We start from the raw sequence: 279,313 nt of genomic DNA on the forward strand, positions 1-279,313 counted from the left end.
AATAGATAAAAAGAAATGTGGGTGTCCCTAAGTATAGAGGAACAAAGCTCCAACTCCCAGTTATTAAAAAAAAAAACAGAACAAAGATAAAAAGAAATAGAACGGTTCAAGGATATAAACTCCTCAAAGGAGTGAAAAGGGAATAAAAACAGAAAAGGTAACAATATGGGAATGGGATAAAGGCACCCCAATTAATACCACGATCAAAGGAAAAGAAATACATGTGCTTTGCTGAGATGAACCACGTCCCCCTACCTTCAAAACCTTTGATTGCAGTTGAACCTTAACTCCAAAACAATTGCCTTGATAGCAAAACCCAAACCAAAAATACCCTTGGGGACGAAAACAAACCTGAAAAAAATCTAAAAACTTCTTCGGAAGAAAATCAGCAAAGATAGGGCCGCTTCAAAGATATAATCAGAAAAAACCATGAAGAATCAATATTCCAAACCAAAGAAGACTTCTTATCTCATAAATTCCCTCCTTCCAAAATAGCCAATAAATAAGAAAAACCAAGAAATTCAGCAACCATCAAAAATCCAATCCTCCATAGACCGAAAGTGCTGATCCAAGGACTTCCAAAACAAAAATTTAACTTGCCAAAAGCATGCCAAGTTTTAAAAAAATAATAAAAATAAAAGAAGACAAAGCAAGAATACCAAGAAAAGTAATAAAACCGAGTTCCACGTCTTAGTCTCAAATTATACTAACCTCTTCCAACTGTTTCTGATATTCCAGAAGCCTTTATCTAGTTATACCCTCGGTCTAAAAAACAACAAATCTAGACTTTACAGGCGTGGTAGCGTCCACTAATAGTACTGCTATCTTTATCTTCGTCCATTATATCTTCAAAAGACAAAATGCTGTTACTAACAATCACTGGGTCAAACAAGCTATAAAAGCATAAAAAAATCAAGCTCGGGGATTTTATCACTGCAGGATGTAGATAGAATTTAAAATGCCTGCATTCCATTTGAATCAGCACTTTGGCTCTCTCTTGATTGAGCTTTATCTTTTGTTATGAAATCACCTTCTTTCTCTAATATTCGAAAAGGTGTATCAAGAACCTTTCATTCATCCTTACAAAGATAGAAATAGTTCAAGTAAACAAGTGATATTACACATGCTAGCCAGCAAGCCAGCTATCTGCACGCTCATAAAAACAACCACCAACCATGAGAATATAAAATTTCTATATGGTACTCAGTTAACGCCAATCTTAGCCGTACGCTTGGTTTACTGGGCCTCTATATACAAATCACCATGTTCGATGATCAAAGTGCTTGTGTTGATTTTCTAGAGAAATTATTAGTGACATTTTATCCATTTCTTTTATCCTATCAACTGTATTTCAATAGCTCGGACCTCGTTTACAAAACAGAAACTTATCAATGACAGCAAGAAGGCCCCATAAGATTAAATACCTCTTTTTTAAACCGGTTGCCTACAAAGGACAACAAGGCCTTGCGAGCTATGAGACAAACGTCACCATTATATGGTCTGATGAGAACACGCCAAAATCACGTCCTCGACTAATGAAGCTTGGTATGCCCTCAATCCCCCGAAATCTGATAACGAGCAAAATACTAATCTTAATTTCATCAATAATTCCATTGGGATCCCGAGCTTGTTCCTCTACCAATTCCGCGGCTCCTCGCCTCCCGTGTCTCCTCGTTGCTGTTCAGACTATTCCCATGCCATTGATCCGACCCGGTTTCTGGATAAGCATATCAGAAAAAAATGGTACCATTCAACCATGTGCTGGTGATCAGGGTACTTGAGCTCTGAAGAGCCTTCACCTCGATCACCGCGTGCTAGAGAATGGTGCTCAACAACGTCGGGAAATCGTGGAGGTAAATTTTCATGGGCGGCTCCGATTTCCCGAGAAAATACGTAAGATAATTTCCTGGAAAACAGATTAGCATCCCAAGGACAACGCAATAACACACTAGCATTTGAAAAGCACGCAAGGGGAGAATGGAGGAGCTGAAATGCACTGAGAATAGCGTATGTTCCAAGGACAACGCAAATATAGTTTGGGTCGGGTAATGGCCGGTATTTGGCTAGAATACCCTCTCTCAAAATCAAAATACAAAATTCAAAATTTTAAGCTGAAATGCCCTAACCCTAAGTTTTACTTTTACCCCAATAACCCTCAATCTAATATTTTATCCTTCTACTTTCACAACCCCTATATTTGTTTTCCCTCTCACTTTATACAACTTGCATGTATTACTAATTTAGTACTAACATAAATGTTGATAGTTAATTGTTGAATTATAAAAAAATTATGAGTAAGAAGAAAAATACTCCACTACAAGGTAAAAATTAATTACCTTACATGGCAAAATGTCGTTAAATCGGTGCATGGAGGGCATAAACGTAAAGAAGATCAAATATAAGTTTGAAATCAAGGGCCTCCTGGTTTAGAGAAATTAAATCAATACAATGTAACAGTTAATTTTGAAGGCCTTTTGTTAAGATATATTTTATTCTAAAAATGCTATGAATAATCTCATTTATGGGGACTGTGATAACAGCACCCAATTCATATGGAGAATCTCGGTCGTCAAACTTTTGTCTTTTGCACATACAGTTGGCTCTCATTCCACCCAACCAGAAATAGAAATAGAGTTGTTTGAATCCTTCACACCAAACACATTAATGAAACTAAGCTATGCTCTATCTCATAAATCAATTTTACTAGAAAATATATGATACAATCCCATGATCTATAGGGGAAAAGGAGTTGGGGAAATCCTCACCCTAAACAATTAGGAATCAGTGTTAGAACTAGAAGGAAATGCTAGAATTGACTGTAATAAGGTTACAACTGAAAATAATCTGTACAACTAAGATTTATCTTCATTGGCCATTGCAAATGTTATGGTTGAATTTTGTTAGCAGATTGTAGACCTGATTGAAGTCTACTTTGAAAATGTGCTTCCAGCCTGCAAGAAACATGGGTAAGCCAACAAGAGGAAGACTAAAAACAAGAAGATGACAAAACAAGATCCATGGCACCGTACCTTGTGGCACATTTATAATAAATCGTCTCAGGAGCATTGTACGTCCGTGCATTAACAAACATTCTTCTCACATCTGCAACAAACATCTCGAAAGTGACGTAATATTGTTCCGAATCCACCCTTTTAGACATCGTCTTTAGATCTACAGCATATTGTCAAAAATGAACATGAATAACATCATAACATGAGAGAGTTGTATAATTATAGACGCTATTCTACAGCTTTATGTTCTAATAAGAAACAAATATTTCATTTATAAGTAAAAAACAAGAGAATGGAATAAATATATATATATATATATATATATCAACCATTCAAAGCCAAGGAACCGCTCCAAATGCAATTAACTGTCAGGTTCTAAAGTTACTGTCAGTAAACAGCGCTTGCAACAAAAATACAAAAGCAGATTGCATGCTAATATCCAAAGAATGCATCAGAGATCCGTGAGACTCATTTGTGAAGTTGAGAGTTCTTACCCACTGGATCCTTAATAATTTCATAATAATCAGGCACATCACGAGAATCAACTGGTTCCTTGAATGGCCATGCATCAACGTGGTCGTTCATTGACTGTTAGTGTGGAAAATGGCAGTAATAATCAATTAACAAACACAAGGACAACGCAGCTGCAAATGCCAAATTTAAGTGCGAATAGAAGAAATAAAAATATGAGTGAATGCATGGATATGCTGAAGTGTTCAAAAAAAAATATGGGCAGGGATTGACAATTGAGTAGATTAAGGATGGCAGTCACCGTCAGCCTCTCTCATAAAAAGGTTTTGAACAAGCAATAATACTTGAGTAGGTTAAGTGTGGCAGCAACCACCAGTCTCTGTCTTTTTTTAAATGGAAACTGAAAACATGGCCATTTCCAGCTTGATTTTGCCAGACCTAATTTTTTTTAGTGGAAGAAACAATTTCATTGATGTATGAAATTACAAAAAACCCTATGAAGGGATTACATGAAGCACTTCCAATTAGCTAGAAGGGAGATTTTGCAAGACCTAGTTAGACGATATTATTAGCACGATTGATTAGGTGCTCATACTTAAACTAAAACTATATGAATACCAAAAGGAAGAAAAATGAAAGTAAACAAGTGAACTTAAACGAGAAACCTGCCTTGAGAAGTGAGCGCATGAATGGAGTCAAATGTTTTTGATTTGAGATCCCGTCAGCAGAGTTTAAGGCTCTGTAACGTGAGAAGCCCCATTGATCAGGTGTCCATCCAGCCTCCTCTATTATCAAAAGTAGCAAACATCTTGTCAGTTAACTATTACATGTGAATAAACAGATTGCTACCAAAATTATAACTAACATTAGACCATAGACGACTTTGTTTATAGTGAGGTGAGTAGAAAATCTGCACCATTCCAAGAGCGCAGGGAGAGGGTTATCTTAAGGATCTAACAAGTGGTTTTCTGTTGTTAGAGAATGAAAAAACTGTAAACCGTACTTTAATAGGGATTTTCAAAAAACAGATCTTTTGTTTTTTAAAATAAAAGTTCAGTAAAATATATGGTCGGGTAACCGTTTTTAGAAGTCATTTTCTCTATCCTTTTAGTTTATTTATACGGATGATTGATTCTTCCAAACTAATTAAGTTGTTCTAGTATAGGCATATAAGTAAATGGTTTCAAGTAAACAAAAACCTTCTCTACAAGTTGCCTGAATATAGTTAGTTACTAAAAGAGGTTTTGAAAACAAAAGCTAGACTGTTCTGAATGGTTTTGAAGATAGTCTCCCAGACAAGCTTTTATATTTTCTCCTTCGCTACCCTCATCATCCAAGTCTCGCCAACTTATGGCACATATAAATGAAAGGGAAGGAAAGAAAATCATATATCTACTGGGCGCCACCCTTGACCTTAAAGAATAGTTTCTGGTAAAATGTCAAAAAAGTAATTTTGCAGATCATAAGAATAACTGATCTAATTAAAGAAAAAAATATTTCAGAAGTACTTTTGTCGCACAAAACCAAACCTATGAAATGAATGATAATCACAATCAAAACCGAAGGTAGAATCTTACTCAACCCCGGGAACTCCTCAACTTTGATGGATTTTTTGGGAATTCCTGCCTCCTTCTGAACAACCAAGTCTTGATTAGGCTCAATATAAAAATAGCAATTCATCGCTCAATAAAATTAGAAAGAAGAGTTTAAAAGGATGTGTTACTATCTAAAATAACAAATCGACAAGCTATGGGTGTAACCAAACTGAGACTACCTGCTACATGGTGAAACACTACTATATATCGATCAAAAACAGATACTTTTACTTTGACTTTGACTTTATGATATAAAAAGGAAAATGGAGTCTTGAGCATATTAGTTCAATCCAGTCTGGTATTTGCATCACAACATGAGAAAAATTAAAAAGAGATTTAATAAATAGATTAATAGACGAAAGTTTTAGATGTTTCAGTGTAACAAAGTACTTCTTTGCCAAGAGGAAACTAAGGAGGAATAAAAAAAACAAAAAAAGAACACCGTAAGTTAATATTTCATCAAGAAGCTCCATCATATGACTAGTTTTTCTGAGGCACCAAAACACTGTAAATCAATATAGGTAGTTCAACAGCATGCGCTTGTATTCAAAATTTAATTTGAAGGTTCATGAATCAGATGAATATCCAGGAAATATAAATCAAATAATGATAAACGTCAAAGTCCCTAGAAAGGAAGAAGAAAGAAAAAGAAAATAAAGAAGCGGAACAATATTCAACCATAAAAGTGCATTTCAGCCTTGTGCAGGATTTACGTTTTAATCCAAAAATAAATACAAAATAAGATTCCCAATTCATTCAACTTACAGGCTAATGTAATTTCTATCATTCAAGAAGGTACAAGTATAAAAGAATATAATTTTTTTATAAAAAGAAAAAACTGCAATTGATAAACAGATCAAGTTTTTAGAGATGAAGTCATGCCTTCTGAAAATCAAGTCCGGGATAAACAATGTGGCAGTTTGAAAGCTCTCTTATCTTCTCGTCAATTGCCTACATCAAACAGAACGAGAGGAGTTGAAAAGATATATATACTAAAATCAAATCATTACAAGAACCAGTCAAATTGATAAATACTAAGATGCTAACATTTCAATGTTCACCTCTACCAATATTTTTTTAGTTCATGCAAATTGCCAGCATTCTTATACAAACCCAGCTAAAAAAACTAAATCTTCATCATTTTTAGACTTCAGCCATCAATAGTTCCATGAACAAAAGAAAAATAAATAAATAGATTAACCGAACTACATATTTGAAACTGCAATGATCAAGCAAAAGACATCTTGCCTGCCTCTGACGGCGAATCATGGTAGACAGATCAGTGTATGGAAGTTTTGGATCAATTTTGCATTCCATAAGGATTCCTCCATCGTAGTCTTTTATGTACCTGGAAAGGAATATATTGTTAAACTTATCAACACTTCAAAGATTTGAAGAATGTAAAATACAACATATATGCATTTGCAGATACAAGCAACAGCAGCTACTCTTTCTTGCTTCCCGTGCAAACAATGACATAAAATAATGGAAAAATACATCAGACAACCATACCAAAGAAAGAGAGTGAAGGTGAACATAGAGCAAATTTTAAGTTCGAAGGCTTACACATTCTTTGATTCCTAAGCAGTCCATGCCTCCAACAGAAACACTGGGGCGTAGAGGCACGTCTGGAATAGTTTCCCAATAGACTCTTTATACTAGAGAACAGAAATCTTAACTGAAATTGTGTTAATTTACTTTACCCTATTACTACTTCTAAGTTTTACCACTATTGCTTGACAAGAGAAAAGTCAAAAAGGTTTTAATGCATGTGGAACCATGTTAAGCCGCCAGCAGAAAGTTTAAGAGAATGTCATTTTTGGAAATTCAAGATTTTGTTTTCCATTGTTAGCTCTAAGTACATTTGAAACTGCTACGTAATCATACTTTTAGTAATACATGGTTTTTCATTTTTATAGTTTTTGTAAATAGAGACAAAAGAGAAAAATCACGTGGCTTAAAACATTGCACGAAGAGAAATCAAGTCTAGAATACTTGCAAGATACAAGAATGAATATTGAATAGTATGGAAAATTATTAACAGCACTGTTCGTTGTCCCAAAAGATATGAAAATAAACTTGTCAATCTTCAAAATAATGAAGATGCTTGTGACATACCCCTGCCATCTGTCCTTCTCCAAGTGTATTTCTTTCGTGAAACCCTACAAGTTTAAGGCCCAAGTCAATTAATTTTTCTTTTTGACATCCAATCCAAAATTTAAAAAAAAGATTATGGAGAAGTGAAATATAATAAGCAAAAGTGGATCCTGTCTAAACACAATTTTCTAAATGACCATGATAACAAATCAGTCATGACTGCATTGTTTTTCCTTTTTAATAGAAGTAGAACTTTTAATTAAAATAGCGCAAAGTGACGAAGTACAAGACTCCCTTTGAGAGTATGGTAATATCCCCTAATACAATAAAATGCCCGAGATCCTATAGGTTTACAAATACATCTTAAATGGAAATTCATACCTCTCTAAGTACAAGGAAATTATGGAAACTCCCCCAAAATAATTAATAACCACAGAACAGAGAAGGCAATGAAGATATGCTTTTAAGTTTTGCTATATCTACTTCGGGCCAATCAGAAAATTTGTAATTGAACATACAAGACTTCCTTTAGCAGTATGATGACTTGACTTCATTATTCAAATTCGTATTTATGTAACCTACTGTGAATGCTCATCTGAAATATGACATTCTATGAAAAGTTTTTTTTGTCAGGTTCAGTCTCCTTATCAAGTGGAATTAAATAATAACTTATTGATCATACCACAAAAATGCCCAGGATAATGGTCAATCTCAATATCAGAAAACAATTTTAAAAATTTTGGTAAATGGTACAAACCACCCAAAAAGTGTGGTAATTGTTATAATTGCACCCCTGAACTTTCAATTGTAAAAATTAAACCTTCAAACTTTCATGAATAAAAAAATCAGACCCATAAACTTTCAATAGTAAAAATTAAACCCTTAGACATTCATATAGTGAGAAAATTGCACCACTAAACTTTCAGTTGTAATAATAAAATCCTTAAACTTAAAAAAATTAGATCTCTTTGAAAATTCCACTCATTATGTTGAGACAATTTCTCTGATTCGGCTCCATTGATGTCATCAGAGAGCTCTATTGATCTCTCAACTTGCCGTTCATAAAGGAAAGAAGATGATGTATAGGGGCGGGACATGATTTGGTTGACGGTGATTTATCTCTGTTTCAGAGATTTTACGACCCGATTGGAGAGACGATCCTTGTTGACGGAGTCGACGTTGAGAAGCTTCAATTGAAGTGGTTGAGGTCGCATATGGGTCTGGTGAGCTAGGTGCTTTCCGCCACCTCCATTAAAGAGAATATTCTTTTTGGGAAGGAGGATGCTGTCATGGACGAGGTAGTGGAGGCGGCTAAAGCTTTCAATGCTCATAATTTTACTGCTCAGTTTTCAAGAGGATACGAAACCCATGTAATTAATAATAGTATCAATCGTTTTCTCAAAACTTTTGTTAAATTGTTGATATTTTGAACAGAAAACATCCCAAAATTTTTCAGATGGGTGCGTGAAAGGATGGAGAAATCTGCAGGGCCGAAGAGGAATTTAGAATGAAAAGTATTGTGAAATGGCAGGGAACTCTGAGAAAGTAAAGATGGGTATTCAAAATTGCGAGGCCGAGTGCTTGAAAAATTGTTCTTTTTGATTTTGAAGAAGCTCTCCAGCGACATCAATGGAGTCCCACCAAAGAAGTTTTCAGAGTGAAAATTTTAAAGAGATCCTTTTTTTTATTTTTGAAAAGTTTAGGATGAAATTTTCTCACTTATATTTTTTTGGATAGGAGCAATTTTCTCACTTGTATGAAAGTTCAAGAGTTAATTTTTCACTATTGAAATTTTAGGGGTTTGATTTTTAGTTGGGTTTAATTTTTACAATTGAAAGTTCAGGGATGCAATTGTAACAACTTTCATACTTCAACATTATAACAACTTTCATACTTCAGCATTATAACAACTTTCATACTTCAGCAATGGTTCGTGCAATTTTACGCAAAAAAATTAAAAGAACAACAGGCATCCGAAGTCATTTTTTAGTTGACAGTTGATCAAGTTTACAATTTAGCTCCACAAGTTGAAATCCCTGTCCTCATTCCAGGACAGAATTAGCTTTGTGCCGGAAAACCAAACATGCTTTATGCAAATGAATAGCAAAGCAATATAGAACAATGTGTGAGTTTTTACAAGAATAGGCAATGAATTAACAAGCATCCAGATGAGTATTATAAAAATGGACCACCATACCTGCTTGGTGAAGTAGCCAACAGCATTATTGTCCGCATACGTGAGAAAATGAGTTAGGCCATCAACATCACGTGCATGCTGTTTTAAGTGATTCATCAATCTGGTACCGTATCCTTTTACTTGTTCATCAGCTGTTATAGCACAAAAGGCTATCTCCCCAAATTTTTGGCTGCAGTAGAATGCCACAAGGAATGAAGGAAGAAAGCGAGAGAAGGGGGAAAAAGAAAATAAGTCAAGAGATCGGCTCCCAACTTAAAAAGATCCTACCAGCACCCTAATCCAATTATTGTTATATAAACAAGTAACCAGTAACAAATGAACATCAACACAAAGGTTAAAACAAAAATAGAATGAGACAAAGGACTGTAGCAGATATGTAAACTGAACCAAGTTTTCAAGGAAAAAGAACAACTTAAAACAAGTTTGCCTCACATCCAATAGCAAGAGGCTACTTGTTTTTGTTTTTCTTTCATTTTTTATTTTTGCACTCAGCAATTGGCAGGCAGAATAGACTAAATAGTGCAGGCCATATCGTAAAAATCACCTGACGTATGGACGATATGTGATGCCACCAACAACCTGATTTCGTCTTATAACCATCACCGATTTGTGGTTCCTGCAAGTTAAAATTTAGAGAAAATTACAAAGAAAAGAAATTAATATTACTGTACCATGAGCATTAATACCAGACTGCCAATTCATTTTTCGTAACTAACTTAATGCCAGCCATTGAGCATCACAAACAATGGGTTTCACTGAAACTAAAAATCCAAGATGACCAACTAACTTAGGTAACGCTTGCAGCCTTGCTCAACAATTTAATAACTCATAGCATAACACTTCAATACAAAAAAATGATTTGTGTATAAGGCCTATTCCAAGGAAGGTTGGCACTGAAAAAAGGCAGCCCCAAAACAAACAGATAAATTAGGGAAATTAGAAATTTGATCATCTCCTGGGAGATGAAATGTCCTTCAGATAGTAGAGTCTTTTTTAACAATTTTTTTTTTTTTTTTGGAACAACTGATAGTAGAGTTTTAGAACAGGGTTAGACAGTTTCTTTACGGAGATCCTGTCATGGAATGTTAAAGGTGTGAGAGCTTATCCCAAATGTAGTGTGTTTAAGAAAGTCATTATCATCATCAGTCCGGTTATGGTTATTTTACAGGAGATAAAGCTTAGTGGTTTGAATCACATAGTTTGAATTCTCCGTGGAGTTCTTGAGGTATTGGTTGGATGTCGCTAAATGCTTCTAGCTCATCTGGTGGGATTTTAATGATGTTGATGAAGCTCTCCTTGGTCTGTTATTGACTCTGTTTTCTCTATTTCTTCCAATGTCATTTTTGTCGTCTCTAGCTCGTAGAAGCATCAATACCCAAGATAGGATTCAAAGAATATTTGCTTCCTGGGGTCTGCAGCCTCTGTTTTCGGAAAGAAGATATTAATTACTTGTTTTCATGTTGCAGGTTCTCAACAGCTGGCTGGTTTTATCTGTTTGAATCTTTTGGGCTCACTATTTGTTTCCCAAGACACATAGAAGACTCGATTATAGCTATGACGCCAAGAGCCTACAACTTACAAGCATGTAAACCAAACGTCTCCCATTTTATTTATTTTTTTTAATAATAAAATAAGGATATGCATTGACTCAAAACAGAAGGGAGAAACAGCCTAAAGCCGATACGGACGTGGGATCCCTAAGCCTAAAAGGAGAGGTCAAACAAAATGCCTCCAAATTAAAACTGGTGTGTATTTCAAGTCTCAATCTCTCACCACCCAATAAGAGTAGATATTGTAACTGTAAGTACCTGTCCATAACAAGACGGACAATGTATTCCTTAGGCATGTTAGGTAGTTGCCGGGCAAAAATATTCTTCAGCCCTATTAACCTGAAAAATTCCACAAAGAATGCAATATTACATCAAAGCTATTATTACTTAAAATGAAATCACATTGGAAAGCATACAGCCTGTCGTGGAGGCTATAACTAGAGGTGAATGTGTCATCAAAGACACACAAAAAAAAAAAACACCGCAAGAGTGTTACAGAAAAAGGAATTACATGCAGCATAAAACTTAGGCAAAGCAGAAAAAATACCAAACCATATGCTCATCCACACCATCGTTTGAAAGGCATACAAATTTGAGTAACGCTGCTTCCTCCTGAAACATTATGAATTGACGAAACCCTCAGTAATCCGGACGTAATAGAGCTAATTTATTGCTCACCTGTATTTATCTGTTGGTCTTTGATCTTGTTACCATGAAGGTACCAAAAAGATTTTTCTATAAAAATAAACAAATAAATCTCTTCATTGACTAGTGAAAATTTACAAAGTAAGGTCCAATAGACCACGTGTTACAAATACAAACTCAACACTGGGGCTCACAAAAACCCACTCCAATTTGTATTAATCACAAAGTAGTATAATTACTAAAATCACTATCTATGAAAGCCTAAAACAATATATAAAATTTTGCTAACTCAGAATAATTTTATCCAATCTTTTCCCTTGTTTTCAATACTCTTTAAAGAAATCGCAGATGGGTATTGCCAGCCTTTCCCACTGCCACCACTTTTCACTCGCCCCAACTCTTTCTCGCACTCATCCCACCACTGATTGATAAATTACTCTTGTAAACAGTTCAGACCAGAAAACATACCTCTCTCTTCAAGCTCTCTTCTCTTGAAATATAGGCACCACTAGTCTGTATACTGTCGGCGAAAATTTTCGAAGCATCTTCCTTCACTACAATCCCCGACGTAGAATTTCCTATTGTCCCCGCTGCTGGACCTGCCGCATTGGCGCCAGCAGCCGTGACTCCATCCTTGTTGTCCGCATTCTCGATCTTCACCGTTGCATTTGGCTTGATCTTGGTTGTACGCGCCGCAGAAGCTGAGGCAGAGGCCGAAGCAGGACCAGCGGCACCACTGTTATCGAGTCGAGCAGCGGTGAAGTTGCGGATAGATGAATCATTATCGAAGTCGTCCTCATCGTCCTCGACGACTGCGTCGTCGGAATCGTCGTCGGAGTCGGAGTCAGCTCCGCCGCCGCGAGCTGAGATGCTTTCGAGGTCGTCGTTAGATGTTAAGGCACCGTCTCGTGTTTCGGCGGAGAAGGATGGAGGGAAAGGAGGGACGTGGTCCTCGGATGCCAATTTGCGCTTGTGGATGGAGGAAGTGGCGGAGGCGGAAGCCGAGTGGGAGGGGGAGGGGGATTGAGAACTCCGGGAACGATTCGTACCAGTGAGGTGAGCGGAGTGCGTATCCATTGAGAAAACTGCGTGGAAGAAGCGACTACTGTCTCCGTTTCAGGTACAGCGAAAGCGAGGGGACAGAATTTTGACGGTGCTGGGGCTTCGGCTTTACACTGGTTCACCACGAATCTCAATCCTTCACCGGTTACGCCGGTGACTGAGAGTACACAAAGTGTGAATTGACATAAATGCCCCCACCCAGGTACTCCCTTTTTCAGGAAAAAGTGTTATTTCGGTCTCTTAGAGTTTCAACTTTAGAGCACGTGTCTAGGTCCAAATTTTGATAAATTGTTCTAAATAGGCCCATAACTACCTTTGGTTGATTGATAGTTAAAATGACGCGACACTGATTGTATTTTGCCGATTTGTGAAATATATTAATTTGATAATATTTAACTTTTCTTTATTTATTTTTTCTCCAACTATCTTCATCTTTTCAGGTCCTTATTCTTCATTCTCCAATCTCCAACGATTTGTTAACCATGAAGAGGGAACGAAGGAGAGAGGGGACCTGTACCTACTCCATCTCTCCTTTGTGTTTAATGAAGGTTGCTGGAGGTTGGTAGACTAATGATCAACTTCATCGGACAGGAAGAATGTATCAATTTTGGACATAAATTTGTATAAATATATTTTTAAATACGTTGATATATACATTGATATCAATTTATATATTTTGATTATTAATTTTTTCGATAAAAACTGCAACTAATTTTTATTTTTCTATGTAAATATGGAATACAGATAATGGATCTTTAAATAAAAAATATTTATTTACGGAAGGGTTATGTGATTACTTAAAAAAAAAAATTAAAAAATATTCGCACTCAATTTCATATATTTGATATAAAAAACTAAATTTAAAGAAAAAATGGCAAAATTGTGCACTGCCATTGGTTGGAAATTGAAACACATGGTGAAGCAAAATAATGGTATATTTTTATTTTTAAAATTCATTAATTTTAATTCTATGTCATTCATTTATCCCGAGTGTTATCTCCCTCCAAGCCCCATTCCGCGCTCGCAGCCTCGCAGGGATCCCTCAGCTAATCTTCTCCCTCCTCCCACGCCAGTATGCCTCCTCCACTCTTTATTTTTTCTTTCTTTCCTTTTACTTCTTCGACATTTCGTCGTGTATATTGCTGATTGCTGTGGAAACGAGGTTCAATTTTTGAAATTTAACTGCTCCTAGAATTGCGACCATCCTGTTAGCTACGCGTTTCATGTGGAGTGTGAATTTTCTATGTGAAATTGCATTTTTCAAGAAGCTGACTGATTTTACGCGATTTTTGGTTATCCGCTGCACCCAGTCGATTGAGGAAGAAAACTGAAGAGATCGGACGAAGATTTGGCAGTAATGTCTGCGACAGTGTTGTCTTACTGCAATCCAAGTTTAGCTTGTAATTATGGGAGGATGGATACGAAACGGATTCCATTAGGGCGTGTACGGCCGATTGGAAGGAGAAACAATGGCTATCACAAGTTTACTGTGTTTGCCGTTAACGAAGGATCTGCAAAATCGAGCGAGTCCGAAGAAACGATCCCTTCTTGGGCTAAACCTGATTCGGAGGAGCCTCCTCCTTGGGCAAGGGAAGAAAGCAAGGAAAATGGATCCCAACAGGGATTTCAGCTCCCATTCTACGTTTACCTACTTGCTTCATCTATCACTGCAATTGCCGCTGTAAGCTTCCCTCTCTTTACATACTTCTTTACGGCATTTTGGATGTTTATTTTTATTCTATAGCTGCTACATGACTTCCAGTTTGCTCAGATTTTTATAGAAGTGAACGACATTATTACCTCGAGTTAATATAATTGTATATATTAAACAAGGAGAAAACAATATCGTAAGAACTTTAACTTGTAACGTTGTATTTTGAAAACAATACGGCCACCATTTGTTTGACAAATATCTCCAGTTCTTCCTGTCTGTATCCTCTACTGCGTATTTTTTCAGATTTCGAAGAATGCAGTAAAATTTGAAGGGTTGGAGGGCGAGTGTATGTAATTAATTTATTTCTTCAGCAACGATGATATCCGTATTATAGATTTTGGGGTTATGAATACTGATTGAAGCCGTTTGTATGTCTGTTGGAACTGACCTCCAACACTGCAGATAGGTTCTATATTTGAGTACGTCAACCAGAAGCCTGTGTTTGGAATTATAAATTCAGACAGCATATTTTACGCTCCATTGCTTGGATTTTTTGCATTTACTGGCATTCCCACTTCTGTAAGTTCCTCTGTCTCCATTTTTTGATATTCGTGAATGGATTATCATATCTATTCCTCCCTTTTTTTTTTCCATTCATCATGCCATGAAATTGAAAATAAAACATCAACGTTTGTATTCATCTTCTCTGAGTTGTATCAACTCCGAGCTAGAAACGTTGCACATTAGACACCATATTCTGTGCTAACTGCTTAGTGACATTGAGAAGAATGGCAATGCCATTGCATAAATATGAACTCCCACTTACAAGAATCTCTGTCTAATTGCTCGAAACAGGCATTCCTTTGGTTCAAATCTGTCGAAGTTGCTAATAAGGAAGCTGAGGATCAAGACAGAAGAGATGGTTACTTGTAGAATATTTTTTCAGACACGAATTGATTTTCCTTTGATCTGTATATTCCCTGTGACTATGCTACAGTGTAATCGACACCAATTAGGCAGCTATTGTTGGTATAAAATTTTCAATTTCTATACAATAAAATATGCATCTTATTTATTGTTTTCAATAATGATAGACTAGTGTCAAATTCAATGATCAGATGGATGAAAGTAAAAAGCAAGGCAATACAAAAACAGAAGCCCAAAACAAACCATATAATTAAGCAACCCCTTTTCACCATAAGATCCTAGAGGCTTTAACAGAACAACCCCATGTAATTTATGCCCTACTGATCCTACATTATCTCAAATACTTCAAGGTTGTTATGAGTTTAACAAAAGAACACCCCTGCTCGGCAAATTGTGTATCATAAACCATATGTGCTTTCAAAATGATTTCAGATAGGTTTGTGGTTTAATCAAGCAAATGCTTCTGTAAATTAGTTTTAATGTAATTAGTAGGTGTGGCACACGGGTGTTCCAATTCCTAGATACAATCGTGCAATTTATGAAATATATATAGACAAACATCCTGATATTGTGTGTCATTTACACTTGTCCTTGTCCATGTTATAATTGGCTTAATATTTTACAAATTTTCTCAAGATATCGGTTTTTTTTAATCAAGTTATGCTCAATAATTTCGTTTAAAACAAATAATGCAATAGTGATTCACCTCTAAAATATATTGTATTCTATGGAGTTGATAGCTTTTTAATGTTGAATAAAAAAAAAATATTTGAGCTCTGCTATCTAGACAACCAGCCGATCATGCAAATAAGTAGTTGGTCCATTTGTTTTTGGTTATCTATTTTATAATATTACTTTTACCCAAGAAAAAAATGTTTTTATTTTTTAAAATTGGAAGAGAATTTAAATGCATGTTAAAGAAATCAATATTTTTGTTAGACATAAAAATTTATTTAAATAATTGTACATCGCTGAAAGGTTTTTTTTTTTTTTTTTTTTTTTTTGAGAAACGACTTTACAAGAACTAAGACGAAACAAGGCAGAGTAAAGAAGAAATTTTAGTTGGATCTGCAATATCCTTAGCTTGGTGGACAACCCAGCAGATTTCAGAGAAATCGACAGCACCAAGTTCAAGGGAGTCCGTTTGGGCAATGCTTTCATTCTTTAACTGCCTTTAAGCCTTCACACAGAGCTAGGGCATCAAGGTATTTGATTTGGATTTCTCTGTTAACAGCAAAGCAACAAACGCGCAATAATGATATTGGTTGGCCTTCGCCCATAGAACTCACAGTTCAGATCACTTTGCAACCCGTCTATGATTGAACTACTCCTTCTTTTACCAATGCCGTCTCTCTTCTGAGTTTTGCAATTTCTGTCTGTAAAATGCTGCGGAACCTTCAGACCCGTCGTCGTGGTCCCTATGGCGCCTACTTTTGCGCCTTCGCCGCCGCTTTGCTGCTTCTATTTTCAGTCTCCCTCCTATACACTCGCCTCTCTCACTCTCACTCCCACACTTACTCTCCTCACATGTATCCTAAATCCCTAGGCAACATTCTAGTATCTGATTCGGATGACGACAGCGATATTGTTTTAGGCACCACTACCACCGACGAGGACAAGATCGACGAGCTCGACATTGTGGATGAGGACGTTCGCTCTAGGGCAGCCGGCGATGAAGAATTGGGAGAGGACGAAGATCAATTTGATCAGGTCAGGGTTTCTGGATTTTATTTTGACCATGTTAGCGGGGCCATTAGGAAGGTTTTTGATAACAAACGTTCCATCGAAGATTGGTCTGATGAGAATTCTGGTTTTCCTGTGGAAATAGGTGAAGTGGATCGCAGTAAAGCTGCGTTTGCCTCCGATGATGTGCCGGTTGATGAAGAGGTGAGGAGGAAAGCAAGCGAAATGACTGGGATCGAGGACGCGCTTTTGTTAAAGGTGGGTGGAAGAGTTTCGCCCTTGAGAGATGGGTGGGGAGACTGGTTCGATAAGAAGGGCGATTTCTTGAGGAGGGATAGGATGTTCAAGTCCAACTGGGAAGTCCTGAATCCGCTGAACAATCCCATTTTGCAAGATCCGGATGGTCTGGGTGTGACTGCGTTAACCAGAGGCGATCGAATCGTGCAGAAATGGTGGATGAACGAGTTTAAAAAAGTTCCGTTTCTTGTTAACAAGCCGTTAGGCGTTACGCGGAAAGTTTTTAATACGGAAGTTAAAGACAGTAGTGTGGGCGCAAGGATTAAGAAGAGCAGGAGTCTAAGTGGCGACACTGGTATAAACGTAGTCGACAATGTTAAGGAAAATATAAACGAGATTAGGACTTCAGATGAACACTCCGCTAACGACCTTTCGAGAAAGGAAGTTATCAATATTGATGAAGATTACAGTTCAAAGAGGAATGCGAATTTCAATGCCTATAGGACTTCAATGTCTAGAAGCACTAAGAATGAGAAGAGACGAGATAGAAGCACAGAGAATGCTAATGTAGTAGATAAAGCGGTTCCTAAGAAGGGTGGGGGCTCTGAACTGGGGTTTATGCCTGCTATATATGCAGATGGCAAGCGATGGGGTTATTATCCTGGTCTACATCCGCATCTATCATTTTCTCGTTTTATGGATGCATTCTTCAAGAAAAATAATTGCGACGAGAGAGTTTTTATGGTTTGGAACTCACCTCCTTGGATGTTTGGTGTTCGGCATCAACGTGGGCTAGAGAGTGTGTTCTCCCATCATCAAAATGCATGTGTTGTTATTTTCTCGGAGACAATTGAGCTTGATTTCTTCAAAGATAACTTTGTGAAAAATGGGTACTGATCCTAATAAAGTTCTTGCAAATTCATATATATGTAGAAATATATTCTCTATCTTTGTCATTTAGTAATTGCAATGTTTGCTCAACAGTTACAAAGTTGCGGTTGCTATGCCAAATCTCGATGAACTGCTGAAGGATACACCAACCCATATATTTGCTTCCATCTGGTTTGAATGGAAAAGGACGAAGTTCTATCCTACTCACTACAGCGAGCTTGTTCGTTTGGCTGCTTTATACAAGTAAGCCGTCCTCCCCCCCCCCCCCCCCCCCCCCCCCTTAAATTTTCATTTTTTCTGTAGGGAGATCTATGATTACAACCTCGCACGGTAGAACGTGGTTGGTGCTTCATCTATCTTCCTGATTCTAGGCTTTCACAAATGATAAAAAAAATGAGTTTACAGTATGATAAGAGCTACGAAAGGATTTACGCAAGAAGATGCTCTATCCAAATTATTGTTTATAGATTTCTTTATGTCAAACCTCCCAAAAAAATTGTAGACTCACTCTCATCCAGGTTTTTTTGTGTGGGATGCATTGATGAGAACGGGATGGTATGTATTTGTTTTTTATTTTCTTTTTTTGATAAGAGACGATGTATTTAAAAGAACAAACAAACTAAGGGCGGAGGGTAAAGGTCACTCTCCCCCAAGCTCTAGACAATTACGATGGCCAATCTGAAGTGGATCCAGTAACTCTGTTATGGCCGTCCATCTTGAGATTTCCCTTTCAAACAAATTTCTTCGAAACCCCAAATCCCAGGAATGGGAAGCTTCCACCCAACACTCAGCTGAGGAGCATTCCTTGGACGACAGTCTGAAGAAATCTGGGAATAACGTGGATAGAGGGAAAGACTACCGCAGTAAATTTTAGTGAATATTTAAATGTTATTATCTTTATCATGGCAAAGGCTTGTATGATGACTTCTGATATCATATATATTTTTCCGATTGAGTATATAGATTTCAAATTCTTTTCATTATCCCAGGTATGGTGGAATCTATCTTGATTCTGATATTGTAGTCTTGAACCCTCTATCTTCAATTCACAATTCTGTTGGTGTGGAAGATCAGCTTGCTGGAAGTTCTTTGAATGGTGCAGTAATGGCATTTAGAAGGCACAGGTATGTGGCAGTTCAAAAGGCCTTGGTTATGCGTCCATTAATTTACTAGTTCAAAAGGCCTTGGTCATGTGTCCATTAATTTACTGCTCGGGAACTATCTTGTGTTATTATAACAGTTGATAACATCTTGACTAATCTTCTTTGAATAAACATGTTTGCATGAAGGGAAAAAAAATCATTTTTATGATGTACAAAATCGAAAAAGCAAAAAGATTGAGGGATCAAATGTTTGGAGGACAGCCTTAAAAAATACTTGTCTTCTTAGCTTGTGAACTATTGAGGATTAAAAGATTACCTAACCATGTATATATACAGAGGCTCTGGAATTTAACATACTTTAAATACTTTCACTTTTTATGCATGCGTTTTAAAATCGTTTTATTCTGCTCCATTAAAATATAAAAAAAAAAAGAGTAATTCCTGAATGTGCGATAGGATACTGCTTCATTGGTGGATCTGTTAAACAGTTACCCAAAGCATATTTCTTCTCAATGTAATTGGCCAAACATGCCCCAATGTGTTGATAGTCTCCAACAAAAGGACAGAGGTTAGAGGTGACCTAAAAAAGGGGGAAAAGTTACAAGTATTCCTCGACTACTTGTATAGCACACCTGCTCAGGCTGCTAGAATTTGTGGGGGGTTCTTTGTTTGAAGGTATATCTTCTGAGCCGTTAGACCAAGAAAACGAGAACAGCAATATTAAAGCAGCATTGATGATTATAATAAATGTATCGACTATTTTTTTTTTTTTTTTGGAAAAGAAACTATTTCATTGATGAGTACAGAAAAGGGGAGAGATCCATAGGAAGGCTACAAAAAAGCTCCCCAATTAGATAAGAGAGAGACAAAATTATAGTGTTTAAAGAGAGGAGAGCATTTACACCAAGATACAACCAAACCAACTATAGAATCAAAAAGAAGTTTTGTTGTGGGCTCTCTTCCTTGGAAAATGCGACGATTCCGTTCAAGCCAAACCGTCCATAATAAGGCCCGGACAAAATGGAGCCAAAGACAAAGCTTTTCCTTTTTGAAAGGATGACCGGTGAGTGTATAAGCTAATAATTGGGTGATATCCTTTGGAAGAGCTACCGACCAGCCAAAATTGATGAGGAGTTTGTTCGGTGGCCAGTTTACAAGAGACAAAGATGTGCCCAATGGATTCTCCATGTTGCTTGCATAAGAAACACCAGTGTGGGGAGATGTACAAATAGGGCATTCTTCTTTGCAGTTTGTCTTGTGTGTTGATAGCGTGGAGGCTGGATTCCCAAAGAAAGAACTTAATTTTCTTTGGGTAGTGACCTTTCCAGATGGCGTTGTAAACAAAGAAAGATGCCACTGTTGTGTCTGTTCGGTCAAGGTCTTTAAGGAGGGAGGAAAGGCCATGTGGTTCCAATCTCCAAATGGCAGTGTCCGTATTGGTTGAGAGGTGGGATGAGGAGAGCTTGTGTAAGAGAGAAGCCAACTCCACAATCTCTTCTTCCTTGAGGTTCCTTCGAAAGTTTATGTCCCATGAGCTGTCAGTGGGAGATCAAAGATCGCGAACAACCCCCAATTTGTTGTTGTGCAATGCGAAAAGGAGAGGGAAAGAGATACAGAGGGGTTTATTAGTGAGCCATATATCTTTCCAAAATTTGGCAATGGATCCTGAACCAACCTTATAAACAATTCTGTCAAAATTCAGGGATTTGTGTTTGTCAATGTCTCTCCAAAGCCCTTTAGGAGAAGCAGAGGTCCTGTAGATGTGGTGGGTTCGGATGTCTGTGATGGCATATTTGGCCACAATCACTCTCCTCCAAAGTGCATTTTCTTCAGTGAGGAATCTCCAATTCCATTTGGCAACCCTGTTTTTATCCTTAACACAAAAGAGGCCTAGCCCCCCTTCTTCCAAAGGTTTCTGGACTTGTTCCCATCTAACAAGATTTTGACCTCCCTCATTTTAGTGCCCTTCCACAGAAAGTTTCGGATGAGTTTTTCTAGGTCATGTGATACTTTGATTGGGATGGTGAATAATGACAAGAAGTAGGTGGGTAGGTTGGATAAAGTGGCTTGTATGAGGGTGAGTCTACCCCCTTTGGAGATAAGTGAGTGTTCCCATGAGCTAAGCCTTTTCCTAACCTTCTCAAGCACGGGGTCCCAAAAGGATGTTGTCTTAGGCTTACCATGGAGAGGGAGATCAAGATAGGTGGAGGGCCAAGAACCCTTTCTGCAAGCAAATCTGGTTGCCAATGTCTGTAATTCAGTTTCTGCCAAGTTAATCCCTATGATTTCTGTCTTTTGCAGATTTGTGTTGAGGCCAGATAGATCTTCAAAGGACTTGATGAGATTGAAAAGATTCTCTAACATTCTGTCATCCGTAGTAGAGAAAAGGATAGTATCATCCGCAAACTGGAGATGATTGATATGTATAGGAGGATTTCCAATAGAAAAACCCTTAATCGATTTTTTGGAGGCAGCAAGAGACAACATCCTACTGAAGCAATCTACAATAAGGATAAAGAGGAAAGGTGAAAGGGGGTCACCTTGTCTAAGTCCCCTTGAGGCTTTGATCTTGCCTCTGGGTTTCCCATTAAGAATGATCGAGAAGTTTGCCGATCTAATCCATTTCCTCCATAGGTGGCCAAAACCTTTGGCCTCTAGAATGCTATCTGGAACCTATCCCAGTCGACTTTTATCAAATGCCTTTTCAATATCAAGTTTAATCACAACACCTTTTTCTTGCTTCTTTTCCCATCCATCGATGATCTCATTTGCTATAAGTGATGCATCCAATATCTGTCTCTTAGCCACAAAAGCAGATTGGAATTCAGTTATGGTATGAGGGAGTACCTTTTTGAGCCTCTCGGATAGGACCCTTGCTATGATTTTGTACATACATGATATCAAACTGATTGGACGATAGTCACTAACAGTCCGGGCATCCATCTTTTTCGGGATCAAGCAGATATAGGTCTCGTTGAGGCTAGCATCGATGATGCCTTTTCTAAAAAAATCTTGGAACACTTTTAAGATATCATGTTTGAGAATGTTCCAGTACTTTTTATAGAACTCGGCAGTAAAACCATCTGGGCCTGGAGTTTTGTTGGTTTCAAGATCCTTGACAGCAAACGAGATTTCAGCTTCGATGAAGGGGGCTTCGAGGAGATCTCTTTGAAGCTGGGTGATAGGAGCCCATGATAATGATGCGGGAAGTTGCCTAACACTAATCTTTTTGGTGTACAAGGTTTCATAGAAGGAAACAAATTCTGTTTCAATATCAGCATCTTCAATCAAGCTTCTGCCATCCCTAGACAAGATCTCAAAAATAGAACTTTTCCGACGTCTAGCTGCCACCACTCTATGGAAAAACCCCGTGTTCATATCCCCTTCTTGTAGCCATTTCAACTTACATCTCTGGCGCCAATGGGCCTCTTCGGCTATGGCTATGGAGAGTAGCTGTGCTTTGAGGGAGTTTCTCTGTGATATCTGTACAGCTTGTATAGAGCCCTCTTCCTCCAAGGAGTCTAGAATAGCCAGTTCAGACAGCAACTGCTGCTTTTGCCTAGAATTGCAGCCGTATGTCTCCCCCTTCCAAGATCGAATGATCCCTTCGAAACTTTTCAACTTCTGAATAAAGCCATGTCCAGGCCAGCCATGCAGTGGGGTGATCTTCCACCAGTGTTCAATCAAGGGGAGAAAGGAGTAAAGTTGCATCCACGCGTTATCAAAGCGAAAGGGAGGGGGGCCCCATTGGTTAATTCCCATGGAGAGCTGGATTGGGTAATGGTCTGATGTTTCCCTGTCCAAACGTTTAACCATAGCATTAGGGAATTTTGAAAGGAAAAATCAGAGCAGTGAAACCTGTCCAGCAGAGAGAGATGAGGAGTCCCTCAAATTCGACCATGTGAAGAGGCCATTTTGAAATGGAAGGTCCGTCAGATTGGATTCAGTAATGAAACGGTTGAATAAATTCATGCTGCGAGTAGGCCTTCTTTGTGATGAATTTTCAAATGTCCACCGAGTGACATTAAAATCGCCTCCCAACAGCCAGCCTTCGGTGCACAGACTAGAGAGCTCCTTAAGTTCGTCCCAAAATAGGCCACGGTCCCTGGCTCTGGGAGGACCATATATTCCTGTCAGCCAAAAATTGAAGCCATCAGCAAGGGTGATATGAATAGTGAGGGAGAAGGATCCAACTTTTATATCTGTCACTGAGAGAACGGGGTTATTCCAGAGGATGATGATACCACCGGAAGCTCCAATAGAACCTTTGAAAGCCCAAGCAATGTTTCTCGAACTCCAAAGGGATTTAACAATAAACCTATCCACTTTGGAAATTTTGGTTTCTTGGAGAATCACAACAGAGGGGTGGTGTTGTTGTATGAAGCTTTCTACGAGGGCTCTTTTTTCTTTTGAGCCAATACCCCTGACGTTCCAGGATATAATATTCATAAGGCAACAGATGGCCCACCGACAGTGAGGGAGGAGGAAGGTCCATCATAGTTGATGTTAGAGTAAAGCCCTGCTAGCTCCCGGATATAATTGGCCTGCTTTTTCTGGTCTTGGGTTGTTTTTGGTGTCTTAGCCGGTAGGGGAAGTATGCCAAGGCCCACAGAAGTTAACCATGGAACCACAACTTGCAGATAGGTCGAGGGATCGGATGAGTGATCTAGGATGGGAGGAAGGGGAGGAAGAGGCAAAATAGAATCATCAAACATGGTTGGATGACTCTGTCCAAGGGGCAGGTTAGAATCGGTAGGGTAAAACAGAGTGGGTGGAATGGTGGTGGTAGGAGAGAAATGAGGAACAGTTGCGTTTGAAGAAGGATATGGGCAGGAGACATATGTGTCAGAGTCTGGTTCAAAGGGAGGGGGTTTATGGTGAATTTGTTCCCTGACACAAGGAAAGTCTTTTTGGATGCAAGTTCAATGGTCTTTAGGGGGGCTTTGAGAATGGTGCTAGGTTCTGGTAGAGGGGACAAATAAGAGAAAGGAGCGTTGGCAGGGATAAGGTCAAGGGACAGGGGTGTGATTTAATAGGGAAAAGGATGGGCATGGGTGGTCTGTTCCTTCCCGAATCCCCATAATATCTTTCCCTTTTAAGCTTTTTCCTTCATTCTCCAAAGAAGGCCCAATCTGGGTATCTGGGTGTAGCACCGAAAAGGAAGCGGTGGGGCCGTCCGTGTCAGAACTGTAGCATGGCAGTGTGCCGTCAGAAAAGCTGCTAGGGGGAAGATTTGCAGGCGGCGGTAAGGCAGGGTGGGGTGCTCTAGGGTACGGTCCTAGGAGACCGTCACCATCATCCTCTGGTCGGAAAACTCGATTTTCCGGTGGCAATGCTCCATGGATTCCGGTCGAATATCCAATAAAGTGTTCCGAAGTGAAAAAGGGATCAATCTGTATAGTCAGCTGATCGGTATCCTTGGAAAGCAGGGGAATATGAGCAGGAATAAAACCAGAGGTATTCTTCTTTACCCGGATAGTTGCCTCCATTAAATCAAATCGTGATCGGGTTTTCTTGGAGGCCTCTATGTAACCACCGCAGGAGTTGCCGATGATTTTAAAGGTTTCTTCATCCCATCTATCCAATGGGAGGTTCCTGATTTTAATCCAGCCCCCATAAGAAGGAACTTTTGGAGAAGCTAATGAGGCCAAGCTATTCCAAGGGGCGAATTTTAGTTGGAAAGAACCCACTTTGTACCAGTCCTTGATGGATGAGAGAGTTCAAGCTTGTTCCTTATCTTCACATTTGAGAAGAGCCCTGTCTGCAAAAAAGGGTTTACAGTGCAGAAATGGCAGACATGAACTTGTAGGGCTCGCATAATTTTATACCAGTCATCATGAAAGTGTTTCCGAAAAACGATGATGGAGGTGTCCAAATTGGTGTCTGCATGTGGGTAGGTCTGTGGTTTAATAGCAGGGCGGGAACACTCCTTCTGTGGCTCCTCTCTCTTCTTCTTAAGTACTTCACAGAAGGAAAGGGGATGTTTGGTTTGTTGCTGGTTGTTAGAGGGCAATAAATGTGTGGTCTTGGTTGGTGGATCAGGGATGGACTGTGTGGGCGTCTTGACATTGAAGTCTTTAAGGAGGTTGATGAAGGAGAGCCAACCTTTTCTATTATCTCCAACAGGGACCAAGATTTTGTTAATGCCTCCATTAATGTCCAACTTGGCTATTTCGGCAAGAGTGCCTTTTCTGTTGGTTGTCTTTTCAACCCACAGAGTCTGTTCGTCAATCCTCGTTTCCTTGAAGAATCTTTGGTTGATGGGCAAATGTAGAAGAGAGTCAAAACAGCATGTAATCCATGTTAACGAGGACCAGTGTATAGATAGGAAGAAGGATTTATCCCTGGTAGTTTCTGTGATCTTTACACGTTTTCCCCGGTATCTGTTATCAATGTCGACAGTGAAACGTTTCCGATCAACTGTAATGGCTCGGCAAGACATGGCTGGTCACCGGTGAGAGGTTTAGAGATGACATGGTGGTGGGGTTGGTTGGCCGGTAGGGATGGGTAGGGAGAGAGAGTCCATAGCGCAACGGTGCCTTTTGTTTTATAAATGTATCGACTATTATTGTTGTGGTTTATCATTGTTGTCAACTTCATTTACTTTACATATTTACTTATGTAAAAGGTTGAATATTTTGTATGTATATTTATCTGCTATGTTTAATGAATTTATAATGTGATAGAATTAGTAAGTGTTTAATAATAGGTTTTTTTTAGTACTAATAATAGGTTGAGGCAACTATGAAGTGTTTCTCCATGTTGTTAAACACTTCATTGAGCAGTACTTGGTGTCCAAATTTGTCTTATGATTCTGATTAGCCTGGATAATTTTTGAGCTACAAATTTGTCTCTTCCCTGCAGCCCCTTTATAATGGAGTGTCTGAAAGAATACTATTCGACCTATGATGATAGCAGTTCTAGATGGAATGGGGCTGAGCTCTTGACAAGAGTTGCAAAGAGGTTTTCAAGAGAAGTGTCAACAGAACAGTTTGAGTTGAATGTGCAGCCTTCTTTTGTATTCTTTCCCATTGCCTCACAGAATATTACTAGGTAATTTCTGATTACTTTGTTCGAATGCGCGTGAATATTTTGGATTTTTTTTTGACACCCAGAAATTGATATATATTATATGTTGGATTTTCATATTAGCTGGAAATATTAGTTAATCTTTATTTTTAGCTTAACCTTTATTTGTAACAAGTCTTTCTCCTATTTAAGAGGATTTAACTTGTACATTCTAAAATAAGGCAGAATACATTCACTCAAAATTAAGAGAGTATCATAATAGGAGGTTATGTGTTTGAACTCCATAAAATGTCATTTCCTATCCAAGCCCACGACATTTAGCTCTGAAAGGTGAAGTTCTAGAAGCATCTGTCTGATTGAAATTGACTTTTGTTTCAGGAGCACTTTTTTAGTTAGAAAATTCTTCCTTTCCTTTTGTGTGAGTTCTCTGCTGCTGTGCAAAACTTGTGGGTCCTATGTATTCCATCTATTAAGCCTCGAAGAAACCTTCCTTTACTGCAGACTTATATCTCTTCTGACTCTTTATATGTGGGCATGTCTTTAAAGAACCTTAGTCTAAACACACTTCCATTTCACTGATCTCTAGGCAAAGACTTGCTTAATCAATCCTTGATCTTTCCTTCTTTTTTAAACTGGTCATATTTGATTTGTAGCCAGTTGACATGAGAAGAAAAGGTCTATAGAGGTGTACTTTATTTTCTAAATTGCAGGGTTTAAGAGGTTGGATCTATCAAGCATGGCATCTTAAAACTTGCCGAGTTTGCCCAGCCTCTTTATAATTAGATAATTTGAACAATCTAGGGAACGTTTGGGCTAAGGGAAGGTCTCATAGCTAAACATCAGCCTAGAAATTTCCCTCTTCCCCCAAGCCTCCAATGTTCAGCTTAGTATTTTCTCGAAAAGACTGCCCTTCTGCCATGCTCCGACTTTTTGTTATTAGTTGTGGAGATCAGGTTTCTCAACCCCATAAGCACCGTACTTACATTGTTAAGCTGCTTTCTCCAGACATGTTCTGAAATCGGATTACTTCAAGAATTCATTGTGTAAATTTTCGAATTTCAGTTTATATTATTAACTTTTCCTTTATGTTCAATCAAATTTCCTGCAAATAGATACTTTGCTGCACCAGCAACTACAACTGAAAAAGCTGAACAGGAGGCTCTACGGAAGAAAATCTTGGAAGACTCGCTGACGTTCCATTTCTGGAACAGTGTGACATCTACTCTCATTCCCGAGTCCGAGAGCCTTGTGAGCAAACTTTTGGAACATACTTGTATCAGATGCTTCGACATATTGTGAATTTTTCCGGTACTGTCCAAAGTTATTTAAGCACAATAGACTGAGTTTTTGTAACTTTAATAGTGTGGCTGGGCTGGGGCTGGCATTCTATCCTAGGATCTTCATGGGTTTAGATTCAGCCATATGAATATGAGGTTTCAGCCCTGTTTTAATTTATAATTCTGGGTGTACTGTACATGCACATATATGATACACATTTTACCATCTCTTCCTGTGTGCTCTTATTCGCATCGAATTATATATATATATTATTAGCAATAGCTAAGAATTCGTGTGAAGATGGGGATACTTTTTTTCTCTGTATATGGCTTGTGATATGTACACGAACAAGGTTTATTTATTTTAATACATAGAACATGAACATGTGGTTTTTATAATTTTCCAAAAACTGGAATCCCTTTATCTGACATGATTAGTTGGTCGTGAAATTGGCTGTTCGGCAAGTCACGTTTATTTTTTAAATGGTATAGAATTATTTGTTCAGTAGACAGTAGATAGCTGTCTGGGCAAGTATGTGTGTGTATACTGTATACATCCGGAGGGATATGTGTATAAAAAAGTATCATCCTTTTTAAATTTTAGGTTAAATTATTATAAATTTAATAGTCTGTCTATTTGATTCTTAGTTTTTGATTTTGTGTACTTTAATTCTTAACACCGTTAATATCTATCATATGTGAAACCATGTTGTTTACACATGATCTCTTTTACATTCTATATTTGAAGTGATATAAAAATAACTAGTCCAAACTTTTTGGAACGTTACTAAATTAAGTTGATTTATACATCCTGCATAATAACATTACTACGGAAGTCTTTATGGAAAATTCCCAATTTTGTATAACTTTTTATTTTAACTTAATTAAGTGTTACTTTTTGTCCACCAAAATAAATGATAAAAGCATATACTCCTTCATTTGTTAGCAATTAAAACTCGCGGGTCAGAAAAGTCCCCTTTTTATTTTCTTTGATCATCGGAAAAGATTGGCGCCATTTTAACGAATTTCTCATAAGATTGAAATGAATTGATTATTGATAAATTTTGCAATCAACGGATTTGGCGAACTACAATCTCCCTGAAGTTTATTCGCCGTTCGAGCAAATCATGTCCCGTTACCCTTACACCTTCGTCTACTTTTGTGTGCGATCCACTTCCACTTTGAATTTTTAGTTAAAGTTGGCGTGGATCCTAATTGCTAAACAAATCTGTTCTGTTAACTTCCCTGATATTACTTGAAGAAGAAGCACATCTTTCTTGGTAAGGGATGCCGGTGGCGAAGCCGGAATCATCAGATGTCAGAATCATCGCTCACGTAGACATGGACTGCTTCTACGTTCAAGGTTCGATTTCTCTTACACCCTAACGCTCATCTTTATAAAACTACCATCAACTGTGAATTCCTATGAAGTCCCTTGTTTACTTTTTTTCTGGCTCCAAGACTACCAACTTCGAAGCACAGTCTGAAATTGCTCTTTCTTGCCGCCGTGCTATGAAATTTTAGCCCAAAATTTCTCTTTACGTTTGTTAGTTCCCCCATCACACAACCACGACAGGGGTTCCTCTCTTCCATGTACTTCTACTTCTTTATACGGATATGCTTCCGAATTGAAATAGCTAAAATGTGGCTTTATGGACCGACTAAAATCTCTTATTTGACAAGGGACCGAGTTTAGTTACAGCGCGATTTGCTGGTTGGGGCATAACAGGAGAACTTTCATAGATAAATTTCTGGCCGAGTGGAGGAGTAGAGTTATTTTAGTATAGTGCTTTATTATTGGCTTGTACTTGCCCAAACTTGGGAGGTCATATTATTTTGGTTCCTATATAGTCAGTCTAGTTCTTTGGTGTTTTATTGGAGCTGTTTTCTAGCTTGTTGGCGTCTCACACCTTTTTATTTTTAACCAATGAAGGTTTTCTTGGTTAGAAAGAAGAAAAATTAAAATCTAAAGCGGTAATATAATTTAAGCATGGGTATAATCTCCTTTTATATTAATGCTAGTTGGAGTTATTTCTTTGTTATTTCCCTTGGCTTGTTTGAGAGGACATGCCTTCCTCTCATTTTATACTTCTCACTCATCAAATAAAAAGCTTGTTTCCTATAAAAAACATAGTTCATAATCCTAGAATCACCTGGAAAAATGGTATCTGATTCTGGCTGGGGTGTTATTAAGATTCTTGATAAGAATAAAACTTGACACTAAAATTTGAGGTTGCTGCTGCATGATTTCGTGATAAGCTGTAAGTGGGGTTCATGGATTCTTATCAGTGCAAAGATTAGCATTAATGTATGATCAGAGAAGTTGTGGAAAATTTGTCTGCCATGTTGTGCTTTTCATACCCTTTTTCCAAAAGATTACGGTAAAGTTTCTTTTATGGTTTGATTGACAAGGTTTTCCTCTCTCTCAAGTTAATTGTTTTATTATCTCTGCAGTTGAGCAGCGGAGACAGCCACATTTAAGGGGTTTACCCACTGCCGTGGTTCAGTATAACCCATGGAAAGGTGGTGGCTTGATTGCTGTTGGCTATGAGGCACGCAAATTTGGTGTGAAGCGGTATTGACATGTCTCTCCCCACGTTATGATTTATTATCTTCAAAACTCTAATAAGCTTCAGATCAATGCGAGGTGATGAGGCAAAGAAAGTCTGCCCTGAAATTCAGCTTATTCAAGTTCCCGTGGCACATGGTAAAGCAGACCTCAAGACATACCGGGATGCCGGTTCGGAGGTCAGTAGGATGATTAGTACATTGGGTCTTCTACGTTACCCAGGAATGCTGACATTTTCAAATAATGAACTATCAACATTGTAGGTTGTTCGTGTTCTTTCAAAGAAGGGAAGGTGTGAGAGAGCATCAATTGATGAAGTATATCTTGACCTAACAGATGCTGCTGAAGCAATGTTACTTGAAACTCCTCCAGAGAGCATGGAGGTTATTGATGTTGAGGCTCTTAAATCTCATATTTTAGGGCTTGATCAAGAGGTTAGATACAATATCTGAGATTTCTTCATTCCTGATCTTCTCCTGCTTAAAGTCACAACTCAAATGAGTAACTAAGCCTAAAAAATGTTAATTAGTAGGTGCCAATTTTCATTGTAAATTTTGACCATTTTTTTTCAATAAATCAATAAAAAAAACAAAAGCTTTAATTGATATAATGCGAAGAGAGTGGCTGAAATTGAAAAAAGACCTTAACTGGTACAAACAAGGGACTGGTCACATTGATAAAACCACCACTACATTTAGGGACTTCACTGTGACAGTAATCATTTATTTCTTCTTGTATGCATATCTTTTTTCCCTCTTCCTTTTAGCTTGGTTAAACAAGATCTTTTTCTTTATCCAACTGTACCATTAAAATTTAAATTCAATCAACTCCATAGTGCTGAAGTGCTGATAATATTGGTCATGAACTGGCTTTTTCATCAGCTACAATATACATTATTGAAATTGATTTTAAATCAGGAACAAAGTGGTAACCAAGGAAGTGTAAGGATGTGGCTTACACGGAGTGATTCAGATTATCGTGATAAGCTGTTGGCTTGTGGAACTCTCATTGTCGCTGAACTAAGGATGCAACTGTTGAAGGAGACCGAGTTCACTTGTTCTGCTGGCATTGCTCATAACAAGGCAGGATGAAATTTATTTGTTCATATTAAATCCTATATTTCACACGACACTATCTTGTAAATGATATTATTTTCAATTATATATGAGATTGTGAGAAGATGCTGGCTAAACTTGCAAGTGCCATGAATAAACCTGCTCAACAAACTGTTGTGCCCCTCTCCTGCGTGGAAGGATTGCTTGATTCCCTGCCAGTAAAGAAAATGTAAGTTTCATTTTGTGATGTCTAATGATATGTTAACATTTAACTTATTCCTGCCAGTGCTGAATTTCTGTGGCAGGAAGCAACTTGGTGGAAAGCTAGGGAGTTCTTTAGAAAGTGACCTTGGTGTGAACACTGTTGGAGATCTATTGAAGTTTTCAGAGCAGAAGCTACAAGAGCGTTATGGTGTCAATACTGGGTAAATGAACTTAATGTTGGATCTCTTCGGAATAACTACAGTGAAATAAATAAATTAAAAGGAAAACAGGAAAAAAGAGACAAAATGAATAAGGACACTTGTTTGTAATTTCATACTCTCTCTATGAAATTGTTTTGTTTCAGACCAGAAAAAGGGAAAAAAGAGAATAAAGGTTGTTATGGTTTGTAGGGTTGTGTTATCAGTTTGTCTGCTTACAATCAACAGAGCAGGTCTAATAGAATAATTTTACTTCTCTTTTTTTTAGTACTTGGTTATGGAATATAGCTAGAGGAATCAGTGGGGAAGAAGTAGAAAGTCGCCTTCTCCCCAAAAGCCATGGTTCTGGGAAGAATTTTTCTGGGCCCCAAGCTCTGAGGACAATTTCTTCAGTAAGATTTATTTTTTATTTTAATGTTTATCATAAGAGTACATCAGTAAGATTTATGCTCCTGTTGTTTGGTCTTTCTTCCTTTTCTTTCTTGATGTGAGTGTGTGCTTAGGAGGATGAATAATCTTCTTGTATTGCAGATTGATTAAGGCTTTGATGTACAGCGCTTTGAGTGTTTAATGCTGAATATTCTAAATTGATGTTATGCTACCAAATATTCAGTTGAATCTAATTGCCATTTGTCTTATTTCTAGTATTGATACTAGATTTATTCTTTACAATTCTTTCTATTACATGATTTTGATCTTCGAGGAATGTGTTAGAAATAACACAAATTAAGACATTGAAGTATTTAAGAGCATGCAGAAGTATGATCAACTGGACCAGGGGTATGTCTTCAACTAATATTTAAAAACAGAATCAGCTTCAGCTTTGAGAATTGGAACTGATCTAACAACAATGGCTATGACATTTGGTATTCAAGAAGTGTGTATAATATTTAACAACATAGGTGACCACAATGGGTTTCAAATTCATAATCCATTGGTTAAACCCTAGGCCTTCACCACCTTATGCAACCCTTGGGTTGCATGTGTGTTTAACTATCATCCTTAAATTAGGTACCGGCGCATAATTGTTGAAGATAAAATGTGCAGCTGGAACTTAAAATTGATACTTGTTGGAATGTACATCTAGCACATGTTCTGTGCTTAAATTAATGTTTTCCAGGTTAGTTGACATCGAAACAAACTCTGGAACTGGAATCAATTCATTTATTTCCAAATGGCATTTCTATATGGTGCTTACTGTTGCTCCAAACATGGTTTCATGTGCAAGAAGATATTCTTTCCCCTTGACATAAGACTGGTGGTGCATGTTTGGAAGTCCTTGTTTAATCATGGTGCCCATCATCATTCCCACTTATGCAGGTTCAGCACTGGATAAATGAACTTTCTGAAGAATTGAGTGAACGTCTTTGTTCTGATTTAGATCAAAACAGGCGAATGGCTCACACCCTTACACTTCATGCTAGTGCATATAAGGTTTGTTTTTCGTGCTCTCAACATGTTACTGAGATTTTGGTTCCACAACACAAATTAATAAATGTATTTATAAATGGCTTGCTGCCCACTAATTGTTGAGATACGTTGGTGCTTGGTGGTGCAGTTGAGTGACTCAGATTCGCATAAAAAGTTCCCTTCCAAGTCTTGTCCCTTGAGATACGGTGCTGCTAAAATTCAGGAGGATGCACTAAACTTGTTTAAGGCTGGATTGCGGGATTATTTAGGCTCTTTCGGAGCTAACACCCAGAGAGATCCAAACGGTGGATGGAGAATAACTTCTCTTTCGGTCTCTGCCAGTAAAATTGTTACCATACCATCTGTAAGTTTGAACATATTTGGCTATTAGTTATGTGGTCTGGTTATGCCCGATCACTAAGGGCTTGGACATCTTGTCATATTGCTTGCAGCCTAAAACCTGAAGTATTGCTCTTTGGCTGAAAAAACTTCCCTAGTTTCCTGTCTGAATTTGATAGGAAACTTTACCGATGATTGTTTAAATCTTTTAGCATAAAACCCTACTGTTTTTACGGCTAAACTGTACTTACTGTTGAACAATACTAGTTGACATGTTTTTTTTAAAAAAAAAATCAGTTCATCTGTACATTGATGCTATTTATTTCATTAATTTTTTGGTTGTTTTCTTTTAATTTCAATGCTCAGCCTTCTCGTGCATATTCTTCTGATAGGGAACGTGTTCAATTACAAAATACTTGCATGGCCAGCATTCTTCCTGCACGGCATCTGAGCAACTTCAGGATAAGGATACACAAGAAGCTGCTTTACTTTCAGGTATTAAGAGTTAAAATATGCTTCCTTCTATTTTTCTTCTCATTGTGCTTATTTTAGTTGATGAGAACTTCCTGGTCACTTAGGTTGTACGAATTATTCAGCGGTGGATTCAAATGAAGCTCATGATGAATACACTGGTGAAGAAACCAAGATTGAAAACGTTCATTTAGGTTGTACAAACCATTCAATAGACTCAACCGAGGCTCTTGATAAATTCACCGAAGATGAAATAGAGGTCGAGAATGCAGTAGATACATGTAGTTTGGATCAAAATGTGTGTGAAAGGGATTCGTTGAAAGAAGTCATGGTATATGACAATAAATAGTTCTTTTATTGTTTTATGTTCTTGTAACATATTCTACAACACTTATTCTGAACGGATCATATTCTACAACACTTTTCTGAACGTATCAAGTTGTTGTAGTATGATCTTTTGACTTTTATGGTAGCTTTAGTTTTTGGAATCAAAAGTTTTGGAGTTTGAGTTTTAGATTTTTGTTCCAAGATTGCCTGTTTTTAGCTTCTGTGAACCAATAGGTATAATTGCAAATGCCAATTCTGAATAATTTTTACGCAGTCACAAGAAACCTCAATTACGTAGGACTAGTTTTCATGTTTGCAATTTGAAATTTGTATTGAGAAGTTTTGAATAAATCCAGTTGTAATGAGCATTCTCATTGCTACGAGGTTGAGTTAGAGTTACTGAGCATTCTAGTGGTAATGCCATCTTTAATGCTGTCTAATGTGCGGTGCATTTTCTTAAGATTAATGTAAAAGTACTTCAGGTAATAACATTTATGATTTCTAACCAGATTTTTTGATGTGCAGGATCCATCTTGTTCTTCCAAAATGTTAGAAAAAGATGGTGATATCCTAGAAACAACCAGGCTGCCCTTAGTTTCAGGTATGGTATTTGTGTACACCCTAATATTTTTCTTCCTTTCCCGCTTTCTAACCTAAATACAGGTACTTCTTACAGAAACCAAGTTCTGTTCGGGTCCAAGTAAAAGTGAGTTCCCAATACTCCCATTAGAAGAACAGAAGTTCAAGAATACAAGAAGTATGTCCCCTCTGTGTACAAAAAGGAACACATCAAAAGACAAGGTTTGCATATGCTTCTCTATTCTAATTCATTTGAAAAGTTCCACAAGCATGAGAGATTTTGCTGTGAAGTATGGGAGTAAAAGAATAAATGGATCAAAGAAGTTATATTACGAATGTTTGGCCACCCCATGGAACTGAAGAGCGTAATGTTTGATTTTTAATGGGGCCAATTGTGCTTTTGAACAAAATAGTTGATTTTTGTATATTTCAATTTTAAGTTAAAATATTGTTTTTTAATCCAAAAAGGTTTGTGTTTAATTGGAAGAGTTATCACACTTTGAAGATTTGTTGTTTTTATTCTTTATCATGTCATGATGTCAGGGGACAGCTTCAATCTTGAGATTCTTTAAGCCTGATCTCTCATCAACATCGAGGAATCAGGGACTTGGTGAACGCATCCAAGATGGTAGCTTATCATCTGCTGGTATTTTTCAAATTTATTGCCCTCTTAGAATTGTAATACTGGCCTATTAGACTTGCAATTTACCTGTATACACCTAGAATTGAATTTCATGCATATGCTGATTGCTGTCAGATGGACATACTAGCAGTGAACAAAGCGGTGAAAGATGGAATTATAAAGTTGATGAGATTGACGTTTCAGTCGTAGAAGAATTACCGCCAGAAATTCAGAAAGAAATATGGTGTTGGCTCAGGCCTCACAAACGATCCAATTCGATGAACCGAGGTTCGACCATTGCTCGTTACTTTCTACCTGCTAAAACTACTCGACCGTAGTGATCCTTTTGGATGATGTATTTGTAAATATGTATCGTCTTGATGATGATTATATCTGTGAGTTTACAGACCACCAACCCCTCAGAAAATGGTGCACATTTTCATTTTCAAGGTTAGTCTCTGAATGCTTCATATATGTGATCTGTTTATATCTCATATTTTAATCTTTCTACATTATGAGATTGGAGATCTTTGTCTTAGAGATCACATTATGGTTAGAGATTATTAAAATTTATGTATGCAGTTTTAGAAGTTACAGATATAAACGCTACATAAATGCTAGGAACCAGTTGTCTATTTACATTTTCTTTAATCTGTTTTTTTCCTTATAAATTCTAGCCAACTTTTTTAAAATTTTAAGAAAGCTGTTTTGAAAATAATAATAATAATAATGTAGAATTGTCAATTGAAAAGTGTTATTTTCGTTTTAGCATGAAAAGCTGACGGAATGAAACAGAAGTAAAAAAAAAAAAAGAAAAAAAAAAAGAAGAAAGTTGAGGTAATAAATGTTAGTAATCTTAGGCAGAGTAATTAAATTTTCGATCTTAAAAAAGGTAATTTGAAAAAAATAAGAAATAAAGATGAGAGATGTATTGAAAATTGGACATATTAAATCATAAATAATAATCCATTATTCCCTTATTTTTTCTAAAGTAAATAACAAAAGTTGTCGTTTTTAAAATTTTAATAGGTTTATGGCAGGGGAAAGTGAAAACTTGAAGCGTGGTGAACAGACAGGCGATGAAATCGAAAACCAGAGACAAAGCAAAGCAGTAAAACCCAAAGCCAGAGTGGTATTACATTCTCCAAACAAGGAAAAATGAGGAGAATACCATATCATACCAGTGGGCAGAGTCCACGGTTTTGTTTGAAAAAAGTTTGCCTTTGATACCCTCCAATTTCGGTTTATTGCTAACAAAAGCCACGATTATTGTGTTTTTATTTTTTATTTTTAATTTTTAATATATAGTTGAATTGAATCACTTGTTGGAAGAATTTAAATCTCTAATTTTTTTGGTATTGAACGGTTGGCCAACACCATTATTGTGCTCCAATTTTATCAAATATCTCCCCCCTCTAATTTTGGTCCCAAATAAAGTAATCCACGAGGTCGGCTGCAGTCCTTTCAATAAAGAAAAACCTTAATAAAATCCTGTTTCGATCATTATTTTACATAATTCATTCGAAAATTTTGTGAATTCTTTTTTTTTTTTTTTTGCAATAACATTATTTTTTATAAATTATTTAATTACAATTTTAAAGATATAATTTTTACTTTTAGAATTCTTTTAAAAATTAAAACACAGGACGAAGTAAAAGTTTGGATTACTTAAGTAATTGTTTTTTTTTTATTAAATTAGTAAATGTTCTGAAAATTTCATTTTCTCATGTTCTTAGTTTGAAAGTTGTTATTTTCTTTAATTATCAGTTTTATATATATTAGGGTATTTTTAATGAGTAGCATAAATATTTCACAAGGTATATATATATATATATATTATATATTTCACAGGTTAAATATAAACTTTTGGTTTTGCAAGTATTACAAAAGTTTTAAAATCAGATTTTTGTTATTTTTGTTATTTTGATTCCATCCTTATTATTTTCAGACATCGATATATTTGTGAGTAACATGATAGATTTTTTTATTGATGTACTAGAAACAATATATATATATATATATATATATATATAGATTTCTTATTAATATGTCAAGCATATAAATGATATAAGAGATATATCTGGAATATATTAGAGATAGTAATATGAATGCAATTTTTTTTTTCATTTTTAGAAAAAAAAAAACTCTCAATTTTAAGGGTAAAATTGACTTTTTCTTATTTGTACTAGACATCCCTTTTTTCTTTTTGCTAGATGACTTTTTTCTTATTTGTACTAGACATTCGTTTTTTCTTTTTTTTTCTTTTGCTAGATTTGAAAATCAATAAAATTGATTACTAGATTTGTAATTAATTAGTAATTTTTTGTCATTATGTTAGAAATATTTGAATCTAAAATTGTAATTTTGGAAGATTACAAATTTCACAAAATTGGAGAGAACACAAAGAAAATAGTTCATATATATTATTACGGTGTGACGCTCCAAATTGAGAATTATAAATTTTTTAAGATATTTTGTAAATAAAGAGATATAATGAAATTAAGAACTATGGTGTAAAATTTAAATAAGATTTCAATTAGTCAGGGGTCTTTATTAGATAAATTTCATATTTAATATATAATAAAATAATCTCTATAAATAGATGACCATTCTTAAAAGGTTTATTGTTCTGATCCCAACGAAAATTTTATTTATCTTCAAACCAAAGCTTCTTCCTCTATCATTAGTGACTAAACTTTAATGCAACGGTAATTCAAGTCTAGTTATAAGTTTGGAAGGCTCGTATTAGATATAATTTATTATTTTCAAGTATTATTTGTTTTTTGTTCTTGTTGTTTACGAATGATTGATATTAATTAAATTGATGCTTTAATTCACTACCTAAGAGTTTTTGACCCGTAACTATCATAAATAATTGAATCAGAGTAGCAAGGAATTGACTTATGTGTTTATTTATAGGTTTTTCTTGATACATAGCTTACATAATAGACTGCAGGAAAATAAGGGGACAAAATTAATTAATTTGGTTTAGTCATTCTAATTATTTGTGATGCTATTATTTGAATGATATGGAACATTATCTTGCCTAATTGATTAATTAATAAATGTTGATTTTGATGTTTGATCTAAATTAATTAAATTAGGGAATTAAAACTTAACACGACTTGTCCAAGTTAGTAAACTAAGTTTTTGAATTAAGAAATTGGTTTTATTTGAAGTCAAAGATTACAATGGGATAAAAGTAAGAGATTATAAGTTTGGTAAGATTGATTTTAAAATTCAAATTTTTAGTTTATTATTCGAAATTTCAAAATAGAATATAAAAACAGAAAGTTTTTTTTTTTTCCAAAGGTAAAAAAATCGTCGAAACGGCCTTGAATTCCTTTGAAAGAAAAAATGAAAAACCGCTTTATTTATTTATTTTCTCTCTTTTTTGAGTACAAAAACAGCTTTCATTTATTCTCTCTTTTTAGAAAATTAATTACATGGTTGCTATCTATTACATTGAGATATTATGTCATTTCTGACATTAAAAAATATTCTTTTTTTTTTTTTTTTGTAGTTTAACAACATGGGGTATATACGCATTAACCGATCCAACTAGGTCTATTTTTGTTTTTACTTATTTGATGGAAAATTCAAGAACTCGAACTTCCAATTGCAATGAATTAATTTTGGACTCCAGATTAATTAATAGTTAATACCACATTTTGATTGTTAGGTTAAATGGGTGGGATTGGTAATTACTGAAGAGGAAGGGAAGGGGGAAGAAACGGAAATGGCGAACACAGAGGAACCTGTATATTTGAGTCCACCCATTGGTTTTCTCAAACTTCGGTCGGAAGCTATACAAAATCACAATCAAGATCCCTCCGTCCTATGAAAATCCACTATATATTTCTCTCTCGCCTTCCCTTCTCCATCATTACTTCAACGATCCTCCTCCTCAAGCTTTTGGCTTCTGATGACCTTGTGATTCACGCCAACCATTTCAAAAATTTCATCCCTTTTGGCTTCTGGTATGTTTCTGCATCGTCTTATTCATTCACGTCTCTCTCCGAGTCCTTGTAGCTCTGTTGTTTGTTACGAGTGTTAGCTAATTGAGCTGCACGTTGACATTCTCCGCCATGATCTGAACTTTTTTTCTTCATATTATAGACTGAATTAAAGTTGTTTGTTTCTCCCTCTACTGGTAATATTTCACCGTTGCCGGTAATCAGCTGAGTGAACCATGCAACATTGTCGCTTGGTTCCTTTGTTTTTGTTCCCTATTGCTGTTGTAACGGTACGAGTGTCTGAAACAAGTCAAAACGGAGCCCGTGATATTATAAATTTTTATTTATTTTCCTACTTCCTTTTTCTCTGCTCTAGTAGTTTCTGAAGATACTTTTATATCCGATCGCTGCAATATTTTTATCTTCCAATTTCTGGGTAGCTGCCAACTCATAGTTGCTATTTTCACTGATCTGACGTAGATGTTTGCTTCTTTGGTATTCTTAAAAAAGAATCAAACTTTTTCGTGAGGATCTATTAGTCAGTGAAGAAGATTATTTCATGCGTCTTTAATGCTCTGCTTCTTTAAATATTTTGGGAATGCTCATAGTTAGTACTTGATTCTGTTAGTTGCTCTGTACGTGACCTCAAATTTTCATTGATTAAAAGTAACCTATGTACACTGTGTTCATGCAAGTGAATGCTTTGGTATTGTACTTTCTTTCCTGATATCTCCCTGAAAAAGAAAAAGAATCACAAGATGGATATTAATTTATTTGATGTTGAAGATCTTTTCGGCACTTTATTATCTTCAGATCATTCTTTGCTTATTAGAAAGATATTCTTTACAGAATTTCCTTAACAGCGGCCAACTTTCTAATTTATTTTATTTTGGTCTTTACTGTGTCTGCTAGTGTGTTGGCAAACTTGGCGTTGATATTTTTAGCTAAAGTCTCTTATGTGATTTTCAATTCTTTTTAATATTTTTAAATTTATCTTTTAATGTATCAATATATTTCAATTAAATCCTTGATGTGAGTTGAAAAATAAGATGGTTTCTGTTCTCAAGTTTATCTTTGGCTTGTTCGAAAAAAATTATATATATACATGTACGAATCTCCCAAATTTTTGAAATTTGCTTCACTACCAAAAACTTATCTCCCTCCTTCCATCAATTAAACTCTCACCTCCCATTTCTCTCTTTTACTCTCTCGATCTCTCAAAATCACTCGGTCTCCTTCACTCACTCAGCCCTTCTCCCTTGACCTCTCTCACTGCCTCTCTGTATCTCTCTCTCATTTAGTCTCTTTCACTGTCTCGAGCTCTCCCCACCTTTTCTTATTTTTCTTTGATCAAGTGATGGTTGGTAAAAGATGAAAAGTAGTCAAATGGATGCTTTAACTTTTTTTTGGACTGGATACATTGATGTAGTAGGGATCAAATTAGAAGTTTTTTCTTTTCCTTAAAAAAAAAGGAACGAAATTGAAAACTGTCTTAGAGATGAATATTTACATTTAGACTTCAGCCTAGATATATAATATTGCCTCTTTCTTTTCCTACTTAGTCAAATTATCTTCTTTCATTGTTTCTCGTCACTTGAGTTTTTCGCATGCATTTTTGCTATTAGAATCAATCATGATCTTAGTAAACATGCCACGTGAACCAAAAGGTGTAAATTATAAAATAACATAAAAAAAGGTCAGAGTATTCGGTATTTATGGAATTATGGGGAAATGACATTTGCTTTGTATTTCAGCACCGAAGTTGAACTGTCCACAGGACATGTTGCTTTTTATCTGCTTGAATAGCTGTTGTGTATTGGTAACGTAAGATATTCTTGCGCATAAATGCAGGACTCTTGGCTGATATCTGGCAGCTGGGTGCTTTCAGATAGAATTCCCTTAGCTGCAATTGTTGATATCACTCACTTTGGGACTGTAACGTTTTCCTCATTAAAATGTCGCTCTTGTCAAAGTTGCGCTGTATCACTATAGATGTTACTGGTACATTGATGGCTTACAAAGGGGAGTTGGGTGATTACTATTGCATGGCAGCTAAATCCGTGGGGCTGCCATGTCCCGATTACAAACGTGTGCATGAGGGCTTTAAACTTGCTTACAAGGAGATGGCAACAAATTATCCATGCTTTGGACATGCAGCAAAAATGCCCAACATCGTTTGGTGGAAAACTTGCGTCAGAGATTCCTTTATCAGGGTAAGAAATCAATATAGCTTTCTAGATATATGGATGGGTATGGCATAATTGCAGTGACGTAGATTAATATATACTCATCAATGTCGATGCTGCATACCTTGTAGTTAATAGTTTAGATTTATGACAATTGCATTTGTTAGAATTTTCTGTCCGTATTCTCTCTCGAAGGCACAGCCACTCTGAGTCCAACCTGTTTTATATGTGGAATGGGAGAAAGAAACATCAAGTGCTAGCTCAGAATTGAAAAACTTTAGCTTAGATGAAAATTTCCACATCTATTGGGCATGTTATGACGTGAAATTCTTGTTTTACTGATAGGCTGGGTATGATTATGATGAGGAGACTTTCGAGAAGGTGTTTAGACGTATATATGCATCTTTTGGTTCATCTGCCCCTTACAAGGTGTTCCCAGATTCACAGCCATTTCTGAGATGGGTGCGTGATCAAGGTCTTATGGTTGGCATTGTGAGTAATGCAGAGTACCGCTACCAGGATGTGATCCTTCCAGCTTTAGGCTTGAACCAGGTAATGAAATAATTGTTTTCTTAATACTGTGTATCTAGATTTTGGTCCTAGACCATTTTACTTGCAGATCGAAAAGCAAGTTGCATTCGAAAGACAGAGTGATGGTGTAGGATACATATCTATGCAAATTGCTATTAGTCTTTGGCATCATTCAAAATTTGATCCTCTGACATTAGTCTATTAAATCAATGCTTAGAAGTGGGGTTTTCTGTTCTGTTGAAGAGTGTTTTTCCTGGATTCTTGGTCAAGATTTGATGACAGTATCATGCCTATTGATTGTTCAGGGATCGGAATGGGACTTTGGTGTGTTCTCCGGTCTGGAGGGTGTAGAGAAGCCAGATCCTAGAATATATAAGATCGCTCTTGAGAGGGCTGGAAACATAGAACCAGAAGAAGCTCTCCACATTGGAGACAGCTTGCGCAAAGATTATGTTCCTGCAAAGAGTGTGGGAATGCATGCTCTGTTATTGGATAGATTCAAGACAGCAGATGCTGAGGAATGGAGGAAATCTGGGGCAGTGGTGCTTCCTGATCTTGTGGCTGCTCAACACTGGCTTCAGAATAACTGACTTGTAACTCCAAATTCATTTGTTATAAAAGGAAAAACAGGCATGAAACCCCCTTTTTTCTTTTTGTAATGTTAATTTACATGTTAGGATTTTACTACACTGAATGTGAACCTTCTCCATTATACATTCTGCTTCTCTCACAACTTCTAGCAAGACCAAAATCTAGCTACTAACCATTAAAATACAAGTTCAAAGTAACCTCAATAGCAAAGAAATGTTCCAAATGACTTCATAATTAGATCAAAAGTAAAAAAAAAAAATCAATAAATAATAATAATAATAAAAGCAAGATAAATTCCCATTTTACACTGTTTTCTTACGCAACTTCTCACAATGTTAAAATCAAGCTACCGACCACAAAAACAAAGTTCAAAGGCACTTTAATAGCAAAGGGATGTTCCAAATGATTTCAACTAAAGCAAACAAGGTCAGATTAAAAGGAAAAAAAAATACAACAATCACTATTTTACATTCTGTTATTTATCCCACAACTTCTCATAAAAAAATAAAGCTACAAAGATGAAAACGTCAAGAAGAAGAAAATTAAAGTGGAGAGTGAAGAAAAGAGCTGACTTACCGAAGAAGAATAAAAACAGTGTTCAATTTAAGTCACCGGAAAAAACGTCTTAAAGAGTTCATTGGAGTTGGGCATCACCGTCGTTTTTCTTTTTTTTTTTTTTAATAAAACTTATGGAAATAGAGATTCAAACTCAACACATTTTTTATCATAATTGACTAGTTGAGCTACAGTCAGATGGGGAAAATTTTATAGAAGGACAATCAGTTGGATTTAACCTCTAAAAATTTCTAACGGTGTAAACGACTAAAAAGTGCTACCAAAAGTAAATTGGTCTTATTTTTTGGTAATTTCATCGACTTCTGCCGTTTTGAAAGTAACAGTGTCTCTTTCGTTTCAAGACAATTCGAAAACAGCCCGCCCCGACTCAGTCTCAGTCCCCGCCAACGTACCGCTCGCCGTCGCCGGATAGACCGCCACCTATTCTTTCCGTCGGCCATTTACATGATGTACGCCACTCTCACTCTCTCCTTCCTGATTCATGCTTCTTCTCTTTCCATCTCTCATGAACCAGCACCAACACATTGATGGTTGAACTGCCCAAATTATGCCGGAAAGAATCTCTTAGGTTCACATTTACTGTTGCAACTCACATCCACCCTCTTCTTGTTCCTCTTTTTTAATGTTTTAATGATAAACCCCTTGTTGCAAAACCCCTTCTTTTTTTTCCCCCCCTGCAGCGTTCCAACTGTTTGATGAAATTCCCCTTAGTGCTAAATTGGTTCTGTGCATAAACATAGACTCAAATAGCCTTATTTTACACCTAGTAGTGGAAAACGTACTTTCTTTGTTTGACCCGCGCATTTACTACGAACTTTGAAGTGAAATTTCGGGTGAGATATGTATATTTCCTAAATATGGGGTCGTTTTACATTACAATCCGTCCCTATGTGAAAGGTGTGCTGAATACAATATACCTCACCTTTATTGTCTCTTTAATTTTACAATTAATTTTGTCCAGTCATCATGTGAAGTAATATGGGATGAGTTACAGTAGGAGTTTATTGGGAGCTTCCGAAGTATAATTTGGTTACTATTTAAGATTTCCTCGGCCAAATTTGTCTTTATGTATCTCTTACTTACTATTCTCGCCTGTGTCACGACTTTGTTCACGAACATGTATAGGACGGAAGACAGTGACATCACGAAAAAGAGGGAGGACACGGGGCTTATAGATTTTCTCAAAGTTCTTCCTCCAGTTGAGTTCTGCTGCATATATGGTTCGACTCTACACCCAAACAATCATTACAAGGTTTTATTTGGGTTTTTCTTTTCACCTAATTTCTTTAGGCGTGTACTATTTCATACTTGTAACTGCAACGTTTTCGTTTTGGATTAAAATTTTGATTGGTAGTCGAAAATGGTTGACCTTATTCTTGGCGTATCTGATCCTCAAAAATGGCACGAAAAGGTAACTATTTTAGTGTGCATTATAACATGATTTGGTACTGCCTTATTTTACTAACTTATTTATTCATCCTTCAACCTAGAACATTCAATTAAACAAAGATCACTATGCCTCATGGATGGTGTACCTTGGAGGGGGAAAACTGGTAATGTTCTTTTCCTTTATCTTTTCTGAATTCCCTTTCTACCACTGCACCCGATGGCCACTTCTCTGATCGATTTGTATAGGTTACTGAAGTTGCAGATGAAATTGGTGTTGGAGTACATTTCAATCCTTATGTGACGTGGAATGAGAAGGTATATGAATAGAATAAACTGTGATTGGATGCATATCTGCCACTTCACGTGTAATATGATTTTGTATACTTACACAACATCAATTCTTGAGCATTTGTACAGACGCTTAAGTATGGGGTTGTCCGGATGCATGATTTGATACAGGACATACTATATTGGAAGACATTCTACCTCAGTGGCCGTTTGCAAAAGCCGGTTTGTGAATCCTGGGAAATGTGTTTTAAAAGACTCTTTTTAGTTCTCATATTAGGCCATTATTTTTTCAATTCCTCTCCCCTTTCACTTGCTTTTAGTGATCAATTTGTTGGCCTGAAAGGATATTCTCCTCCTTTACCATTGGCATGTAACCCTATAGTTTGGTTTGTGAAATGACAAAAATCTATAGTTTGCTAGTGGTTTAACACGGTTTATGTTGGGGTTTTCTGTCTAAATTTAATTGTACAGAGATGAAAAGAGATGCTCTCTAGCTCTTTCTATGTATAGTTTTAATTTGAGCAACAAAAATGAATGGTCCTGTTGGTTTTTCTTCCCTCCTCTCTCTAAGGAATTTTAATTTTATTGTACAGGTTAATATACTAGTAGATACGCTGGATGTTCGACAGCTAAACTCTGTTAATCTGAGGTCTGCAGTATCTGCAGCTCTCCTCCTTCTGCCACCTGAATTTACTGAGGTTGTTTTTCCTTTTTTACAGCATCGCTGTAATTCCTAAACTTACACTTAAGTTCACTTTGTGTAGGTCGACTTGTATGCCAAAATATGTAGCCTTTCATATATGGGTGATTTGCGTATGCTTTTTGCAGAGGACAGAGATAAGGTAAAACTCTAAGTTAGCCTGCACAGACAGGTTATTTTAGCAAAGTTACCTGTAAAGTATATAAGCTTTGATAGCATCGGCTTGCTTTAGGGGCTTGCCTTACAGTTTCTTATTATGCTGCAAATGTGCTGAAATTTCATGTCGAATTTACATATAACACAAGCAATATGTGGATCAAGTATAGATTTTTGTCATTTCACCATTTACTACTACTAGTTTACTAATGCTACAAGGAGACGTTTCACTTTCCGTAGGTCAACAAGATAGTTGGAGGGCAGTTCCAGTTGTTCCAGTCAATGTACCAACCTTGTCTTGAAGAGTACAAAGCAAAGCGGTTGTTGCAATTCTCAGGTCACCAATCAAATATATCTCAGGTATGTTGAAATTTGGAAGGTTGTATTAACCTTAATCCAATAAGATTGGTATTTTCATGTTATTATGATTAAATAAAAACTAATCATGCTATTTTGCTTTCCATACTAATTACACTTAACAGTATAATACGCATGCATGCAAAATGAAGTATTTAACCCTGTAGTTATACAGGATTGTGGATTATCAGCAACAGAGTTGTTGATTTCATCTTTGGCAAGGGCGGTGGGGACAGAACTTGGGGAGAAGAGAAGTGTGAGTGGTGCGTGTGGATTTGGTATGATTTATTGTTATCACTGGAACATGGAATGATGCTGACATATTTTTGTTGAAAAAGGTGGTGGAGTCACAGACCAATCGTCGATCCGATGGAGAAAAGAGGCAGCGGATTGCATTGAGGGGGTTCTGAGGCGGAAGGTAATGGTTTCAAGTGCAAGACAAGCGGTGTCTGGTCTGTTGGCTGTGGGCGGTGTTAAGGCTGCCAAGTATCTTGCTGCCAAAATGTGCAAGGCCTGGAGATCATGGACATGAAACTCAAAAACCCTTTGTTTCTTCTTTTAGAGAAAATCATAAATGTATTTTATAATTATTTCTTTTTTTATTCTTATTTTATTTTAAAAGAAAAGTTAAAATTTTTTTGCTAACCATTTATGATTTTATGTCCTTTCTTTTTGTGCATCTAGTTGGTAATTATTCATGATTTCTTTTCCCAAAATGAAGACAACCTCATGTTCTTTCTATTTGTGCATCTAGTTCTATTTGAAAATTAATATTTTTAAATAAAATATCATTAATTATCATATCATATTATATTTTGAATGTTTATTATACCTAATATTTAGTTACAATTGCTCGTCTAACAGGAACCACGAAACTGATACAATTGCTGTGGTTTCTTTGTATAAACAAAAGAAAAGGGTATGAACGAAAGAAATTTGTCAAGTTACAAGAGTTTACAACACCTGAAACTATCCACTTCACACAAGAATCAGCCGATGGTCATACAATCAAAGTTTACTTAATGCTGAGATAGCTCTGATGAATTATAAGAGTTGTGGTGTGTACTTTTTTTCTCTTTTCTATTTCTAGATATGAAACGGGAAAACTATATAACTAAAGAAAACTACAATAGAAGTTTTACACCATCATTCGGTCAAACTAATGGACCTGTAGATAACCATTTCTAGGAAAGTGATATTCTAGTTACACCTTTCGGCCACACCATGATTGGAAGGCTGTAATGCATTTATTTTTCTTTGTTTTATTATGTAAAAGTGTACAAAAAGAATCCCTCTTGGCAAAATAAAACAAAAGAACAAGCTTCATTGTTAAAAGCCCGTTTCCGGATGCACCTAAAAATAGATTTGACTCCACAACTCCAAAGAATTTTTGCTTCCCCTTTCAAATACCAACCCCGAAGAACTTCAAGAAGCCAATCCTCCGTTAATCTGGGCAGACAAACGACAAAACCAAATTCTTTCATCAAGAATTTCTGCATTTAAGAAGCATAAGGGCAGTGCAAAAGGAAGTGGTCCAAACTTTCTGCATTACGGAGACAAAGGTAGCACACAGAGGGAGAAATGCACCAATTCTTGAGTTTTATCTGTAATTTTTCGAGTGCATTCAAGCTTTTGTAGGCCAGACTCCAAAAAACACCTTTACCTTCTTTGGGTACTTGAAGCTCCACATTAAATTTATCAGAGGGGTTTTTAGCCTTGATTGTGTCTCTGACAGTCTCAAGAACATAAAATTGGTGGAAGATATTTTCCACTGTCAAGGGACCATTCCAGCTTGTCATTTCCTTGTCCCGTCCGAAAAGAGTTCAGCTTGTCCACCAAACTTAACAACAATTCATTTCTCTATCCAAGATACCTCTTCTGAAGCCTAAATGCCAATCTCCTTGAATGTTCCTACAATCCACCACAGAATCATTCTTTTTAAGAGAAATACTGTATAGCTCTACTAGGTGTTGCTGCTCTAGCGGTAAAGGAAATTTCTATTTCCTGCAAAGGAAATTAAACGATCAGCCTCTTTTCTTGAGAAAAAGAAGCAGTATTAAAAAAAAACAAACAAATTTAAACTACATCAACAAAGCAAGCCTAAAAAAAAACATAAGACCGTGTCACAAAAAATAAAAATAAAATACATCCAGTTGGCCAACCCATATATATAATATGTTCTTAATTGAGTCACAGCCGAAATGCAAAAGAAAACACCTTTAAGTCGAGATGGAATTTATCTTTGGCTCAAAATTTTTTAACATCAGCTCTTGCACAATTGAACCACGCCACAGCAGTATCTTCTTTCAGTGCTTACTGTGCAAAGAAATAAATATGCACGCAAGTGACTGAAATATATGATCCATTAGCGCATTTGACGTCAAGAAGGCACCTAAAATCAAACACTATAATTAGTGGAATATTCAAGATGTAAGAAATCAAACTAGCTAGTCAAGAAAACTGATTGTGCCAACAAGATTGTAATAGAAATGGTGCAACCCTGCATAATAAGGTGAAGAAAAATAAGAAGTATGGAACATTTCCTTATGCAATAAAGTGATCAATCTTCCAGCTGCGAACCATTCTCAAAATTCATGAGCTCCATCAATGTATGGGTGGGTGAGAAAGAGAGACTAGACAAAACAAAGCTATTGTGACTTAGAACTGCAGAGGGATACTGCATATGGTCATTCATTTAATGAAGTCCCATCTAAATAACGACAGGTTGCATCATATCCTTTCAAAGATGTAAAACTTCATTTTTCCAGTTAGCATTACTTCGTTCCTATTTGAAATTGGTTTTTTTAAATGGAAAAGAACCAAAAGCTTTCATCTTGGTTACAATCAAGTTTCAATTATATAGCAACACATTTGACATATTTCCATAACGCTTACAATAGAATGAGATATGACAAAAATATCCATTACATAACAACTATGGTCATACGTGCTCTCTGTAATTAGAACACATTACAAACTGTCAATTAGTTACTTCATTAATTGAATTTTGTTGAATACAGGGGAAAGAATACAAGGGACTCTTTTAAGATGTGTTTAGAGCACAACAAACATCTCTTGTAAATCTGAAATGAAGGCCATAGAGTTAAATTCCATACTGCAAAAATAATCCATAAGCTCATTAAAATCTTAACTTGTCTAGCCTTTGCTATTACAATAAGAGAACTTTCAACATTTTTTCAGTGGAAAACATGATAATTTCATTGAAATAGTGCATGTACGTAAGACATTTATGAGACCTGCACATGCATCAAAGCTTTAAAATCATGCAAACAAAAAGATAAGAGTTCCTCACCTCACCTCAGGCCTCAGAAAAGTGTTCTTCTGAGACATCATGCTCCATATACTGGACATCTCAAAGGATAGCTAAGTACAGTCTCTAAACTGGAAATGGAATTACTATCACTATTCAAAATAATATCACATTCAGACAGAATAACACAAGAACATACGAACTTTCAACTAAAAGTTTAATGGAACAAACTTTTGGTATGAAAAAGAATATGTGTGCGTCCATGCATGAAATAAGGAACAAATATCGATTTTTGGATGAAAAAAGGAAAAACTGTTGTATTTTCAATACACAGGATATTTCTCTAATTCTATAAACTTGAGAACTTCATCTAGAAAATCTTTTTTTGGGATAAGAAACTTTCATTGAACAAAAGGAACATCAAACAATGTAAGAACAGTGGGCAAGAAGCCCCCTTCACAAACGAAAAATTACCGGAGAAGAGCTCTCCAATTTTGCATAATGTGGAGAGACTGGAGTTACAAAAGAATTTTCTATTTCTACGGCACCACCAAGCGGCCGAAATTTGTTCACTATTACAAAAAGAATAAAAAAACTTAGCCTGATCCTCGAAAGATCTCAAGTTTCTTTCGAGCCAAAGGATCCATAAAAGAGCTTTGAAGGCATACTTCATCTAGAAAACCTAAAGCAAACTTCCCAAGTTGAATGAAGTTAGCATTTGCAACTCAAACTTTGCATCTGCAGAGAGAACTTCAGTCTCAAAAAGTGTCAATTTTGATATCAGGATCTTAAATTCACGAAAGCTTCAAGTCTTCATGAAAAAATAAATAAATAAAAACAAAAGCTTCAAGTCTTCATCATAGTAGTTGCTCTTCAAATACACCAAATTTCTTGAACTTCATATTTACAAAACATGTCTTAACTTGATTACTCATTTTGTCTTATGCATGGAACTTTCTTGTGCTTTCCAATTCATATCAACAAATTATCGCAGAGGCACTTTGTAGTTTGTTGTTGGATTTCTATATTTTTCCTCTTTTTTTTTTATGTAGAGGTGGTGAAGACATAGTATATAAACAAGCAACAAGGAGAGAGAGAGAGAGAGTCATACTTCATTCACTATACAGGCTTCTCCAACACTCGTCTATGGCTTCTTGGGTCTTCTTTGGTTTGCATATCCTTTGAATGATTCTGGACCAAGTTGATGCCTCCGGTGGTAGATATCTTAGCAGCATGTCCTCTATAATTTTCAAAGCAGATAATTTTCTCTCTCGCTTAAGTAACCTAACCACGAGCTCATCTAAAAACATCCTTCCATCTTGTGGTGGATTAATCCCCTCCCTCAAAGTTTTCAAAAAGATATTGCATGTAGCTAGGTCAGGATCACAACCTCTATCCAGCATACCGTTTAGAAGATCGATGGCACGGGTGAGATTACCCTCCTTACAAAGGGCATTGAAAATAATATTATAGGTTATCACATCTGGTTGGGATTTGGGCTCCTGACATTGCATCTCATAGAAAAGCTTCAAGCCCTGGTCTACATAGCCAGCATCACAAAGGCCTTTAATCATTGAGCTATAAGCTACAACATCAGGTTTAAGTCCTTTGCTGAGCATGTGCTTCCATACCATCAAGGCCTCCCTTATTTTTCCATCCTCACACAGGCCATTAAGTAGGATACTGCAACAAACTTCGTTGTGCCTACTATCTTGATTCATCGTCTCTTTCCACACAAGAATTGCTTTCTGGCTGTCACCTTTCTTAAAGAAACCATTCATTAAGGTGCTGTAAGTGAAGGCATTTGGTAAACAACCATTAATTAACATCTCATCCAAAATTTCTTCGGCTTCATCCGGCTTTCCTTCTCGACATAGACCATCTATAAAGGCACCATAAACAACAACGTTGGGTTTGCATCCCTTCTCACTCATTTCTTTCCACAACCTCACAGCATCTTCAGACTTTCCCTCCTTAAACAAACCACTTATGAGGGACGAGTAAATATACTCATTAGCTTTATGCCCTCTTTCCTCCATAGACACCAAAATCTGAGCTCCATCTTCAGCTCTTCCTTGTTTAACAAGACCGTTAATGATTATTCCATAAGTGACTTCATTAGGAACACATTTACTCGACACCATTTTATCCAAAAGACTGAGAGCTTTGTCAAACTTGCCCTTTAAGCACAAACCGTGGATAAGGGTATTATAAGTCACTTCGTTTGGAACACAACCTTTGAGAAACATATTATCCAAAAGCTTTGCTGCACGACTCAAGTCACCATTCTTGCATATTGCATCAATCAACACATTAAATGTCACTGGATTTGGAAGGCAGCCTTCTATTTGCATCTCATCCAGCAGAAACACTGCCTCGTCTATTCTCCTCTCCTTACACAACCCATCCATTAATGTACTATAAGTAAAAACGTCAGGATTGCAGCTCTTGAGTGGCATTTCTCTGAAAGTCTCAATAGCTCTCTCTATCTGTCCTAACTTACAGAGTGCCTTAATAATCAAATTATAGGTGAGTGTGTTTGGCTGAAAGTTCTTCTTATTGGCACCGAAAACGTGCAGATAAAACTTCAATGCGTATGAGAAGTCTCCCTCTTGAATAATTACGTTAAGTACTGAATTGAACGACTTTACAGTCTGCTTGCAGTGAAACTCGTTCGACATTCTATCAAAAAATTTCACAGCTTCTCGAGGTAAATGGGCTTTCCCACAAGCCTTGAAGATTAGGATAAAGCTCCTTTCCACGAGGACCCTCCCTTCACGTTTCATTCTATCCAAAACTTGCTCTATCAAACGAAACTCCCCAGAACTTGCATAGTTTTCAATGAGACTATAAAATGTCGCATCCCCCAATTTATAAGAGCCCGACTGGGGGCCGGATTTGAATATTTCACCTGATATTGAGAGCTCGTTTGTGTCGTCCTTTTTGGGTTTGCTACGGGGAGTTGGGTTGGAAGGAAGCGCGAAAGATGTAGAATAGAAGAAAGGCGAAAAGGTTGGAAACTTCCGTGAAACTGGATAGAAAGAAAGCCCAGGCGCCTTCCGAAGTGCGATGCTCAGAAGCTTTAAATGATGTTTTGAGCATTTTGGCATGGGGTCGAAAGGCTTGCTTATTCAAAGTATGTGCAGCTTCAATTGTAGAATCAATGATGCTTATCGGTAGAGTGAGAGACAACCTAACGTTATTCTGGTTGATCTCCCGGTTGCAAGTGAAGCAAGCTGCCAAATATTGGAGGACTGTAACTGAAACGGAAAACCAGAGGCATCGGAATTCCCTCTCGGAAAATTGGATTCAAGGCACTCCTATAAAAACATAGGTCAAAAATATAAAAATATTGGATTCAACCCAAACCGAATGAAGCGTCTAACCCAACCCTTGTTCTTTCGGGCTGGGTTGGGTCGGTTTCTAAATGTAAGAATTTCTTTGATTATTTCTATAAAAATACCTATCAACTGGATACAGTGGGGGCATGCGGCGGAGATGAGCGGCCACGGCGGGAACGTTGATCGGAGATGAGGGGCGCTGCGGAGGAGACGCGTCGAAGACGGCACGAAAACGAGAGAGATTGAGAGAAAGGAGAGGAGCAGCTGATTCTTGTCGGTGCTGCATCTACTGTGGCTGGATGTAGAGGGACAGGGAGGAGGCGCTGCTTTATTGCGGTGAACACAACTTCCCGGTCGCTGTGCAGCATGGAAAGGAGGGAGAGCAGGTGGCCACCGGCCGCGTGAGAAATCAAATGGAACCACCCTATGGATTTTCCTTTCTCAGTTATATTAAGGGTCGGTTCGATTAACGTTGAACCGAACCGATTTAATTTATCCAACTTGCGATTTTACGATTCTGCAGAAATCGAACCCAACCGAATTTGAATTTTTCAATCTTGGTTTTTCGACCGGGTTATTTGAACATTCCTTTTCCTGGTCCTGGGTCCTACGATTCTTTTTTCTTTTACATAACCTTTGCAAAAGGATAACTCTTGTACTTAAAACAAAAATCCTTGACAAACAATTAAATTAAAATAAAATCATTGATAGTTTTACCTTAATAGTCCAACCAATAAATATTTAATTTAACAACATATATTTAAACATTACTTTACATTTAACTATATTATAAAAACATATATGAGTAACATAATTTTACGATAATACTATATATTGACGTAAATAAGAGATAAAATATTGACACCTACAACTTATAAAGAATATATTAATATATATTATATATCAACAGAAAAGTAACCTTAATCAACGCAAACACAAAGAGAATTATATGGTCGATTAATCATCTCCATTGGCATTTGCTAATAATTAATTAATTGATGCGTATATATATATATATATATATATATATATTTAAAAAAAAAAAAAAAACAGAGCGTGATCATGGTGGACCAACACCACATATACCACACATCCATCTAATAATTGCAGTGTGGAAAAACTTTTTCTCTCTCATCCATCTTTTGGAGCAATATAAATCACATCATAGGCACAGATATAGCATCCGTTGTTTTCAACGGTTGATATTAATAGTTGATGCATCAAATATATATGTTGCAACTTTATAATGGGACTTGGGAGAGAGCACCAGATTTTGAACGGTTGATATCAATGGTCGATGCTTCATCAAACGCATCGACAGCTCGACACGTGTGAGAGACCACCATTATTTAGTGTACACGCCACACATCCATCAATTTTGGGATGACAATTATTTCATAATTGAAAGATAATATGAATGACAAAAAGTGAAGATAATGCAAGAGATAATATGTGATGGGATAGCAAGAGAGAGAGACCACTAATCGTATATCTGTGTGTGTGGTACTAATTGCAAGTTTTATCAAACTGTTTTCTTGAATTAGAGTAATATTCAAATTAATGTTTATGGGTTATAAAATAATGTCGTCCAAACCAACCTAATTGAGCGATAATTGAGATGTATCTCCAATCGAGAAGTTACAAGTTTGATATCGAGAATCAAACCCACAACTGCATGGTTGCAGGTATACGTCAATTCTACTGAGTTATGATCACTTTGACAATTACATTTTGTATTGGAATAAATAGATGGAAGGTCATAAAAATAATAAAAGGAACAATTTAAAGACACATTAAATTCACGTGTGACAATTAATAAACTAACGAACTAGTTTATAGTATTTGTGAAAATGTAATAAAAATAAATAGAAAAGAAAGAGAGAATCATGATTTAAAAAATAAAATTAGTATTTCTGCCACAATACAAACGAATAAGATTGGCATATAATTGAAAAGAGACATTGGGATGGTGTCTCTTTTACTACTTCTGATTATTCCACAACAATTCAAAGCAAAGGGGCTATAGAAAACAGCCCCTAAAAAGAAGTGGTGTTGCAGAATAACAGTTGAAAGGAATATATTTGGAGGAAATGGAATGGCTAAAGAGAAAAAAGATGTTTTTTTTACAGAGCAGTGAGCACCCAGCTAAATGGGGCATGGTGGAAATAAAATAATAAATGGTTTTAAGGGTGTGCTACTTTTGGGGAGCAGATACAAATGGGCCCTATTGGCTATTCCTCCTCCACCAAACTAAATATGAATGGAGGATCCAACAAATTATTTCCTCTTTCCTTCCCTTCTCTGTGTTCTTCTCATCTCTCCCATCCATTGAAGCCTTCCACCAACGAAAGGATGTGATGTGACGATCCATATATATCACAAACAAAGAAAATAAAAGAAATGCAACAATATGATAAACAACCCAGAAACAAAGGAAAAAGGGTAAATAGTTTACTCTCTACTTTTTATTGTGTTATTATAAAACTAAAAAAAAGATACTTGCTGTTACTCTCTCTCTCTCTCTCTCTCTCTCTCCCCCTTATTTCTCTTTCAATATATATTTTATTTTCTGAATTTTGGCTCTCTCGTTTCGGAATGGTATCCACCGTAGTCCTATATTTTCTTGAACCTCTACTTGCAGATTTAAGTGGCTTTTTTCTTTTGATCAAGTGATTCTGCATAGTAATCTCGAAAGGAATGATGGGTAAGGTGGGAAATCTGTGCTAGGGCATGAAAACCATCGAGCCTCGTCCTCCATCGGAGCTCTCCGTTTGCTGATCGGTGAGTTTATTTTTATTTTATTCACTTTTTCCAAAAAGATTTTATTTTCCCAATTCCCGCATATGTATTTACCTGAGATGTGCAGCCGTGAATTTGATGCATATTTTGCCTTCTGGGTAGTGACATCTTGGGCTTTAAACTGTTTGGAGCCTGCGCTTATCTTGCATCTTTCGCTTTGTGAAATGGTACTGCGTTATTTCTTTCATTCACCATGCCCCTTGCTCTCTCCTGCATTTGGCTCAGTTACATTGTCCATTGGCATTCTTCTCTCCAAGTTTCACTTTTTTGTTGTTGTTGTTGTCTTCCAGGTCACTTCTAATTAATACTCCAAAGCCCTCAAGTAACGAAACGTTGAAGATGCTATAGGTTTGTGACATAAGTCACACTACTGAAATGTTTCAGCAACATTTGACTCGATAAAGTCGCACACGTATAACCAATGTCTTTTCTCATCTTTCACAACTGGTTTTATTAGAAGCATGAATTGTGAAAGTTAGGAAATTTTGGGCTTGTCGTATTTTCTTCTTTCTGAAATATTCGTGTTTCCCTTCAATTCTCAAATGTAATTATGTAACAGTCTGCACTTTCCCTGTCCACATTTCGTTGAATCGAGAGCTTACATTTGCTTGGATATATGCACGTGGCTTAGTTTTTGGACTATTTCCCCTCTCCCTATGTACTGTTATGATAGTTGAATTTATGCGTTTGCAATGGCATCATCTTCTCAGACCCCTTCAATCTTAAATAGAGCAGAAATCTTCTCTCTCTCTCCCCCCATCTCCCCACAAAAAGAAAAAAAATTGGAAAAATCATTTTGGTGTAGTTTAGTAAGTAAACAACTTTAGAGGGATTTGTTAGAATGGATTTCAATTTCTAAGAGGCCTTCAATTCTTCTCTCATAGTCATTGGAGAGCTGAAAGATGGAAAGGACAAGACTGGATTTAAGTTTTCATCACTCAGTATCAACACAATCAGAGGAATCTGCCTTGGACTTGGAAAGGAACTATTGCAGTCATCTTAATCTGCCTTCATCAAGTCCATCACCTAGTCAATGCTTTGCTCCAGGTAGTCAGCTGTCTGAGACCAACGCTGCTTACTTTTCATGGCCCACTTCCAGCCGTTTAAACGATGCTGCAGAAGATAGAGCAAACTATTTTGGAAACCTTCAGAAAGGAGTGCTTCCTGAAATTTTGGGTCGGCTGCCCTCTGGGCAGCGAGCTACTACTTTACTTGAACTTATGACCATAAGGGCATTTCATAGCAAGATCTTGCGTCGTTTTAGCCTTGGTACTGCAATAGGATTTCGAATTCAGAAGGGTATGTTGACAGATATTCCTGCTATTATTGTCTTTGTTGCACGCAAAGTTCACAGGCAGTGGCTCAATGATGTTCAATGTCTACCTGCTGCACTTGAGGTTGGAAACTCATAATCTTTAGTTATTGTTTTTACCTGTTAGATGTTGTTCATTGACCTTATTCAGTACTAGCTTCAGAAAATCTATTTTGGTGCTGAGAATGATAGAAGGATCGTTCAAATGTCTATATTTATTATTTTGTGTGAGACCCATAAATGAATTGGCTTGAATATCTTTTCTAATATCTGGCTGCTTCTTTCATTCTTTTATCTCTTTTTATTTTCCCCTAAAATGATCAATGGGGGCAGGGTCCTGGAGGTATATGGTGTGATGTTGATGTTGTGGAGTTCTCCTACTATGGTGCACCGGCAGCTACACCTAAAGAAGAAATATATACAGAGCTCGTTGATGGCCTGAGGGGAAGTGATCCAACAATTGGTTCTGGTTCCCAGGTATTCTTTTTCAGAAAAAGTAAAACCCTTCTGTACATGACTGTCAATGGTCTTGGAAAATGGTTATTATGATCGTTGGTCTGTAAAAGGCAGCTTCTGTATCTTATTTTCTGATCAATGGATATTGGGGGTCTCCTTTCTTCAAAGTTTGGTTCTCCTGCCAAGTATTTCGTTATTCAGTTTCTGTTTTGCGTTAGGAGGCTGACACCATACTTCCTTTTTCTCATAGGAAAATATAGATTTCTCCACCAAATAGGTAATAAAGAAAATGAATTTTTTACATAAAAAATTCTGAATTCAGGTGTAACCATTCGTACTGTTTTCTGATTTCATACAGATTATCAACGCTACAATTCCATAGACATCCTATCTTAAGATTTTTTTTTTCATGTTGTTTATTTCATGAGGAAATATATTTTCCTTAGAATTAACATGAATCTCGTAGGTCTTGCAGAACATTAACCTCCAATATCCATTACTTGGAGGTGCCGAATTCATAAATTGGCAAGGATTCAAATGATTGACATCTCCTAAAAATTATGTTTTATGCTGGAACTACATTTCTATAATGATATATTTGCATGCTGAAAGGAGCGATGCTCAGCAAGTAAATGAGATGCTCAGCAAGTAAATGAAACTACTCGGTCTTGTATAATTTGAAATTTATTATGACCAAAGTTTATTGAGTACTAGAGGTGAGGGTTTGTCCATTTCTTTGGGGCTCACCTGTTCCTTGACTGATCGGGAATCGTTAGAGGTTTCTGAGTTAGTGGTTTTGTTGTCTAGAGCCTCCTTCTTTTCTGGGAGGGAGGATGTGAGGGTGTGGACCCCCAACCCTTCGAAAGGCTTCTCTTGTAGTTCCTTCTTCCATGTCCTGAACTCCCAGTCTTCCTCCGCCTCTTCTTCTCCTCCTCCCTTGTCCTCGAGGACCCCTTTGTTCACCTCTATTTGGAAGATTAAAATTCCAAAGAAGGTGAAGTTCTTTGCATGACAAGTCTTTTTGGGAAAAGTCAATACCATGGATCGTATTCAGAGGATGTCTTCATTTTCTCTGTGTTCACAGTGGTGTGTTCTTTGTAGGAGAGTCTCGGAAGATCTCGACCATTTGTTGTGGAACTGTGAGTTCGCGCAGGATTTATGGCTTCGGTTCTTCCGATGTTTTGGGATTGTTTGGATTCGCTCCAGAAACTGTAAGATGATGATGGAGGAAATGTTGTTGTTCCTCCCTTTTCGGGACAGGGGCCGTTTTCTTTCGCAGGCGATCTTTTTGGCTTCGTTATGGGGTATCTGGCTAGAGAGGAATAATAGATTGTTAGGGGGGTGGAAAAAACGGTGGATTATGTTTGGGATCTCATTAGGTTTAATACTTCCTTATGGGGTTCGGTCACTAAGGCCTTTTGCAATTATCATTTAGGTCTCATTCTTTTGGATTGGAGTCTTTTTATTTAGGGGTTCCCCTTTGTTGGGCTGTTTTTTTTGTACGTTTTTCATTTCTCTCAATGAAAGTTCTATTTCTTATAAAAAAAAAGTTTATTGCTGACAGTGTTAGCCAAGTCTCTATTAAAATAGGACAACAAGGTTGACTTTTCATTTTGTACCAACAATTCATAGTTTGAGGAACTGTAAATAGATTTGGCGGCCATTGAATTTGGAGAATTACTCCATTAGTCAAATTATGAAGAAATGTCTTCCGAGGAGAATGAAGTATGGACACATTTTCCATCACTTTATGATGGCATTTAACTCTGTGAAGATTTGAAATGTGCAACCTTGAAACTTTTACAGTAAACTGCACACCTTCAACAGTTCTGAAACAATCTCTAATAGCATATTATATCATTCTGACATCGAAGGTCGTGTGTGCAAGTTTAGGTGTCTTAAACTTTCCAATGGTATTAAGATAAAAGGGATCCTCACTGTTAAAATGACACTATTGTCCGGTGTTTGCAGTCGCCATCTTCAATTCTTGTTTTATTAATAACAGTTTCTTTTTTCAAGATATTTTCCATAGTTGATATAATCCAAATTCTGAGAAAAAGAAAGTACGGCAAAATTATAATTTTTATCTTTATATGATTCCGTTGATGAAGGTGGTTAATCATTTGCCCCCTTTTCATCTCTACATATCTTAGAACTCTCTAATTAGTCTTATATGATTCAATTGCAACTTTTGAATCCAAATGAGCAAATAATTGTGTGCTTTCAACCATTTCTTTATTTGATAACTTATTCAAGATTCTGAAAGCTAAATTTTCTCTCATCATTTAAATACCTCTTGTTCGTGGCATGTTTGTTCTTGCAATGATTTTAGCAACTGATCGGCGACTGATGCTTGCTGTGAATTTAATAAATTGTTTCTCTTTCTTCCTTTCTTATCTTTCCAAAAGGAAAATTACATCGAGGATACATAAGGATGTACTAAAAAGAATGTGGAACTGAGGTCCAATTACAATATTGAAGGGAAGATATATAAGAAGGATTGCAGATTGGTAATGATACAGAGCACACAAGTTCTAAAAAATTAATTTTCTTGAAGAATCTCAAAAGGGACTATGAAAGCAATTATACTTCAACTATTTTCATTATTCATGTGTACTTCAAAATCCTCATTACATTATAATTAAATCTACAAAAAATAGCCTGGAACAAGTTTCTAGTATTGTTTTGTAGTGTTTAAGCATGATGTGTTATACTCCCCAAACCAAAGGGCACACAAACAAATCATATTGATAGGTGGGCTATAGTATGTCAGCCATATTTTAAAGGCCATATATTTTTTTTAAACAATAGTCATTTTGATTATGTGAGATTAAACAGCCAGATTCTGATACCTTTTGCTTGAACTTGTCATTTGCAGCTGCATGTTCAAGTGCTGTTCTTATTGTACTTTTGAGCTTGTGGTAATTAATTTAATTTGTATGTTTATTCCCTGGTAAATGAATTATGGCTCTTAACACAAGCAAAATGATTTTGTGCTCCGCTGTTACCCATGCCTTGGTGGGGGTGTGTGTCTATGTCTGTGTTGAAGTGAAATTTTGTTGAAAGCATCATTCTGTATCTGTAGACGTATTTTGATTATTTGTTCTTGATATTATGTAATAACTTCTTGCTTTATAGGTTGCTAGCCAAGAAACCTATGGGACTTTGGGTGCAATTGTCAAAAGCCGGACAGGAACCCGGCAAGTTGGTTTCCTTACAAACCGACATGTTGCCGTTGATTTAGACTACCCTAGTCAGAAAATGTTTCATCCTTTGCCTCCCAGCCTAGGACCTGGTGTATATCTCGGTGCTGTGGAGAGAGCAACGTCATTTATCACTGATGATGTCTGGTATGGCATCTTTGCCGGAACAAATCCAGGTAATAAAAACTGCGTATTCTTAAATACATCTCTGGATTCATGAAATTATGCTCTTCTATCTTTTTCAGGGTAGTGATTTAGATAGCTGCCGCATCATGGTCACTAAAAATCAAAACTTGTATAAGTTATTTTATTTAGGTTCCCCTATCATATCTTATAGTTAGGAAATTGTAAATTGTACAACAATCTTTTTCTCTCTCTTCTCTTTCCATTTTCCATTTTCAATCTAGGTTGAGTTTGATTTCATCATCAAAATTACCACTTTTGATTTAATTATGGTGCTTCTTATAACAGAAGATATGAGTGTATCCAAATAAAATCACCATTGCAAACTTGATGCATCCCCCCACCCCAAAAAAACTGAATTACAATTCTTTTTGCAGGCCAGTGTTTCGTTTCTCCCTTTTCTCTGGTTTTTTTTTGAGGTACCTTTTTCCCTGGTTGACATAAGTACTGATAGCTTATGTATGATTTGATAGCTAAGTCATGCTCTTCTCTTCACTTAGGATCTATGAGCGTGTGGTTGATTGATTGAATTGCATCTAAGGCTATCATTAATTAATTGAGATATTTTGGCTGCTGCGCTGGTTGAGTGTCAACTTTCATCTTGATTCAAAACCGTGCTACTGGTATGTATCTTATATGATGAATTATGTGCACATCCGTCACTATTTGGTGCCTTCTGCAGAAACATTTGTCCGAGCTGATGGAGCGTTTATTCCCTTTGCTGAAGATTTCAACATGAATAATGTTGTTACATTTGTTAAAGGTGTCGGTGAGATTGGTGATGTCAACAAAATAGACCTGCAATCCCCAATCAACAGTCTCATTGGACGAAAGGTGATCAAGGTTGGAAGAAGTTCTGGCTTGACTAGAGGGACCATAATGGCATATGCCCTTGAGTACAATGATGTAAAAGGGATTTGTTTCTTCACCGACTTTCTTGTTGTTGGAGATGACCAGCAGACGTTTGACCTTGAAGGTGATAGTGGAAGTCTTATTCTTTTAACCGGTCAGGATGGGGAAAAGTCACGTCCAGTTGGGATTATTTGGGGAGGAACGGCTAATCGGGGTCGGCTGAAATTAAAAGTTGGTCAGCCTCCTGAGAATTGGACCAGTGGAGTTGATCTCGGACGTCTTCTTGATCTCCTTGAGCTTGATCTTATTACAACAAGTGATGGTTTACAAGGTTTGGTTATCTTGACCAATCACAATCAGTAAAGCCATTTTAGATCTGTGGTTAATTTTTATATTTTACCACTTTTTTAACAACCTATCGAGTTGCATGTGCTTTGTGTTATATTGCCAATGAAGGTTTTGATTTTTATCATGAAGATAAATTTTGAAGTTTTATCTCTAAGTCATGCATACTTAGTCCAATGTCTAGCTGGGGGAGGGAAAATGATTAGCATATATATACATCAAATATGTTCCTGATGTGTATGTGTTAATTTGTTATATGGATGGTAGAAATCCCCAAAAATGCCTGCCCAGAACAAGTCAAGGAACCAGAGTTGGCCGGGACAGAAGAATTAGATCAAAATAAAAGTTTAGGAACATGTAAACCTCTTTATTTATTAGCATACTTATTGAACTTTTTCACTTATTTATTCATTAAAATTTAAAACTAATAATAATAAAAGATATTTCTCTGTTTTTGACATATAGTATGTGTATTTTTAATGTATTGAATTGAAAATAAAAATAAAAGGGGCATTTTCTTCATGGGAAACCCAACGAGTGTTGGGGGATTCTCGAGGAAACCGGGCAAGGAACGGGGGTCAATCCTATGGATGAATTTCTACCAGCTGTTTGTTTATAAGTTAAAGGCTTTGTGTATAAACCTTGTATATTTGGAAGACATGATTTTCTTATGGGTTCCTAATGGAGGGAGGAGAACTTCACTGTGGTTCTGATTTTCTAGTTTACTTTTGCCAAAGGCTTAGTTATCTGGTTCTCTATCCTGATTGATTTGTCTGTCATAATTTTTCTTCAACATGTTAGAAATATGGGTTCATATTTGCACATAAATTAGAATGGTTGTGTAGTTATAAAAGGGTTGTTCATGTAGAAGTGAGGTATCAAAATTTCATCTTTTAATAGTCCAGGGACCTTCCTATGCACCCATGCAATAATTGGAGTAAATGGGTTGTTGAAAACCTGAAAGAGAAGTTCTGTCATAACTTTTTGGCTCTTGCAAACATTTTATATCAATCATGTCTTCCTGACTTGGTTTTTTTTTACTCATTTTATGACTAATTAAGCTGCAGTGCATGAACAAAGGAATACTTCAGTTGGAGGGATTGATTCTACTGTTGCAGAGTCCTCTCTCGAGCGGATCCCCTTAAAATACAGACTCAAAGAGAACTCTGAGCCACTTGGTTTGAGTGTCCAGCAAATTTCTCCCGAAGGCGAGTCCTCTCAGGGGCTGATCTCGCCTTTTAAGCATGCTGCATTTCACATAGAAAAAAATGTGTTTGAGATGGCTCCGAGCGTTGAACTCCAATTTTTACCAAGATTAACCAGCAGCTCTCCTATGCATCAGAAGAACGACGAAAGTCACGAGTTGAAAAGTCTGTCTGCCCTGAGGAATGGCTTTGATAGTGAGGTATCGGTCTCACTGCAGTTGGGTGAGCCAGAGACGAAGAGAAGAAGGCACTCAGATTCTCTTTCAAGTATCAAGGAGTCATCATCATGAGTGAGACATAAGATAATAGATTCAATTTGGTACTGAAAATTGAAATAAGTTTAAACAGTTATATCTCCGTACTGGGTTCGGATCATTGTGCCGCCAAATTTAGCTGTAAAAACTGGGACTGCCCATATTACAATGGTTGAAGCCTCAAGGTGGGACGAGTTGCCATTCTTTTAAACGAGTCCTGTGAAGTGAAAGCTTTGAGGTTAGTTTTCAGTTCATACAACATATTATGGAAGAAGGGTATCTAAGCCGAGGTCCTTGGCATCTAAATTTTCTATTTACGTGGACCGACTAGGCTGGTGAAGTCCTTGTACCATAACTACTACTGGGAAAAAAGAGAGTTAAAAGTTAAAATATATATTTATATATATAAAGTTATCAGAAACTAAGAATGCAAAATGTTACAACATATTTGGAAGTTGGAACCCAATAAAAGAGTCCTCTTTTCTATAAGGTTCATGTTGCCTCCTCTTCTGAATTGTAGCTTTTTGATGCATCCTTTACAACTGTGTTGGTTCTTTCAGTCAAGGTGTGGTGTGTTGATGCATGTTGGTATGTCTTAGAAACATCATGTGGTTACAGCTAACGCATGACAAGATTAGCAACCAAATAAAGAGTAACGCTTCCAGATTAGCCCAGGAAATGTGGTAGTGCATCTTATAATGTCGAACCAAAATTTGAGAACTTGATGTAAAGGTTCTGTTGGACAACAATTTGGCAAGATGACCATTACATAAAAATGAAGAAAAGAGGAAATTAGTGAGTGAAATGGATCTGAGAACAAAGAAAAGAAGGCATACGCATAAATGAAGAAAGTGTGTTATAGGTAATCCTTCACTGTAGAAATAGATTAGATTATTATGCAGTCTCACTCTACGCATGAATGAATACCAACCTTAATCAAATGAAAGATTAGTCAACTCTTTGATCTTCATTACGATACAAAAGCATGTGAGTAGGCGGTAATAATCAAAGCCTAATTGTTTTTGTTTTTCCTTTTCTTATGAAAAAAGGAAGAAGTTGTTGTCTGTTGTCTGTTGTCTGTTATGTGTTGTCTGTTGTCTGCTGTCATTTCATGGAATTGTCAAATACATCGGTCTTTGAACCAAAAGACGACATCAAATTATTAAGACAGAAAAACCAACTCTCAATCTCAAAGGCCAAACCACACCAAAGCGATCGACAACAGATTCCAAACATGCACCAACCTGATCTACCCTTCACATTTGTTTTTTCAAAAAGCATTATCGTGGCCGGCCGGCTAGGCCTTCTGTTATGGAACATTTTATTTTTTTAAACGCCTATCAATTTCTATGGTTCTTCATTACTGAGCTGCGTATTCACATGGATCACCACTAATTTAACACTATATAAATTACAAAAAGGTACAACTATGGCCAACATACATCTCTACTTATAATTGAATACCAACAATTAAACAATATGATGATAATGGGATTGGACAGAACGTTTATGGGTCAGCGGAAAATAGCTGTAAACAGCAGCAGAAAGCTGCATTATATAAACTGCTCTCGAACCTGCCTCTGTGCCGAGAGAGAGAGAGAGAGAGAGAGTCACGGGAGCTCATAGAGCCTCGTTTGTTTTCCATTTTTTGAAATCTTAGAAGCAGCTACTCAAGAAGCTGTGTTAACTTTGAATGCATCATTATGTGTTGGTTTGAGAGGTTGAAGCTGCCAGCATGATCTGGGGAAGATCTGCCCTGTGGCTGCTGGTGTCGGCCTTACAGCTTGGTTTCTTCCATCAGGTCATCTTGCAGCTTCAATCACTCGATCACCAACAACACGGCTATTGCCTATTTCCTATTGCATGCAGCTTCAATTCAATGGCTTCTGCTTTTGCGTCCCACTCAACCCCAGATCACACCCATTTCAGATAAGTATATCTTTTACGCAATCTTCTTTGAGTCTGCTCATGATGTTTTTCTTTCTTTGTCTCAATTTTAGATATAAACACATGCATTTGGATTACTTCAGCTACCCATCGACCTCGTTGGTTAATCTTTTGTTATTCTGCTTTGTGCTCGTGGTCTTTGGCCTAAAAAGACAAGTTTTAATGTCTGTTTTATCGTCTCTAATTTCTCTTTGGACCTATCTTCTTCTAAATCATCTTTTATGAATTCAATTGGACACACCCACAAGCAAGAGGAAAACTTTCGATAAACCCACCTCATGTTATGTTCATACAATGTTCCTTCCTTTATCTTCAACCATGCCTTCTCTAGAAATCAATCCATCAAATATAATCTTCGAACCTCTTTTTTCCAAAAATTTTCGGAGGAGAATATTGTATAAGAACAATTCAAAGGTGCATCTATATACCTTTTAATGTTCAAATTGGCATGTAGATTCCTGTATATCAAAAATTGAAATCAAAATATTTGAGTGAGTTGTTGGGTTGACATTAATTTTATGATAATTTTTCATGTGCGAGTACCCAAATATGGATATCGCATTTTAGATACAGATGTATTTGAACATCGGTATCTATCAAAAGGATAAATCGCAACAGTCCATTCTACCATATTAGCTAGAGCCGTACCATATATATCAAATATAAGGGGTCACTAATTCATATAAGAATTTGGGAAATACGTAATATGGCAGGTAGGATTTCAATATTATACAAAATAATAATAATAACAATAAATTAATAATTGGTAACTGAAGCATAATATTCTGGGGCAGAAATCAAACACCATCTACGGGTTTGACCACCCCCGATCTGCCTGTATCTTTACAAACTTAGCCAACAGCCTAATCTCATCCTCCTGCAAACGTGGACCAAATGTGCACTGACCCCTTGGCTTACAGTTCTCACCAAAACCCTGAAACCAACCATTAACATTGATATATATATATATATATATATATAGAGAGAGAGAGAGAGAGAGAGAGAGAATTTCGTGCTTATAGAATAATGTTAACAAATAATTACTTACAGGCATTCTTCCCTTGCCATAATATGTAATATGGTAGATCTCCTCTTCCTCATCAGCTCCATTTCTATACAAAGAAGAACACAACTAAGTTGTGAAAGATTAATGAATAAGTTCAGCAGAGGATTCTAGAATGCTTAGCTTCGCTTTTATTAATAGCGCATACCTATAGATTCTAGAGCAACCATTCACTATTATGTGGTTCTTTGTTCAATCACCCAAAAGAACAGAATTAGTAAACCGGTTTCTGCATTGCTGGAATTGAGAAATTTTGAAAGCTTTCTTTATTTGATCCGGTCTCTCTGAAAAATTGTGGTGATTTGATTATACAAATTATTAAAGGTGCAAGTCTCAAGAGAGAAGCAAAACCAATTTTAGATGAGTATTTAATTATGGCAAGCTTTTGGGAGATTTTGAAATGAGAGGAAGATCTTTTGAGGCAAAGAGGTGATATGTTGTCGGGTAAAATACATTTTGTAGTCTCGTTTATAAGGTCCTTAGTTACAAATGAGTTTCCTCTATTTCCCTTTAAATCTTTACAGATAGGAGACCTCCAATCCAATCTTCAGGTTTCCTTCAATCTCAGTTGGATGTCCACCACCACCCTCTTCCTTCCTTATATCTTTTAAAAGAAACAACAGATTGCCTTTTTAATTTAATACTATATATATCTACAATTTTTTATACCTGAGCGCCGGCTAAGTTGCGATATCTCGACCATTCTCAACAGCCTAACCCTTCTATGTTTACTTGTCAAAGTAATTCTTAACTTATTAAATTTTAGATAGGGGGTTACCATGGTTTGAATTCATTGTCGGTAAGCTTTTTTACCATTTACATTAAATTCTATATTATAAAAAAATATATATATAGTCAAGCTAGCTCTCCTTATACAGTTGAATATAGATGAGAAATCATTTCTACGAAATATTTGCGTGATATTTTCATATTGTGCTCAACACCGTGTAGATTTTTGGGTAGAGATATTTCCCTTATTCATGAACTTACAATCTTCCTCATCTATAACCAATCGATGCAGTACAACGGTGGCACTTAAAATCAAACAAAACGTTAGAAGAGAGAGAGAAAGTAGATCCATGTTCTAACACCTCAAGGACTTGACACTAGAAGGCAATGTTGCATGCACATTTAGCCGAAATCATATGCTGATATATTAGACTTCATTGTTGTCTCAAGTTCAAGAAGATTACCTTTCAAGATCACTTGAAAAGAGTGTGGCACCCTAGGAGATAAGAAAGAAATTCAAAACCAAAAACATGAAAGCAGATTCCAGAAGAGATACTGATATCGGTAGATCAAAAGGAAAATTACGAACCTAATTAGAATAGGTAGTCAGATCAAATAAAAAATTATTTATCTAAAATAAAGAGCAGGGTAAGAGATGGTAGCACTTACGGGCTGAATTATGTTTCCCCCTCCATCATGACAGCCAATGCAAGATTGGCTAAACAATGCACCGCCTCTTTCAATTTCTACCGTTTGGGCAAGGCATCCTTTAACATAAATTACATGGAAGAAGCCAAGTCAGGAAATTGTATAAATAAATGCATATCAGTAAGATATTAGATTTCCGTTAAATTCATATCAGTATGTTTTCTTTAATAAAAATAATATTTTTGGCAATTTAGAGATGAGAACGAAAAAAAAAACCGAAAAGGAAACAATCTTGTAAATTCGTCATAATTTAGGAAATTTTCCTTCAAGGAAATTTGTATTTTACATGAATCTGTTTCCAAATTCATAAATAACTTAAAGTGATTTTAGCTAAACGTGCGCATACATAACTTTGGAAGTACGCAATGAACGAAGGTAGCCTTCAAATCATTTCATTTTCTAGGAAGACTTCGAAACAGGACTTGAGGGCCAGAGGCGGACGTTTCTGTTTCACACTTACAAATGTCACGCAAGGACTTTTGTTAATTCATAACCATCTGTATGATGAGATAAGCCCTAAAAAAGATACTATAGATCCACTCCAAATTTGAGATTAGTGACGATTTGACAAGATTCAGACACACACACTGCTTCTGATTCTAGCAAAATTGATTATACCGTCAACCGTCTAAGTCGAAATCACAATACACTTCTGTAATACGTTTCAGAATATGCGTTTTTGACGGTATGGCAATTTGAACGGAAAACAGCAATAAGTAGTGAATACATTAGTAGTGTATGTGTATGGTTTCACCTGGGGTTTTGGTGATAGGAGATAATGCTATCAGCACAGCAATGAGAGGAGGAGCGAAGCTCTTGGGAATCTTAAGTTGCTGTCCGCGCTTTTGACAAACAGCGGTTGATCGCTCTCCCTGGTTCACTTACAGCTTTGAAACTTCCAATTTTCTGGCAACGATACATACAAAGAAGAGAGGGAGAAGAGAGAGTAGAGAGACCTTAATTGAGAAGCAATGGGAAGCAATGCTAAAATCTGAAATTGCGGAGAGAAGATGCATCCCTTCGGCCTCAAGCTCAGCCCCTCTCTCTGTCTCCCTCGCGGGTTTAGGATGTGGCTGCCGCCTTAATCGCAAGTGCAAGCGGGTCGGACAACCCTGCTCCGATCATTTTCTTTTACTTTTTTTTTTTAATTAATCATTCAAAAATCAAAATAATATAGATTTACAGGTTTAGCGCATATATTACCTTTTTCATTATTAATTAATTAATTTTAAAACATCGAAAATAATATCTCATGCTTTTAGGAATTAGGACGAGCAAATAAATAAATAATTTTTTCAATATATATTTTATAATATGGTGTTAGTGACCATTATAATCTTTTTTTTTAATTTAAAACACATTAAAAAAAGTAACGAGTGATATAGTATTGAAAGTTATTATGTTTTTAAACTACAATTATATTTCAAACATATATATTTGAATTAGTATATTGAAACTATAACTTCGGTTTAGAAATCTTTCTGATCATAAAATGATCAATGATTTAGTTTACTATCGAAGTGAAAACGAAAAACATATTAGACATAGAGTGATCAAACAAATAAATTGTATAAATGTACTGAAAAAATCAAAATATATATAAAAGAAGAGAATAATATAAGGTGGAATGGGGCAGAAATTGAGACAAAAAGAGAGCGTTGAAACAACAGACGAAATATGGATGGCGGTAGGCAGTGGCAGATGGCAATATTGCATAATGGGAGTGAGTGAGGAGGCATGCTTGGCTCCTGGCACGCCACCCGCAGCAGCCGAATCCAGACGACAGATTGGGGCTGTGCTTGTGGCATACAGGGAGCCAGGCATGCCCTGGGCCGCCGCCACTGCCACTCCAACTCTCATATCTCAACTCAACTCATCGCCAATGCGTTATATATAGTATACTACATGGGGGTGCGGAGAGAAAGCGAGAGTGATTATATTAATTGTTGCAGTTTCCTTTAATGGATGATTTATATATGTAAAAGATGATCTCCATTCCATTAATTCTCCACCATCAGCGCCACTCTTGGCGCGCGTGGGTGCCTACCATTTTAGATTTTACCAAGTGAAGGGAAGGGCAGGGATGGAATCCAATATCCATATATTTTGAATTGCTGACCTGCCATATTCCCTCATTTCCAATCCTATATAGTATATATCAATATCCTATCCTCCTTTTCCTTCTTTCCTCCTTCACTTTCTATTTCCAACGCGCACCCTCACCCTTTTTCTCGCTTAATTACTCATTCTTCTCATATATATCTCATCTAATCAAAATCAACATTCTATTTCTCTCTCCATAAATTATCATTTTCATTTTTGCATTCTTTTTAATCCCAAAATATATTAAAAATTGCATTTTTTTTTGTTTACTAAGATTCACTACCGCACCACCCGATTAAATCGCTTAAATGTCGAGTATTTTTCTTAGTAAAGTGCACTATAATCGTTGCAGCACATTCAAAAGTACTTTGATTTCTCAAACCATCGTCTCGTCCTTAAAAGTTTTGCAGGAACCACTTTAATTTCTTGAACTACGTTCGGATTAATTTTTGTATTAAAAAATTAAATGTTGTTTTCCATAAATAGGATATGCCATCATTTTTATGTTATAGATGTCCATTTTATGTTATAGACTCAACAATATGTTATACATTTTGATTTTGTAGAAGCCATAGCCGTTTAACGAAGCTTTGAGGATAGCAAACCATTTGGGATTGCACTCAATCCAAGTTGAAATAGTCTTCATTCAAGTTATGTTCACCTCATTATTTTGTGAGAGGAGATTATTTTCTTAATGAGATTGAAACCTTGTAAAGAAGATTAAAGAAGGAAGGGGAATATGGTAGCTCATCTTCTAGGCCAAACATGCACTGGAGATCAACACAAAGGATTTTATTTTATTTTATTTATTTTTTAATTGAGGAGTGACTATTATGTGTGTTGATAGAGTTGTGAGAATGGAGATGAGAGGTGGAATAGCAGAACGTGAGTTAGGATTGAGAGCAAATGAACATAATGTTGAAATAGTGGGCGAGAGAAACTGTGGGAGGGCTGGTGGTGAGCTGGTGTCCACTAAGCTCTTTTATCTCATTAGAGTTGAATGTATATTTCTTCAACGTTTGTTTTATGCAGTTGAATGTCTAGTTTAATAAATAAATAAATAAATAGGATATGTGATTTTTGTTTAGAGAAAAATAGAGTGTGATTTAATTTAGTTCAACGTTCTTTTTCAGGCTAGTAGGTATTTTATAGATTCTTAGATTGCTCCGTAGTTTCTCGAAACTGTTCTTAAGCAAGAGTTTAGCAGGTATGTCTATTACGTGTTCAGTATAAGATACAATTTAAGAACGAAATGCTTGAGACAATTTTTTCTCGCACGAAATGATAGTTTTATTAATTTACACGTGTTTGGTTCTAGCATGAAAAACTGGATTCTTTTGTTATATGGTGTGCACTTATGTCGTGACAAAAGAGTTGAGAGGTTTGGTCGTACTAATTCTGACATCTCTCATTAATAACATTATTCCACGTGACTATGAGTTATACCTTGATTGAAGTTATTACTCAATATTATGTTTTCGAGTCAGACTTTGCTACAATTTATTTCTTCGAACTTTGGAAAATACAATTTGATCTTAGGTAGATGCATGAAGTCGAGGTTCCTTTCTAGTCTATTGACATCAATATCAAATCTAATATGTAATTTAATTGGTTGTTTTTAGAGTTAAAAGTATATGTAAACTAGTATATTAATTATTACGTTAGTATAATATTTGTACTTTGAACCTTTTAATTTTTATTTATTTTTTTATCTTCTTCTTCTTCCTTAGTAGTTGGAGGTTTGGGAGTTGAATTAGTAGTTGACACATTGAAGTTGGAGAAAAGAACCGCGACCTTATCAAAAGGAAAAAAAGAGAGAATTCCCGCGATATAAATATATCCTCGAATTAGATTTGTATCTTAATTTATAACTGAAAAGGAAAAAAAGAAAAGTTGTACTAGTTTTTAGCGCGCAAGGCCAGCCTCGAGCATCAGCGTCAGCGGCACGGCACGGCACAGAATAACAAGAAGCCGATAATAGGATACTTCCAATGGCGGATTTCACAACATGCACCTTTGTGTTCTTCTTCGCTTTGCTGTCTTTTCACATTGTTATTTCTGCAATTATTTTGGGCTATCGATTTCTCCTCTGTTCTCATTACGTTCAGCATGGTGACTCCCAAACCAAATCCTCCACGTCTTCAGGTCACATATTCTTTCTTACTCTCTTATCTGTCGTTGGGTTTCGATACTTTTCCTTCTGTTATACTTGTTGATTTTTACCTGCACTGTGATTTATACCCAGTTAGTTACCCCGATGTTTTATTTGTCTGGCATCGTGGTATACTATAATTTTGATCTTCCATTTGGTCGGAAAATTATTTCCATTGTTTCATTTCGTATTGATACGAGCTTCTTTTGTGATGCCGAGTAGCATATTTAGTTAACTACTGTTCATTTGTAATATTTGAGGCGGACTGTTACAGTCTGACTGTACGAGTTCATAATTTATCGCACAGAGAGAATATTGTAGAAGTTTACATTCTAATCTTGCACAGCAACAAGTCATTCTAACAAAATCGAAGTTGTAACAGAGTATATTTCAGGCGGAGTTTTGTTAGCATGCACACACACGTTTGATAGATATTGTCGGTCCATGAAAAGTTTGTTCGGTAAATATTGTTAGTCTTGTTCAGTTTGTTTGGATTGTGCATTGCATAATGCATATTATAGCTCAGCTGCATTTGGAGAAGTTTGTTTTTGTAACATTTGAGATTTCAACATTCTTACAGAATTTTAATTGTGTGGAGTCAATTTCTTCACACACATACAACAATCACAGCTTATCCATTGTATATGACCTACCGATCGAAGTTGCTTTTGATGATACTCGTAAGAGTGAACAATATCAAGTCCGGCTTCAAGAACGAGAAGATTGAAAAGATTTCTGGAATTATGATTTAAAGGCATCTGCATCTCCATTATGTGAATATTTATTTATTGAAGCTTTGTTTGCAAAACAATTTAAGGGATATCAAAATGCTCTGTTGAGTTTTGACAGACTTCACAAATATAAATGTTCATGCATGCAAACATTTCAGAGCAGTTACTTGTAACTTCTATGAAAACCAACTACAGAAATAACATAAAACCTTATTCCCCGACTCACACTTTGTGATGTGTGTGATTCCTATGTTCTACTGCTTCTCACCTGGTTTAAACTCCATCTACAAACTCCTCATTCATGCTTAATTTTACATGAATTTCATGACTATCCATTTTATTTTCTCTTACCATCTTATTTGCAGATAGAACAGGAGAAAAGTTCACTAGTTTACTTATCTAATGTTTAAAAGATGGAGATGATGATGTTGATTGTTGAACTATTCATCAGCTCATCCCTAATTTTATGAAACTACAGTTGAAATTAGTGCTACAATTGATTATCAATATCATTATACTATGACTAAAGGCATCATCTATCCGATGGAAAACAAAATTTATATGAAATGTACATTTATTTGCAGGAGCCTTATGTTAGTAACAAAGATAATCCATATTTTGATTCTCCATTAGAGGGCCACGGTTTTACTTCTAACGCCAGTTCCCAAGAAAGGATTATCAGCCAGAATACTTTTCAGTCTACATCTGATTATGGTGACGTCAATATTAGAAATAGAAAATCAGTTTCAAAAATTATCAACAAAGATACAGAGCCCCAAATCGACGATTCAGGCTTGGATATTATTTTTGAACCATTTGAGAGATCGTCATCTGGAAGGTGGTTAAAAGGTGGCAAGACATTACCATTTGCTTTCCCAACTATTTTGTCGAATTTGAACCCTGATGTGGGAGACTTTAATAATAGAACAAGCAAACGTGAGCCTGAGACCTTTCAAGAATATCACACCACAGACAAGCCGGCAAGGCCCTGGACTGAAAAGTCATTTAGTGTGAAGAAAAGGAAAGATGACTTCTCTGGCGTTTCACTACCTCAGTCAGCAGCTTCATTTTACAATGGGTGGTCACCTATGATGGAAGTTGCTGAATCGTGTGAAAGCTTTGAAAGGCTAAATGCTTATCTGAAATCCAAAAGGGATGATGTCAATGCAGGAGTCCCTGGAAGATTTCTGCATGTTGTCATAGGAAAAGATGTTTCAGGTAATACTTTTGGTTGACTCTTAATTTGCCATTCTTTGTCGATCTCCTAACGTAGAAGATTTATTTTAGGATATCATACTTGCTAATGTTCTTTCTAGTTGATGTAATACCGAATGTAAGAATTGTATTCCAGATTTCAGAATGATCCAAAATACAAAAAGAACTGGTTATATATAAGCAACCAACTTAACTAACTCATGAAGGAGACTAACAGCTATATTTCTAACAACTAACTAACAGCTAACTTAACATTACATCATATTCCATCTGTCCCAAAAGAAAAACTCGACCACGAGTTTTTTTAAGTGGCTAGCTGAAAAGCAGCCTCCGCTTGATAGGCATAGATGTCCGCCACATTGAAGATAGGATTTATTTTCAAGTCTGCCGGAAGATTGATCTTATAGGCATTGTCCCCATATTTTTGCAGGACTTCAAAGGGCCCGATCTTTTGATTATGAAGTTTATTGTAGGTGCCTGCTGGAAAACGGGATTTTTAAGAAAGACCATGACTAGATCCCCTTCTTTAAATTGCTGTTGTTGTCGATGGTAGTCAGCATTAGCTTTGTAGGTTGCGGCAGCTTTTAGTAAATTCTCCGTGACTTCCTTATGAAGCTCCACGATGTGTTCCGCCATATGTTCAGCCTCCTGTGGATCGGTTCTTCATGTGGTTGTATGCAAATTCAGCCTGCGCTAGAGTAAGATCCCATTGCTTAGGTTTGTCTCCACCTAGGCAGCGTATAAGATTCCCCAAAGTTCGATTAGTCACTTTGGTTTGGCCATCCATTTGGGGATGACTAGTGGTGCTGAACTGTAACTTTGTATCAAAATTTCTTCCATAACATCTTCCAGAAAAAACACAAAAACTTGACATCGCGGTCAGAGACAATTGTCTTAGGTATGCCATGAAGTCGGACAATCTCTTTAAAAAATAGGTTGGCCACATAGATTGCATCTAACGTTTTTTTGCAAGGTAGAAAATGTGACATCTTACTAAAGCGGTCCACTGCTACTAAAATGGAGTCATATCCTCGCTGTGTTTTTGGGAGTTCGAGGATGAAATCCATCGAAAGATCCTCCCAGATAGTTGTAGGAATAGGTAGTGGAGTATATAAGCCAGTATTATGTGCCTGCCCTTTGGCTGTCTGACAAATAAGACAACGAGACACAAAGTTGTATACATCCTTGCGAATTTGAGGCCAATAAAAACGCGTGGCTAGAAGGTCCAATGTCTTATCACGGCCCAGGTGGCCAGTGAGGCCGCCACTATGTAGATCTTGGATTAAGGATTCTCGAAGGGAAGTATGAGGTATGCATAAACGGTCACTTTTAAAGAGATATCCATCAAGAATATGGAAGTCATTGGAATTAACATTCTGATTGCATTGCTGCCAAAGTGTGTGAAAGTCCCTGTCATTTTCATAGGATGTAGGTAGATGTTCAAAGGCAATGACTTGCCCAGAAAGTAAGGTCAAGATGCTAGCTTTCCGACTTAAGGCATCAGCAACTTTGTTAGGCATCCTTGCTTTGTGCTTAATAACAAAATCAAATTTATGTAAAAAGGAGATCCACCTAGCATGCATGCGGTTAATTGTTTTCTGGGTTTGTATATACTTAAGTGAGAAATGGTTAGTGTAAAGTACAAATTCTCGGCCTATAAGATAGTGCTCCCATTGTTTAAGCGCTCTAATTAATGCATATAGTTCTTGTTCATAGGTACACCATTTTTGTCTTGGGGGGTAAGTTTCTCACTAAAGTATTCCAAGGGATGGCCTTTTTGGGACAAAACAGCACCTATACCAATGCCTGAAGCATCTACGGCTACTTCAAATGGTTGAGAAAAATCAGGCAAGCCAAGGACAGGGGTGTTGCTTAGTTTATCCTTAAGAGTTTCAAAGCTAGAGTCCTGGTTTTTGTCCCAAAGGAACTTTCCTTTCTTTAAGCATTCAGTTGAGGGAGCTGCGATGGAGATAAAATGTTTAATGAATTTTCTATAAAAAGAAGCAAGTCCTAAAAAACACTGGATATCCCTAACAGAGGTTGGTTTTGGCCATTTCTGAATTGCTGAAATCTTAGAAGGGTCAATGGAAATGCCGAATTGATTAATATAGAAGCCTAGGAATGCAATTTCCGTGGTGAGGAAGGAACATTTGCCTAAGTTAATGTACAGTTGATGCTTGTGCAGTATTTCAAAGAGAATTCTAAGGTGACTTAAGTGATCCTCAACTGTTCGACTATAAACAAGTATATCATCGAAATAAACCACAATAAAATTATTGAGAAAGGGTTGTAAAACCTGGTGGATAAGGCGCATGAAGGTGCTCGGGACATTGGATAAACCGAATGGCATCACCAACCACTCAAAGAGGCCTTCATGGTTTTAAAAGCCGTCTTCCATTCGTCCCCTGGTTGGATCCTGATTTGATGATACCCACTTTTGAGAACGACTTTAGAGAAGAATTTGCCGCCATGTAGTTGATCCAATAGATCCGACAGTCTTGGGATAGGGAAACGGTATTTTATGGTTATTTTATTTATAGCCCGACTGTCCACACACATCCGCCAAGAGCCGTCCTTTTTAGGTGCAAGTAGGACCGGAACAGCACACAGACTAAGGCTGGGACGGATGTGTCCTTTCTGGAGTAACTCGTTGTTCTGTTCATGGAGTCTTGAACTTACAGGTTTATCCCAAGGTGTCCGACGAATAGGAGTCTTGAGGCGTTTCTTTTCTATCTTTTCTTCAATTTTGGTGGCCATTGATATCACATCAGTGAGGAGGCCAAAAGGTTGAGTGTCCATCTGATCTTGGATATCATCCCGAAGATCATCAACGAACCTGGCAATCTTGTAATCCTCTGTCTCCCCTAGATTCGTCCGAGCGCCAAGGCGATGAAAAGATTCACTATAATCGGCGATCGACTTGGTACCTTATCGACACCTTTGGTACTTCTGGTAAAGGAGTTGCTCAAAATTGGCTGGCAGAAAACGTTCACGGTGCAGCATACCTGGCCAGCAACGAATAGGTCGTTTGCCCAAACGACGCCGGTTGATCTCCAACTGATCCCACCACGCAGATGCGCCAGACTGAAGCTTAAATGCAACCGGGCGGACTTTCTTATCCTCCGGAGTGTTGGTATAGTGGAAAAAATTTTCAACGTTCTTAACCCAATCCAAGAAAGCTTCCACGTCCATCTTGCCATTAAAGGTGGGGAGGTTGATCTTCATTCGGAAGTCTGTACGAACACCGCCCCTATTGTAGTCGCCCCCTCGATCAAATCGTTGATTGGCCCGAAAAAAATATCATTTGTCGTCAGAAGAATCCGAATCTTGGATACGTAGTTGCAGATCCTGACGACGTCGCTCATTTCCTTCCCCATTTCTTGCTGCCTCAGGGGTTCGCGATTGGTTTCTTGGTTGATTCCGGTGCTGGTTGCCGCGTTCTTCGACGTTCCAATTTCCCAAGTCCAATCGAAGACGTTCTTGCTCGACCGAAATCAATTCCAGTTGATGTCCCACATTCTCTAACAGCTCATGGATATTCTGGACGCTAGCTCGAACCTCACCCAGGGAGTCTTCTGCCAACAGTAAACGATTGGTAGTTGATCTGGGCGACAGAGCTTGTACTGTCGAAGGATCCACCGCATGACCTTTCCTGGAAGCCGCTGTGTTCTTCCCCCCATCAGGTCCTAAGATTGATTTAGGGCTCTGATACCAATTTGATGTAATACCGAATGTAAGAATTGTATTCCAGATTTCAGAATGATCCAAAATACAAAAAGAGCTGGTTATATATAAGCAACCAACTTACCTAACTCATGAAGGAGACTAACGGCTATATTTCTAACAACTAACTAACAGCTAACTTAACATTACATCACTAGTATTAGTCCATCTAAAGTTTAGCACACATTTGGTTTATATGACAATATTGATATACCTTCCATGGTACTATGGAGAACTTGAAACTATTCTTCTAGGGGTTTGTCAATGATGCTCTGGGATTCTATGGTTTTTATGTCCTCTGACTGTTTGGTTGATTAATGATTTATTTGTTGAAATAAAAACAGTACTGTGGCACCCTCAAATGTTAGTTGACATTTGCTAAGCAAATTGCTCAGGAATATAAAATCTCTATTTAGATCTATGTGTTAGTTCAATACAAATTGAAAGGAAACTAGAAATCTGTCAAAAGAAATTTTCTGCCATCTCATGTCATGACTTGACTGGAGATAGAAAGTTATCCTATTTCTCACTTTTTCTTTTTTTGCCATATAGTAAACTACAGATGAGATGGTAAAACTTTAAATAGCTACAGATGAGATGGTAGAAATCCACCTCGGAAAACTGGAAATCTGATTAATATTAAGATTGCCAATTTAAACCAAAATCAAAGTCTAGATTTGCCTCTCGAACTGTCGGTCCCACAATTTCTTTCTACATCTAACTAAAAGAGTTTATCTTAATCTGTCAACTGAAAATTTCAGCAATAGTTTTTTTTTTTTTGAGCTACCAAAATTTCAGCAATAGTAGAGAGCCCAATTTCTTTGTATGTTGTGAGATACAGTAGCACCGATTTTATTTTTGTCTGTTGCACCAGAGACTATACAAATAGCTAATTGAAGATATTCTTGAAGGGAGAAAAGATCGAACACAAAGATAAATACAACTACATGTGTATGACATAATACGTGTTTCTTGATTCATCTATAAAAGAGCTCATCATTACTTGCCAAATAAGATTGAAAATCTCAATTGCTTTACTGAAATTCCTAAAAAGAACCTCATTTAGATCTAACTTATTTTCTGGCTTCATACAGATGTTGGGTCAGTTGCTTCTACCATCACGTATGCCTTCTACTTGAATGAGACACATAAATATGATGAGTATTGCACTGTACCTGTTATCAACATGAAGAGAGCGGATCTAAACTCTCATCCCGAACTTAAATGGCTCCTTGATTCTTGTCAGATTGATTGGTCATCTTTGATTTTTGTGGATGAGGTTCAATCCTTTGCAAACTTTTTGAAAATTCTTTGATTTTCATTTATTTTAATGTTTTTTTATTCATGTTACTCTACGATGAAGGATATATTGGTTGTTTCATATAAAGTTGATACTTCAAAAAAGGGCCAAGTTATAGTTCTTGCCCCTTTAACTATTACATTAATTTTTGAACAAAAAAAAAAAAAGAAAGGAAAAAAGAACTATTGCATGAATTTTCAATTTTGCCCCTAAAATCTAAACTGTTCCGATATATCCTTCAACTTTTAAATTATTTCAAAATTATCCTTTAAATTTATGTCGTTAAAGCCTTGATAAGCATGAAATGAGATCCTTGTATATGTTTCAGTTTTGTACTTAAAATATCTTAAATTTACCCGTATGATTTTCATTTTGGTCCTTAAAACTTTATACTTAATGAAGTTACAATAAAGGATGATTGTAGAAACAATTTCAAAGGGTTATTTGTCAAATTTGACTTTTAAATCCAAAAATGTTTTCTATTTCTGAAAATAAAAATGTTAAATTGATATACTACATTTCATTCAAAGGTAATGTGCTTCTATTAGGATAGAAGTAGGAATATTATTAGGATATCAAGAGCGTACTAGTAATTTAGGCAGTTTGTTATTAGGAGCTGATTATAAATAGAGTGGGGAAAAGGAAAGAAGGGAGGCAATTGATTTAGTTGGTTTAGATTTGAGTAAGATTACTCAAGAGAGGGGAGGGTCAAAGTACCTCGAATTACTTGGGGTTATACGGTAAGTTCTTCTATCTTTTATATATCAATATATTTATAGTTATTCGGATTCTATCAAATAACTTTTATAAAATTTGCATTAGAAATTATTTTCGCTTTGGAATGAATGATTTGGTGATACGAGTTTCAGTGAATTATTTTCTCGTCTTTTCTTGTCTTTTTTTCTTTATTTTTTTTCTAATGAGGAACGCTAGATTCAGTTAATGTTTACCCTTCGAACCTTTAAATAACATAATTTAAGCCCTATGGCCATCCGATAATGGTTTAAGTGAATAGGCTTGTGCTGTGCGTAAGTATGAAAGAGGTCAAAACCCAGTGGTAAAAGAATATGCACGTGCTACCCCTTCATGTTACAATTCTGTTCTCAGAGCTTCTGTTCAGAAGTGTATCTCCTTTTAATATTGATACTAAACATTTTCCCAGATCGACCTATCATATTATGAATTATTTGGAAGTCTTAAGATAGTTCTACTAAACAGATCCAAGCTTCCTGCTAAACAAGAGGTAATCCCGAGCTGACAACGGTTTAGAAAACATTGTTTCTGAAAAATCTGGTCTTTCTTTAGCACTACTTATGAAATGTCCATTTCTGTTTTCTCATACTACAGCAGGCATTAAAAGAGGCAGTTGTTGAAATCTTTAACTGCAGTAAGGTGCATATAATCATCTTTTTCGGCTATAAAGGAATTTAGCTACTTCCAAACATATTAAGATGAAAGACTAACCATTCATGTTTTCCTTTTTGTTTTTCAGGATGAATCCATATACCCTTGGGTTGAGAACATTACAATCCAACAGGTTTGAAATCTGTATTAATTTATGCGGTTTCATCCCTTTTTTATTTTTACCCAAAGTTATCAAGTCCATCAAATGGAAGATATGTTCAGACATGTCATACACATTGAGAAAACTAGAGAGAAGAAAAAGAATATATATGTGTGTGTGTATATATGTTTGAAGAAAAATGGATACATGAATGCGTATCACGTACAGAAAGGTAATAAGACAAGTGAATTAGTGTTATGAGAGAGAGAAATACTAAAAAGTTTAGCGAAGTGAGAGATTGGAAGGATGTTAGTGAGGGAGACAAAATAGGCTTCTTTTTGTTCCTTTTCCCCTCTTGGCTTAGGATTCTTCCTGATTGAAAAATAAAAATATGTATATCTAAAGATTTTAAATTTAATCTACTTTTGGTGTTCATACACTTGTTTAGATCAAGATAACATGTCAGCTCAATTTCATTCATGCCCTATAGTTTCTTATGTCCATATCCACCTTTGTCTTCACGGGCGTGTACTTGTAACTTAGTTTATGAAGATAAAGAAAAGAGAGACAATAATATATAATTAATAGTTGTAATTAAGAAAGAAAGTATGTTTAAGTTTCAATTGATTTCATTATGATTATGGCATACATCATTTTAGACAAGAAAATATTTCATTGCAAACATGAAATATACGAAATGGGGGAGGAGAACCTCAGCTCCAGGAGAAGATAAGATGCTATACACTTGGATAAGAATTGTGTTGTTACTATTAAACATGCTTACCGTTAGAAATAGTTTTGAAATCTTATATAAATATATGTAATAAATTATCAAGTAATTTTTATGCATAAAATATTTTTGCTCAATTCTTTTGAAGCTCTAAGCAAATTTTCCCTATCTAATTTTTTTCTCTTTTCTAGCCTTCCTTAAAATATAATATAATAAGATTCCATTGTACTATTTATTAACTCAAGTCGTATGTTATATAGTATAATTTTAACTTCAATATTACCCTTTTGGAGTTGCCATTCTGTTTTATGTCAACTTTTGATCTCTTTATATATACTTCTAAATAAAAACAAAGATGTGTTGTGAACCTAAAGATGTTCTTTAATTATATGAACAATTGGCCCCTGCAAATAAAATCTTTTTGGGCCTGTCCCTGTTCCCAATTGGTAATTTTGCTGTCTAATTTGCATCTCCTTTGTCACCCATCTTCCTTACCCTTGTGTTAGGTGAAGTGGTGAACTTGAAAAACCCAGTCGAAAGTTTTCTACTATACCTGCTTCAACATCAAGCCCTTTAGGATAACCCATCTCTTTTTCCAGTAATAAATAATTTTATTAAACATATGAAACTAGAAAAATTCAATGGTCAAGATTAATACTGGAAATTCAATGATCATAACCATATTTAATGGTCCAATCCATAAAGATTTTATTCAAATGCAAGGGAGGAAGTTGAGTATATTACCAACTTCCAACAATAGGAAATATGACTTGATGCTTTTAGGAGGAATTTCATGAGGTGTTTTGCTTTCATATGCATTAGAATTCGTCAGTTTATAGATATAAGATAATTTCTATTTGATACACTTTCTTCTCAAGAAAAAAGAAGTGCTCAAATCTCCTTAATTGTCTGAGTGCGATTTATGCCCTGTGCAAACTGGCCAAGTACATAGTCCTCTGACATTATGGTTTCCTGTACATCTTAGTCTGAGGCTATTTTATTTTGTAAAACAGGACTGTTCATGCTGTACTCTAATTGCTGAGAAGTTTTCTCTAGTTTCACCTGAGATTTTGGCTGGGAAGCGATTCAGTAGACTTTTGGTACTTATTACTTGTAACAATTACTTTTGTCTTCATGCATGCATTTGTACTTCGAATTTCTGGATGGAAAATTTGTGGAAGTCTGATTTCTTCAATGTGCAATAGGAGGCCCCATCCCCATCAGCATAATGAGGGATTACACAAGAGAGATACCAATACAAAGCCTTGAGCCCTTAACTAGTTCGGCATTCATTTTACACGTACTTCAACTTTTAAATATTCATCTATCCTATATCTCTGCTATTATGGAATGTTTAATTGCTAATCCAAGCTTAACTTAGTGGATTAGATTCCAATTACCTTAATAGAGGCTTAAGGTTGAATCTTCCACCCTACCTTTGTTCTACCCAGAAGAAAAATATGTTTTATTTCCATTTATTAAACAAGAATGAGAGAGTGAAAATCATGCTCACTTATTCTTTTTATCATTGTTTACTGGTAATTACGGAGTGGAATAATTCCCAAGTTGTTGGCCCCACACCAAAATTTATAATCATTCGTATTGATTCATTCCTCTTGGGAAGGAAAGCAATATCCTTTCCATTCCCATTTTAGCGAGTCCCATCACCCTGCTCTCTCTCTCTCTCTCTCTCTCTCTCTCTCTCTCTCTCTCCGTGGGTCTCACATCAATTGAATCCCTCCAATCTAATTCCAATTCCAAATTAGATTTACTAAATACAATATTTGCATTTCATTTCCATTCAAATGATTTCTATATCAATCGTTTTTATTTTCATTCCCATTTGATAAATGGGGTCTTAGTTCCCCCCCCCCCCCCCCCCCCCCCCCCCCCCCCCCCCCCCCCAGAAAGTTTGCATGATTGTTGAGCATCACAAATTTTGCAGAATTGAAAAATTCCCAACAGTTTTCAAATTTAATTATTATTTAGCTTCAAATCTAGAAGTACTACATGGTTAGACATCATTCTTCCCCTTGCGTTTTCCTGCTTTACAGACTCAATGCTAGCTCCAGAGTTGCATTTTCCTAGTTCCACAGGTGATCATTCTCTTGTTAAAAAATTGGACTCTTTTTAGTATTTTTCTTTTCCTCCTTGCAGCTTGCTGGCATTCTATTAGATTCTGGAAACCTAAATAGCCCCCATTGTACCTCCAAAGATAAGTACATGACTACGTTGTTGATCAATGGTGCTGGTCGTTTCGGGTACAATGGTTTTTATCAGATATGTATGTCTTTTATTCTCTTCTTCATGAATCTTTATGGTACAAATTCCATTTTTTTTTTCTGTTCGTGCTTGTTCTTCTGGTATCATCTAGAAATTATTTTATGCGTCTACAGTGAAATACAAGATGTACAATGCGTCCAGCCATGGAGTAATTGATATAGTGCTCAAGGATTTCAAGAAGTGGACAAGAGGTGGGGAATCAAACTAGACTTCGGTTTGCCATTGTCTCATATATATAGTTTGGTCCTATTATGTAGTGCATTCTTTGCGAAGTTTGATGAAAAAATTTAGACATCATGATTATAATTCATTTCCCTTTCTCGTAGAAGGAACCACAGTATGTTAGGTTATAGTTTCCCAATCTGCCAACTTCTCTCAACAAAAACTAAGATTCATCCTTAGATGGTGTCATAGTGTGAACTCTGGAGTGAACTAATTTAATTTTCAGAATATCTAGCTACAGTCAGTAAATGGATGGAGCCTGTGGAAACTAGTAGTGGGGAACTTTAAATCATATCGTTTACTTCCAATCCAGAGGAAGGCATCAAAGAGAACTTTTGAACTGTTGGGCAAAGACTCACATATCCTCACCTTCCTGAATTGCCAAAGAGGCAACCAATAATTAAAACTAGAATTTTGCCTCGCACCTTGTTTTTGGTATTCCCCTTTGTGGCAGACCCAATTCTATTTTGATCCCAGATACCAAAGTGGTGAAGAACATACAATCCATTATAATTCAATGAATAAAATATGTACTTTGCTAATTAAAATGATACTTGGGGATTGAAGAATAAAGAACTCGACCATTTGTCTACCAGCTCCGAAGCCTTTAATCAATCTTCTTTGACTACAATAGTGAATTAAACGACTAAAGGAGTCCCCTACTAAGGTAAAGAGAAAAGGGGAAAGAGGATCCCCTTGTCTCAAGCCTCTTTTCGCAAAGATTTTTCCCCGAGGTCTACCATTTATGAGAATGGAAAAGTTCACAGAGGATAAGCATCCTCTTATCCACTTTCTCCACCGATGACCAAAGCCTTTTTGCTCCATAACCGCATCAAGGTACAGCCAGTCCACTTTATCATATGCCTTTTCATAATCTAATTTAAGAACAAAACCAGATTTTTCCTTTTCCTCCCAGTCTCCCACCGTCTCAGAAGCTATAAGAATAGCATCCAAAATTTAACGCCCTTCAATGAAGGCAGATTAAGCCTCGTGGATAATAAAAGGAAGAACTTTCTTAAGTCTTTCCGCTAGCACTTTAGAAAGGATCTTATACAAAGAAGTTACAAGGCTAATCGGCCTGTACTCCCCTACTTTCATCGCCTTTGCTTTTTCCGGGATCAAACGGATATAAGTCTCGTTTGTACACCGGTTTATGATGCCGTTTCTTAAAAAGTCTTGGAACACCCCTAATAAATCAAACTTGAGGGTGTTCTAGCACTTTTTAAAGAACTCATTTGTAAAACCATCCGGTCCAGGGGACTTCAAATTACCGATGCTAAACACCACTTTCTGAATCTCTTCAAGATCAAACGGTCTCTCAAGCCAAGCCTTCCAATTCTCCTTCAGACTATTCCACTGAACATTTTCAATTTGGAACCGGTATCCAGAAGAATCACCATATAAGCATTCGTAGAAGCCAACTATTTCATTCTCAATCTCTTCTTCTGAAGTTAGTAACACCCCGTTGCCCGTTTCTAACATAGAAATAGTAGACATAGATTTTCTCAACTTGGACCATCTCTCATTTGCAATACGTGGACGATACTGTAATTTTCTGCCCAGATGAATTAGGTATGCTTGATAGATGGTGGATGATTATAGACATCTTTCTTAAAGCCTCTGGTCTGTCTTTGAACCTGGGAAAAACAAGTCTTATAGGAATACATGTGGAGGAAGATTTGTTGCAGAGTATGGCCAACAAGCTGGGTTGTTTGGTAGAAAAGCTTCCTTTCTCATATTTGGGGATTCCGTTGGGGGCTAACTTAAGAAGAAAGCCTTTTGGGACCCGATTGTGGACAAAGTCAGGAAGAAAATTGAAAAGTGGAAGAACCTCTTCCTGTCGAAGGGAGGTCGGATGACCCTGACGCAGTTGTTGATTACGAGCATTCCCCTCTATTTCTTCTCCATTCTTAAAGCTCCGAAGGGTGTGGTAGATGAACTAGAGAAGCTGACAAGAAATTTCTTTTGGAATGGAGGGACATCGAAAGGAAAATGCAACCACTTGGTGGATTGGGGCAAAACGACCCTTCTTACGGTACGGAGGTCTTTGTATCGGGGCCTTACAACAGAAAAACAAAAGCCTTCTTCTCAAGTGGCTTTGGAGATTCACTCAAGAACCTAATGCCCTTTGGAGAAAGGTGATTGCTAGTATTTATGGTGAAAGCCTAAATGGATGGGGTACTCTCCCACCAAAAGGGCGGGCCAAAGGAAGACAGTGGTTTGATATCTCAAAGAATAGTGCCTTCTTCTACAAGTTTCTTGATTTCAAGGTGAGAAAAGGGAACCGAATAAAGTTATGGTTGGACTGGTGGATTGGGTAGAGACCCCTTCAATTCCTTTTCCCTGTTTTGTATAGCATCTCCACGAAGAAAGATGCCACGGTTGCAGCCTGCTGGAACGGCAATGAAAACGACTGGGACTTAGGCTTTCGTAGAGGTCTCTTTGATTGGAAAATGAATAGTTGGTTGGATCTTGTTCAGTTTATTGATGCTGTGCAGTTTGGAGAAGGGGAAGATAGAGTGGGGTGGTCACTCGGCAAAGGAGGGCAGTTCACTACCCATTCGATGCGCTTGAAAATGGTGGAGTGCACTCCTTCCCTAAACTCCCCCCTCATCACTTCGATATGGAAGTTTAAAGTACCCAAGAAGGTTAAAGTATTTTTATGGTCCCTAGCTCATAGAAGACTAAACACGCATGACTTGCTTCAAAAGAAGTGCAGAAATTGTTTGTTTTCCCCTTCTGTGTGCTGCCTTTATTTGAACAGTGGTGAGGATATAGACCATCTTTTTATCCACTGCCCTTTCGCGTCTAGGAACTGGCATGCCATGTTCAACCTTTTCCGCATCTCCATTTGTTTTCCAAAGCAGATTGATGAATGGCTTTCGTAAGTCCGACAAGGCTGGGGGCTCCCTAAAAAGGTTAAAATGGTGTGGAGGTGTACCTCTAGTGCTTTCCTATGGCAGTTATGGCTAGAAAGGAATGCTCGGGTCTTCGAGGATAGATCTTTTCCTTTTGACATTTTTTGTAGCAATGTACAGCACACTGCTTCTTGGTGGTGTATTAATCACAGGAAATTTTTTTGGAACTAACCTTTCCCTGTTTTAGTACACGAGGAAGGCGTTTGTCTAGCTTTTTTGAGTGGGGTTCCCTCTACCCCAGCCCCTAGCTTGTTCCCCTTTCTTTTGGTTATATTAATATGAAAGTTTCTTATTAAAAAAAAAAAAAAGAATAAAGAAACTTAAAGACTCTTGTTAAACCAATAATTTGACTTTTATATCAGCAACCTTATGTACATCTTTCATATGTCTAATTTTGTGGAACACTCTTGCAAGTATGCTGTTGAGTGACTGTTAAATTACATGTTTTTAGTAATTATATGATAGAAACCTGTTTATTTATGCACAAGAAAGTACATACCAAGGGAGATTCGAGAGATTCCTGCCTCTTCCTTGCTTCACTCAGAGAGTAACTAATGAAATAACTCAAAAAGTACCCTCCCCAGAATTATCTCTCGCATGTCCTACCCACAACAGAAAGCCTTGCTCTAACTAATTACTATGCCCTACGCCCCACAATAACCAATCTATTTTATGTTACGCTCCTCTCTCATCCTTCCCTTGCTTACGGCTATATACCCTCATGTCTGGTGGTCTATCTTTATAGTTTGATACGAATGTTAATAATTTAATCTGCATTGTGACTTGTCCTGAAGCTTCAATTCAGTTTAAAAGGTATCCTTCTGTTTCATTGTTTTTTGCTGGAATTCTTAATCCAGGAACGTTGGACAATTCTGGAATGAGATTGACGAGGCTAGATCTTGGGATGAGTTCCATTGGAATATCAATTGCTCAATTTCTTTCACAGGAAGTTAACTCAAATAAAGACATACAAAGTTTTTTGAGTAAGTATTTGAAATTTGAATAAGATTTTTCATGATTATATTTCCATTTTCGCCTTTTCTTTTTGAAACTGAAGGATTTATATTTTTAATGGTACAATGTCTTATAATAAGGCTTATCCAAACAATTCCAGAATAATTCTAAGTGATCATATATCTTATAAACGTTTTAAATAAAAGAAAAATCATTTCTTCTTGTTAGAATCCATATAAATGAATTAAATTTACCCAACCCATTAGCTTAAGCTTTTGGGTTGAGTGGTGGTTTATTCATCCTTAACATGGTATCAAAGCAAGAGGTCTTGTGTTCGAACCCCTACGTAGTTGTTTCCTCCCTATTTTATATTGATTTCCACTTGTTGGGTCTAATTTTCCAAGCCCACAAGTGAGGGGGAGTGTTAGAATCCATATAAATGAATTAAATTTACCCAACCCATTAGCTTAAGCTTTTGGGTTGAGTGGTGGTTTATTCATCATTTTAACACTTCTAATATTTTTCTGTGGTGTCTACATGTTGAGCATGTTATGTTTGAAATTGAAGATACTGCTCTAATCCAAGTGTCTAACAAGTTATATTATAGGTGTCCAAGGTACGTTGGATATGGATATATTATTCAGATCAAAATGCCAATTGCTTAGAAGAAAACTAAAAACTAAAAAAGAATGAAAATGAATAAAAATAAAAAGGAAGTCTTTCAAGTATGTGGAAAGTCGCCAAGGATTTCACTCAAGTACAGTCTCAAAAAAATTGGTTTTCATCATGCTTAGACAAGACATATCATATTACCTCCTGGAACTAGAAAGGAATAATCAGATTCCGAACAGGAGCTATGTATAGAGATTTTTTTTTGTTAGCAATAAAATAAAGAGAAGGGAAGATCGTGCTGATGAATGGAGAGACAATCCAAATCTTCTTCCGAAAATTTGGTTTCCTGCCCATTACCTAGCTTGAAACGAATGTTTTTGTCAAAGAAAGATCTGATTTTGTAGATGTATTTCCAAGGGCTGCAGCCACCTTCCAAAAAACATTAGTTATGTAGCCATCTGTATTCCTCCAGCCCGTATTTGCTATTGATAATGGACTTCCAAGTAGCTTTGCCTTGAGAAAATTACCAAAGCCATTTGGATAGGAGGGCTAGGTTCTTTTTCATGAAATCTTCAATATCTAAACCTCCCGTTGAAATACGAACTGTGACCTTCGCCGAATTGTCAATGATTTCCCCTTCGTTACTTACTCCCACCTGTTCACTCTCACTTGGAAAGTTATCCACAAGCTGAAAGATCTCTTCTCAGGAAAAATCAAGATCACAGTGGGAACAGGAGCTACTACTAGCTTTGTGAGAATTTTTGGATTGGTGAGGCCTCTATCACATCGGCCTTCCTGAATATCTATTCTTTGACCAATAAAAAATCTTTCTACTCAAGACAATTGAAGTTCTAGAATGGGTCTCTCTTTTCTTGATCTCTTCCTCTTTTGCCTTATAGGACCATCAGGACAAATGGCATTAGTTGATAGATACAAACAAGATGCTTTTCTTGCCATTCTGTTTTTATGAACATTGTCAACAAAGCAAGCATGAAAAATCACTCTCCTTTCTCCTCAGTTTGGCGTGGTAAGTTCACTAAGTATCCAAAATGGAAGTCAAAATCTTTTTGGCGGAATTTGCCCATGGTTGTATCAGCACTCATGACATCAATATGAATAGACTCCCCATAGCTTAATGCCCTAAGCTACTACTTAAAGGAATCAAGACCCTGTCATGTCGATCAATTCTTTGTGCACATTCGATTATGCCTCAAGCTACTTAAAGGAATCAAGCACCTTAAACAAGTATAAGAACCAGTGACATAGGAATGGATCCACCAGGACACCGGTACGAGCCACGTTTAATAGGTAAAGACAAGAAAGAGCCCGAAAGTTAAAGCCTTAAAAAGGACTAAAAGAGACTAATAACAGAATGGTGTTGTTTTGTCTTCTTTAATACTTATGTTGAAAATGTTCTCTTGTATTATGTTGGACGGTTTAGCCCTCCAATAGTGAATGTTACATTAGGAGAGGCATAAATGGAAATCTATCTTCTGAAATTTAGTTATTATGCTCGTGTCTTGTATATAAAGTAGTAATGAACTAATGATGAAATAGTAAGGTAGGAAATATATTTTGAGTTTTGGCCGGGAGAGAAGTTGGTCCTCTCCAATTGGCTAGCCAGGATAGTAAAAAGTGCACTGCATCCGTATGAATAGAAAATATCATTCAATGAGTAAGGAAACTTTTGGTTGCAATAAATTTATCTCACATTCAAGTATAATATAACATCTTCGAGATATGTATTTACTAACATCGTTCAAGCAACTTTTATTTTATTTTATTTTTCAGGCGTGGAGAAACTTCAGCTGCTTGTGATTGTTTCTGGATACTACGATGCACGGAAAAACTTCAAGGTTGAAAAGGATGAGTAATTGTGGGCTAAACCATACCTTTAGTCAAACTATGGGATGAGGATAAATTTCATTTGATCCTTATGCTCTTTTCTTTTTCCCCGTCTACCCCCATCTCAATTTAAATGTTTGACTACCAATTAACTTCAATATAATTATCTCTGTTAAAATTCTACCATTACCTGGTTGGCATTACATTCTGTTGTGACTTGTAAGATGAGTAACAGCAGGATTTAGATGGAATGGACTAGGCTGAAAATAACTGATAGCTCAATTACAAAATTAAAATAAAACATAATCAAAAGGTTTTGATACCTTTTTGTTACATGCATGTGTTTTGAAGTTAGAAGTCGTTTTCATTCTTTCTCCTTACCATGACCCACCCTCTCTTATATGATATTTTTAAGTCTCGGTCACAGAGGCTATGTTCTTTACCAAATTTAGGGGGCATATCTTACAACGATTAGGCAATCATAATTTGAATTAGTTTGGGCATGCATTAGACTCGATGTATCTTTTAGCTAAAGTTTTTTCTTCATCAGAATGGCCAGGAATCAACATCGAAGGATAAACTGTGCTGCTTTTTACAGTTCCATTTTTAAGAAACTTACACTACTAACTGACTTTGTTTGTTTCTTCCTCCCCTCTATTTTTGTCTACCGTGCATCCGGCGTAATTTAGAGGGAGATCCTCGCTGTTGCTGATTCTTTGGAGCTTATGCAGAAGCTGCTTGTCTTTTTAAATACGGATACCTCCCAGTCACAACTACCCCTGAAAGTTCTTCATCAAACAGGTAAAAGTTTCCTTGCAATATATATATATTTTTTTTCCTTGAAAAGCATTTTCGAGATAACATCAACAGATGGCAAGCACATCGACGTAAAGAAGGAGCGAAGTGATTTGTTTTTACCCTGTTTAGACATGCAGCTGATATCTTGTAGTGTGCGTCTGTTGACTAATTTATGCCTTTTCATGGTCGGCATGCAGGTCTGACGGATGAAATTAGAGCATTTGAAATTAATAAGATTGCATCAAGGAGGACCATAGAACGCCTATTAGAGGAGTTTTGCCGGATATGCTAATCTAAGTGACTCAGATGCACGAAACTACTTGTTTATCAACTTCTTTTAATTTCATTGTGCCTTGTGCTTAAATTTTACAGTAGATTTTGATTGCTGATGTTGGTGGAATTAGCATAATCAATAATGGATTATTTAGATTGTAATATATAACTGTAGTGGGGAAAGAGCGAGTGAAATGAATACAGTGGTCGTGGAAGTGATGGGATGGGAGAGCAGGGTAGTTTGAGTAAGAAAGAGTGTTATGAGGTGGATCAAACTTTGGTAACATAAGCATGATGAATGCACAAGCCTCCCTTCCATCTGCCACCCCAGATTTCATAAAGGCCGAATTGCAGGGTGGTGTCCTTGGCGGTGATTGGAATAACGATCTCAAAATTGTCGGGAATGTTGAAAGGCTTCTCGGCTTCCATGTCAGTGAGATAGAGCCTTTTCCAAGTGTAGGATCCTGATTCTCCAACCTTGGCCATCAGGAACACTGGACTGCTCTCCCACCCAAAGGCCTCAGACTTTAGGCTGATATTGAACCCAATATTATATTTGCTCCCTCGTTTTGCATTCTTGTACGTAGCCTTTACTTCGAACCATATCACTTTGACTGCTTCTGCATAGCTATTTTGCCTATTTAGAAATCACAACCATTCATTCATTCATTCCATCTCTACGACATATTGATCAAAATTACAAGGCATGGCCATGGTGCTTACTCATCGTTTGAATGCTCAATCTTCCACTGAGTTCCATCGGAGCCCCACGCTATTTTCAGGTCTCGCGGGTGTAGTATCACTTCCTCTTTCTCCTGCCATCGTTTCCATATCAGATACCGAAAACATTACAATTTGAGACCAAAATAAAAGGCATACATACAGTCGGATGCTTCTTTCTCCTCCCACCAGTTCCGCCTCCTCCATGATCAATCGTTGACATACAGCTTCTTTTGTTTCTTTCTCCTGCTCCAGCTATCTGCAACTGCATCACCCCCTTCTTCCATATATATAAATATATTGCTCCTTTAAAAGGAATATTACTAGTTATGTACCCTACACGTCTTTTTAGTTTTTTCTTTTTCTCTCTATTATTCTTTTTAAACCATATCTCTTCAATTACAAGTTACAACACAACACAAGCGCATCAAGCAATCCCAGATGTCAAACTTTTACTCATTCCCATCTTCCTTTTCATTCACAAAATTTCTCTTCCTTTCAACTATAAGCATCTTATCGCATTTATCTTTAAAATTTCCTTTGTCTTTAAAAGTAGCCTTCCTCCTAGTCCTAACTTTGTTAAGAATGAATGGTGATAATATTACGTTATATATTTACAAACAAAAACATCTAAACATCAAAAGATTTATTGTTGTAAGAGTGGAAATTTGAACTTACAACTTATTAGTTGAAAGTATGTGCCTCAAAGATTCTTTTTTTGAAGATGTGATCGTACCATGTAGTCACAAAAATACTAAATATATTTTCTAAGACAATTATTCAAACTTTAAAGTTTTAAGTGCTAAAAAGATTAGATACATAAGAAGCATAAATATGCTAGTCTTTAATTTATCATATTAAATAATTGACTGAATAACCACTTTAAAGATAATTCTTTTTCTTTTTCAATTTTAACAAATATGAAGGAATATCGAGTAATAGTTTTTTTATCCACTAAAATGCACTCGAATTTGTTCAAGCATAATGTTGATAATAAATATTTGAGTCGGTGGAGATAAAGACGACAACATCATCATCTACAGGAAAAGATAAAAATTCATATGGCATAAAGAATAAGAGTGGCATAAATCTTCTTAGAAAAAAAAAGGTGTGGCATAAATAAATGAAACTGAAAGGAATAAACTTTACAAGCAAAAAGAAATTAAAAAAGAAGAGCATCTTTGGGAGGAAACAGAATTCTCCAACTCCGAGGATGAAAAATAGAGTAGAAACTTCTTTAAGCGGTCCAAATATTGCAAATTGGGGAATCAAATTCTGTGTCGATGTGGGGCCTTTTTATCTACCAAAAAAAGAACATTTATTTATTTATATAAGGCAACGGGGTTTTAAATATCAATAGAAAATATCAATATAAGGTTGATGTTGATGGATATTTCTGTAAAAGTTAAAGAAATTAAGAAATTGTAAAAAATATTTTAATTAACAAAGAAATAAATTTAAAATGATCGATATTAATATTATATATATGTTAGTGATATATTGTCGATATTTTTCATATTTTGTCATTTTTTTTGGTAATATGATGGAAATGTTGATTTACCCCTTACATCGATGTCGAACACATGAATACATAGAAATGTCGATAGAAATGTAACGATAGAAATGTCAAGGTGTCGACAGAGAATTGAGGTCACTTTTCTTATTTTAATAAATATTTAAAAACAGAAATTCCTTGCTTGCTAATGCTACCCAAAACTAGAATGATATTCTTGATCTTTTTAATTCCTCTGGCCTCTTTCTTGGATATTTCCAATTTTTAGATTTCTAGGGAATGAAACATTAAGGTATGTTGAGGATCCCACGTTGCTATGTTATCTATTCTAGAAAAGGCATATACCTATTTCAGGGTGATTTTATACGCTTCTTGTCAATCTAGAATCGTCCAACTCCAACTCCCACATGATTTTTGTTGCAATATTTTTTCTTTTTATATAAATTTAACTTCAATTAAATTTTACTTATTAAAATTTTTCATCTCCTAAAATAAAATAATTATTATTAAAATATTAGTAATTACACTTCTGGAAGTTTCGAAAAAGGTTCTAAATACCCCTAAGCTAATTCTCTATTAATAATTTAGGCAACATAAAACTTTGACATGAGGCAAGTTAAGGAAATACAACTAATATATGACTTTTATTTTAGTATTTATTATCTTTCATTTGAACTACTACTTTTTTTTAATTATATTATATCAAGAGTTAAAAAAAATCGAACTAAAACTCATAAAAGAAAGAAGCAAATGTCTAAATTGTCAACCATTTAAATTATGCTAATATTGACATTTGAACCGCCTCATGAAAGAACTTTTAAAACATTTTTATAGTTAAACAAATGTGGAGTCATAGGAGATTAGACCTTTAACCACGAGGAAGGTTATAGGTACCATATCAACTATACTCAAAATTATCCATTTACAACCACTTTAGAATCACAAAATTTTAAGTATTATGAATCATCATGGATTGACATAGTGATCATTAGAGACAATTAAAAAAAGAGAGATTAAACAAGTTGAATAAAATGGATTCAAGACTCCTACCTAGAATTTAGTATCTTACAAGTTTCCTAGACAATCAAATATGGTAAGAATGGCAAGAATGGGACGGTTCATGGGATGAGTTACGATTCACAGGAAACAAGGTAGGTTTAATGACGGGTGTTCAATATCAATGTGTATTATAATAGTTTTCATTTTCTAAAATCCATGCATCCATATTCCAAACAGAGGATCCTCCACGTTCGATTAGTATAAATGCATAATAAAATTTTGAAGGGGAGAGAACTTTTTACATTTTATTAAACACGCAGCATAAAAGAATGAAACAACCTATATGTAGAATGTAGATGCAATACGATACGGTACCCTTTTATTTGTTGAAACTTGAAATATTATTCATATTTATTGTCACAGACGCAGAGGAAACCCAGTAGCATTTGCTTTATTATAAGTATTTTATAATTAGTAATCTTACGGTATTCAAGCTACTGCTTCCGCTGCAGACGAAACCTTCCCCAGAATGTCGACTTTATCTCCCACTTTTATCACTTTTCCTTTCCCATCAGCTGCTAAATTCTTCCAAACCAAATTCTGGCCAAAGAAAACCTGGCAAACCATACAAAAAAAATGTTCTTTTGTGAAGCATTTTACAATAGAAATAAAAATACGTGTGTCCCAGTCTCAGATTCAGTTCTTACTTGTCCCTTCTGTTTACGGTTTGGACGCAGGACTTTATCTGATCTGAAATGCTGCAGAGTTTCACTCAGCTCAGGTTCTGCAATTCCAGTCTCTTGGTTTATTGAAGGTACCTGAAGACAAAAGAGTCATTTTCAGATGCTAATTTTGTACAAACAGGTGAAAGAAACACATGACGTATCGCAACTGTCAAAAAAAAAAGAAAAAAAGAAATCTTATACCAATAACTCAAAGTTTATACAATTTACTATTTAGCTCAATGATAACACATATCTTCTTTCGTACACGCCCTTCCTTATACAAAAAGTGCATTCCTTTCTACCATGATATTTCTTTATTACCCCTTATCATATACAATATGCAAGGGCACGCTAAAGCAGAAATTCTCTCAAAACTATAAGCATGTGGGGTGTAAATCACAGACAAAAGTTTTTCCTTTCTTTTTACCACTGCTTTAACCCCGGGCAGGTGCAAGGCAAAGCCAGAAATTTTCGAAGGGGCAAAACTTTACGTCATAACCTTTTGTATATATAATTTTTTCAATTTATAAAATCTAGCCGGGCAAATTAGAGAGAGAACTTAAAATTCTGTTTTTTTGTTTATATAGTTTTTAAAACTAAGATGAACTAAGAGGGGACAACCGCCCTTCGACAGGTAGGAAGTTATTACAGAAAACTAACAAAGAAGTCCCAAATCAAATAGAATATTTTGGCATGACAACTCAATACCTTGCAACGGGCGCATAGCCTAACACCCTGAAAAATGAACTTGTCTATTCTGATTTCTGTCCACAAATCCTCAGAGAATGGTTCACAGCCATCAACGAGAATGCTAGTAGAAAAGAAAACAAGAAAGAGTAAACACATAAAAGTATTAAATTGATCATATATCAGACTACTATTGTCGCATTCTCAAGGAGACGACTTAAGAATGACTGAATGGGCAGTAGGGCCCATACTGTAATGGAACTTTGGATATTTAAAAAAAGATGAGCCATACTTTGGTCTAAAGCGGTTAACTGACACAGGTTTTTGGAGAACTTTATTCAAGGCATCCAGAGATCCCTGCAAGAGAACTTGGACTCAGATGCACGCTCTTAAAGACAAGGACAAATACACTTCCAACTGCTCTAATAGTTTGTAAACCTGAGATATCAACATGTATGGAAACTCGTCAGAAAACATGATTCGATGTCCAGGACCATAATTAGGATCCACTTTCCTTGATTGTGAACCTGAAGAGGACAAAGCAACCAAGTAAGTTGAACATGATGCTCCGAGATTTGACTGGTTATGACGTGAGCCATTCAGGACGCTTATACTAAACCAAAACCAAGCCCATTGATCCTTTTAATATACTGAATCATTCCTTTATTAAACAACCACTAAGCGACTGAATGACACTCCCAGTTATATATTACAGGATTTACCACAATGAACTTCTACTAACCTGCATCAAAGCGAACCAAACGACTGGGTTTCCCAAGATAATCTGAGAACCACTTTGATGGAGCATCTCCCTCATCCAGTGCAGCACCAGACCATTCCCAGACAGAGACACCATCTGCCTTTTCCCGCTGTTGACGCAGGGGAACCTTCAAGACATCCATTCCAGGTGCTTTTATGACTGCGAAGTGAGATGAATTCAATGTTTACATCGAAGGATAGAGAAAGTAGCAAATCTATACAACACAACAGGCACGGACCAATGATGACAGTTGAGAATGCATGATTCCATCCCCAACGTTTTCAGGATGATAAAGTTTCACATTCATGCAGTAAGATATGACAACAAAAGAAAATCCACAATTTCAGTCATTTATCAAACAGAAATAGAAACAAAATGAGTTATACCTAGAAATGAGGTTTCAGAAGGCTCCCAATCCTCAGATAATGCGTCGTTTGACAGCTCTACCTCGACCAGAGCCAGCTTAGGTTCAACCCTCTGAGTGTATGCTCTTCCTTTAGAGTTCACAATCAACCATTGACGGTCCCACCGAAATCCTGGGCACCCCGCGGGTTACAAAAACGAAAAGCAAGTAAGTCTCGTTTACAAATGCTAGTTTCGAGCTAGTTGACGCCATAGAACCGTAATACGAACAAAAATTTAGATTTCTACAGCATCCTCCTGGAGAAGTTTCCAGCGAAGGAACTAATAAATTCAGTAAAGGGTTAAGAGGAATAGATAAGGAAGTTTTACCAGTAGGAGTAAGAGGTGCTTGGGGAACTGAAATAGCGCGGCATGATTTGATTGGGTAAATGAAGATTTGTGAGACATTAGCCATAGCTTCCGGAGATGACGACCACTGCCCCTTCTTCCTGCTCTCTTCTCTGTCCGCGCTACGCTTACGCTACTCTTACTGTTAGAAATGAAAATGGAGACTCAAGAATGTCCCTTCTTTGTCAAGGATGCACGGATATACTTTCTTTTCCCGTTTTTTTTTTTTTTTTTTTTTTTTTTGAAGAAAGGATATTTAGAAGATACTGACTCTTTGACGAAATCATAAAATACTATACTACCCTTTTCTTGTGTCATATATAATATATATTTTTATTTTTTTTAGTACAATATGTGTGATGATCTATCGAATTCACAACTTCATGGTTAGCGATATATGTCAATTACTAATCATACTCGTTTTGGCCATATATATATAATATATTCACAGATTACTTTACAAATAATTCTTTATGTTTTTAATTTCATTATTATACCATACTTCATATTTAAGAATATGAGAGCCAAAACGAGCATAGCTCAGCGGTAATTAACATATATCTCAAATTAAGAGGTTGTTAGTTTGACCAACTGCTATATGTTGTACTAAAAACAAAAAGAACACGGGACAGAAATACATAAATAAAATTCATCTGTTGCACACAACCATAAATAATTATCAAATAGTTTATTTTATTGAAAGAAAAATATCAAATTGCTTTCAAATTTTTAGTAGAAACTTTAAAGGAGTGTTAATCTGGAGTCAAAATAAGCATAGTTCAGTGGCGATTGAAGAGACGTGAATAGATAATATTCCAGATATTATTTTTATATTTATTAAAATTATAATAAAAATAAATTACTTTAAGTTATATATTTTTAATATGAAACTCAATATTGATTTGGGGATGGAAGAGAAGAGAGAAATTGAAGATTGAAAAAAATATATATAATAATAATCGGTGAACTTTGTCAGATTGTACAACAAAAATGCATGTTTAGTTGACATCTTATTAGCAATGCAACAAGAAAATGTAGTACGGGTGGAAAGAATTTGTCCAAATAATAGACTGCATTCTTGTCTATCTTTTTCTTTGACAGGATTTCATACTCACTTAAATGCCGGATCCGGATGGATTTATTTTATCATACTTGAAAAAGCATCCCAACTTTTTATACTTTCAAATTTAAAAAGAATAAGGAGGAAGAGAAATATAGAGAATTATGCAACCAAACAGGCTACAGACACAAGTTGGAATAACAAAAACTGTTCATACTTGAGCCTGGCGGCCGCACCATCATCTGCATCTGGCATCTTCAAGACGATTACATGATTTTGCAGATATTGATTGTCAAGTAGTTTATATAAGGTGTAAATATTTACAGAGATTACTACGACAGGTCAAGGAGGAAGACGATTCTCATGCAAATGTGCAGAAGGCATGCTATGGAACTGTGTTGATGTCACATTATGAAGCAGTGTGGGCACCATGTTATGAAATTGCGCCGATGATATCTGCAATTGGATTGGCCGGACATTACTTAAATCCTGCTACAAAACACACACACCAAAACAACATCAATCAATATTACAGAACTGCGACTCAATGCAACGTATCCATTCTCAAAAGAAACAAAACAAAAATCAGATATTATTAATTTGGGGGGAGGGGGGAGGATACATGGTGGCAGAATGACCAAATAGTCCTACCAACACCATTGTGTCCTACCCAATTTTTGTCGAGCCACGTACGTCCAGCCTTTCCTTTTGGAAGGATAAGAAGAAACGTTGGGCTCGAGTTTGTTATTGTACAGCAGAAAGATAAGCTGTCGGCTTCAGCGCAATATCTAAATTCCTTACATGTCAATATCAAACTTCTTTCTCCTATAATATCAAGCTGTTAGAGATTAGCCACTTTTCCTTCCTTATCCTAATAATTAATTTAACATTGAGTGGTAGGAAAAACCAATAAATAAGTAACTGAAAATAGGTTATACTTTTATTTTGATCGGAAAACCACTTTCACATTGGGATAGATGAAAAAACAGAAAGGAGAGGCATGCAGAAGACAAGCCAAGCGGAAAATCACTAAACGAATAACAAAAGGAACCCAAAGGTTACCGAAGTGAGTGTCAGACCATATTTATCCCCAGATTCATCCCTTGCCCTGAAACAACCTTCTGTGCCTCTCAAACCAAATATTCAAGAAGATGAAGAAGACCGTTTAGCAAAACAGCCTACCCTTCTACCAAAAATGAGGATGCAATAAAATATCCAAAATATGCCACGCTCAATCTACCATATCTATATGATTTAATAGGGTAATTTTACAAAGTTGGTATGATAAACTTTAGCTTGCTTCTCTTCCAGGAAGCAGAAAGTCGTGCCAAACTTGATTGAAATCAAGTGGAGAACGTTACTTGTACTCATAGAGTAACAATTATTGAGAGTGATAATATTGCCACGAAAATAGCAACCTTAGCCAAAAATGAGGAAATCCAAGTATTCAATAGATTAGAAGCAAATGTGAAAAGGGGACTTAGAAATGGAGAAATATTACAAAAGCATACCATGCTGGCTGACTGTCAAATTCTTTCCTTGTTTAGAGTGGGGTAATATCAAGGTTTTGCAGACTTTCCTTTGAACGGTTTCGTTTCACAGCCTAAGCTCAATCCATTTTTCTATCTGACCAATTCTAATCAGGTCAAAATTGGCACTTCCAATACCTTAGTTTAGAACATCATCGAAGAAACCGAAATTCTAATACACGCTTTTCTTACCATCAATGAAATTGTTTCTTCCACCAAAATAAGCATATAGTATCAATCAGTTCTGAGACACATGCTCTTTAGACCACTAGATGTACTTCGTGCTTGAAAACCTCAAATCCAATTGGACCGTGAATTTTTTCAGTTCAACAATATTCAAATAGAAGCCTTCCAAGACAGAATATTTCATACGAACTATTTTTTTCAAAAAAAAAAAAAAAAAAACCTGGTTCTAATCAAAACCTGCTTATGAAGATAATTCTTGCCAGCATTACAGCTTACCATTTGATTGAAGTCATCCTGGGATCTGGCATTTGTATCCAACAGTTGAGGTACCTGCCAGGTACATTAAGCCAATTTAAATGAATCCCTAATGTAGAGTAAGAAATGCATCAGAATTAAGACAATTTGTGTCATCGTATTAAAGAGTACAATGCTCACCTTTCCATTTTTGTTGTTTTCATTGACTGCAGATTCCTTGCTCGAACCTGCTCTCTTAGAACTTTTTTTTGTATTTATAACTTTGAGATCAGGAGCATTATCAACAGCTAAGTTGCTGCATTGGTTGTCATCCTCAATACCGAAAACAAGAATGGCTGAGGTGTCAGGCCTCACATCACTTTCCACAGAACTATGTACAGTTGCACATTGTTTCAAAGCTTCATTAATTGCAGAAAGTGCAATGTCATAACTCTCCTGAGACAGAGACCCTTCTTCGCCCAATATTATAGCTCTTCGACAAAGATCATTAAAACGACGGACCTTACATTGAACCTCATCCAACTTTTCGTTAATTGGATTCATGCTCATAGCAGTGTTAGTCCAACGCTGCAATATATATTTGGATGGTATACTGAAAATGCCAGACATTTGGAGCACAATAATGGCATGTCTACAGAGAAAACCTTTATACTCAAATGAACGACAGGAGCAGTATATATCTGATTTTGAGTCACTGCATTCAATTACATAATTCTGACCATCTTCAAAGTCTTTGACAGTGTATGTTGTAGTAGTTTCATCTTCAGTTTCTTTCTTAAGATGACATGCAGCAGCTCCCAAAACCTCCATTTGGAATTTTTTAAAGATTTCATGAGTATATACTAGTGACATTTGTTTCTCAAAAGGAGATGGAGACTTCAACTCAGGTGTTTCATGCCAAGCATCAAAATTTGACTTTGCTTCTTCCTCATATCGCTCCTCAAGAATGTCTCTGTATCGCTCTATAAACTCTGTCAAGGATGTTTCCATCTGAACGTATTTGTCAAAACAAGAGTTCAAACTTTCCATGCGCAAAGATGTGCATAAGCCAGCAAAAGATACATCTCTTGCAAAAGCAGGCACCCAATAAGCACGATCATCATACAAATATTGCATCCACTCAACTTCTCTAAGATTAAATCTATCGAGCAATTTCTGCCACCTCTTTTCAAACTGCTCCTTCGTCCATGACTTAAAAATGCACTTCTTGAACTTCTCCATAAAAGTCTCATGCCACATGCTTAAAAACTCGAGAGCTTTCGGAATCCTCTCCAAAATATACCACAGACAAAAGTAATGACGTGTCCCAGGAAGAACTGCCTCAATGACTGCTTTAATAGAGTTATTTTGGTCGGTGAGTATCACCTTCGGAGCTCGTTCTCCCATTGCTATAAACCATGTTTGTATTAACCAAAGAAATGTGTAAACTGTCTCATCTGCAATCAATGCACAACCAAGTAAAGTAGGTTGAATATGATGGTTCACTCCTATAAAAAGAACTAATGGAAGTTTATACTTGTTTGTGAAATACGTGGTGTCAAGTGAAACTACATCTCCAAAGTGTGCATAATCTTCCATTCCTTTGCCGTCAACCCAGAACACATTGCGCAACTGATGCTCTTCATTCAAATCAACTGCATAAAAGAATTTTGGATTTTCTTCTTGCATATGCATAAAAAGTTCAAGCAAAATCTGTGCATCCCCTGATTCTAGAACCAAAGTGCGGCCTTTATCATGCTGGTTTCTCACATAGCTTTCTAAACAATCAACATTTTGGTAAGCACTGAACAGCTTAGACATAGCAGCTAAATTCTTCCGTCTCCGAATTCGGACATCATTCTTGAGTGGATCGATATTACGGTGGCTTCTAAAAAGATGAACTTGAGATGGTAAAAGCTCGTGATTATGATCCTTTACAAAACTATAAACATACCACTTCCCATTCTGTCTTCTCTTGACATGCATGCTCGCTTTACAACCAATTTTTGGTGAAGGTCGTGGGTTGATAGCATCATCAGACTGTTGCTTATTGCCATATCTTATGCATGAAAATTTAGCATCAATAAATTCCTTGGATGCTCTGGAACGACGGCTGCTTAATTTGGCAGTTCCAAACCCCATACTCTTGGCGTAGTCTTTATAGAATGAATATGCATCTTCATGAGATTCAAATTCCATGCCAAGGCATGGCTCTACGCCCATGATCGCATTAGAATCCATTATTGATGAAGGAAAATTCAGATCCACTTCAAATCCACCATTAATTTCACCTCTGAAGGAACTCAGAGATGACCTGATGTTTTTCATACAACGTCCCATATATTTAGAACGGGGTCTCCTCCCATGAATGGAGAAGAAACGAATTTCGTTCTCCCAGTCACTGCTCCCATTGATAAGACACCTAATGGTGGAAGGGGAAACGAGATATACCTTCAGGATACAATTGTATAAGAGAAAATGTCATTTATCACGCCACTCGTAGGACCAGAGAATTAAAACTCACGCGAGATAGTAAAACACAAAATACGATAAATTCCGAAGTAGATAGATAGAACCAAACTATAAGTAGAAGAACCCATACAAACAGCAACAATGACAACAGAAAAGCAGTGGTGGAAAGGAAAAGGAGCGCAAAGAGAGGGTCCAGTAAGATGTTCTGAAAGCTCAACCTAGAAAAATGTGGATATTTAGAGATCAGGCGCATAAAATTAAGAAAGAAATACCTCCTCCGTTTTCCATCGGGCAGCAGTCTAGGGAGTTTGCTCGACGAGGCGTTAACGACGGAAGAAGAGGAGGTAACGATAAAACTTGTTGCAAGAAATTTGAGAAGGGAAATAGAGAGAGTTGAAGAAAGTAGAAGAGGGAAAGATAGAGATCAAAGACGAAAAGAGGGAAGAACAAAAGTGAAACCTAAGATCAGGAGTGAGCAGGATCGCGATTTCTCCCGATGATAGAGACAACGAATAGCAACATCCCCCGAGGCGGGCCTTCTTCTTAGAAATTAGAATTAGCTCTTCTCCTTGCTTGTTTCTTCGCTAATCGCTATATTTCGGCCTGCGGGTCTATACTGCTATTATTTTTATCTTTTCATCAAAGCTCCGTGGCAAATCGGAGCATAATTCAGCGAGTTAAAACAGATTTATCCAACCGAAAAGCTGTTGTTCCAATGCCTGCCCGGACATGTTTTCCTCACAAAACTCACACTTATATTAATATATAATAAATATACCACATTAATTTATTCCAACTACCTACGTATCTACTCCCTTCATCAACTTTAAGTACCCATTTCTGTTTTTTGTTTGTTGTTTTTTTTCTCTTTTTTTTTTGGTTTTTGGTTTTTGTTTTTAAAAACAAGAATTGATAACCCTTTTTTGTTTTTTTTTTTAAAAGTCAGAGAATTGAAAATACATGTTAGAGAGAGAAAACTCTATGTAGAGTAGAGATGATAACGATGTGGGTGCGAGTGAGGATACTCTCCCGCATTTTTGTGCTAGTGAAAATTTTTAATCTTCGTTTTCACCGTTTTTTTGGTTCAAGAGATGTTCTCGAAAAAAATTATCGAGTTTATAATTGTTTTTAATTATTGTTAGAATTTAAGTATAAAAAAAGTGTAATAAATATATATTAATTATTTAAAAAATGGAATCAGAGATCGGGTCGGGACATGCATTCCCTATTTTTTGAGTCCAATCCAGAGACATGAAAATACAAGTGTAGAGAGATGTAAATAAATTTTGGAAGATACATTTTAAAGAGATAAATAAAAATATTTTTTTTAAAAAAAATAGTGAAATAAAAGTTAAGGGCAAAAAGAGAAAAAATTTAGAGAAAAAGAAAAAAGTCGAGAGGAAAATATATGTTAAAGAAAAAAAATAGAAAAAAAGAGAAAAATTACCGTGGAAACAAATTTAGAGATAAAAACAAGATTAAAAATATAATTTTTAAAGAAAATAAATAAATACAGAGATAAATAAAAAGCTATAAGCTATAGTGAAAGAAAATTGAACGAGAAAATAAGATATATAATTTTCGGAGGAAAAAATAGTTATGAAGAGAAATAAAAGTTATAAAAGACGAAATTGTAGAGAGAATAAAGTTATCAAAAATATTAAATTTTGAGAGAGAGACGTGAAACTGATCTGTTAGAAAAATTAATAATAATAATACAGAAAAATCGAGAGAGAGAGACAAATAATAGTAAATATTAAATATAAAAATTTTAGAGAGAAAAATTTCTTAGAGATAAATATGAGAAAGAAAAAAAAGTATTAGCATACCAAAAAATTCAATAGCTATTTGTTTTTTTTTTTTCTTTTTTTAAAGCAAGATCCCTCCCCTTTCTTCCTTTTTATCTCTTTCATCCTTGTCAAAAACACAAAGTGTGGCAAGCATAGAGTAATACTTTGGATAATATCTGTTATTATTGATTCTTTCTAATCTATCTCACAGTCACACATTTTTTAAAGCGGACAACCTAGCTATGTCAAGTGGTATTAGAACTATGATCTAAATCTAACAGTGTTGATGAGATACTCAAGTGCCGAAGAAATAATGGGATACTTAGTACCCAAAATATAGCAGAGTTCAAGTTGAAGGGATAAAGTACATGTTATCATTTTCTGGGTGAACTAAAATTAATTGGTTTGGAGTTAGAATGATCAGAGTGAGTGCTGCCCCAGGCCCAGGCCACTTCCATTTGGGGTTTGTTTCACATAAAGAAATTAAGCTCTTCATCTTCAAAATTATATGTTGAAATGCAACTTCAAATTTATGCCATTCCCTTACTACATTCTCATACAATCCTTTTGAGTTTGCTTGGTAGCCTGCCTCGACTACATAAATGCATCATTAAATTTCGATTTATTAATCTACATTCACGTCCCTCAACAATGGTATTTACATACAACAAACATCATAGTCATCTTAAGAAAAATAACTCCACAAGCCAAGCCAAGCTACCATGACTAGAAGAGCCGAGTTCATAATCTATGTATCACTATAATTCTCCATCCTGTTCCTGCCCTCTCTCTCTCTGCTGTTACTCCTTTTTCATCTCTCCAACCTGCCTGCCCAAACACAAATTTATTTCAGCAAAGATACAAAAACAAACACCAAACCAGACCTTGTCCAACACATTATTACTTTACTACCTCGTTACACTGTGCCTTGTCTTAGCGGCTCAGATTCACTGTGGGCTTCGACCTTGTTCTGGCTGTCTAATGGCATGTACTGCGACATGATCGACATAATCTCCGAATCCATGTAAGACTGGGAGATGCAGAACACATAAGGTTTACTAAATTAAATTATTATTATCAGGGAAGGGACATCAAATTTGACGTTTGTTAACCAACCCAAGACTCTCAGAGACTGAGTGGTCAATTGGTCATTGTCATTATTAGGAATTACGATGTTTGAAGGAACATACCCGCAGCCTATATTTGTAGAACACGTAACCGGCTAATCCCGCTCCAACAACCACTACCAGCACCAGAAAAACCAGGAACATTCCAACTCCTGATCCACTTTTTTCTGAACAAGCAACAAATGAGTATTTCACACGTCAACATTACAACAACATCCATGAAACCTCTGTACCATCCCCTCCCTCCTAATCATGTTGGAGAGTGTAATTGACATGGATCTCGATAACTGCCTATTCATTCTAAATTATTCAGATCTGTCTGATAAACGTAGATTCTATCCCTCAAATATTGATCATTTCTAACATTTCATTGAACGACAACAATATTTTAATTGGATTGGATCCCTTCTTCTACATCAGCTCTCAACAAGAGGGATTTCACCAGCTATCTATTTGCATCTTGAAGCATCATAAACAAAGATCATGTTCAAGGTTATTCCTGAGTTCATGATTTTCAATTAGGATAAATGAAAAGCTAGGTACGTGCTTACCGATACAAGTATCTTGGTCTTTCATGTATACTCTGTTACCACTACACTTGCATTGGTATCCACCCCAAGTGTTCTTGCAGCTACAGCCATCGCACTGACAAGCAAGACGCTCCTTGCATTCATCAACATCTGGGTTTTGCATGAAAACCTTAGATTCTGATAAAGCACTCTGAAAATTCATAAAGGAAGTTTACAGTTCTGGTTTTAGAATGAACCTTCGCAATTTTGGCCATCACCTTTGAATCCAGATGGACACTTACAACCACTTATATCTGAATTCTACTTTGCATAAAAATATAAGAAAGAAATTGTAAGGTTAGATAATGGTGAGTGGTAAATAAGACAACGCTTCTAAAGTTGACGGATTATGATGGGAAGAGCGCTAAACTGAGCAAGCTGTGGCAGTTAATCCATCTTTAGTTTCTGACCAGCAACCGCCATTGTTAATCGTGCACCTTGCAGGTCCATATGCTGTAAAAATCAGCAACAAATGGAATAATTATATCAACTTGGATAAACACTCACAAGTTCTTTCAAATCAAAGGAAGTAAATTGCCACTCCATAAGAAATGAACAATTAAGATCTACCATAAATAGTACATCAGTTTGTTTAATTACTCCAGGCACAAAATGCTATTTGCTGTCATTGAATTGTAAAGATAATTTTCGTTTGTGGAACAGATATAAGGGAATACCTTCACAAGATGTGTAACCATCTCCTTTATACTGAACACCGTTAACAACAGGGCACTCACAAACTCGTCCCCTAAATGTATCCTGATCAAATCAGTAACTAATCATTAATTTAAGATGCAATCGCAAACCTCAGAACAGAGCTTTAAACCATATATAGAAATTCTTTTATCTTCACTTTAGGTTTTAGGAAATTGGGCGTCTTTCATAGAGTTTTTCATTTTCAGTTAACCAGTTTCCTACAACAGTCCTAAAATTAAAGAAAAGTTCCATGTTCTTTTCAATTTGAAAGTTCTATCTTATAATATCTAAACCAAAAATAGAAACTAGAAAAAATTAGGAAGATAACTTTTAAAAATGTAGAGAAATTTGCATCTGTACCTTGCATGCAGTTATGTTCTGTTGTGTGAGCTGCCAACAACCACCGTTCCTTTCAAGGCATTCATCAGTTTCAATATCTGATTACGGGTGACATCAAAACAATTGGAGGTGAGAAAAATTACTATCTCAAGATGAAGAGGACTATAACAATCTTGGACAGGGAATTGAGTAAATATGTATATATCAAACCTGAAGTTAAACAAATAGGAGGTTCCTCAGTTTCCTTGAATCCTGAACAGATGGCCTTCAGCACAGCAGTTCTGTCCAGTTTCCCTTCGAGCCCAAAAGGTTCAAAAAAGACTTGAAATTCTTCAAACAAAACACTTACAAGTTGAAATAATTAAAGAACTGCTAGATAGCAAACCTCGGTACTGAACGTCATTAATCACTAATGTGGGTAAGATTGTAACATCACCCCGAGACCCATGGCCAATCTGAAATCACGAATGTGATTCTGTTAGCAATGATTAAAACTGAAGTAGTGCAGAACATCAATGCTTGAAACTCCAGAATGATCCGCAGTGATTTGATATTATAAAACACCAAAAAAAAGTAAGGTAGAGATTATTTCGATTACCTGCATTTCTTGCTCAATTTTTAGCACCTGATTGTCCATATCAGCTTCAGGATCGCCCATGCATTCATTAATCTTGTCAACTGGGAGATCTGCATCACTCAGAATACAAAGAATTAGAAAGGTATCTTTTGTTATAGTATTTCCATTAATTTGCTCTTTATTTCTATTTTCTAGTTAAAAGCAGGCATATGATAAAAGTTGATTACTTACTGAGAGACTTCATGACATCCTCAGCACATTGTTTGCTATATCTCTTCTCCTTCATGGAGCATCTAACGTGAAAATCTGTAACAAAATCCCACCAAACCCAGGAGCGGTTGGTCTCGTTGGAAACTCGATGCACACAAAGCTGTCTGAGATTTTCATACACAACATCTCTCCCTTGATACCCAACTCCAAAATCCAGCTCTGGATCTGGTGCACAGTACCTGCCATGGTTAATACATTGGGACTTGCATTGGTTGCTAAATCTGAACGCCTCCGGGCAGTACCAAGTAATATAGTGTGGTGTGAACTGAGTGTAACCTCCCTTCTCAAGAATCTGAGCATGACCCTTAAAATTCTTCACAAAATCCATCTGCTCATCACACCGGGTGCCACATTCATCGTTGCTGTTGGTCCAAAACTCATACTCCACTCGGTTGTCAGGATGGGGAACCGACTCTCTCCAGTCTAATCTGATCACAACGTCTTCACCATTTCTCACTGCCTCTTTCAGGCTAGTCCCCAAGGATTTCTCTATGAAAGCAGAAGGGATTCGTATTTTATCAATGTAAGCATCTGCTTCGGTGCTGTCTTCGGGTGAATCCATTGTTATTAGAGACTCCTCAATACTGTCCATTACTAAAACTACAGCTGCTCCTGCCTGTTGAGCATTCCATACTTTCAAGGCAAAGTAGCAATCTGACAATAGAAATATCAACAACAACAGAGAAAAAAACAGAGGAAGTTGAAATCAGAACATCGTTTACCCTCTAATCAAAATATCGTTCACAGAAATTTGAGAGTGGGACGTAGCATATTTGATTGTAGGAATCATATCATTGAGTTTAGGCCTGATTTAGATAAATACAAATTAAACGTTCAAGAGGCAAGAGGCAGAACGGGAAAAAGGAAAATTAAGAAAAAGAAACAGAGCAATAGCAATAATCTGAAAGTTGAAAGTCAAAGTTTCGGGGCCCTATAAATGATGTTATTGTAAGGATGAAAAAGGTATCATGATCCATAATTCGCGTTCGGATAAGGAAAACAAAAATAAAATATTTGGTTGGAGAAATGTGGTGGGCAGATGCATTGGGTTAAATGTAAATGAATGAAATATGGATCTGTGTTTTGATTATGTTAAATTGTGGAGGGAAGGGGAGCAGTTACCTCCACGATCGAGGAGAAGGACGGTAGGGCGAGGGGTGTTAGACTTGAAAGGCCTGTCGCCCTGAAAGGGGAGACACCCGAAAGCACCTCTCTGAGGATAGAAGAGAGAGCCGACGATAAATCCACCGTAGTCGGGAATCCCAAAGTTGGCTATGGCAGCGTCGTGCTTCGACTTCAGAGAGCTGGGAGACAGAACGCTGATGCTGCTCTTCTCCACCACGAAACGGGCGTCCAGACGGAGCGGGAGAAGCGCAAGCCACAGCAGGGAGAGCAAGGAGAGAGAACCCATGGACTTGGACCAGATTCCAACTTCCAACTTCAAACAAGGAAAGAAGACGAATGGGAAATGGGAATGGAATAGAACAGAGAGAAGTTTGGAGTTGGTTCAGAAGTGAGAGAGAATTGTGGAAGGCAACGAGAAGAGGGAGGAAGACTTGGTTTGGTTTTGCTTCTATTAGGGGGGAGGGGAGACTCGATACTCCAACACTTTTTTTTCTTTTTTATATACATAAATATTTCTCTATCTATCTAATTCTAAGTAAACTTAAAGGAAACGTCATGAATATGATGAGTGATACACCCTTTTTTTTTTTTTTTTTTTTTGGTTTTGCTTTTTTGTTTTACTTTTCACGAAATATCCTAATCCGTAGGCTACTTATTAATTAAAACCCGATACTTCTTTTATATCCTTAATATTTTCACTAATTCCACGTCCACTATTACTATACTATATGTTTATTTTCACTAAACAAAAAAAAATCCTATATTTAGTTTTTTTGTTATTTCTCTAAACAAAATCTTTAATTTTGATCTTCTCTCCCTCTCTCCTTTCATCGATGAATTAAAACAAATTTTATAAATAATAATAAGACTTCGGTGATTGTTTTTAATATATATCCACCGATTTAGAAACATGCATGATATATATTTATAAAAGTCAATGAATTAAAAGATTAGAATGCCAAGGGTTGGGGTTGAATTATTGTATGCAAGTTGGGGTAGGGTTATAGAATTGAATATATTGGAATTGTTAAAATATGCTCAATTTAACCAATCTCTTAACAATTAATTTATTGTACTTAAAAAACAATTAATTTATCAATCTAAACTTAAACCGGTTAACAAACTTTTAATTTTAATAGTTTATATATAAATAGAATTGAACTTTTAGTTTTTCTTAATTAAATTTCTGTTGCTCTCCAGTTTAATACATTATGAAATTAAATTCGTTAACCTATTATAATATTTTGACCAAGTAAAGGAATGGCTTAGAACAAGAAATTATGGAGGATATTAAATGAAAAAATAGTTACGAAGTCTACACCACGATGTTGATTAATTAAATTACTTGATGCGAAAGAAGGGAGAAAAAAAATCAATATCTAAAGTTGGTCGAACCAAATAAATTTATTATATTTTTTGATATATTGTTTTTGAGGAAAGTGAAAGCGGTAATCAATAGATTTAATTAATGCAGGGGCCGGTTGGGTTGGGCCCAATTATTTTATAAAATTATATTATTAGCAGAAATACATAGTTAAAAACACACCATACGGAAATCTTGTAAAACTTCTACTATAATATTAACATCCTGGCTTTTGAACTAAAAAAAGAAAAAATATATATATCATGGCTCTTTTTTTTTTTTTTTTTTTAAGAAAATGATAAGTCTCGATAGTTGCAAGAGTTTTCAACGTTCATAACAATGAAATGTTTTTTCTTTTGTTTTTTCTTTTTAGAACAACAATATATAAGTTATGGTTCAAACACACACCTTTAGTCTGCGCTACATATATTAACTAGTTGAGTTAGGCTCAAATGGACCTTTTTTCTTTTGTTAAAAGTTGAAACAAAGTGGTAGGAGGGGTAAGGTGAAAATTTTTCTTTTATTTTAGGACACTTCTATAGAAACGAAGGTTGAAATTTTAATCTTAAATAAGGTAATATGTATTTTATTTGACGTGGAAATGAGGATTCAAATCTCAAACTTTGAACTTTTAAAGTTTTGTTTTTTCACACCTCATTTCTTCAACACAAATCTTAAATTAGTGAAAGTGCTTTTAATTAATAAAAAATATATTTTATTTTAGGGCAAGGATGTTTTTATCTTTTCTTTTAATCTCTCGCAGTCATTTTACCAACGAGTTACGGGGTTGGGAAAAAAATCCCCAACCCTATATATATATATAGAGAAAAATGAATTTTTCCTAGTGAAAAAAACAAAAGACAAGAGGAGAGGATTGACCAACTCAGAGCGGGCATTTAGGAAAAGGAAACGGAAAATGAAGACGTAAAGGGAGGGAGAGTTTGACTACTTCGCTTCCCAGCCAAAGTAGATAAGAATTAAGATGCGACTAACCCAAATCACTTTACCGTTGGATGCAAAACGCCAAAACATCAAACTACCACTACTTTTTGTTATCTTGAAAAATCAGAACTTAAATCGTCATGTCATGTACAAATAAATAAATTATCATCAGAATCCGCAGTTATGCTTTTGTTATTTTCTTGTTGAACTCGTCAAACCTTCCAGCCAAACCAATAGCATCGATATCTGATGTAATGGGTTGAAACTCTGGAAAACAATGACCAAATGTCTCCAAAGGAAGGGCGTCTTTATACATTTCATTTCACTCATATTGTTATGTTAACTTTTGGCCAACTTTGTTACTTTCTATAGCAGCATATCATCCATACTGGGAACGAACTCCAACCATTTGCCATATTTAATTGCACCAATCAATCAAGTATACACAAAGCCAGATTGTAAACACAAAGATTATAATCGGGTAAGCATATAATTCAAAATTTAACTCAAATTAAAAATAGCCGCAGCAGCTTCGAGGGCAAAGGCTAGTCACGTAGAGACGTGAGTTAACAGGCCAATTACCTTCGAGTCAAAAAAGATTATATCTCTGGACTTGGCCTACTCCAAAATTTCAATAGTGACAAATGACACTAAAATAAAATACAATATCATAACCATTCCATCGGACTTTCCATCTATTTCTACTGGCCACGGGATATATCTACCAGGGATTAAATGTGGCGGTTCCTCTTGATCCTGCACTTACCCCGGCGCTTGGCCTTACCAACCTTGAATTTTCTTCCGGATTTCTTTCCAATTCCACCAACAGGCTTCATCTTCATGCTTTGACTGGGATCATCCAACTCCACATCTGTAACAGACAATTACAAAGAAATGAGGGCCTGGTTCCATAAATCCATCTGCAGCACCAGCAGAAAAGAGAACAGTTGTATTGCACTTTGGTTGATACTATAATTCCATTATTGGTTGAAATTCATGCAAACAAAAGTCATTACGTTCCTTTTTCCAGAAAATGACTATTTGGTAGTTCAAACTAATAGTTTCAACTCATTCAAGGTTTATTATTTTACTGTTTTCTGCAGTAGTCAGTATTGGAGTTGAAAAGACCTGTGGCAGATTCCAACTCAAAAAACCCATTGGAGAGTTAATGTAGAGCTTGGTAACATGATTGACAGCAAAGTACCTCTTCTAAAATTTTAAAATCAAAGCCCAATCTCACATCTCCACACAATAAAGCACGATAAAATACCTAGCAATAGGTTTAGCATAAGTTTCTTTTTCATAAGTTAACAAACAGTAGGATCATAATCAGAAAGTAAAAGGCTTTAAAACGAGGGAGTATTATTCATAGGTCATAGGCGATCTCTAGTTACATTTAATAGTAGGGATAGGAAAAACATATAGAACTCTCCAATAAAAATAAGTCACTGACAAACTTGGATATTTCTAACTGGAAAAGTTTAAAAATATGATCCTGATTTCTACTCATCTGTCACTTAAACAGTTAAACTCATGGCCAAAAAATTAACGGGTAAAGAATAATTACGAGAAAGAAGTAAGCTAACGCTTAAATAAAAATTGAACAACAAATACGGCTTATATAAGAAGATTGAAAAAAATGCATTCATCTACCTTAGAGTTGAGTTCAAAAAAAAAAAAAAAGCAAGTTTAGACTCCATAAACGAAATTTCACCAAAATAGTTTGATCTTCATCTTCATGGAAAAGGGAACATAATTAATACATACTGAAGTTGGGCAACATTCCTCCATCACCTAATTTCTCTCTTGGATAAAGTTGTGCAAAACAAAAATTGGACATCTGGGCGCTAAGAATGTAGGGATTAATTCATGAAGAATTGATCGACATGAAGCCTCAACATATCAGGTAACAACGTGAAGATTGTGAATAGCATGAGATTTATTCAGAGGGCAGCTCTCTCGCTCTCTCTTTCTTATGACTACACAAAGTAATAAGCACGGAGTAAAAGCATTTCGGTAGCCTTTTCCGGGAGGGGGTTACCCCCAACCCTTAGGTTGTTTTCGCCTTTTTGTTGATATATACAAGTTTCATCCAAAAAAAACGAAAAAGAAAAGATTTGGCATGGGTTGAGTAAAATTTCCATAACATAAGAAACACTACAATGAAAGTCATAACCTAAATAATGAAGAATGGAGAGGAAAAAAAAAAGTTGTGCGGGTAATAGACGGAATTAAGGGGGTACCCATAGCCATAGGAGCGTGGGAAGTGGTGGAAGTAGATGCTGGCGCAACGTCGGTGGTAGAGGCATCGGAGGTGAAAGGAGAGGGACGCACAGGAAGCTTAGGTGCAGCAAGAGCAGCCTGTTGAGCAGCGAGCTTGGCAGCGTCTTTATTGTCGTAGAAGGGTTCAACCATCTCTCTCCTGATAGCTCTCAGCCTCTTCTCTCTCTTGGATCTCATGGACTTCGCCATATTTCTTGTTCTTCTCTCCGATGAGTCCCCTCCCCGCGCTCTGTTTTGCTCTGGCTGCGTCTGCGTCTGCCTCTGCCCACCAATTTTAGGGTTTCTCTTTCTTATGGACCTCTCAACTTTCTAAATGCCCAAAACGCCCCTTCGCTTCGGAATTGCCTAATATTTTGAGATTTTGTTGGACTAAACCCATAATATATATATATATATATATATATATTTTTTCTTTTTTGAATGTGCCATACACACACAATACGCGTTAGTTTAATGATTTGTTTCATATTTTGGGACTATTTGAAACTATCAGTCTTTTTATCATTATTAAAAACGTATTTTAATGGTTATTTTTTAAATTTATAGCTCTAACGTATTCTTGCACATGACCTAATAAAAGAATATATTGTGATATTTTTTTTGGTGCAACAAATTAGACATACAAAAAGTTTGAATCTCCGATCTGAAGAATTGGAGAAGTTTGAAACAGGTATCAATTAATGCTAAATTATTTCAAAAAAGAAACTATTTTCAAATTAATTTTTCGACGGCTCTCTCTTATTCAAGTTGTACACCTATTTTGCCTACACTAAAAAGATTCTATATGTTTAAGAAAAATAAATTGAGTTTCAAAATCAAAACCGACACTAACATCTTTTTTTAGTCAACCACTGTAGTTAGATATACTCAAGTTGGCAACCCAACCTCCTTAATTGGACTTAAATTTTAGTTAAATGTTTTCAAATAAAAAATCTTGGTTAAACAAATAGTTTTGATATATAAATGCTCGATTTAATTCTAAATATAAAACTAAAACTTCATAATCTCAAAAAGAAAGGAAAAAAAGAGAGAGATTAAAACTTCATATTTTAGCTGCTCATAACGTAGGTTGATATATGTAACTCAATCACTTGCTTTTGTATTTATTTTTTAAAGTCCACTCGAGCACTTGTTGGTAGAGAGGGAAGACTAAAAGTACAAGTTCCGAAATTTTGTTCGTGTGTTGTTTTTCTTTTTTAGAAAAGAAAGTCGGTGGAAAGGAGCCATTGCACAGGCAACAAATAGCAAAAGTGAAAAATAAGAATGAGAGGTAAAGGGCAAATAGAATTCACAAGTGAAGAGAAGAGTGAATAAGAGGGGGAAAAGGAAGCATGTGAATTAAAAAAAAAAGGAAGGATATTTGGAAGTGAAAGGGGACTGTAGAGTGGAGTTTCGATGTCATGCCTTCCCAATGAACTCCACATCAAATACGAGAACCGAGTTTGGGGGAATGATACAAGACCCTGCCGTGATCAAACCAAACACAAACAAAAACCATTATCAGGATCAGCTTCTTCAAAACTACAACACTCAAAATTCCAAGCTTCAAGTTTACCTCCTCTGCACCCAGCACCTCTTGCGCCATACCCAAGTTCCGGAGGAAGCTTTAGCACCCGCTTCCCTCCTTCACAATCAAATAACAGTACAAACTTACAAACCAACAAGCCTCACCCAAATTTCATTCCAATTCCAATCATATTATTCAACTTCAAAACTCCATACCTGGAAGCATTGCAGGAACTCCACCGCCCCCAAGAATACCTTCATCCCAACCTTTTATAACCTGAACATTTTACATCAATCGCTACTATTCCAATTCCAGTCATATGATTCAACTTCAAAACTCCATACCTCACCAACCCCAACTCGGAAGGTTAACGGCTTCCCCCTATTGTAGCTGCTGTCGAACACCTTTCCGCTCTCTAATTTTCCAACGTAATGTGCCTACCAATTTGTCATTTCACACAGTTCAACATCAACTATGCATATTTAGCAAGAATTCGCTGGGGATTAAAAGGGTAAAAGCGATTCGACACATACCTTGATTAGCTGTCCTTTTACGGCCTCCGGGCCTGTCCCCACAACTTTATCGCAGAAGGCAAGCCCCGAAGGAGCTACCGTGAATTCACATGGTGTGCCTTCAGCAGCTGAAGCAGCTGCAGGCAGCGGCTGCAGGAGAGCGTTGGCAAGGCCATACAGGAATCCGCAACCAACTGCTTCTCTTCTGCCCAACGAAGTTCGGTTCTCCTTCAATTCCAGTTCGTGCTGAGGAGAAGGGATTTTTGGGGTATGGGGGAAGATAGATTTGGAGACTTGTTCTCTTGTTTGACATTTATGGGGTGATATTTTGATGGAGCGGCGCGTTCTGGGAGTGGCAGCCCCAACCCCAAGTGAAATTCTCAGCGAACTCATATCCGATAAACACTACACTAGTTTCAGTCTTCGGAAGCAGATAAAAGAAAACAGGATCAGCTTCCACCTACTGCGATGGACAGGAGCGAATGGCATTCCACGTGGGAAGCAAGAGATTGGGCAGCGCACCATAAAGCGGGCCTGTTCTGTTACTGCCAACGTCGGGCCACAAGAGTCTAGAGCCCATTTCCAATAATGTGTGGTAGTCCAGTTTCGCCCAACCCCACTACAACTTCTTGTTCTCGTCATGTTATGTGTTTAGTAGCTTAAGTTTACGGATTCTCAAATGTCTATGGCTGTAACCAATTTACCAGAATAGTATAACTCAACGATGTAGAAAGGAACCTGATGTGAAGTTCATCTGACAACAAGCAGGTCTATTTATGAAATAGTGAAACCATTGGGAGGAGATGAGAGTTTTTTTTTTCCCCGAATCTGAAGGCACTTTTTGGCTTACCTTGGCCTTCTTGTTTTGTTCTGCTTTGCTTCGCCCTCCATCAAATGGAGCGTGGCACCAGAGTTAATTAAACCTAAGCAGCTCAAGATCTCGAGAGATATCCAATTTCTATCATTTAGCCAAGTTGACCAATGGCATGTATGAATAGTACAAGTAAAACAAGCCGAGGTTTGCTTCATACAAAGAAATTGATCAAACCGAACAGGCAACGTGGGGGAAGCTACTTTAGTTTCACAAAAAAATAAAAATAAAAATCTTTGCTGAAGCACATTAGCACGTCAATCTCGAACAGGCAAGAGTGAAGAAGCTAAATCCATGGCCAGAAAAGTAAACGCGACCAAATAGCACGAACCATCAGTCAGCAATCATCCCCCAGTGTTACTAATAGATGTCGTCATGTAAAAGAATAACGGGCTTTTTTGTGAAAGTTCAATTGGCAAGAGCTTGCATTTGAGAAGCTATGACCATTGTAAAGTTGTAAACTACAAACTTATTTCCTCTAGCTTCATCATCAATTGTTTCTGGTAGTATTTTTGAGGAAGCAGACTATAAAACACCAGTGAAAGTAATTTATAAAGTTGACCATAAGCAGTTGCTTTCCCCCTTTATATTCTGTGTCGAAACGTAGGAATGGTGCAATTACAACCGACTACAGTTCACTTCTAATAAGGCTATAGGCCCTAACCTTCCTCACATTTTGGTTCATTAATTTCCTTATCTTTTCTGCATCATCCCACTTTTCCTCCAAAACATACAAATCAGATATGAGAGAGTAAATTCCACCATAATTTTCGGGTTCTGTCCTTTCCAATATCTGTTCAATAACTCTCTCAGCTATGTCAAACCTGTTATGTTGCTTACAGGCCGACAAAATAGAGCTCCACACAATGACATTAGGCTCGAGTCTCATATTCTTAATAATGCCATAGGCTTCCTCCAACAATCCCGACTTACCCAGAAGATCAACCATACAACCATAATGTTGAATCCTAATTTCCAAGTTAAATTCTTCAATCATGTTAAAATATTTGCGGCCTTCTTGAACTAACCCTGCATGAACACACGCACTTAAAATTCCAGTGAAAGTCAATTCATTCGGTTCCACACCTTCATTCCTCATCATCTCAAATAAAACTAATGCTTCCTTAGAGTAGCCATGCTGGACCGACCCACAAATCAGAGCAGTCCAACTCCTGACGTTCTTTTCAGGCATCAAATGAAATACCTGGCAAGCATTCTTCAAAGATCCACATTTGGCATACATATAAACCAAAACTGTACCAAGTTCCAAGTTCAGTTCCCACCTATTCTTGACCACAAAACCATGAACTGATTTTCCGGCCAAAAATCCTAAAGAGCCCATATGAGCACACCCATTTAGGATTGATCCTGCCGCCATTTGGTCAGGATTTAGACCACTGGCTATCATATCCTGGAAAAGAACCAAGCCACACTTGTAATTGCGATTGTTAATGTAAGCAGCAATCATAGCAGACCATGATGCTAAATCTCTTGAGGGCATTAGATCAAACAGCTGGCGAGCTCTGTCTACGTTCCCTGACTTGGAATACCCAAAAATCATGGTGTTCCAGGAAACAGTGTTCCTGTGGGGCATTTCGTCGAACAACAAGCAAGCCAGTTGTAAAGAGTTAAGGACGTATGCATAGAGAAGGGATGTAGCGACATAAAGATGTGAGGTGAACCCAAGTTTGGCAATATGGGCATGGAGGTGCTCAAGAATGGAGAGATTGCGGGAAGGAGCGCAGGCTTTGAGCATAAAGAGAATTGAGAAGCTGTCATAAGGAACGGACTGACGGTGCATCTGGGAGTAAATAGTTAATGCTTTACGAAGAGAGGGAGCATTTCGAATACGTAAAGCCCAAGAGTTGTAGCCTTTGACGAACAAGATAAATTGGCGATTCGCAGGTTTGAGTAAGTGGCAACAAAGATGGACGACCATAACTTGCGTTGTGTCTGTCTCGTTCGTGCTGTTCCATACAGGCAAATGACAACCGCCAGGCGCTAACCAAGTTTGGTAGGATGGCCAAGCCGGGCCGATGGGGAGTAGTGGGAGAACCTTATTCATGGGCTTTAATTTTTTTGGACCTATTTAGAGTTTTGGACTTGACAAGGAATCGGCTTTTGAAGTCCACTGATTCTATTGAGCTTAAAGTTTTATATTTTTATTTTACTTAATTCTTTTTATTTTAATAAATCCTCCAATTTGACGATTGGTCTCACAATTCCACATAGAATATGGTAAAATATTAAAACATAAAATTAATATAAAATACTTGGCCACACCACCAATAAAAATTAACAACTCATTTTATATATATATATATATATATATTTTTTTTTTTTCTTTACATTTTTCTCTTAGTTGTCAACCATTTAATAATGGCGAGGACAAAATAAATTTATTGTTTTGTTCATAAAATATAGGAAACATATTTTTACGTTGAGATTATATAATCAAGCAATTAATGTTGTTGTAATGTTGGTATATATTTATAAATATATGTTCTATGAATGGTTAAATAAGAGAAAAAATTTATTATTAACTGGTACTCAATACTCACTAATTATGATGCAAATGGCAGATAGACATTCTTCTACAAATGTATTATTAATTACTTGACGGTGGAATTATTTGAATGATTATCCTCAAAGATGGACCAAGAGAAATTGTAATTCCCATTGGTGATTGGATAATGAATTTGGTTAGACTTCCCCTGTGAAGTGTGTTGAATTAGTTGTATTGCATGAGCACACTTCACCCCCTTAATTAATGCTTTTAAATGAATTTCTTTTACTTGTTACATAAGTTACATCCCTAAAACCTAATCTCTCCATACAAATTAATTAACCAAAAACTCTCATTTCGTTTTCCTCTTATTCTGCCCAAACAATAGTTTATCACAAAAAAAAAAACCTAAAACACCACATATTAATATAATATGTATCAATTCCTCATCTGAGTATAATTTAAATATGAATTAATTTAACTTTGCATATTCATCCCACAAGAAATAAGAAGAAGAATAAAAAAAGGGAATGGGAGGTCTTTATTGGGAAGTTTTGATCAGTCATTTTTCATTTTAACCGCAATTTACTTCCATTCTCTCTATTACAATTAGGAAAGTTGCTCATGCCGAGCTAGTTTGACGAGATCTTAATTAAGTGACTAGGATGTTCTCACCTTAGATATTATCGATAGTTAATCAAACTCAACAACAGTGTAGTGCTTGCCCTAACACCTTCCGATACCTAAGCCAATACTTGGATAAAGTTAGTGTGTCTTACGAAAGGGTTCTTAATCTCCTTTTACAAGTGGAAGATACTTGAAGTTCTATCTTTTCATATCTAAGTTGTATGATCGTCCAAAGTATTAACAAAAGGTCTTTCGAAGATTGTCGGACAATGAAATCATTTTCCGCTGCCAAACAACACTTGGTCTAGTACTCATTTGCCAGCTGAGGTTCTATCATGTACTATCGTGTCCATATATATATGAGTCGGTTATGCGAGGAATCACTTCGTGCTCCCTTTTGTGATTGGGTTGAACCCATCTTTCACATGGCGTCGCATGGTGGTAGCCACGTGGCTGGTGAAAGTTTACCCATAACAAAAATAATAATTAATGGACATTAGGTGAAAGTTTGTGAATTTGAACATAGTTCAACGGGTTAAAACTTATATAGTTTGGACTAAAATATCATGGTTCAAATCCCCACTCATACTAAAAGAAATCAACACAAGTTTTAGTTTCCTCTACGTGTGATTAATTTTGCTTATACGTTTGACAATTACACGCTGAAGAAATTAATTCATAAATGTAATCATGGGTTAACAAATAATGATTCAAGACAGAAAATGTGTAGCTATATATACTTAATATATAATGGAATTATTTAATTAATTCCTAGCTATACACATCATATATGTTCTTTCCCAAAAAAAAAAAAATACATTATCATGCAATCATGAGTTAACAATATACTATCAATCATATTTGATCACCTATATTTAACTAATATATATACTTCATTGACAAACCGAACATAGCTCAAATGGTTGCAAGAGTTCATGAGTTCGAACCCCATGTTGTATAAAAAAAAAGATCATATATACTTCATTCTATCTATGTTCTTGTACTTTTCAACTTATCATTTCCTTCCCAAGTCTAAATAATAAAAATTATATATCTATATTTTAATCTAATATTTGAATCTCCATAAACTCTCATTAATAATTATATATCTAGATTAATTTTTTAATCTGAATAATATGTGTATATATATTTGTGTTCGTGTGTGTGTGGTAGAAGAAAAGTTGAAGGGAGAAAATTGAGGATTAAGTTTGTCCCAAGATCCATTTAATAATAATATCCCTTTCACATAATTAATGATATTCATAAGGCTGGTTGACGTTAATTAATGGGAAAAAGAAAATGCGTATATATGTTTTTTCAGTTGACTCCTCGCCTCAAGCAAGGATTAAGTAAAAGAAATGAAATCCTAGTGGGCTTCCGAGGAGAGATGGAGATGAGTGGGCGAAAGGAAATAAAATGAAGGATTATTATTTATTCTATTCCCTCGCATATATATTAATGTTTAAATTGCGCACAATCATGACGATTAGGTAGCTATAGAAGTAAGGTGTTTCCGTGGAAAATGTGCATAATATTGATAATTGATATGATAAAAAGTAATATAATTTGAGGAAGAGTGGTATTATAGTGAGAGTGTAGGGTTAATTAAGGGTTAATGGTTATGCAATAATATGAAAAAGGTCGTGTTGTGTGGGCCGGGGCTGCCTGATTGCTTCTTGTTCAAGGGTGATGATATGTGATTGGAGTTAAAGATGATGAATTAAGGCGGAGTATATATATAAGTTAATTAGGACGTTGTGTTTTGATTGGGTGAGAATTAAGAATATGGGGCACGGGGGGTGGTGCAGGAAAGTGAAGGTGAAGAGAGGTTTGTGGTCTCCCGAGGAAGACGAGAAGCTGGTGAATTGTATAAGGAGAAGGAGTGGTGGTGGAAATGGGCATGCTTTTTCCTGGAGTAGCGTGCCTAAATTGGCAGGGTTGGCGAGATGTGGGAAGAGCTGCCGGTTGAGGTGGATCAACTACCTGAGACCAGATCTGAAGAGGGGTAGCTTCAGCGCCGAGGAAGAGAGGACCATCGTGGACGTCCACCGGATCCTGGGGAACCGATGGGCCCAGATAGCCAAGCATCTCCCCGGCAGAACTGACAACGAGATCAAGAACTTCTGGAACTCCTGCATCAAGAAGAAGCTCCTTGCCCAAGGCCTGGATCCCAATACCCACAATCTTCTCCGCCCGCCGCCTCCGCCTCCTCAACCAACATTAATATCATCATCGTCGTCCAATAATAACACCACCTGCCCAGTCGGAGCCATACCCGTTCACCTGGCGGGTGATCCGGCCAGACCAACTACTTATAATAATTGCATCAATACTGCTACTAATCCCAGCCAACAGTTGCACAGGATGTGGGAATTAGATGATATCACTCTAGAGCCTCACCCTGCATATGATCACCACGTTCCTGCTCCTGCTCAATTAAAGGATTTTGATTTTGATTTTGATTTTATCCATGATTTTCAGGAGGATTCGGTGATGGATGTGATACCAAATTCCCTTCTCAATTACAACCACCACCCCGATTATCAATAATTCAATCTGCTGCATCCGCGGGTTTTTAGCTTCCAACTAGCTACCAACCGTCTTCTTACTTTAATCTACCTACTTATTAGGCTATTATACCTTTAGCTAGCAGCTTCTGTAATATATATGTACATTATATTATATTCATTCCATCAACCACTCTCTCATTTTCTTCTTTCTCTGCTTCAACAATATTATAATTGTTCTTGCTTCTTCCCCTTCTTTCTTTCTTTCGTTTTCTATATAATTTGATCATCAAACTTCAAACTTCCTCAATATCATCTCTACTATATTAACAACAACTTTACATTAACCACATCCCTCTTTGCCTAACATGTTAGTATACCTCATGGGGAAGTGACATTTTTTTAGTTTGGACGTTCAAATCCCAATATATATGCATCTAATACTAAAAAAAATAAAAATAAAGAAAGAATGATATTTTAATATATTGTTACACGTACTATTGTGAACTTGGTACTTTAAAATATTAAGGACCAAATGAGATTGATCTAAAATATTAAGGTCAATTTGATGTGTATATTTAGCTTAACTAACGGGTAACATCGATGTATGTAAAATTTATCGGAAAAAATAAAATGATAAATTGAAAAGGGACCTTCACCGTAAAACTAATATGTATTTTCAAAGTATAAGAAAATTTAAAATTAACAAAAATAACATAATTCAAATCCCAAATATAATATAAAGCAGTATAAATTTTCAATTTTATATTTTATATCATAGTTTTTAATCATTTTAAAATTTTAAAATTTGATATTTAATTACTTAATTCAAACAACAACAAATACTAGAAAAAAACTACATAGGATATGAAATCTTTTAAGACAATTAATTGAATAAAAAGTCGAAGGTTAGATCAGACTAAAATATAGGATAACACAATACATTTACCGACAAAAAAAAAACCTAAATTTTGGTGGAAAAAAGTTAGAAGAAAGACCGTTTTATATGATCGTGGACATAAAAAAATTACAAAATTTTTGAAATTTAACTATTAATTATAATTAAAAATAACTCATATCCTTTTTAAATTAATTTATAAAAAGTAAAGAGATAAAACTTTACGTGTTCTATAATTTTTAACTAATTATATTCTATCTTTTTGCAAAAGTAATCAACCCTTCGTTATTTCTCAATAATTAACCACTCATTTGGATGATTTGTAAATAAATTCAAAAAATTTAACTCTTTCATTCATAAGTGGGTGTGATATATGGATGGGAGAGGAAGACTTAGTTGGAGGAGAGAGAGGAGGTTAGTTATTGAGAGATAATTTTTTTGACTGGATGTTTTTTAAACATTGTTGACCGGAATTATTGAGAAATATATATATATATATAGAATTATTGATAAATATTGAACCATATTGTATTTATATATATAATTATTGATAAATATTGAATCATATTGTATTATCTACCTGCAAAATATAAGAAAACTATATTATTTAGTTTTTTGAAATAAAATTAAGATTAATTAGTTATTATTTGTTACCAAATAATAATCTCTGTTAAATAAAATAAAACCAAAATTGTATGGAGCAATTATTGTTTTAATTAAAAAGTATATTAACTAACTAATACTCTAGAAAGATAAACACGTGAATTTGAATCTCCATCTCCTCCCTTTTTGAGTATCCAACCCATTATCCTCTTTTGTGGCATGTGCAAGGAAAAAATAAGAGACCGTGAAACATCTTCTGCTTAAGATACTTAGGATCCGTTTTATAACCATTTGATTTTTTGTTTTTAGTTTTTAAAAAACACGGTTGTTTATAACCAATTCAATTTTCTGTTTTTTGTTTTTCCAAAGCCATTTTGAAACTCTAGGTAAATTTCAAAAACAAAAAAAAATTATTTTCAAAAACAGATTTTTGTTTTTCAAAATCTGATTTTTTTTCTTTCTCATATTTATCTCTAAAAAACTTATTTTTCACTCTAAAATTTTTTTATTTCTAAATTTCTCTCTACAGACTTTATTCTCTTCTCTCTAAAATTTTCATATTTTGAATATTTACTATTATTTGTCTCTCTCCAAATTTTTACGTATTTTTGTTTTTTTTAACAGGCCAATTTCATTTATCTGTCTAAAAATTTAATATATTTTCTAACTTTTTTCTCTCTAAAATTTCATCTTTTATAATTTTTCTTTATTTTCGTAATCTATTTTTCCTCTGAAAATTATATTTTATTTTATCGTTTATTTTTCTTTCACGCGAACTTTTATTTATCTTTGTATTTATTTATTTTCTTTAAAAATTATATTTTGAATCTTATTTTTATCTTTCCACTGTCATTTTTTTCTTTCTTTATAAGTTTTTTTTTTCTTTAACATATCTTTTCCTCTCGACCTATTTTTTTTCACTAAAATTTTTCTCTTTTTGTCTTTAACTTTTTCTTTCACTATTTTTTTCGAAATATTTTTATTTATCTCTCTAAAATTTAGCTTCCAAAAGTTTATTTACGTCTCTCTAAACTTGTATTTTCATGTCTCTAAAAAAAATTTCTGCAGAGTCGGGTCTCAAAAATAGGAAATACATGTCCCGACCCCATCCCCATCCCCGTCCCCGATTCCATTTTTTAAATAATTAAAATATATTTATTACACATTTTTTATACTTAAATTATAAAAACAATTAAAAATAATTATAAAACTGATAATTTTTCTCGAGAACATTTCTCGGACCCAAGAACTGGAGACGGAGACTAAAAATTTTCATGAGCACGATAATGGGTGAGAGAATCCTCACTTGCACCCACATCATTGTCATCTCTACTCTACATAAAATTTTCTCTACTCTCAATTTTCTAACTTTTTAAAAACAAAAAACTAAAAATGGTTAGCAAACATGTTTTGGTTTTTTGTTTTTTAAAAACAAAAAACAAAAAATGGTTACCAAACATATATGTTCAAAACGAAAAAACAAAAAACCAACCACAAGAAAAAACAAAAACCAAAAACTAAAATGATTATCAAAGGGGCGCTTAGAAATATATTGAGTAAATTTATGCCTACTTACAATGCTGAAGAAGCGACTACTAGTATGGTTATTGTCCAGCATATTTGGAAAAGCAGAAACAAGACCACCTTTAGAGGAGAAATGTTGTTACATTCAACGACATATATAGGCACAAGCACAACCCAAACAAAAAGGATTCAAAGAATCAAGTGATGCATGGAGCAACAAAGGGAGAATTATGACAATTTAGATATAAAATGGAGTTTTCCCCTTCGAATGGTTGAAAATTTAATTCAGACGCGACATGAGGTGAGGAGTGTGAAATAGGTGGCCTGGGTTGGATTGTTCACCACTGGAGGGGATAAATGATATTGGCCAGGAACTGCAAAATCAAGGAGAATAAAGAAATACAATATGATTGATGAAGGAGGAGTACGTCGACTTGACATAAATTGTATGGTTCATTGAAGAAGCTGTGGCCTTAGCGGAAGAGAAAGTGGTTGAATCGATTATCCATATCACAAGAGGGAAGAACACTGTTGCCGATGAGTTAGTGACGTGAGTGAAGAGCGGTCTTTTGATTTTCATATTTGGCTTCGTGATGTAGTTGAAACGCTCATTTGTTATAATTTTAAATTTGAGGTATTTTTTAAAAAAGAAAAAAAAACTATTATTGTACTAAAAAAAGACAATTTAGGAAAATATTTAATTATCACTCTGTATCGTTAGTTTTCCTAATAAGAGAAAATAATCCTTTCCATTTTACGATTCGCATTCCTAAAATAAATTGATCGAAGCTGGACCGGCGGTTTATTGGGAGGAAGGATCGAGCGCAGTCGCTTGCGTTGTGAATGTGAACTTGGACCGGCGGTGTGCTCGGTAGTCGGCATCGGCAGTTCAGGTACCCTGCCCCTCTGAACCATCTCCAGGCTCCACCGCCCCAAAACACTTCCACTGTATGCCGTACATTCGCAACGCTGATTACGCCACCACCAGTTTCTGAAGAATCATGCCACCAGGTTATATCCCGCTCAGATTCTGTCTCATTCATTCCACTCCATCACCAATGCCAATTTCTGCTTATAATACTTCACTTCCATCGCAGATCTCCCTGGCTACTACTATGACGCCCAGAAGAACAGGTATTTCCCTCTCAAAGGCCCAATACCTGGCGCTTCTCGCACTTCCTCCTCCTCCTCTTCAGCCCATGATCATAAACGAATTTCAAAGTCCACCCCGGTGAGTATTTGTCAACGTTTCACTTTCTCAGCTTAGGATTAATGCTTTTTAACAAAATCTCCATACTTCGTTGTTTTATTTGAGGGGTAAATGTCATTTATGCAAAAGACGGTATCTGACCTCCCTTATCGCACCATGCGGTTTCTTAGTCGTGGAATAGGTTTCGTAGTGCCGACTTAAATCCGATTAGAGGTATTACCTACATTGTAGTTACTGATTTCAATAAGGAGGAAGCTCGAAACGATCATGCCATGTCCTGAGATGTCTTAATAGAAGTCGGCTCCATCTTCTATGGATTGCCACCGGTCGTTAATTGATATCAACGATGTATTGAGTTTCTGGGTGACGGAGGACAACAGTTCGTGTCCTAAACCAGGTTGCTGGTTCCATAGGTAGACATTTTTCAGAACTATTATAGAGTAATCTCATGGATGAAATAGCGAATAGGATAGAGGAAAATGAGGGGATAGATCCAGAATAATGAAAGAAAGACAACTGATAGCGTCACGCTCTTGGACCTCTGAAAAATCACTCCTAGAAATAGAAACTTCAGGCTTGAAGTAGAGTGCTTGTGCCACTTGACTCAAATATTTTAGAAGTTCTATAACCTAAACCCTATTCAGTGACATTTTTTCAGATTCTCCGAAGAAATGATTCATTTCTTCCAACACCTCATTGTTCAAATAATGTTAAACCAATCAAGCTTTAAAAGGCAAGGCTTCAATGAGTAATGGGGACCTGGATCTGGGATTGCATCATTTCTTCAAACTTTTTAGTTATTACTAATGGGAACGGGGAGGCAAATTTGGAGCTAGAGGTAGCGGGAAAGGCAACACATTATTCATATTCCTTTTCATATTGGCAACGGATGGAGATGGCCTAGTAGATTTATAGGGAGAGTAAATATTGTCAGATTGACACTACTTGGGGCTTTTCTGTAGGTCAATATCATATTAATACTGCCCGTCTTATTTTTAGGCGATGAGTGCAAGGCCATTTGTATGATCAAAACTGTCAAGCTTTTGGAGGCAGCCTCGGGCTCTAAAATCAATATTTCTAAAGCTCATTATCTAGCGTTTATTGCCTATCTGATTTACCAACATCCTCTCCTTTGAATAAAAGCTCACTATCTCACTTTTTTTTTTTTTTTTTTGTGTGTTTCTTTTATGTCAATAAAATTTTTCAAAACTAACACATACCAATTTAACTTTTGCACCTTGAAAGCCTTCTATCTTTTCCCTCTGAATAAATCTTTGTAGTTTGCACTCCACCAAGAAGCCAAGTGTTGTATACTATTGACAAAAGAATTAGCTAAACCAATTAAGTTGGAAGAAGAAATATTTTCTTTCACCCAACCAATTAACACTCACGTGCCGTGTTGCTTAAAGTTTGAAAATAATCATTAACAGTAAGGTTTAAAAATTACTCAATCTGATATAAAAAATGAAAAGCAAACATGGTTTTAAAATTGTATGAATAATTAATTAATTTTTAAATCGAAGTACAATAATGTTTACTGAAATTATCCTTCCATATAAGAAAAAAAAGTATAGTATTACAAACAAAAAATTGAATAATTAAAGAAGCCATATGAAAGGCTATAAATATATTTTAAATTTTAAATAATATTATTATGAAAACAATTAAGCTCATTATCAAATTTCAATTAAAATTAATTTCACAAATTTAAAAGTGAACATTTAAAATTTATTGTGTTCATAAGAATTAATAAATTAAATTTAAAATATATAATTATTGATAAATTAAAATAGTTAAAGCATTTATTAGGTAGTAAAATTAGATAAATATTGAAGTAAGGGCAAAAGAGGAAAATTTTCCCCTTCTTATTGTTTTCACTTCCTTAGGATATATGCTCTGAGGAATGTTGCACTTTCATAGTTGGTAAGCTGACAATTCAGGTATAGTCTGTGGTGTGCTAGTCACGTAACAGTTTTGTCCTCACTTTAGAAATTATTATATCATACTTGATATATATATATAATATTATTTTTTTTGATAACTGGGAGTCGGAGCTTTGCTCTCCTATACACAGGGGCACCCGTATACTTGATATTGATACTTGAAAAGCCTTTTTCCTTACAGAGAGTCTATTCATGTTCGAAGGCTGACTTAAGAACAGTGAAGTTGATTCAAGACAGGGAGTTATATGGTGATGTTAAAGGAAAGTGCAACTTCAAGGAAAAATTCCAAAACTTACAGGCATCCAAACCAGTGGTACGTTCTTTATCAAATACAATCTGAAACTTTGAAGCACTTGTTCTAATTTCATTTTAAAACGAAATGTTGAATATGGCCTTTATATATTAGTTGAATTATTTTATTGATGTTTGTGGTGGAAGCCATATAAGAAAGAATGGTAGTCAAAGTGTTATGAGGAAGCTGTTGTCTTTTAACATCATTTTTATTCTAGTTTCCTTTTGGATAAACTGGGAACCTTGGGCTATGGTAGATAACTAAATCTCGTTAGGTGGCTTTTGTAACATAATAATTAATTGTTTTGTTCCAATTGAGACCCCTGAGAAGTTGCAAAACTCTTTTAATCAATTATCATGTTATTTTTAATTGTTTTACCAAACCATTATCCTTCAGAAAGGTTCTCTTTATTTATTTATTTAATTTTGTGCCTATCCTCCTTAGCAGAAGATTTTTCTGTTTCTTTATTCTAACAAGTTGGACAGAATATTAGCTCCTTTGGTGCTAATTGTGCTCTTATTTCTCTATGCAGGTTTGGAAATACCACGGGACAGATAGAATAGGTGATAGTGCTTTGCAAGAAATACCTATTAATGTGCATACCTCGGAGGGTCAAATGGAATCTTCTGTTCTTTTAACAGGCAATAGAAATGGCTCCTTGAGGTATATATGGAGTTGCTATACTGTCTGAATGTATTTATGCTCGGACAATGCTAGAGAGTTTAACCTGTAAATTTAAAATTAGATCTTGATTAAATGCATGGGAATACATATTTTCATTGTTTGTTATATACTGAACATTTGGGTAGCTTTGAACAAGTTATGTGTAAAATAGTATCTTTTAAGGCATCTATGATTTAACATTCAAGGTTGCACATAACCCACTGGGTTGCACGACAAAAGAACACACAAGACACAACATAAATATGCACACTCCTCCATGTAAATATTCATCTTCACTGAAGCTTTTTGGTAATAGTCATGACCAATAGCCATAAGGTGTGGTAAGTGAGATCTTCAATCCCAATGTCTCCTAGCACACCCCACACACAAGCACGGTGTAGAAGTATATTTAAAATGGACAAGAATGGGCTACCTCTTTCCCTCTCTCTCTCCCCCTCCCTTCAGTATTTTGCCTCCCTCCATTGCCATCTCTTATCTATTCTTATTCTTCAATAGAGGTTGCTTCTAATCCATGTTGGAGGCTTGGTTTACACTGAGTATTGTTCTCTGTGTAATGGCAAAAATATAAAAAAGTGGTTGATAGTAGAGTAGATGTGGCAGCGACAAATTCATCCCTTTTTCACTTGATTAGATCTCCTTGAAATGGCTCTGTGAGTGCTAGTTTCATTTTGCCCCAATTGAACTTCAAAATTTTCATAGAGTTCAAGGCCGAGGAGAAGCAATGACAGTTCCAAGTTCAAGTTCTTAGAGGTCAATCAATGGCTCCCAAGAAGCAGAAGACGGCTAGGGTTAGAAGGAACCACAATCTCATTCTAGGTGTTGGAAAATATTTGATGTCAAAGATGTAGCATAAGTGAGTCTCTGGGCCATCAAGGCCAAGGATAGAGGTGCCTTCCCTCACCACAGTCCCAAGCCTAAGGCTGCTCCAGCAGTGAAGCTGCCTGAATTTCACCCTGCAGGTGACGTTAAGAAACCACTTGTTAACAGTTAACAAGCGCAAACCTAAGCAAGCCAAGGTCAGGTCTAGCGTTACTTCTGGAACTGTGCTAATCATACTCACTGGAAGGTTTAAGGGGAAGGGAGTTGCGTTCTTGAAGCTGCTTCCATCTGGGTTGCTTTTAGTCACTGGACCACTCAAGGTCTATGGTGTTCCTTTGAGGCGATTGATGAAAAATATTTATCCAAGCAAATTCAGAAGAAAAAAAGGAAGGGATGAGGAGAAATTTTTGAGGTGGAGAAGGAGGAAAAGAGTGCACTCCCACAGGAGTAGACACATCTCTGCTAGAGTCCATTGAGGCAGTTTGAGACTTTTTTTTTTTTGATAGGAAACCACACTTTCGTTGAGAATAGTGAAAAAATACACGAGCCACAAGAGGGCCTACAAAAATGGCATAAAAAAAAACAGCCCTGAAAGAGGAAATCCCCTAAAGAAAAGGACTCCAATCCAAAAGAATATGATCTAGCGAATAATTACAAAAGGGCTTAGAAATCGAGCCCTATAACGAAGTATTAAATCTAGCGGGTCCACAGACTTTTCCACCCCCTAAACAATCTATGATTTCTCTCCAACCAAATACCCCATAAAATGGCTAGAAAGCAAGTCTGCCACAAAAAACGAGGCAGTTTCAGACTTAAAGACCTACTTAGCTGCAAGATATTTCTAGAGGCAGGCATGAAACGGCATGGGCTTGATTTCTAGATATTTGCTGTTTGCTGATACTTTTCGCGTGGAATTGGTCTCTATATTTGCTGTTTTGTTATGCGAATTCTAGATTTGAAATTATGCATCGCCATGAATTTTGCAGTGAACTCTTTATTCATAAAAGAAAATTTCTGAGAGTTCAATACTGATGGTTACTAGTGTGGGTTGAGAAGCTCTCACCAAAAGAGGCCTTTTTCTTGTTCAGATTGACTGTCTCAGGACTAGAAGGGGAGTTACTGTTCATGCGAGGGAAAATTGGAAAAGGTGGGAGGGTTTTTGAATCTTATTAATGGTTAAATGTTGAGCAGGTGGTTTCAATGAGAAGTTGTATCTTTGTTCAAAAAAAAAATAAATGTCGAGCAGGTGGAAGGTACTGTTCTTTTGTTGTTGAGCTGTGGGTCTGCTAAGGTAAGTATGGGCAGACTCTTTTCTTCTTAAGGAGCTGAGAAGTGCAGTTACTGAAATTGTTTTAGAAGTCACAGAATTAGGTAGCTTGTCTAGCTCTTCTGCCAAGGTGGTTCCTTGAGGGTATTTCTTCTCTACTAGCCTTAAAGACAAACCCCAGGGTAGGTGGGCATGATGCCAACGACAAATTTTTGGAGTTCTGTTTTGTTGTCTTAGGAGGTTTTCCATAGCGATTGATATGGATTCTTTGATCACTTTGTCCATTATAAATGCATTTCACCTGACAAGGTCATTCTTATTTCTCAGGAGTTTGGAATGAGAATGTGATTAGGTAATGTCACTCTGTTATTAAAAATGTGGCTGGGATCATGTGAGGCATGGAAAATGGTATAGAGAAGTTAAGAGGAAAATCTGATCCTTTTTATTATATTAAAGGGGTAGGGGCCTCTTTAAGGCTTTCATAGGGGCCGCCTTATCTTAATTACCGTCGTGGTTACTAAATAAAACATAAAAAATGATTGTAAAATCTTATTATTACTATAACCTAGCAAGCCTTGATGCTGTAGCAATTGCCCTTCCCAATGCTATAGCAATAAACTACAGTAATTACATAAAATGGTAGAGCAAGTAACTGTGTACACCATGGTTACCATTATGCTAAATTAATTCTTGCATTTTATATATTTCTACCAACATGAATATTTTGGTTTCTTTTTATAAAATTTGATCCTGAACCTGTTCCTTTGTGGACCTTTATGTTTTATTGATTAATTATTAGTGCATTAACAATGCATGAAGCTTCCTCAATTGAGAGTATTTTTTGTAATCCCTTTGGTGTATGTGATACCTCATCTTCCCTTTTTGTACTCCCTATTTTGACAGTGAAAATTTTGTTTCTTATCACAAAAAAAAAATAAATAAAATAAAAATGGTGGTGCATTACCAGTTGATACTTTGAATTTCTCACTCTTGCAGTTTTTTTGGAGTTGGAGAGGGTGATCAACATATTGGGCGTGGAGTAAATTGTAGTCCAGAAATTGTTTGGCCATCGAATGGAGAAAACCAAGTGTTTGAAAAAGTTCCCAGAGATATTTGGCAACTTTCGGGTGCTTCATTGCAAATGTCATCAAACATATCTTCTATAAAATTGTTTAAGAAGCGCTTTCCTTTGGTGCATGATGACGTTTCTGATATTCAACATGCATTGTATCCTTTAATTTTCTAGAATTTTTTTCCATTATTCTGTTTCCCATGGTCCCTTCCGGGGGGGGGGGGGGGGGGGGGGGGGGGGTAAATATGTGTATTTTCTCTTCCAATGCCTTGACTTGAGGAATTAGAATAAGTACATTGGGGTCTGACACATCTGGTGGATCAGTTTATATTCTAAATCTCGTTGAACCATTGGATTTTAATCGAAGTATTCCTCTCATTAGACGAAGGATACACGAGGTTGCTTCTTTCAATTGTTCCATCTGGACAGCTGATTGTGGATCTAGTGGAGGTAGAGCTGTGATTGGTATGTTTCTTGTGTTCACTGGATTCTTATTATCATGTTATCATGTTGGAGCCTTAGTATAATGTGCCATACTCTCATATCTGAGAAACTCTCCTGTTCTTGCTTCCCATATTTTTTGGTATGAGGTTCGACAGTTTCATTATATGAAACATTGCTTATATCTGATACTTGCTTGTTCTCTTTGTAAATGTTTTAATCCGTAAGTAGTGTTTCTACATTATAAAGTTGCATGTGTTTACTGGTCTTTTATTTCTACGTGTGGAGTTTTGCTCTATTTGGTTTGAACATTTAAAAAGAATTGGCTTGAAATTAGATTTCCCCATCTTCGATTCTGGTCAATGACTTCTTTGGTATTAGATTTCCTTCTATATTAGTCCATGATGCTTGGGGCTCACATTCTTCTTCTTAGAGAATTGAAGTTAGGAGGATGCTAAAGGATGAAGAATTGGAAGAATATTTATCTTTGCTGTTATGTTTAAATCCGATTCAGCTTTGTGATGATGAGGATAAATTGAAATGGCGTTTAAACTCTTCAGAATCCTTTTCGATTAGCTCCCTTTGTAAGCCTAGAGTTGGTTCTTCATATCTGCCAAAGGATTTTGTTTCAAGATTGTGGAATTCGTGCAGCCCAAAAAGGGTGAGTGTTCTATCATAGATTCTCCTTAATGGGAAAGTAAATACTACCGAAACTCTCCAAAAGAACCTGCGTAACATGCTCCTCCATCCTTCTATATGTGTTTTGTGTGGTGCCAATTGCGAAGACCAAGTGCATTTGTTTCTCTTTTGTCCTTATGCATCAATTTGTTAGGATCTCTTCTTTCATATGTTCAATTTAGCTTGGCTAAAGGACAGGTCAGTATCTCATCAACTTTTCAGCTGCTATTTGGTCCTTTCTTTTCATCTAAAGCAAGTTTTCTTTGGGTAAATGGTTTTAAAGCGCTTATTTCCGAGTTATGGTTTGAGCATAATCAAAGGACTTTCGAAGGAAAAAGCCGCTCAACTTTCGAACGCTTTAGTATAGCTAAGTGCAAAGCCTCGCAATGATGTGCTCTCTCTGATCTCTTTGAAAATGATTCTCCTAGCATGATTTGTTCTAACAGGGAGGTTTTTTTTTTATAATGTTTAAGCTTCCTTTCATTCACTGTACTAAGTTTTGTTTGTTTGTGTCTTTATTATTATTATTTTTTAATAAGAAATGACACTTTCATTGAGAAAAATAAGAAGAGATACAAGAACAAAAGGGGCTACAAAAAAAAAACAGCATTGAGAGAAGGAGCCCCTTAAAGAAAAGAACTCCAATCAAAAACATTAGAGGAGTTCAATTTGAGTTGGGTTTTTGCTTTGAGGTCAAAGACATTTCGTTGCAGCTGTTCTGTGGTCCAGTTTTTAATCCTAAGGCTGATCTTCTATGGTTGAATGCCTCAAAAGCTATTTTAGGGTAAAAGACTTTCAACCCCTGAGCGGTTCAGCATTGCCAAGTTTCAAACTTCTCATTGGTGTTCTCTTTCGGATCTTTTTGGAAGCTACTCTCCGTCTCTCATCAATGCCAATTGGGGAGCTTTCATTTTCCCCTCTTAAACTGTTTGTTTCATTGGCTTTAGATTATTCTTGTATTCTTGTATTCTTTTTTCTTTCACTAGTTTGTATCATTGAACAATTTTTGTTCGTTTTTATTTATCAATGAAAAGTTCGTCTCTAGTTCCAAAAAAAAAAAAAAAAAACTGAATTTGGAACTAGATTTTGTCAATGTGGTGCTTGTAGTTCTCAATTATAATTCATAACTTTAATATGGAATTGTGGATCCATGAACTTGATGATTAAGGAGATATATGAGAGGAATATGTTGTGGGATTCTTTTTCTGTATCCTTCTACGCTCTGGTCCATGTTCTGATAAGTGTTGAGGTGATTAACATCATGTATCTATTTTGGTTTCTGCAGGAACCAGCATGGGAGCTGCTTCAGTTGATATGGGAACTGGCAGGATATCATGGATCTTACATGGTAAAAGTGACGTTTTTGCGCTACAACTCATTCATTCGGTAATTCACTTTGTTTTGGTGTGTGAATGTATATAGTTCACTTGAGTAACTTCTTATTACTGCATAACTCTTGTAAATATGTGAAATGTTTTTGTGTCTTTTTTGCAGCATGGGTGTATATAATTTTCCCAGAACCTAGATTAGCCAATCTGTTTCCTATGACAGTATGACCTTAATGCTTAAGGCTCAAGTACAATTTGTGCTGTGGGATTATGTAGCTTGATTCAGCCATCTGCCTCAAAAGTTTTTAATTTTTAATTTTTTTTATAAGAAACTGATAAATATATTGAAAATAAGGAGCATAGGAAAAAAAGAAGGGAAGAAGAGATATCCCAACAAGACCAAAGGGTCACAGAAAGGAAGCCAATTGGTCAAGATATGTACAAGATCATAGTTACAAAATGGAATGGAATGAGAACTTCAAATGGATATCAAGCTCTCACTTGACGGTCCCAGAAATCCTCAATACTAGAAGCTATCTCTTTGAAGACCCTCTGGTTTCTCACGTACCAAACCCTCCACAGTGCATAAAATTCTAGCTTGTCCTTTAAATGAAATCCCTCTTAGAAGCTGAATTAGGCAATATCTGTTCTACTGGAAAAGCATCATTGAATACCAAAAAGATTCAGTACCCTGGACCATACGCAAGAGGAAAATAGATATTTTCAAGCATGAACTAGCCATCTGCCCCGACAGTTCTCCACTACTTTATTAGCTTTGATTGTCAAGATAGATATTTTCAGCTTCAAGTCCTAGATTGATAAAATCTCTCATATTTTTCGTTATTTTTTTTCTACATAATTTTTTTTAACAAAAAAATGTGAACTTTTCGTTAATATATGAAAAATTACAAGCTATACCATGTTGATAAAGCCTCAAAACTGGAAAATGCATAATTACAACAACCTTTAAGAATACAAGATATAAGCCTAACTATTAACGACTGTAACAATATAGCCCTCCCAATACTAAGATAACATAATCAATTCAAATAACTAAGAAAAAGTAACTTCCTGACTAATTTGATTTAAATCATTAAATAGTTTATTGAAACCGTTTTTCCGATTTGAGTGTTCGATATGTGTTTTTTCATTCATTGATGTTGATAAGATTCCTCCATTTAGCAGCACCTTAGGATGGCTGGAGAGAACCATTAGCTTAGTTTGGCTTATAGTGGAAGTCTTACTTCTAGTTTGGCAGATACTACTAGGATCGTGTTCCCATTTCTCAAAATTTGCAAATTTTCTCGTGTGTAAAGTTCTTTGTAGTCATGGAAATTCTTATTGCGATAGTACTAATCTGAGAAGTTATTGCTCTTTCTGGTAAGGAAGCAGATAATTCATTGGTGAAACAATATTAGAGTTGAATGCACATTTAAAACCAGGAAAGCAACCACTGGACAGTAAAGGATCATAAAAGAAGAAAATCACTTTAAACATGACCAAGGTTATACTAGTGTCAGTACGGAGAAGAGGCAAACAAGTAACATAATTGTTGAATCAATTACAAAGCTGTTTGTTGAGTAAAGTTGTTTGATGACCTGGTAATCTCATTAAAGTTGCATGTTCCATATCTTAGTTGGATTGCTCCTAAGTTGTTTACTAGATTCATTCTGTTACCAAGAATACCTCCTTTATAGTTTTATATTTTAAGAGTTCTACAAAATAGGTTGGTGGGATCATGTTTTATGGTTTCTATTAAATCGCCACTTTTTTTAGATAAGAGACATTCTTCATTTCAAAAAAACAAAAGGTAACCGCCTAAGGGTTGGGGTAGAGAGAACCCCACTCAAGAAACTAGACAATCTCTTTCCAATTGTTAATGACCATGGAAAGGTTGTAGTTACAAAAGAATTTCCTATAATTGATGCACCACCAGGAGGTGGTGTACTGTACATTCCCACAAAAAATGTCAAAAGTAGAGGACCTATCTTCAAAAACACGAGAATTCCTTTCCAACCAAAGATGCCACATTAGAGATCTCGAGGCACAATTCTATAAGAATTTCGTCTTCTTCGGAAGGTTCCACCCGTGGAGAGCTTCAAAGAGAGTTATCTATTTGATTAGGGAGACAGAGAGATAGCCCAAAAATGTCAAGGAGGAAAAACCACCCTTTTTTGGCAAACTGACAGTGAAGGAAAAGATGATCTAAATTTTCACTACTATTCAGACCAAGGCTGCACACCGAGGGATACAACATTCACCTTCTGCACTTCTTTTGAAGATTTTCGTGGGTGTTCAGGCTTCTATGTGCTACAGACCAAAGGAACACCTTAACCTTCTTCGGGGCAGAAAACTTCCAAATAGCTAAAATTAAAGAAGATCTCAAAGAGGGCCTACAGTCTACTGCCTTCAAAAGGGCAGATTTTGTAGAGAAAATCCCTCCTTTTCCAAGAGACCACCCTACTCGATCTTCCCCTTCACCTAACCGCACCGCATCAATACAATGAATAAAATCCATCCAGCTTTCCACTTCCCAGTCATACAGCCCTCTTCGAAAGCCCAAGTCCCAATCGTTTTCAGTACTATTCCAACATTATGCAACTGTGGCCGTTTTCTTCATGGAGAGGTTGAACAAAAGGGGGAAAGTAATTTGAAGAGGGCTGTCCCCTATCCAATGGTCTGACCAGAATTTTATGTGACTTCCTCTTTGCACCTTAAAGCTGAGAAATTTGGAGAAGAAACTGCTGTTTTTGAAAATGTCAAACCATGGCCGCCCTTTAGATCTGCCTTTTGGTGGGAGAGAGGACCATCTGAGAGAATCCTCCCCGTAAATGCTAACGATTATCTTACGCCACAGGGCTTCGTTCTCTTGAGTAAACCTCCACAACCACTTCAGGAGCATACTGTTACTTTTTTGTTTCAAAGCCCCTATGCCTAGCCCTCCCAAATGTAGAGGAAGGGCAGTTTTCTCCCAACTCACCAAATGGTTGCAAGAGCCTTTCATACAGCTTCCGTTCCAGAAAAAATTCCTTGCTAGCTTTTCAATCTTATTGATCACTCCCGTTGGAGCTTTAAGAATGGAGAAAAAATATAAAGGGAGACTATTAAGCACGGATTGGGCGAGAGTTAGCCGGCCCCCTTTAGGGAGGTTGAGGTGTTTCCACTTGTCTATTTTCTTTCGAACTCTATCAATCAACGGGTCCTAGAAGGCTTTCTTTCTATAATTTCCCCCCAGAGGGATACTCAAATAGGAGAAAGGTAGCCTTTCGACTTTGCAACCCAAAGTATCAGCCGAATTCTGCACATCTTCTTCCACATTGATCCCAATCAAAGCTGTTTTTCCCAAATTCAAGGAACGCCCCGTAGCCTGTAAAAGGATATCCAGCGTCGTCCACCAATTCTCTAGCAAACCTGATTCATTAGGACAAAAAATAATAGTATCATCTGCGTACTGAAAATGGGAGATCTCTACCTGCTGTCCACCTACCCCAAAGCCTTTAATGAATCTCCGTTGGCAACAAAAGTTTTGGGTTCAGTGGCGATTTTCATGAGCTTTTACTTTTTTCCTTTGGCATGTTTGTCACATTCATTGTTATTGACTTGTAACAAGCTCCATAAATTGCACTAGTTTTTATGAGGTTACATTCTGAGACTCGCAGAAAGTCAGGCATTTATGCAGAAGTTTTTCCAAGTGTCCACGTTAAAGAACAAATATTCTTTTTATTCTTTTTCTTTTTCTTTTTGGTTCCATTAGGACTTAGAAACACCTTTACAATCAAAATTCTGGGAACTAATACTCTACCTTTTTCTTGTATGAACTCTGATGTTGAATTGTTTTTCCGATGTTGAATTGTATTTTGTATTAATTTATCTGACAACTTGTAGCAGGAAACTGTTGTTCTGTGTGGACTTAGAAATGGCATGATTGTGACAGTTGATACTCGTGAAAGACAGGAAGTAGTCAAAAGACTTTTAAGGCATCGAATTCCTTACTCGCCTGTAGGTAGAAACTCCAGAACATCTTCTCAGCAGTGGTTTAAGGTAATAGCATTACTCTGGTCTAGAAATTTTTCTGGTAAATCAAATTGTTCTTCTTTCTTATCTAAATATTCAATGTTTGTTTCATGTAGAAAAAGATAATAAATTTACGAGGTTTGGTTTCAAGATATTGAAACTTTTAACTACAATAGGTTGGCGTTGATCCAGTGGTTAAAAGGACTGTAAATCCTGGTGTCTTTAAATTGTAGGTTTAATTGTACAATTTAATTTATCGCAACCATCTAACTAAGATATCAAATATGGATTTCCAACTTCACGTCGTAGGATTAGATATTTAGCCCATGAGATTAGTGGAGGTGCACGAAAGTTTTCCCACACACTTGCAGGTTTAAAATAAAAAGATATTGGATATAATATATATTGCCAGTACTAAATACTACAAAATGTCTTAAGGAAGTTTCTCAGAAGAATCTTGGAATAGTGAATGCTCTCAACTGTTGAGTTTCTTTACAACTAAAACCATGAATAAGATATAGAAACTTTTGAACAGGACTTTAGGCAACAGTTTGAGGTTGTTTAAAAGTTCTACATGCTGAAAGTCTATTTAATTCCTTGATATATTCTAGCAGTTTTCTGTCTAGCGTGGATCTTAGTAGGAAACTCTCTTAGATTCTGTGAATTGTTGATGTTAGGTTGCTACCCCTTCCTCAAATTTTACGTTTCTCTTTATTAAGTCCTTGCACACATGAACTTTGCAATCTTCTTGAAGGTGTACTGTTTTAGGCCATAAAAACTGTAGATGACGTTTTGAGTACTTTGGCATGCAGCTCACGGGGAACATTTTCCCTTCTTGTACCGTCAAAATGCCTTCATCCATATCCAGGTAAGTCTCTATTTCAAATTATAGAAGTCTGACGGTTTCTTTGTATAATTTAAATTTTTTTAACAGTTTTCCCCTCCCTCCCCAAACAAATATTCACTAGCTTGGCTTCGCTTCAGTTTGACGACCGATACTTTTTGGCAAGCTCCATGGATGGAACGGTTAGTATGCACTTTTCTTTAAATTGTATGGTGAAAAGTGGTAAAAAGACGCATGCTTGTGCAACTAAATGCTGTGTCATTGATTAGTTAGAACGTCGATGAAGATTTCATTTTGATAGAGCTCTTAACTGAAATACGACAATTGATAATACTTGAGGAGTGAAAATTATAAACCATGAGACAATTAGAGAGGTTTAGTTCTCTTCCCTTACCATTAACCCACTTTCTACCATGCCTCCCATGTCTCACTCCACATATTATGAATTAAAAATAATACGAAAGGGGATGGAATCCTCAATCTCAACCCGGATCAAGAAGGAAGTTAACAAAAGATCTTCCATTTGGTACTAACAGTGATTCTTTGTTTCCAAGGAGTGACTAGATAAATTAAAAAATTTTGGGGTCTCCAAGAAATAGAAGTTTATCTAAGATCATACTCGTATAGTACTAGAGGATGTTGAGAGGAAAAAGCTGAGAAGATGGTGATTTTAAGTCTTGATGGAGGGACAAAACAAAAATTATTTGGTTAAAGGAAGGTGATTACAAAATACCTCTCTTTCATCCTTTGTTGGCTGCAGGGAAAAGGAGGAACCTCATTTCATAAATTACTTTAGAAGATGGAAAAAGTTTGTTAGAAGACGAGGAAATGGAAATTGAAACTATGACCTACTTTTTGCGAGCTTGTATTCGAAGTTACCTAGCCAAAGATTTAATCTCTGAGGCTTGATATGGAATGCTTTTCTGAACATAAAAATCAAGCCTAGGAAAGGTCTTTTGATTTGAAGGGATCTTGGAGGCTGTTAAAGATCTCGGGGGAGTCAAAGCAACATGCTTAGATATTCAGGTGATCCATTTAAAATTAGGGAACACTCTTCAAACCTGATTTTTTGCCGTTTTGGCATTTCTCCATTTTTTTGATATGAAACAAATTTTTCATTGATGGTATGAAATATACAAAAGGGTCATGGACAATTACAAAAACGCCTCCCAATTTGCGATAAGGTCATTTAGTGAGTAGCTATTGTAGGACGTGTAGAAACTTTTGCACCAACCAAGAGCTAAAATAGTAATTCTATTAAAAAAAAAGAATCGAAAGGGAGGGACTTGTCATTAAAGGCCCTATTGTTCCTCTCTAACCATGAACTCCAAAGGAAGGCCCGAATAAGGTGTATCCAGAGGGTTGCTGAATGTTTTCTGAAGGGATGATCCGCCAAGAGACAATCAAGGAAGGTAGAGGGGTGGTTGTGTGGTGCTGTCTTCCACCCAAAGTCAATAAGGATCCGATCCCAGAGCCTAGTGGCAAAATTGCTGCTGATGAATAGGTGTCCTTGAGTTTCCGAGGCCCTGTGGGGCAGCAGTTGGCATTTTCCCATGATTTTATGTTCTAAATAAGGACAGTTGAATATATGTTTAAAGGAGAGTTATATTTGTTTGATTCGGAAAAGGGATAGAGATCGAGACTTTTGACCAATTGGCATTGTGAATAGGGAAGGTGCTAGCTAAGTTTTTGAACAGATGATAAATGGAGTGCTGCCTAACTGTTCTTGAGAATCGGGCAACCTTTATTGATGGCCAAATCATTGATCTGATTCCATTAACTAACAAAGCTGTGGAGGTAAGGTAAGAAAAAGATGTAAAAAGAAGGGTTGGATCATCAAAATTGATATCAGAAAGGCTTAGAACATAGTAGATTGAGATTTTTTATTGGGAATCTTGTATTCCCTATTCCCTCAGTCCCATACTTAACAAAATATTCCTTGTGGCCTTCCTTCATGTGGAGTTCCCTGCAGTTGCAGAACCTCCCTACTAATCGGCTCATCTATCCTCCTAAGTTCCCAGCATAGGTAAAATGCAATGGGGATTTGTTTTTCCTATCATCATTTGTGTAATTCTCATTTACGCATCTGTTTCTATAGGTAAGACTTTATGATCATCGCCTTATCCAGAGAGGTGCTGTACAAACCTATGATGGGCATGCAAATTCACATACTCGTATACAGCTTGGAGTTGATCCCTCAGAGACATTTGTCGTGTCTGGTATTATCATTTCAGTGCAACCGTGCATGCTTTTTTTTTTTCCTCCTATTCAGAAATCTCAAAGTTCTTGGAAACTTGAGTTTGCACTAAAATATATTCTGCTTATAGGCGGAGAAGACTGCTACTTTCGTCTGTGGAATATCAAGTCTGGTAAATTGATATTTGAAGATAAGTTTGTTGATGCTGTCCCCTCAACCATATGCTGGCGAAGAGCTGAAAGTAATAACTGTTCTCTAGTGTTTATTTCGGCTCTTTTTTTATTTGTGTAATTCTATTGCTATATTGTTGTCTATTAAACTACACCCAGGATTTCTGAGAGGGCAAGACGGATACCGAGGCTGGGAAGAGCATATTTCGGGAGCATGGCTTGGGTCACAAGGAGGGCTTCATTATGTGAGCTGGCCAAGGACATGAATGAAATTGTGTGAGGATTTCTGGCCAATCTAGTTTGGCTTTCTAGAATTGCGATAATTTAACCTTTGAGTGGAGTATAGGTTCTGCTTTTATGTATATATGCTTCAGCTAAGGAATGAAGTCACTCAGAGTCAGCGGGTAAGGTCATCAGTTTTAATTTACTTTTTCTTCTTTGTAAAACTTTCGGCAGAACCATATTACGAGCTGTTTCCTTAGGTTGTAAATGCATAGAAATATATAGTTACATTTCTGTTTTATGATATTTCAATACAAAAACCAGATATTTATTGATGTAAAACAGCACTTTTAGGTTCAATGAACTATAGTTGGGTCTATTTTGGCCAGGAAGATGTCTATTTTTTTTTTTTTTTTTTTTTTTTTTAACAAGATACAAACTCCCATAGTAGTGAAGAAATGAATAATAAAGACAAAAACAAAAAATATAAGAGTCCCAAAGACAACCAAAAACAACAGCCAAACAAAATACAAGATGTCATCTTGTTTTCTATTGAAAAAATAACAGCCAGGAAGATCATCAAGATACATGTCATAAGATGCTAATGCAAATACATAATGTTTTATTATCCTTAATCATAACGTAAATCTTCGAAAGATAACTTGTTCCGTTGTTTTCTTTTGTCTCTCTCACTCACACACATTCTATCTGGGGAGGGGGTCGTGAATGTAAGTCAATATAGTGGTTCAACATGGATACCATTTGAGATTATTCAAGATAGTAGAGAAGTACAGAGGGACGTCATTCAATATCAAATTACAAAGCTGGTTAAATTTACAATTTTAGTACCTTGTTTATGTAGGGTGATATTTTGAATTCACTACAAAAGCTTGAAGATAATTCTAACATTTTAAGTAAACTCAAATATTGTGGTATCTGGAAAGGTCATATGTGTGTCCCTTGGTCAATTTTTTTACTTACACGGTTGATGGAGGCCATGTTAAACTGGAAGCTTCATAACACTTGGGGTACAAGTCAGGTACACTTAGCATTTATTGTAATATTTGGTTGTTTTTCCGACCGGTTTAGGTGGAACAATGGTTTGGACAACAAAGTGTCGACTTTTAGATTGACGAGAAAAAGCTTCAACAATACTTTGGCTGCTTTTATTAAAGTAAATAAGAATACTTCTGATTATCCTTGTGGATGATTTGACAGCTTGTGTTCTCTCAATGGGCAATCTTTTACATTTTTGCTATAAACAGTGGGGCGCTCTACATTTTCTGATGAGCAGATTTTGGATTGGCTGTGTTCCTGTCACAAAAGCTCTTTAAAGTAAAATAACACAACTGTGAAGATTGTAAGATGCTTGGATTGCCGGAGGCAAACCACCAAAGGTTTGCTTATCTTCTGCTAGAGAGAGATGTTTAAATGAAATTCTTTTAGAAATTCGAAGAGACAAATATTAAGATAGATTTTCATGTTTGACTTGAACATGCTTTATGGAAAGCTTTGGTCATGATGGAAAGTGATGGAATATAATTCCATTACAATCATCTTTGCGCTTTTACAGATGTAGCAGAAACACCCATATCTTGAAACACCCCCCCCCCCCCCCCCCCCCCCCCCCCCCCCATCCCAAAGTTTGAGGCAATTATGGGAATTAGTATCAATTTGAATGGTGTTGAACTTCATGTTTAATGATTTCTTGAGAAAGATTGAGAGAGAAGAGAGGGTATTGTTATCATCTATAATTAGGAGGGGAATGACTTGTGGCTGCTACCATTAAAGACAATAGAAAAATTGCTGTGAGCCGACATTTGTAGGGTCAAATACCATGTGGCTTTTAGAAAATGTGGAGAGCAGTTCCAAAATTTCACTTCCACGAAAACATTGAAAAAGGAGGAGAAGCAAACAAAGTAAAAGATGTTGGATGGATGCAAGCTCAGACAAAACCGAGGATTAGCAAACACAAGGATGAGGACAGAATGGGAATTGGGTTTTGGTTTTTAAAAGAAAGAGACAGAGTGGCATTACTGTAACTCCGAGGAGTGGGGGTATTTTAGTAAATGAAAAAGTTGAGAGAAAGGGACCCTTCAATGTTGCTTTGGATGACTTTACACGCAAAACCATGGTCATGGCTGGAGCGTTTAGTTTTGGTTCCTTTGTCATTATTGCATTTCAGATTCTTATATTTAATTACTTTAGCTCATGAAATGGTTTTGCGGAGTTATGAGAACTAATTAACTCCGAGTTTGAATAACTGTAGATCGCTGAGACGTATCAAAGAACAATGATTGGGCTGAGTGTGAAAATGTGGAGATTGAAGTAGGGGAGTGTATATACTATATATTGTTATTGGATGCACAGCACAGCACAGCACAGCACAACTGGTGGTAATATATATTATATATATTAATGATATGCAGCGGCATGCATAGATACAGAGATGAGAGGTGGATGAAAAAAAAAGAATTAGAAAGCATGTGAAGGTATAGATTATCTATTCGAAATGGGATTGGGGCCGCTTGGGACTTGATGTTTGCGGGCATTGAAGTTGTGTTGGTGCCATGCCAATGCCAACGCCAATGGAGTTGGAGACCCAAACTGGAGCTGGAACGTCTTAGTGGCTCTTCCTAATTTCCTGCTTCTTTTAGTGCCAATGCAACCGCAGCTGCAACCGTGTGGTAGTGCTGGCGTTGGTGTGGGAAGCTCCATGGCCATGTCGATGTGTGGACAATGACATGGCCGCGGAGCTTCCTCTCCTAAACTTAAACTACTACTCACCTCCAAAACCAAAAGCAGCAACAAGAGGAATAGGCCACTAGGCCGGCGAGCAGCAGCCATGGGCATACCTTTCTTTCCAGTTTCCAAACCAACTCGGCCTCTCAATCCATATCCCACCTATAACAACATTCTTATAATGCCTTGCCTGAAGAAGATTAATGAGGCCATTTTGACGATGAGAGAGATGGAAAAATGAAAAAGAAAGTGCATGCAAGATGCGCGTGTGGGACTGACTGCTTTAGCAATCCAAGGGAAATGGGAAACCGCGCGGATATTGCTTTTTCATGTATTACATACTAATTCTAATGTCATGTGGTGACCCTTCACCACTGCTCACTATGTTTGTGCTCTCTCTATTCTATTTCTATATTTCAATCACACACACAAACAACCACTTAAGCATGCTGGTGTATTGCCAGGTGCTTTAAATATTTTTGGGAGAAATATTTTTTTAAAAAATAATTAAGATCGGTTTTTATATCTTCTCATGATTTTATTTTATTTTACATATTTTACTTCTCATAAATTTAATTTTGATGTACTTATCCTGAGCATTATTTTTATTTTAGAATATAGTATTATAATTGCAAGGGTGAGAATTCGAGTTTTAATTATTTTTCAAAGGCGGCTAATTTTGTTAGTACTCAATATATATATACATGAACTCAAGTCATACTTGTAACTGTTATTATTTAACATTATGAATTTTAATGTTAGGTAATTAATTCGTCAATTACAATTTTATCTGGAAATATATGTCAATTACCACCGTTTGTAAAATAAAAAAAGGTAATATAATCCTAAAATGTTTTTTAAAGATCCTTGTATAGATAGATATAACTTGTAAGTATATTTACATTGAATAGTCCAACAACCTCTTTTTTTCCCTAGTTTTCCATTTTTTTTTTATACTTTATGAAAGCAGGAGGAATAATAATAGCAGAGTGGATGCAAATGAACGAACATAATTAACTTGTTAAAGATAAAGCATGAAGTGTAGATGGAAAAGGTGATGCAAAAATTAATTAAGGTGGTCAAATCCAAGTGATGGGCTTTGGATTCCAAGTCAAATGATTTTTATATGGAAGTCCAAGTGGTTCCAGTACTTGGTTCATTTGTAATTCCAAGTGCAGCATTGGTCATGCCACTTTCACATTAACGTTGGTTCGCATAACCATTGATTTGAAGGGCTCATTCTGCTACTTACAAAATTCTCGGTCGTACCTTATCATCAGAGGAAAAATAAGCCTAAAGCTTAAATTTGCCACAACTAGGGCGGCCCCCAGTGTCAACCCATCGGGTAGCAAATCACAAACTTGGACGTGTATGAAATGCCGTCTAGCAGCACATATCGCAATCCCTTATTATTACACACCTCGAACTGAACTTGCCTTTCCTATTAAGTTGTTGCGCAGCAGACAGAGACAAGGAACTGCCAACAAAAACTTGGAATGTCCAAATATTTCAAAACAAGGTGTCAATATTTGACAAAGAGGCCCAATATAACCTCACTCTCTGAAAACATGGGTGACTTCTATTAAAAATAAATAAATAAATAAAAACAAAAACAAAAACTATAGATGACTTAATATAAAAATGCCACAATCCAAAGGGAGAGTTTTCCAATCAATCGTCGTCGTCATCTGCAATTGATGGAAATTTTAACTCATAAATAAATAGGAAGGGGCTCATTAAATTAACAAATTAAAAAAGATAGAACAGGCGAAAAAAGAAGGCAGATATAATTGTATCCTCAGCAGCAAATAATTAAATAAGAAAACCAGGTTAAAACCCTGGTGTTGAAGAAAGACGAGTATCAAAAGGCTAGAAAAAATATGACCATGACACTAACATGTGATGGACTGATTTTAGACAGGTATTGTTAAACTAATATTATAGAATTGGACTTACTAGATACAAAATAGGAAGTTTAGGGACCTATTATAAACCTTTTAAAATGACTGTACAAACACAAACTTGAAAGTTCTGGTACCTGTAGGAAACTTCCTAAAGTAAAGGAATTACAAAGGAGGTTTTGTTGCACATCAAGACTAATAATATAGCTAACTCCAAAGAGCCCCTTCGAGACCTTTCTACTTGCACTTCTTGTAACAAACCTACTACTCAAGCATTTTCTTCTCAGGTTAGCAAGATGTAGTTTCGAATTTTAAGCACGGACCACATAAAAATGATCAACAATTGAACAGCTGACAGCAGCAACACTAAGATAGTAAGTGACCGTCACAACAAGAGCCCAAAAAGAATGGTTTGTTGTTGAATGATCTTCCATATTGATAAATAAGCATCAAGCAAACATCCAATAAGGTTCCTAGTGTAACATAATGACACCGTAGTGAAATGAAATGCGATCATAATAGTAAGGTTAGTTTATGTGATTTAAAATGTCTGGAAAAAAAACTATCCACAGACTTTAATGACAACAATATACGAGAGGCTCCATTTGTTCTATCTAGAATTCGGGACAATGTGATTAATATAAGCTTCATCAGATTTTGGCTTCACTGGTGGACTGGAGATGCCCCTGTTCACCCTTTGTATCCTAAACCTTAATTTTTCTCCACCCAAAAGCACATGGGAAGAAACTTGGAACCCCTTCCACCCTGACTTGAGACCTCGGCTTTAGAAGATAGGTTTTGGATAATGAAATTCAGGAACAGGTTCCCCCTTGGCGTCCTCCCTACAATTTATCTCACTTGCAGCCCTGTAGTTGGTTGGTAGACTTTCAATGTAGCTGGCTTCTTCACCATCATATCCCTGTTCCTGGATTTGTTGAGACAAGAAGACACATCCACTACACGAACATCCACCTTGTACAAAGAAATACGGCATGGTAGACATCCAAGAAAGGTACAATTCTTCCTTTGGGAGCTCAATTATGAAAGCATTAGCACTAAAAAGCTTGTGCAAAGGAGCCTAACCATGGACCTTTCCTATTCCCACTGTATTCTTTGCAGAGAAGGCTGTGTAGAGCTAGACCTTGGTTTCCTCAAATACCCCCTTGCAAACAGGGTTTTGGAGACCCTCCTCTCGACTTTCAATTGGCAAGTGGCATCCCAAAGAGTGTCAAAGGCTTTTTAGAATATGTATTGCTAGGTAATCCTTTGGAAAAGGACAAAACAACTCTTTGGCTACAACCCTACAATTGATTAGATTTGATTTTTAGAATCTTTGGTTAGAAAGAAACAATATAACCTTCAATGATAGGAAAAAAGTCCATGATAACAATTGATTAGATTTGTTTTTTAGAATTTTTGGTTATAAAGAAACAATAGAACCTTCAATGATAGGAAAAAGTCCATGACAACTTTCTTCATAATGTAAATTTTTTTTGCCCCTTCATGGAGAAATTATATCCCCAAACAGTTACAGCTTTTGTGATCCTATCAGAAGAATTCTTTTGTGACCTTCTTAGGTTTCTTTGAGGCTTGGCTCTCGTCCTTTATGAAATATTAATTTCTGATAAAAAAATGTGTGTATGTGTGTGAGGAATACAAGAAAAAAAGCTGGAACACAAAGCTCGCATATATATATATATATATTCAAAAGGAGCATGAAGGTGGGAGCTGGAACAGAAATCATAATGTAGAGGGGCGAGAGATTCAAAAGGAGCAGAAATGTAATTAGATGATAGAAGAAGAAAGTGACCAAAGTAGCGGCGCTCGTTGGCTGCTTTGGCTTTGTCGAGCATCTTGTCAAGGTCCTGCTGGAGCTTAGCGTCCCATTTGACGAGCTGATTGACGAAGACGGCTCCCAATCCCATTCCAACGACGTGCTCCCACGGATCTGCATAGTTACAAAATGGAATCAATGACAGAACTAAAAAAAACAAAGGAAGAAGTGTGAAAACTGAATCAGGAATGGAGAAGGTTAGGGTTTTGCTTTCTCATGAGAGGAACGTACGGCGCATGTAAGGGAGTTTACGGAGAGCATTAGAATACATCTGAGTGCCGAGGCCCAGAAGGGCTCCGATCATCGTCGCACTTATATGACCCAATTTCTCTTTTTCTGCCACTCAAGAGAAAGGTGGTTTGACGAAATTGCCTCTGTTGTATATGAAAAAAATGAACACATCTATTCTTAAAAAACTCGACCGAGATCGCACAAAACTCGACGGAGTTTTTATAAAATTCCCCATAATTTTACTAATCGTTGGTCTTCGATTTCCCCTTTCTTCTTCCCTTCTTCTTTCTTCTTTCCTCTTTTTCCCTCTTTCTTATTTCTCGTATTTCCTCTTCTTTGGTTGAACGAGTACTGTCCAGTCTTCCTCCTTCATCGAAAGTGATCTCAAACAAACTGAAAGGTTAGTATTTGGGATATTTGTAGTCTTTATACTTTCTTCATCGAGTTTTGGTCATTGATAATAGAGCTGTTTTCAAACGATTTTATTTTGATTGTGTTTCTCTGTTAAAGTTGATTGTTGAGGTCCTGTGTCTAAATATTTTCTGTTAAATGTGGAAAAAATAAAAGAAGTGTATGGGTTTTCTGAACTGGGAAGGAATCTGGGTTTTCGTTGCATCCCAGTGGAGTTTTGATGAATCCCTATCAAGTTCTTCAAATTTTTTCGAGAAAAGTACGTTCGCAAACTCCGAACTAGGGGATCTGAAATTAGGTTCCATTTAGAACATAGGTAGGGGGATTTCAGATTAGGGTTCTATTTAGAAGTTTCAAACTATGATCTAATGCAGGGGAGTTCAAATTAGGGTTTAATTAGGATGATTTCATATGGGTTTTTCAAATTAGGGTTGAAGGTGAAAAAAGCCTCAATTTTATCTATCCATCTCGAGGGAGTTTTTACACGAGATTTTTTTCAAAGGCTTCGAACTCAAGAGTGTTTTCTAAAGTATGAAGCTCACTGGAAATTTTCCTCGTTACGAACTCCCTCGGGATTCAAAGAGAGAAATTGAAAAATTTTTCAGTTTAAACTCAAAAACTCTGGGGAGTTCCTTCAAGTTTAAGTGTTGACTTGGTTAAATCTTGGTCGCGAACTCCCTCGGGATTTTGTGATAAAATTTGAAAAATTGTTCCTTTTTCGTTAAAACTCTAGGGAGTTCCTTCGTGTAAGCTCACTCAATTGGTTAAATCCTGGTCGCGAACTCCCTCGGGATTTTGAGAGAAAAATTGGAAAATTGTTCATTTTTGGTTAAAACTCTGGGGAGTCTTCAAGTTTAAGCTCAGTCACTTGGTTAAATACTGGTCGCGAACTCCCTTGGGATTTTGGAGAGAAAAATTGAAAAACTGTTCATTTTTTGTTAAAACTCTGGGGAGTTCCAGCTCTTGGTTAAATCCTGGTCGCGAACTCCCTCAGGATTTTGAGAGAAAATTTTGAAAATTTGTTAAAACCTTGTTAAAACTCGAGCATAAACTCCCTCCAGATGCGTGGGAAAATTTTCCAGATTGTTATATTTCTATTATCTGCTTATTTGTTTCTTGTCCTATATGTTATAACCAATTTACAAAACTCGGCTGGGTTTCTACGCAACTCCCTCGAGATTCACACATCTCCATCGAGTTTCTTATGCAACTCACCCGAGATTAACCAAACTACATTATAAATACAACTCGTTCTCTTACTCTCAACGGATCAAAAACCAGCAAACAATGTTTTTAAACTTAAAAAGAAGGGAAAATGATGTCTTTACACTTAGAAAATATAACTTATACTCTGAAAACAAAAAAAACTAACCTGATCGTTTGAAGATGACGAAAGACGCGTTTCAAACAATGGATCTTTCCGAGGTTAAAAAAAACAATGGATCTTACACGAAAGCACGTTTCAAACACTGAAAGTAATTGTTCTCTGCGGATGAAGAGAAGTACAAAAAAGAACTAATCCATTTCGAATGAAATTAATTGCATTAATGATCGTACAAGAGGTTGGTGACTAATAAAATCTAGGTTGGTGCAATATATTAAAAACTCCGTCGAGTTCTATGCGATCTCGAGTTTTTTTAGAGCTATACATTATCAGGTTTTTTATATAAAGCAGGGGTAGTTTCGTCATTTCACGGACCTTGATTTGTAAGCAAAAGAGGAATTGAGTCATATAAGTGAAAAATCTAAATTTGGGTCATTTGAGCAAACCTAAAACATTTTTAGGTCAAATCGGTCAAATTCCCCTGCAGTCTGCACTGATATTCTATTTCCCAAATTTTCATGTTAATTTTGGGCCACTGCTATGCTACGCCTCTTTTGTTCTTTTTTCCCCCCTTAAACTCTTTTTGTAACTTCTGAGACTATGCTTGTACCCGTACGAAATAGGATATTGTATTCACTGTTTTTCTAAATAGATGAAAGGACATTAAAAAAAAAAGATAAAAGATAAAATTGGTCATTTAACAATAATCCTAAAAAATTGATATCTAGAACAATATTTAGAAAATCGGTAGCTGTTTTATTATTATTTAAATTTGAATTGATAGAAAGAGGAGGAGAGGTTGGATGCGTGGGTGGTGATCTAAACGTATTTGTTCCCTCTTTAGTTTGAACCATATCTCTCATTATTTGTGTGTGATTGGAGAGTAAAGGGACCCACGCCCCACCCTCCCAACGGCTCAAAACTCCGGCTTTCCTCAATGGTTACATTCTCCTAATAGCACAGCAACATTTGTTATTGGTTATAATGTAATTAATAAACCCAACCCACAAACAAAACAATGTTCCTATTCCTATTCCTATTCCTATTATTATAAATTACAAATTAATTGTGTTGGTTTGGTTTGGTATTAGTATTGGTGGTTTGGAATCCGAATTCCTTAATATAGCATTGCTTCGATGTGTGCCAGTGATTTCCATCTTATAACTCTCAAATTTCTCTCCTCTCTTTTCGCTCTCACCCCATTTCCATATCTTCCTTGCCCCGCCCTCTTCCCTTCTGGATTGGTTTCGCTTCATTCCGCCCCTCATGCATTCCATCTCTTTTAACGCCGCCCTCCTCATTGTCCATTTCATGGGGTTTTGAATTTCATTCATCCTCCGTCATTCCCTCTCTCTGGGCCACGCTGTCATGGCTTCCTCCCAGGTGGAATTTTCTTCCTCCTCCTCACCCTTTGGCTGCGTTCTCAGAGACCATAATCGCCGAAACGCCAATGTCGCTAAGTTCCGCAACAACCTCAAGACCTTGGTCATGGATCGCCTCAACGATTGCATTTCAATCACCCCCAATCCCAACCCCAATTCCAATTCCAATTTTCGTCTCCCCAGAACCAACGAAAACACCGCCAATCCCTCCACTCCAAGGCGCTCCTCTATTCTTGAACGACGGCCTACCAAACCGCTTCATCGAACCTTATCTACCAATATTGATCGCCAACGCAACAACCACCACATTTCCCCGCAAACGGCTCCTCCTCCTCCTCCTTCTCCCTCCAAGGAAACCTCGAAACTTGGAGCTTCTTCTCTTGTCCAGATATGGGAGAAGAGGCTAAACGTTTCGTCCAATCACGTCGGCTTGAACGGGAATGGGAATGCAAATGCGAAGGAGCCGGAGCCGGAGCAGGAGCAGGAACAGGCGTGCTCGGTGGAAGCAGGGGATTTCGAGGACGAGAGGTACGATGCCGGGCCCGGGAGCGAGGACGGTTTTGCAGATTGGCATTCCAACAGAACAAGTTCGAGTTCTTCCACACAGAGCCAGAGTTCGGATGCTGGAGAAAGAGAGAGCGAGAGGGTGCGCGTGGCTGATATCATTAGGAGATTGACATTGACGGCTGCAAAACCTCCGCATCCGTCTTTGGTGGAAGACAACGACCAGCACCCAAATGAATCCTCCTCACATCCCACTCTCAGTCTGAGTCTCAGAGAACAAGTAGAGCACAAATGCCTTTCTCACGTTTTATGCTCCCCAAGGATCAGAGGACGCCAGGCCTTCGCCGATTTACTCATGCAAATGGAGCGGGACAGGCAAAAAGAGCTCGACACCTTGCTGGACCGTCGACCCGTTTCTAAATTCCCCCAACGTGGCCGCATCCAGGTCACTTTCTTTTCATAAATCCTCTCCATTTGTTCTCATCTTTTTAAATAATTATATTACTAAACAAACTTCTTAATTGATAATTGTAATATATATATATATCAAATGAATCATCTAAGTTTTTACCATATCAAAATAGAGAATAAGTAAAATTTGACTATTGAGCATGCCGGTTGTGAAATGTTGTAGTCACTGCTTCGGCTCAAAATCCTGAAACGTGGAATGGTAGTGGAAGACGAGCAGCAGCAGCGCCCACAATTTGTAATAACGCCTCGAGAGAATCAGGGATTTTCTACCATTATGCATCTCAGGTATGTTACATCATTTAACAACATAATTTGTGACATTGCTTCATTTGTGGGAGCATGTCTTGTGTAAGGATTTTGGATTTGCATGTGTCGCAGGGAGAGATTTAGTAGAGTGGGTGAGAATGGTTTAAGAAGCCCCATTGGAGAGATGCTGAACAATAACAATAATAATGATGATGAGAAAACCCAGTCAGACACAGATACCCATGCCACCTGCAATAACGATAACGATAACCACCAAGTTGGTGCCAGTGCCAGTGCCAGTGCCAGTGCCTGTGTCAGTGACAGTGACAGTGCCATACATAGCAGCAGCATGAACACAGTAGACGACCATCCAATTCCCGAAGATGTCAAAGAGCAAACAGAAGATCAAGGACATGACCCTCCAACTTCGGAGCCCACGTGGCAAGATACTCCTAATTTGATTTTGAATTCACAAGACTCAATCCATGGATGGGAAGAGAGCGAGGCAGCAGAAGAGAATTATGGTGCAGAGTCAGACTATATGGGAACTAGTTACAACTGGTTTACTGATATTTCTCGTCCTCGGAGTTATTGGGAAGATCGCAGGCAAAGTTGGTACCAGCAAATGCTCGACTCTAATTCTGCCAACGATGAAATACGTCAACTTATTGAAAGGTATACCCATCATTCCTATTCCTTGACTCGTTTCCCAAATAGACTGATTGAGTCATCATGAGTAGTTAGTGAAATAGTAAGCTCTCCTTCCTCTGTTTTGTAGAGGAATGACTTTTTGGTATCTGTTCAGTTAAAATTAATATAGTAGCGTTGCATTTTCCCCGCAAGTAAGTGTTATAAATTGAATTGTTGATGCAGGAAAACCGTATCCAATTTTCTAACGAGTGACTTCCGTGAAAGAATGGATAAGCTGATGGTGTCTCGATTAGAGCAACGAACACAGCAACAAGAAGAATACAACGAGGATAATGAAGATAACGATGGAGCAGAAGAAGAAGAAGAATTATGGTGTTTCTCAGAAGGACACACTCAACCAAAGAGTAGTAGTGATAACGAAGAAGAAGAAGAAACAAGTGATTATTTGGATCAATCTGCATCCCCTTTGCAATTGGCATCACCATCAATATTGAGCTCATGGAGCTACCAGGATAACGAGATGGGTGAGGATTCCAACAGAGCTGCATCTATGTCCTCGCCCCAACCTTTTCCACCTCAATTCTCCTCCAACAACCAACAGTCTTCCCTCGTCTCAAGAAGCCACCATGCTTCTATTGTAAGCTCCCCCCTTTACTGGATTATTATTTATAATATGTGCGGTGTGGTGTGACATTGAAAATTACAAATTTCTTGTTGGTGAAGGAAATGGAACTGATATACGACTTAAGAGGGCACATGGAGCAGTTGTATCAGGAGATGTCGGAACTGAGAAAATCAATAAAATGCTGCATGGACATGCAACTCATGTTGCAGCAATCAATTAAGCAGGAAGTTGTGGGAGGTAAGTCCTGTTTACCACTTGTTATATATTGCAATTGGTTGATATTCTTTTTTCTTTACGAAATAAGTAGGTTTATTGAGAATTGCAGGGGGAAGGGGTAGGAAATCGAAATCAAGAAAGCCCAAATGTTGTATTATTTGCCATGAGATGCAAATTGACTCGCTGTTGTATAGGTAAATTTTGCATGAATTATATATATATATGCACGTACGTATGTATTTGTGGAAAAAGTGATGAGTGAAGAAAAGTGGAAAATGATGGTGCAGATGTGGACACATGTGTAGCTGTATGAAATGTGCAAAGGAATTGCAATGGAGAGGAGGAAAATGTCCTGTATGCGGAGCTCCAATAGACGACGTCGTGCGGGCTTCTTTTACACATTCATAGGAAAGGAATAGCAAGCAACGAGATGTACGAGTTCTTGCTTCAGAGGACCGTCTTCATTCTCCATTCTCCAGTCCACACCAACCACCGCTCTTCCGCCACCCCATGCAAATGCATTATCGTCCATCACTGCTCTTACTCTGCGACTACCTTGGCCCGCCAAAAGTACAATCTCCTCTTTTGGTTTTGGGTTTTTTAACTTGAACTGCTTCATCTTTATCCAAACTGCACATACACACACACTTTACTGCTTCATCTTCATCTTGATCTACTTTGTAACGGACCACTTTCACTTTGTATTTTCTCTTTTTCCACATATATGTGCTTCTTGTATTGTATGTATATGTTTTTTTGAGGAGAAATCTCGTTATACCGCACCATTTCCGTCAAATTCTTCTACTGTCTACCTCTCTCTCTTTTTCTCTTAATTCGATTTAGCTCTTTAACTTTGTCTCTAGATTTCAAAATGTTGTTATGAGATGTAAGTATATTTTTATATGTTTTTAAAATATTTATTTTTGTAATATTTTCAATAGCCATTGACCATTGTGGCAAACAAACCATAATAAAGGTCTCTCTCGTCTTCCTCTCCAGGACCTCATACCACCTTTCAACGGGTGCCCCTCTCTCTTATCCTTCTGTCCAACACCACTACTCTTTCTTCTCGACACAAAATTCTCGACAATATTACGAAATCAAAAATCACACACAATAATGAAATGATCGGCAAAAAATAAATTATTAAGACTCCGTCCTTTGTTTAATCTGTGGATTTCCATATTTATTTTGCAATGAAATATTTAGATATTCTACAATACCCAACATCTAATGTGTTTTTTTTAAAAGGATATCTGATACATTTTGCATGTCATTTTAAAATATGTATATTTTAATATTGAAGCATATCTTTTATATTATTGTCATCCACTTTTTTTCATATATATTTTCTTCCATCTATTTTCATTTTATAATTTAAATAAAATTATATACTGCTTCAATAAACAACTTTATGCCATTAAATATCTTAATATATTACATTTACATACATAATAAACTTCAATTAAATTGTATAATATCTCTATTTATTTGGTTTACATGTATACAAAACAAATTCCAAGAAATCAATATTATTCCCCTCAATTTTTCATTCTTATTTGATAATGTAAAAATCTTATCAATCATTATAATTTTCTTTTGAAAAAAAAATTCAAAGTTTGAATTTGAATTAATAGTTAATATTAAATATTTTATAAAAATTTCAAATTAATGTGTTTTACGAAGTAACATTTAAATTCAATATAAAATAAATTAATAAAAAAATACATTACAAGCTATTAAATTAATAAAAACATTAAACTACATAAATATTACTTCTTTTTTTTGGATATATACCTACATATATTATATATAGAGCATACTATTTATATATTTACAAGTATCATCATAAATTTTCTTACAAAACAAATATGACTAGTCTATAGAGTACTTTTTTCCACATCATTTATTTTATTTTATTTTACAGTACAATACGTGAGGTGGAAAATCGAACTTACAACCTCTTAGTTGGAGATATATGTCAATTAAAATTGAGTTACGCTTGCTTTGACCACATCACTTATTAAAGTATTGCAAAAACAAATATTTTTACCTCATAAGTATCAAAATAATATTAATTAATATTATTGTCAGAAAATATATATTAATTAATATTAAATAGACATGTCATTATCGTAGTCATCATTTTTGTTAGGAAGATTCTATCATGTCATATACTAAAAATAAGTACTAATCAAAATTTAGGAGTAAAAGATATAATATTTTGAAATTTAAGGAATAAATAGAAACTCAATTTAAAACTTTGAGCTAATGGATTAATATTTCAGAACCTAAGAATAAAGTATAAAATGTTTTTTTTTATGGACCCTAGTATTAGACCATGAATGAAAATAGTGTACAAATATTTTCATGCTATCATATTATTAAAAAAAATTTATAGGGAAAGACAAGTATTGTTTGTTTAATGTTAAAGGTTCAAGCTCCTCTACTCACCTCTATTTGTAAATAAAAAAAAAATTTAAGAATCAAAATAACTATCATATATCCAAGGCCTAAACATATTGGATCACAACAAATAAAATAGATTAATTGATTAATAAAGTTTAGTAAACAATTATATAAATGCCTAAAAATTGTGAAGAAAAGAAGAATATTTGATGGAATACGTTTCAAAGGTGTAATATCACCTACTCCATATTTATTGGGGGAAAAAAAAGAGGAATACAATGTACATTGCTGACCCAACAACTGTATGGAATAATATTTAATAGTGGGCCGACGCCTTCCCCCTCAATGATTAAGAATCTTTGCAAAGTAGAGAATGGAAGTAGCCAAAGTAGATGGACGCCAACCACTCCTTTCTTTCCTAACAAATATGTATTGGAAATGTGGTTATTCATTAATTCTTACATCGAACGTCATATCATCCCATTACATTGATTAATTAATTAATTAATTTGAGGAAATAAAAACATTAATTGCTCGTCTCTATGTTGCAAACGAAACATGGATAAATTGAAGCAGATGCGACGGTATTGGAAATTACTTTTGACTATTGAGTATGGTGAAAAACAGAGATTTGGTTGTCTTCACTTTACTTGTCTGTTCACTAACTAAACTATATAATAATAATAATAATAATAATAATAGGAGGTGGAAAAATTGAAGGATTGTAGTGTGGTAATGATTGGTCATGCCATGTAATGTAATTTGGGAGTAACGCGCAAGATTCCAGTTTCTCAAGGCCTTTTTTTTATTATTATTAGTATTATTTGTTTGAAAGGAAAATAGAAAAGAGAAAAAAAAAAACAATCCGTTGGAGATTGTTGATTTAGATTTGATGCTGAATTCATAATTGTAGATTTTTAATATGTGAAAGTGAAAGCGAAAGCAAGCAGTATTATGAATTCTGTAAAAGAAGGAAAGGGAAGGGTAGAAAACGCACCGACGGGGAAAATCAATCCCCGGGCGACATGTAAAAGTAAATATAGGTGGGAATGGGAATGGGAAAATGAAAATGATAGAGGCCACGCGTTAAGTTGAGGTTCCTCTGCCGCTACAGATTTACAGCACAGGGTTGGCTGTTGGCTGTGAGGGCCCCAACGCCACCGAATTTGCACTTCACGCCCTCCATCTTTCATCATATTCTTTTTAGGTCCCCCATTCATTCACGCTGCTACACTACCGTATGACCGACTGTAACTCTACTCAAGATCCAGGAAGAGGAGCATGATGAGTGATGATGATGGGGCCTGGCCTGGGGGTAAAATTAAAGGAAGAACAACTTTTTAACTAATTTATTGGGAGGGTTGATTATTCCAATGAAAAGAATTTACCAAACAAATCTTGAGTTAGGTTAGGGCGAGATTAATGGAGGGTAACAGTGAGGTCTTTGCCACTCTGGCTTTTTGCCTTTTCCAATAACACAACAATTCCAAGTCCAAATTCCAATTCCAATCCAACTCGCATTTTCTTCTTCCCTTTTTACTTTTCAGCATTGATTCATCCTCTCTCTCTCTCTCTCTCCCCCCACAGCGGCGTCAGTAAATGCAAGGGAAGGGAGAAGGAAGGAAGGGTTGGTGTTGGTGTTGTCGTCGGCGCATTCCTCCTCCTCAAACCCAAACCTAAACCCCAACCCCAACCCCACAAAACAACTCATTATTTATTAATACTCCCAACCTGTTTTCTTCCGTTTGGTTTTACAGATCACATATTCAATAATATCGCTCGCATCCATCCCTGACCCTCTCCGCTCTCCACTCTCTCTTTCCTTACACTTACACTTACACTCGCCGTCGCCGTCGCGGCCTCCCCATACCCCAACTGGGAAATCAGTCCATCAGATCTTTCTCCTACCGGCTACCATGGCCAAAGACAGAGACCGAGACCGAGACAGGAAGATGTATGTGGGAGTTGTTTTTAACTATGCAGCAGAGCTCAAGCTTTTTCTTTCCGCCCTCCTCCTTCTCTGTGCTCTTGCTACTCTCCTCCAGTTCCTTCCTTCTCGTTTCACCCTCTCTATCTCCGATCTTCGTTTCTGCTCCGCCACCCAACCCCAAGATTCCCATTCTTCTTCTTCTTCTTCTCTGTCCCTCTCCCTCCATCCCTCCCTACCCTCACCCCCTCCCCTCCCTCCCCCCACAGATCTCCTCCTCCCCAACGGCATTCTCAGGCGGGCTTTTAACCCTTACGGTGCTGCTGCTTATAACTTCGTCACCATGGGCGCTTACAGAGGTGGCCTCCACAACTTTGCCATCGTCGGATTAGCTTCCAAACCCCTTCACGTCTTTGGGAAACCCACCTACCAATGCCAATGGATTCCTCACCCCGACTCCTCTAATCGAAATCCCATCAACGCCTCCGCTTTCAAGATCCTTCCCGATTGGGGCTATGGTCGTGTTTACACCGTCGTCGTCGTCAATTGCACTTTCTCTCAGCCGGTTAATGCCGACAACCAGGGTGGAAAATTGGTCCTCTATGCCTCAACTTCCGGCAGCGGCGACCGCAACTTCAACCTCACCGACAAAATTGAGGTGTTGGTGGAGAGTCCCGGAGGAATGAACGCCTCCCTTTTTACATCGAGGCCTAAATACGACTATCTCTACTGCGGGTCGTCCCTGTACGGAAACTTGAGCCCCCAGAGGGTGAGAGAGTGGCTGGCGTACCATATCAGGCTGTTCGGTGTGAGATCCCACTTCGTAATCCACGATGCCGGTGGGGTTCACGAGGAGGTGCTGGAAGTTCTGAAGCCATGGATGGAGTTGGGGTACGTGACGCTGCAGGACATCAGGGAGGAGGAAAGGTTCGACGGATACTATCACAACCAATTCATGGTGGTGAATGATTGTCTGCATCGCTACAAGTTTATGGCTAAGTGGATGTTCTTCTTCGACATCGACGAGTTCATCTACGTGCCGCCAAAGAACACCATAAAATCGGTTCTGGATTCGCTTTCGGAGTACTCCCAGTTTACAATTGAGCAGATGCCCATGAACAGCAAGACGTGCCTCACAGAAGATGCTGGGAGAACCTACAGGTACGATGCTATAATTTAAATTTAATTGGGTTAGTTTAGTGAAATTTGTGAGGTGATGGTGATGGAGATGGATGTTTGATTGCATTAGCGTAGGATATGATTAGATTAGATTAGAAGTGGTAATGAACTCGGGTTTGCATCGCAGGAAGTGGGGGTTTGAGAAGCTTGTGTACAAGGACGTGAAGAGGGGAATAAGGAGAGACCGGAAGTACGCAGTGCAGCCGCGGAGGGTGTATGCGACGGGGGTGCACATGTCGGAGAATGTGGCTGGAAAGACGACCCACAAGACGGAGGGGCTCATCAAGTACTTCCATTACCATGGCACCATTGCCCACCGGAGGGAGCCCTGCCGTTCTCTCTCGAATCAAACCCAACTCACTCTCGACAACACCCCCTATGTTTTGGACACCACCATGCGTCTCGTGGCTCCCGCCGTCAAGAGATTCGAGCTCAAAATGATCGGTACCAGGTTGAACACCACGCGCCAATAGTACCCAACCCACCTTCACCTTCAAATTCATTTCTGCTTTGCGTTCCCGTTCCCTTTAATTAGGATAGGATACTCCATCTCTTCGTTCCGTATAATCCATACGCCTGCAACCCACTTACTTGATTCTATGCTCATTGTTCTTTCACCTCTTTTCCATCTTCATTAACACTGCTTCTATATATAATTACCTGTTTTGGGGGGTGTCATGCTGCATACGCCCACCCCACTTGTTGTAATTATTTTATTTACACTTTTTTGTGGTTATATTTATATTACATTTTTACATTACAAATAAAAACAAAAGAGATAAAGCTGTGTTTCATAATTCGGCTTTCGTTTCGTGTCGGCGAGGGAATTTCTGGAGCCCCAAAGGGTTGAATAGAGTTCAATTATTTTGGGTCTTTGTAGGTGAGGAGAGGAGAGGAGAGGACAAATTTTGGTTGTGGTCCCATCAAAAATAAAGTTGGCATATGTGTTTAATTCCAGTTAGGACTTGGGAGTTGGGCCAAGTTTTGGGGTTTGGAATAATTGCACCACAACTGGAGTGGCTTAATATTAATAATTAACCAACAAAAGAAAAGGAGGGACTTTTGTTTTAACATGTCATTATCAAAAAACTCAAAAATGGGTGTACATCACTCACACTCACATGTGATACCCGATTTTTTTTTTTAATTTAATAATGTACCGATGTCTTTTCTTCCCAATTTTTAATTCAAGGAATCCCATCCCAGGTTTTCGTTTAACTTTCTTTTTCACTTTATCATAATAATAATCCCTTTATTTCCCCACTAAATCCCCACCTCGATAATCCAATATACTCTAACTCAATCTTATTTTTATTCTAAAATTTTATATTTGCTTTCCCATTGTATCAAAATTAAATTTTAAATGTTGTCTTCTAGGCTTTCAACTTTTAAATACTTTGTTTTGGATCTTAAATTTTATGCAAACAATTACCATCATGAGTGACTGTTCTAAAGGATTAGGATAAATGGAGAGAGAATAAGTTTAAATCAATGATGACCACCTAGTTTAAGAATTCTACATGCTTCCCAAACAGGTTACATGCATTACCTTAATAAAAATTTTAGGCAAGTATTTCTAAATAGAATGGAAAAATAAAGATGGAACATTAAAGTTAGATAATTTACATCCACTAATAATTGAAAACTTGTTTTTTATTTTTAAATATGTAACAACAATAATAACAAAAAAAACTTTAGAGTTAAAGGCTAAGAGGGGCTGAATTATTGATGTAGCATCAAAGTGAGAGGTGTCCTTTCTCTTTCTGTAACAAACCTTGATTTAAACATTTTGGAATTTTGAATTGAATAGTGTTTGTGGATGTCACAGGCGTCGGTCAAATTTGAGGCACTTGTTTTTTCTTAAAAAATTTAATAAATGAATAAAACCCGCGTCACTCACTCCATATTTGAATAGAATTAAAGAAGAAAAATGAGACTATTAGGAGTTAGAGATGTACGATTGGAAAGGAGCAAAGCAAAGACAGGCTTGTATTGTAAGCGAGGAGATGGGTGGTGAGTGAGGTGATAACTCAGAGAGTAGTAGTATGCGCTTCCAGAAGTGCATTGAACTCTTCCCTAGCTTTGCGCAAGCGTGGGGTAATGACGATTGAAGATGAAGTTGGTGTGGGCGGGGCAGATGCACGTACTGATACTGACGAGGCGGCGGCGGCGGCAGCTAATTTTGCTTTGTCGAATACAAATGCGGCTTTTACTGGTGATTGTGCGCCCACGCTGACGCTGACGCTGTTCCTTATCAACTCTATTGGCAGATCAAAATAGAGGCTCCCACTTTCCTCATTGTCCTCATGAACCACCATGCCCGACGAAGCCCATGAACCGCATTCGAATTTTTCCAGAGAAACTCTCCTCGATGATATGGATATGGATATGCACCCGCTTCCCTCATCACCTCCATCTCCCTCTTCCTCTCTCTCACCCTTCCCCTTCCTAAACCCCGGCAGTACTGCTACCAACAACCATAGTGCCCCTGCCCCACATCTCAATTTCTCACCACAACGCCCCGCTTTCCCTCCCCTTTTACCTTCCTCTCTCTCCCCATTTTCGCTTCTCCAACACCTCTCCTTGTGCCCACACCATTTCCTCCTATTCAAATGCCCTTCACACTGCGACTGCATCCCGCTTTCATGGATTTTCTTTTTGCACTGATTCAAGAAGATGAAGAAGAAGAAGAAGAAGAAGAAGAAGAGAACACATGGACGTGGAGAGCAGTTCGTTTAGTAATGATTTGCATGTTCTGCCCCAAAATCAATATTACAGCATAACATGACATAAGCCATCTCATCTGGGTCTTCGCCCGCTTTCTTTAATTCCCACCACGGTTGACTTGGACGATATAATATGCAAGCAGGCATTGAAAGATGACGGTTATTTCTGAAAGATTATTATGCCATTGATAAAAAGTGAGTACAAGAGGGAGACTTAAAGACGCGGTTCACCTCATAAATTCATCCAAACATTGATAACTAATTCTGGTCCTCCTTACTTGAATACATAATGAACTCTCGTGAAAGGTACAAACTAAACCCTTGCAGCCACATTTAAGAAGCACTATTGATTATTGAAGAGAATTGTAGAAAAGGATTAGGACTACTGAGATGCCAATTATCACTGGAAACGCTGTCACCATGTACAGTGCTCCATATCCCTGCATCAAATCATCACCAATTTCAGTGTCCACAATTTAGACTCTCATTTACGAGATGGGCCAAGAAAACAAACCACAGCGGCCGGCACTTCTGGGTCCTCACTCAAGTCGGCATCTTCTATCTCGGCTGCGCTGTCCCAATCAATGTTTAGTCTCTTGGCAGCCACAAGAGGATCCACACCAGTGTCTGTGGCTTTTGCATATAAAGATTTACTGCGTCTCTCTTTCTTCGTGGGTGCCTCAACCTACGTGTATGAAAGCATTAACACCAAAATCAGCAAAACAAATACAACACACAAGTTTAGACCGTATGCAGAATCTTAGAAACTTACAATTTGACCACACCACAGAAAAAAAGTGGAGCAAGAGGAGAAAAATTAAAAAGAGATATGTCGAGAAAATCAAAGAGGATGGACAACAATGCTGATTGCTGACCCTTATCATATGATAATATGAAAAGCATAAATAGAGATCCCAGCGACTTGTTTCGGCCAGAATTTTTTTCCCCCATATTTTGGGGAAAAGACAGTAAAACATCCCCCCAACCCCAAAGTCCATTTCCCAAAATTACTTTAGACAGTAATTAATACTTTGTTTAAATTATTATATAATCCTTAAACTAATCGAAGTTTATATGTTCTTTGCTGCACACATGCATATAAGACGGAAATCAAATTCAATGATCTGAATCAAGATTTAGTGATAATCAGAATTTTGTAAAGTATCATGGGGCAAAAATCTGGAAGATAATTTTTAATCCATAATCAAATTATTTTTTAGATAACCTTGAGTGTTATAGTTAGCTTGTGCATATTTCAACTAATCTCATGGGACCTCCACATGATTCCTACACCATTTAGTTACAAAAAAAACTCATATAATCAACCCTTCTCTAAGCCCTTTCTTTATTTTACTGGCCCCAGTGACCACTAAACCAATCCATAGTGGTTCTCACAACCACAAGTTCAAAACAACAATAAAAATGGTATTTAAAACAGCCACAGAGAAATACTTTTATGTTATCGTCTACCGTCCATCTACATCTCCTCCTCCATCCATCAGCCACGATCTCCATTGATCATATTTGGGTTCTATCTATATACCCACACATGGTGCGTATCAGCGTACACCAAAGAATGTTTAGTATTTACCAAACAACACCGAAGGTCCAAAACTACCATATTTAGTGCCAAAACTAGAATAGGTGATCGGAAGATTCATCAGCCTCTATATTTTGGTCTAAGAAGCACGAGTACAAACATGAAACATGGATACGACACAACATGAATAAGGTAACGCGTCATTTACTAAAAATCTAGGACACAAATACGACAATGACGTGTTTATTAAAATATACACTTTTTTTAAGTATATATCATTTTTGTACCAGGAAGAAAACTCAAAGTCAATAAGCTGTATTTTACTCTAAAATATACCCTTTTTTTAAGTATATATCATTTTTGTACCCAGAAGTGTTCGATACGTGCTAACAAGTGTTGAACAACTGATGTATGACATACATCTCAATTGAGCTAACAAGTATCCAATAAGTGTCAAGAGTGTCCGACACGGACACATTATCCAAACTAAAGTGTCAGTGCTTCTTAGATTTTAGTATAAAGACGATTGAGTGTCATCAGATACAGTCGCTAAAACAGTCTGTAATTAATGTTTTGCTCTCAACAGGATAGTGCTAGTATGTTAGTAGTTAAAGTCCAACTAAGTATATCCTCATATCTAATAAACATGAGATTTTACCATACGAGGACAAGCATGAAATTTCAAAATTTTCAAAACCTGAAGGTTAAAAGGTTACATAAAATAATACCTCCAAATTAGGCCAGTTGATCATCTCTTCAGCAAGCATCCGAAGAGCTACTCGGTTTTTTGGGAACTTTCCTTCATTGACCTAGTAGAATAGCAAATGAAAGTGAATGCTAACAATACAAAATAGTGCCACTCAATGGACATAATCTAGATCTCTCGTTTTCCTTTCAGCTCTTCCACATCTCCCGTTTCTTTGTCTTCGTGAGTGTTAACATTTGGTGCAACAGTTGAAGGGGTAACATGCAGGGCAGCAGGAGTATGAACGACGCAAGCATGCATACGTGCACAATTAGAGAAAAATACCTTGCCTCTCAATGATCAAATAGAATAACATTATCACCTTTATTTTTTTCCATTTTTCTTTCTCTAAATGCAGTTTGAACTTCGTAAGATAGAGAAATGTCAATAGGCAAGTCAATTGGAAATTCGGAAGACATTTTAATTTCAATTATACTTCATTAGAAGAAGCCATCACATGCTTTAGTGGTAACAATAATACTTCTAAAAATCCACTGCTTTCCAGTTTCCAACATTCTCTAGCTACATATAATTGACTGAACCAATTCGTTAGTTTCATGTTTGATTTGAGATCAAGAGAGAACGTCAGAGGTGGATACAGGCTTGAAATTGTGAACCTTATAAAATGTTAAAATTTTGAGATCCTAAAGTTTCTCACTTCTTCGAGAGTGGCAGCTAAATCATCCCTTGTTGGGGCATCATCGTCGTCAATTCCAAGCAATCTCCTGCGCTCAACTTCCCGGGGGTCTTCAATCATTACGGTAAGTTTTACCTACTAAATTCAAGAATATGAAAATGAAGAGAGGAATGAGGTGAATAAGGTAAAGCAGCAAAATACATAAGGAATGCATGGAGTATGAAAAAAGTAATGCAGACTAACCTACGATGATCGAGATCTTCAACGGCGGGGGAAAGTAAAGAAACAAACACAGGTGTCCACAAATACAGCAGTGAAGCATGAGTTAATTTCAAGAGTAACGAATGTAATTCTATGTGAGACTTGAGTCGACGCGCCAAATTGTATTATTGAAAAGCAATAAGATGGGTAGAAAGTTGTGGTGCAGAATAAATTGAAACAAACTTAACTCAAGCAAGTAAGAAGTAATTGCAAAAATCGTCGGAGCGAAGTTTTAAGAGTTAGTTGAGGGACAATTGCAGCAATATTGTCGGGGAAGCGAAGGAGTTAATGCGGAGTAAAACAGAATCTGGGGTGTCACCTCATTGAAGAGCATGTCTCTGTTTTTCTTGAGAAGCTCCAGAACCTGCAGGAGGCGGCCAACAAAAGCGTGTTAAACAAGAAGAAGGGAGAAGAAAGAGAAAGAGAAAGAGAAAGAGAACGGAGGAGAGGCACCCTTTGAATTTGACGAACGTATTCAAGGTCCTGGGCGTCTGGGTGTTGATCTGTAGATGATGATTGACGTAATTGGGTGTCTTCCTTGCCAACGCAGGCGACAATTCGTGGATTGCGGGTACTTGGAAGATGAAGATGTTGGTGAGGGGCATAACTGGGAAGGGGCAGATGGCGGAAGCGAGGCGCTTTGCAGTTGCGTTCGATAGACGAAGAAGACGAAGAAGAGGAAGAGGAGGACAGTGGGAAGTGGCGGAGTTGAAGAGCCATGACTTGCATTATTATCTGCAGATTGAAGAGATTCAACAACAGAGTGTTATCATATCTAGTTTTGTGCGTTGAGTTCCCTCCCCTCCCTTCCATACAAATACAAACATCTGTCCCCTTCGTTTATGTCCGTCGTTCCTTTTCTAATCTTAGAAACGGCGCAACTATGTCGGGTTGGGTCGGTTTCGGGACAATTTGGAAAACCCGACCCGACTTGAACCGGGTCTCTCTTCTCGAGGGAGAAGGGGCAGTGGCGAGGGAAAATGACTCATATGACCCCCTGATAAGTTTCCAATGTGCTCAAATAACCCACCCCTCAAAAATTGTTTTGAATGACCCAAATCTGCTTTTTCAGAATTGTCAGTGGAAGTAAATGTACCCAACTACCCCTCAATTATAGCGTCAATTCTCGGGCTTAAACGCGATTTCCCCGGCCGTAAGCGTGAAAATGATAACTAATTCTCGAGCAAAATCGTATTTTTCCCGCCCGAAAATTGGCCGAAATGCTAATTTTGGGTTGTTTATGGGCGAGAATTGGCGAGAAGTTGGGTTGACTTACAATGAATTTCCAGCCGTTAACTGGTATTATTTCGCCCGAGAATTTAAGGTTTTTCAATTAATCAAACAACCACCTCTCATCTGTGCACTTCAGCAAACCAGTCTTCTTCATCTGTGTACTTCGTACTCAGCTTTGCAGATAACAAAAAGAATATTGTACATTGAAAGTAACTCTTCCATCTGACCACGCAGTTTGTTTGTAGCTGAGTAAGATTTCTACACAAACGAGGTAGGTGAAATGTCATTTACAAAGAATGGTCTTTTTTTGTGTTTTTCGTCTCTGAAGTCGCACATGTCTACCCTTTTGTTTTTTGTTTATTTGGAAACGTTTGAGTGCATCTTTGTGGTTTTTATTCTTCCTTAGAGAACGACATGTTTGGGGTATGTACTCTGTATTTTTCCATGATTCTCGGGCGAAGTTAGGGTTATTCACGGTCGAAAATGACAATATAATATGAGTTTCTTGGGCGAGAATCATATTGTATACGGGCGTGAATTCTCGCCCGAACGACAATATCTTCCGCCCGAGAACGTCGAAAATTTCGAATTTCGAATTTTGAATTCTTCTCTTTCCACATGCAGGATGTCTCGCCTATTTGTTAGTTATGGTAGTAGTTGGAATGAGTCACAATTTCTATATGAAGGTGGAATTATGAGAGGTTTGGATGTGGACGACTCTATAACTTATGAGGAGCTCCTTAGTGTTATGTTCAGCCTTACCCGAATAGATCCGGATTAGTTCAAAATCTTGATACACTGTGTATATAAGTTCAATCTGAAGTACCAGGTTCCGAAGTATTACATCTTTGATGACCATAGCCTTAGATTTTTTTTAAGAGGCCCTCCACATCCCTCCGAAGTCTCATTGTATGTATCTGTCGTACCGAAGGAAATACATGGCAGTGGAAGCAGTTCAATGAATCGTAACATTCCAGAAGCAGAAGCATTCCAATCATTTCCCCACCAGTTAGGGCAGACCGTTCCGTATTATGCTTCATTGTTTCCTTTTGATTCCACGCTCCCAGGCCCATCATGTTTTGTCCCATCAATGACGCCTCTGACGGACAATGTAATCCCATGTAACTTCGGTGACGATGAAACAAACTATTGCGGTCAATGGGACGATAACGATGAGAACGACGTGGAGTACGAGTACGAGGCCGAGGATGATAACAACCAGGATACTGAATTCGAGGATGATGTTGATTTTGAGAACGAGGAGGAAGTAAACCCAGTCGATGTAGCCGGTCCATCATCGGACCCCTCGACCGAAGTGCACGTGGTCAGTACGAATGCACCGTCCGCAACCGGTCAAGCTTCTTGCTCAAGGGAAATTGTTAGGACAAGTGATGAAGTTTGTTCGTCAACGGAGGACATTGCGGTAGGGAGTACTTTTCGATCGAAAGAAGATTTGCAGTTCAAACTCTTGGTGTACGCAATGAAGATGAATTTTGAATGTCGCGTGAAGAAGTCGACAAAAAGTTTGTACACTGTCGGATGCACCGAGGATGGGTGCAAATGGAGCCTACGTTCAAGGAAAATTAAAGGTTAAGATACTTTTCTTATCTCTACATTCTATGAGGTTCACAGTTGCACTCGTGAGGTAATGAAACATGACCACTGGCAAGCTCGAAGTCGTGTGGTGGGTCAGATTATAAAGTCCACATTTAAGGATGTAAGTCGACGTTATAGACCGAAGAATATTGTTAATGACATGCGGAAAAATTACGGTGTTAACATTCGATATGAAAAGACGTGGCGTGCGAGAGAGAGGGCTTTGGAACTACTAATGGGATCACCGAAGAAGTCGTACACTCTTTTGCGTAAATACGGTGAGGCGTTGAAATCGGTGAACCCGGGCACGGTATTTTCATTGAAGTTGGAAGACGATAAATATTTCCAATATGCATTCATGGCCCTAGGCTGCTCTATCCGGGGGTTTAGAAGTTGCATTCGCGTCGTACTTGTCATCGACGGTGCACATCTGAAGGGAAAATATAAAGGTGTGATATTGATAGCCTCCTCTGTTGATGGTAATAATCAGATATATCCACTTGCATTTGGAATCGTAGACAGGGAAACGGACGAGTCTTGGACTTGGTTCTTGGAGCGGGTGAGGAGTTGTATTGGAGATGTTGAAGGATTGGTGTTCGTGTCTGACCGGCACCGAACCATTAATAACTCTGTAACTTCTGTCTTCCCCACTGCTGAACACGTCAGTTGCATGCATCACGTGCAGATGAACTTGAATGATAAGTTCAAGATTCGGAGCGAAGGCGTGGAATGGCTATACCTCTTAGCAGCTAAGGCATTCAAGAAGTCTACCTTCAGGTATTATTGGAATCAGCTTGCGGGGTTCCCATAACTGCGACGGTACTTGGAGGAACTCGGGTTCGATAAATGGTCACGCGCATATCAACCTAGATTGAGGTACAATCAGATGACAACTAACATTGCAGAGTCCATGAATGCAGTTCTAGTTCACGCACGATATTTGCCAGTCACTGCACTATTAGAACATTGTAGAGCTCTTCTGCAACGATGGTATTACGAACGACGGACGTAAGCATCGACCAGAGCATCCATTCTAACTGATTATGCTGAGGGGATTGTTAAGAGTGCAGTGGAGCAGGCCCGACAACATACGATTAGACCGATTGATAATTACGAGTATGAGGTACACGATGGTAACAGCAAGGTGCGTGTCAACCTAAACAGTAAGAGTTGTACGTGTAAGCAGTTTGACTACTTCCAGATCCTGTGCTCCCATGCTGTCGCTGCCACCATGCATCATAATGTTAGTATATACATGTTGTGTTCGCCCAAGTATAAATTAGAAACGCTTCTTAACGCGTACGCCGAACCAATCTACCCATTGGGTGATGAGGAGGACTGACCTTTACCAGACGACTTTGTTGAGTACACCATCGAGCCTCCGAAGTTCGTTGCAAGAGTTGGTAGACGACAAACAGTACGAATACCATCAGCAGGCTAGCCTCAACAGATACATAAATGCAGCAAGTGTGGAATGCAAGGTCACAATAGGAAAACTTGCCGCCAACCATTACGAACAACTGAGTCTTAGTTCGATGTATGATTTACTTATGTCCATGTGTTTTCTTTTTTGTGTATTGGAATCCGATCATCATATATTCGGGCGAAATTTTGATGAGATCTTGCCATGAAGGATGTTCTCGGGTGGGGTAATGCTATTCTCGCCCATGAAATAGTGCAGAGACCAGCGCACTAGTGGATGAAAACTTTTTCGGGCGAAGTGGCCGTATTCTCGCCCGAGAAATATTTCAGCGACTTCATTTGCACTGACTGAAATATTTCTTGCCCGTGAATAGGGCCATTTCGCCCGTGAAATGTTTCAGTGATTTCCATACTTTGTTCTTTTGGGTGGAATATTAAATGGTCGATGTTGTATTGATTCGTTTTATTTATCAAATTGCTTTCTTAACATATTTGTCTTATACAAAGCAAGATAAGTAGTTTGTAAGAGCTAGGTAATAAAATAATGGCATAGTACTAATAAGCGGATTAGTATCAAAATATAGATCGGTTTGCCCACATTTCTATGGCCAATTTTTCCCTAAAGAAACTCATGTTGTCCTGAGTTAAGCCGGTCATATTTGACCCTGTTACATCATACTCGAAATATTTAACGCAAAACATCCCACAGTCACCAGACCCGCTTTGCTGGGGCGCAGACGTTACTTGACGAATGGGCCATGGCGTATTCGGTAGTGTCGGCCTCAGTACCTGAACACCGGACCTGTGCATCAACGCCGGTAGGACAACAGCCATCGGCCTCAACTCGGACTCCAGAGCTGGAAAGGGTGTCATCGACCTCATCGAATCCCACACAATGATCTCACCCTCCTGTAGATCGATGTGTAGCATAATCCAATGGTTGCCACCGATGTTGTATGACAGGTAAACAGAATCTAGATCAAGTCATCGTGTCTGATAGTCGGTGTGCGTCCCGTCCATATAGCTCAGGATGGTCTTACACTTCCCAGCCCAATCGTATTCCGCTGCAACTCTCGCAGGTACAGCGTTCGGGGCTGTCATGCGTTGATATAGTCCGTATGTTCGTCGAAGAAAGTTCTGCGACGAATAAAAAATTTCGGTTAGCACATGAATTTGTAAAAACGGTCAGCGTATGATATATATATATATTACATACCGCAAGGACAATGTCACCGGTGGTGAATCTTCGAGAACACAAGTCCTGCCGTTGCTCGAGTTTGTTCCGCGTGAACATGAACAACGAATCGATCACCTGTATAAGTCATTGTTGTTAGAAAAAAACTAAATACCAGTACAACGCATATTTGGGGTTTCGAACCCGTACCTCACTCGTCATCCACTTGCCCGAGTTGATAAGGTCACGGAACCATGTCTTTCCTCGATCACCGTAGCATGATTTGCGAGTGGCGCGGTCAGTTTTAGGGTTAGCCAGCCAAACATGAAACTTCTGAACTTGTTCAGAGGGGACGTGGACTAGTGGGTCATATCGCATTACCTTCTTCCTGTCCACCATGACATTAAACGACCCCCGAAGCTTCCATGGGAGCTTCCTCTTCCGAGACCCCCGCCGAGGGTTCTGACGTTCAACGGGCTGCGATAGCACACATACCTCATCCAGGTCTAGTTGCGACGTCGCTCTCGGCCCTTCCGCATCAGAGTCTGTGAAGTCCTCGGCGTATTCGTCCTGGATAAATTTTGTTAGCAAATAAAATCTTGTGTTTAGAGTTGAAAAGTCAAAAATAAATACCTCGTCGTCCATAGATGACTCTAACGGATGCGAATCGATCGTAATATGGTCCACCTGTCTGCTTTGAACAGGAGTTTGCTCGAGAGGGGCAGCCTCACAACGCGCATGTTGACCGATATCTTCCTTGAACACGTCCTCTGTACCCATGTCTTCCTTGCGCGTCAAGGCAGGTGAATGTTGTTGATACATGGCAGAGTAACCTTTGTTAGACCATGCTTATGATCGAATTTGAACTTATAGATTACGAACACATACCTCGCGTTCTGGTTCAACCTGGTCCCCGGTCGTTTGGCCGGACTGATGTTCCTTTGTCTCGTGCGCGATCACATGAGGGGGGATCAATGATCATGTCATCTGTGTCGTCCACGTCCCTAGGAGATGGTGTAGAACCATTGCCATTCTTAGGACCATCACCTCGATCACTACGTCCCCCACTGGGTGCATCACTCGGACCATCTCTTGGCCCAGAACCATCACTCGGACCATCTCCTTGCCCAGTACCATCACCGCTGCTGCCTCTTCTCATGTCATTCGGGTCGACAGGTAAACCCTATACAATTGAGCCAAGTTAGTTATCACTATATGAAAACGACATTGTAATTATTATAAGTGAAAACTGTTATTACCTTAGCGATTCTTCGCAAGAACTTCCGGATGGATTTTAATTCGGCCTTAATACCTTCGAACCCGTTATCCATGCGCTTGTCCATGCACTTCATCCGTTTCTCAACCTTCTTCAGACGCACACTAGATATGCGTACCTTCTTACCACGTCCATTCTCCTCCTCCTCCTCAGCCTCTTCATAGACGTCTTCTCTGACACCTTCGTCGACGTTCCCTCCTTGTCTCTCGTCATCCTTCTCTGGTCCTACACGTGCACTTGATGGTTCAACAGCATCATTCTCGCGTGGGACTTCGTCCTCATCTTCGGGCTCCGGTGGTTCGAACGTCCTATCTAAGAAGGTCGTCTCAGCATCCGTTGCTTCTATTGATCGAGTTCTTCCCTACGGCAATGGTAATGAACGTGTCAGCATAAATATATAAACAGGATTGAACTTACTGTGCTAGATCGGAAAATCTCTCTGTCCAGCACATGCCATGCAGTTGAATGGCCGCACCTCCACCGAAGAATCTGTGGCACGGCGTCCGGATTTACCTTATTGGCCACACGCCCAGATAAGGAAGATATAGTCTCGTAGGCCCACACCTGTAAGTATAGAAGTGGTGGACGTTATTGATCAGTTAAAAGGAATGAAAACTGTAAACAAATATCTAGGCTCATACCTGGAACGCCCAAGGGAAACCGTAGAGACTGTACGATTTCCTGAACCGACCATCCTTCGACCTCTTCGTCGGGCCGCGTTTCAGACTATATATAGTCTTATCAAAGGACAGCATCCCCCAATCGTGGTTGCAGCACGTTTCCCAATCATCGACTATTCCCAGCAATGTATAGTCGTACTTTAGAGTCCTCTCTCTCCCCAACAGAACTAACTCTACTAAGTAAACAATAGATATCTTGATCGCGTCGAAGTCGTCCTCGAACCGTGCGGCTAAATAAATCTTCTCAAATTCACTCAAGAGAACGTCGTTGCTATCATTAAAGTAAAGAGCCCTGAGTCTGTGGGGAGATGTGTCTTTTCTAACTGGACTCCTATCATACTTAAGCCCAGAAATAATGTCAAACTCCCTCCGCCCAAATGACACCTTATTACCAAATAGGTTGAAGCTAATGGTGTCAGGTGTACTATCCTCGATCTCCCTAAGTAGGATGTTGTGTATCAATGGCCCGTTAAATACGAGATCCAAGTCAAGGAGATGACCGAATACAGTTTTCCTAAACATCCTAAGTTGTGGTGGGGTCAATTTACTTTTAATGGCTGCGGTAGTCTTCGCTAAGTGCGATAGACATGTCAAGTTGGCGGAGGCATAGGATGAGGAAGGGATTTTAGGTACCATTTCCATTTTGAATTAACCTGGACATGAGTAAATAAAGGATCCAAAGATGAATAATATGTTGCTTCCTATAAGAATAATATGTTAAAAATGCACAATACATATAAATAATGACCAACCATACATATATAATAACCAACCACTCTACTAACCAACCTAAACAAAAAGATAATGTAAAAGCTTGTCCTGCCAAAATTCTCGGGTCATTCTCGGGCGAAGACGTGCACGAGAATTCATACAGTATTAAATATTCGCTCGAAAATTTTTAACACTGTATGAATTCTCGTGCGTTTTACGGGCGAGATCGTGCCCCGAGAATTTATCCAGAGACAAACAATTCCACAAGTTTCGAATCACTTCGCCCGAAGAGCCCCGAGAATTCTCACAATATTTTCACCCGAAAGCCCCCGAGAATCATCGATAACTTGTTCAGATGAATACCCCACTGAAAAAAAATCCAACCCCCAACCCACTTCGCCCGAAATCCACCGAGAATTGTTCAGATTCTACAAAACCCACCCCAAAACGATGAAATTCCCAAACACTTCACCCGAAATCCATTGAGAACTACTGGTTCAGATGAAAACCCACTCCAAAAATAGAAGCCGTAACCCACTTCGAACGAAATCGCCCCGATAATTTGTACGTTTCCTAAAAACCCACTCTGAAGTTTCAAATCCCTAACTTTAAACCACCGATTTTACAGAAATCGAAACAAAGAAACCACAAAACCGAAGACGAAATTGCCGGAAATGAAGAAATAAAACAAAAATTAGGAACCTTCTTACCTCAATGCTTCGGGTGTGAGAGATTAAGCGGGAGACGAAGACGAAATCCGAAGACTCAATAATAAACAGTAGTAAAGGAGGAAGATAAAGGGGAAAAAACGGAAGAGGAAGAGGAAGAGGGAAGAGGGAAGAGGGAATGAGTGCAACGGTTATTTTTTCATTTTGAGGGGCATAAATGTAACTTCTATTTTTTTAAAATTAATTAAAATAATCAGAAATGTTATTGAAAACATTTTTTTAGGGGTGGGTTACTTGAGCAAATCGAAAACTTGGAGGTCATTTTAGTCAAATTCCCCAGTGGCGACTGGCAAGAGGAATTAAATATAATTAAAAAAGTATTTTGAAAAGTAACAGGAAAATATTACAATTTGAACCTTAAATGAGCCAATGGGCCATCGCAGGCCCAAGCCCAGCACATCTGGAACACCCCTGGCCCTGGCCCTCTCAGTTCTCATTACTTTTGGCGGGAAACTGCGACATTTCGGCGCCAAACAACTCTTTACCCTCATTCTCCACTCTCCACACGCAATCCTTGGATTCAGCTTTCTCCATCTCAATTCTCACAAGAGGCGCACCCAAGATATGGACAACCATGGAGCCGGTAGTTATTTCGTGGATGAGAAGGCCGTTCTTGTCGAGAACATTTTCTTCGACTTTCTCAAGAGGTTAGCCGCATCCTTCTCTTTCATTTCAACATTTCAATCCCCACTCCCTCGCCAACTATTGAATAATTTGTATTCAGTTTTCGCCTCAATGGGAACTCTGGAGACCCTCACTACGAGGCCGAGATAGAAACTATGATGACTGGCGAATCAAACACCATGTTCATTGATTTTGCTCACCTTATGCGCTCCAATGATCTTCTTCACATAGCAATCGCTGACGAATACTTGAGGTCTTTCTTTGCTTTTCAATTTCCTATTGCTTCTAATCCTTAGATGGTCTCGTAATCACAACATTCTACGATTGCCTTCTTCCTTCAATCCATAGGTTTGAACCGTATCTCAAGAATGCCTGTAAGCGATTTGTGATGGAGCAGAATCCTTATTTTATCGCTGAGGATAACCCCTTCAAGGACATAAATGTTGCTTTTTTCAACATTCCTGTTTCTAAAAGGTACATCCTGTACCCACTTTTTTTGTTTTTGTTTTTTTTTTTTGAATCTGTAAATATTCTGGTATAGCTTCACCCTCATACGTATCTTAACTTGACGAGCATCTTGGAAACCCTGTTAAAACGGTCATTAATTGGTACCTGTTGGCATCGTACTCCCAACTATAGGTTGAGAGAATTGGCTACTGCAGAAATTGGGAAATTGGTATCTGTGACAGGAGTGGTGACGCGGACAAGCGAGGTCCGACCAGAGCTTTTACAGGGGACCTTTAAGTGCTTAGAATGTGGAAATGTCATAAAGAATGTTGAACAACAATTTAAGTACACGGAGGTGTGTGCTTGCGAGTCAATATTTTGTTATTATTTGCACGTCACAATTCGTAATTCATATTATCTTTCAAATATTGTCGTGTATCACTTGGGTAATTATTGGTTGACACATATTGATCATTCTTTGTTTGAATTATAGCCAACAATATGTATGAACCCAACCTGTTCGAATAGAACAAAGTGGGCATTACTTCGGCAAGAGAGCAAATTCGCTGATTGGCAGAGGGTGCGAATGCAAGAGACTTCGAAGGAGATACCGGCTGGCTCTCTTCCACGATCTTTGGATGTTATTCTCCGCCATGAGATGGTTGAACGTGCTAGGGCTGGAGACACGTAAGAACAGCCGCCTTGTCTTTCATATCTTGTCCTTTAATGGTTCTTGTTGTTTATATGGTTAAGTTCCAACATTACTTAGCACCAGGGGAGTCCAAAAAGTTTTACAGGAAGGCGCATAATTTTACCTTCTAATTTTGTGTGTTTAATCTTTCAATTTTAAAGATTTAAGAGAGCAAATCGGCGAAATTTAAATCTTAATTTTTTAACCTAAGACATTCCAAGAGTAACTTTCCCCCTCCTTCCTTATGACTCTTAAGAATGACAACTCTCAACTTTCTCACATCCTCTTTAGTTCAACCTCATGCAGGATTACAAAAGCATGGCACTGCAACTTACATATAGTTGTAATTGTGTCTAAGCCTTTTCTATTATACATGCACACAGGGTCATCTTCACGGGTACAGTAGTTGTCATTCCAGATATATTAGCATTAGCCTCTCCAGGAGAAAGAGCAGAATGTCGTCGAGAAGCTTCAGAGCAAAAAAACTCCGCGGTTGGACATGAAGGGATGAGGGGGCTACGAGCACTGGGAGTGAGGGACCTGTCTTATCGTCTAGCCTTTATTGCAAATTCAGTCCAGGCGAGCACTTGATCCTCTTTAATTAGCAATCATTAACTTTCATTAGGAGCTTTATATTATGTAACTCTTATCATTGCTTTATTCAGGTTTCAGATGGCAGAAGGGATTTTGATATCAGAAATAGGAAAAAGGATGCTGATGAAGACAACCAGCGTTTTACCGTCAGTTTCACAATATCTGGGCATTTTACTTAAAAGAATTTATAATTATATAAGAACTATTAGGATGAAGATGACCTCTTATTCAACTTTATCCTCGGAGATAGCTTATGCACTAAACTGACTATAATTCAAACACATGTAGGTGCACTAAATCTTTTCTTTTCTGGGTCAAATTATCTCCCATAAATCATAGTTAAAAAAATTATTTTTATAGTGTATCATCGAGGCTGTACAGTCTCCTCATTTGATTTGATTGGTTATTGGAGTGTGTTAATTTGTACCATAGGTCATTTGCACTAAAATAGAACTAAAATGTTTTACATTCTCCAGCATATGATGCCCAATAATTTCCTAAATTTTGATTTAAATAACAAAACCTTCAGGCTGAAGAGCTTGATGAAGTTCAAAGAATGAGGAATACACCCGACTTCTTCAACAGACTTATTGATAGCATTGCACCAGCAGTCTTCGGTCATCAAGATATCAAGCGAGCAATCCTGCTAATGCTGTTAGGTGGTGTCCACAAATTAACTCATGAAGGCATTAACCTTCGAGGCGACATCAATGTCTGTATAGTAGGAGATCCAAGCTGTGCGAAGTCTCAGTTTCTTAAGTAAGTTTCTGTGTTTTTTACCCACTCTGTTCTGGTTCTAAGTTTAAACTTTAAACAGTTCAACAATTCATGTAGTGTATACATGTGGTACAAGTGATTCAGAAATTTGTGTTTGGTATTTTGGTATATGGACTTTTAGGTGAATAGTCCATATACAAAATGGAGCTCTTACAGAAGTCCAATAGTTGAGGGTTTTATTGATTTATAACAACGAATGTCCATACTGGCTTTTATGCACTAATTGCATAAACGCTGTTTTAAAAAGTGAAGCACAAAATAGGTTGTAGGTGCTTCGCCCCACTACAAGGGCCCACACACCTTACAAGATTTAAGCCTTTTTTTACTTTCCTGTAAATGGAAAGAAAATGTCTTGGCTGCAATTTCCCTTTCAAGTAATCTCTTAAAAAGCCATCTAAGGACTAAGGTATCCTTCTCTGTATGGATATTTACTGTTTTGATTATATGTGCGCTTAAAAAAAACCTTCATTTTCTATTTGCACTTTGAGTCCTCATAGGATTATTGTGCTTTAGTGTACTTCATGCCTTAAAAATGTTCTACATGATAGCATTGTTTGATCTTACAACATTTGATTTTGAGAGGCTTAAATGAAGTATAAATCCACGACCTCATAGGCATCTTGGTGCATAGCTTGCTCCTTTGTCAGTTGACAAATCCATTATTCAGTTTCTAGAAACCTTTTCTTTTTACTCCTCCAAAGTCAAAACTTTACAACTCAATAAGCATCCATATTTTATATACATATATTTTTCCCATTCAAAAATTTTATTAAGCATACCTTTATTCATGTCTTCTTTTTACAGGTATACTTCAGGTATTGTGCCAAGATCAGTTTACACATCTGGAAAGTCCTCTTCTGCTGCTGGATTGACTGCAACTGTAGCCAAAGAACCAGAAACTGGAGAGTTTTGCATTGAGGTAGCCTTTTATTTAATATTTATCTTGTCATTCATACAGAAAAGCTTAGTATTTCATTTCTATTTTTGGTCAGTGTATGTGGTACCTATAGTGGGCTGACTATAGGCAGGAGAGGGCATTCTTTCTAATGTTTAAAATTCATCCCATCCATCTCATAGTTTTTTTCTTAAAAAAATTATTTTTACGACAATCCATCTCAATGTGTTGGCTGTATTCATATAGAGTGCTTATGGTACTCTTTGCACAAACTTCCAGCTAATGCACGTATCACCATTTGTGTGGAGTGAAATAAATTTTTGTTGTTTACTTGATGCTTTCTAATTGTGTTGCAGGCCGGTGCGTTGATGCTTGCTGACAATGGAATTTGCTGTATTGATGAATTTGACAAAATGGACATCAGGGATCAGGTAACTTGTGGCTATATTTTATCAATGTTGTAACTCTGCATCGCATGCATTTTCTTTGCTAATCTGACTTGCAACCACCGTGAGTTGCCCTAATCATCATTTGAGCCAATGAAAAAATTAAAAGGTCTAAAGGGAATGAGTTTAAACCATGGTGGCTACTTACATATTCTACGGGTTTCCTTGGTAACCAAATGGAATAGGGTCAAGTAGTTGTGTGAGAGTAGGTCAAGGTCAAGGTATGCGCAAGCTAACTTGGACACTCGCAGGGATAAAAATAAAAATAAAAAAAGAAAGAAAAAAAATCTGACTTGCAAATGCTATTCAGGTTGCAATTCATGAAGCTATGGAGCAGCAGACCATAAGCATAACAAAAGCAGGAATACAGGCAACACTAAATGCTAGGACATCAATCCTTGCTGCTGCAAATCCAACAGGAGGGCGCTATGACAAGTCTAAACCACTCAAGGTGAGGATGTTTAGCACCTGTCATTGAAATTTCATGGACAGGGTAGAGTTCTAGATAAATACGTTCACACGTCATATGGCTTCTGTTGGTATGGAATTCTCAACTGGGAGCTGGGATTCTTGATGAAAACTGAAATTGTCAGTGTGTAATTTTTACAATAGATTCCTAATTTGAACTTCCTGTGATTATATAACCAATACAATATATTCCTGATTTGATTGAATTATTTAAATAGTCATATTATTCGCCCATCTCATGAATGTGCTTTTGTTCTTGTTACAGTATAATGTTGCTCTGCCTCCTGCTATTCTTTCAAGGTTTGACCTTGTGTACGTGATGATAGATGACCCAGATGATCAAACTGATTACCACATTGCACACCACATTGTGAGAGTGCATCAGAAGCATGAAGATGCCCTTTCTCCTGCATTCACTACTGCTGAGTTGAAGCGTTATATTGCATATGCCAAAACTCTAAAACCAAAGGTCTTTCTATATGCACTATTTTTCGTTTATCTTGGTGCTTGTTTTTTATCTATTGAACTGCCTTTGATGGAGTTTAAATACTGCAGTTAAGTTTGGAAGCCAGAAAGATGTTGGTGGACTCTTATGTTGCTCTTCGCAGAGGAGATACTACTCCCGGAAGTAGGGTTGCCTATCGTATGACAGTCAGGCAGCTCGAGGCATTAATAAGGCTGTCCGAAGCAACTGCTCGGAGTCATTTGGAAACTCTGGTGAGTCCATTTCAGACATTATGCTTAAATTAGTTAGCAATTTTGGAACTTTACTTAAGAACTACTTTTACAGGTTCAACCGCGCCATGTGCGTTTAGCAGTGACGTTACTGAAAACATCAATAATCAGGCAAGAAATCAGAAAAAAACTTCGAAGATTTCCTGTCAATGCACACACTTCTCTCTAACTTTTTGGATGGCTTTTTATATTGTAATTCTTTCCTTGTTTCTCAAAAACAATAAAACAACCTTGCAGTGTGGAATCTAGCGAGATTGACCTATCTGCATTTCAAGAAGAAACTAATGGTGGTGTACATGGTGACAATAATGTTGACAATGGGCCAAAAGAGGTTGATGACGAACCTAGGAATGGTGCAACAGAGCCAACTTCTGGAAATGGTGGTGACATTTTGATGACTATATTCACCGTAATCCTTGCAACTTTCCTATAGATAAACCTTATTGTGTGGATTGGATTATGATGGTGCAGAAACAGGTTCTGGAAGTCGACGTGTGAAAAGACTTGGCTTGAGTTATGAATATTTTCAGAGGGTTGCCCAAGCCCTTGTCATGCGCCTGAGGCAGCACGAAGAATCTGTAATGAAAGAAGGTATTCGGCCCTTCATTTCAATATGTTAAAGGGAAAGCTTTAGGTATCTTGATTGTCAAATGGATAATCCGTTGGGATATTAGTTAAATTTATTATAGTCCTGTATATCTGTTTGCTAATGATCGGGTTTTGGATTGAAAACACAGATTTGAAGGATTGGCCAACAGTGTCCAGCAATATTAGTTATGTTTTTACTGTTATAATCAATGTTAAATATTGCTTGTGCTTCAGGAACTGGGCTGGCAGGAATGAGGCAGAGAGACTTAATTCAATGGTATGTGTCTCAGCAGAACGAGAGAAATGGCTATAGCTCCTCGGAGGAGGTAGCAAAAGAAGTTATAAATATTAAAGCTATTATCCAGGTAAACACGTATCTGTGTTTTACTCAATCTCATTCTTGACATGATTGGTGCCAATAGCTCACATGACATTGCCTGGTCTTCAGAGGTTGATAGTAGTGGAAGGCCATTTGATAGTGGTCGATGATGGGAGGCCAGTAGATGGCGATGTTGCAGGCCAACAATCGTTAGTAAATAACAGGATTTTAGCAGTGGCTCCTAATTATGTCGTAGATTGAAGACATCCGCCCTTAAAGTGAGAATCTCCAGGTTTCTTTGTCAATGGAATGTGGACAATTCATCATACGTGTGGAAGTTGATCGTCTAGGATCACAAGAAGGTAACGGTGGATTCATGATGATGACCTGAATTGACATCCGTAGTCATAATTACTGACGGTGCTTTAGGCTGGGTGCTGTAGAGGTAAATTCTTTCGTGTTGATTTGACAATGCACGAGGTTAGTTTTTAAATATTTTATATGTAATTTGATATAGGTTAGGTTGAGTGCTTGATGGATGCTATTACATTGTCATGTATCATTATAACTAACATAATTAAGGTTTTGCGGTTGTATAAGCGAGCTGCTATTTTGAAGTTATAAATTCTGAATGCGCAATGGAATGGCTAGTGTTGTATGTGTCGAATGTTCACATAAAAGTTGTTCATTCTTTCTTTTAGGGGATGTGTATAAACCCCACCCAACTGCCAATATTTTTATTTATTCTTCAACAGATTGCTTCCTGGTACAACTCAACTACACTAAAACAGAGCTATATTTGGAGTGGGAGAGAATGCGCAGTTGTGGGAGAGTTGGATAACGGTATATGTGGTTAAGTATTTTCCTACAATGAATAAACCAAACAAAATTAATTTAGGTATATACAGGGTAACTGTTAATAAAAAATAAAGAAAATTAACTGAAAAGGAAAAATGACAAAATGGGTAGAATATATATATTTTCTTTTGTTGACATACATAGTGTTAGAATAGTGTTATATATATTTTATTTTGTTTTGTCAGGGATTACTATCTTGAAAGTAATTTCAACCAGAAAAATTCCCCAAGGTTACAAATAGCTTCAAATTTAGTCGCACTCACCAAAGTCGAATGGAATCGGAGAGTATGCCTATAAAAATTTGTTAAATATTTAGAATTTCATCCGCGAATAAGAACTCGATTTAGTTTGAAAGTGAAAAAATAAAATGTTTTAATTGAATTAATTAATTAAACATTACAAAATAAAATTAATTAATTAATTAAAATGTTAAACAATTAATTTAACGTTCAAATAATTAATTGAAAATAAAAATAAATTTTTTTTTTCATTAAAACTTTTAAAATAAGCAATAATAAAAATATAACTTATTTTTACTTCGTAAATATACATTTTTCTTTTGTCGTATAAACAATTAATTTAAAGTTCAAATAATTAATATAACGTCTTAGACGGATATTTGCGGTTAGATGTCGGTAAATCTTTTTTATGTTTAGATTATTGAAGTCTATCATGTGTAATTATTGTTATAGTCAAAGTGGCCCTACCATGTAATTTTCAAACAAAAAAAAATAATAACTTACAATAATCTTGTATAATGGTACTAAATCATATTTCTCACTAGTTACAACATTTCACGCAGATAATTTATACTTTATCAAGATAATAAAAAATATTTTTTAAATCAAGATAATTTTACAATATTTTTTAAATCTATCATAAAAAATATTTTATGACATTTACTTTTTTTAATATTAAATATTAACTATCTTGTAAATATATAGTAACCCCAATATCATATACAAATTATCAAGTGTAAACATATTTTAACCGATCAGGACGTTATTTAACATCTTTGAAGAAAAAATAAATAAATGAGATAAAATTTTCCGCAAGAACTCAGTCAGAAAAATTAGTGGAGAAACTTTGCAATTCGTGGAATTAAGTGATGGGTGGGAATGGGGCCTCTTTCTTAATAATGTTTTTTTTAACTTATTTTTAAAATAATACTGATCTAAATAAAATTAAATAAAAAATATATTTTTTCCAATTTATTCCAAAAATAATATCTTTGAAATTATTCCTGCACTTGGGACGACGGTCAAGAGACCATCACACATGACACTTTCTTGGCACCACGTCTTTTTTTTTTAAATCAAGACGTAGTCGTCTCTTAGATATGACCCCGTATTAGCACGCATTTGTGGTCGTCAAGGGATGACTATATGGACATTATTTTTTAGGAAAAAAATAAAATAGTATTATGTATTATATATTATACAGTAGCGGTAATTAGTAAATAACTATTTGTAGTGTGGTGGATGTAACACCTACCATATATCCTATCCATAAAAAAAAGTAATATTTAGGTAATTAAGAGACGACCACAAATGTGTGGCAATACAAGAGACGACCATGTCTTGATTTAAAAATAAATTAGACGTGACACTTAAGGTGCCACGTCTGATGGTCGTCTTTAACCATCTCTTTAAGAGACGACAAGTATCAAAATAATTTTAAAAACAATATTTTTGGAATAAGGTGAAAAATCGTATTTTTTAATTAATTTTATTTAAACCATCATTATTTTAAAAATAAGTTAATAAAAAACATTATTAAAAAGATAAAACTCGTGGGAATGGGGATGGGAAGCTTTCCCCAACTTCGTCCGATTAACATCTTACTTTCAATTATACAATATACTTACCTCTCTCCATAACCATTAAAATTTGGGGAGCAGACAACAAAGGAATTTTTTCAGTGAAGAGAGCTTATCATCTAGGGATGCAAAAGCATGACAACCAGATGGCCACCTCCTCTAATTCGCATCAGCAAGCTAAACGTTGGAAGCGACTTTGGAAGACATCTGTAGCCCCAAAAATCAAGATTGCGTGCTTGGAAGTTTGCAAACAATTTAATTCCCCTAAAATCTAACCTTAGCAAAAAAGGAATTGTGACTGATTTTGCTTGTGTTTTTTGCAGGAATTTTGACTTCCAACTTTTCTGGGATTGTCGGTATTGGGGATCACTGGGACTGGCTTCTGGACAACGCAAACACGGAAGAGTTAGAGGTTTCGATGATATGCTCGTGGGTGATTTGGAATTTCAGAAATAACGTGGTGTTCAAAAGGGAGCAGCCTAGACTTTGGTGATGATTCAACAGGCCAAAAAATTCATCTCAGAATTCAATAATAGTCAATTTGCAACTTCAACAGACAACACAAGCAGCAAGACTCATATGTACAGAAGGAATTCTAAGGAAAATTCAAAATGGGTACCACCCCCATTACATACCTGGACTCTAAATACCGACGCCTCTTGGTCTTCTTCTCACCAATTGGGCGGGTTAGGATGGGTGGTGCGAAGCTGGACGGGAGAGGTCATCTACGCCGGAAATAAGGTGGTCGATAACTGCTGGAGCGTGAAAATGCTAGAGATGGAAGCAGTGCTGGAGGGGCTTCGTTGGCTGGAAAATCGACCGACGCCGTTCCCGATCTGTGATTCAATTGAGGTGGCCCAGATTTTGAATGAGCAAGTCGACGATTTTTCCGAAATCCAATGGTTGGTTGACGAAATCAAGAGATTGAAGGAGTTAAAGTGAGTAGGGATGCTAATGTTTGGGCACATTCTGTTCTGTTGCGAGGAGGGTTTTGGAGGAAAAGGAAAGTGAGAGTTGGGACCGTTGTTTTCCCAGTTGGCTAACTTGCTTGGCCAATCAGGACTTTTGCTCTTTTTAATAAAGTATTTTCTTCTTAAAAAAAAATTTAGGGTAAAGTACAATTTAGTTCTATAATCTACTACAATCTTTGTAGGGAAAAAAAAAGTGTTTTTGCCCAAAAAAAAAAAAAGTTAATAACCATTTACTAAAAAATTACGAAAAAAAGGAAAAGAAAAAGCTCTATTTTCTTTATCATTTTCTACACTATTATCTCTTATTTACTTGAAATAGAAATATAGTAGTGGACAACACGTATCGTTAACGAGAATGAAAATCGAATCACTGCACAACACTTGGTGGAATGGATTCATGGTCACTGCAAAGATATATATATAATGAGGAAATACTGGCACGACAACAGTTTGGTTCTTCGCAGGGGCAAGTGAGGCGAAGCCGGAGGCAAGTAGGAATTCAGTTTTCTATTTCTAGGGTTTAACTTCCTTTTCATTTACTTTGTTTATTCGGCACGATTGAATCAGTTCTGCTTCTGCGTAGTTAGATGCTATTACAGGTCACCGATCTCTACTCATGCATCTCTCATACTATAAGCCTAAATTCTTCTGCTGCAACATAATTAATTTACGACCCTTCGTGCTTACTCGCCTTTCCTCCTTCCCCAATCTTAATGTTCAGCAATTTTCTACATAATCAAGACTTAATATTTGGACTCTTCAGTCAATCAACCCTCCGAGTCTGTTCTTTTGACATTTTTTTTATCCGAACTACTCTCTTCCCTGATAATTAAGTACGTAACGAAATTTAACGAAATATTATCAAGCATAAAAGAGAAATGAATCGCTTCTCATTCTCTTTTGGAACCCTATCAAACAATTCCATTCACTCCACATTATTCCTTCAGAGTCACATAAATTGTAACCTTCTTTTCCTCCTACAGAGTCATTATTTTGTTGATACTGGCCCCTTTTGTAGCCTTCATATTGTCTTTTTGTTCATAAATTGAATTTAGGATATATCATATTAAATTTTAGATTGACTTTCGGGTGTGGAACGTTAACGACATCTCACCAGATTAATCAAGAATCACCCTTTATGCTTATTTGCCACTGACTGGCTCAGCAGATATGTCGTATAAATTATTTTAACTTCTAATAATTTTCTTCCTTGTACCAGGAGATATATACGATAATATCCAGTCTTTTATTTTCCGTAATGATTCACTTGCTTGTTGTCTTGTCAGATGGAACCAGTTATTTCTTCAATTCCATATTTTATTGATTCTAGACAAGGAAATGACATGGGTGATGCTACAGAAGCGGAGGGTTTTATGACTCGTGTTGATGAGATCATAGTTCAGGTTGATAAGGTGAGACCTCTTATTACATAAAACTTTGTTAACCAATAGTGACAGGGAATTATTTTCTCTGTGTCCCTTACTCAATGTCATATACTCATCTATCATTCTTTCTTTCCTTATTATTATTATTATTATTTTTGCATGTGCGAGTGTGGATAAGAATCAAAAGAAAGTGCATTAGCTGTAGAAAAGGAAATACTAGATAGGAGAAGAAAACACCTCAAAATAGAACCCCCACAACTTGACATCCAATCTTGAATAATTAAAAACAAAAAGGAAGGAAGCTACTAAAACAGATGCATAAAGACACAAAGTCAAGATGTGAACTATTTGCCAGACACTAGTATGTATGATCCTCAAAGCTTCTATTCTTCCGTATGTCAAGATACACACAATGATGATCATCGAGATATCATATACATGAAAACGGTTTTACTTCATATTTTTGAGCTGGATGCTACTTAACTCCTCCAGCCTTCTAGAAATGATCAGCATGAGGAGTGCCTGTTCAAAAGTTCAATACAATCTAAAATATAAAACGAGTTATAGTAGTGAAACAGAAAATTTCAATGCAAAAAAGTTAATGATCCAGGAAATGTAAAAACTAGTAACTAATAACTAATAGAAAGCTCACTGATTTTGATAATGTTTGCTACAATTTTCAGTTTTGTAAAAACTAGTAGCTAATAGGAAAAAAAAAGAGTTGATTATGATAGCGTTTTGTTTATTTTATATACCAACACAATATAAGTCTCATCTATCACAATCCTAGTCACTTGAGTCCTTGACTTTCCAAAGTAGTGTAAAAGAAGTGTTAAAATCATTACTATTTGGCTGGGACTTGTTTGTTGAGACATTTTGAATTGTTTGTTGTATAAAGGTCGTGTAAAATTTTATTTATATTGTCTTTTAAATCATGTCATCATTGTTGAAAGACTCCAAAGAAAGCAATTTTGGACTATGTAATGTAGGCTAACTCTCCTCAACCTGTGATAAATGTCAATCCTTTTAACAATTATAGTTTAAATCCTCCTATATCCAATTGGTAACTTCATTGGATAGGTTTATCCTTTCGTAAATTTAAAATAAGTAGGCTTATGAGCTTACTTGTAATTGTTTTAACTCTTATTTTGTTCGTTATTAGTATTACTTTTACCTAGGGTTATCTTCATTCTACCTAAAGGGTGACTATTGTAATTTAATTCTCTTTTCTTTAGCCCTAAGCTATTTATAAAGGTGGGCTTCCTTTTTGTGCAAATTCTTTTGAAATCAATAAAAATTCTTTTTGGCTTAAGCTCCAGCACTATGTGCCTTATTAATATTAATAGAATTTGATCTCGTATTCTTAAAAAATTGTGAGTGTCAAATTTATTTTAATATTAGAACAAATTTAGATATCTTAGGCATGAACATCTACCTTTTAATCTTGTAGAACTTTTCTACTCAGATAATCTTTTAGCACTAAGTTAAACATGCAGCTTGAGAAGAGAGTGATTGAAATCGAACAATTCTACTTGGCTAGAGGTGATGCTCATCAGAACATTTCGAAAGGCAGTTCAACTTTGAAGGATAAAGACAAGGAGAAGCATATAACTGGTATCAGGAAGCAACAACAAGATGCCTCACGTAGAGAAGGGGCGGCAGCAAAGAGAATGCAAGAGCTTATGCGCCAGTTCGCTACAATTTTCCGTCAGGTGTGTTTGAATTCTTTTATTTATTTATGGTTCTCAGCTTGTGATCTAAACATAAGTGTTTTATTATGGAGGGAAAAACTACCAAATGATTAAAAGCAAGGCTTATTCATCAATTATCATAAGAAGCCTAATCTACAATGTTCTTTTACATATTAATGGTAGGTTGGTGGTGGTACAAAACCCTGACCATATTTTTTATCCTAAAATCTAAACCCATTAGATGGTAAAATAAAGAAAAGAGAGGAAAGAGAGTCCGTTGATTAGTGTTACCTATTATGAGGTATCTATTAATGTTATTTTTTTTACTGTAACGTACTATGTATCATTTGATAATTCAATAAATTCATTATAGTATCCCTAGTTCAAATCAAATTTTAAAATTAGGAATTTCAAAGAACTTGAGAAATCTTAGCAACATGATCACATGATTCATATTTCTCTCGATCAGATATCACAAGCCCCTTAATGTACTAATAGAATTTTATTTAGTTATTTTAATATAAAATCAAATATATAAGTTCATTGAATTTGTTCCAATTTTCGCTCTTCACCGCTTTCATTGTAGAAACAAAACAAAACAACAAGGAGAGATTCAAGGATTCTTGTTTTGGATTTTGTTGTAGGTGTAGATTTTATAAAGCATCGATGACTACATAAAGAACTTCACTTTCAGACAGAGTTTAAGACTATGCTATTCGAGGCTTAATTTATTTTTATGTGATGCTGAAAATTTTTAATGCTCTTTTGCTCATTCTTTCAAACCTGATGCTTAAATGCCCACTTGCCCATCTAGTTAGTAATTCCTTCTCTACGTTCATTTTAGCTCTGTATATTTTCCCTTATTCTAAACAAAAGGGGAAAACTGATGTTTAGGTAGAAGAGATTTTTAGCAATTTGACATGGAAGAGTTTATGCAACTACTCACATGGATATGGTTTTTACCTCTTTTCCAAGGGTTAAAATCTGTGATTTTTTTCTTCATATCTGGAGAATATTTCATAGTCCTGTTTTAACGCTTAAATATCAATAATTTTGCTTAACTTGTTTTTTGACAGATCACTCAACACAAGTGGGCATGGCCCTTTATGGATCCCGTTGATGTTGAAGGTCTTGGCTTACACGACTATTACGAGGTATAGTATCCTCTCCTTTGGTTGTAGAGGATATATCTTGATATTCTTCAATACCGTGTATACATGTTGGTACATATTACTGTTTTTCATTCAACCCCTACTGATAAAAAATAGAATCCTCTTTCTAATGGAATTAAATTCTTTTCTCCCTTTCACTCCTCCGAGAGTTTGTATCGTTGAACAACTTTTGTTACTTTTCGTATGTCAATGAAATGAAAGAAGATGATGTTTTGACGATAGAAGGCTTTTTGTTCCGTTTGTTTCTTTTCTCCTATATTGGACAAGGTGACAAGCAACCTGTTTCCTTTTTACAAGTATATGTTCTGATGGTTTGTTGTGACGATGGAAGATGATGTTTCTGAATTAAGAGGGGTAGAAGCTTGTGGTAGTTAAACATGCAAATAGATGCTCAAAATAAGATCCTTAAAGATAAAGTTGGAAGAGAATACTCTAATATGGCCAAAAATGATGAAATTCCCCCAAGAATTTGGTGGGTTCCCTACCCCTGTTGGGATGGAGCAACAAAAGTTTTGACTTTGAGAATTAAAGGTCACGGTGAGATGAGCCGTATTTCATCACGATAGGTGTCAAGTGGAAGTGCAGTGATGTATGCAGCTGAGGCATCCTAACAGACCGGTAGACTTGAACCTTGTTCCTACATGACCCGATCAATTAGATTAGGCACTTGACATCTATTCTCATTGTTCAACTCTTATCGCAAACCTTCTTTTTCTAAGAAGTGACAAAATTTTCATCTAAAGGAGAATGAAATCTTTTGGAAGATTGAAGAAATTTCATGCTTTCCTATTTGGCATATGGAGAGTTCGTTTAGCTTGAAGAGTAGTTTTGGTTGTTTGTCTTGTCAAGATATTGACATTTTGTTATTATTATCTTGTTAATCTGGAGGGTTTTTCTCTTTTTTTTTTTAATACTAAATTTGGCCCTTTAGTCATTTTTCCAACCCTTTCGGAGTTTGTATCCTTGAATTCGTAACACTCTAGCCACCCCTTTCTCTTGTCTTAAAATTTTTTTTGGTTTCTTTCAAACCAAATTCTGATAATAAGGCTTTAACTGCATTCATCTGAATTAACGGGCTTTCGGGGAGTGAAATGGACAGAATAATAGCATTTGCAAATTAACCTTAGACTCTTTTGAAAAAAATCCAACGAAGGTTGAAGGTATGGAATTGTAACCACCAACAACTTAACATATATGAACATTGAAAAAATATATGGCTTTGACTTTCACTATTGGAGGAGCATAGAGCACAATTTGAAGGCTGTAACATCTCTTTCATACTCTTCCAGACACAATCTGAGGGGTTGTTTTTTTGTGGCAGGCTTGTTTTTTGGCCACTTTGTGGGGTATTTGGCTGGAGAGGAGGAACAATAGCATTTTTAGGGGTTGGAGAATTCTGTGGATTATGTTTGGGAGTTTATTAGGTTTAATACTTCTTTATGGGCTTGGTCTCTAAGGCCTTTTGTAGTTATCAGCTATGTGTCATTCATATGGATTGGAGCCCTTTTCTTTAGGGGGCGTCCTCACTTCGGGCTGTTTTTTTTAAAGCCCTTTTTGTTCTTCTTGTTTCTCTTTTCATTTTTCTCAATGATGTTTCTTATAAAAAAAAACATCTCTCTCATACTCTTCCAGACTCACGGAAGGAAAAGAAAATAGGAAAAAATTAAAGATATTAGAGAAAAAAGTGCCATACAAATTTAGGTGCTGGGAGTCTGGAAAGAGAACCAAGGTGATGCAATATAAGCATGTGGCACGATAAAGCTGATTGGAAAAGGAAGTCAAAGTTGTCTTGTGCTTTCCTTTTCTTGGTATTTTCTTTCTATTTTCTTTTGTTTCGGGTGCTTTCTGGATCCTATTGGCTTGTGCTTTCCTTTTTTTTATTGGCCTCTTGTATTCTTTTCTCAATGAAAGTTGTCGTTTAAAAAAAAAAAAAATATATATATATATATAGAAAGGGAACCTTAACTCGAATCATTATTATCACATGTATTCATCTATTGTTTTTCTCTTTGCTTCCACAGCTGCCTTAACTATCTTTTGGATATCATGATGCCCAGGAGGAGGAGGAGGCATAGTTCATTCTGTGCTTCCGCTTCTCTTTCTTAACCATCTTTTGAGTCTGTTGCCAACAACTATATACATACTGATACAGCGGAGCAGTAATCTGTCCATGCTTATTAGATTCTTGCTTTGAAATTATTAGTTATTTTACAGATGCTGCTGTTATTTAGTTAGGTAGGACGGCTGCTTTCATCTAACTGATATCCCCAGTACTTGATGCACTTTTTACAGCTTTATGAGTGGAATTTCACATATAGCTTTCATTATTCATCTTTTTTTGATGATATATCTACTGCGTGCTCCTTCAATTGCTACTGGTTTAGGTTATTGACAAACCAATGGATTTTAGAACAATTAAAATCAAAATGGAAGCTAAAGATGGTTCTGGGTACAAGAATGTCCGTGAGATATATGCTGACGTGAGATTGGTTTTTAAGAATGCAATGAGATATAACGATGAGAAGAATGATGTCCATGTGATGGCAAAAACCTTACTGGATAAATTTGAAGAGAAGTGGCTGCAGCTTTTGCCCAAAGTTGCTGAAGAGGTAACTTTGGCGACCTTTAACCCACATTCTTTAGTTAACATATATGTTTTCTACTGTTTTGAGCTTTCAACATCAAATGTGGTTGCCATTTAAGAAGAATGTCCACACTTTTCTAGGAAAAAAGACAAGTGGAGGAGGAAGCTGAGTTACAGTTTGATATGCAGCTTGCACAGGAGGCAACTTATGCTAACATGGCAAGAGAGATAAGCAATGAGGTTAAGCATGATTAAGTTCATTTGTTTATTTCCTTTTGGCTAAATTACTTCTTAAATATTGGGTTTTCAGAATGGGTTTTATTTGATCTTTTAAAAAACAAATTTTGACAAGTGGAGGAGGAAGCTGAAAAGTTCGTATCTTGTTTTTAAAAAAAAGGCAATACTAATTTACTTTAAATTAATTAAAACAAATGCATAACTAGCAATGATTAAATAAACTAATTAAATTAAACAGCAAACAAGTCTTTATTAAATTAAATTAATCTTTTTAGATAAAGAGAATTTTATTATATAAATGACAAAAGGATACGAAGTTAGAGAATAATTAAAAAAATTTGATGTAATACACCGAGAAGAAGTTGGAAGACGATGGAATCTGAAATTTCAAAAGCTAAACAGTCTTAGTAGTTTAAAATTCTTCTGGTGCTCTAGCCAAATTTGTCATAGGAGGGATCCACACGTGTTAATCCGGATAACTTTTCTCTGCCCACCAAACTTTTGGCCAGTGAAGAACCCAACTACCTGCTGCCTGATAGACCTGAGGAATGGAAGCTGAAGTGGAAAGCAATCCACAGAATTGGGCCCAAAGGCTGGCTCACTGGGATGGACAGAATAGGAATAGATGGCCAGCGGTCTCCAAATTTCTTCTACAGATGATGCACGCACCATTTTGAATTAATGTAGAAGCTAGGGTTTCTTTTATGGATTTTATCATTAGTATTATTTTTTTACCAAGAAACAACTTTTCATTGATATATGAAAAGGAAAAATGTTCAAGATATGAATTCCGAAAGGGGTGAAAAAAGAAGAAGAGAAAAATAACATAGAGTTAGCTCAACAAGAGCCATACAAACTTAGAGAAGATAAAAAACACTCTAAACCAGAACTTAGAAAGCTGTTTGCTACAAAGCTTGGAAAACCAAAAGCGCCACAAACGTTTGAGGGATAAAAATCTAACCATAAGCGAAGATCAAACTCCAAAAAGAACCAAGTAGAAGCTAGGTACTCATGAAAGAATCTATAAAAAACCTTGGAGGAACTAAACCACAACCAGTCGAAATGCTAAAACGGAGCGAGAAAATGCCATCTCCACAAAGTCTATCAAGGAGTAATCTGTTAGGAACCCGAATATACTAAACCAAACTAATAAACTATATTGTAATATCTAAAGAGAAATTACAATATCGATAGTCTTTCGAGAGGACTATCTCTCTTCCAAGAACTCTCTCAAGTTCCTCACCTTAACTATTCTCCAAGATACCCTCCTTCTCCCGTACTACTCTTATTTATATCCATCTTACCCCAACTAATTACAATACTACCCCTTCATACTAACAAAGTGATAATATTCTCCTATACCCCTAATAGGACTCTCACATAATCACAAAAAATGAAGTCTCAATGCCAACTTCAAAATAACCTCCAATAATAAGCCACCATATGCCAACCCACAAATTGAAAGGTCTGCTAAAAAGAATCTTTGAAATCGTCACCAACCAACCAATTTGAAATTGCAATTCTTAAAAAAAAACTCAAAAGTCGTAAGTGTGAACCTTTCAACTTTTGGATACAACTTAAAACTCATAGGACCCAATTGACTACTTAAAATATCTTAAAAATTAGAGGTTCTTTATCAAAAGGGACAAGAGTAATCCCCATTTCTTCAAAAAAGGAGGAATGATTGTTTGCTTTGGAACATCTGACTTCTCATCTTCTTTTTGCTCATCAAATAGGATCCAAAAATCTTCCTCGAAGGATTGCTTAGAAATATTCTCAAAAGGAAGGTTCGACTTTGGGGAAGAGTCCAAACTACATACTAATTGCTCCATCATTGTCTTCAAAATCATTATCTGAGAATTCGAGGGAGGATGTCCTATGAGTCAAAGCCTGGAGTGAATTGAAACAAAGGAAATAACATTTAGCTTGTCTGAACTAACTTTACTAACTACTTCTCCGTTCCTCATTAAAAGCCTTATTCAAGTTCACTTGTACTCCTTCAACTATCAAAGGCTTTGCAAGCTCCTTTCCAAAAGAAGCATTAGGCTTCCTTCGAGAGAAGTAAAGAGGAAGGGACTGAATGAGTCTTTTGGTATGGTATTCTTTATACCAGGTGGAAATGGGTTGCCTTTTGACTTTCAATTCATAATATCTTCTACATTTATTTCTTGGAAAATAGTAGGATGAATAATGTCTATATCCTTATTAATGTCCACGACTTTTATGACCAGAGGAGTGCTCAATGACCTGTCAGAATTTTGTCTAAATTTGAGGCATCTGGAGTGTTTTTGAGTAGAAAATGGTCTTTTGCAAGCCACTTTGCCAGACTATCCTTATTAAGAAACTGTTTGCCAAACTGAGACTCTTCATCGGCCAAAACTTCTTGCAATCTTTAAATGTCCAACGAGTTAGGAGAATCTGCAATCGATGAAGTCTTAGAGAGTTGTATGGAGGAAGATGACGACCTGGTAGCTTCATTTATGGCAACCACTTGTACCACAAACACTCTGCATTTTGTAGTTATCTCAATATAAGTCGGAATAAAGCCACAAACATTCTTCTCAATTTGAATTAAAGCTGCTAAACATGTTTAGTATTTTTTAAGAGACTTCCTTCAAACCTCCAAGATGAGTTCCAATGGCCTTAAAGCATTGCATATTCAAGTCACATATTTTCACCCATCCTCCAAAACAAACCATCAGTTCATTCTTGCCATGTTCTTCAAGATTCTATTTTTCCATTTTCACGTAAAATCCATCTATCTTGCACCATTTGGCATTGAGCCAATCAAAGTTCAAAAGTCTTCCATTCTCGAATCTAAATAAAGCCTTATTTGCCCGGAAGGGGTTGAATTGACAATGATTTTATCATTAGTATTTAGGCTCCAAAACTTAAAGGCCAAAAGAAAAGTTATCCTGTAGTGACATAGCAGTTCTTCTAATCGACTTCAACTCATCATAATGAACATTCTGCATAAAAACTATTAAAAAAAACGACTCGCCAGGTGGTTACCTTTCTTTTAATACTTTTGGAGATAGATGAGTTCCAATGATTCATATAAAATGAGGAAGGAAGGACTTCTTCCAAATGAATTTCTTGTGAATGGATTACAAAATCTGTATCTTTCTGAATCATTTTTTATTTATTTATCTGGATAGGAGAAGAAAGATTGTATTGATATGAGAATTTTATTGTAGTATAGGAAAAGGATGGGAAATAATAATGTTAAGAATATGAACAATTTAACCATAATTATAAAAATCACAAGAAACTGCTTGTTTGGAGTGCATAGATGCAAGAGTAATCCTTAAAGTTAAGTAGTCTAGATACTTTACGTTTTTTACCAGAAAAAAGTTAAAAGGTAAAATGAACTGAAAAAGTAATTTCAGTCAATAACTTGATAATGTAATCACAACAAAAAAAGAGGTGGTTCATTACTCATGGTATGAAAAGAGGTGGTTACTCATCCTATAACAAGGGACCAGAAAGCTCTCCTTTACTGCAGCATGACAAATAATTCTTCAAACTCCATATTCCAAAGGAAAATATGAGTTTTAGAATGAAATTCTTTAAACCGAGGCGAGATGGAATAAAAGGAGAAATGGAGAGATCAGATTAGTGAAACATTAAATAATATATTGATAAATTGAAGTTGCTAGGATGCTTGCACAAATTTCTCCTATCTAAAGAAACTGAGAGATGGTCATGAATAAGACTCGGAATGGACCAAAGAATTAATCAATTTCCAGATCATTAAAATTTCTTCTGAAAGACAAATTCCAAAAATCATCCCAAAAGCTAAATAAATATTAATGTAAGTGCATCAAACAGTTATAATTAAGGGAAATGCAATGAAGTTCAGGACAAAAATTCTCAAAAGAATAGGAAGCTAGTGAAATATTTCTCGCTTTTTTTTTTCAACTAGAAACACATGATACAAGCCTCCGAAGGAGTGAAAGGAAAAGGAAAGCAAAAGAATCAAAAGACAAGCTCATCGAGGGGCAATACAATCTAATTGAAAAATAAAGAACTATATAAACTTTTTAAACCGATAACCACTATTTAAAAGGTTAAAAAACAACATAGATGAAACTTGGGGTACTGATCTTCCATAGAACACCTTGAAAATGAATCTTCACCAGGCTAGGAGGGCAAAATGAAACCATGAAACCATCGAGACCAGATCGTCAAGGAACACCACCTTGGTAGCTGAAGAGCTCAACATATCACTGAATTCATAAAAAACCACATGAACCCTTTCCACATAGTTGTCTCCTTTTCACAAATCTTAAAACTTTCCAATCACGTTCAAAAAGATTACAAGCATCAACCAAAGCTGGCAATTTTGCATGGGGACCAAAACCCTTTCAAATTTGAAGTTGATGGCTACAGCACTAAATGATTCTAGACTCTCTTTGATCTACTTGTTTGTGTTTTTGTGTGCCCTTATTTGATTCTATAAATGAAATTTTTTTATTATTATTATTACAACATGTGGGAGTGGGGGATCGAACTCATAACCTCTTGATTGGGAATATATGTCAATTACTGCTGAGCTATGCTCACTTTGACGATCCTCTTAATTATTATGCAATATTTCCAGATATCTGAGGCGGATATGAACTTGAAGAGTCTCAGGGAAATGGTTATCCAGAGGTGCAGGTATGTGATAGCACAATATGTCTGTGTCACAAGCCAAATTGGTGTGAAACGTTTTTAAATGCTAGAAGTAGAATAATGGTTGGGAAGGAGTGAAGATTTTTTAATGATAAGAGTAGAGCTTGGGTGGATGGGATACTGTTAAAAATTTCCCCTTAAGCAGGGACTGGCTTAACAATTAGATCGATAGGTTCTAGATGTAATTTTTGGGGTATGACTTTTTGTTTTTTCAATCACTGTTCATTGGAGATTTATCATCATCATCATCATTATGTGTGTAATCTCCTCACTCCTCATTTCATATTCATGTGGATGTGTTCTCTTAGTTGGTTTGTTGAATCAAATACCATATAAAGAAAAAATCGTCAGTATGTATGGACTGTTATATTTATTCACTCTGAATGTATAAGAATGTTTGATAAGATTTTAGAACCTTTTCTTTTTGGTCCATGGGCATGAAACAACTATTGCCACTTAGTTCTCTCGCTTGTGTGGGAATAATGACTATTAGGAAAATGTCCACCGAAGAGAAGAGAAAACTTGGAATAGCTCTCACACGATTGTCGCCTGAAGATCTCACGAAGGCCCTAGAAATAGTTGCTGAGAATAATCCAGACTTTCAAGCAACTGCTCAGGAAGTGGACCTAGACATTGATGCTCAGGTCATCTCTCTTTGTTTTGGTTGTCCTCAATTTCATGTTTTATAATTTTATCTATTTTGTTAGTAAGGAAATGTGGGGAACCTTGCTCATTTTAGGCACATGTTATTTGTCATTGGGGAATTTATTGGGTTATATACCCTTGCAGGACATGGACACGGAAATTTTTAGTACCCCAATTTAATTTTCAGATAAAATTTGGAGTATTCATAAAATCCAATAAACATCCTTTTGTGTAATGATAGGCATAGAAAACTTCTATTGCTTGCATTTGGATTCACGTTTATAAAAAATTAGCCTTCCACGTACCAGCCAATCACAATCTGTTGGTAATTAGAAGAAAATAGGTTATGCTGTAAAAGCATATTTTAACATTTGTAGTGTTCTGAGGAATGTCGTCTCCATTTTCTTTGTGCAGAGCGATTACACTTTGTGGAGGCTGAAAGTTTTCGTTAAAGATGCACTTCCTATAAAAAGCAAGAATGCTGGAGCCATAGAAGGAATCAACAATGATATAATTGATGATAACAAGAAGAATAACTCCAAACGAAGGAGAGAAATTTGCGATGCCCTTGTCAAGTCTGCTATAAAAAGGACTAAAAAAGTTGTCTAATATGCAAGTGTAACCGACTATTGTTGGCACTAATTACGTTCTTTTGATTCAGACGCAGGCAGTCAGCTTGTTGTATGATTGGTTTCAGTCAATGAAATCATTTTGAAAGGTTTTTTTGTAAAGCTTTTATTTTTTATTTTCTGTCTAGTTGGGTTAGCCCAGCTTAGAATTAGATTAACCTGAAAACCAAATAGATAAAATGGGATGCATGAGCGGATTTTGAGGGACCAATTATCTTCACCAACGATAAGAAAAGAGATGGAACAAGAGAAGCACGAAAAAGAAAGGAAATTTTGGGGAGAGGCATTCACGTTTTATTCAAATATTAGACAGCCAGTTTGAAGTGTTGGAATAACCTATCCATTTTAGTTATTTCAAGACAAAGCAGTTCCGTTAATTAGTTAGTAGAGAGTTAGTAGTGGAATTAGTCAATGTGATTGGTTCTGTCTGCCATGTCAATCATGTCTAAATCATTTTGATTGGTTGTTGGGTAATCGTGGGCCTTCATTAGATAAGAATGTGCTTCGTTTTTATTGACATGGCAATGTTGTTTAATACATTTGAGGCTGCTGAAAGAAAGCTTCACGACAACTGCCTCGACCATTTCAACATGGGTCATCATCACTTTCATATACAACCAATAAAAAATGAAAAATAGAAACAAGAAGCAGCCTCTCTTAATATTCCCCGAAATTACCCACTGGATTCTACCCCGTTATCAGCTCCAGGCAGTACTAACCCAAAGCTGTAAATGTCACTTTTTTCACCCACTTCTAATGTGTAAGCATATTCTGTTGCCACAAATTACTCAACTAAACTACAAAGACAGCTCCACTATTTTTGCAGGACCGAATACCCAATACAACACAAGTAAAAATTATCTTAACTAACATGGGAAAGGGAAAGGAAGTTGATGGTGGTATGAATGTCTGTGTTGTGGCGCTCCATCATCTTTTTGTGGTTTATGGAAAGTAAAGCATAGAGTAGAGGGTGGTTAGAAGACGAGGGGGAGGGGGGTATAGTTGAGCAAAATGTTGTTGGACTTGTTGACGTCCCTGTGAATTATGAGGTGCAAACAGTCATGGTGCAAATAGCAAACCCTTTGGCGGCTTCTATAGCTATCTTCAGCCTGGTTCCCCATTTTAGACAACCACCTCTCTTCCCATGTAGCACTTCTCCTAAACTTCCATTGGGCATGTACTCGTAAACCAGCAGATTCGTCTGCTTATTCGAGCATAATGCAAGCAATCTCATGATGTTCCTGTGCAAGCAATCTCTGGTTCAAATGGTTCCAAGACAAGTTGAGATAGTTTAATATGTGAATTTGTGAGGTTTGAACCGGGATTGGCGAAGTTAGGATTTAGGCTCAAATCTAAGTAAGTGAGGGACACACCAATTCAGGAGGGATTGTATCCGAAAAGTTGTTTCTACTCATGTCTAGCTTGAGAAGATTTCGCAGTTTGCCTATTTGGGAGGTAGGAAGAGATCTAGAGAAGCGATTGTTGGAAAGGTTTAGCTGGCCAAGTATGGAGGGGAGCGTGTAGATGTGCTGGGGAAGCCGTCCACTCAGGTAGTTGTTATGCAATTCCATCAGGGCAAGTAAAGCAACCCCTATGGGATTGATCTCGTCAAATAATTCTGACCCATCCGAACTCTTACAAGCGTATCGCATCGCCTTAGATCACGTGGCAGAGCTCCAAACAGAAAATTGTTGAGTAAAATCAGGATCTTGAGTCTTCCTCCCAAGCACAGAAACCCGGGGTTTCGACCAGTCCCGTCAAGCTCCAACTGATGTATTCATGGGAGAGAGAGAGAGCCGGAGATGTTGGAATTGGAAATGTCGAATAAGACAACTGATGTATTCATGGGATCGCCAAGAGCAAAGGAAGGAATGATTAGAAGTATTCCAGTGGTGGAGGAAGGGAGTGGGTTGATCAAAAGATTGTCGGATGGAGACACAGAAGCGAAGTTTGTGCCTTGAGGGCCAGAGAAACAGGAAGGAGGAGAGCAAGTGTTAGAGAGAAAAGGAAGACTGCACTACGATCCGTATATTCTCTAGTTTATGAGTCTGCTCATGCAGAAAGAGAGAGCGACGTGTAATGAATTGAATTTTGTAGGCAACAGCATCCAAGGCCATCTCTTTTGTTCTCTCTGGCTGGGGCATTGTATATTTGGGATTCATCCTTAAAAAGAAAAAAAGCAAAACCAATTTTTGCATAAAGATGAAAAACTATATATATGTCGTCCGATCAGATCGAACTTTGGAAGAGGGAAAGCTTTAAAGAGCAAAATTACAAGAATAGCTTTGGAAAATACTTTTTTTCTGAATCAAGCAGGGCAGAAAAGAAAAGATAGGAGGAATGAAAGGGTGTTGGGTTTTCTTTGTTGTAAAATCGAAGGCCATATTTGATGCTTGGTGTATCTGTAATTGTATGAATTCTGTTAGTATTAGCAGTTACCAGCAAATGGCAATGTTGACTAATTTGATAGATTTGGAGTCTGCGTGTGAGACTCAGCCCTTGGGAGTCAAAAGCTTAAAATAATGAAGATGCTGATTGCCCTTAGATTGCTCATTTCCTTTATTAGCGTTGCCTCCCCAAACCTAAAGTAGCTTCATCCTTACTATACTTAAAAGTATTATTATTATTTTAGTACGGGATGGGGATTCGAGCTCTCTGAACTCATGATTGGATACATATACCTTAATTCGTTGAGCTATGTTCTAGTTGACGTTATTATTATTATGATTATTATTGGTGTAAATATTACATATTGAGTTGGACTGCACCATTTTGTGATCATGCATTCTCATTCCACACATTGAACCTTTGCATTACTTAGCAATAATGTTGGACTTCTTTTAAACCTTAATCTAATTTTTAAGGATAAGAATTAAATTATAACGAATTTTAAAATATAATGACTAAATTGTTATTTTAAAAAATTTAACTAAATATATAGAGATTAAGAACTAAATCGTTACTTAAATAAAAAGATAGAGATTAAATATATTTGTTAACCCAGAAAAGAAAAAGAAAGAGAGAGAAAAAAAAAACCTTTAGCGTCAACAGAGAACCTTGTGGAAAATAAAACTCATCAAAACCCGCTAATAGAAAAAATCAAATCAAAAGGTACCATAATTGATTTTTTTTTGTCCTACTTTACTTTTACGAATTTAGCGCCACGTGTTAGTCACGGGAGTAAGAGAGGTGGTAACATTCTCCCCATGGCACAAAATTAAGTTTTTCTACCACAGAAAAATCGCAGTGCCTCCTAGTGGGAGGCCCAGCAGATACACGAAAGAAAGGGAAACGATAAGCAGAACCTTGTGAAAATAAATTGCAATGCAATGTTTGACCGTGACAGGAAACCGTACAGTTACCATAATACAAATTACACGTTCTTAAACCACCACATGAACATGTGGTCGTATTACATTCTAAATTCCGATGGTACAAAGAAAGCTGGCAAGACATGTCCTAACGCAAAACTAGACTTTGCTTTCATTAGTATTATCGGGTGGGAATCAAAGGAAAAAAACCAAGCCTGAAACAGCGCCTCACTTGACTATATTTTTTTTTTGAGAAGCTGACCCATTATAAAAGATTGGGATACAGCTCTCTTTCCTGAAAAAGATACCTTTGACCTATACCTATCCAAACTCAGATGACTGTACAGGCAATCCTGTTATAATGACCACATAACATCAGCAAAGCATTCTGGAAGAGTTTGCAAAGAAATTCACCTGCCTTCAATAGTGCAATCCATTGTCCTTGAAATAAACATCTTCAGATAGCCCATTCGCAGTCATTTTTGTGGTACCATTTCCGGTGAATTTCGTCACAGAGACTTCAACGCTGCCTTTAATCGTGATTTTCTTCCGACTCTCGGAGCTTTTAACGATAGATTCTAACTGGCCACATGCTGCAGCTATGAGTCCTGTATGACAATAAAAATGCCTATTGCTCTCCCAATCAAAAAATAAAAAGAGAGCTATAGATAGAAAACTGTTGCCCCGACTTCATTTCAAATGTACTAAAACATCCCTCATCTACCAAGCCTTAAAAAATAAAAAATAAAAATCCACAAGCCATCTTACTATGATCTCCGATTTCAAATCTCATCACATTTTCACACAACTAAAAGCATATGGTAGCAGTCTATGACAGTGTCATTTGCTAATAAACTAGGACAAAGAGATGACAAGAACGTGTAATAAGAGTATTCCAAAAGACTTGTATATTTCAGTAATTTTATAATTTGTTTATAGTTTATGTAAAAGAAACAATTAAATATGGAAATACATAAATGGATTGAAGAAATTAATTACACAGTTCAAATGATATATGATCTAAAATTAAAGCATTGGAAAAGAAAAAAGAAATACAAAACCGGAACATTTCCCAAATGAGTTAACATTCTATTAAAGGGAATTTAAAATCATTTACATTATATACAAATATGCCTAAAGAACAAGTTTAATCTTTTATGCTCCGCTATCCCTGCCTCGTACTACTAACAGCAAGCTCTGTTCCCCATAGGTCTGATATATTCTGGATTTTAAAGCTAAAGGCCATCCAAGATTTCATGAGTGATCCTATTCTCTTAATTATGACACATTTTAGTGGAGCATTCAAGGCATAAGGGCATACAGTGATTACTAACAAGCTTTTTTAACTCATATATTCCATCTATGCATGAGCTGTCAAGAGCCAGGTCTGAATTTAAACAGATTTCCTTTTTAATAAATGTTTGATGTCTTTCAGCTCATCAGGATCGAAGGAAAAATAGACCTACCTACCAATTCAAAGGGGCAAGATCAATAGGCTGATGAGAATGATGAGAAGAAATAGTTTTCTTCTACTTTTACATTGTAATAGAACTCATTTTTCAAATCAGAAAGTACTCTCTTGGTGGTAGGCGTATTACATTCTAGGTAATCTATATGGGTCAGACCAATCTATGATGAACTCCACAACAAAGAGTGAAACGTCAGACCCTTTCTCAATTATTAGAGCAAAAAAGTATGCTTTCGAAATAACTCCTTAACGCTAACCTACTTTGTTTGTGTACTGGAATTGCTATCACTTCCTTAGAATAGCACCGCTATGTATCCATTATGTTCAACAAGTGTCAAGCACAAGTACAACAAGTGTCAAATTCGAATATAATGGGCACACAAGACATTGTTCAAAATTCAACCACTTGATGTGGGTCAATCAAGTTGCATCCACCTAACATGTAATGAGATGAGAAAGACATAAAATATGAAAATTTCGATATAACTCAAACTCACCCACATGATTTGAATTGTATCACTCATGACTCCATGTATTATAGGTGTTTCGAGATGTCTTAAATTTTATCATAATTTTCAATTGGATAATTGATAACAGAAAATTAACTACAAAATGTTATCATCCGAAATAAATTACTAAATAAGATTTACATTCCATGTTCTTATTGTACTTTTTGTTATACCCAACACTTTTTTTTTTATATCTGTGTGTTCGGGAAAGCTTGTGCGCACCTGGACTATTCACGAGTCAACCGTCTGACCCTACTATATTTGGTTGACAAGGAAACTCGTAGGATATTAAATCCTAGGTAGGTGGCCACCATGGTTTGAACCCATTCCCTCTAAGTCCTTTGTTATTTACATTTGCCCTCATTGACCACTTGGGTCATCCCAAACCCATTCCCTAAACCCAACACTTAACTAACGATGATGAGTATCTTTGTAATAAATTACTAACTTATCGCTAATTTGTAATAGTACCATAATTTATATTTTTTAATAATGAATTATTTTTTAGAATACTTCTATGCATGACTTTGCAATTCAAACAATCATATGTCTCAATATCCTCCCACTTTACCAACTATACACTCAAGCTTGAATATAGGCAACCAGGATGCACCACACGTTGCCTCTTGTTAGTGCTTCATATATATGTCAAAAGATAGCACATACACTAGTTATTTTGAGCAACGAAAATGGCACATTAACGAAACTACAGTATCATGTTTCATAGATAGAAAAAATTAGCAGCACCAAAATATTTGTGAACAATGAAAGCTGCTAAATATTAACAGCTACTAAAATTGACAATGTTAATACGTTCAGATATCAAACTTTCTAAATTACCACTCCAGTATACCATACAACATCATAAGTTGCTCTATCTAAAAGATAAAATGTTATTTCCTCAACTACTCATTATACGGCACATCCTACTGCAACATACAAATACCTGGCGAAGGCCATTCTTGAAGGAGTAGACTAGAATCTGATAATGCGTCAATAAAGGTAGTATACTATTGATACTCGGCTTAAAATATTACAAATATAACATGAGAAGACTACTGCTTAACATCAAGCTGAATGCATTTAGGGATGAGAGAGAACGTACCCAAGAATAATGCAGAAGGTTTTCCTGGTCTTGATTTAAATTCAGGATGGAACTGAACACCAATGAAGTATGGATGACAAGCCAGCTCAACAATCTAAATCAATTAACATACCATAACCATATTAGAGGCACTATGCGTATATAGTTACATAAGATTTACAAGGTAGGTATTCCTACCTCCATCCGTTGACGTGTTTCATCCTTGCCAGTGAAAGAGAGTCCAGCACATTCAAGACGTGACACCATATCAGGATTAACCTGAGCATGTCCAATTTTCCTTTTTCTTGTTAAATACTAATATTGTTTAAAGAAAATTTAAACATCAACAGTAATGTTACTCACCTCGTATCTATGCCTATGTCTCTCATCAATGAAACTTTTATTCCCATACCTAGAAGATTTAAATTCACATGTCAAGTAAGCTGAGGCGTCTACTTAGCAACAAATACCCAAACAAAATCTTTTTCTTTCTTCTTTTGTCTTAAAATACCTAGAGAGTCTTACTCAGGTTGAATGAAATATTATACATTTATGTAGATCGAGTCATCAACGCCCCTAAAAAAAGATATATATTATTCGCTTCTTACTACAAACAAGTTTTTATATACTGTTTTTGGTGTTGTGTTGTGTAATACATTGCTTGTTGACTCCATATCCTACGATTTTCTTTGGCAACCAAATATAGTACGGGCAAGAAGTTGTCCCGTGGTGAAATTAATTGAGGTGTGCGTAAGCTGGCCCAGACACTCACGGATATAAAAAAATAAAATAAAATAAAAGAACATTGCTCGTTGACTTTTGAATTAGGTTTTGACCGGATCATGCACAAGAAAAGATCTACTCGTCAAATCCTTAGAAGAAATACTTACAGTTTTGCAGACTTGCAATCCATAACCTGGAAATATGTTCTCCTAGATCCAAGGCGCATGGTTCCACCCATTTGTGTTTTAGAAACCTGGTAATAATAGCAATATAGCATAAGATTAGAAATAAGCAATACAGTGAATGCTCCAAAAAAGAGGAAAGAACTTCATTAGAAAATACCTCGGGCATAAATATAACACATGGATTCTTCGTGTTGGTATCAAATTCAGTGCTATTGGCATCTTTCAGACCAAGAACAGATCGTGCAAACTCAATGACAGCAATTTGCATTCCTAGGCAAATGCCTAGAAATGGAACTTTGTTTTCTCGGGCATACTTTGCTGCAAGGATTTTCCCTTCCACTCCTCTGTCACCAAAACCACCTGGAACTAGTATACCATCTGCACCCTGAAGATCATGGCTAATTAGTGTGTCTAACACAAAGCTACCACAAAATTAAAAAATAATAAATCCAAAGGAGCCATGCGAGGCAGCGAGCATAGTATCATGAACCATTTATGATACATACCTTCAACAGCTTCCAAGCAGCCTTATGAGCACATGGGTTCTGCAGTAGAAAAAGTCTCCTGTATAAGACACACGGCTGGAAATAAAAATATAGAGGGAAAACATCAAGCATTCAACTCGGAAACCTCTTGAGCAGTAGCATCTTCAAGATCTCCAGCTGGAACCCAGTCAACAACAAGTTTCTTTAGACATCTGAGAGAGGCATGCTTAAGAGACTGCATAGAGCATTGCATTTTGTATAAGATATCTGTATCTAAAGCTATGATGGGTGTACACTTAACATCCAAAACAATAGACCAAATAAACTTGCACTGCATGGACAGATACTATGTTCCGATGCATTAAATTAGGAACATAAAAACAAGGTAATAAGTTCACAAAATTATCATAGAATTGTCCTCGACACAAATATTTATGCTGTAGAAACTAGAAAGAGAACCATATAATATGATGCAGGCAAATGTTTTAACAATACCCTCTCTAAAGCAATGAAAATGATGTAATATTAGTTTCCAGCCAGTCAAGTTCAACCAGCTCCAAAAATATGATTCTAGACACTAAAGATTTTATTTTATTAAAAAACATAGAAATAAACTTTCATTAACGAATATTTTTTACACAGTAGAAGTAGACCAAGGAGTTGTACTTCAAAAGAAAATAAACCAAGTAAAGACAGCTAGAAAACCAAGCTCGCAAAATTAAGAACAAAGGAATACCTCTAAACAGCTTGGTGGATGACATGCATAAGCAGTCTTACATTTTATATGATTATAGAAGCAGTCTTTTATTTTATATATATTAGAAGCAGTCTTTCATTTTATATATGAAACAGTTCATCGTAAATAGTAAAACTACTGTATTAACTGATAGGAAGTAGAAATTGGAGTGAAAATTAAAGAAATAAAGGAGGGTTTGTATTACTGCTAAAAGAAAAGAAATAGAAAATGTTACAGCTCCTTGAGAGGACTGCCTCTCTCCAAGCTTCACTCCAATATTTGTCTACTCTAACACCACATGATCTAAAAAACACCATGTATAAGAAATTACCACGGAGGAAAGAGACAATCTCTCGAGGAAAGAAACTTCTATTAGGAAAGTACACAAATGGAAACTCTTTGAGAGAAGGCTCAGTCACACTCTCTAACTATACTTCACCTACTTTCCTCACTTTTTTTCACTTTTCTCACTTTCTTCACATAATATGTGGGGATATCTCTCCTATTTATAGGAAAATTATCATTGGAGCCCGAGTAAGAAGATTTTTCTAGACTCCTCTATAAAGTATCCTGGACGCTACTTAATCTATCGTATCCAAAGGAATTCTCTAGAATCTTTTGGAGCCTAAGGGAAAAACTAAGATATTTCTAGAGTATCTTTTATATATATTTACAATCTTCAAGAACAACTAAAAAGACTAATACATTAAAGAGAGAGATGGACACTCCAAGAAGTTTTTAGATAGTTAGTGTTGTATTTTAACACCTCCCTCAACACTAACTATTCTGGCTCTTTCGACCATCCTAAGTTGTTGTTGGCACTCTGCATACTTGAATTTAGTTAATTCTTTGGAGAATGTGTATCCAATTTGATCTTTTGTCTTTATTGGTTTCGTATCAATTTCTTCTTGAAGTATCCTTTCTTTGATGAAGTGATAAATGTACCTCCATATACTTGGTTCTCGTATGGAATATTGCATTATTGGCCAAGCAAAGTGCAGGTTGGTTGTCATAATATAATGTCACTACTTGATCAAAACTTCTTAGGGTAAATTGTTCATTAGTTATTTTATCCACATATTCTCCTAGGGGTGTTCAAAAAACCCGACAACGCAACGAACCCAACCCGTAAGGGTTGGTTGGGTTGGAAAAATCCCAGCCCAACCCTACATTCTGGTTTTTTTAATATATATATATATATATATATAATAATTATTAATCAAAACCTTCTTCAATCTCTGCCATCCATTTCCATTTAATCTCAACCATCTATTTCTATTAGGGTTTCATCCCCTTTATCACATTTTTGAAATCTCATTTTTCTAATCCCTTCCTCTCCTCCAACCAAACCCTACCTTCTCCTCCATTTTTATCCATCAAGCTTGAACTCTCTCCCTCTGCCGCGCACCATCTCTTGCCGCCGCCGCAATAAATGCATGTGCTAGAGGTGATTTGGATTAGGAGGAATTGTTGGGATTGTTTGTCGAGACGAGGCACGAAGGGGTTCAACTTGATCTGCAAGTGCTTGGTCTTCGTTCTTGTTATGTTCTTGGTCCTATTCTATTAGGTCTTGGAAACTTGGGAAATCTGACCAGTTTATATTTTTTGTTCTCTGTTTTTTTTTTTCTGTTCTCTATTTGTTTGTTATTTTGTTCTCTGTTTTTATTTTTATTTTGAAGAAGAAGAACAGAAGAAGAAGAAGCAGGAGAAGAAGTAGAAGAAGAAGGAGATTAATCAATTAAAAAAAAAAGGAACAACCCGACAACCCAACCCAAATTTTATTGGGTTGGGTTGGGTTGGCCATCATTTTTCAATTCGCCGGTTCCCACAAATTCCCAACCCGAAAATTCGGGTTGGTCCCAAAAACACCCCCAACCCGTGAACACTCCTATATTCTCCTGTGCGACTATGGCGGCTGCTGCTGCTCAATATTTTGCTTCTGTGGTAGATAATGCAACTGTTAGTTGTCTCCTGTTGCACCAAGAAATTGCTCCAGAACTAAGCTTGAACAAGTACCAGTAGTTGACTGTCGTGTAACATGATCTCCTGCATAATCAACATCACGAAAGCCTTCCACGTATCAGATATGGGTCGATGGCCCACGTATCAGATATTAAACTGATAAGAACAAATACTACACTTGATCTTAGCCAAAAGGCCAAGAAAGGTATCTCATCTCCTTTCTTATATAGAAGGCTATATTCAATCGTTCCTTTAAGATAACTTAGAATTCTTCAAGCTGCTTCAATATGAGGCTTTTTTGATTTCTGCATGTAGTGACTCCCAACTCCAACAAAATACAGGATATCAAGGTCGACAAGATCTTTTCCTTCATACATGCAGAACTTTTTGTTTACCTCCATTGATGTGGGATATTGACTTTCATACATTCATTCCTTATTTCTGCAGCATATCCTTCACATACTTTTATTGTCCAAGAAACAACGCTTCCTTTGAGCGCTTTATCTCTAGTATGAGGAAATGCTTTAGTTCTCCAAGTTCTTTCATTTCAAAATGAACCAACCGATTTTGCTTTATTTGTTGAATCTCTTCTGTGTGGTCTTTTAATATGTTTGTAACCTTCGAGTCTTGAGCTTTAAGGAATTAGCTAGAAACTGTTGGATAACGATTATGAACTATGAATTCAGCAATTTTTCCATACCAGTCTCTTGGTTCTTGTTTCAAAACATGTAAAGCCTTCCTCAACTTGCAAATGTAGTCTTGATGAGCTTCAACCTCAAATCCTTTTGGTTGCTCCATGTATATTTCTCGATCGAGCTCTTCCAGTCTTTACTGGCTACAAGTGCTAATATGACTCGAACAATGGTGAGCTTTGATATTGGACTAAACATCTCATCAAAGTCCAAATCATATTGTTGAGAGAACCCACGAGTCAACAATCGAGCTTTGTATCTCTCTATTGTTCCATCTGCTCGAGTTTTTATTTTGTAAGCCATTGACACGATATGGACTCAAGACCTTTAGGTTTTGGCACCAAGTTCTACTTCTTCCATGGCCTTTCTCTGTTGGATGTTTTGAGATGCATCTTCATATGTCGTTGGCTCTTCAAATGTTGCTAATGTTGCATTAATGCATCTAGGGTTTGGTTTTCTCTATCTCGTTGATCTCAGCAATTGCGACTCATCATGTACTCCACTCTACCAAGGACTTTGTTTCTTTAACTGTTCTTTTACCTCTTTCGTTGTTTTCTTCTAGAAGATCTTCTTCTTTTAGAACTTGTTCGACTTGACTCATCTCTTCCTTTGATCCTTCTTTGAACGAGCTTACTTCTCCAGGTGCTTTTTCTGATTCTTGTGACCACCATGATGATGCTTCATCAAATATAACATTTCTTGATGTATGGCATCATCCAGTGATAGGATCAATGTACCTCCACCATTTTCTTTGATTGTCATATCCATCAAAGATGCATCTGCTTGTTTTCTTGTCAAACTTGCTTTTCAAATGATTTGGCACAAATACGTAGCACATGCAACCCAAAACTTGATAAATGTTTGACTGTTGGCTTGATGTTCAACAACTTTTCATAAGGTGACTTCACCACAAGCCTATGTTGGGGAAGTCTATTAATCACATGGGTTGCTGTTCTCGTGACTCAACCCAAAATCTTCATGAAGCGTTATTTGCATGTAACATGCTACAACATACTTCTACAAGATGTCTATTCTTTCTTTCAGCCACTTCATTTTATTGTGGAGTATTTGGACACGTCAATTAATGACATCTTAAATTTTTGTAAATACTGTGAGAATTCATTTGACATATATTCTCCCCATTATCTGTACGTAAGCATTCAACTTTCTTCCCCAATTCTCCTTCAACTTGTTACTTGAATTCTATAAATTTTTTAAATGTTTAAGACTTTTCTTTCATAAAGAAAACCCAAACGTTCCTGGAGAAGTCATCGATGAAGGTTACCATGTAGCGCATGCCACTAATTGAAAGGTTGTTTGACCCGACAAAATACGTCAGAGTGCGCTAGCTCCAATGGTTCCTTTGCTTTGAATTTGGACTCCTTGATGGTATTTGATGTGCCTTTCATTTTCATACTAACAACCAACGTACACAATGTCTTCTCTAACACTAAGTTAAGGTAGCCCCTTGAATATAAACTTGCACTCCAAGAACGAGTTGTGTCTCATACAATAAGCTTCACAGCCCAGACTGTTCAGTCTTTAGAAGCTCCACCAAAGCAAGCTATGCTAGCTTGGCTCTAAGACCACTTGTACAATAAGTACAATAAATTAGCACAAAGGAAAGAAACATTTATTAGTAAAGTACACAAATTGACACTCTTTTTAGAGAAGACCTTTCTCACACTCTAAATTTCTTCACTTATTTGGTTCACTTTCCTCACTTTCTTCACTTGCATAATATGTGGGGACATCTCACATCTTTATAGGAGAAGGATCTTTGGAGCCCAAATAAATAGATTTTTCTAGACCCCTCTATAAAGTATCTTAGATATTTCTTAATCTATCCTTGTCCAAAGGAATTCTTTAGGAGCCTAAGAGAAAAGCTAAGATATTTCTAAAGTATCTTTTAAATATATTTACAAACTTCAAGAACTATCTAGAAAGACTAATACATTTAAGAGAGATATGTGGAGACTCCAAGTATTATTGTTTTTTTTTAACACACCATTCTCAAACAAACTTAGCAATTGATCGATAATATGCCTGTAAACACAACTCTAGAGTAACCTTCTAAACCCTTTTCTTTCTTTCCTTACAAACTCTCCAGATAATGGCCTATAGCACAAATGCAAGTGGACTCTAAGAAAGTCAACCGCACAGAGTTCATTTTCTACTGTGCACTCCAGGAGGCTTAAAACATTTTATTATGACAGAAAAAATGCATGAGTTAGTAGAGCTTATTATTTACATGTAATGTCGTCACAATCAAGCATAACACACAAGTGCATACAATGAAATAAAAATATTTTCTTCACGACATTAAAATAAAACAGACCGCTGAATCCTAAATGCATTACATGATTTCAACACTCCTATCCGGACATCTTGAGACCCTCCAAAAGGAAGAACAAATGGCATCTTTCTTCAAAGATGACAACGACATTCTTCTTGAGACTTGCAACAATCACAGTCAAAATTACTTTTAAGTGCAAGGGAGGATACTAGCTTCAGTAAACATAGAAGTAAAATATCTGAAAATAACTATTCTGAGCATATGCTATGAGTGTAACTTGTTAGCATAATAAAAGAGAAAAGGAGCTCGAACGAAAAAGGTCCCAGATGGGCTCTTACATGAAAAAGGATGGAAAAAATCCCTAGTCAAATGAGTGGCACCTAGGTGCATACTCGGTGTTAGTTGCCTAGCATAGTATTAGGCAAGACATTAGTGCACACAGCACATAAAAGCATTTTTTAGAAGACTTCTTGTGACTTTGTAAGTATGACCTATATATGCTTTTAGAAATCAGCTAAGGCATTGGGTTTTTAGTGATAGATCATGTAAACTAATATGCTGTTGCTATTTGAATTGTGATTTATAATTTAAATAACCGAAATAAAGTCAACATTGTCCACTGTATGTGAAAGTGATAATCACTCTAGAAACAATACACTAAGACCATGGATGCACAAATGACAATTCTACTCTTTACATTGTCCAGGTACTTCTTTATACTGCCGGCTCAAAATATTAAGATCTTAATTTGATGTCTGGTTGTACCTTTAGCACCGAAAGGTAGGAATCTGAAAGGCCCGTATACTTTCCAACCATTGCAATGCGAACCTGTTAATGGCAAACATATAAAGCAAATGTTATAAGCACAAAGTAAATAGGCAAGCTAAAACCTGAATTTCAAACAATGCAGAGTTGGACTCCACCGGTTCATGCAATGAATCACATATTTTAGCCCTAGTAGTCCACTCCTCTAAAGCAGGGTCACAAGCTATACTGCATATGGCAGAATATGGGTGTTAAAAAATGAGAATACAAATAAATCGTGAAGTTGGTTGCAATCAGAATTGTGACATCAAACAAACCTGTAAAGATTCAGCACTTTCAAGATTGCTTCATGTGCTTTTTGATCCTAATAGGACAGCAAAGAATATCAATATCCACATCCGCTCAATAAGAGTGTCATTCATTATCTGAAACCACCTTACTTTCAAAAGTAAAGGAATGTGCCAAATGTTGGGAACGTCATAAAGAGTGATGACACTGTCAACCTAGAAAAAGTTACTTTAGTAAAAATGTAAAAGTTAACAAAAAGGGATTGATAAATACAAAGTAATAGGTTCAATGCGGTATTTTGCTGAAGTGATGCTGCTACCGGAACATGGCAAAACTGAGAGAGTTTCCTCTTCACATTTTCATCAAGAGCCTGAAACAAAGTAGAATCTTGAGCCAAAATAACAGAGCAAAATGCCGCAGTTCACCAGGTATATGTATAAATGAGGAAGTAGGTCACCGTTGTGCTGCGACAAGCCAAAACATGTGGGGACAAACCTAGGCTTCGTAGTCCCCTAACACTATGCTGAGTTGGTTTTGTTTTCTGAATATAGCAACGACCAAATCAGCAATTAAATTTGAAGTGCCAAATCATGTACAAATGCTGCATTTCATTCCATACCCATATAAATGTGAGATGGAGAGAGCTTACCTGCTCTCCAACAACTTTCAACACAGGCACAAGGCTGACATGAATCAGGCAAAAGTTACCAGAACCTAAATGGAACTGAAATTAGAATGACCAAACACCAGCGTCTATGAACAGAAACTTCCCTACACAACAATTCCTACCTACACGATAGGAGAATTGCCCAAGCGCCTCAATAAATGGCATGGATTCAATGTCTCCTGCAACCAACCAAATGATTAGGACCTAAGTAAGTGTGAGGAATAAACTCAACTGTGACATAACAATCAATGCCCTCATTCTATAATCTATACCAATAGTTCCACCCAATTCAATCACACAAACATCAGCTGGACCATCCTTTCCATCCACTGGTATCAAAGCAGCACGCTCGATCCATTCTTGAATTGCATCCGTAATATGTGGAACAACCTATAAATCAAGGAATTACAAGAATGATAGGTAAAAAAGATGCCAACAGTTCAATAGTAATAAAACATTACTCTTCTAGCAATATTATATATATATATATACACACATACATACATATATATATAACTCGCAGAAAGGAATACCTGGACAGTTTTTCCAAGATAATCTCCTCTCCTTTCCTTATCGATAACCGACTGCCAGATATGAAAAGAATGAAACTCCAACTTTAGCAGTTGATTCCCATCTAGGATTACTGATCTTCATGCATCACAACTTTATACGTACTGTAGATATTGATAATTCGCATAAGAAAACTTGCCTGGTAGATCTTCCCTGTAGTAATATTATTGTCGTGGGTCAACTTGATATCTAGGAACCGCTCGTAGTTCCCGAGATCCAGGTCCACCTGAGGTACAAAAACAAAGAAAATCAAATTTGACTAAGTCATTACCAGTTGCAATCAAAGTCCAGGACATCCACAGACAATATCTCAATAATTTTTATAGAAAAATACTTGGCTACTTGACAGTAGGGAGAAATCTTGTCTTCACCACTCTTAAATGTTTGACAGCTAAGAGAGAGAAATGTAAAAATAGAGACTTTTTATAAAAATTAATGACTTGTCAATTTTTAACGGTGGTGAGAACAAACGTTAAGGAACCAAGTATTTTCCATTTTTATATGGATGCTGCATACCCGTATCAATCCATTCTTATGAAGCAGATGATGTTAGTGGATTACTTCTTTTATATGTATAATCTTGCATGTCCATCACAGGGGGACATAACAAAGTCTGATTTATGAATACTTACTGATGTTAGAAACCATATATTGAAAGAAAGGGGAAAGAAGAAAGAGAAAAGGAAAAAATAAAAGGCATAAAAAGGGAAACCACATACCTCACCACCGTCATCTAATACAAAAACCTCTCCGTGTTCGAAAGGGGACATCGTTCCCGCATCTGTATTTAAGTAAGGATCTGAAATACAGAATAAATAAATATTATTGAGCAACTGAGCAATACTTCTAGTTGCAAGACGTTGCAATCGTATGTTTGTACAAGGAAAATTTCACAGGTAGTCAAGTAGATGTCGAAGAAACACATGAAAGTTGATGTTGAAAAGTTTGATATGAAGACAAAAGATGAAACAGCAGCAGCAATCGATCTCCTTTTGTTACTTTTCGAATAATTGAGAAGCAGAAGATATATGATGTTGCCTCAATCCCCCCCACCCCCCCAAAAAAAATACATATATACATAACAAGAATAGAACTGAGTTCAGAATGTCCAACAATTTGAAATGAAGCAAACGTAATTGGAAGGTAAGAGAAAATAAAGTGTCTCGGGGAACTGTAGTACAATGTGAAGTTGAGCAGCATTTGGAGTGAAGCTAGCGTAAAATGGTTTCAAAAGCAAAGATGAGGAAGATGAAAAGACAAGGACGAGTAGAAGAGGAAGAGACCAATTTTGATGGAAGTAACGCGAAGCCCGCAGGCCTTGAGAAGCAACCCGATGCTGCTTGCGGTAACTCCTTTCCCGAGACCGCTTACGACTCCGCCAGTCACCAGCACGTACTTCATTTTCCTTTTTCTTTTCCTGAAATAAGTTGTTTCAAAATGGCTTATTCGCCCCCCTGGTGACTACACCACTGTAGAACAGAAGGAGAACAGAGCATTAGAGGGAAGAAGATGCAATTACAAGCATTTCCTTCCAAAATCAGGAACTAACCTCGTTGTTACAGTCAACTTAATGAAGCAGACGGTAAGCGTGGTGAGTTGCAATTAGTCTAAAGCTGAGTAATGTTTAGTTTATGCCCCGTTTCCCACTCGGTCGGGACGGGGGGGGGGGGGGGAGAAAACTGAAAAGACGGTAATTCTTTTTTCCTCTGGTATTTCCCTCCTCCAATAGCGCTTCCGCTTGCGCTATAATAATATAAAGGCAGAAGTAAGAAAAAGGGAAAAGCAAGAGGATGAATGACATTGCCAAACATAGGTCCCTTTTATATAAACATATCACGGAACGGAATCTCTAAGGTTTCAACTTTCATCAATCCACAATGACGCAAATAAAATAAGGGAGATATTTTGCCCTTCCGAATAGGAATAGGAATACGCGTCCGATTTAAATAAAAGGAAATTTAAAAATAAATAAGGACGAGTATTTTACTGTCGTGTCTTCATTGATCTGATTACCCTAGTTAACCATTGGAGTGAGGAGAGGTGCTCTCTCTCTCTCTCTCCCCTCTGAGTTTTCCACAGACAACTATATACTTTCTTAAATATGAGGCTGTTTCCGGCCACGTGATCAGACCGCTGTGTTCCCCAATCACGCTTTATCTTTGGGTAATGGGTTCGGTAGCCTTGCCTGTTTTTCGGTTTTGGCCTTTTCATTTTGGGGTCTGCCGACTCTGCATCCGTACGTATATGCCTCCGTATTAATTCGTCTTTCGGTTTTGTTTTTCTTTTCTTGTTTTTTTTTTTTCTTTAGCGAAGTATGGACTTTCTTTCTTATAATAAAGACAAGGAACAGTGATATTAATTTTTTTAAAAAAATAAGAAAAAAAAGACTTCCAAGTTTCGAACTACTTGAGTATAGTTAAGACATTAGCAGTTTAATCTATATATTATAAGTTGAAATCCACACTCTACCCTTTATTTGAACTCAAGAAAACACAAACATTCTCAGCGTTTCTCTAAGTACAAACTTAACTCTTTAGTTCAGTAGTATCTCTTTTGTATGGGATCACATGGGCCACTCATACATTTTATACGACAAGAAAGAGTATACCAAATGTAAAATAAAGCAATAACAAGTATATGGATGGGGTGCCTCCAAGAGGACTTTTGTTTATGTAACAGTCTAGATTTGTGTAAAACTAAATTTGTCGGGAATTTTATAATTGTGAAATTTAATTTTAATTAATTTTAACTAATTACAAATATTTATTTCACTGTGTCTTTAACCTCTTTTCACCGTTATAGTTACGGCTCTTTAGTGCAGTTGTCACAGTAGATTTTTTGGAATACACACCAATATAATTCTAAGCTAAGCTTAAAGTCATCTTTACTCCCAGGAAATGACAAAAAAAAAATTATGATGTTTACCAAATTGTAGAGATGAAATCAAATGGCGGGACTTAACCCAAACTTGATAATTACTTCCCCTCAAATGGGTAATTTCATTACTCTATTACAACCTCATCAATTTTATTCTCATTTTTTATTCCATGGGGTTCACCCATTTATTATAATTAATATTACAACTTTTTACCATTTCTCTCTCATCTATTAATTTTTTTTATTACCCAAGAGTCAGTGGTCTTTTTATTTTTATTTCTTTTGGTACAACATATGAGGTGAAAGATCGAACTCATAACTTCTTGGTTGTAAATATATGTCAATTACTGCTATTATTAAATGGTGATTGTTCTAATAAGAAATTATTTTAGTTGATGTAATTTTATTTTAATTATTTATTATTTATTAATATTAAATAAATTGTTATAATAAAAAATATTTACTATCGATAAAATAGTAATAAAATTGTACTAGTAATAGAAATAAATTAAAATCTATTATTATTTTAATTAAAAAAAATATTACCACACTAATGTATTTATAAGTGACTAGAAAAATAAAGGAGTATACTAGTAACTCTTATATATCTGATTTCTATTTCAATTCCAGATAGTTTTCGATTTATTTCCATTCCGATTTCTAGTAAGTAAACAGGATCTAAGATATAGTATTAAACTAGCTCATAATAGGACTTGAGTGGGGGAGGATTGCTTACCTTTTAACGAATATTGCTCCAAATTTTGTAAGAGAAATTCCTACTCTTGCTAATTTTCACGCTAGACCACATGTGGCGTTAGTGAGTGGCACTCTAATAGCATGAGCAACCACGTGGTGCGGTGATCTATTATCATCCTTTAAACTTCACCATGTGTGGTTATTACTGCATAAGTCGCTATACAAATAAGATATTGCCCTACCTTGACAACATCTATCCTGCAGCAGCCTGCCACAAGTGCACTTCTAGATGTGTCGTTGGCATACCATGTGGTTCACGAAGTTTTATTACACCTCGAGATGGAGGCAGGCATCAGTTACCGCTCTTCCATATAACCAATTGTGTCAGGTGGATTGTCTAGCTGATGTGATCTCTTATAAACATTCTAAATATATAATGTAAATAAATATGTTGGTTCAAATATTATTTATTTCATTAATAAATGTAGTTGAATAAAAAATATGACAAGTCAATAGATGATAATAAATTATTTATTATCTAAAGTTAGGTTTTCTTAAATGTTTCTCTCCATCAAATAGAGGCTAACCAGTAGACAATATACAAAAATTGAGGTGGAAAAAAAAATCAAACCAAAATAGTAAATGAAAAAAAAACTAAATAAAATCTTATCTTACATATATATAAAAGAAATTATGGAAGAGAATCTTTCTCTTCCCATTTTACCATTTAACAGTTTTAATACGTCTCTTTTGACCTTACAATTTACTCGTTATTAAATCCAATAAAAAAAAATTTAAAGAACAAAGTGAGAATCCTTCCACTTATTTCTCTTCAACTTCTCTCCAATCAGAAATAATTTGGCCCCTGAAATCTCACGCACTAATCTTCTAGAATAAAAGGATCGATAAGACCTGCAAAACAGAATAGCACTAGGACCGGTGTGACTTTGGCCGGACTTTGGCCACACGGACTCCGATGCTTAAGTTAGTATCGAGGAAGTCGAGTGAGGAGAGTAGGAGGAGAGTAGAGGGTATCAGGCGTACCTTTTAGGTGTGACCCCTTTTCTTATTTATAGTTTTTTCTCCCTCCTACGATTTCATTATTCGAACCCTAGGTCATTCACCTCATTGGACTTCTTGGACCGTGGGATGCTTCGTTGCTGGCTCCAACATTAGAACAGGGTCGAGGTTCTTCAAACACAAGTCGGTCGGAACAGGGACCAAGAGAGAAGTTGAGAGGTGTTCTCGACTCGTAGCCGAGAACACCTCAACGCCGAGCTCAGGTCGGCCGTTGAGTGGGTCGGCCCAGAACCATGCACCGGCCCCGGTTGGTAGTAGCTTCGGGGCTCTTCCTTCTCCTTCCCGATCCGATTCTCATTCATTGTTTGGACTGTATTGCTTCCTACAACACATCGTAATCTCCGTTATCATAATTTCAAAGCAAAATTCATTAGAAATGGACAAATCTTTCTCCGTTGCCAAATTTTAATTCAGGGGAAAAAATAATTTTGTGCGTGTTTTTCTTTTTATTATTTACCCATGGCCTTATTTTAATTAGGGTTCCAATTTTCTCTCTTTACAAGAGTGGGCGTATTCGTCTTATTGTTTTACCTGTAATTAAAATATGAGAAAGAAGCTAAAATTTAAAACTGTAATTAAGACTAAAGAGAACACCAATCAAAAGTCATATTAGAAAATAGAAAAATTAAAACTATAATATAACAGAAATATTTTAAAGGTATCGTGAATATATAACTTCAAAGGTAATATACCAAAAAAATAAATAAATAAAATTAAATAATAGGTAGAAAATTAGAACCCCAAGATAACATGAATATATAATGTTAATACTCTGCCTTTTCATTATTAAAACAAGTTTATGGATTATTAAATCTCCATTTTTTTAAAATTAAATATAATATATTATAAATTATATAATATTGTAAAATAATAACTTTACCATTTTTTTTTTTTTTGAAAAAAATGAGGGCATGCTTATGAGATTAATAAATTTGGGGATAGGCATTTGGTTGCTCTTCCAACTGTCAATTGTTCGTGGGAGCTGTGCAATGCTGCGCAAAATAGGGCTCAAAATTTGCTTCCAGAATTCAATCGACGACCACCCCCTATGCCTTCTTCATCTACGGTGTCCCCAATCACCATCCAGCCAACGATTGGGCTCAATTTCCAATCCCCAAGCAGGCCATGTCCAAAGGGAATCTGTGAGTTTGGTCGACGATTGGGGCCGCGATGTGTATCTGGATGTCGTTGTGAGATTGCAGGGAGTCTGAGTTTGAATGCCCTGTTCGAGTCTGAAAGGGTTAGGAAATGTTGCTAGCAATTGCGGACCGCGACGCTCCTGTGGGTTGGAGTTGTGAAAATCGGTCGACTCAGAGAGGAATTTCTGTTGGATTTAAGATTTTGAGATATGGGATTCTGGACAATTATTTTGGATTTCTTCTGTGCTGTATGAGGTTTCTTAATTTGTCATATCCCTGTTCCGTTGGTTAGATTAATACAAGGATCTAAGAGTATAGAGATTAAAATGAACATTTTCAAAGTATAAGAATCAAAATAAATCGAGGACCAAAACAAAACAATATTTTAACTTTAATATTATTTTAGATTGAGTTAAATATTTAGTTGGTAGCTAATCAACAAATATATTACTATACACAAAATATGCTACCAAATACATCTTCTAAAATCTTGAAAATAAGAATTATAACTCCATTTTTTTTATTGAATCCTAATTTCTTTTCAGATTTGTGTTTTGATATTACAACCAAATGCACCCTCAATCTCCTCTCAAAACATTAATTTCAAACAAAGTTTTACTCAACATAATCTGTATTTGATGGTTTAAAATTAAAAGTTCGAAAATAAAACCAAACAACTCATTTGAAGGGTTTTAACTATTTTCTTGGAATATTTTAGTGACCCTAAGAGTTCAAAATATCTCTTATGATCGAACTAGGTGTATGTGCGTATTTATGGAAAAGAAAAAATAGCTGTTTTTGTGGTCAAACTTCATATTTGGATATGACTCTAAAATTTGTACTCTCATATCCATGGTATATGAGTTGAGTCTACACGTATACAACTTTATTGTCTACGATTTGACAAATATAATTTTGCGGGTGGGTCAACATGAGCCTAGATTAGCAATAATTAACATATAATACTTCTCTCAGTATTGGAAGTTCGATCCTCCGTACCTTTAAATTGTTGTACTAAAAAATTAATTTTGTGGGTGGATTAGGGATATGGTAGCCGAAAATACCCATCCTCATTCCAATTAAAACTTCACGAGAAATCTTTAATTTCTGTCTCCTACCTGGTTAAACCAAGGATTTGGGTGGGAATCCCACAATTTTTTTTGTCATTTCCAACACAAGAAATGAAAAGAAAATTCCTCTCTCTCAATTTCTACCTCACATGATCAGAGGATAGAAATCCTGACTTTTTCTACTAACGGGAAAAGTCATAGCAGAAGGACAACTTTTTTTCTTAGGTTTCTTCATTGAGAGCCACAACTTCAACCCTGAAAGTAAGTCTTACTTGTTCATTCAGTTTGATTGAAAGATTTTTAATACGGCCAAAAGCATTCCAAAAAATTTTATAAAACGTTTTAGTAAGTTTAGACTATTTCGTTGTGCAATAATGCAAAAATCTTTTACCTCATTTAGTCCCACAAAGGTAAAAATCACATCATGAATTAAATCTTCACTGGAGTTATAAGGTGTGCTACATTCAAGTGCAACCATAACTAAATTAAGGTTGAGAATGAGCAATATCAAGCAAAAGTTGGTAGACATGAGACACTCTAATAGATACGGAGGTACATGAATGAATCTATATCACATTTGAATAAGAAGGATCTTGAGAACATGATTAAGAAATATTTAAAAGAATTTAATAATAACAACCTATATGAACCAAGTGTGTCTTTTTTCGATGAGTCAAAAACTTCAAGGTTAATCAAAGTAATTTTAAATTCGGTGACTTTTAAAGAATTTTCTTAAGAAAAGACAAAATTTAGAGCAAAGCATGCTCTAAGGGAATGCACCAAGTCTATCAGGTGGCAAACAATTTTATCCTTATTCCAATGCTAGGCTTGAGACATTGCAAATGATTTTATAGGTAAACAAAAACCTATACAGAATTTAAAAAAATAGCACATATTCAAACAGAAAATAAATATTAAAAAAAAATAATCATAAAAGAAAAATTAAAATAAAATATAGAGCAAACTTCAGTTTGTCACTACTCCTACTACAGTTTGTCACGCTTACTCTGATGCTGATTGGGCTGGTGATCCTACTGATCACAAGTCAACCACTGGATTCTGTATTTTCATGGTGATTCACTTATTTCATGGAAGAGTAAGAAACAAGATGTTATTTCTTAGTCTTCTACATAAGCTGAGTATCGTGTCATGGCCTCGATTACTTGTGAAATTGTTTGGTTACGTTGGCTACTTGCAGATATGGGCGTTTGTCTTCGTCATCCTACTCCTTTACATTGTGACAACCAGAGTGCCATTCAGATTGCGTGAAATTCAGTTTTTCATGAGTGAACCAAGCATATTGAGATTGATTGTCATGTACCTCGCCATCATCTCCTGCATGCTCTATTACATTGCCTTTTGTTCCTTCATCTTTACAAATTGCTGATATGTTTACCAAGACACACTCCGCTTCGCGCTTTTGTTATTTATCTGACAAACTCTCAATGTTTATCGTTGTAGCATCGTGAGTTACAATTAAAAAATATAAGTCATACTTAAAAAGAAAAATAAATGCCATAAATGGAAGAATAAATAACGTACTTCACATGAAGATTATATTCAGCACTGGTAGCTAGCAATTGGAAGAAGAAGAAAAACTTTGTGCAAAAGAAAGCTTATTGCTAGGGATGCGGACAGTCTGGCACATAAAGAAATATTGTATTAACAGAGTCGATTCATCAAAGGGCTTTAGGCCGAACACTGAGAGTGTTTCTTTCATCAGAAGAGATGATGATCGGTTTCTTTGAACAGAGATAGAATTCATTCTCATGGTAGTTCGCTTTACAATGATAGAGGATATATTGTTAGCAGTTCCACAGGTTTACACATGGACGTTGGCTTGGCGGTTATGCAGGGTGTGTGTGGTGGAAATTGCGTCAATGACTGAAAATTTCCAGGTGACCCAAGTAGGTTGAAGTTGCACCATAAATTGCAACAATATTTATTGACATATGACGAGGAAGAAAAATCTTGGGACCCAAATGGTCTACTTTTATGGTGGAGTAGGTTATAGTTCTCTTAATTGAGAATTATGATTGTCCGTAAAGACAATAAATGCGGTAGAAGTTGTGAATTGAAGTTTGCCAGGTGGAATTTGATGAACTTTGGTAAAATATTAGAATTGAAATTTGTCACACATTGGAAGGATGCAATAAGGGTGTGCTCCAACAACTCGAAGTTATCTCACATAGAAAAAATAATAGGAAATGCAAATCTAAAATGAAAAGAAAAAAAATCGAAAATGAAAAACACAAAAATTGAAAATGAAAATCATAGATAAGAAATCTAAATTTTATTATTATATTATTATTTTGAGAATCATAGCTATGAAGTCTGTACCAGTTCAAAAAAAAAATGGCGGAACGGTGGAGTGAATGGGGACCACATAGGGAGCGAAGAAGAAAAATGGGAAAGACCGACGACAGAGAGGGAAATAGACGCATGATTTACGGCTGTCGTGAACTCGTTTGGTGAGATATATATGAGAACGAGGATCTTCTGCATCGAACAATAGTAACACCTTACTTGCGATAAAGATCAACGAGTTGTTAAAGCAAAATAATAATAATAATAATAATAATAAACCAATAAAATAACAACAATAAAAAATTATAAAAATTTATGTAAAAAATTTGAAACATGGAAAAACCACGGCATACAGGGTAAAAAAATAATTTATTACAATAAAAAATTATTATAATTACATAGAATTATCTTTCTAACCTTAACTATATAAAATACTCTCTCGAAATTTTATACTATTCAGTTAAGCAAAGTGAGCAAGCCAAATTTAAAATGTTCCAATTTAGTTGAATATAACTCAAAGAGATCAGTTCTTTGAGCAATTATCTCACCTGTAAGAGGTCTAATATTTTTTGAAAAATACTATACTTTTTTGCCGTCTTTAAAAGTATTTTTCTCAATATTTGAAAATAAATTGAAAACAATGATTCTGAAAATTATATTTGAGAAAAATTAACTGGAATGATCTGATAATATGCAAGTTGGACGAGTGACATGTTTGTTTCCAAAACTTTATCCAATGTGGAAGGGAAAGGATATTCCAAAAAAGTATACAAGATCAAACAAACATCATCTACAGTTTTCCTTTTCCTTTCCTCCCTCCACTCTCGGAAAGATAGCATAAATAGATAATTATTAATAGATAAGATATGAAGATCAAAAAAAAAAAAAATGTTAGTCAAAATTTGACGGATAAAGATTCTCAGTGCGGCGAGGGAAACTTAAAAACTGGACCCAGCCGAAAGATAAAATAAAGAAAATCTAAGCCGAATCCTCATATTCCAATAAATAATATATCAATTATCACACGAAAACAGAACCAACCGACGCCACGCCCTGCTATTGCATGACACTCAATGATCCTTTTCTCATTTACTCTATTTGTTTTTTATATTACAATATAACACTCCTATGTCTATGGTCTATGTCCATTCTCTGTTGCATTTTGATTTATATTTGTATATCTGATTACCAAATATAACATAAAAATAATAAATATTACAAAACCATTACTTTCACTTGCATGTTACTATGTTTTCTTATATAATTTTTATAAATATTTTCAAAATTTAGATGAAATTTTAAAAATAAATGTGAGTAGCTTTCAAAATTTTATTTTTGTCCGATAAGAATACAAATATATTATCAAACAGTATCTATAAAATTGGTAACTTCTTATTTTTCGTTCAATTATGCTAACTATTATGTATCAACGTGTAAATGATTCATTATAATCATTGACACCTTAAAATGTGAACATTTTGTTAGAACTAAGACGCAAGAATGTAGGCGTCCTTAATAAATGATGCATTTTCAAAAATATGCTCCTAATTACCACCTGATAATAGATTTAAGATAATTGTGTAGTTTCTCCCTCATAAATCAAATTGTGTAAAATTATCCTTCAAGTTGTGTCTACTGTATCACTTTAAGGATAAGTTTTTTAAATTTTATTATACCCATAATTTTCATGTTAATTTTTTAAGACAGTTACATAAATTACATAAAATAAATGTATATTTCAAATGTTTGAAAATTTACCAAAATATATCATATTCCTATCAAATTCAAACTAAAGTCTAATGTAAAATACACTAAACAGCGTCACCCATATGCGATATTTGAAACAAAGAAAAAATAAATAAAACGTTGTCAAACTCAAATTCAAATGTAAGGTATAATACAATAGTTAAACTTAAACTTATGGTATATTTGAAAACAGATAGTTGTGACAAATTTTAAAATACATATTAGTGTTTTCTATATAAATAGGTTTTTGTTTTTTAAAATCTATTTTTTTTCTTTCAATACTCAACTTTTTTTTCTCATATTTATCTCTAAAAAATTTATTTTTCACTCTAAATTTTTTTATTTCTAAATTTCTCCCCACAAATTTATTTTTCCTAACATTTTTTCTTTAAAATTTCATATTTTATAACTTTTCTTTTTTTCTCCTAAAAATTATATTTTATTTTCTTATTCAATTTTTTTCACTGTAACTTTTATTTATCTTTGTATTTATTTATTTTTTATAAAAGTTAAATTTTGAATCTTGTTTTTATTTCTAAATTTCTTTCTACTGTTATTTTTCTTTTTCTTTGTAATTTCTTTTTTTCTTTAACATATATTTTCCTCCCGACTTTATTTTTTCTCAAAAATTTTTCTCTTTTGTCTTTAATTTTTTTCACTATTTTTTTAAAATATTTTTATTTATCTCTCTAAAATTTATCTTCTAAAAGTTTATTTACATCTCTATTTTCATGTCTCTACATTAGAGGAAGACAAAAATTTCCGCAGGGTCGGGTCCCAAAAAATAGAAAATATATGTCCCGACCCCGTCCCTAATTCCATTTTTTAAATAATTAATATATATTTATTATACTTTTTTTATACTTAAATTCTAAAAATAATTATAAACAATTATAAACTGATAATTTTTCTCGAGAACATCTCTCGGATCCAAGAACGAGATGGAGACGGAGACTAAAAATTTTCACAAGCCGAGAATGGCGGAAAACATCTTCACTCGCACTCACACCATTGTCATCTCTACTATACATAAAATTTTCTTTCTCTAATATGTATTTTCAATTTTCTAACTTTTTAAAAAGAAAAAATTAAAAATAGTTACCAAACATGTTTTAGTTTTTTTATTTTTTAAAAACAAAAAACAAAAAATGGTTATCAAAGTTTTTGTTTTTTAAAAATAGAAAACCAAAAATAAAAAACTAAAAACAATAAAAACCAAAAATAAAAAACTAAAATGGTTATTAAACGGGCCTTTATCATTTTTTCATAACTTCTCTTTCTTGTCTCATTCTTGTAAGAGGTATTTCTTTTATTTTTCTTTTTTCTTTTTAAGTAAATCAACTATTAAATAATTATTATTATTATATTTTCAAACCAAATTGTTATTTATTTAGACATTACCTATTCTGTCGAGCCATATAAATAGGTGATACGAAGTGATAAAAAATTATTATAAATTTCTTATTTTTCTTTTTAGATAAATTGACTTTTATATAATTATTTATCATATTCAAATTAAATATCAAATAACTTTAAATAACAAATATTTATATAAAATTTATTTTATTAAATTAATAAGTGCACAATAAAAACAGATTTATATAAAATCACGTTTGAAGGTTAAATTACTCATGAGAAGAAGGGGAGAACATTAATTAAACAAATAGAGAAATAAAGAGAGAGAAAAATGAGTAATCAAGGAAAAAATCTCCAAAATTGTTGGATCTAAAAATTGAGGCGATCACAAGATTTATGATTATTTGTCACAAAAATTTTACTTGTGAAATCGTCTTCTGAAAAGATGATTTCATACCTGCAATTCCATCGCATATGACAGTTGAATATGGTAGCTGAATAATAGTTTTAAAATAATAATATTTATGTATTTATGAATAAGTAGGGTAGGTAGGATACTAATAAACACTTAAATATTATTATTTAAAAAATTAGTTTAGAAAAAATATTCTTTTAAAAAGTAATAATATATTTTAAAAAATCCAGTGGTGGTATGGATCAATTAGAATTAGTGGGTCCACCGGCAAATGCGGTACGCCGAGGGTAACTAGGTGGGAACCGGGATAGCGGATTTGCGCATCCAGATTCCAGACAAAACGGTAGGGGAGGAATATGGAGACACTTTGATAAACGTCGGAGCCAAGTAGTGTAACACCGTTTGGTCTCGATAATTGAACACCATCTCTTCGTCTCTATAGGGCCCTAGGCTAAAATTAAATATTTGAACAGTCCTGGACTGGATTCTTGTCATGTGCGTCACATTTACGGCAAATTTTAAAATAATTAACGAGTAAGAGAGGAAGAAGAGTTGGCTGTTATTGTCAAAAGTTGAAAAAGGGAAGGTGGGAAATGCGACTTGGCCACTTAGGCAGGCATCATACGTGGTGCTGACTGTGAGTGGATTGCATGTTCCTCTCTGATGTGTACATGTGTCAGCGTCCACGAGGATACTCCGTTAGGTATACATATATTGCAGCTTCGTGATGTGGTCCTCCGTCCTCTTCTCTCAATCACATTTCTTCACACGCATCAACACTCCATGTAATTATTATTTAATTTATGTGCCATTGAAGGGTAATGAGCGATTGCCACGTGTAGCTTTTTACTCCAGTTACCTTTGAATAAACTAAAAAAATCTTGTCCTTTAGACATTTTTAGGGGACGGCGGTGATAATTAAGGTAACATTTCCTTTACTGTTGTTATTGCTATTTGTACTACATATGCAAGAATTGAACCTCGTCACTCAAGGAAAAGGGTAAATATCATTTATTAGAGCTAAGTTCATGACGATTAAAAGAATATTTTTTTTTATTAGCATAAGCTACACGTAATTATAACCTCAACTTTTATAAACGACTATCGTAAATCCAGAGTTTAATTAAGTTTCAACAATTAATTTAATGGTCCATATCCCAACAGTGTGCCTACATCGTACATCTACCCTCCACACTAGACAATATGAAGTCGTATTCTCAAAGTTTGGTTTGCATAACATCTTGGTCAGACTTCTCAACCTGGTTTTAAGTCCCGCATGTTTAATTTAACTTTCAACTCTGTGACTCACAAATCAAATTTTGTTATATATATATTTAATTAGTATCAATATTGATTTACGTGGTCACACGTGATATACTTTAATAAATATGCATTTTATTTAAATGTCGTATCTTCTTCCTTGATATAGTTGTTCCGTTGTTAATACAATATCCAACTTTGCAATTAGGTCTATCTCCCATATCTAAGATGCCACTTTAAATTTTAAAGTTTATTCTTTTTCTACGATAATTATTAAATAATATGAGAATTTTTTTAAATTTTTTTTTACCTCTGTAGTTGATTAGTAAGTTAAATTTAATTTTAAGTTAAACTAAAATTAAATTGTCCATTAAATTAATATACTTTAATTGGTTGAGTTTTCATTTCTTTTAAGATTTGTGACTTGCTATTGAATTTTTTATATGTGAATGACTGTTTAGGTAAGTATTGATTTTGTGGTTATGTTTGAATATTTTCAATGGTTCATTTGATTTCGAATGACTTGTTTTATGTGAATTTTTAGGTTGGATTATGAAAAGCAATATTATTTAAAATTATTTTTGAGAATATATTAACTCTGTTATTTCTTCAAATTTAAGGATTTTGATAAAGTTTGTAGTAAAAAAATAAAATCTTAGCTTATTACACCAAATGCAAGATGAAATTATTTTCATTTCTCATTTGTATTTTTGGTGAAAGGAGAAAAGTATTGTCAATTAAAATGAGATTAGATGGACAACTTCAAACTAGAAAGTAAAAAATAAAAGATTATTCTTGAATCTAATTTGCAAATTATAATATAGCAAGATAATGGTGACGATTAGTCAAAATGTTCAGCCATACAATCCACTATTAAATTAAATAAGACTCAAGTAAAATTTGAAAATTTGAAGAACCTTTCATTCTAATTTTTCGACTTCTAATATATTTGATATTAATTTATAAAATCAAGACCTTATTCATATAACCTAATAAAGATGGGATATGAATTTGTACTGTGAAATAAATTTATTTTTAGGAAACTATATTTACACCCGTCAATTAAATATGGAAATGGGGAATTGGCACCAACTGATTCACATGTTGGAGAGAGAGAAGAGAGAGCGGGACTGTTTAAAAATAAAAAGAAGAAGACGAAGGTGGGAAAGTAAAAAAAAAAAAAAAAAAAAAAAGGCGGGAGAAAGACGGGAGGGTTCGAATGTCATTTTCCATTACTGCACACGAGCCGAGACAAAAGCACGGGGTCACGGTTATTGTCTGTTATGACAGTTTGCCACGTAAGCTACACGTGCTTTTATGATCAGTGTTGGTTGGGCGTGGCCCGCATTGACGGTTGACCGTTCATGAATAGGACAAACTAGACCCTACAAATCGCAGTACCTGCCGACAAGATTACTTTATTAACCATATCAATATTTCGTACTCATAATGACTAAGACGAAAATCATAAACTATATTTGATCCCTACAGAGATCAGGACGGTCACGGGATCCACTCCCGGGGCAAAAATATAAGAATAAAATAAATAGATAAGCAAAAAAATTATAAAAGAAAAATTTACGTTGACAGTTGACACTGAGCTGCCTGCCTAATACTTCGCCACAATTTAATGGGAAAATTCTTCACTATGCCCAGGTCAAATCTTTACACGACGCGTGTACCTCGGCTTCCGGGCTTAGACTAACCACTTACGTGGAAACTGCCAAGATGACCGATTCTTCAAATCTGTCTCTTCTTTGCAACCTCTATTATAGATTGATCAATTAATTTCTGAAAACTCCCTCTCCAACAACCGTCATTAATCAACCAACTAAAACAAGTAATTTTTCTACGATCAAGCTAATTTCAAGCTTATATATCAAACACCTCAAGGCTCAAGCTTTCAAAGAGAGGGTTTTCAAGTCTCAAAGCAACTCGAGTCATCTCAAATGGATCAAATACTTTTTCATGATGTACTTTTCAGATGGAGTCAATTTATTAGAATTAACTACAGTTTGCTACTCTAATCTTGGTACTTAGATATTTTGTTATTAACAAACTAACTATAACTGGATTTATGTACTTAGCCGTATTAGTACATTAGATTGTAGAAGAGTAGTATTATTCTCATTATTATTCAAGAATACAACTCTTTTCTCTCTATTATCTGTACCGTGTGATATGGTATTAAAGTGGGAGATCTGCGTTGGAACCTCTACAATATTATTTTCTTCTTATTTATTGTGATTTTCACTCGTTCGTTATTGTTGCAATTTTCTAAATTCACAAGTGAGGGAAAAGTGTTAGATATCAAAATATGAATTAAGTTTATCCAACCCAAAAGCTTAATAATTTACTCATTCTTAATACAATTATTTAAGCTTTAGCTTTCCTAATGAGATGTTATGCTAATGGATAGGGTTGAAATTTAGGGTCTAAACAATGTTTCAAATGAGAAGTTTTATGCCATGATATCCCTACTCACGTGTCTTCACGTGAATTATTTTTATCAAATTATTTGTAACTATTACAAAATAGAAGGTGTATCAACAATATTTTATAGACTATTTAGATTATTTATTGAATAAGATTATTTTGTATATCAATTACGCATTGTTGAAAATTAAATCTTAGATTTTTGCAAAATAGATAGTGCACATGATAATTAAAATAACCAATCAATTAGTTATTTTATTTGTGAATGAGAAAATGTTTACTAAAAAAAATACTAATTAGTATATATAAAAGTCCGTGCCCCAGCCTCCCTTGAATTGCTTGGATTCGAGCCTACATGTGGACACTTTCATTTTATTTTTTCATGTAACTCGATATTTCTGTAAATTGTCCTAGATTAATCATTGTTTGAAAAAGATTACTATTTCAAGATGGAAAAGAAATCATATATTTAGGTCAGAAAGAATATTGCAAACCTTCCATACAAATATATCAACTTTTAAGAATGGATTTTTCTTAATATCGAGTATATCTCTTCATTTTGTCGATCTATTGTTGACCAACCCAAAACATTTTTACTAAAACATATATCTTACAAAGCTTCGGCCCAGATCACTCAGTGAAGCCCAAATCCACTGTCAGGCTCGAGTAAGCATTGCAAAGCTCAGATTCTTGGTACATTGATGGCACAGTAATAGGAAAGATGATAATTTATAGGGAGAGGAGTTGGTTTCATTCCTCAGCCTCTCTTATGTGGGACAAGTCTAAAGATAATTTTTTTTTCTATTTTTTTTATGGGTCTTCTCTTATCTTTTTCGAAAGTATCTAAAGATGGGTTGTATGGTTTCTTTTTCTCTTTGTATTTCTATTACTAACATGAGCTAAACCTGTAAAGAGGGGTATAAAATCTTTCATTTGTAAACACCATTTTTCTTCTTGTTGGAGTATTTTTCTGTTTGAGCAAGGTGTGTACTGTTTATTATTATTCTGAATGCTTGATCAAAATTAAATGCACGTCGACGATGTCATTTGGAACATTTACAGGAGATTTTCAATTAGCATTGTGAATATTAAAAATGCTATGCAACTACATATATAACAAAATATCTGAATCAACCTACAAGGAACTATTTATTATTATTTTTTTTAGCTTTTGGGAAAAAAACAAGAAAGAGAAATTGAAATATTATGTAATTTTTTTTTTCCAGAAAATTGTTGTTGGGAAAATTTACTTACCTATAATATTTTCCACTTCCACCCTTCTTCGGTGAAAACTAAGTGAACTACAATAATATGAGAAAAAGAGGGAAAACACATAAACGACACAAGCAAATTTATATTGGTTCACCCAACTATGGGCTACCTCCAATCTTCCGCGACAACAGGTTCTACTATGATATTGAGATAAATACAATGGGTCTCACAAACGTTCTATAAAGCTCTCTCTAGATGCCACAATAATGACCACCTAGCTTCTAAGAACTACGACAATAGCTACTTAGAAATACAGAATGAAAAACCTCACTCACCTCAAGAGAACGGGCTGCCGACAATACTTTACAAACTAACGTTCTTCTTTTTCTTCTTAAAGAACACTATTGCCGCCACACCCACTTTTGTGCACCAACACTGCTGCAAGAAACACACAACCACTGCTTTAATTGGGGTATAGGAAACCAAAACTAAAGACAAATAAGATAATTGGACTTTAATGTTATTTAGACCCAGTTAACACTTTTATTTTATTTTGGAGTTTTTGACTCCACAATTTTATCCCAACAATCTTCCACAAAGCAACGATCTAGTCTCTCATTGCAACAACAGTGTCCCTCATTCGCTTACTGTGGTTCACGTTTGTGTCATTTGCTTTCCTGATCAACAAAGTCCCCAATAGGCCGATCAAGATCAACAAGCCGTCAATAGGCCGATCAAGATCAACAAAGCCGCCAATAGGTCGATCAAGATCCACAAGTTGCCAATAGGCTGATCAAGATCAACAAAACCACCAAGATGCCGATCAAGATCAACAAAACCACCAAGATGCCGATCAAGATCATCAACAAACTGCCAATAGGCTGATCAAGAACCAACAATCTCCCCTAGCCACTCACGTTTTATTACCAAGTTGTAGGAATGGAAATCAAATAGTGAGACTCACACAACTTTTTGATTTCCAATCTTACTCTAGCCCCTCACGTTTTAATAACATATTTTATTTAACTGTTTTATACTTTTATTAGTCGATATGATTTTATTATAAATTTAACATCGACAAAGTAACTTTTTCCATCGTAACAACTAGTTCCTTTCCATTTCATTGATGATGTTGCAAATTAAAATTTTGATTTTGGAAAAACTTAAAATGATTGTCTAAATTGTTTTTTTTATGGCATTACTTTGATGTGATTTTTAAAAATTAATTATACTAATATATATATATATATATATATATATATATTTTTCAAAATCACCTAGCATTACTCCGAAACACAATCTTATATTACAACAAAAATATTCTCGGCGTACGTCTCGGACGGGGTAATAAAAAAAAAAAAAAAAATTCTCGCTCCAGAGAAAACCGGTCTTCCCATTTATTCGTGCCTCCCCCTTCAGCAACACGAAATGAAAATTGCGCCGATCATAAATTTCTAACCGCCAAGATTCTCTATCATTGAAATGTTTCAAATGTGAATACTGCCGTTACATAACTAACCTATTCATTTTAGTTCCGTGGGGAAGAGCTTTTCGTCCCACAGGGAGAGACGATCGACACTCTCAGCGACATGGCATTTGTTGGCTTTCAACCGGACGAATTACGCATGATTGAAGAGGAGAGCGGCAGCAGCTCAATAAAGGGCCAACGACGATCCACGGACGAGTCTGCTAAATACAAATCGAAGAACCTCCATGCGGAGAGACGACGGAGGCAGAAGCTTAGTGATAGGCTATTATTATTACGTGCTACTGTCCCAATCATCACAAATGCAACCTCCCGAATCTCTTCTGATTAATCCTTTATTTTTCTAGTTTAGCACCTTCAAAACGTAGCCTTATTTTCTTATATTGATTAACTCGATCCTTTTAGATGAATAAAGCCACAATTATCGAGGACGCAATAACGTACATCCAGCAGCTGCAACAGAAGGTTGACATTCTCAAAGACCAGCTTGTCGAATTGGAGGCCTCATCTGAAAAAAACATATGGCCTACACCACGTGATATTGAAGCGCCAATAAACATCAAGAGAAGTTATATTCAGGTTCGCATGCTTATATAATTCACGAATGTTCTGCAATATTTCATCTTAAAAAGTTTTAATCATAACTCATGTGAGTTATTGCTGAAAACAGGCAGATGTGAGGGTTACTCAAATTGACGAACAAAAACTCTGGGTTAAGATACTTTTTGAGAAGCAAAAGGGCGCCTTCACTAAATTAATCCAAGGGTTGGATTCTTTTGGATTTGAACTCATTGATATTAGTGTCACAACAGTGAAAGGAGCAGTTCTTGTAACAACCATTATCAATGTAAGTCTTAATAACAACAATTCCTAAAATGTATAACCAACCCAGGTTTTATTTCATTTTTAACGTATTAGAGCAGGAGGTCTTTCTTCTTAACAGTTAATGAGATTGACAAAAGTTGTATTTATATATCTCATAAATTTGACAACAATTTTCTGGACTATAGTTTTTTTGTTCTTCTTCTTCTTGTGTTTGGAAGTTTTCGATCCTGCATTTATTTATTTAGGTTGGTTTGATAATAATATATATTTTGTTATTTTGTCTTTAGTAATTATGCTAGCTTTGTCTCAATATCTATAAAAATAGATTTTAAAACATGACTTCTTTTTAATTTTCAAAATATGTGATAGTGCTTCAAAGTTTAATTTTCAGAAATAGACATTTAAAAAATAAAATGATTTACAATGGGACTTATTTAAATATAGTTTTTGAAAAATAGAAGACTTGTATGCGTTTATTTATTTGTGGCATACATGTATTCATTACAACAGGACATACGCGATTTCTTACCCTATTGTCATAAATGTTAGAATTGCACACAAGCATGAGTGACTAACATTAATGTTAAAAATTGATTTCAAAAAAAAAAAAACATTAATGTTAAAAATCGAATAAAAAAATACAGTAATGTGTTATTTACTCCAGGGATTCTATTCAAGTGAGTCAACTTTACGCAAATATGTATGCTGCATTTACTCGAAGGACTAATTTTTGTTTGATGTCCAATTATATTTACCAGGGGTGTTTTGGTACATCAACGGTTCAGCACACCGAAGACTTATTGCTGGGCATCGTCAATGGGTTTTGAAGGCATTACTTTAGACACACACTTGACACGCCATTGAGATATTGCCCACTTGTTAAGGCTTTTTATTGCGTGAGAAGATACATTCAAAACTATTTATTGTTTTCAAGGTTCGATGTTTGTACCTTCAAGTTTTCTGTATCTCGTGCATACGACTTTTATTAGGAATATGTAACTGAAGTTGGTTATTCAACTTATTTTGGTTTAGTTTGATTTGTTAACCATGTGGTTACTCTCTGTTTTAGTATTTGTATGAGAGAGACAATTTGTATACTTTTAGAGGTGATATTAATAAAATTCATTCATTCCTCTCTGCATGACGTGATAACTTTAACAAATATTTCCTAATTAAAGCTACCAATTTCAGATTGTTTTATTTATCCTTTGTATTTTTAACTTCAAAAATCAATGGTCAAAGGTTTATCAAAATTGGTGATTAAATTAACTTCAAAGGCTCTGAGGCAACGACGGACTTTCCGATCATGTAACCTTTGAGCACAATCTTCGGTGGCGGTGGGGGTGGTTGATCTTTGGATTCCTCTGTTTTTTTTTCCTCCTTCTCGGGTGTGGATTCCCCTATTTTTTTCCTCTTTATTGTCCTTGTCTTGTCCAGCCACTGGTTTCTTAATTTTCATTTTCTGGGCCAATCTTTCTCCTAGTTTCTTCTGTCGGGCTTCTTTCTTCTCTCCCACAAACTCCTATCTATCTCTCTTCTTTCATTTGGTGGGTTAGGGTTAGATGGAGGAAGAAGAAATAGAGACGGTAGATAGGTTTGGATTGACCTGGAAATTGTCATTTCCACCGGCTGAAGGGGAGAAGAAAAATGTATTTTTAAACAAGAAAAATCTTTGATGTCAAGTCATCGATCTGTTATCTATTTAATGGTTAACGGTAGTTAACAGCAGGAACCAAAATAAATCAGTTTAAAAGTACAAGGATTAAGTATAGGAACGAAAATGAACCCAACTTCAAAGTACAGTGACCAACATAGTATTTTAACCAATTGAATAATATTTCGCCACTAACTAGTTAGTACAAATCTTTCTACATGAAAAAGGTTGAACCAAAGTTAAACCAAAATTTTCTTTAACAATTTAGCTCACAGAAATTTTAATACCAATCAATCAACAAAGGGAAATAAGCTCAAACAAGGAAAATGAGAAGAACACGCAAAAGTTATAGTGGTTCGCGCAGATGGTCTACATCCCTTGAGCATCCACTGAGCAAGGCGAGTTACTGTCTTTATTTACATCATTGTTAAATCGAACTATTATTACAATGGGAATTGATATCCCGCTAATTGATACAAAATAATTTTGGGTTAATAGAGCCAAAAGAGGAGAAAAGAACTAGAGAACACCTGGGCTAGGACTGCCATAGGGCGCCATGACGCTACAAACCTAGAAGGCACGACTGCAGAATGTTAGTTGTCGAGAAGGAAGAGCCTAGGCTCGCCATTCGGGTGCCTAGGCACTGTCCCGCTGCACCACAACACTACGTCTCCGATTCTGCCCAGTATTTCATTTTATGAGTCCCTTTTCTTTTATGCTTTGTATTAGACATAGAAGTCCCTATAAATAGGTGGTTTGAGACTTGTATTCATTAGTACAAAATCCAAATAAAAGAGACTTGAGTGGTTATGCGAAGTGTGCGAAAAAGAGTGTATTCCGTGGGTTTAGTGTGAGTGTTTTCAATTGTGTAATCCTAAGAAGCCATTGTTAGGGTGAAGCAAGATGGACATTATATAATGATATCTTTGAGTGAGAAGTCTGTTTATGCAAGAATATGCACAACAACGTATTTCAGATTGCAACTCGAACTCGGCTTCCGGGCCGATCTGAACACTTGCGCGGACCTGCACAAAAAGGTGAGCACTCCGACGATCAAGTCAGTATAAGTCGGATTCCCAGTTTAGTTCGAGGTCAGAAATCATCGTACCTGATCGTGGAGTGAGGCCTTCTACTTATGGGTGGTAGTCCCGCTAATCTCGCGACGGTTACACCCAGTAATCTCGGGACCGACGGTTACGCCCGATAATCACGCCGCTGACAGTTGCTCACATTGGCCCCTACCGAGCTCCCCGGTAGGTCAGATCTGGGCCAGGTTCACCTCGGCCCTCATACTTAGCATTTGTCGACGTTAGTGGCGGCCATCTCGGCTATCCGAGCTGAGATGACTCATGAGTCATCTTGGAGCATTAATAGGGGTCCTCCACGTGTCCAGGGTATTTTCTTCCCCAAACATTGGCCCCCTCTCTGTCTGGTCCGATCTCGACCTGGCAGAGAAGTTCATTCGATTTGCTTTGAACGCATGGCGACTTCCTATTCGTGGGAAAACATAACCGCTGCGGAAGATTTATCGTCGGAAAATTCAAATATTCCGACGCTTCGGATCTTAGGGAGGATCCTAGCCGCTCGTTGATTACACGTGTACGGCGGGGAAATTTTTCCGATGGGCTATAAATGCCCCCAATCCTTCAGGTCATACCTTACGTTCCCTGAATTCTTGGAGTTCGATCTGAAGGCAGCTCGAACCCTTGGTAGGTCGGTCCCTTCCCTCACTTTCTCTTTTGAACGTAGTTGTCATGTCATCCTCTTTTAGCAGTAACTTAGGATCCGATGAGAACCTAGCTCGTAGGTTAGAGTCCGAGCTCGAGGAAATAGAAAACTTTAGATTCTCCGATGACGGGGAGGATAGTGACGCCTCCACTTCAGGTCAGGGTTTGGAATACCCTTCTAGGATACCTGAGCACTACCTCGGATCCCTTCGTAGGGGGTTCGCTATCCCTGAGAACATCCACCTCAGGCTTTCGGAGGAGGGGGAGAGAGCTGACAATCCTCCAGAGGGATGGGTCACTCTCTACTTCAAAATGTTTGAGTACGACCTCAGACTTCCCCTTCACCCTTTCGTCCAAGAATTTCTCTTCCGGACGGGGTTGGCTCCGGCTCAAGTGGCCCCCAATGGGTGGGTGTCATTTTCGCTTTGGCCATCCTTTTCTGGCTACGAGCTCGGGATAGTGAGGAGGCCGAGCTGTTGGACGTAGACCAGCTCCTCGCGTGCTTCGAAGCGAAAAGGATAGCTAAGAAGCCTGGTCGGTTCTATATGTGTGCAAGGAAAGGTGCAGGCGGTATAGTTAAAGGGCCGACCTCCATCAAGGGATGGGTGAGGAAGTGGTTCTACGCTTCTGGGGAATGGCTCGCAAAGGATGAGTCAGGTCGTTCCTTCTTCGACGTCCCCACTAGGTTTGGGAACCTGGGTACGGAGTAGTTCTTGCTTTTTGTAATTTTCTTTTCTGTCATTCAGGTCTAACTCAAATTTGGTCTTTGTGCAGTTTCAATCCGACCAGTCCCCGAGCTTACGCAAGCCTCCTTCGACACGCTGAAATACTACAAGGAGCGCTTTCCGAAGGGTAGGAAGGTCGGAACCCTGGTGACCGACGAGCTGCTGCTTGAGTCCGGGCTGCTAGATTACAACCCTGCAGTTCGTCCCATCGAATCCTCAAGGCCGAACTCTGAACTTGGTATGCCGAGCTTGCCTCCCCCCTTTTTCCTTTAACCTTGTGATGACCTCTATTTTTATTTTGCAGCCATGGTTTGCGGATTTGCAAGCAGCGTGAAGCGCAAGTCCAAGGGCCGAGCCCATGCTCTTGAGGCCGCCCAGAGTTCGAAACCTACCACCCCTGCCGTGGCAGGGCCTGCCTCGGAAGATCCAGCCCCAGTGATCGAGCTGGAGTCTTCTGGGGGTCCCTCGAGGGAGAAGCGCCCCAGGGATCAGACCGAGGCGGTGGACGTCCCGCCTTTGGGCGAGGAGGTGAGGGAGGAAGCCCCTCTGAAGCGAAGAAGAAAGAAAAAGAAGGCGATCTCCCCTCGGAGGTCGGAGCTTGCAGGGTCTTGCCTGCAAGTTTCGCAGATCGGGTAGACGATCCTGTGGCCAGGATGGGCGGGACGTCCGACGTGATGGCACGGTTCAGAGTTGAGCCGTCAAGTTCCGGGGTGAGGGATCAGGTGTCCCGCATCTCAGCTGCAAGTTTGGACCGCTGCCTAAGAAGGGCGTCCAAATTTGTGAGCGACCTTGGGTCCGTTCTGCAGAGGACCATCGATTACGCCGCCGAGGTAAGACTAGCGTCCCCATTTTTGCTTAATTTCGCCTAACAGGTAGCTCGGTCTAACCTTTTCCTTGTACCGTTTCTCAGGCGTTCGTTGCTTCCATTCAATCGGCTCTGGCTGTAAAGGCCGAGCTGGATGGGAGGGAAGTTTTGGCAGCAAGGGAGAAAGAGGAGTTCTCTGCTGCCTTGGAGGCTGCTTCCTCCACCATGAAGGATGAGCTGCTGAAGGCTCACTCTGAGGTGGAGATTTTGAAGGCCGAGGTGGAGTCCCAGGCCGAGCTGCTGAAGAAAGAAGAGGACAGACGCAAGGCCCAACTCCGAGCTGCCCACGCTATCACCAGGGGCCTGGAGAAGGACAAGGACGACATGCTCCAGGCACTTGATGCGAAGGATAAGGAGCTGGAGCATGCGACTGCCGAGCTGGAGACGACGAAGGAGCGCCTCAGCAATGGAGTCCTATTGAAGGAATCGTTTAGGCAACATCCTGACTTCGATGGATTTGCCAAAGACTTTTCTGACGAGGGCTTCAAGTTCCTCATGAAGGGCATTGCTTCCGACATGCCCGACCTTCAGATCGATCTCAGCGGTCTGAAAAGGAGGTATGCCGAGAATTGGGCGTCTGGGCCTGGCGGCACCCCTGGCCCCCAAGCGTTGGTGGATCAGTATGTCAGAGATCTGGACTCTGACTACTCCGATCTCGAAGAGGACCAGGTCGGCACCACACAGGAGGGCGCTCCTCAAGCGGACTCTTAGGCGATCATCCTTCATGAGGTTTTTCTCTGTTTCTCTTCTCTTCCTTTTTTTGTTTGTAAGTGTCAGGGCAGAGCTGCAAGGTCTATAAGCCTTGGCTCTGCTCTCCATTAATGAAGAAGCTTTGTTCGATTTTACCTTGGTGTCGGCAACATCGTTCATTTCTTTGCTTTTTCCTTGAACTGCAGCCAATGTCACCTCGCACCTCTTACCTTTGAGGTCGCGCCTTCAATTAAAATAGTTGTAAGTTTTGAGTTTGAATCTCTTAATGTTCAATGCATTGCACCAACTCTGGATTTTTTAACATCGCACCCTTTAACTTAAAAAAGGTTAAAAGGCTAAAATCCTAAGTCCGTAGCTATTCTTCATATCGCACCTCGTACCCTCAAGTTCGGAGGCTTGATCATTTTGAACTTTTCACATTGCCCTTTTGCCTTGAGCCTTGAAGGTTTGAGTTTTAAGTTCGTCAGTGGTTTTGGCATCGCACCTCGTACCCTTAGGCTTCAGAGGATTGAATTTGAACCAACTGCTGGAATGTGATCGCGTGGGAGTCCGTGGCCCCCATTTAATTTCTGGTCGAACTCGGAAGCATGAAATTAAATCATCACATTTATTCTGATCATAATTCTTTTGGAACAGTCTTTACAGATTCATTGAAAATCCTTTTGGTATTTCATGGATAATAGCGCTTCAGGTGCTCCGCGTTCCACGGGTGCGCGAGGACGTCTCCTTTCAGATCGGCCAATATGTACGTCCCAGGTCGGACTATGCCCTTGATCTCAAACAGGCCCTCCCAGGCCGGATCAAGGGCACCTACATGCATTTGGACCCTCCTTAAGACCAGATGTCCGACCTGAAAGGCCCGAGGTCGAACGCGGGCATTGTAATGTCTGGCCATTCTGCCCTGATATTCCGCCAGGCGTAGCTGGGCCATTGCTCTTCTTTCTTCCAACAAGTCGAGGTTGAGGAGCAGCTCTTCCTCATTTGTCGTAGGTTCGAAATGCTCTACTCTGTCAGATGGTATGCCGATCTCAACCGGGACTACAGCTTCGGAGCCGAAGGCCAGGGAGAACGGGGTCTCACCCGTCGACTCTCGTTGGGTGGTCCGGTACGACCATAGAACCTCTGGTAGCTCCTCGGCCCACCTGCCTTTCTTGGAGTCCAGTCTAAGTTTGATGCCTCGCTTGATGATCTTGTTGACTGCCTCCACCTGCCCATTTGCTTGCGGATGTGCGGGGGACGTGCTAAGATGACTTATGCCAAGTTTGCTGCAAAAGTCTTTGAACTTGGCGTTGTCAAACTGCTTCCCATTGTCTGTCACTATGGCCTGCGGTATACCAAAGCGACATATGATATTCGTCCATACGAAGGACGTGACTCTGGATTCCGTTATGTGGGAGAGCGCCTCGGCCTCGGCCCACTTGGTGAAGTAATCCACAGCAACCACAGCGAACTTGGTCTGACCCTTGCCCAAAGGGAAAGGACCAATGATATCTACCCCCCACTGCGCGAATGGCCACGGGGTCGAGATGGGGGTGAGCAGCTCGGGAGGTTGGTGGATTATGGTTCCGTAGCGTTGGCAATTGTGGCAAGTTCTAACGAACTTCTTGGCGTCCTGGCTGAGGGTCGGCCAATAGTATCCTTGTCGGATCACTTTGGCTGACAGCGACCGGGCGCCTGAGTGATTACCGCACACTCCTTCGTGGATCTCTCTGAGGACGTACAAGCCCTCTTCAGGGGTAGGCATCTCAATAGAGGCCGGGAAAAGCCACGTCGGTACAATGCCCCATCTCGGACCACGAACCGAGCTGCCCGCCGTGCCAACTTTCTGTGCTCCTCGGGGTCGTGTGGTGAGTTGCCCCTAATGAAGTCCGCAATCCATGAAGATTCTGGAGCGCCGATCTCCATCAGATCTGGCTCTGAGATCGAGGGATTATCTAAGATCTCGACGGGGACCGACCTGGCCAGGTCGGTCTCGTACGCCGATGCTAACTTGGCCAAGGCGTCAGCATTAGAATTTTCTGCTCGCGGAATCCGGCTTACTTCGTAAGTTCGAAACTGGGTGAGGTACGATCTGACCTTGCCCAAATATTTCTCCATCCGGGTGTCTTTGACTTGGTACTCGTCCTTGATCTGGCTCACAACCAGCTGGGAGTCACTGAAGACCTTAACACAAGAGGCCCCCAATGCTCTAGCGATTCGTAGGCCGGCAATAAATGCTTCATACTCAGCCTCGTTGTTAGAAGTCCGGAAGCCGAACCGCAAGGCATACTCAAATCGCTCGCCCCCTAGTCCGAGCAAGAGGACCCCGACTCCGCACCCCTTCTCATTGGAGGATCCGTTGACATAGACTGTCCAAGGTAGGTCGGACTCGCTCAGCTCGGAAGGTGGTGTGAGCTCGGCTATGAAATCTGCCGCTGCTTGTCCTTTCAACGCAGTTCTGGGTTCGAACTGGATGTCGTACTCACTTAGCTCTATTGCCCACTTCATTAGGCGTCCAGATGCTTCCGGCTTATGGAAGATGTTTTTTAGGGGCAAGTTAGTGAGCACCACCACCGTATGGTCTTGGAAGTATGGTCTGAGCCGTCGGGCCGAGGTGACCAAAGCGAGAGCCAACTTCTCCATCTGAGGGTATCTAGTCTCGGCTTCGGTCATAGCCTTGCTTGTGTAGTAGACCGGGTTTTGCCGCACTTCCTCTTGCCTGATTAGGACCGAGCTGACGGCTTTGTTAGATACTGATAAGTACAATTGGAGCTTGTTTCCCGGCATGGGCTTGGCGAGCAAAGGTGCCGAACAGAGGTAACTCTTCAATTGCTGAAACGCTTGCTCGCACTCCGCTGTCCATTCAAACGGCCCTTTCTTTCGTAGGATTTTGAAGAAAGGAAGGCACTTATTTGTCGATCTTGAAACAAACCGGCTCAGGGCCGCAATCCTGCCATTGAGACACTGAAGCTGCTTCAGCGTCTTCGGTGCCTCCATCTCGGTCACGGCTTTAATCTTTTCGGGGTTGGCCTCGATTCCCCGGTTATTCACCATGAAGCCGAAGAATTTTCCCGAAGAGACTCCAAAGGCACACTTAGCGGGGTTGAGCTTCATTCGATATGCCCTCAGAACCTCGAAGGCTTCGGTTAGATCGGAGAGATGCGACTTAGACTGCTTGCTCTTGACAAGCATGTCGTCTACATACACTTCCATATTCCGGCCGATCTGCTTGGCGAACATTTTGTTCACCATTCTCTGGTAGGTCGCTCCTGCGTTCTTTAATCCGAAGGGCATGACCTTGTAGCAGTATAGACCTTGGTCTGTTTTGAAAGCGGTATGACCTTCATCTGGGACATGCATCTTGATTTGGTTGTACCCAGAGTAGGCGTCCATGAAGGTGAGCAGTTCGTGCCCGGCTGTGGCGTCCACGAGCTGATCAATCCTCGACAGTGGGAAGCAATCTTTCGGGCATGCCTTATTTAAGTTCGTAAAATCTACGCACATTCTCCACTTGCCGTTAGATTTTTTAACTAATACAACATTGGAGAGCCACTCGGGATATGAAATTTCTCTTATGTATTCAGCTTTCAAAAGTTTGTTAACTTCCTCAACAATTACATCACTCCTTTCCTTGTTTATAGGTCTTCTCTTTTGTTTCACAGGTCGGAATGATGGATCTATGCTGAGGCGATGCGTCATAATTCGCGGGTCAATGCCAGGCATGTCCTCATGGGACCACCCAAAGACGTCCGAGTTGGATCTGAGGAAGTGGATTAGCTCCTCTCTGTCGGTGGCCCCCAGCTTGGTTCCTATGCTTACCTGCTTCTCGGGACTAAGCAGAGGAACAAGCTCGAGCTCCTCAGTGGGTGCGGCAAACTCCTTCCTCGGCAGGTCGGCCTCGAACTCGAGCGCCCCATCCCTACCGGCGAGCGTTTCGAGGGCGCAGACCGATGAGCCCTTGAGTGCGGAGGCATAACACTCCCTCGAAGCGGTCTGTTCTCCTCGGACCGTGCCCACGCCATTGAGGGTGGGATACTTCAAAACTTGATGCAGTGTTGAGGGAATGGCTCGAAATGAGTGGATGATGGGTCTCCCAAAGATGGCGTTATAGGCCGATCTACCGTCAATTACCACGAACTCGGCCATTTGAGAGACCCGAGTTCGGTCCTGCCCCAGCGTGACCGGCAAGTCGATGCAACCCTCTGGGATGACCGATTCTCTAGAGAACCCAACCAGCGGTGTCGGGCTTCTCTTCAATTGCGACCTCGTCCATCCCAAGGCGAGGTAGGTCGGTAAGGACAGGATGTTAGCGGATGCGCCCCCGTCTACCAGCACTCTCTTGACCACCACATGATCAATCAAGGGAGCAATCACAAGTGTATCATTGTTGGGCAGGTGGACCTCCTCTAAGTGTGCATCGTCGATGGTAATTGGGCAGGTCGGCCCCTGCTCCCTGATGATGCACACCTCGCGCTTGGCTGCACGGGCTAACTCCTTTCTTTTATGTCCGGACTGACCCCCGCTTGGCCCTCCAAAAATGGTGTTGATGACCGCAGGTCGGTCGGTGCGCTGGGGTGGCGTCCTTGAATGCTTTCGCTCCTCCTTTTTTTCTGCTGAGCTGGTCTTGGGTTTTCCCACAAACTTCTTGAAGTAGCCATCTTGAATTAGATCCTCAATTTGGCGCTTCAACTCCCAGCAGTCCGACGTGTTGTGGCCGTGCTCTCGATGGAAGCGGCAATACTTGTCCTTGCTGCGCCTCTCCGGGGCTCCCCGAAGCTTCTCAGGACGCTTGAGTAGTTTTTCCATTCCAGATTCCTCGATGTTTGTTAGGGTCTCGGAAATTGGAATCGTGGTCGGGGTGAAGCGTTCGTAAGGTCGGCTCTTGGTAGGTCCGCTCTCCGCCCTTCGACACTCAGTTCGGCCGCTGGAAAAGGATCCCTTGTCCTTGGACTTGGGATCTGCCCTTTCATCTTTTCCACTTCTGCCCCGACCGATCTTTCGTTCAGGTCGGCCGGTTTTGGTTCGGAGGAGCTCCTGTCCATCGATGACTTTCTTCGCCTTCTGAAGCACCTCGACGAAGGTGGCCGGGGCCTCTTCTCCAAGTTTCACCGTGAGGGCTTCGTCGGCTAGACCGGTGAGAAAATAGCACATGGCCGAGTCATCGGAGCAGTGTGCAACCTTCAATTGCTCCTCCTGGAATCTGGTGACATATTCCCGCAGCGTCTCACCCTCCTTCTGCCTGATGGTGGCGAGATAGGTCGCTGTCTTTTTGTCATAGTGCCGAGAAGAGAACTGGGCGAGGAACTCGCTTCTCAGCTGAGAGTAGGTCGAATCGACCTGGCTGGCAGTCTCCGATACCACAATCGCACGCTGCCAGTAAGCGCGATCTGAAAGGCGCGGCATTTGATTGCGTCTGATGCCGCTTGGAAGTCCATGAGGCCTTCAAAGACCTCAACATAGTCCTTGGGGTCCTTCGTCCCATCATAAGGCTTCACGGTAGGAGCTTTGAACTTCGGAGGGATTGGTGCTTCCAAAACGTCAGAGGTTAAAGGCGATTCTCCCAAGTCGCCATCGTTTAGTGAATCGTCTTTCTGCTCACTTTTGGCCTTTAAGGCCTCCACCTGAGCATCGAGCTCCCCCCTCAGCTGGTCGAACTCCTCCCTTGTGATTATCCCTGCGGGATTGTGAGAGGATTCAGCCTGCTGGTTGGAACTCCTGTGTGAGCGGGATGGTGACTGCCCTTTTCGGAGAGACGAGCCTCTCTTTCTGTTGAGATGCTCACGGAGGTCTCCCCTCTGGTGAGTGTACCCCTCGCTCTCGTTGTCTTCGGGACGTTCCTCCTCGGCTGGGCCGAGGTGGGAACATCTTTGCTCGCGTACGTCCACGCGCGTCACTCGATTTTCTGATCGGGACCCTGCGCCTGCAGCTAGCATCATTTTGTTATATATTTCCTCCATGGTGCGCATTTGTGTGCGCATTGCCTCCATCTCTCTTTGGAGCGCATCAAAGTTCTCGCTTGTTGGAGCCGGGGCTGGACCCCGGGCGCCCTTCTTAGAGGTCCCACCTCGGCCACGGATGGCCTTGGACGTCCTCGGGTGCACAAGCGGTAGGGCAGGCGCGGTGATCCGTGCCGTCCTGCGGAGGGGTTCCGTTGCTAGGCCGTCGTGACCTTGCCCCTCTCCCGCTGCTGCTGCGACCTCCCTCTGGTGGGCATCGCTGGCAGCTAGAGTCCTTCGATCTGTCGTATTGGTCGAGTTCGCTGGTTGAACCATGGTCGCTCGCGTGTTGGTTTAAAAGAATTGGGATGACTTAGATTGTCGTCCCCACAGACGGCGCCAAATGTTTATGCAAGAATATGCACAACAACGTATTTCAGATTGCAACTCGAACTCGGCTTCCGGGCCGATCTGAACACTTGCGTGGACCTGCACAAAAAGGTGAGCACTCCGACGATCAAGTCAGTATAAGTCGGATTCCCAGTTTAGTTCGAGGTCAGAAATCATCGTACCTGATCGTGGAGTGAGGCCTTTTACTTATGGGTGGTAGTCCCGCTAATCTCGCGACGGTTACACCCGATAATCTCGGGACCGACGGTTACGCCCGATAATCATGCCGCTGACAGTTGCTCACATTGGCCCCTACCGAGCTCCCCGGTAGGTCGGATCTGGGCCAGGTTCACCTCGGCCCTCATACTTAGCATTTGTCGACGTTAGTGGCGGCCATATCGGCTATCCGAGCTGAGATGACTCATGAGTCATCTTGGAGCATCAATAGGGGTCCTTCACGTGTCCAGGGTATTTTCTTCCCCAAACAAAGTCTATTGTAATAGATATTCTCAACTATGATAGAACCTTTTTTTTTTTTTTTTTGCAGAAGATTGGATGTAGTCCCCAGTATAATCGTTAGGTCTTTCTATCCCTATCTCTTATTTATTTGTTATTGTTACTTACTTATCTACTTTTAACTTGTGGAAGGGGAAAATTAAATAGTTTATGTTTGAAGAACTTACAGGAGGGTCGGTTGATCTATACTTTTTTCATATCAATTGGCATCAGAGCGTTTAGTTCAAAGGGTAATGGGATCAGTATACAAGTAAGGTTTTGAAGAAATCATGAAGTTCGATGGGGCCAATTTAAGATATTGGAAGATGTAGATTAAGAATTTCCTCCAAGAAGTTACAAAAAATTTTAAAGGAATGACCAGTAGGGATATTAGGTTGTATTTGTCGATAAATGTGGCAAGTCTTGTGGCAAATGAAACGACGACAATAGATCTGATGAATGCACTAGAGAACTGGTAATAAAAACTGTAAGCTAATAATAAGGTATATCTCCTAACAAGATTTTTTAATATTGGCATGGAAGAGAGAGTACTTTTGTCAAATGTCACATAAATGGGGTCACAAATTTAATCAGTCAATTGACACGGTTAAGATTACTTTTAGTGATGAAGTGAATGCTATTTTGTTGCTAACATCTTTACATGAAAGTTTAGGAAGCAATGAAGACATTAATGTCCAATTCGTTAAAGGACAAATCTTTGAAACTGTTAGAAATTTGTGAAGCAGCAATTGCTGAAGAAATTCGTGGGAAGAAAATAAGAAAAAAGTCTACTTTTGGACAAGACACAGCATTCATTGTTCAATAAGGTAAAGAGAAGGTTGTAACTAAGGTTCGAAATGTCAATGTCGAGGTCTCAATTTTATGGACATGTCGATGGATATTTCGAGAAAAATCACGAAAATTGTGGATGTTGATGCAAATTTTTTGAATTAGTAAATAATACTTTCTTGTAGCTTAATTGGCCCATAATTGACTACTTTTGACCATCATATATAAATATATAAGTAATAAACTTATGGAAATGTCGTTGTGATGAATAAGTCGGAACAAAATCATGTATACTGTTGATGCGAAAATCTGCGAAGCCACGGAAGACGACCTGGGAGGTCGTCAGCTACCTTTGGAGCGATTCCTGTGGTACCTGCAAGGAGGCAAGCCACTCCAACGCCCAAGTCAGTAAGTAATTCGAGCTCAATAGAGTAGCTTCAGATATATTTCATGTTTGGGCATGCATGTGGTGGTGTATTTATAGCGGTTGACAGGGGTAGATAGCTGTCCCATCGAGGTACTTCCCTACTCGCTCCGAGCTCCCCTGAGTAACCTCTAGTCCCTATCTTGGACTAATACGTTCCCTTCTCCTGCAGATGGGATATGGTGACCAGCTTCTCCTTCTAACTAGATAAGGTCGACCTGTTAGGTCAGCTCTTTTGGTTTTTCTCAAACAAGTCGGGCGACGTGTCGCTCACCTGAGAGACGTGGAGGGGCAGCGATTGACCTGTTCTTGACCTTGCATTCAAGCTGGCCATGAATGATGTGGACCAACCAGTCTCTCCAACAGACATATTTAATTGTCGCCAGAGGAGTTTCACGTCGGGCGCTGCCTCTTAGGCGTCCATGAACACTTAACCGTCGTTGGTCGCGCGATCTGGCTGCTAGCTGGGAGGACACGTGTAGGGCTGAGATTGTGTCTTGCAGCTTGCCTGAGGGCTTCCCCTCACTTTACACTTCCAAGACTTCCTTTTGCTCTCGCGTCGAGTTTAGTATCTCGTCCTTCTTCTTTTATTTCTCAAGTAGGTCATAGGCTATGTCTGATAGGAATAGTAGTTATAGGTCGGGGCTTAGGAGCTCGGAGGAAAGCCTCAGGTCACCTTTAGAAGGGTCCTCCCCTTTAGCGTTTTCGAGCGGTAGGTCGACCTCCAACAGGTCGTCCTCTACCGAATCTTCTAATAGCAGGTCTTCTTCTCACACTAGTGGGGATGATCTGCCTCCTTGCTTAGCCATCCAGGTCTACGTCCCTCCCCCTAGTGTATCAGAAAAACCCGTAGGTAGTTCGTCCAACCTTGGTGACGGCTGCTTAGCTTATTTTAGGGATAGGTACGACATTCCCGGGTCTATTAGGATGAGGTTTCCTAAGAGGGACGAGACGGTGGAAAATCCTCCTGTAGGGCACGTCGCCTTTTACGAGAAGATATTCGAGTTTGGGGTTAGGCTTCCCCTTCACCTATTTGCGCATGAGTTTTTAGCCAAGGTCAACATCGCACCTGCGCAGCTTGCTCCTAACAGATGGGGTATCCTTTTGAGATGTTGGATGCTTTTGTGGGGGTTCGAGGTTGAAACTTTAAGCGTTGATTACCTCACGTCGAGCCAGATCCTTTCTTTTTACACAGTTAAGAACCTCCTCAGGAAGCCGGGGCGATTTGACCTAACAGCTCAACAAGGTGTTGGGAAGTTAGTCAGGGGACAGTCCTCCATCAAACATTGGAAGGAGGACTGGTTCTATGTATATGGAGAATGGTTGGCTAGGGGTGGTGAAAGCAAGCTGAGTTGGAAAGTTCCTCGCCATTTCAGTAACTTAGTTAACGACCTTCTTCCATAGTCGCTCTGGGTCCTCTGATCTTGCTTGTCTTCCAACTCTTCTTATTTGTCTTGCAGTTCTTCCCAAGTCTGTTCTCCGACCTGACGAGCTCACTCGCGAGTACTTAATGAGGATCCTTAAGATTTTCCAGGTAGCTTGACACTACCTGGCTTTACTTGCGGACGACAACCTGTACGACTGCGGTCTTCACATTACTAAGGGCATCGTACCTGAGAAAGTCGTGTTATAGAAGGTTGAACCGGATCCACGCACGCCGAGCCCTTCCAGATCTTTCTCACCTCTTCTTTCTCCCATCTTTGAAGGTTACGTCGTTCCTACTTCTTCATTTGCTCTTTTCTTCGTCTAGCACTAATAAAGGTCCCCCTTCAGATATGTTGTCTGCTTTCCTGCTCGGTAGGAAGAGGAGAGCTGCTGAGCTCGGCAGTAGTTCTACTCCCATTGCGGTTTTTGATGAAGAGGCCCAGATGGGCTCGGTCCCAACTATTCTGCGCTCAGGCGGCTCTCTTCAAAAGTCCATACATCACCGTTTGTCGAGAAGAAGAAAAAGAAGAAGAAGACTCACAAAAGGTCTAGCTCGAGTCGACGGACAGTCGAGGAGGTAGAAAAGATCAGCCTTTCGGTGACAGTCGACTTTGGTGGACTGTTAGTGGCCAAGAAGATTGAGAAGGTGAAGGACTTCGACCTTCAATTCAGGACCTTCCGCACTTCATGAAGCGTCAACGTCTTAACGCGCAGGATCGGGCACATGAGCTTTGATCGAGCTTTTAGATGTACTGGCTCGCCTCCTCGAACTCTTGGGGAGACTCTCCAGCTGGCGATCGACCATGCTGCTGAGGTAAGTCCCTGAGCTATGCCTTATACACTTTTCTTTTGTTGTGTAATCCTACTTTCTCTCGTATATGTACCTTGTTAGCCACTGCCTTTATGTGCAAGTCGGTGGCCTTTGTGGCTGCCGAGCTCTTAGGGCGCGAGTAGTGGGCAAAGAAGAAGACCACTGCCCACTCAAAGGTCGTAGAAGAGGCAATCTTGCCAAGGTCGAGCTCCTGGACGCTAGCACTAAACTCCTCGAGGCGACCAAGAAGGTGGTCACCTTGGAAACCTGTGCCAAATAGATGAAGGAAAAAGTCGGTGCCATCCAGGCCTAGTTGGAACGTGCGACCTCTGTGGTCAGGACCCTCAAGCTAGAAGTTAACGGCCTCAAGGCTGAGGTGGAGAGACTGCGACGAGCTGAAGCAACAGTTGCTCAAATTTGAAGAATGAGGCTTTCTTGAATGCCAAGTTCCAGCAGCGACCAAGCTACGTGGACTACAGCAAGAGCTTGGTGGATGACGGTTTCAAATTCGCCCTCACCTTCTTGGAGAAGCACCATTGTGAGGTGGACCTGGCCTCTTTGAAAGGTGCCTACGTCAAATCTTGAACGGTCTCTCTTGATGGCACTATGGCCTCTAAATAAGTTATCCAGGCCGGGGTGAAGAAATTAGACAAGCTTGTCCTTGTTGCTCTTGTGGACGATGATCCCATGGCTAAGGTTGCCCAGTCTGACCTCTTGGATTACTGAATTCCTTTACTATTTCTCCTATGTTTCGCTTCCATTTTTCATGCACTTTTCTTTCTATGTACTGATGACCCGAGTCCTTCTCCTCGGTAATTTTATAAAACTTCGGCGCTTCTATTTTCACTTCGTGTTTGATTTGTGTGACACGACCCATCCCAAAACACCTACTGGTCCCAGAATGAGTCGCGCCGACCACAGACCCCGACTAGCTATGGAGTCCACGGTCAACTTCTTTCTTAACTTGACCTGAAACTTTTAATAACAAGTTCTTAATGGATGCACAATAAATCAATAATCTCAATAGAACAACCATTCTTACATCCATTCTAAAAACAGGGTGTAGATAAAATTTCTTACAAACCAACGAAATTAAAAACCAAAATGATATGCAATTCTTAAACTCTTCTGGGTGGCAGAAGCTGATCTACTTTCTCCTTCAAACTCAAAAACCAAAAACGTAGATACATCCTGGAGGGGAAAAACAAAACATAAACAGTGAGCTGAGAAGCTCAGTGAGTGGTAGACTAATAGGAAAATATTCTCGTAAAACTTCTTTCATAAACAACTGAAAATTCAGTTTTTAAAACAAACTTCATAAAATTGAAGTAACAAACATTATCATTTAGATTTCATAAAACTTGAGCAATTAAAAACTGAGTAAACTTTCTCAAGATCAAACTAGCAACAACAATTTTTTTCTAGGCAAACTGAAAAGACAACGCTCCCAAGTCTAGGATTCGGATCAGGATTTGGAATCTGGATTTTGCCCTAATTGCCCCGGCATTCCCCTGCGTCCCCTGCGACCTAGTTACGCCAACTTCTCAACCTGCTTTAAAACACATTCCAAAACATATAAAACATTCTTCCTTTAAACATAAAACAGATAGATAAAACCGAACACCACACATGTATCCATATTCTATTATGGTCTACTGGCGTAGAGTAATCTCAATACGCATAGCAGAATAATTCTCTCAACGTGCAGAGTCAAATGGTCCAAAGACCTTCGATTTCTGGGTATACTATAGAAACACATTCATATAACATACGGGTAATCACCTAGATAAAATAACATGGTGGTTTGAAAACTTCTTTCTACATAAAATTCTCATTCTCACAAATTGATCTAAAATTCTTTTCTTCTTCTTTCTAATAAATTTTCTAACATTCTCAAATCATTTCTAAAATATTTCTTTCTAAAAACATTTCATTTAATTCTAGAATCGTTTTCTGAAATCTCTTTCTAAATAACATTTCATAACTTTTCTCAAACATTTCTTTAAATCATAAAACATTTCTCAATTCTAGTAAATATTTCTAAAATAATTCTTTCTAACACATTTTCTTTAATTCTCAGCAGAAATGCTAAAACATACATAATATATACTTTCTTGAAATTCTATCATAATATATTTCTAAAAACATTTCTAAAATAAACCACTCACAAATTCCAATAATAATATCCAAAACATTTAAAAAAAATAATCACTCACAAATCCTTTAAACTCGGTCGTACGCAGCTCCAATTTCAGGTTAGTTATTTCCAACATAAATCACATTATGTCCAAATTACCCATAAATCCAATTTTATAATCGATTCTCTTTCTTCATTTAAAACCATCACCTCTTTTTTTTTCTTCTTTTTATCACCTTACACATAGGACCCACGTCCCACATTTTTAACCTTTCATAATCCCTCAATCTCGTAATTAGTCCAATTTCCCAAAAATAACTTTTTTTTTTTACTTTTTCCTTTCTTATTTATTTTCACACACCCATTTCTCTCTCATCCACTATTCATCATCTTCTTCCTTTTTTAACCCATTCAACCAAACCCTATTTTCTTCCCCTTTCAAAATTCAACCCACGATTTTTCTTTGTTTCTCTACCCTTTCTTCTGTTTTTCTTTGCTCAATCAAGATGCCTTTTCACTATATTCCTATTTACAACATCAACTTCCTTTTAAAAACTCATAAGCTTAATTAACATTTCCTTTTTCATCTTTTTTTTTCCAACATCCATAAGCAGCTCTCCACCAAAATCAACCATATAACCCATAACTAAAACTTACCTCCTCAGTAAAGTTGTTTATTAAGCCCGAAAATCCAACCTTTACTCTACGCAATTTCTTGAGCATTACAAAAATCCACAAATATGTTTCAACTTCAATTTTTCCCCATTTCCTTCCACAAATTTTCTTAATCACAATATTAGTTACTTACCAAATTTTGGAACCCACAACTTATCTCTGAACATACTGAATTTATTCTCTCCTCAACACTCGATTTCTTCTTCTTCTCTCCTTCTTTTGTTTCTTCTCTGTTTCCTTTTCTTGTTCTTTTCCGTTCTTTTTTTCCTTTCCTTTTTTTTTAAACACATGTCACACGGGTCAAAACCCACACCACTCACACGTGTCACCTAAAAAAAGAACCCAAATTTCTTTTCTTTTCTTTTCCTTTATTTTCTTTTTTTTTGCCAAAAGACAAAAATGCCCTTAAAACCTTAAACTTCAATAATTCCCAAATTTCTCGTTCCTTTTTTTTTTACAAAAGACCAAACAGTCTTTACCTTGAATCTCTCTTTCTCTCTCTTTTTTTTAGACATCCGTGCTCTCAGTAGCTCGCGCTTTTCATACTTGTGTGCTTTGTGATAATAAATGCGTAAGTGATGTGCGTTCCAGGGGTGGGGGAGCTGTTTCCATTCTAGGTCGGTCAAGGTATAGGTCTCAGGTCGCTTTTTGCACTTCACTTGAAATAGGTCTTCCCAAGTGGGCTCAAGGGTCCCACCCTTTTGGAGAACTTTGCATAGAACGAGGTCGCTAGGTCGGAAGCGACATAGTTTTAGTCTCGCATCGTAATGTTGCTTCATTCACCTCTAGTACTTGGAAAGCTCGAGCTGTGAGGTCTCCCTCCTTTCTTCAAGGAGATTAGGTTCAAGCGAAGCTCCTTGTCGTTTGTTGGTGCGTCGATGGCTTCGGTCCAAGCTGTTAGTAGGCCGATCTCGACTGGCACCACGACTTCTGAGTCGAAGGCTAAAGCGAATGAAGTTTCTCTAGTGGAGTTCTTCGTGGTCATCCTGTAGGACCATTACGCTTCGGACAGCTTTTCGACCCATCTGCCTTTGCACTCCTCTAGCCTTAGCTTTAGGTTGCGTTTAATGATCTTGTCGATGTCTTCCACTTGGCCATTGGCTTGTGGGTTAGCTAGGGAAAAGCTGAAATGCTTTATCCCGTGCTGTACGCAGAAGCCGTTGAACTTATGATTGTCGAACTACTTTCTATTGTCGGATACGATAGTGTGGGGTATGCCGAATCTACAGACGAGGTTTTACCATACGAAGTTCGTATTTTTGGCCTCAGTTATCGTGGCTAATGGTTCGACCTCCGCCCACTTGGTGACGTAATCCACAGCCACCACAACAAACTTTCGTTGGCCTTTTCCAGGTTAGAGGGGCCCAATTAGGTCGATTCCTCATTGGGCAAACGGGCTGGGGCCTGAGATCGGCGTGAGGAGCTCGGGCGGTTGATTTATCGCTGTTGCAAACCTTTGGTATCTATCACCTCGACGAGCAAACTCCATGGCTTCTCCCTCATGGTGGGCCAGTAGTAGCCCTGTCTAACCAATTTAATGACCAGAGATCGGCCCCCTGTGTGACTGCCGCATACCCCTTCGTGGATCTCTCTTAGGGCGTACCTCGCCTCTTTCGGATCTACCGCATTTTCCTGAGATCAGCCTGTTCTGGAAGGCCTCTACCTTGAAGTAAAGTTTTTATGGGATCCATCCAAGTCGGGGTTCTGGCCTCTACGCTCATTGCTTTTGGCTCTTGAACAGAGGGTGCTTCCAGAATTTCAACTAGGACCGACCTATGGAGCTCGGTCAGTTTGGAGGATGCTAGCTTTGCTAGGGCGTCAACGTTAGCGTTCTTGGCTGAGGTACCCGTTCTATGGCATACTCCTACAGTCGAGCTAACATCTCACGAACCTTGTGTAAGTACTTCTCCATCCTACTGTCCTTAGCTTAATACTCCTCGGTGATCTAATTGACCACGAGCTGTGAATCGCTCCTTATTTCTAAGCGTGTGGCCCCCATGGATTCGGCCATACGTAGGCCTGCTATCAGCACTTCGTATTCTACTTCATTGTTCGAGGCTGGGAAATTGAACCTCATCGTGTACTCGAATCGATTTTCGCTGGGCGCCTGGAGGAGGACTCCAGTCCCACTACCTTCCTCATTGGAGGATTCGTCGACGTTGAGGACCCATCTACTTAAGTTTTCTTCTACCGAGTTGGTGAGTGGAGTGAGCTCTGCAATGAAATCAGCCATCGCTTGACCTTTCATCGCGGTTCTTGGTTCAAAGTTTATGTCGTACTCACTCAGCTCGAGATGCCATTTCATGAGCTTTCCTGAGGTTTAAGGCTTTTGGAAGACCTGCTTTAGGGGGAAGTTAGTGAGGACCTACACCTTGAGAAGTTAGAAGTAAAAATGGAGATGTCGTGCTGTGATAGTTAACGCCAGCACTAACTTCTCCACTTATGGATAACGAGTCTTAGCGTCTGTCATGGCCTTGCTTGTGTAATACACAGGGCTCTGCCGACTATCGTTCTGCCTCACTAGCGTCGAGCTCATCGCACTTGCTGATACTACGAGGTACAAAGTGAGCTCTTCACTTGGCAGCGTCTTCGATAACAGCGGTGTCAACCTCAGTTAGTTCTTTAGCTTGTCGGAAGCCACATGGCATTCCGGGCTCCATTCAAAGCGCTCCTTCTTTCGTATGACCTTGAAGAATGACAGACACTTATCTGTAGATCGCGACATGAAACGATTCAGCGCGACGATTTGTCCATTGAGACATTGAAGCTGTTTCAAATTCTAAGGTGGCTGGATATCTAATACAGCTCGGATATTTTCAGCATTTGCCTCTATTTCGGCGTTGGTTGACCATGAACCTTAGGAACTTGCTAGAAAAAACCCCGAACGCGCACTTCTCTTGGTTAAGCTTCATCTGGTACTTTTGGAGAATTTCAAACTTCTTCGTCAGGTCGGCAATATGGGAGGTTGTCTTCTTACTCTTCACAAGCATATCGTCCACATATACCTCAATGTTCTGAACTATTTGGTCGGCAAACATCTTGTTGAACAATGCGCTAGTAGGTTCCTCCAACATTCTTTAGCCCAAAAGGCATGACTTTAGAGCAATAAAGTCACTAGTCGGTGATAAACGAGATGTGCTCTTGGTCGGGGATGTGCATATTTATTTGGTTATACCCTGAGTAGGCGTCCTTAGTAGTTTGTGTCCCGCTGTTGCGTCGACTAGTTGGTCGATTCGTGGGAGTGAGAACTGTTTTTGGGCCATGCCTTGTTTAAATTAGTGAAGTCTATACACATCCTCTATTTTCCATTTGATTTTTTTATTAACACTACATTCGAGAGCCACATAGGGTAATTAACTTCCTTGATATATTCAGATTTCAAAAGTTTTTGTACCTCTCATACAATAGCTTTATGATCGCACAAAAGGGACTACATTGAGACGATGCTCCGTGATGCTGGGGTCGATCCCAAGCATGTCTTCGTGCGACCAGGCGAACATGTCTGCGTTGTTCTTCAAGAACTAGACAAGCTCTCCTTTCTCGGTCGCCCCAAGCTTTGTGCCAATGCTCGCACATTTCTCTGAGCCAAGCAATGGAATAAGCTATAGGTCTTCCGCGGGCTCTCCGCTGCTCTGCTCGTCAAGTGACTTAATCGCTGGGAGCTCTGAGCCACCGGTGATTGCTTTGCAGGTTGGTTTGAGGGCTACCGCGTAGCATTCCTTTGATGTCTTTTGCTCGCCTCGTATCACTCCTACTCCCTTGGAAGTTGTGTACTTCATTGCTTGAGATAGTGTAGATGGCACAACTTGGAGGTCATGGATGACAGGCCGACCGGATATCGCGTTATATGCCGATGTGGCTTCAACCACCACAAATTCGACCATCTTTGAGATTTGGTGCTCCCCTTATCCCATAGTTATGAAGAGGCTTATGCATCCTTTAGGCCTAATTAGTTTTCTTGCAAAACCGACCAGCGGGATGGGGCTAGGCCTGAGCTGACCTCACTGCGATCCCAAAGCAATATAAGTGGAAAATGACAAAATGTTAGTAGAGGCACCTCCATGGATCAATATGCGCCAAACCATCACGTGGTCGATCTGAGCTTCGATGACCAAGGTGTCTTTGTGTGGGTTGTGCAGGCCCCTCGTAATGTCCTCCAAGAATGTGATCTGGTAGAGGACGTGCAGCGTGAAGCTCACGCACAATTCATGGCTGGCTTCTAGTGCTAGCGCCTTATGCTTGTTCCCCATTTGGCCCTGTTGCGTCCACACAACTATGTCGACAACGTGTGCAAGTATACACGAATAGTCAATTGTAGTACGTAACGAGATCGTATCCACAAGGATTTTGGGTTTATATTTTAACGATAAAAGCAAATACCATTAATTAAAAATGTACAGAGTTGGGTATGGATATAGACATGATTAGGGGACCCCATTCTTGAGTATCCCTATAGCTATAGCGCTAATCACAAGCAAAATGAATCAGCACCGATAAGCCCTTCCAGGTCAATACAGAAGCTAGCATACACGAAACAACGGCCAACAGTAATGAGAAGATTAAGAAATAAAATTAGATTTGCTTAGAAATAAATGTAGCAGCTAGAGATTCGGTCTCAAGTCAGTTACAGCATGCAAATCTCCCCTGAAATGGGGTTTAGCTCATAATGGGTGAAGAAAACAAAACGGAAGAAGAAGAAATACAACCCATAGCAGAAAGTTAGCTAAATGACAGAGAAGAAGAGCAGTCAGCGCAAAGCAGCAGACGAGCTTCCCCTTTCTGGCATTAGCTCTCCTCCTGAAAATGGGTATATTCCCTTCCTTGGTCTTTTCAGCTCTCTAAGTTTGTCTCCCTTGGGATCCGCGTATCTGTCAGCTAGGGGAACATTCCGTTTAAATATTGGGTCCTGTTTTTAGGGCACCCGACTTGAAATTGTACGGACATGAGTGAATCCCGTGTTTTTGAATTAACTGTACGGACACTCATGCTCTCATATCGCTATGCTCCAGCTTTTATATGCTCCGACTTGACAATGCTTTGACTTTTCCTCTCTGGTTCAGCACTTCTTTCTCTTTTCAGCTCTTCTAAAAAACATGTGTAACAGAACCACAAATACAAGAGTTTATGCTGTTTTTGGCAAAAGTTCTCAAGACTAAGTATATTTAGCTAAGAATTTGCAATTAAACACTATTTATGCTAATTAGGACCTAAAACCAACACACTATGACGTTTTAATGCACATTTTCACTCAAATAATCACTAGAATAACTCTCTTTTTGAGAGTTATCAGGCCCCCACTCGATCCCTCGAAGATCATATTGATCACTGCAGATCGATCTATGCACTTTGGGGGAGATCGCGTCCTCTTTCTTTCTGTCATTTCCCCTTTAGAGCCACCTGCTCCGTTCCTTCATCTACTGGGAGCTCGCCTCTTATGTTTCTTGAAATATCCCTTATGGATGAGGCCCTCAATTTGCCTCTTCAGGTCGTAACAGTCTGATGTGTCATGACCGTGGTCCTTGTGAAAATGACAGAACTTCAATCTGTTGTGCTTCTCAGGATCTCGGCTCATGGGGTTGGGCTCGGTGAGTAGGTTGAGCTTCGAGTCTTGTATGTTAGCGAAGATTTTAGCTACCGAAACGTTCAAGGGTGTGAAGCGATCATACCGTTCAGGTCGGCCGTACTTCTGCTTCTGCTTTGGTCGAGAGTTGCGATCGTACTGTCTCTGGCGTTGCGGCGACCTTCTGGAATTATCCCGACCTCTTCTTTCATGCGTAGAGCTGGCCCTTGATGGATTTTCCCATGACTGAATGAGATTGTTGGCCTGCATGAACTTTCTAGCTAGCTCGATGCTGGCCTTGATGGTGAACTTGGGTTTCTTAACAAACGACCACTTTAGTTGCTCTTGGTGGACCCTTGAGGCGAACTCCTTATTGCATGAGACTGTAATTTGCGCAGCGAGGAATCTCCTCACATAGTTCCTCAAGCTCTCCCCCGCCTCTTGCCTTATTGTGAGCAAGTATTGAGCTGGATGCTGGGTCTTCTGCTGAGCTGCAAACTATGTCACAAATGCCTTGCGAAGCTGCTTCCAGGAGGGAATGGAGTAGGACAATAGCTGCAGGAACCATTTCCTCGCGGACCCTTGTAAAGTTACGGAGAACGCCCTGCATTTCATCGCGTCGGGATAGGCATGAAAGTCCATCAGTGACTCATAGGTCTCCACGTGATCCATTGGGTCGGCTGTATCCACAGTGACTCATAGGTCTCCACGAAAACTCCAAAAATGGATAAGAGTTTCTTAGGTTTTGCTCCAATATTTTCCTTTCCTACAGCGGGATTATTGGAGCGGACCTCTGAGATCCGAAAATTGTGGGTCACACTTACTGGGAGTTGTTAAGCTAGTTATGTTGGGTGTGTTGCCCTAAACTCATAGTTTGTATTCATATAAAAACAAATTTATATTCAATAAAGTTTGATTCAGTCAATTTATTGTTGAATTCATAGCAATGCATTGTCTAATTCCAATAAACTAAACATCCAAGGTTATTGTCATGTAACCGGGACAATATATATATTGGGTATATATGTGATATACCCTCGATATACAAGTGGATAATGTCGCGGGAATAACCTAAAGGGTCTATAGTATATGGATAAGGTGGGGTACCTTGTCCTGGCAACACTATGGATACGACCCATTTTGTAAATGTTACAAACGAGAGACATGCGAGTGAGGGTATCATATACAATGAGTTTGTATAAGACCGAACCATGAAATCGCCGATCTTTAGATATAACATCATTGACTAACAGATTGCTATTTCATAGGATGACTAGGCAACTCAATCTCAATCCTGAGTGATTTATGGACTGCTGCTTGTGAGGGCTTGATTGCTATTTCACCGACTCAACATTCACACCATTTTGGAGACGAGACCGAGTGGGAAGCTGGGAAAATAACTACACAAGATGGAATTCACTCCTTTATGACTTTAGGGGAGCAGATGAGTGTTCCCTTTAGTTTTGACTGCGGGACTTGAACAAAGGGCCCCACCCTCTCACTGGCCCGAAATAGATTTCCAGTTATTGGTCGGACCATAACCAGGGTGTTCATTAGAGTATCATCGGTACTTAAGGTACAAGATGTAACATAGAGGTAAAAAGGTAATTTGACCCATCTGTGGTTACGAACCCTTGTGGAGGATTGACTTGCCGTTAATGATCGATATCCGTGGATACAGAAATATTCTATAGTGTGAAGAGTTTAGCTGCAGGTTTTTAGTTGAGTAACCCGTAGTTACATATGTTGATTAAGGTGGTTAATGAGTTTATCAATTAATCTCGTAACGTTGGAGCTTTTAATCTATAGGTCCATTAGGTCCTCTTGATAGCTCGTAAAGGGTAATTAAGAACGTTAAATCTTGGAAGGAATTTGAATTGTTCAACTTTAAGGGAACTCGAGTTAATTATGTATGACACAATTTAATATAATGCATGATGATGCATTATAGAATTATATATTATGAGAGCATAATGTGAATAGGATTCATATTAAAACTATAAGTTAAAATTTAATCTGAATTAGATTCATATTAAATACCATAGGTTAGGAGGGAAATGTATATTTGAATATGATTCAAATATTAATTGATTTAATTAAATATGATTTAATTAAATTATGTTTATTTAATTATTTAATTAAATAAAATTTAATTAATTAATAATTAAATTAAAAGAGTTTTAATTTAATTAAATTATTAAATTAAATTAAATATATAATTAAGTTAACTAATTAAACTGACCACATCCCAACATTTTTGCTCGGGAGTGGTAAGGTGGAGAGTGGAAGGTTACTCCCTATTCCCTCTCTTCTTTAAAATACAAAGATTTTCTCCGTGTTAAGTTTGCTGTGTTTTGACTCGAAAAAAAGCAAGGAGCTCTCTCTCTCTCATAAACCAGAATTCCTTGTACGTTTTCTTTCCAAAGGAGAATCCCACGGTCATGTTCTTAGTCGTTGAGGATAGCAAGGTTGCTAAATGGTAGTGTCAAACGTTTGGGTTCGTGTATTCGGGAACGCTTGTTCGTGCTGTCACAAGATTCGTGCTTGGGGAAAACCATTTGTCAACGATCTTTAAATGTGAGTTTTTATCTTCCCCAAGAGGCTTAACCTCATTATTAATAAAAAAAACATTATTTTTGGTGGGTAATTCTTCATTTTCGAAATATGGGTTTTGCGGGTTGGATGTTTGAGAATTTTGACATGTTGATAGCATTTTTCTTTTTGATTTGATCATGTAAGGGCCCGGTGTTTTAGGCATTATGTTTATGTATCGAGTCTGTAAGTCCGGGTCTCTTGAAAGCTGTTCGTGGCGTCGGATTGGACGAATTTTTGCAGAAAACAGCGAAGAAGATCTAAACTGTCCGTGGAGGAAATGCCATGGCGTTGGCCGAATAACAGCAGACAGCGCCTTGGCGCTGCACTGTAGCGCTGCGACGCTGTGTTGCAGCTGCTGCAGCAGTGCCGCGACGCTGTCCCAGGTGTTTTCCGACGTGGTTCCGTTGTATCGGTTCGCGATTCGAGTGCTATTTCGGGTGTTTTCTTCGGTTTTTATTTATTTATTTATTTATTTTCCTTTCTTATGATGCCAAAATTTGATCCAACTTTGCTATTTAATTATTTTATGCATTTTGAATGTATATTTTAATTGAATGTATATTACATAATGTATGCCATATAGTTTTAAAATCCCACCATATGATACATACATAATATGTATATTTGATATATAACATGTATGTATAATCATGCATCATATAGTTATAGATGCTATAATGCATGAATGCTTGTTTTATTTTCACGATTAATTAATATAAGTGTTGTATTAATTATATTAAAATAAAGTTGCATTCAGCATGACATTACGGAAGTTACTATAATTCTTATATTAATGTATGTTTATAGTTTTTAATTTCTTAAATTTTATAAGAGTTATAAAATTTGGTTGTTAGAAATTTAAATCTATAATAAAGAATTGCATGCAAATATAGGGTCTAAGTTGATTAATTTTAAAAGGGTTTAAAATTAATTAGACCTTAGGTTATATCTTCTAATATGATTAAGAGTAGTATTCTATTTTGTTTTAACTAACTTTGAAATGAAATAATAAAAGACTAAATATAAAATATTGCTTATAAGGGAACCTTGTCAAAGGAAGGTTTTGTCTAGGTTGAGGTATTTAAGTTGACCGTAAGGGAACACCTCTACTTGGGAACCGACCTGAGGGTTGAATTAGTCAATATTTTATGCATGCAATATTGTCATTAGTTTATTAAAACATTTGATAAACTAAAACATTATTGTACAACTTCAAATATAAATAGTTATATTGGGTCGACTAAAAATGAACTTAGTTCATTTCACTTAGCCGGGGTGTACCTAAGTAATATACCCTAGTCTTATAATACTAAGTGGGAGCAAAAGAGAATGTGAAATATACCATGTATATTTTTGGTATGCAAGGTACATATGACGCATTTTTCTCTCACCTTTCTCCTTAATGTTCACACTATGAGTTCCATGCTCAGCCTCATGTCCCCCCTACGAAATGGAGATAGTATTCATAGTAAGTGAGAGAAGGACGTGTGACAACACATCCTACGGTCTCCACCATTGATTTGCATCATGAGATTTCATACATAACCTGCGTGTCGTTCTGGTGCAACCATCCCTACGGAGGGTCCATTGTGTGGAATCAAAACCAAGGCAAACTCCAGAAATGGATAAGGGTTTCTTAAGTTTTGCTCCAATATTTTCCTTCCGTACGATGAAATTATTGGAGTGGACCTCTGAGATCCGAAAATGGTGGGTCACACTTACGAGAAGTTGTTAAGCTAGTTAGCAATTCCCTGACCGAATAAATGATGACTAAAGGTTATAGGAATAAGAGTTATTATGGTGTAAGATTTAGTTGGGAACATCTAAATTCAGTGAAAAGGTAGCCGTCTGCTCTACGGTGGCTGTTGCTCTAAATCACTGAAGCATCATTGCCAAACAATTTTTTGGTGCTTAATTACTTCTGGTAAAGTTTGATTGGGTTTAAAGGATAATGCATGAAACTAATATAGACTTGTTTTTATTTTCAGCACGTCTACTTCTATTATTGCCTTGTTAGCTGTGGAAAAACTTAACGGCAAAAACTACAAAAATGGAAATCGAACCTAAATAATATATTAGTCATAGATGCTTTTGGGTTCGTCTTACAAGAGGATTGTTCTCAAGCTTCTACGTCCAACGCCATTGTGGCGGTGCGCAACGTCTATGACCGATGGATCAAGGCAATGACAAGGCCAATGTCTACATCTTGGCGAGCATATTTGATGTGCTTGCTAAGAAGCACGAGGACACGATCACCGATAAGGAGATCATGAACTCCCTGTAGAGCATGTTTGGACAATCGTCCTCACAAGCTCGACATGAAGCCCTTAAGTGCATTTACAATTCTCGCATGAAGGAGGGCTCTTCAGTGCGAGAACACGTTATGAACCTGATGGTCCACTTCAACGTGACAGAGTCGAACGTGGCTGTCAACGACGAACAAAGTCAGGTAAGCTTCATTATGGAATCTCTTTCGAAGAGTTTCCTGCCATTCCGCAGTAATGCGTATTATGGTTGACTTTTTACTATAGAAATATGTGTCGATAGGCCTGTTTGACCACGATTTTGAACCATTTCCCATTATTATTTGCCAAAAAGGATGACATGCGTATAACATTTCTGGATAAATTTCAATATATGGTACTTTAGGAAAAAATGAGAAAAACATGGTCAAAATTCGAAGAAAATAATAGTTTTCCAATTATGTAGAAAATTGCCCCTGGTGCAATTTGGGAACTTTTTTTTTTCCAACTTTGCCAAAACATGCGTTTTGATTAATGATGGGCAATGAGGATATTTACTATGTGTTTAAATCAAGCGACAACCGTGAGTCCAAGTCAAGAAGAGGTTGTTCTCAGTCCATTTCCACCTAAAAAGATTGGAGTTCAACCAACCCAATGACCTATTAAAAGGAACCTCTCCCTCAGCTTCAAATCATCCGTTCCAAGTCCGTTTTCAACTTCATTTAATTCCTGTTTCGTTGTAGAACTCGTTCTTATGCTTCATTTGCTTACTATATTGCTTTTAATTCAAGTTCTACCTTTTGTTCTTCATTTATTATGTTCTTTTTTAGTTCTTAAGCAAGTTTACACTCCCCTCCCGCTTGATAGAGAAGAAGGTCAAGCTAGAACTCTTTGTACGACTTATTTATTCGTTTTAATTCAATGAAAATTACTTCCTTTATATCTTTGTGCATTTTCTTTCCTTTAATCATGCTCTAAATTAGTTATCAACCTCTTTGTGGAATCCCTTGAGCATTGGTTTCTAAAAACTTCTCTTTACCTATTTTTTCCATTTGGCCAGTGGAAAAACAAGTCGGTAATTATCTCATTTCCAAATGAATTACATTATGAAAAACACTAAAGAAGTAGTCAAAAGTTTACAATTAAAATTTACTCTACATATTCAAATAATTTCCATCAATCTTCATTAAAGTAAATTTTTTTTTTGATTTTTCCATCGACATCGACATTTTCATAAGTAAAATGGTCATACTCTTACATTTAATGGTTAAAGATGATAAATTATAGGCTAATTAAGCTACAATTCAGTTTTATTTGCTAATTCAAAAAATTTCCATCAATTTCTACAATTTCTATTCTTTTTTCTGAAATATCCATCGACGTGTCTGTAAAATTGAGACCTCGACATTTTTATCGATATCGACATTTTGAACACTGCGAATAGCAACGTTGATGTTGAACTATAGCGTTAAAAGTAAAAAGAAAAAATATTATTGAGATATAATTGTTATTTTCTTAAAAACGGTAGACGTCATCTGACGTAAACTTAGATCTCTCGCAACACGTACTATCGCAATACGTGTTGTTTCTATTCCAACGCAGTCAGAAAAGGTAATTGCCAAGATAAGGAGAAGCAGAAGTTTTCAAGGAGCACCTGAGCCAACAATTGTTAATTTATGCGAAAAAAATTGTCTTACAGAAATTCAACAAAAATATATCAAATAAATTTTATTGTTACCGATAGATAATTAAGAACCGTTTGATAACCATTTCGTTTTTTGTTTTTGATTTTTAAAAAATAGGGTTGTTTGGGGAGATAACCATTTCGTTTTTTGTTTTTGGTTTTTAAAAAATAGGATTGTTTGAGGAGATAACCATTTCGTTTTTTGTTTTTGATTTTTAAAAAATAGGATTGTTTGATAACCAATTCAATTTTCTGTTTTTTTTTTTTGAAAAGCTATTTTGAAATTCTATATAAATTTCAAAAACAAAAAAAAAGTAGTTTTAAAAAACAGGTTTTTGTTTTTCAAAATCTGATTTTTTCTTCTACAACTCAACTTTTTTTTTCCTCTCTAAAATTTCATCTTTTATAATTTTTATATTTGTTCGTAATCTATTTTTTCCTCTGAAAATTATATTTTATTTTCTCGTTCAATTTTCTTTCACTGTAACTTCTATTTATCTTTGTATTTATTTATTTTTTCTAAAAATTATATATTGAATATTGTTATTAACTCTAAATTTGTTTCCACTTTATTTTTTTTTCTATAATTTTTCTCTTTTTGTATTTAACTTTTCTTTCGCTATTTTTTTTAATCTTTTTTATTTATCTTTCTAAAAGTTTATTTACATCTGTGTAAACTTGTATTTTCATGTCTCTACATTAGAGGGAAGACAAAAATTTCCGCAGGGCCGAGTCCGAAATGCATGTCCCGAATTTGTCCCCGTCCCCGATTCCATTTCTTAAATAATTATTATATATTTATTACACTTTTTTTATACTTAAATTCTAAAAATAATTAAAAACAATTATAAAACCGATAATTTTTTTCGAGAACATAACACGAAAATGAGGGAGAGCATTCTCACTCGTACCCACATCATCGTCATCTATACCCTACATAAAATTTTCTAACAAAAAATGGTTACTAAACGTGTTTTGGTTTTCTGTTTAAAAAAAAAAAGAATCATATATGATTTTTTAACAAAAATTAAAATGGTTATTAAACGGTCTAAGTATTTTACCACTAAATACGTTTTGTCCGGGAGGTGTGCCACCAGTCTTCTGAGTTCAGTTCCAGACAATAATTGAGCAAAATACAAGTAAACAGTGCAAACTAAGTAAAAAGGAAAAACGACGACTGAAGTTATGCATCTACGAGAGAAATCGGTTCATTTACAGCCAACAGGGAGGAGGCTCGTTGAGATCAAAGGGCAAGCCTCGCCTAACGATGCCTAAAAACGACGTCGTTGTAGACGTTTCAGACACCACTGGGTGGCTGGGGCTTTCATTAGCACCAAGGGAGAGACAAAACGGAGATTCTTTGTTCATCGAAACTGAGACATCCGCGTTGACAGGACAGCTCACATCCTTGAGAGAACCTGCGTTCAGAAACTCGCCGATGACGATATGACCAGAGTGGGAGGTACACAAGTGAGATCCAGAGGTGGCGTTAAGGTCGAAGGAGAGACCGGCCTTTATCGGCGGGGGGAAGTTGGTTTTTGCTTTCGCACCACGTAAAGATCTGGCAGCTCCGTCGTAAGCATGAGCAGCCTCTTCCGGTGTGTCAAAAGTACCAAGCCAAACCCTGCTCTTCTTCCATGGGTCGCGAATCTCAGCTGCGTAACGCCCCCACGGCCTCTTTCGTACTCCTCTATAGTGTCCCTCCCGAGTTGACGCCATGTACATAACCAGAAAAACAAAGAAATGGAGAAACCCAGATGTTAGTGAGGGAGGGCCGGGGAAAGAGTACCGTCCACTAATGTTTAAAGTGGAAGAATCTTAATCCGGGCGAGGATTCTCTGTGGTCGAGCACGCAGTATGAGTAAGTCCCTTTTTTTCTGTTTATTTTTATTTATTTTATTTTATTGAGTAATAAAGCAAAACAAGTTATTTGTTGCTTATTTTCGGGGGCCATGAAAGAAAGGAAGAGATTATTTAGAATGGAAAGACAAGTATGAAAGAGAAACTTCTAATACTGTGCTTTGACACTTTTTTAATTTAAGTTTTGGTTTTTCTTCATTACATAGAAAGGGAGATAACACCTCATTTATAGGTGTTTGAGAGAACTCTACAGAGAATTCTAGAGAGTTAGGAAGTTCTCTAGATACATATTAATCTATTATTATACAAAGGAATTCTCTAGAATTTCTTGGAATCTAGAAAAAAAACTAGATGATTCTAGAGTATTTTATTTACATATTTATTTACAAACTTTTAGATAAATCTATAGAAAACTATTTGTGTGGATAACTCTAGAAGTTTCTAGTATATTTGAAAATTACAAATTACTATTTTTCAACACTTCCTCTTAATTTGTAATTTTCAAAAACTTCTTGAACTTCTCAAACTTCTCAGTCGTGACCGATTTGGTGAACATATCTGCGGGTTGATCATTGGTGTTGATGAACTCCAAAAATATTTTTTCTTTGTTTACCAAATATTTGATATAGTGATGACGTAGCTCAATATGCTTGGACTGAGCATGAAAGACAAGATTTTTGGTCATTGCAATTGCTGACATATTATCGAAAAAGATTTTTGTCGGTATCACCTGCTCCATTTGAATATCTTTGAGGAATCTCCTTAGCCAAACAGCTTCACAAGCGGCTTCAGTTGCGGCTGTATATTATGCTTCAGCGGAAGACAAAAGCTACAGTTTATTGCTTTTTCAAACTCCAAGATATTGCATTAAATCCTAAACAAAACACATATCCTGAAGTGCTCTTTCGATCATCAAGAGAACCTGCCCAATCACTGTCAGCGTAGCCAACGAGCTTGCAATCTTTATCCCTTACATACTTGAGCCCATGACTTTTGGTACCCTGTAAATATCTTAAAAATCTTTTTATAGCAGCATAATGATATTTGCTTAGATCATTCATGTACCTTAAAATAATGCTGATAGAATGCATAATATCTGGCTTGGTATTAGTAAGATAGATTAATGAACCAACCAGACTTTGAAAAGTCTGTGGATCTGCTTTACCAGATTTATCTTCACAGCATAATTTCTCATTGCGTGTCATGGGAGTCGCAGCAGGCTTGCAATTGCTCATATGAAATTTCTTGAGTAAATCATCAATATATTTTTCTCGAGAAAGAAAAATCTTACCTTGATGCTACTTTACTTGAATTCCAAGAAAATATTTCATGAGACCCAAATCCGTCATTTCAAAATTCTTCATCATGCTTTGTTTGAATTCTTCCAGCATTTCTGAGTTAGTCCCAAAATATATTAGATCATCAACATATAAGCAAACAACAAAAAAATTCGTACCTTCCTTTTTCACATAGAGAGATGGTTCACTGGGATTTTTTTGAAATCCATTACAGCAGAAGTATCCATCGATTTTGCTGTTCCATGCACAAGGCGCTTGCTTTAATCCTTACAAGGCCTTATGGAGTCGGTAAATTTTCTCCTTCTTTCCATGAACAATATATCATTGAGGTTACTCTACATATACTTCTTCTTCTAGCTAGCCATTTAAGAAAGCAGATTTGACATCCAGTTGAAACACATTCAATTGTAGCTAGGCTGCTAAAGCAAGAACAGTTCTTATTGTCTCCATGCGAGCTACTGGTGCAAGAGTATCGTTAAAGTCGACACCAGACTGTTGGGAATTGCCTTTTGCCACTAGACGAGTTTGTGCTTTTGAATGGAAACATCTTCTTTAAATTTGGTTTTAAAGACCCATTTTAAGCCAATCGCTTCTTTTCTTGGTGGCATGTCTTGAAGCTCCCATGTCTTATTTCTTTCGATGCTGGCCATTTCTTTATCCATAGCTTTGATCCAAACTTCTTCTTTTGCTGCCTCATCAAAATTTTGTGGCTCACAAGCAAACATTGAAAAATATTCATTTGTAGCATAAATATCTTGCAAGGAACGCATTCTTCTTAGGGGAGATTCCGAGCTTTCTTGATTTGAAGTAGCTTCAACTGGCGATCTCGTGGGAGTTGAAGGAGAACTTCTTGGTGAGCTCAAATTCTGAGAGTCTTGTTGGCTATCAAGCTCTTGAATATCTTCGTACTGTTGGGAAGGTTGAGAACCATTATTCTCAAAATCCCATGTGACCGTTTCGTCAAATATTACGTCTCTTGATATCAACAATTTCTTCATCTCTGGATCTAGCAATCAATATCCTTTTGATTCATCACTGTAGTCGATGAATAAGTATTTGACTCCTTTTTTTTTATCAAACTTTTCTCTTTCCCGGGAAGGAACTAGAGAATAAGCGGGCAGCCAAAAACTTTGAAGTGATGAACAACAGGTTTCCTCTTATTCCATGCTTCGATAGAAGTTTTGTCTTCTACTGCTTTGGTAGGACACCGATTGAGGATATAGAAAAATGTATTGACAGCTTCTGCCCACAAATTATTTGGAAGAACCTTAGCTTTCAACATGCTCCGTGCCATTTCCACAATGGTTTGATTATTTCTTTCAGCAACACCATTTTGTTGTGGACTGTGTCGAACTGTTAATTGTCTCATTATGCCATTCTCCTTGCAATAATCCATGAATGGCTTATAGATGAACTCGCCTCCTCGATCTGTTCTCAAAGTTTTGATCTTTTTGCCACTTTGGTTTAAGAGCTTTAAATTGAAGAAAAGCAGCAAAAGCCTCTGGTTTTTAATTAAGGAAATAAATCCACATCATTCTTGTAAAATCGTCGACAAATATAATGAAATATATCTTTAGCTAGTGAGAGTTGGAGTTCGTATGCTTTTCCATTATCTTCGATTTTGGGTAGGCCAATCACCATATTTTTTTTTAGTGTAAGAAGACCTTTGCAATAAAGATGACCATACCTTTTGTGCCATAGATAGGAAATATCTAGACTTTCGCTCTTGAGAGAAAAGTTCTCTTCTAGCGGCATTAGGAGCGGAAAGACTTTGGTGACAGATATATCAACCTTTGCTACTATCTGATCCTTTTTTCTTGTTTAGAATGATGCATTTTGCCATTATCAAAATTGAGAGCATATCCTTTCTGAAGTAGTTGACCAACACTTAACAGATTTCTGGTTATGCCACGAACATAAAGAACATTTGAAATATACCTTGTATCTCCTTTCTTAGTGTGGACGACAATGACTCCTTTTCTTTCAACTTTGTGCATCTTGCCATTGCCGAGCTTTACTTAAGAGCTAAAACTGCGATCAAGCTTGACAAAGAAGTCTTCATTTCCTATCATGTGATTACTGCAACCACTATATCCACGTACCATATACTTTCTGATTCATGTTGGTCAATTGTACAAGAAAATAATTGCTCCACTTTATCTTCTTTTGTTAAATTTGCTTCATCTTTTTTATTTTGAAACCAGCAATCTTGTTTAGAATGATTTGCAATCCGGCATTTAGTGCATCTAAAGTAACAATCTTTAGATTGATGATTTGACTTTTTGCAAATAATGCAGTAAGAGTCAGTATTACCGGATTTTTTGCTGTGCCATTTTCTCTTGTATCCCGTTGATCATGTTGCCCATCCTTCTTTTGTGCAGGATTCCACTGTTTTTTATGATTAGACTTGAATGTCTTCTTTTCTGCAAAATTTAGAGGCTTGCTCCACAGCTTATGTTGTAAACTTGTCCAATCTCTCTTCGTGAGCTTGAAGCGATCCCATTAGTTCAAAAATTGTCAATTTAGACAAATCTTTGGACTCTTCGATTGCTGCAACAACATGGTTAAATTTTGGAGGAAGGCTTCGAAGAACTTTTTCATTGACTCTCTTTTCTGGAGTAGTCTCTCCATAGTTCATTTTGGTTAATGATTTTGGCAACTCGAGAAGCTTCTAGCATATTTGAAAATTAAAATTACTATTTTTCAACACTTATCTTTCACGGTAGAAAAAATATTTGCCACAATTTCTAAAATCAGATTTTTGTTGTCTTTGTCATTCGTATTTTTCTATCCTTATACAGTGAAATCTTCTCGAATTTTTATTAATTAACATTCTACCTTACAACTCCTTCTACCAACACTTTATAGGTGCTAGAATAACTAAAATACAGCAACCTAAAAACCATATTGGTTTAATTAACAACCTCTAATGGCTATAATAACATCTAACATCTATAAAGCCTCCAATGATTAATTGACCGTTCATAACTGTAGCAGAATTTGCTAACTGTAAGCATAATTGGCTTACTAGATCACTCAATTAACACAAATACTTTTGTCCAATTTTATTTAGAAACTAAGATTGAATGTTGGAATATGATTAAAGCAATGACATAAACTATTAAAGGATGTAAAATGAATGGGAAGAACGATCATAGGGAATACATTTCACTGATTGAATGTATGGACTAATTAATTAATTAATCTAGATTGAATCGAATATCAATTCTATAGGCAAAGAACTTTCATAGCTCAACTGCTTCTCCCGAACGCAAGCCATGTCTCTTTACTAAATTACTAAACCAATATCCCCATCTAATTTCGTAACAAGTAAAGGTTTTAACGAACAAGTTTCTTAACGACCTCTAAAGAAATCCTAAATCTCCCGATCTTAAAACCCCTTTAGTTATGAAACTCAGTTATAAACTATCAACCACCTTTCCCGAGCGTAAGATTGCAAGTCTACGATCAATATGTGGCCAGTTGATTAATGACATGAAGCAAAGAGAAACATAAATAGAATAATCAAATGAATTTAATAAAGGAAATCGAACAATCAATCCATTAACGTCAATGGCTACATCAATCCCTAAGACAAGGAAATTTAGCTACTCATGTTCATGATTAAACTAGCATAATAAAAGAAAAGAGATAGAATGTGAATTCGTCGTGTTGATTAATCGTTCCTGACTAAATCTACACTATCGATCTTCAAAACCCAGGTCTCTTATTTATAGAAATTTTATAGTCAGCATTGAGACGTTAAGGATAGCGTCTCAACGCTATGCTCTAACTACTGGCAGAAACCAAATCTAGCGTCGTAGCGTCGAGACGTTATAAAGAGCATTGAGACACTACGAAGGAAAGTGACAATTGTTTCGCTTTCATCATAGCGTTGAGACCCTCTGATGTAGCGTCTCAATGCTACCCTTACTGGTCACCTGGTTAGGCTTCATCATTTGAACGTCGAGACGTTCTGGTAGCGTCTCAACGCTACCCCCTAGGGTCTTCCAGCTCCAAATAATGTTGTGGGCCTTTTCAACTTGCTCGGACTATGACTTTTCACTCTATTTGGTCAATTTGATGTCCCAATTCTTTTTGATACCTTATTTCTACAAAATAACATTTATGCTTGTGAATTTATTATAAAGAAACGGGAAGTAACAATTAATTCCATTATAATTATTATAAAATATAGCCCAAATCCGAGGCTATCAATAACAATTATTGTTTGTGTGAATAGTTATGGGACATAGCCAAATAAAATACAAACAAAGTGTCTTAAACAATCTTACATCAAAATTTCCGGATCCAAAAGGAATAGCTCGTCCTGGGGTTCATGTTGCTAAAGAGAATTCATCAGGGGCGTATGTGATATTTGAATATGTTGGATACGTTAAAGGTGGAACTCATGTTTAGTGAAGGTGGTATGTCGTCCAATCTTCTCTAAATTTTTTAATGGGCGATGCTTTTGTTGGTTGACTTTTTGTGGAAGCCCACAAGAAGTGTAGACTTTTGCAGAAACATCATGACAAGGTAGCCAACTTTAAAGGATTTGTGTTGATGATGAACATCAGCTTGAGTCTTGTACAAAGCGTTTGCCTTTTCCAAGTGGTCGATGACATTCTGGTGTAGTGTTTAAATCTTTTTCACCATGTGTTCCACTTCAGCACTAAGATAACATTAGAAGGCGAAGGCAAATTAGTAAGGTCCAAAATGAGTATAGGGAGTTTAGTGTAAACAATATCAAACAGAAACTTTCTTGTTGATCTATTTTGCATATGTTAGTATGCAAATTCAGCATGAGTTAGAGTGGTATCCCATTGAGTTAGAGTGGTATCCCATTGCTTCGGTTGTTATCCACTAAGGCAATGAAGAAGGTTACCCAAAATATGGTTTGTTACTTCTGTTTGGCCAACCGTTTGAGGATGACTTGTTGAGCTAAACTTTAAGCTGGTCCAAAATTTGTCCATAGGCTTTTCCAAAAGAAGCTCATAAATTTCACATCTTGAACGAACACTATAGACTTCTGAACACCATGTAACCTAACAATGTCCTTGGAAAAAAAACAGATTAGCAATATTCATAGCATCTAATGTTTTTTTACCATCAATAAAATGTTATGTTGATGGCGAATTTTGGCGAGGTTAACGTGTCCCTCGGACGAATGGCTTCACCAGAGAACAAATGAGCCTGCAACCAGCAAACTCGACGTCGGTACGGTGTCAGGCCTAATACACTCTGATGCTCAAGTCAGTAATTAGAGTAAAAAATAGGGGAAGACACCTTAGGTATAAGTGACAAGTTTTTCACTTTCGTGGTAAAGGTGGGGGTCCTTCCATTTTATAGGCTCGGATGACCGACCAAGAAGGGCGACAGTTGAGATGGCAGGGATGCATCGCACTACATGACGCCTGACGGGGGGTGTACGTCCCTGACAATTGGTGGATCGTGCCTCGACCTGCAAGCCTGGAGCCTACCAGTTGCCACTAGCAGGTCGCAGGCCAAGTCGTGCTCCCCATACCGTTTGAGTGGAGGCACGTCCCCCCTAACATCGAAGTGTACGGTGTGTAATCGCCTGTGGTCCTGCGCCTCTTTATGGCTGATAGGTGCCATGCTCGGGTTTTACCCTAAACAATTAGCAATCTTTTGACGTCGCGCTACTGGGTAGGAGTGAGTCGGGTCCAAAAACGTTGAAGTAAAGTTGGGACGCGTGCAGACGATACACGTGTTATGGAGGATCATTTTCGTATTGGGATGTGGGTCCCGCGTTGTGTATTAGCTGCAATGATTCGATGTTAGCTTATACGACCGCATTTATGAGGGGACCCGTGCCCATCAATGTTTCGCTGGCGGTCGAATCCCTCGTTTGACGCACGAAACTACGGAGTTAGCAGTTGCGATTCCCAGCACCGTTGGGATTCGAAACGGCTCCTCGAAAAGCTTTAAATGCTCTTAATGGGGAGCAATGATTGTTCATCATTGTCTTTCACGCTATCTGCCTTCTCTACTTTTTCACGTTTCTACATTCATCATGGCAAACCATCCGACGGTTACTCACGTCCCGACTCAAGCAACGAAACATGAACTCTTAGGTATTTGGTCCAAGTACCAGTTGCTGGATTACGTTCTCATGTGCCTCTCGGTGGAGAATGAAAGGATCGACACTCGACCCCCGAGATGGGTGAGTTTTTACCCCCAGATGTTTTGGAATGGAGATCGGCTCTCGCTTTCTCTTTTCACCCAGTCTTTTATGTCCCACGCTGGAGTCGCGCCGACACAACTCGCCCCCAACACATGGAGAACTATAATGGCGCTAGCCATTCCCTTGCTGGAGCTTGGTAATGGCGAAGGGATCAGATGACATTGACTCAGTTGACCGCGCTGACCCTATTGAAGTCAATTTCAGGCTTCCCAAGATTTTACAGTCTGAGCCACCGCAATGGGGTGCTTTTCAATCCACCAACCTCAAACAAGCATTAGAAAGACTACTGGTTCTTTGTGGGTGGTCGGTGACGCTGGCTGGTTTGTAATAGGATAAGAGAACTAGAAACCCTAACCTAAATAGAAAACTAAAATAAGAAATATAATTTAACACTGCCTCAAGTTGGTAAATTAATATTTTCCATTCTCAACTTGTTAACCATATGCTAAAAGTTGTTGTTCAATCATTTCATAAAGATATCTGCTATTTGATTATTTGTTGGCACAAATGAAATACATATGAGGTCGTTGTCTAATTTCTATTCTATGAAGTATCTATAAACCTCAACATGCTTGGTTCTATCATCTTGAACTGGATTATGTGCAATACTGATGGCAGATTTATTGTCACAACAAAGTTTCATAAGCCCTTCCCATGGAATCTTCAAATATTCTAAAATAATCTTTATCTAAAGTAATTCGATGATTCCCAATGTCATTGCTCTAAATTGTTCTTATGCAGTTGACCGTGCAACTACATTCTGTTTTTTTACTTCTCCATGTCATTAAGTGTCCACCTAAAAAGGTACAATTGCCCCAAGTTGATTTTTCTATTGTCTATAAATTCTGCATAATATGTATCTGTATAAACTTTTATAATGAATTTCTCACCTTTCTTAAACAATAATCCTCTCCCAATGGAGTTCTTTAAGTAGTGAAGTATCTGGTACACTGCTTGAAGGTGAACTTCTTTTGGACTATGCATAAACTGACTTACCACTCCTACAACACACGCAATACCTGGTATTATGTGAGAAAGATATATTAGTTTTCCAACTAATGTCTGGTAAGTTTCTTTATTTACCGGAGGACTCTCTTCAGCTGCACATAATCTATGGTTTTGATCAATCGGTGTTTGCATTGGTTTGCTACCAAGCTTTCCTGTTTCGGAAAGTAAGTCAATCATATATTTTTGTGGTGATAAGAATATGCCCTGTTTTGAATAGGTTACTTATATTCCAAGAAAGTATTTCAGTTTTCCTAGTTCTTTAACTTCAAGTTATTAGATTAAACAATTTCAGAATTTATCTTGTTCGTTATTATCATTGCCAGTGACAATTATATCGTTGACATAAACGATCAATGCTATCACTCCCCCGGTAGCATAATGTTTTATAAGAATGTATGATCTCCTTGACTCTGTTTATAACCTATCTTTCTCATAACCTGAGAAAATCTACCAAACCATACCCTTGAAGATTGCTTTATTCCATACAATGCTTTTCTTAAATTACAAACTTGATTTCCTGCTTGCAGGCAAACAAGGCGATGGACACACTGAGGGTTGAGCAAGTGGCTTAGGCGAATAAGTGGTCGTCCTTCAACGAGTTGGAGAATGCCATCCGAGTTTTGCCAGAGTTCAGCGATCTGGTGACGCCAACTGAAGCTTCGACTTTGCCATGGATGGAGTGAGGAAGCTCGCCCCTGAGCTTTACTTGTATTCAATCTATAAGGCCTATGAAGCGTAGCTGGATGAAGAGGATGACGAAGGAGAGGTCTAGGCTGACAAACCTGTTGGTAAGGATGAAGGGGCGATTGCTGATGCCTAAGCCAGGGCCTCCATTTCTTTTGTATTTCTCTAGAATTTTGCAAGTGCTGATGGGTCGGAGCGCATGTGCTTTGGCTGATCATTTGAGTTTAGCTCATCTATTTGAGGTAGACTGGAATGTCAGAAAGAGGGGTCATTTATTTATAATATTTTACAATCATAAATATAAACTGCTAATTATTGATGATACATATGTAGATGGTCGACATTCTATAGGTCGAACAACTTATTGTCGTTTAGGTCGGCTATTACATACGTGTTGGGCCGGACCACTTCTCGTATCATGTATGGATCTTTCCAGTTGGGCTCGAATGCTCCCACATGGGTCAGGACCTTCTTCAAGACGAGGTCTCCTGGTTTGAACACTCGAGGCTTAACTCTGCCGTTGTAGTATCGCGCCATACGATTTTGATATTAAGCTCTTCGAAGTTGCGACTGAACTCGCTTTTCTTCAAGGAGGTCGAGGTTGAAAAAAAGAGCCTCATCATTTGCTCGTTGGTCAAAGTGCTCGACCCTTAAGGTTGGTAAGCCAATCTCAACAGGGATAAACGCTTCCGAGTCGAATGCTAAGCTGAAGAGGGTTTCACCTGTTGATCCCCATGCTGTGGTTCATTACGACCAGAGCACTTTTGTAAGGTCTTCGGCCCAATGACCCTTCAAGGCTTCCAAATTTGTTTTTAGACCTCGCTTTATAATCTTGTTTATGGCTTCAACCTGCCCATTGGCTTGGGGGTGAGCCGGAGACGAGCTGAAGTGTTTGATGCCGAGCTCTTCGTATAACTCGTTGAACTGTGTGTTGTCGAATTGCTTCTCATTGTTTGTTATCAGGGCGTAAGTGATGCAGAATCAACAAACAATCTTCTTCCAGATGAAGCTTGTTACATTCTGCTCGGTAATTTTCACTAAGGCTCTACCTCGACCCATTTGGTGAAATAGTTAGTTGCAACTATTGCGTGGTTGACCTGACCCTTCCCAGTTGGGAGTGGTCCGATCAAGTCAAGGCCCGACCGAGGGAAGGGCCAAGGACTTATGATGGTAGTGAGAAGTTTTGGATGTCGGTGAGGTATGTTAGTGAACCGCTGACACTTGTCGCACTTTTTCATGAATTGGTTCGCATCATGGTATAGGCTCGGCCAATAATAGCCCTACCTAATTATTTTGAAAGCCATTGACCGAGAACTTGATTGGCTGCTGCAAACTCCCTCGTGAACTTCTCTCGTGACATAGTTCGCTTCGTCTGGGTAGAGGCATCTCAGAAGTGGGAGAGAAAAGCTTCTCTTGTACAGCTTGCCCTCTTGGATGATGTAGTTGGTGGCTCGATGTCACAATCGCACTTTAACGGGACTCAGAAAGCGATTGTGCGGCACTTGCTTTCACCCTCTAGCAAGTCAGCCAATGCGAAATCGAATAGCCGGTGGCACAAAAGCTATATGTCGCAACCTCCACCCCCGTTCTCGAGAAAACGGTTTTGGAAAACGGGGTTAGAGAAAAAAGTTTTAGAAAACATTTGAAAACATTTTGGAAAGTTGTTGTAAGCTTGAATGCAAGAGAATAGATTAGCGGCAAGACAAGAATACAACGCAATGTAGGGAGGATGACAAGGTGTACCCCCTATAGTACATTCTAAGGCATAATTGCTATGGCGAGCATGAACGTGCAAAGTGGCGAGGAGTCACTCGCAACCAAAAGTACAAGGAAAAGAAAATAACAAGCAAAACTAAATACATGACATAAAAGTATGTGGAAAGAGGTTGTTATGGGCATGCGGCCACAGGCAACAGGCCTTGGACAAGCATGACCATGACACTCGGCGCCCAAGCTTTTTGGCTTCGGCTCGATTCTCAGGAACCTTCCCATTCAAATAACCTTTGACGGGATCCATGTAGGTTTGGGAGGTGGGCTAGACATCACCACATCCGCCTGGTCGATGGATGGCTCATTCAGGACTTCCACTCGAACTTCACGAGGTAAATCTGTCTCGTATGCTGAGACTAGCCGAGCTAGGGCATCAGCGTTCGAGTTCTATGATCTCAGGACTTGACGAATTATGTACTTCTTGAACTGGCTCAGGAGTTCTTGCGCCTTGTTGAGGTAGCACTCCATTCGGCTATCTTTTCCTTGGTACTCCTCGTTTATTTGGTTGACTATAAGTTTAGAGTCACTAAGGATGAGGAGATAGTTCACTCCCATTCCTCTTGCAACACTGAGTCTTACGATAAGGCTTAGTGTGTACTCGAAGCTCAGATTGCCTGGGCCGAGTAGAAGCACGCTAGCCCCACAACCCTTGTCGTTAAAGAAACCATCTACATACAATGTCCATTGAGCTCGATCGTGGGCTCAAGGCCTGTATAGGGTCAACTCGGTAATAAAATCAGCTGCAGCTTGTCTTTTCATTACTGTTCGAGGCTCGAATACGATGTCGTGTTCATTGAGCTCCAAAGCTCACTTCATGAGTCTTTCTGAGGTCTCAGGTTTATGGAAAATCTGACTCAGGGGGAAGTTGGTTAGCACTATGACGTTGTGCGCCTGAAAGTAAAGGCGCAGGCACTGAGTCGATGTTACCAAAGCTAAGGCTAGCTTTTCGATGCAGGTACCTCGTCTCGACGTCGTTCAGTGATTTGCTAGTGTAGTAGACAGGATTCTGCTGGCCCATGTTTTCTTTGATGAGCACCGAGCTGACAGATTTCGTTCGGTTCAGTACTGCTCAGAACGTCCACAGGCCGCAACCCCAAGAGGGGAGAGTGTAGAGCCCCAACGTTTAGAGTAGTGCGACCTTCGAACTTTTGAGGACGAAACTTTTTAAGGTGGGCAGTTTGGAACGCCCACCTTCTCTAGCTAGTTTATATTAAGATTTAATTTCGATCTTTGCATTTTTCCCCTAATCTGGTAATTAAATTCTTGGATTTATAAGTTGGATTTCTAATTTTGGCTAAATTAGAATTAAGTTTAATTTTATTGGATTAAGGTAATTTAACTTCTCGATCTGTGTAGGAGATTTTTAGTTAAATCTTAAATCCAAGGTTTTTAGGATCTTTCATTTCTACTTTTGGTTTATTATTTTTGGGTTTTAGAGTTTAAGTAACTTTTTTTATTTGGGGTTGTTGGGAGTTTTAGTTGATTATTAAGGTATAATTTTGGGACTTCTTGTTTTGGGCCATTGTGTCATTTAGTTTGGTCTCCTT

General features: G+C 37.3%; 28 protein-coding genes, 1 long non-coding RNA gene and 5 pseudogenes across 74 annotated transcripts; 15 read left to right on the forward strand and 19 right to left on the reverse strand.

Moving 5' to 3' along the window:
- Positions 1-2,661: 2,661 nt before the first annotated feature.
- Positions 2,662-12,745, reverse strand: HAG1 (histone acetyltransferase of the GNAT family 1). The gene is made up of 13 exons (XM_088123003.1): positions 12,035-12,745; positions 11,469-11,533; positions 11,180-11,260; positions 9,916-9,987; positions 9,372-9,540; positions 7,196-7,239; positions 6,326-6,425; positions 5,960-6,028; positions 5,060-5,114; positions 4,152-4,267; positions 3,506-3,599; positions 3,030-3,171; positions 2,662-2,951 (listed from the first exon to the last, which is right to left on the reverse strand). Exons 1-13 carry the CDS (start codon positions 12,641-12,643, stop codon positions 2,885-2,887), a joined length of 1,683 nt encoding a protein of 560 aa, XP_087979129.1. The 5' UTR covers positions 12,644-12,745; the 3' UTR covers positions 2,662-2,884.
- Positions 12,746-13,554: 809 nt separating this feature from the next.
- LOC111015749 (uncharacterized) lies at positions 13,555-15,370 on the forward strand. Its single transcript, XM_022290871.2, has 4 exons — positions 13,555-13,700; positions 13,939-14,309; positions 14,745-14,861; positions 15,138-15,370. Exons 2-4 carry the CDS (start codon positions 13,986-13,988, stop codon positions 15,213-15,215), a joined length of 519 nt encoding a protein of 172 aa, XP_022146563.1. The 5' UTR covers positions 13,555-13,700; positions 13,939-13,985; the 3' UTR covers positions 15,216-15,370.
- An 875-nt stretch (positions 15,371-16,245) lies between these two features.
- On the forward strand, positions 16,246-27,655 carry LOC111015750 (alpha 1,4-glycosyltransferase family protein). The gene is made up of 5 exons (XM_088123000.1): positions 16,246-18,019; positions 18,114-18,263; positions 19,010-19,144; positions 25,988-26,176; positions 27,265-27,655. Exons 1-5 carry the CDS (start codon positions 16,593-16,595, stop codon positions 27,449-27,451), a joined length of 2,088 nt encoding a protein of 695 aa, XP_087979126.1. The 5' UTR covers positions 16,246-16,592; the 3' UTR covers positions 27,452-27,655.
- Positions 27,656-28,389: 734 nt separating this feature from the next.
- POLH (Y-family DNA polymerase H) lies at positions 28,390-36,616 on the forward strand. 2 transcript variants are annotated; one of them, XM_088125954.1, is made up of 18 exons: positions 28,390-28,792; positions 29,884-30,004; positions 30,066-30,177; positions 30,262-30,432; positions 30,916-31,080; positions 31,179-31,282; positions 31,359-31,478; positions 31,744-31,867; positions 32,796-32,909; positions 33,034-33,249; positions 33,617-33,719; positions 33,803-34,026; positions 34,548-34,623; positions 34,699-34,823; positions 35,145-35,247; positions 35,359-35,511; positions 35,631-35,673; positions 36,253-36,616. In XM_088125954.1, exons 1-18 carry the CDS (start codon positions 28,717-28,719, stop codon positions 36,383-36,385), a joined length of 2,283 nt encoding a protein of 760 aa, XP_087982080.1. In that variant the 5' UTR covers positions 28,390-28,716; the 3' UTR covers positions 36,386-36,616. The 2 variants fall into 2 exon arrangements, with proteins under 2 accessions (XP_087982080.1, XP_087982083.1); XM_088125957.1 differs by lacking the exon at positions 28,390-28,792 and adding an exon at positions 29,004-29,022.
- A 2,295-nt stretch (positions 36,617-38,911) lies between these two features.
- LOC148213479 (Haloacid dehalogenase-like hydrolase (HAD) superfamily protein) lies at positions 38,912-42,612 on the forward strand. Its single transcript, XM_088124623.1, has 4 exons — positions 38,912-39,203; positions 41,031-41,392; positions 41,711-41,917; positions 42,202-42,612. Exons 2-4 carry the CDS (start codon positions 41,135-41,137, stop codon positions 42,484-42,486), a joined length of 750 nt encoding a protein of 249 aa, XP_087980749.1. The 5' UTR covers positions 38,912-39,203; positions 41,031-41,134; the 3' UTR covers positions 42,487-42,612.
- A 597-nt stretch (positions 42,613-43,209) lies between these two features.
- On the forward strand, positions 43,210-46,694 carry LOC111015753 (translocator assembly/maintenance protein). 5 transcript variants are annotated; one of them, XM_022290880.2, is made up of 11 exons: positions 43,215-43,631; positions 44,189-44,315; positions 44,418-44,474; positions 44,554-44,616; positions 44,699-44,767; positions 44,870-44,962; positions 45,334-45,438; positions 45,505-45,582; positions 45,837-45,956; positions 46,129-46,209; positions 46,292-46,694. In XM_022290880.2, the coding sequence occupies exons 1-11, from the start codon at positions 43,591-43,593 to the stop codon at positions 46,361-46,363; spliced, it is 906 nt and encodes a 301-aa protein (XP_022146572.1). In that variant the 5' UTR covers positions 43,215-43,590; the 3' UTR covers positions 46,364-46,694. The 5 variants fall into 5 exon arrangements, with proteins under 5 accessions (XP_087980745.1, XP_022146572.1, XP_022146570.1 ...); XM_022290878.2 differs by having other exon boundaries at positions 43,222-43,631; positions 46,129-46,216; XM_022290881.2 differs by having other exon boundaries at positions 43,227-43,512; positions 44,189-44,283; positions 46,129-46,216.
- A 408-nt stretch (positions 46,695-47,102) lies between these two features.
- Positions 47,103-53,154, reverse strand: LOC111015754 (pentatricopeptide repeat-containing protein At4g20090). Of its 9 annotated transcripts, none has more exons than XM_088127188.1 (5): positions 52,688-53,154; positions 50,336-52,544; positions 49,267-49,376; positions 48,171-48,345; positions 47,103-47,957 (listed from the first exon to the last, which is right to left on the reverse strand). In XM_088127188.1, exon 2 carries the CDS (start codon positions 52,332-52,334, stop codon positions 50,337-50,339), a length of 1,998 nt encoding a protein of 665 aa, XP_087983314.1. In that variant the 5' UTR covers positions 52,335-52,544; positions 52,688-53,154; the 3' UTR covers positions 47,103-47,957; positions 48,171-48,345; positions 49,267-49,376; position 50,336. The 9 variants fall into 9 exon arrangements, with proteins under 9 accessions (XP_087983314.1, XP_022146577.1, XP_087983325.1 ...); XM_022290885.2 differs by having other exon boundaries at positions 49,272-49,355; positions 52,688-53,153; XM_088127199.1 differs by having other exon boundaries at positions 48,171-48,586; positions 49,272-49,355; positions 52,688-53,153.
- A 1,693-nt stretch (positions 53,155-54,847) lies between these two features.
- Positions 54,848-63,663, forward strand: LOC111015756 (protein NARROW LEAF 1). 13 transcript variants are annotated; one of them, XM_088127217.1, is made up of 9 exons: positions 54,848-55,007; positions 55,207-55,346; positions 55,467-55,531; positions 55,655-55,712; positions 56,249-56,761; positions 57,010-57,153; positions 60,271-60,511; positions 61,201-61,701; positions 62,777-63,663. In XM_088127217.1, exons 5-9 carry the CDS (start codon positions 56,267-56,269, stop codon positions 63,208-63,210), a joined length of 1,815 nt encoding a protein of 604 aa, XP_087983343.1. In that variant the 5' UTR covers positions 54,848-55,007; positions 55,207-55,346; positions 55,467-55,531; positions 55,655-55,712; positions 56,249-56,266; the 3' UTR covers positions 63,211-63,663. The 13 variants fall into 13 exon arrangements, with proteins under 13 accessions (XP_087983343.1, XP_087983355.1, XP_087983349.1 ...); XM_088127229.1 differs by having other exon boundaries at positions 55,236-55,346; positions 55,432-55,531; XM_088127223.1 differs by having other exon boundaries at positions 55,236-55,346.
- A 2,110-nt stretch (positions 63,664-65,773) lies between these two features.
- On the reverse strand, positions 65,774-68,767 carry CYTC6A (Cytochrome c). Its single transcript, XM_022290998.2, has 6 exons — positions 68,578-68,767; positions 68,376-68,493; positions 67,583-67,680; positions 67,378-67,409; positions 66,170-66,233; positions 65,774-66,055 (listed from the first exon to the last, which is right to left on the reverse strand). The coding sequence occupies exons 1-6, from the start codon at positions 68,635-68,637 to the stop codon at positions 65,930-65,932; spliced, it is 498 nt and encodes a 165-aa protein (XP_022146690.1). The 5' UTR covers positions 68,638-68,767; the 3' UTR covers positions 65,774-65,929.
- Positions 68,768-71,590: 2,823 nt separating this feature from the next.
- LOC111015809 (uncharacterized) lies at positions 71,591-91,653 on the forward strand. 3 transcript variants are annotated; one of them, XM_022290967.2, is made up of 13 exons: positions 71,591-71,869; positions 73,192-73,825; positions 78,640-78,824; positions 80,008-80,088; positions 80,193-80,237; positions 80,338-80,382; positions 82,093-82,179; positions 83,237-83,363; positions 83,476-83,553; positions 87,360-87,485; positions 89,860-89,924; positions 90,603-90,714; positions 90,909-91,653. In XM_022290967.2, the coding sequence occupies exons 1-13, from the start codon at positions 71,834-71,836 to the stop codon at positions 91,001-91,003; spliced, it is 1,716 nt and encodes a 571-aa protein (XP_022146659.1). In that variant the 5' UTR covers positions 71,591-71,833; the 3' UTR covers positions 91,004-91,653. The 3 variants fall into 3 exon arrangements, with proteins under 3 accessions (XP_022146659.1, XP_022146660.1, XP_087983374.1); XM_022290968.2 differs by having other exon boundaries at positions 80,196-80,237; XM_088127248.1 differs by lacking the exon at positions 80,008-80,088.
- Positions 91,118-92,025, reverse strand: LOC111015810 (protein PHLOEM PROTEIN 2-LIKE A9). Its single transcript, XM_022290969.2, has 3 exons — positions 91,868-92,025; positions 91,708-91,799; positions 91,118-91,621 (listed from the first exon to the last, which is right to left on the reverse strand). The coding sequence occupies exons 1-3, from the start codon at positions 91,973-91,975 to the stop codon at positions 91,255-91,257; spliced, it is 567 nt and encodes a 188-aa protein (XP_022146661.1). The 5' UTR covers positions 91,976-92,025; the 3' UTR covers positions 91,118-91,254.
- A 2,544-nt stretch (positions 92,026-94,569) lies between these two features.
- LOC111015854 (uncharacterized) lies at positions 94,570-97,330 on the reverse strand. The gene is made up of 8 exons (XM_022291026.2): positions 97,121-97,330; positions 96,775-96,924; positions 96,371-96,547; positions 96,067-96,155; positions 95,921-95,985; positions 95,650-95,752; positions 94,924-95,034; positions 94,570-94,831 (listed from the first exon to the last, which is right to left on the reverse strand). Exons 1-8 carry the CDS (start codon positions 97,203-97,205, stop codon positions 94,706-94,708), a joined length of 906 nt encoding a protein of 301 aa, XP_022146718.1. The 5' UTR covers positions 97,206-97,330; the 3' UTR covers positions 94,570-94,705.
- Positions 97,331-98,287: 957 nt separating this feature from the next.
- FRS4 (FAR1-related sequence 4) lies at positions 98,288-103,343 on the reverse strand. Of its 7 annotated transcripts, none has more exons than XM_088122959.1 (4): positions 103,079-103,343; positions 100,349-102,569; positions 100,151-100,243; positions 98,288-98,690 (listed from the first exon to the last, which is right to left on the reverse strand). In XM_088122959.1, the coding sequence occupies exons 2-4, from the start codon at positions 102,485-102,487 to the stop codon at positions 98,541-98,543; spliced, it is 2,382 nt and encodes a 793-aa protein (XP_087979085.1). In that variant the 5' UTR covers positions 102,488-102,569; positions 103,079-103,343; the 3' UTR covers positions 98,288-98,540. The 7 variants fall into 7 exon arrangements, with proteins under 7 accessions (XP_087979085.1, XP_087979082.1, XP_087979086.1 ...); XM_088122956.1 differs by having other exon boundaries at positions 100,349-102,598; XM_088122960.1 differs by having other exon boundaries at positions 98,288-98,687; positions 100,349-102,598; positions 102,892-103,343.
- Positions 103,344-105,012: 1,669 nt separating this feature from the next.
- On the reverse strand, positions 105,013-109,592 carry LOC111015858 (vacuolar-sorting receptor 6). 2 transcript variants are annotated; one of them, XM_088125783.1, is made up of 13 exons: positions 109,110-109,592; positions 107,949-108,641; positions 107,739-107,827; positions 107,526-107,595; positions 107,351-107,434; positions 107,162-107,238; positions 106,783-106,864; positions 106,476-106,558; positions 106,303-106,366; positions 106,088-106,216; positions 105,600-105,703; positions 105,322-105,439; positions 105,013-105,233 (listed from the first exon to the last, which is right to left on the reverse strand). In XM_088125783.1, the coding sequence occupies exons 1-12, from the start codon at positions 109,396-109,398 to the stop codon at positions 105,326-105,328; spliced, it is 1,878 nt and encodes a 625-aa protein (XP_087981909.1). In that variant the 5' UTR covers positions 109,399-109,592; the 3' UTR covers positions 105,013-105,233; positions 105,322-105,325. The 2 variants fall into 2 exon arrangements, with proteins under 2 accessions (XP_087981909.1, XP_022146726.1); XM_022291034.2 differs by having other exon boundaries at positions 105,013-105,237.
- Positions 109,593-111,888: 2,296 nt separating this feature from the next.
- LOC111015735 (uncharacterized) lies at positions 111,889-114,080 on the reverse strand. The gene is made up of 2 exons (XM_022290849.2): positions 113,661-114,080; positions 111,889-112,288 (listed from the first exon to the last, which is right to left on the reverse strand). Exons 1-2 carry the CDS (start codon positions 113,887-113,889, stop codon positions 112,149-112,151), a joined length of 369 nt encoding a protein of 122 aa, XP_022146541.1. The 5' UTR covers positions 113,890-114,080; the 3' UTR covers positions 111,889-112,148.
- A 782-nt stretch (positions 114,081-114,862) lies between these two features.
- FKBP13 (FK506-binding protein 13) lies at positions 114,863-116,233 on the reverse strand. The gene is made up of 5 exons (XM_022290848.2): positions 115,741-116,233; positions 115,552-115,644; positions 115,423-115,483; positions 115,256-115,324; positions 114,863-115,163 (listed from the first exon to the last, which is right to left on the reverse strand). Exons 1-5 carry the CDS (start codon positions 116,110-116,112, stop codon positions 115,099-115,101), a joined length of 660 nt encoding a protein of 219 aa, XP_022146540.1. The 5' UTR covers positions 116,113-116,233; the 3' UTR covers positions 114,863-115,098.
- Positions 116,234-116,667: 434 nt separating this feature from the next.
- LOC111015709 (pentatricopeptide repeat-containing protein At5g66520 pseudogene) lies at positions 116,668-118,631 on the reverse strand (annotated as a pseudogene).
- Positions 118,632-121,212: 2,581 nt separating this feature from the next.
- Positions 121,213-122,414, forward strand: LOC111015816 (transcription factor MYB86 pseudogene; annotated as a pseudogene).
- Positions 122,415-126,018: 3,604 nt separating this feature from the next.
- On the forward strand, positions 126,019-145,706 carry LOC111015736 (Transducin/WD40 repeat-like superfamily protein). Of its 7 annotated transcripts, none has more exons than XR_015789040.1 (15): positions 126,019-126,266; positions 126,353-126,486; positions 128,590-128,721; positions 129,233-129,363; positions 132,467-132,697; positions 132,829-133,007; positions 134,947-135,047; positions 138,875-139,030; positions 139,816-139,871; positions 139,972-140,029; positions 141,946-142,066; positions 142,175-142,285; positions 142,374-142,618; positions 143,655-143,833; positions 144,706-145,706. XR_015789040.1 is itself a non-coding variant. In XM_022290850.2 (13 exons), the coding sequence occupies exons 1-13, from the start codon at positions 126,257-126,259 to the stop codon at positions 142,478-142,480; spliced, it is 1,527 nt and encodes a 508-aa protein (XP_022146542.1). In that variant the 5' UTR covers positions 126,019-126,256; the 3' UTR covers positions 142,481-142,815. The 7 variants fall into 7 exon arrangements, 2 of the variants coding, with proteins under 2 accessions (XP_022146542.1, XP_022146543.1); XR_015789041.1 differs by having other exon boundaries at positions 143,731-143,833; XR_015789036.1 differs by lacking the exon at positions 144,706-145,706 and having other exon boundaries at positions 143,655-144,004.
- LOC111015738 (large ribosomal subunit protein eL6-like) lies at positions 130,143-131,083 on the forward strand (annotated as a pseudogene).
- An 840-nt stretch (positions 145,707-146,546) lies between the features above and the next one.
- On the reverse strand, positions 146,547-149,433 carry LOC111015853 (uncharacterized). The gene is made up of 3 exons (XM_022291025.2): positions 149,145-149,433; positions 148,890-149,027; positions 146,547-146,866 (listed from the first exon to the last, which is right to left on the reverse strand). Exons 1-3 carry the CDS (start codon positions 149,215-149,217, stop codon positions 146,850-146,852), a joined length of 228 nt encoding a protein of 75 aa, XP_022146717.2. The 5' UTR covers positions 149,218-149,433; the 3' UTR covers positions 146,547-146,849.
- Positions 149,434-152,011: 2,578 nt separating this feature from the next.
- LOC111015850 (uncharacterized) lies at positions 152,012-155,721 on the forward strand. The gene is made up of 7 exons (XM_022291021.2): positions 152,012-153,210; positions 153,400-153,521; positions 153,615-154,157; positions 154,356-154,770; positions 154,857-154,995; positions 155,084-155,168; positions 155,262-155,721. Exons 1-7 carry the CDS (start codon positions 152,248-152,250, stop codon positions 155,380-155,382), a joined length of 2,388 nt encoding a protein of 795 aa, XP_022146713.1. The 5' UTR covers positions 152,012-152,247; the 3' UTR covers positions 155,383-155,721.
- A 3,199-nt stretch (positions 155,722-158,920) lies between these two features.
- GALS2 (glycosyltransferase family protein (DUF23)) lies at positions 158,921-161,286 on the forward strand. Its single transcript, XM_088127665.1, has 2 exons — positions 158,921-160,471; positions 160,617-161,286. The coding sequence occupies exons 1-2, from the start codon at positions 159,300-159,302 to the stop codon at positions 160,960-160,962; spliced, it is 1,518 nt and encodes a 505-aa protein (XP_087983791.1). The 5' UTR covers positions 158,921-159,299; the 3' UTR covers positions 160,963-161,286.
- An 827-nt stretch (positions 161,287-162,113) lies between these two features.
- Positions 162,114-163,273, reverse strand: LOC111015837 (uncharacterized). Its single transcript, XM_022291002.2, has one exon. It carries the CDS (start codon positions 163,123-163,125, stop codon positions 162,520-162,522), a length of 606 nt encoding a protein of 201 aa, XP_022146694.1. The 5' UTR covers positions 163,126-163,273; the 3' UTR covers positions 162,114-162,519.
- A 153-nt stretch (positions 163,274-163,426) lies between these two features.
- CEST (death domain associated protein) lies at positions 163,427-167,232 on the reverse strand. The gene is made up of 6 exons (XM_022291001.2): positions 166,852-167,232; positions 166,718-166,762; positions 166,159-166,272; positions 165,484-165,564; positions 163,730-163,900; positions 163,427-163,655 (listed from the first exon to the last, which is right to left on the reverse strand). Exons 1-6 carry the CDS (start codon positions 167,209-167,211, stop codon positions 163,566-163,568), a joined length of 861 nt encoding a protein of 286 aa, XP_022146693.2. The 5' UTR covers positions 167,212-167,232; the 3' UTR covers positions 163,427-163,565.
- A 3,984-nt stretch (positions 167,233-171,216) lies between these two features.
- LOC148213480 (uncharacterized) lies at positions 171,217-172,981 on the reverse strand. The gene is made up of 4 exons (XM_088127673.1): positions 172,457-172,981; positions 172,034-172,393; positions 171,866-171,961; positions 171,217-171,786 (listed from the first exon to the last, which is right to left on the reverse strand). The coding sequence occupies exons 1-4, from the start codon at positions 172,643-172,645 to the stop codon at positions 171,634-171,636; spliced, it is 798 nt and encodes a 265-aa protein (XP_087983799.1). The 5' UTR covers positions 172,646-172,981; the 3' UTR covers positions 171,217-171,633.
- Positions 172,982-175,702: 2,721 nt separating this feature from the next.
- MCM6 (minichromosome maintenance (MCM2/3/5) family protein) lies at positions 175,703-182,460 on the forward strand. 2 transcript variants are annotated; one of them, XM_022290947.2, is made up of 18 exons: positions 175,703-175,865; positions 175,943-176,095; positions 176,191-176,316; positions 176,482-176,644; positions 176,783-176,976; positions 177,364-177,559; positions 177,646-177,720; positions 178,104-178,333; positions 179,156-179,270; positions 179,603-179,677; positions 180,003-180,143; positions 180,426-180,629; positions 180,716-180,877; positions 180,951-181,006; positions 181,133-181,275; positions 181,373-181,486; positions 181,718-181,848; positions 181,932-182,460. In XM_022290947.2, exons 1-18 carry the CDS (start codon positions 175,783-175,785, stop codon positions 182,061-182,063), a joined length of 2,493 nt encoding a protein of 830 aa, XP_022146639.1. In that variant the 5' UTR covers positions 175,703-175,782; the 3' UTR covers positions 182,064-182,460. The 2 variants fall into 2 exon arrangements, with proteins under 2 accessions (XP_022146639.1, XP_022146638.1); XM_022290946.2 differs by having other exon boundaries at positions 175,705-175,865; positions 181,367-181,486.
- Positions 182,461-184,403: 1,943 nt separating this feature from the next.
- On the reverse strand, positions 184,404-185,507 carry LOC111015774 (uncharacterized). Its single transcript, XR_002602075.2, has 2 exons — positions 185,115-185,507; positions 184,404-184,861 (listed from the first exon to the last, which is right to left on the reverse strand). It is a non-coding gene; the product is annotated as an uncharacterized LOC111015774 (long non-coding RNA).
- A 152-nt stretch (positions 185,508-185,659) lies between these two features.
- On the forward strand, positions 185,660-198,572 carry LOC111015773 (transcription factor GTE1). Of its 5 annotated transcripts, none has more exons than XM_088118813.1 (9): positions 185,660-185,941; positions 186,737-186,862; positions 188,320-188,547; positions 189,603-189,680; positions 192,083-192,307; positions 192,424-192,522; positions 197,123-197,181; positions 197,690-197,840; positions 198,256-198,572. In XM_088118813.1, exons 1-9 carry the CDS (start codon positions 185,840-185,842, stop codon positions 198,448-198,450), a joined length of 1,263 nt encoding a protein of 420 aa, XP_087974939.1. In that variant the 5' UTR covers positions 185,660-185,839; the 3' UTR covers positions 198,451-198,572. The 5 variants fall into 5 exon arrangements, with proteins under 5 accessions (XP_087974939.1, XP_022146614.1, XP_087974970.1 ...); XM_022290922.2 differs by having other exon boundaries at positions 188,332-188,547; XM_088118844.1 differs by having other exon boundaries at positions 185,777-185,937.
- A 3,193-nt stretch (positions 198,573-201,765) lies between these two features.
- LOC111015722 (uncharacterized) lies at positions 201,766-216,020 on the reverse strand. Its single transcript, XM_088119048.1, has 22 exons — positions 215,761-216,020; positions 215,495-215,680; positions 214,931-215,010; positions 214,351-214,437; positions 214,175-214,225; positions 213,914-214,031; positions 213,764-213,820; positions 213,624-213,688; positions 213,432-213,515; positions 213,294-213,344; positions 213,127-213,189; positions 213,004-213,050; positions 212,845-212,914; positions 212,687-212,749; positions 206,381-206,470; positions 206,257-206,295; positions 205,908-206,135; positions 205,733-205,818; positions 205,206-205,254; positions 205,041-205,121; positions 204,864-204,957; positions 201,766-202,389 (listed from the first exon to the last, which is right to left on the reverse strand). Exons 2-22 carry the CDS (start codon positions 215,610-215,612, stop codon positions 202,202-202,204), a joined length of 1,809 nt encoding a protein of 602 aa, XP_087975174.1. The 5' UTR covers positions 215,613-215,680; positions 215,761-216,020; the 3' UTR covers positions 201,766-202,201.
- LOC148213481 (U2 spliceosomal RNA) lies at positions 209,037-209,142 on the reverse strand (annotated as a pseudogene).
- Positions 216,021-233,198: 17,178 nt separating the features above from the next.
- On the forward strand, positions 233,199-235,213 carry LOC111015710 (transcription factor DYT1). The gene is made up of 4 exons (XM_088126233.1): positions 233,199-233,595; positions 233,697-233,870; positions 233,962-234,138; positions 234,875-235,213. The coding sequence occupies exons 1-4, from the start codon at positions 233,395-233,397 to the stop codon at positions 234,941-234,943; spliced, it is 621 nt and encodes a 206-aa protein (XP_087982359.1). The 5' UTR covers positions 233,199-233,394; the 3' UTR covers positions 234,944-235,213.
- Positions 235,214-258,269: 23,056 nt separating this feature from the next.
- LOC111025110 (uncharacterized) lies at positions 258,270-259,091 on the reverse strand. Its single transcript, XM_022302959.1, has 2 exons — positions 259,014-259,091; positions 258,270-258,917 (listed from the first exon to the last, which is right to left on the reverse strand). The coding sequence occupies exons 1-2, from the start codon at positions 259,089-259,091 to the stop codon at positions 258,270-258,272; spliced, it is 726 nt and encodes a 241-aa protein (XP_022158651.1).
- Positions 259,092-265,974: 6,883 nt separating this feature from the next.
- On the reverse strand, positions 265,975-266,918 carry LOC111025114 (ethylene-responsive transcription factor 12 pseudogene; annotated as a pseudogene).
- Between the last annotated feature and the right edge of the window lie 12,395 nt (positions 266,919-279,313).

The sequence above is a fragment of the Momordica charantia genome, assembly GCF_013281855.1.
Source record: "Momordica charantia cultivar OHB3-1 chromosome 1 unlocalized genomic scaffold, Mcharantia_2.0 BLBB01000001.1, whole genome shotgun sequence".
NCBI classification, from domain to species: Eukaryota; Viridiplantae; Streptophyta; class Magnoliopsida; order Cucurbitales; family Cucurbitaceae; genus Momordica; species Momordica charantia.

What these genes read in the sequence shown, in the direction of transcription:
- CEST (XM_022291001.2), bottom strand. Translation starts at nt 167,211, where the DNA reads ATGGAAGGGAGGGGAGGGAACTCAACGCACAAAACTAGATATGATAAC. An exon ending in TCAACTGGCCTAATTTGGAG is followed by an intron (nt 163,901 to 165,483) that starts GTATTATTTTAT and finishes TCATACACGTAG; the next exon opens with GTTGAGGCACCCACGAAGAA. An exon ending in CAGAAGTGCCGGCCGCTGTG is followed by an intron (nt 163,656 to 163,729) that starts GTTTGTTTTCTT and finishes GATTTGATGCAG; the next exon opens with GGATATGGAGCACTGTACAT.
- CYTC6A (XM_022290998.2), bottom strand. Translation starts at nt 68,637, where the DNA reads ATGCATCTTCTCTCCGCAATTTCAGATTTTAGCATTGCTTCCCATTGC. An exon ending in TTTTCAAGTGATCTTGAAAG is followed by an intron (nt 66,234 to 67,377) that starts GTAATCTTCTTG and finishes TTCTTTGTATAG; the next exon opens with AAATGGAGCTGATGAGGAAG. An exon ending in ATGGCAAGGGAAGAATGCCT is followed by an intron (nt 66,056 to 66,169) that starts GTAAGTAATTAT and finishes GGTTGGTTTCAG; the next exon opens with GGTTTTGGTGAGAACTGTAA.
- LOC111015753 (XM_022290878.2), top strand. Translation starts at nt 43,591, where the DNA reads ATGGTTGAACTGCCCAAATTATGCCGGAAAGAATCTCTTAG. An exon ending in ATGTGACGTGGAATGAGAAG is followed by an intron (nt 44,768 to 44,869) that starts GTATATGAATAG and finishes GCATTTGTACAG; the next exon opens with ACGCTTAAGTATGGGGTTGT. An exon ending in ACCAATCAAATATATCTCAG is followed by an intron (nt 45,957 to 46,128) that starts GTATGTTGAAAT and finishes GTAGTTATACAG; the next exon opens with GATTGTGGATTATCAGCAAC.
- LOC111015750 (XM_088123000.1), top strand. Translation starts at nt 16,593, where the DNA reads ATGCTGCGGAACCTTCAGACCCGTCGTCGTGGTCCCTATGGCGCCTAC. An exon ending in CGTTTGGCTGCTTTATACAA is followed by an intron (nt 18,264 to 19,009) that starts GTAAGCCGTCCT and finishes TCATTATCCCAG; the next exon opens with GTATGGTGGAATCTATCTTG. An exon ending in ATGGCATTTAGAAGGCACAG is followed by an intron (nt 19,145 to 25,987) that starts GTATGTGGCAGT and finishes TCTTCCCTGCAG; the next exon opens with CCCCTTTATAATGGAGTGTC.
- LOC111025110 (XM_022302959.1), bottom strand. Translation starts at nt 259,091, where the DNA reads ATGGATCACGTGGAGACCTATGAGTCACTGATGGACTTTCATGCCTAT. An exon ending in TGAAATGCAGGGCGTTCTCC is followed by an intron (nt 258,918 to 259,013) that starts GTAACTTTACAA and finishes TTTGTGACATAG; the next exon opens with TTTGCAGCTCAGCAGAAGAC.
- LOC111015773 (XM_088118813.1), top strand. Translation starts at nt 185,840, where the DNA reads ATGGATTCATGGTCACTGCAAAGATATATATATAATGAGGAAATACTG. An exon ending in TGCCCAAAGTTGCTGAAGAG is followed by an intron (nt 192,308 to 192,423) that starts GTAACTTTGGCG and finishes ACACTTTTCTAG; the next exon opens with GAAAAAAGACAAGTGGAGGA. An exon ending in ATGGTTATCCAGAGGTGCAG is followed by an intron (nt 197,182 to 197,689) that starts GTATGTGATAGC and finishes AATGACTATTAG; the next exon opens with GAAAATGTCCACCGAAGAGA.
- LOC111015809 (XM_022290967.2), top strand. Translation starts at nt 71,834, where the DNA reads ATGGTGACTCCCAAACCAAATCCTCCACGTCTTCAG. An exon ending in CAATGGTTTTTATCAGATAT is followed by an intron (nt 83,364 to 83,475) that starts GTATGTCTTTTA and finishes ATGCGTCTACAG; the next exon opens with TGAAATACAAGATGTACAAT. An exon ending in AGACATACAAAGTTTTTTGA is followed by an intron (nt 87,486 to 89,859) that starts GTAAGTATTTGA and finishes TTTATTTTTCAG; the next exon opens with GCGTGGAGAAACTTCAGCTG.
- LOC111015850 (XM_022291021.2), top strand. Translation starts at nt 152,248, where the DNA reads ATGGCTTCCTCCCAGGTGGAATTTTCTTCCTCCTCCTCACCCTTTGGC. An exon ending in TCTACCATTATGCATCTCAG is followed by an intron (nt 153,522 to 153,614) that starts GTATGTTACATC and finishes CATGTGTCGCAG; the next exon opens with GGAGAGATTTAGTAGAGTGG. An exon ending in ATTGACTCGCTGTTGTATAG is followed by an intron (nt 155,169 to 155,261) that starts GTAAATTTTGCA and finishes ATGATGGTGCAG; the next exon opens with ATGTGGACACATGTGTAGCT.
- POLH (XM_088125954.1), top strand. Translation starts at nt 28,717, where the DNA reads ATGCCGGTGGCGAAGCCGGAATCATCAGATGTCAGAATCATCGCTCAC. An exon ending in ACCGGGATGCCGGTTCGGAG is followed by an intron (nt 30,178 to 30,261) that starts GTCAGTAGGATG and finishes TCAACATTGTAG; the next exon opens with GTTGTTCGTGTTCTTTCAAA. An exon ending in TCCCTGCCAGTAAAGAAAAT is followed by an intron (nt 31,283 to 31,358) that starts GTAAGTTTCATT and finishes TTTCTGTGGCAG; the next exon opens with GAAGCAACTTGGTGGAAAGC.
- LOC148213479 (XM_088124623.1), top strand. Translation starts at nt 41,135, where the DNA reads ATGTCGCTCTTGTCAAAGTTGCGCTGTATCACTATAGATGTTACTGGT. An exon ending in TCAGAGATTCCTTTATCAGG is followed by an intron (nt 41,393 to 41,710) that starts GTAAGAAATCAA and finishes TTTTACTGATAG; the next exon opens with GCTGGGTATGATTATGATGA. An exon ending in CAGCTTTAGGCTTGAACCAG is followed by an intron (nt 41,918 to 42,201) that starts GTAATGAAATAA and finishes TTGATTGTTCAG; the next exon opens with GGATCGGAATGGGACTTTGG.
- LOC111015810 (XM_022290969.2), bottom strand. Translation starts at nt 91,975, where the DNA reads ATGCAGTTGCAGATAGCTGGAGCAGGAGAAAGAAACAAAAGAAGCTGT. An exon ending in GGAGAAAGAAGCATCCGACT is followed by an intron (nt 91,800 to 91,867) that starts GTATGTATGCCT and finishes AAACGATGGCAG; the next exon opens with GAGAAAGAGGAAGTGATACT. An exon ending in ATTGAGCATTCAAACGATGA is followed by an intron (nt 91,622 to 91,707) that starts GTAAGCACCATG and finishes ATTTCTAAATAG; the next exon opens with GCAAAATAGCTATGCAGAAG.
- LOC111015756 (XM_088127217.1), top strand. Translation starts at nt 56,267, where the DNA reads ATGGAAAGGACAAGACTGGATTTAAGTTTTCATCACTCAGTATCAACA. An exon ending in GTCTACCTGCTGCACTTGAG is followed by an intron (nt 56,762 to 57,009) that starts GTTGGAAACTCA and finishes CAATGGGGGCAG; the next exon opens with GGTCCTGGAGGTATATGGTG. An exon ending in CTTTGCCGGAACAAATCCAG is followed by an intron (nt 60,512 to 61,200) that starts GTAATAAAAACT and finishes TGCCTTCTGCAG; the next exon opens with AAACATTTGTCCGAGCTGAT.
- LOC111015754 (XM_088127188.1), bottom strand. Translation starts at nt 52,334, where the DNA reads ATGCCAAAATGCTCAAAACATCATTTAAAGCTTCTGAGCATCGCACTT.
- LOC111015722 (XM_088119048.1), bottom strand. Translation starts at nt 215,612, where the DNA reads ATGAAGTACGTGCTGGTGACTGGCGGAGTCGTAAGCGGTCTCGGGAAA. An exon ending in CGTTACTTCCATCAAAATTG is followed by an intron (nt 215,011 to 215,494) that starts GTCTCTTCCTCT and finishes TCTGTATTTCAG; the next exon opens with ATCCTTACTTAAATACAGAT. An exon ending in TGAATTGGGTGGAACTATTG is followed by an intron (nt 213,821 to 213,913) that starts GTATAGATTATA and finishes GGTTGGTTGCAG; the next exon opens with GAGACATTGAATCCATGCCA.
- LOC111015710 (XM_088126233.1), top strand. Translation starts at nt 233,395, where the DNA reads ATGGCATTTGTTGGCTTTCAACCGGACGAATTACGCATGATTGAAGAG. An exon ending in CTGTCCCAATCATCACAAAT is followed by an intron (nt 233,596 to 233,696) that starts GCAACCTCCCGA and finishes CGATCCTTTTAG; the next exon opens with ATGAATAAAGCCACAATTAT. An exon ending in TTGTAACAACCATTATCAAT is followed by an intron (nt 234,139 to 234,874) that starts GTAAGTCTTAAT and finishes TATATTTACCAG; the next exon opens with GGGTGTTTTGGTACATCAAC.
- HAG1 (XM_088123003.1), bottom strand. Translation starts at nt 12,643, where the DNA reads ATGGATACGCACTCCGCTCACCTCACTGGTACGAATCGTTCCCGGAGT. An exon ending in GAGAAGGACAGATGGCAGGG is followed by an intron (nt 6,426 to 7,195) that starts GTATGTCACAAG and finishes ATTCCTTTCCAG; the next exon opens with GTACATAAAAGACTACGATG. An exon ending in CCGGACTTGATTTTCAGAAG is followed by an intron (nt 5,115 to 5,959) that starts GCATGACTTCAT and finishes TTGGTTGTTCAG; the next exon opens with AAGGAGGCAGGAATTCCCAA.
- MCM6 (XM_022290946.2), top strand. Translation starts at nt 175,783, where the DNA reads ATGGACAACCATGGAGCCGGTAGTTATTTCGTGGATGAGAAGGCCGTT. An exon ending in TTCTTCGACTTTCTCAAGAG is followed by an intron (nt 175,866 to 175,942) that starts GTTAGCCGCATC and finishes ATTTGTATTCAG; the next exon opens with TTTTCGCCTCAATGGGAACT. An exon ending in TTATTGCAAATTCAGTCCAG is followed by an intron (nt 177,560 to 177,645) that starts GCGAGCACTTGA and finishes TGCTTTATTCAG; the next exon opens with GTTTCAGATGGCAGAAGGGA.
- FRS4 (XM_088122959.1), bottom strand. Translation starts at nt 102,487, where the DNA reads ATGGGACGTTGTATGAAAAACATCAGGTCATCTCTGAGTTCCTTCAGA. An exon ending in AAAACAACAAAAATGGAAAG is followed by an intron (nt 100,244 to 100,348) that starts GTGAGCATTGTA and finishes TGTACCTGGCAG; the next exon opens with GTACCTCAACTGTTGGATAC. An exon ending in AGAATTATCTTCATAAGCAG is followed by an intron (nt 98,691 to 100,150) that starts GTTTTGATTAGA and finishes TGTGTTTTGTAG; the next exon opens with CAGGATTTAAGTAATGTCCG.
- LOC148213480 (XM_088127673.1), bottom strand. Translation starts at nt 172,645, where the DNA reads ATGTATCAACAACATTCACCTGCCTTGACGCGCAAGGAAGACATGGGT. An exon ending in GCAAGTGGATGACGAGTGAG is followed by an intron (nt 171,962 to 172,033) that starts GTACGGGTTCGA and finishes TGACTTATACAG; the next exon opens with GTGATCGATTCGTTGTTCAT. An exon ending in CCGGTGACATTGTCCTTGCG is followed by an intron (nt 171,787 to 171,865) that starts GTATGTAATATA and finishes TATTCGTCGCAG; the next exon opens with AACTTTCTTCGACGAACATA.
- LOC111015853 (XM_022291025.2), bottom strand. Translation starts at nt 149,217, where the DNA reads ATGATCGGAGCCCTTCTGGGCCTCGGCACTCAGATGTATTCTAATGCT. An exon ending in TAAACTCCCTTACATGCGCC is followed by an intron (nt 149,028 to 149,144) that starts GTACGTTCCTCT and finishes GTAACTATGCAG; the next exon opens with ATCCGTGGGAGCACGTCGTT.
- LOC111015837 (XM_022291002.2), bottom strand. Translation starts at nt 163,125, where the DNA reads ATGCAGTCGCAGTGTGAAGGGCATTTGAATAGGAGGAAATGGTGTGGG.
- FKBP13 (XM_022290848.2), bottom strand. Translation starts at nt 116,112, where the DNA reads ATGAGTTCGCTGAGAATTTCACTTGGGGTTGGGGCTGCCACTCCCAGA. An exon ending in TAAAAGGACAGCTAATCAAG is followed by an intron (nt 115,645 to 115,740) that starts GTATGTGTCGAA and finishes ACAAATTGGTAG; the next exon opens with GCACATTACGTTGGAAAATT. An exon ending in TCCGAGTTGGGGTTGGTGAG is followed by an intron (nt 115,484 to 115,551) that starts GTATGGAGTTTT and finishes TAAAATGTTCAG; the next exon opens with GTTATAAAAGGTTGGGATGA.
- LOC111015858 (XM_088125783.1), bottom strand. Translation starts at nt 109,398, where the DNA reads ATGGGTTCTCTCTCCTTGCTCTCCCTGCTGTGGCTTGCGCTTCTCCCG. An exon ending in TCCTATTTGTTTAACTTCAG is followed by an intron (nt 107,239 to 107,350) that starts GTTTGATATATA and finishes ACCCGTAATCAG; the next exon opens with ATATTGAAACTGATGAATGC. An exon ending in TGATGGCCAAAATTGCGAAG is followed by an intron (nt 106,217 to 106,302) that starts GTTCATTCTAAA and finishes TGCAAAACCCAG; the next exon opens with ATGTTGATGAATGCAAGGAG.
- LOC111015736 (XM_022290850.2), top strand. An exon ending in GAATTTCAAAGTCCACCCCG is followed by an intron (nt 126,487 to 128,589) that starts GTGAGTATTTGT and finishes TTTTCCTTACAG; the next exon opens with AGAGTCTATTCATGTTCGAA. An exon ending in ATGCCTTCATCCATATCCAG is followed by an intron (nt 139,872 to 139,971) that starts GTAAGTCTCTAT and finishes AATATTCACTAG; the next exon opens with CTTGGCTTCGCTTCAGTTTG.
- LOC111015854 (XM_022291026.2), bottom strand. Translation starts at nt 97,205, where the DNA reads ATGGCTAATGTCTCACAAATCTTCATTTACCCAATCAAATCATGCCGC. An exon ending in CATACATGTTGATATCTCAG is followed by an intron (nt 95,986 to 96,066) that starts GTTTACAAACTA and finishes GTTCTCTTGCAG; the next exon opens with GGATCTCTGGATGCCTTGAA. An exon ending in ACCGTAAACAGAAGGGACAA is followed by an intron (nt 94,832 to 94,923) that starts GTAAGAACTGAA and finishes ATGGTTTGCCAG; the next exon opens with GTTTTCTTTGGCCAGAATTT.
- LOC111015735 (XM_022290849.2), bottom strand. Translation starts at nt 113,889, where the DNA reads ATGGCGAAGTCCATGAGATCCAAGAGAGAGAAGAGGCTGAGAGCTATC. An exon ending in CCACGCTCCTATGGCTATGG is followed by an intron (nt 112,289 to 113,660) that starts GTACCCCCTTAA and finishes TGTCTGTTACAG; the next exon opens with ATGTGGAGTTGGATGATCCC.
- LOC111015749 (XM_022290871.2), top strand. Translation starts at nt 13,986, where the DNA reads ATGTCTGCGACAGTGTTGTCTTACTGCAATCCAAGTTTAGCTTGTAAT. An exon ending in CTATCACTGCAATTGCCGCT is followed by an intron (nt 14,310 to 14,744) that starts GTAAGCTTCCCT and finishes CCAACACTGCAG; the next exon opens with ATAGGTTCTATATTTGAGTA. An exon ending in TTACTGGCATTCCCACTTCT is followed by an intron (nt 14,862 to 15,137) that starts GTAAGTTCCTCT and finishes TGCTCGAAACAG; the next exon opens with GCATTCCTTTGGTTCAAATC.
- GALS2 (XM_088127665.1), top strand. Translation starts at nt 159,300, where the DNA reads ATGGCCAAAGACAGAGACCGAGACCGAGACAGGAAGATGTATGTGGGA. An exon ending in GATGCTGGGAGAACCTACAG is followed by an intron (nt 160,472 to 160,616) that starts GTACGATGCTAT and finishes TTTGCATCGCAG; the next exon opens with GAAGTGGGGGTTTGAGAAGC.